General features: G+C 38.4%; 2 protein-coding genes and 1 long non-coding RNA gene across 3 annotated transcripts; all 3 read right to left on the reverse strand.

Moving 5' to 3' along the window:
• Positions 1 to 15,442: 15,442 nt before the first annotated feature.
• On the reverse strand, positions 15,443 to 25,743 carry LOC120861169. Its single transcript, XR_005720501.1, has 2 exons — positions 25,686 to 25,743; positions 15,443 to 15,534 (listed from the first exon to the last, which is right to left on the reverse strand). It is a non-coding gene; the product is annotated as an uncharacterized LOC120861169 (long non-coding RNA).
• A 44,567-nt stretch (positions 25,744 to 70,310) lies between these two features.
• On the reverse strand, positions 70,311 to 72,274 carry LOC120861170 (T-complex protein 1 subunit zeta). The gene has a single exon (XM_040236823.1). It carries the CDS (start codon positions 72,223 to 72,225, stop codon positions 70,630 to 70,632), a length of 1,596 nt encoding a protein of 531 aa, XP_040092757.1. The 5' UTR covers positions 72,226 to 72,274; the 3' UTR covers positions 70,311 to 70,629.
• A 38,889-nt stretch (positions 72,275 to 111,163) lies between these two features.
• On the reverse strand, positions 111,164 to 225,677 carry LOC120861171 (synaptotagmin-10). The gene is made up of 7 exons (XM_040236824.1): positions 225,404 to 225,677; positions 189,748 to 190,105; positions 162,749 to 163,316; positions 134,065 to 134,185; positions 118,741 to 118,912; positions 114,554 to 114,683; positions 111,164 to 111,264 (listed from the first exon to the last, which is right to left on the reverse strand). Exons 1-7 carry the CDS (start codon positions 225,552 to 225,554, stop codon positions 111,193 to 111,195), a joined length of 1,572 nt encoding a protein of 523 aa, XP_040092758.1. The 5' UTR covers positions 225,555 to 225,677; the 3' UTR covers positions 111,164 to 111,192.
• Between the last annotated feature and the right edge of the window lie 62,681 nt (positions 225,678 to 288,358).

The raw sequence follows: 288,358 nt of genomic DNA on the forward strand, positions 1-288,358 counted from the left end.
CTCCCTGTCCATCACCAACTCCCGGAGTTCACTCAGACTCACGTCCACTGAGTCAGTGATGCCATCCAGCCATCTCATCCTCTGTTGTCCCCTTCTCCTCCTGCCCCCAATCCCTCCCAGCATCAGAGTCTTTTCCAATGAGTCAACTCTTCGCATGAGGTGGCCAAAGGACTGGAGTTTTAGCTTTAGCATCATTCCTTCCAAAGAAATCCCAGGGCTGATCTCCTTCAGAATGGACTGGTTGGATTTCCTTGCAGTCCAAGGGACTCTCAAGAGTCTTCTCCAACACCACAGTTCAAAAGCATCAATTCTTCGGTGCTCAGCCTTCTCCACAGTCCAACTTTTCCATGATCCAGCAGATGTTGGCAATTTGACCTCTGGTTCCTCTGCATTTTCCAAAACCAGCTTGAATATCAGGAAGTTCATGGATCACATATTGCTGAAGCCTGATTAGAGAATTTTGAGCATTACTTTACTAGTGTGTGAGATGAGTGCAATTGTGAGGTAGTTTGAGCATTCTTTGGCATTGCTTTTCTTTGGGATTGGAATTGAAAACTGAGCTTATCCAGTCCTGTGGCCACTGCTGAGTTTTCCAAATTTGCTGGCATATTGAGTGAGAGTTGGACTGTGAAGAAGGCTGAGTGCCGAAGAATTGATGCTTTTGAACTGTGGTGTTGGAGAAGACTCTTGAGAGTCCCTTGGATTGCAAGGAGATCCAACCAGTCCATTCTGAAGGAGATCAGCCCTGGGATTTCTTTGGAAGGAATGATGCTAAAGCTGAAATTCCAGTCCTTTGGCCACCTCATGCGAAGAGTTGACTCATTGGAAAAGACTCTGATGCTGGGAGGGATTAGGGGCAGGAGGAGAAGGGGACAACAGAGGATGAGATGGCTGGATGGCATCACTGACTCAATGGACGTGAGTCTGAGTGAACTCTGGGAGTTGGTTATGGACAGGGAGGCCTGGCGTGCTGCAATTCATGGGGTTGCAAAGAGTTGGACACGACTGAGTGACTGAACTGAACTGAGTGCAGCACTTTCACAGCATCATCTTTCAGGATTTGAAATAGCTCAACTGGAATTCCATCACCTCCACTAGCTTTGTTCGTAGTGTTGCTTTCTAAGGCCCACTTGACTTCACATTCCAGGATGTCTTGCTCAAATAAAGCTTTCTATTTCTTTCTTAGATTGACTCTTGCTTACTTTTTTATCAACAGAATCATCTGGGGAGTTTTAAACTGATTAACTTTTGTCAATATCATTTATCAGTCAATATCATTTTCCTGCTCTGAGTCTGGGCTGGCTTATCATGTAGGTGACCATACATTTAGTATAATTTCACAGGCGTAAAGAATTTTATTTCCATCCAAAATAATTCACTTTTTTTTTTACTAGTAATACGTAACTTGCACTGATCCCCACCCCCCCAAAACAGCATCCACACTCCTGCAAAGCTTAACATGCAAATACTCGCATGAAAGGAAAAGTTTTGTTTCCTGAGAGTTTGAGCACTGTTTGAGCATTTAAACAAGAAAGGGACGAATCGCCATAGTGGAATAGGCTATGGTGGGGAATGGGTACCTGCAAGGTCACTGGGCTACTCAACACATAATTTTCCCTTCATAATTTTGTCATAACCTCGTCTGGTCTACAAGGCAGAAAATATTTTGCAGAAGATGCTAATGGATGCAGATTGTTGTTACAGGTAAGGGAAAATAAGCAATATCTGCCATCCATGAGTTTGATTCAGTAGAAATGAGGGGCTTCTAGGAGTTATGGAATTTACAGAAAGAATGTGAAATCAATGCTTGGCCATTGGTTGTTCTTGATCTGCAAAATTTGTCTCTATAATCCATGAAGTTTTTTCTAGAAAAAGTGACTCTGCTTTGTGGAAGCTGCATGTCAATAGTCATCCAGATTCTAAGAAAGTAAGAGAATTAAAAGACAAAATTCTTTGTATAATATGTAATTAACTAGAGAATTGAGGAAGGCTTGCTCTGCTTATAATTGTTGATAAAGTGCAAATATTTTTACCCTACTATTAGGAAACCATTGACTGAAACCACTTGCCTTAGCCAAATGCCATAATAATCACTTGCTTGAGCTGTCTCACAACAGGAGGTCTCAATAAGGAACATGGTGCTGCCATGGAAAAGTAGCTGGGAGAATTTGGGAGGGGCCAACAGGAGGGAGAAGATGCAGCTTATAATATGTCTTGCCAACCTTCCAGAAACTCTCACACTGGAATCCATCTTGGCTTGGAGAGATGGCTGAGAGATGTGTGTGCCACCAGGAAGGACCCTGAGTCAGACCAAATATTGGAACAAGCAATATCATTGGCTAGAAACAATCAGTAATTTAAATCATTACCAAAAAATCTGAGACTGTGAGCCACATGGCTAAGCAGTTCTCCAAGGTTCTCTTACCCTGCTGCTCTTGAACAAAGGTTCAAGAACTCTTTTCTGATAATTTTTTTTTTTCTTTGTCAGTATGTATGTCTTCTAGGACAATTCATTTCTGAGTGTTAGACAAGAGCCTACTCTCAGGCTCTGATAGGGGCACCCCTTCTGGCAACACTACAATGAAAGTGAATCTCTTTATGCTTCTAATTTGAGCAAGTCTCAGAACCACATAGGAGGTAAAATAGTGCCTGAATTTAGCCTGAGAATTAAAAGTTGAGTTAAGGAGCAATCTGAGACCTACTGATGAAAACAGTGCCAATTACTACAGTTATTTTAGACAGTGGTCTTCAAAGTGAGAGACAGGTGAAAGTGTTACAGCACATTTATTTTTATGCACATCTAAGAAAGGATTTGAACAAGTTCTGGGAGATGATGAAGGATAGGGAATCCTGGTGTGCTGCAGTCCATGAGGTTGTAAAGAGTCCAATACAACTGAACGACTAAGCAAAGGCCACAGAAAGGAGGCTTTACTAATGTCAAATTGAGAGTAGTGAATCAGTGATATGAATAATGTGTAAATACTTACACATTTGTTGAAAAAGTTGTTACTCATGACTTGCATGATTAAAAAATTTAGTGATTTAGAAGGAGTGGAGCCAAGGTGGTGCCAAGGGGAGATATTCCATGTCTCCTCACACCTAAGATAGTCTCCAAATACTCATGGGGGATCTCCCATGGCCAGGCTGATAGGAGGAGTCCTGGGGTCAACCAGGTACCATGTAGGGAGGAGTAGGGAAGACTGAGGCTGGGGGACCAGCACTATTGAGGGGCTGCTGGGGAAGGGGAAGTGGTTTCACCCAGGATATGTGCACTTGCTCCGTGGGGAAAGGGAGGGATCCCCTGGGATCTGAAAGTCCATTAGGGGAAACCCCAGAGGTTCCCTTTACACTTGGCCCTGGGGAGCCTCCAGAGGTCCCCAGCCTCGTCCTCCACCCTTGGGGGTTTTTCTGACCTCTGGGGCCCTCTTCTACCTCCAGACTGAGCACTCCAGGGCATCCTCTGCTCTTCAGGGATCAGGTGGGTCCTGTGGGCATGAGAGGGAGAGAGGAGAAAAGGCCAGGCCAGCCAAGGAGGTTCCTTTGGGGTTTGAGGAGCCAGGATCTGTGTGGTATTCCCTTGCCCATATATTCCGAGGAGCCCTCTAGCTGAGAACCCTTCCTGCCTTTCAGCTCTACATTTGCCCTTTGAGACCGCCTCTGTATTCTGGGCCCCCTTGGCCCTCCAGGGCCCTCTCTGTCCCTCAGAGCTCACTTGGCTGGGTGTGTCTTGTGGATGTGAGAGGGAGGGAGGAGGAAAAAAAGGTGGCTGGGGGAAGCTCCTGTAGGTCTCCAGGAGCAGGGAACTGCCTGATGGGCCTCCACACACATGGCCCTGAGGACCTTCCTGAGGCCCCAGCTGGAGCTCTCCACTCTTTGGGACCCCCTCTGCCCTCTAGGGGCCCCCTCCAACCTCTGGGCTACCCTCCACTCTCCAGTCTACTCCTCACTCTGCGGCTCCATCCTCTGGGGTACACTCATCCTTCTGGAGACCCTGGTCTGCCATGTGGACCAGGCCCTCTGGGGCTCCCTCTGCACTCTGGGGCCCCTTTCTGCCCTCCAGGGCTTCTCTCTCCAGGGCCCGCTTCTCCCTCAAGGCTGAACCCTCCACCATCTGGGGTCCCCTCTGCTCTCTAGTTTTCTCCTTCTTCAGGAACCCCATCCTCTGGGGTCTCTTTCATCCCTACGGATCTCTCCTCTTTCCAGGGGCCTTTTCTATCCTCCAGGGCCCCCCTCCTCCCTCAGGGCCCCACTCCACTCTCCAGGCTGAGCCCTCCACCCTCTATGGATTTACCTACTCCCACCTGGGTCATCTCTGTCCTCCAAGGCCACCTCTGAGGGCACCCTCTGCCCATGTAGGTCCCGTGGAGATGGAGACAAGGGAGTTGGGGGAGAGTTTCTCTAGTGTGGAGGAGTGGAGAACCAGTCTGGTGCTCCCCCATCAACTTGACCTTGGGGAGCCACCTGAGGACCTGGGCCTAGTTCTTCACATCCTGAAGACAGAGACACAGCAGAAGACCCCCTTAACTGGGTAGAACCTAAGTTGTCCCCACCCCCACCCAGGGACTTTTCTGGAGGCATAGATTCTGGATCAGGACCCCTCTCCTGCCTTAATATCACCTAAATACCTTCACAGCCAAGGTATTTTTCTGCTTATTTTAGGTTTTTTGTTTGTTTATTTTGCATTAAAATATATATATATTTCCCAGTAGAGTTCAGTCTTACCCTCCAGTGGTTGTTTCATATATGTTCTTATTTTCTTTACTATTCTTGTTAGTTTTCTTAACATTTTATTTTTTATTCCTTGTAATTATTCTGCACCTTCTTACTTTTAATTTTTATTATATATATATAGTGTTTATATATTTATGTTTCTTCTATTTGCTATTTGGAGTTTGAGTTTACCCTCCAAGGGTTGTTTCAAATATATTATTATTTTTTCTAATATATCTGTTACTGTTCTAAATTTATTATATATTTTTATTGTTTATTATTGTTCTGCTTTTTTTTTTTCCTGCATCCCTTGGCTTGTGGGATCCTGATTCATGGGCCACAGTACAGGCCTAAGCCCTGTGATGAGAGTGCTAGTTTGAACTGCTGGAGTAACAGAGAATGTCAGGCCCCAGGGAATATTAATCAGAGTCAGGTATCACAGAAGTCCACATTTCAACACCACGACCTGGCTCTACTCAACTGCCTGCAAACTCCACTGGTGGAAAGCTCAGGCCAAAGAAGTAGTAAAACAGAAACATTGTACCACCCATCAAAATAAACAAATGAAAACAAGAAAAAATATGATACAGACAAAGGCACCGGTAAAAAGCTACAAGACCAAATAAGTGGAAAGGAAATAGGAAATCTATCTGAGAAAGGATTTAGAGTAATGATAGTAAAGGAGTTTCAAAATATTGAATATAGAATGGAGAAAATGCAGAGACATTAACAAAGACCTGGAATAAATAAAGAATATAAAAAACAGCAGTGAACAACACAAGTACTGAAATTAAAAATACTCTAGAAAGAATCAATAGTAGAATAACAGACAGAGGAATGGATAAGTGAACTGAAAGATAGAATGATAGAAATAACTCCCAAGGAGCAGAATAATAATAATAATAAAAAGAATGAACAGAATTGAGGAGAGTCTCAGAGACCTCTGGAACAAAATTAAGTGCACTAACATCCAAATTACAGGGATTCCAGAAGAAGAAGTGATAACTTTCTTTAAGGCTATGAGAAAATATTGCAGGAGACTATAGTCAAAATCTTCCCTAATATGGGAAAGGAAATAGCCATCCAAGTTCAGGAAGCCCATAGTCCCATACAGGTTAAAAGCAAAGAAAAATACACCAGGACACATATTAATCAAACTAACAAAAATTAAATGCAAAGGAAAAAGTATTAAAAGCAGCAAAGGAAAAGCAGAAAGTAACATACAAAGGAATCCCCATAAAGCTAATCACGATTTTTCAGCAGAAACACTGCAGGCCAGAAAAGAGTGGCAGCATATATTTAAAATGATGAAAGACAAAAACCTATAGCCAAGATTACTCTACCCAGCAAGGATCTCATTCAGATTTGATGGTGATATCAAAAGTTTTACAGACATATGAAAGCTAAGAGAATTCAACACCAAGAAGCCTTAAAACAAATGCTAATGGATATATATGGAATTTAGAAAGATGGTAATGATAACCCTGTATGTGAGACAGCAAAAGAGACACAGATGTATAGAACAGTCTTATGGACTCTGTGGGAGAGGGCTAGGGTGGGATGATTTGGGAGAATGTCACTGAAACATGTATAATATCATATGTGAAACAAATCGCCAGTCCAGGCTCAATGCATGATACAGGATGCTCGGGGCTGGTGCACTGGGATGACCCAGAGGGATGGTATGGGGAAGGAGGCGGGAGGGGGGCTCAGGATGGGGAACACAAGTACACCCGTGGCGGATTCATGTTGATGTATAGCAAAACCAATACAATTTTGTAAAGTAATTAGCCTCCAATTAAAATAAATAAATTTATATTTAAAAAAAAACAAATGCTAAAGGAAATTCTCAAGGTAGAAAACACAAGAAAAAGACCACACACACACACACAAAAAAAAACCTCTCAAACAAATAAGAAAATGGCAATAAGAACATACATATCAATAGCTATCTTAAATGTAAATGGATTAAATGCTCCAACCAAAATACACAGACTGGCTGTACATATAGAGAAATAGGATCCATGTATATGTTAACTACAAGAGACAGTTCAGACCTGAGAACACATACAGACTGAAATTCAAGGGATGGGAAAAGATATTCCTTGAAAATGGGAATCTAAAGAAAGGAATGCCAATATTCATATCAGAAAAAATATATTTTGAAATAAAAACAGTTACAAGAGATAAGGAAGGACACTACATGATGATCAAGTGATCAATCCAAGAAGAAGATATAGCAATTATAAATATTTATGCACCCAACATAGGAGCATCTCAATACATGAAGCATATGCTAACAACCAAAAAACGAGAAATCAGCAGTAACACAATAACAGTAGGAGACTTTAACAACCTACTTACACCATCAGACAGATCATTCACTCAGAAAATTAATTAGGAAACACAGTCTTAAATCATACACTGGACCAGATGGATTAAATTGATGTCTTTAGGGTATTCCATCCAAAAACAGTAAGATACACTTTTTTTCTCAAGTGCACATAGAAGATTAGCCAGAGTAGATCACATTTTGGATCACAAATCAAGCCTTAATAAATTTAAGAAAAATGAAATCATATCAAGCATCTTTTCTGAACATAGTGGTATAAGATTATATATCAATTACAGGGAAAAAATTATTTAAAAAACACAAAAACATGGAGGCTAAACAACATGCTTCTAAATAACCAAGAAGTCACTGAAGAAATAAAAAAATAAAATAAAAAGATACCTAGAACCAAATGATGATGAAAACACAATTACCCAAAATCTGTGCAATAGAGCAAAAGAAGTTCTAAGAAGGAAGATTATAGCAATACAAGCCTACCTCAAGAAGCAAGAAAAACATCAAATAAACAACTTAACCTTACACATGAAGCAACTAGGAAAAGAAGAACAAAACATCCAAAGTTAGTAAATGGGAAGGAATCATAAATACCAGAGAAGAAATAAATGAAAAAGAAATGAAGGAAATAATAACAAAGATCAATAAAACTAAAAGCTGTTTCTTTGAGAAGATAAACAAAATTGACAAACCATTAGTCAAACTCATCAAGGAAACAAGGAGAAAACAAATCAACCAAATTAGAAATGAAAAAGGAGATGTTACAACAGACAATGAAGAAATACAAAGAATCATAATAGACTACTGTGAGTAACTCTATGCCAAGAAAATGGACATCTTGGAAGAAATAGACAGATCCTTAGAAAAGTATAACCTTCCAAAACTGAACAAAGAAGAAATAGGAATCAAGAGCAGACCAATCAGAAGCACCGAAATAGAAACACTATGATCAAAAGTCTTCCAAGAAACAAAAATCGAGGCTAAAAGGCTTCACAGGTGAATTCTATCAAATATTTAGGGAAGAACTAATACCTATCCTTCTCAAATTTTTCCGAGAAATTGCAATGGGGGGAACAGTTCAGATTAATTCCACAAGGCCATCATCACCCTGATATCAAAACTAGACAAAAACATCACACACAAAGAGAGAAAATTGCAAGCCAATATCACTGAGGAAAATAGATGGGAAAATCCTGAACAAAATACTAGCAAACAGAATCCAACAACACATTAAAAGGATCATACACCATGGATGTTTTTCTTGGCAGGAAAGTGATGACAAACCTAGAAAGTGTGTTGAAAAGCAGAGACATTATTCTGCTAACAAAGGTCCATATGGTCTTCCCAGTGACCATGTACAGTTGTGAGAGATGGACCTTAAAGAAGGCAGAATGTCAAAGAATTGATTCCTTTGAACTGTCCTGCTGGAGAAGACTCCTGAAAGTGCTTTACACAGCAAGGAGATCAAACCAGTCAATCTTAAGGGAGATCAACCCTGAATATTCACTTGAAGGACTGATGCAGAAACTGATGCTCCAGTATTTTGGTAATCTGATGCAAAGAAAAGTCCCTGATGCTGCAAAAGATCAAGGGCAGAAGAGGGCATAAAAGGATGAGATGGCTGGATGATATCACCGATTCAATGAACATGAACTTGGGCAAACTCCGGGAGTTGGTGAGGGACATTGAGGCCTGGCATGCTGTAGTCCATGGGATTGCAAAGAGTTGGAAACAACTGGGTGACTGAACAACAATAACACACCATGATCAAGTGGGATTTATCACAGTGATGCCAGTATTCTTCAATACATGCAAATCAGTCAATGTGATACACCATATAAACAAACTGAAAAGTAGAAACCATATGATAATTTCAGAAAATGCAGAAAAAATCTTTTAACAAATTTCAACAACCATTTAAGATAATAGAAAATGGGCATAAAGGGAATCTACCCCAACATAATAAAAACCATATATGATAAGCCCACAGTAATTATTATTCTCAGTGGTGAAAAACTAAAAGCATTTCCTATAAGATAAGTAACAAGATAAAGGTGCTGACTCTCACCACTATTGTTCAAAGTAGTTTCAGAAGTCTTATCCACAGCAATCAGAGAAGAAAAAGAAATAAAATGGTCCAGGTTGGAAAATAAGTAAAACTCTCACTGTTTGCAGATGACATGATACTATACATAGAAAACTGTAAGACACCACCAGAAAATTACCAAACATTGAGAAAATGACTATACTACCCAAAGCAATCTACAGCTTCAGTGCAATCCCTATCAAATTATCAATGGTATTTTCACAGAACTAGAACAAAAATTTTTCACAATTTGTATGACAGTACAAAAGACTCTGAATAGCCAAAGCAATCTTGAGAAAGAATGGAGCTGGAGGAATCAACCTTCCTGACTTCAGACTATACTACAAAGCTATAGACATCAAGATAGTATGGTACTGAGAGGGTAACAGGCAGCAAGGTCAGGGGTCTCCAAATGGAGGAAATAGGCTGCAAGTGTCAGACATTTTTTTATCTTTGTTAAGTGGCAGGAGGAAACAAACAAGTGTTAGAATTTCCTCCCTTTTCTATACAAATTTAAAAGTAGGTTTCTCTTAAAATTCTGTGTTGCCGTGACGACTCCTGGCTCTACCCGAACTTAACTTTTCTCAAACCTTGAGGTAACCAATGTGTTTTTCTTATGGAAATGTTTGTCTTAAACTATGTTAATGAGTTATGTATTTACCGTAGACTGTCTTTCTTCAAGCTGGTTCTCCCTAAGACTCAGAACCGACTTGACAAACCTGTATGTTTTACTCATACATTGTTCCCCTAATCTACACTAATGAAACTATATATTTACTTGGAAACCTGCCTTTCTTCAAGATTCATGTCAATCGTTTTATGGCCCAGGTGACTCACATGGTGCCAATGTTATCTCAAAATGCATGTTGTGGGTGAGGGGGTCTGGTGCCACTCTGAGTTTTGAGACATCTCCTTTCTCTAACTAACAGCTGGCTGATAGGTACATAACATACTGCTAAAGACTAGCAGGGGGGTACTCTTTCGTCTCCCTTCTGATATCTATGTCAGAAGCTTTCTATGTCTTTTTTTTTTTTTTTACTTTAATCAAACTTTATTACCCCAAAGCTCTGAGAGATCAAGCCTCATCACTGCCCCAGATTGAATTCCTCTCATCCGGAGGCCAAAAATCTCAGCATCTTTTCACAGCTCAGCAACAACCTTTCAGTACTAGTAGGCAAAAAAAAAAAAAAAAAAGGAATATAGATCAATGGAACAAGATAGAAAGCCCAGATATAAAGCCACACACCTACGGGTACCTTATCTTTGACAAAGGAGGCAAGAAAATACAATTGAGAAAAGACAGCCTCTTCAATAAGTGATGCTGTGAATACTGGACAGCCCATGGTAAAGAATAAAATTAGAACACTTCCTCACACCATGCACAAAGTAAACTGAAAATGGATTAAAGATTTAAATGTAAGGCCAGAATCTATGAAACTCTTAGAGGCAAAACACTCTGACAGAACTTAGAGACAAAATACTCTGACACAAAACACAGCAATATCCTCTTTGACTCACCTCCTAGAGTAATGAAAATTTTAAAAATAAATAAAATAAACTTAAAAGGTTTTTGCACAGCAAAAGAAACTATAAACAAGATGAAAAAAAACTCTCAGAATGAGAAAAAAAAATAACTGAAAATGAAAAAAACGGACAAAGGATTAATCTCCTAAATATACAAGTAGTTCAATACCAGGAAACCAATCAACACAATAAAAAATTGGGCAGAAAATCTAAACAGACATTTCTCCAAAGAATACATACAGATGTCCAGGAAACACATGAAAAGATGCTGAACACCAGCCATTATTAAAGAAAGGCAAATCAAAACTACATTTAGGTATCACCTCATATGGGCAGAATGAAAACTACAAACAGTACATGCTGGAGAGAATGTGGAAAAGGGAAACTTCTTACACTGTTGGTGGGAATGTAAATTGATACAACCACTATGGATAGCACTATGGAGATTCCTTTAAAAAGTAGAAATGAAACTACCATATGACCCAGCAACCTCACTACTGGGCATATACCCTAATTGAAAAAACAATAATTTAAAAAGACATACAAGCCTCAATGTTCAATGCATTACTATTTACAAAAGCTAGGACATGGAACCAACCTACATGTCCATTGACAGGTGAATTGATAAAGATGAAGTACATGTTACTCAGCCATAAAAAGGATTGCATTTTAGTTCTAGTGAAATGGAAGGACTTATAGCCTGTTATGCAGAGTCTAATAAGTCAGAGAGAGAAAAACAGATATCATATATTAGTGCAGATATATGGAATCTAGAAAAATGGTACTGATAAACCTATTTGCCTGGCGGGAATAGAGACACAGGCATAGAAAACATATTTGGACATGGTGGGAGAAGGTGAAGGTGGGACCAATTGATAGAGTGTCATTGAAACATATATGTTACAATAAGCAAAGTAGATAGCTAATAGGAACATGCTATATCACAGGGAGATCAATGAGACAACCTAAAAGGGTGGGATTGGGTAGAGGTTGGGGGGGAAGTTCACGGTAGAGGGGACTTATGTATACTTATGGCAGATTCATGTTATTGTATGGCAGAAGCCAACACAATATTGTAATTATCCTCCAATTAAAAAAAAAATACACTCGTGGCGGATTCATGCCAATGTATGGCAAAACCACTACAATATAAAGTAATTAGTCTCCAATTAAAATAAATAAATTTATATAAAAAAGAAAAGCAAACAATAAATAAATTAAAAAATAAAAAGTAGATACTACCAAAAATAATTTCGTGATTGAAATTATTTTGAAAAATAGAAAGTTTCATTTTGGGAGGACTACTTTACATACTGCTGCTGCTGCTGCTGCTGCTAAGTCGCTTCAGTCGTGTCCGACCCTGTGCGACCCCATAGACAGCAGCCCACCAGGCTCCCCCGTCCCTGGGATTCTTCAGGCAAGAACACTGGAGTGGGTTGCCATTTCCTTCTCCAATGCATAAAAGTGAAAAGTGAAAGTGAAGTCGCTCAGTCGTGTCCGACTCTTAGCGATCCCATGGACTGCAGCCCACTAGGCTCCTCTGTCCATGGGATTTTCCAGGCAAGAGTACTGGAGGGGGTTGCCATTGCCTTCTCCCTACATACTGCTACCTTTCACTAATGACAATTATGGCTTTGTGAATGGTGGTGGTAAAAATTCGTTTGTGAGGTACTTTCTTTTCTTGCCTGGATCATGAATGAATTTCTTCTATGATTTTCAACTATAGGTGTTTAGAGTGGCTTCTGTGTCTCATCTGTGATCTGAAGTTTTGTTTCATAGGCAATCTCTACTTATTAGGAAGCATCTCAGAAAGTCACAGGTGAAAGGCACCTCAGATATTTGTTATCCCCCCTTATTGTAAAGATTAAGAAACTGAGCCAAAGACAGAGGCAGTGGAAAGATGCTTAAAATTATTCAGCTAAGTCAAGAGAGCTCCTTGATACTACAAACAGTTCTCTTTCTAATTCTCTCATTTTGTTTTTTCTAGGAGATGGTAACAATTAAAAATAAAGTGGTATCCACTTTCCAAATTTCCTGACAAAATGAAACATTGGGTAGCATACTTCTGACAATGGAAATTGTTATCTGCCTGTTTGGAGTGCAAAGAATCTATAAATCTTTTTGTTGTTGTTGTTCTGCCAACTTGTGTCCAAATATTTGTGACCCTGTGGACTGTAGCATGCCAGGCTCCTCTGTCCTCCACTATCTCCTGGAGTTTGCTCAAATTCACGTCCATTATGTCAGTGATGCCATCTAACCATCTTCTCCTCTGCCACCCTCTTCTCCTTTTGCCTTCAATCTTTCCCACAAAAAGGAGAAGTTTTTGTCAGGAGATAGTAACTATTAGCATTAAAGTGACATCCACTTTCCATATTCCCTGACAAAATGAAATATTGAGTGTAATCACTGCTTAGTATATTTCTGACTGACAATTGCTATCTGGCTGATAGGAGTGGAAGGAATCTACAAATATTTAGCTATTTAGTAAAGGAAAGGGAAAGTGAGTTTATTTTTTTTTATCTCTAGAAGAAAATAGAAACATTTTACACAGAGATTTTTAAAAAAATTATTTATTTTAATTGGAGGCTAATTACAATACTATGGTGGGTTTTGCCATATATTTACACAAGTGTACATGTCTACATGTGTCCCTCCCATCCTGAATCCCTCTCCCACCTCCCTCCCCATCCCATCCCTCTAAGTTGTCATAGTGTACAGGCTTTAAGTGCCTTGTTTCATGCATTGAACTTGGACTGGGCATTTATTTCACATATGGTAATATACATGTTTCAATGCTATTCTCTCAAATCATCCCATCCTTGCCTTCTCCCACAGAGTCCAAAAATCTGTTCTTTACATCTGTATCTCTTTTTCTGTCTTTCATATAGGATCATCATTACCATCTTTCTAAATTCCATATATATGCATTAATGCACTGTACTGGTATTTTTCTTTCTGACTTACTTCACTCTGTATAATAGGCTCCAGTTTTATCCACTTCATTAGAACTGATTCAAATGCATTCTTTTATATAGCTGAATAATATTTCATTGTGTATATGTACCACAACTTTCTTATGTATTCATCTCCCCATGGACATATACGTTGCTTCCATGTCATAGCTATTGTAACAGTGCTGCAATGAACATTGCAGTTACATGTGTCTCTTTCAATTCTGGTTTTCCCCATATGTATGCCTAGCAGTGGGATTGCTGGGTCTTACGGCAGTTCTACTTCCAATTTTTTAAGGAATCTCCACATTGTTATCCATAGTGGCTGTACTAGTTTGCATTCCCTCCAACAGTGTAAGAGAGTTCCGTTTTCTCCACACCGTCTCCAGCATTTACTGTTTGCAGACTTTTTGATTGCAGCTATTCAAACTCCGGGAGTTGGTGATGGACAGGGAGGCCTGACATGTTGCGATTCATGGGGTCGCAAAGAGTCAGACACGACTGAGCGACTGAACTGAACTGATTCTTACTGGTGTGAGATGGTACCTCATTGTGGTTGTGATTTGCATTTCTCTGATAATGAGTAATGTTGAGCATCTTTTCATGTGTTTATTAACTGTCTGTATGTCTTCTTTGGAGAAATGTCTGTTTAGTTCTTTGGCCCACTTTTTGATTGGGTCATTTACTTTTCTAATATTGAGCTTCTTGAGCTGCTTGTATAATTGGAGATTAGTTCTTTGTCAGTTGTTTCATTTGCTATTATTTTCTCCCATTCTGAAGGCTGCCTTTTCACCTTTCTTGTAGTTTCCTTTGTTGTGCAAAAGCCTTTAAGTTTAATTAGGTTCCATTTCTTTATTTTTGCTTTTATTTCCATTATTCTGAAAGGTGGGTCATAGAGGATCTTGGTGTGATTTATGTCAGAGAGTGTTCTGCCTATGTTCTCCTCTAGGAGTTTTATAATTTCTCTGTTACATTTAGATCTTTAGTCCATTTTGGGCTTATTTTTGTGTATAGTGTTAGAAAGTGTGCTAGTTTCATTCTTTTACAGGTGGTTGACAAGTTTTCCCAGCACCACTTGATAAACAGATTATCTTTTCTCCATTAAGTATTTCTGCTTCCTTTGTCAAAGATAAGGTGTCCAGAGGTGCCTGGATTCATTTCTGGGCTTTCTATTTTGTTCCATTGATCTATATTTCTGTCTTTGTGCCAGTACCATACTGTCTTGATGACTGTAGCTTTGTAGTTTAGTCTGAATTCTAGCAGGTTGATTCCTCCAGTCCCATTCTTCTTTCTCAAGATTGATTTGGCTATTTGAGGCTTTTTGTGTTTCCATACAAATTGTGAAATTATTTGTTCTAGTTCTGTGAAAAATACCATTGGTAGCTTGATAGGGATTGCATTGAATCTATAGATTGCTTTGGGGGTAGTATACTCATTTTCACTATATTGATTCTTCTAATCCATGTACATGGTATGTTCCTCCATCTATTTGTGACATCTTTGGCCTCTTTCATCAGTGTTGTATAGCTTTCTATATAAAGGTCTTTTGTTTCTTTAAGTAAATTTATTCCTAGATATTTTATTTTATTTTTCTTGTTGCTGTTGCAAAGGTGAATGGGACTGTTTCCTTAATTTCTCTTCTTGTTTTCTCTGGGTTAGTGCATAGGAATGCAAGGGATTTCTGTGTATTAATTTTATATCCTGCAACTTTGCTATATTCATTAATTAGCTCTAGTCATTTTCTGGTGGTGTCTTTAGGGTTTTCTATGTAGAGGATCATGTCAACTGTAAACAGTGAGAGTTTTACTCTTTTTTTTTTTTTAACCAATTTGGATTCATTTTATTTTTTTTCTTCTCCAATTGCTGTGGCTAAGACTTTTAAAACTATGTTGAGCAGTAGTGGTGAGAGTTGGCAACTTTATCTTATTCCTGACTTTAGAGGAATTTTTTTTTTTTTACTTTTCAAAAAAATTTAATTTTTTACTTATTTTAAATATAAATTTATTTATTTTAATTGGAGATTAATTACTTTACAATATTGTATTGGTTTTGCCATACATCAACATGAATCCACCACAGGTATACACGTGTTCCCTGTCCTGAACCCCCCTCCCTCCTCCCTCCCTGTACCATCCCTCTGGGTCGTCCCAGTGCACCAACCCCAAGCATCCAGTATCATGCATCGAACCTGGACTGGTGATTCATTTCATATATGATATTATACATGTTTGCTTTTAATTTTTTGCCATTGACGATAATGTTTGCTGTGGGTTCATCGTAGATGGCTTTTATTATGTTGAGTTATGTTCCTTCTGTGCCTGCTTTCTGGAGAGTTTTTTTTTTTTTTTAACATGTAAATGGATGTTGAGTTTTGTCAAAGGCTTTCTCTGCATCTATTGAGATAATCACATGTTTTTTGTTTGTTTGTTTTGTTTTTTTTAAATATAAATTTATTTATTTTAATTGGAGGTTAATTACTTTACAATATTGTATTGGTTTTGCCATACATCAACATGAATCTGCCACGGGTGTACACGCGTTCCCCATCCTGAACCCTCCTCCCTCCTCTCTCTCCGTATGTGGGAATGCAAACCACATGGTTTTTATCTTTCAATTTGTTAATGTGGTGTATCACATGAATTGATTTGTGAATACTGAAGCATCCTTCCATCCTTCAGATAAAGCCCTCTTGGTCATGACGTATGATTTTTTAAATATGCTGTTGGATTCTGTTTGCTAGAATTTTGTTGAGGATTTTTGCATCTATGTTCATCAGTGATATTAGCCTGTAGTTTTCATTTTTAGGGTGATGGTTGCCTCATAGAATGAGTTTGGGAGTTTACCTTCCTCTGCAATTTTCTGAAAGAGTTTGAGTAGGATAGGTTTTATTTTGTTTCTAAATTTTTGGTAAAATCCATCTGTGAAACTATCTGGTCCTGGCCTTTTGTTTGTTGGAAGATTTTTGATTACAGTTTCTATTTCCATGCTTGTGATGTGTCTATTAAAATTTTCTATTTCTTCCTGGTTCAGTTTTGGAAGGTTATACTTTTCTAAGAATTTGTCCATTTCTTCCAAGTTGTCCATTTTATTGGCATATAGTTGCTGATAGTAGTCTCATATGATCCTTTGTATTTCTTACACAGAGATTTTTTAATTAACTCAAAGCTTCTGTATTACATTTGCTTGTGGATATCGTGAGAGCTGTATCTGTAGATTGCTTCCTCAGCAAGATGCATTTGTTATTGTTCCAGTATTTTCCTATCATTTATGTTGACATGAAAAGAAATGTAAGATATCCTTGGGAAATCAAGACTAAAGCATGTTAAATATTGATATTTAATTGAGAACAACATACCCAATTACATTCTATTTCAGAAGATACAGATGTTCTTAGAAATCAATTTGCCTTTCAAATTGATGTTTCCTCAAAGAAAATTAGAGAAAATGTTTTAGTGTTTTATCTCCATGGCCTCTGACTCCTATAGCTTTTCAGCCAGACTTTCTGACAATAAGTATTTAGGCAGCTGTAGCTACTCCATTTATTGAGGTTTAGTATTAGTTTCCTTCAGGAAGCCTTTCTGTCTGATGTCTTTCTCTAATCATTCTTTCTTTATAATCAGGCTTTGAATCTGTAACTCTTGTGAGTTATGCTGGGTTCCTGTATTTCCCAAAGCTATACTTTGTCTAGTCCTCCTGTGTGCTATGTTCTCAAACTAAAATTTTGATTAGCTTTATGCTACTCTGTCTTGTATTTTTAGTTGCTTTTCCAAGAGCTGCAATATGATCTTGAAATAGAAATAGCTAAGATTTTCTGCTGCATTTTCATAAGGTTATGGTCTGCCTGGTGATCATTAAAGGCTCTCAGCACAGAAGCATCATACAGTATCATCCATATTAAAATACATTTACTAAGTGTCTACAGTGTTCTCCACTCCATGAGAGAGCCTTTAATTATCCTTCTAGAAAGGAGAATGGAAGCTTGTTTCTTCTTGTTGTAAAACCATGGAATTTGGCTTTTGCATGCCGGGTTACTTTAAGGGAAAGATAATTAGTACTGGATAAATGGAAGCTAGGCATGGACATATTCTATTGTTGATACCCACTCTGAGTTACAAAAAACTAAACCAGATGTAAAGGTTTTAGCATAAAATGCAAAACACAGCACAGTGCACCTTCCCAGTACTGAAGTAGTAGCTTGAGAAGAAAGCATCTGATTATCTTGGCATGTTGGATGCTGGGCCCTGTGTTTCATAGCCTGGGAGAAGATGCAGAAATGCATTTGTCAACTACAAACCACCAAGCAAATGCAACAGTTCTATTTTAATTTTTTTAAGACATAATGTCCAATTTGCAGAACAGTTGAAGTCACAGAGAAAATTCTCATATATCCTTACCCATATTCCACATTTCCTTTTAACACATCAGTGTATATTTACTATGAAAGATAAAGATATTCACTATCATAGTCATAGTGCAATTGTAAAATTAAGGAAATTTAATGCCAGTGAAATCATTTTATGAATATTTCATGTACATTAAGAAGCACATTGCAGTTTTAACATATATCCATAAGGCCAACCTTATTGCCTATTCAGTTTAGCTCTTCTACATATTTATATTCATTTATTTATTTTTTGCTCCATTTAATCTCTCTTACTGAATGTGTATTTTACTATTAACATAGTATTACTTTTTTCTTATATTTCTTGAATTTTAGGCTTTATATAGGTGGTTGCTGGCTTTTGTGTTTCTTCACTGTAAACTGTAGCATTAACCATTATAAGATAATTTTAGTCTCAATTAATGATTTTTGGCCCAAATTGTACATTGTCCAACATGGAGATCACAGGTGCTTTATTACTGTTACAGTAAACCTTTGCCTATTCTTTTATATTTTGTCTTTTTGAACCCTTCTATTTTAGGTGTCTCCTCACAGCTGCCCTCCCTGACCTTGAACGTGGAGTAGCTCTTCGTGGCCCTCCTTTGCCCTCCTTGTTTAACTTATATGCAGAGTACATCATGAGAAACCCTGGGCTGGAAGAAACACAAGCTGGAATCAAGATTGCCAGGAGAAATATCAATAACCTCAGATATGCAGATGACACCACCATTATGGCAGAAAGTGAAGAGCAACTAAAAAGCCTCTTGATGAAAGTGAAAGAGGAGAGTGAAAAAGTTGGCTTAAAGCTCAATATTCAGAAAACAAAGATCATGGCATCTGGTCCCATCACTTCATGGGAAATAGATGGGGAAACAGTGGAAACAGTGTCAGACTTTATTTATTTGGGCTCCAAAATCACTGCAGATGGTGATCACAGCCATGCAATTAAAAGACGCTTACTCCTTGGAAGAAAAGTTATGACCAACCTAGATAGCATATTCAAAAGAAGACATTACTTTGCCAACAAAGGTCTGTCTAGTCAAGGCTATGGGTTTTTCCAGTGGTCATGTACGGATGTGAGAGTTGGACTGTGAAGAAAGCTGAGCACCGAAGAATTGATGTTTTTGAAGTGTGGTGTTGGAGAAGACTCTTGAGAGTCCCTTGGACTGCAAGGAGATCCAACCAGTCCATCCTAAAGAAGATCAGTCCTGGGTGTTCATTGGAAGGACTGATGCTGAAGCTGAAACTCCAGTACTCTGGCCACCTCATGCAAAGAGTTGACTCATTGGAAAAAATCCTGATGCTGCAAGGGATTTGGGGGCAGGAGGAGAAATGGACTACAGAGGATGAGGTGGCTGGATGGCATCACCGACTCGATGGACATGAGTTTGAGTGAACTCGGGAGTTGGTGATGGACAGGGAGGCTTGGTGTGCTGCGATTCATGGGGTCGCAAAGAGTCGGATACGACTGAGCGACTGAACTGAACTGAACTAATTTTAGGTGTGCCTTTATTGATAGAGTTGAATTTTACTCTTTGAGTTAACTTCAATATCTTTGACTAGATAAGGAAACTCAATAACACATACTAAAATAACTGACTGACAAATTTGGTATCAACTAATCAAAATGTTCATTTGTGTTTGTTAATTTATACTTCATTTACCATGTGTATTTTGTTATATATACAACTTTTCTAAGTATGATCATTTATTTTTTGAAAAAATTTCTTTTCTTGTTTAAGGAGGATTGTACTAAAGTCTTCTATACTAGTTAATTTAACCTTACTTTTAAACTTCATCTTTCAACTTCTGGTTTGTAAATTTCAAATAGTATACTTCAGAAGACTTTCCAGAAACAATACTAAAAAGAAGTCCTTTTCATCTCAGGGGACTGGAATGCAAAAGTAGGAAGTCAAGAGATACCTGGAGTAATAGGCAAGTTTGGCCTTGGAATAAAAAATGAAGCAGGGCAAAGACTAACAGAGTTTTGACAAGATACACACTGGTCATAGCAAATACCCTTTCAACAACATAAGAGACAACTATACAAATGGACATCACCACATGTTCAATACCAAAATCAGATTGATTATATTCTGATTATATTCTTTGTAGTCAAAGATGGAGAAGCTCTACAGTCAGCAAATACAAGACTGGGAGTGAAGTGTGGCTCAGATCATCAGCTCCTTACTGCAAATTTCAGATTTAAATCAAAGAAAGTAGAGAAAACCACTAGGCCATTCAGATATGACCTAAATAAAATATCTTATGATTATATAGTGAAAGTGACAAATAGATTCAAGGGATTAGATCCCCAGCCTAAAGAAAAAGAAATACAAAAAGGCAAAAAGGTTGTCTCAGGAGGACTTACAAACAGCTGAGAAAAGAAGAGACGCTAAAGGCAAAGGATAAAAGGAAAGATATACCCATCTGAATAAAGAGTTAAAAATAATAACAAGGAGAGATAAGAAAGTTTTCTTAAGTGAACAATGCAAAGAAACAGAGGAAAAGAATAGATTGGGAAAAACTAGAGATCTCTTCAAGAAAATGATCCTAAGGGAACGTTTCATGTAAAGATGGGCACAATAAAGGACAGAAATTATATGGACCTAAAAGAAGCAGATTTGAAGAAGAGATGACAGGAATTTACAGAAGAACTATACAAAAAAAGTTTTAGTGACCCAGATAACCATGATGATGTGACCACTCACCTGGAACCAGACATCCTGGAGTGTGATGTCAAGTGGGAGGAAGCATCACTAGGAACAAAGCTAGTGGAGCTGATAGAATTCCAGATGCGCTATTTCAAGTCTTAAAGATTATGCTGTTAAAGTGTTACACTCAATATGCCAGCAAATTTGGAAAACTCAGAAGTGGCCATAGGACTGGAAAAGTCAGCTTTCATTCCAGTCCCAAAGAAGAGCAATACCAAAATGTTCAAACTACCACACAATTGCATTCATTTCACATGCTAGCAAGGTAATGTTCAAAATCCTTTAAGCAAGGCTTCTAGAGTATGTGAAGTGAGAAGTTTCATATGTACAAGTTGGATTTACAAAAGGCAGAGAAACCAGAGATCATATTGCTGAAATCTGTTGGATCATAGTAAAAGCAAGAGAAAACGTCTACTTCTGCTTGATTGACTGTTACACCAAAGCCTTTAACTGTGTGGATCACAACAAACAGTGAAAAATTCCAAAATAGATGGGAATACCAGGCCATCTTACCTGCCTTCTGAGAAGACTATGCAGGTCAAGAATCAGCAGTTACAAATGGACATGGAACAATGGACTGTTTCCAAATTGGGAAAGGATTATGTCAAAACTGCATTGTCACCCTGCATATTTAACTTACATGCAGAGTACATCGTATGAAATGCTGGATTGGATGAAGCTCAAGCTGGAATCAAGATTGCTGGGAGAAATATCAATAACCTTAGATATGCAGATGATACCACTCTAATGGCAGAAAGCAAAGAGCAACTAAACAGCCTCTTGATGAAGGTGAATGAACAGAGTGAAAAACCTGGTTTAAAACTCAACATTCAAAAAACTAAGATCATGGCATCTGGTCTCATTACTTCATGGCAAATAAACAAAGAAACAAAATGGAAACAGTGACAGGCTTTATTTTTTTGGTTTCCAAGATTACTGCAGATGGTGACTGCAGCCATGAAATTAACAGATGCTTGCTCCTTGGAAGAAAAGCTATGACAAACCTAGACAGTGTGTTAAAAAACAGAGGCATCACTTTGCTGAGCAAGGTCCATCTTTGGTTTTTCCAGTAGTCATGTATGGATCTAAGTTTTCAACCATAAAGAAGGCTGAGTGCTGTAGAATTGTTTTTTAACTGTAGTGTCAGAGAAGATTCTTGAGAGCCCTTTGGACAGCAAGGTGATTAAACCAGTCAATCCTAAAGGAAATCAACCCTAAATATTCATTGGCAGGACTGATACTGAAGCTGAAACGCCAATACTTTGGCCACCTGACATGAACAGCTGACTCACTGGAAAAGATCCTGATGCTGGGAACCAGTGAAGGCAGGAGGAGAAGCGGACAACAGAGGATGATATGGTTGGGAGGAGAAGCGGACAACAGAGGATGATATGGTTGGATGCCATCACTGACTCAATGGACATGAGTTTGAGCAAACTCCAAGAGATAGTGAAGGACACTGAAGCCTGGCATGCTGCAGCTCATGGGGTCACAAAGAAGGGGACATGAGTTAGTAACTGAACAACAACAACCTTAACTCCAACTCATTACCAATATAACAGTCATGAATCTTATTTAATCTCCCTCTTGTTCTATTTTTTTCCATTTTAAAAAGGTTTAGTCTACAATTAAAGGTATCAAATATACCAAATGTTCATCATTAGTCCTTTAGCTCACATTTCCCTAAACAAACAAATTTGAGGGAGTTCGTCACCACTAGATCCTGCCTTACAAAAATGTTAAAGGGAGTTCTAGCTGGAATTAAAGGACTTTAATTAACAGCATAAAATCATATGAATGCATAAAACTCACCAGGCAAGGTAAATATATAAATATATATTTATATATTAAATAGTAATTCTCTTATATTGTAATGGTGTGTCAACCACTTTCAATTCCAGTTTAAAACTTTAAAGAAATAAATGAATTAAAAATAATATATACAATAATTTTTATTGGATCACAATATAGAAAGACATAAATAACGTCAATAACCTAAAATGTGAGAGGCAGGAGAAGTGTAGAGTTTCTGTATGCTATTAAAGTTAATTATCAGTTTAAACTAGGATATTATTAGATATTTTAAGTGTGCTTCATGGTAATTACAAAGGATAAATCTGAAGAAGAGTAAGATAAAGGAAACAAAACATACCACCACAAAAAGTCATCAAACCATAAAGGAAGAGTGCAAAGGAGAAGGAAAAATACAAATCAAAACTACAAAACAGGCAGAGAACAATGGGCAGAGAGAAAGTGTCTGAAATGTAGGTAGACAAAAGAGATCCAACCAAATATGTTTAATTCCTTCAGAAAAGAAGAAAAGCAATAGTAGAGAACTAATGTCTGTGAGATGTGCCCTCTTCTCTGTCTCTAGTTGATCCCCAGGTGTTAGTCATGCTGATCCCCTTATTATCCCCAAGAAAAGAGAAGGATTTAGTGGCTATCAGCATATGAGAGATAAAAAAATTAAAAGAAAAGCATTTTTTAATTAAAAAAATTGAAAAGCATGACTACGAACAAAGCTAGTGGAGGTAATGAAACTACAGTTGAGCTATTTCAAATCCTAAAAGATGATGCTGTGAAAGTGCTGAACTCAATATGCCAGCAAATTTGGAAAACTCAGCAGTTTCCACAGGACTGGAAAAAGTCAGTTTTCATTCTAATCCCAAAGAAAGGCAATGCCAAAGAATGTTCAAACTACCGCACATTTGCTGCAGTTCTATCCACCTTATTAGAACTTACTAAAATGCATTTTTTATATCTGAGTAATAAAGTTATGACCAACCTAGATAGCATATTGAAAAGCAGAGACATTGCTTTGCCGACTAAGGTCCGTCTAGTCAAGGATATGGTTTTTCCAGTGGTCATGTATTGATGTGAGTTGGGCTGTGAAGAAAGCTGAGTGCCAAAGAATTGATGCTTTTGAACTGTGGTGTTGGAGAAGACTCTTGAGAGTCCCTTGGAATGCAAGAAGATCCAACCAGTCCATTCTGAAGGAGATCAGCCCTGGGATTTCTTTGGAAGGAATGATGCTAAAGCTGAAACTCCAGTACTTTGGCCACCTCATGAGAAAAGTTGACTCATTGGAAAAGACTCTGATGCTGGGAGGGATTGGGGGCAGGAGGAGAAGGGGACGACAGAGGATGAAATGGTTGGATGGCATCACTGACTCGATGGACGTGAGTCTGAGTGAACTCAGGGAGTTCGTGATGGACAGGGAGGCCTGGCATGCTGCAATTCATGGGGTCGCAAAGAGTCGGACAAGACTAAGCGACTGAACTGAACTGACTGAATACTCTATTGTGTATGTGTGCCACAACTTTCTTATCCATCCATCTGCTGATGAACATCTAGGCTGCTTCCATGTCTTAGCTTTTGTAAACAGTGCTGCAATGAACATTGGGGTACATGTATCTTTCAGTTCTGGTTTCCTTGATGTGTGTTCCCAGCAGTGAGATTGCTGGGTCATATGGAAGTTCTATTCCCAGTTTTTTAAGGAATTGCCACACTGTTCTCCATAGTTTCTGTACTAGTTTGCATTTCCTCTGACAGTGCAAGAGTGTTCCCTTTTCTCCACACCTTTTCCAGCATTTAATTTTGGTAGACTTTTTGAGGGCAACCATTCTAACCAGTGTGAGATGGTACCTCATTGTGGTTTTGATTTGCATTTCTCTAATGACATATTGAGCATCTTTTCCCATGTTTATTAACCATCTCTATGTCTTCTTTGGAGAAATGTCTGTTTAGTTCTTTGGCCCACGTTTTGATTGGGTTGTTTTTTCTTCTTGTATTGAGTTGCATGAGCTGCTTATATATTTTAGAGATTAGTTCTTTATCAGTTGCTTTGTTTGCTTTTATTTTCTTCCATTCTGAAGGCTGTCTCTTCACCTTGTTTATAGATTCCTTCCTTGTGCAAAGGCTTTTAAGTTTAATTAGGTCCCATTTCTTTATTTTTCTTTTCATTTCCATTACTCTGGGAGGTGGGTCATAGAGGATCATGCTGTGATTTGCTTCAGAGTGTTCTATGTTTTTCTCTAGGAGTTTTATAGTTTCTGGTCTTACATTTAGATTTGCAGTCCATTTTGAGGTTATTTTTGTGTATAGTGTTAGAAAGTGCACTAGTTTCATTCTTTTACAGGTGGTTGACAAGTTTTCCCAGCACCACTTGTTAAACAGATTGTCTTTTCTCCATTAAATATTTCTGCTTCCTTTGTCAAAGATAAGGTGTCCAGAGGTATCTGGATTCATTTCTGGGCTTTCTATTTTGTTCCATTGATCTATATTTCTGTCTTTGTGCCAGTACCATACTGTCTTGATGACTGTAGCTTTGTAGTTTAGTCTGAATTCTAGCAGGTTGATTCCTCCAGTTCCATTCTTCTTTCTCATGATTACTTTGGCTCTTCAAGTTTATTTTTATTTCCATACAAACTGTGAAATTATTTATTCTAGTTCTGTGAAAAAATGTCTTTTACGAATAGTGTTGAATCTATCACTTGTTTTGGGTAGAATATTCATTTTCACTATATTGATTCAATCCAAGAGCATAATATATTTCATCTATTTGTGTCATCTTTGATTTCTTTAATCAGTGGTTTTATAATTTTCTAGATATAGATATTTTGTTTCTTTAGGTAAATTTATTCCTAGGTATTTTATTCTTTTCATTGCACTGGTGAATGTGATTGTTTACGTAATTTCTCTTTCTATTTTTTTCATTATATATGTATAGGATTTAAGGGATTTCTGCATATTAATTTTATATCCTAAAGATTAACTATATTCATTGATTAGCTCTAATCATTTTCTGGTGGTATCTGTGGGGGTTTTTGTGTAGAGGATTATGCCATCTGCAAACTGTGAGAGTTTTGCATCTTCTTTTTCAATCTGGATTCCTCTCATTTCTTTCTCTTCTCTGATGGCTATGGCTAGGACTTTCAAAACAATGTTGAATAGTAGTGGCGAGAGTGGGTACCCTTTTCTTGTTTCTGATTTTAGAGGAAATGCTTTCAGTTTTTTGCCTTTGAAGATAACATTTGCCATGGGTTTGTCATATATGGCTTTTACTATGTTCAGGCATATTAATTATATGCCTGCTTTCTGGAGAGTTTTTATCATAAAAGGGTGTTGAATTTTGTCAAAGGTTTTCTCTGCATTTGTTGAGATAATCATATGTTTTTTATATTTATTAATATGGTGCATCACATTGATTGATTTGCAATACTGAAAACTCCTTGCATCCCTGGAATGAAGTCCACTTGGTCATGATACATGATCTCTTTTAGTATGTTGTTAGTTTCTGTTTGCTAGAATTTTGTTGAGGATTTTTGCATCTATATCGTCAGTGATATTGGCCTGTAGTTTTCTTTGTCATGGCATCTTTTTCTGGTTTGGGTATCAGGGTGATGGTGGCCTCATAGAATGAGTTTGGGAGTTTACCTCCCTCTGTAATTTTCTGGAAGATTTTGAGTAGGGTAGCTGTTAGTTCTTCTCTAAATTTTTTTTTGTAGAATTCACATGTGAAGCCATCTGGTCCTGGTCTTTTTTTTGTTGGAATATTCTTGATCACAGTTTAGATTTCCATGCTTGTGAAGGATCTGTTACTATTTTTTGGTTCATATTTGGAAGGTTATACTTTTCTTAGAATTCGTCCATTTCCTCCAAGTTGTCCATTTTATTGGTATATCATTGCTCATTAGTTCAGTTCCATTCAGTCGCTCAATGTATCTGACTCTTTGAGACCCCATGGACTGCAGCATGCTCGGCCTCCCTGTCCATCACCAACTCATGAAGTTTCCATAAACTCATGTCCATTGATTCGGTGATGCCACCCAACCATCTCATCTTCTGTTGTCCCCTTCTACACCTGCCTTCATTCTTTCACAGCGTCAGGGGCTTTTCTAATGAGTCAGTTCTTCGCATCAGGTGACCAAAGTATTGGAATTTCAGCTTCAACATCAGTCCTCAAATGAATATTCAGGACTGATCTCCTTTAGGATGGACTGGTTTGATCTCCTTGCAATCCAAGAGACTATCAAGAGTCTTCTCCAACACCACAGTTCAAAAGCACCAGCTTTCTTTATAGTCCAACTCTCACATCCATACATAACCACTGGAAAAACCATAGCTTTGACTAGATGGACTTTGTTGGCCAAGTAATATCTCTACTTTTTAATATGCTGTCTAGGTTGGTCATAACTTTTCTTCCAAGGAGCAAGTGGCTTTTAATTTCATGGCTGCAGTCATGATCTGCTGTGATTCTGGAGCCCTCCAAAATAAAGTCTGTCACTATTTCCACTGTTTCCCCATCTATTTGCCATGAAATGATAGGGCTGGATGCCATGATCTTCGTTTTCTGAATGTTGGGTTTTAAGCCAGCTTTTTCACCCTCCTCTTTTACTTTTCATCAAGAGGCTCTTTAGTTCTTCTTTACTTTCTGCCATAATGGTGGTGCCATCTGCATGTCTGAGGTTATTGATATTTCTCCTAGAAATCTTGATTCCAGTTTGTGCTTCAAGCAGTCCAGCATTTCTCATGATGTACTCTGCATATAAGTTAAACAAGCGGAGTGATGATATACAGCCTTGATGATTTGGAACCAGTCTGTTGTTCCATGTCCAGTTTAATTGTTGCTTCTTGACATTCATACAGATTTCTCAGGAGGCAGGTCAAGTGGTCTGGTATTCCCATCTCTTGAAGAATTTCCACAGCTTGCTGTGATCCACCCAGTCATTGCTCACAGAGGTCTCTTATTACCTGTTATATTTCTGTTTTGTCTGTTGTGATTTCTCCATTTTCATTTCTAATTTTATTGATTTGATTATTCTCCCTTTTATTCTTGATGAATCTGGCTTACAGTTTGTCTTTTTTATTATCTTCTCAAAGAATCAGCTTCTAGTGTTGATCTATGCTATAGTCTCCGTTTCTTTTTTATTTTTTTCTGGTCTGATTTTATGATATCCTTCCTTCTACTAACTTTGGGGTTCTTCTTTTCTTCTTCTTTTAATTGCTTTAGGTATTAAGTTAGATTTTTTATTTGATGTTTCTCTTGTTTCTTGAGGTAGGCTTTTATTGTTATGAACCTCCCTGTTAGCCCTGCTTTTACAGAATGCCATAGGTTTTGGGTTGTTGTGTGTTTTCATTTTCATTTATTCTATGCATATTTGGATTTCCTTTCTGATTTCTTCTGTGACCTGTTCATTATTCAGAAGAGTGTTGTTTAGCCTCCATATATTTCTGTTCTTTTAATCGTTTTTTTCCCTGTTGTTTACATCTAATCTTACCATATTGTCATCAGAAAAGATGCTTGAAATGATTTCAATTTTTAAAAATTTACCAAGGTTAGATTTTGGCCCGGGATGTGATCTATCTTGGAGAATGTTCCATGTGTACTTGAGATAAAGACAAAATCCATTGTTTTAGGGTGAAATGCCCTGTAGATATCAGTTAGATCTAACTTTTCCATTGTATCATTTAAAGCTTGTATTTCCTTGTTAATTTTCTGTTTGGTGGATCTATCCATAGGTGTGAGTTGGGTATTAAAGTCCCCCATTATTATTGTTACTGTTAATTTCCCATTTAATACTTGTTAGCATTTGCCTTATATATTGAGTTGTTACTGTGTTGAGTGCATATGTATTATATTTGCTATATCTTCTTCTTGGATTGATCATTTAATCATTCTGTATTTTCCTTTGTCTCTTATCTCGTCTTTATCAAAGTCTATTTTATACGATAGAAGTATTGCTATTCCTGCTTTCTTTTGGTCTTCATTTACACAAAATATCTTTGTCCAGCCCCTCACTTTCAATCTTGTGTGTCCCTAGATATGAGATGGGTCTCTTGTAGACAACATATATAGCAGATTTGTTTTTGTATCTATTTGGCCAGTCTTTGTCTTTTGGATGGATCATTTAAACCATTTACATTTAAAGGTAATTACTGATAAGTATGGGCTCTAAAATCACTGCAGATGGTGATTGCAGCCATGAAATTAAAACACGCTTACTCCTTGGAAGGAAAGTTATGACCAACCTAGATAGCATATTGAAAAGCAGAGACATTACTTTGCCAACAAAGGTCCGTCTAGTCAAGGCTATGTTTTTTCCAGTGGTCATGTATGGATGGGAGAGTTGGACTGTGAAGAAAGCTGAGTGCCAAAGAATTGATGCTTTTGAACTGTGGTGTTGAAGAAGACTCTTGAAGGAGTCCCTTGGACTGCAAAGATATCCAACCAGTCCATTCTAAAGGAGATCAGCCCTAGGTGTTCATTGGAAGGACTGATGCTGAAGCTGAAACTCAAATACTTTGGCCACTTCATGCAAACAGTTGACTCATTGTAAAACACCCTGATGCTGGGAGGGATTGGGGCAGAAGGAGAAGGGGACGACAGAGGATGAGATGGCTGGATGGCATCACCGACTCAATGGACGTCAGTTTGAGTGAACTCCGGGAGTTGGTGATGGACAGGGAGGCCTGGCGTGCTGTGATTCATGGGGTCGCAAAGAGGTCAGACACGACTGAGCCACTGAACTGAACTGAAATGATGATCCTGTTTCCATTTACTTTGTTGTTTTGGGTTCATTTTTGTAAGCCTTTTCTGTGCTTCCTGTTAGAGAAGATCCTTTAACATTTGCTGAAGGTGGTTTGGTGGTGCTGAATTCTCTTAGTTTTGCTTGTCTGTAAAGCATTTGATTTCTCCTTCATATGTGAGTAAGATCCTTGCTGGGTAGAGGAATCTTGGTTGTAGATTTTTCTCTTTCATGACTTTTAAATATGTTCATTGATTTTAACTATTGAAAGATCAGCTGTTATCCTTGTGAAAATCTTGTGTGTTATTTGTTTTTTCTCCCTTGCTGCTTAAATATATATATATATATATATATATATATATATTATTGGGGGCTAATTATTTTACAATTACTCTTTGTGTTTAATTTTTGTTAGTTTAATTATATGTCTCAGGGTGTTTCCCTTTGGGTTTATCCTGTTTGGGACTCTCTGGGTTTCTTGGACTTGGATGGCTATTTCCTTCCCTATTTTAGGGAAGTTTTCGACTATTCAGTTCAGTTCAGTTCAGTTCAGTCACTCAGTCGTGTCTGACTCTTTGCGACCCCATGAATCGCAGCAGGCCAGGCCTCCCTGTCCATCATCATCTCCCGGAGTTCACTCAGACTCATGTCCATCGAGTCCGTAATGCCATCCAGCCATCTCATCCTCGGTCGTCCCCTTCTCTTCTCGCCCCGAATCCCCCCCAGCATCAGAGTCTTTTCCAATGAGTCAACTCTTCGCATGAGGTGGCCAAAGTACTGGAGCTTCAGCTTTAGCATCATTCCTTCCAAAGAAATCCCAGGGCTGATCTCCTTCAGAATGGACTAGTTGGATCTCCTTGCAGTCCAAGGGACTCTCAAGAGTCTTCTCCAACACCACAGTTCAAAAGCATCAATTCTTCGGTGCTCAGCCTTCTTCACAGTTCAACTCTCACATCCATACATGACCACAGGAAAAACCATAGCCTTGACTAGACGGACCTTAGTCGGCAAAGTAATGTCTCTGCTTCTGAATATACTATCTAGGTTGGTCATAACTTTTCTTCCAAGGAGTAAGTATCTTTTAATTTCATGGCTGCAGTCACCATCTGCAGTGATTTTGGAGCCCAAATAAATAAAGTCTGACACTGTTTCTACTGTTTCCCCATCTATTTCCCATGAAGTGATGGGACCAGAGGCCATGATCTTTGTTTTCTGAATGTTGAGCTTTAAGCCAACTTTTTCACTCTCCTCTTTCACTTTCATCAAGAGGCTTTTTAGTTCCTCTTCACTTTCTGCCATAAGGGTGGTGTCATCTGCACATCTGAGGTTATTGATATTTCTCCCAGCAATCTTGACTCCAGCTTGTGTTTCTTCCAGTTCAGCGTTTCTCATGATGTACTCTGCATATAAGTTAAATAAGCAGGGTGACAATATTCAGCCTTGACATATTCCTTTTCCTATTTGGAACCAGTCTGTTGTTCCATGTCCAGTTTTAACTATTGCTTCCTCACCTGCATACAGATTTCTCAAGAAGCAGGTCAGGTGGTCTGGTATTCCCATCTCTTTCAGAATTTTCCACAGTTTAGTGTAATCCACACAGTCAAAGGCTTTGGCATAGTCAATAAAGCAGAAATAGACGTTTTTCTGGAACTCTCTTGCTTTTTCCATGATCCAGCAGATGTTGGCAATTTGATCTCTGGTTCCTCTGCCTTTTCTAAAACCAGCTTGAACATCAGGGAGTTCACGGTTCACCTATTGCTGAAGCGTGGCTTGGAGAATTTTGAGCATTACTTTACTAGCATGTGAGATGAGTGCAATTGTGTGGTAGTTTGAGCATTCTTTGGCATTGCTTTTCTTTGGAATTGGAATGAAAAGTGACCTTTTCCAGTTCTGTGGCCACTGCTGAGTTTTCCAAATTGCTGGCATATTGAGTGCAGCACTTTCACAGCATCATCTTTCAGGATTTGAAACAGCTCATTATCTCAAATATTTTCTCATGCCCCCTATTTTGGTCTTCTTCTTCTGGGACACCTATGATTCAAACATTGGGGCATTTAACATTGTCACATAGGTCTCTGATGTTATTCTCATTTATTTTATTTTTTTTCTTTTTTCCTCTCTTCTTCATTTATTTCCACCATTCTATCATCCATCTCACTTACCCTCTCTTCTGCTTCAGTTATTCTACTGTTGGTTCCCTCCAGAGTGCTTTTAAATATCAGTTATTGCTTTTTTTCATTATTAATTGAGTCCTTTTATTTCTTATATTTCTCTATCCTGTCTCTAGTCTATTTTTCTATAGGTCCATTTTGTTTTCAAGATTTTATATCATCTTTACTATCATTATTTTGAATTATTTTCCAGGTAGACTCTCTCTCCTCGTCTTTTGTTTGGTTTGGTGGTTTTTTATCGTATTCCTTCACCTGATAAATATTTATTTGCCTTTTCACTTTGTTTAGATTCTTGTGTTTGGTGTGCCCTTTCTGAAGACTGGAAATTCATGGTTCTTCTTAATTGTGATATCTACTCCCTGTGGGTGGGGTTGGAATAGTGGCTTGTCAAGATTTCCTGGTTGGGGGATCTTGTGTCTGTGTTCTGGTGGGTGTTGCTCGATCTCTTTTCTCAGGAGTGCAATGAAGTCTTCAGTGGTGTTTTGCGGAGTCTTTGGGTTTTGCATGGCTTTGGGCAGCCCATCTTTTAATGTTCAGGATTATGTTTCTGTTGCTGGAGAATTTGTGTGGTGTGTCTTGCACTGGAACTGTTGGCTGTTGGGTGGAGCTTGGCCTCAGTGTAGGTATGGAGACTTTGGGTGAGCTCTTGTCTATTAATGTTCCCTGGAGTCTGGAGTTTTCTGATGTTCTAAACTTCTGGAGTTAAGCCTCCTGCCTTTAGGTTTTGAGCCTTCTCTACAGTAGCCTCACAACTTTTTCCATCCATACAGCACAGAAGATAAAACCCCTAAGATAATGTCGAAACAGCTCTCCACAGCCAGGGACACCCAGAGAGATTTACACAGTTATATAAAGAAGAGAACAGGGAGGATGGAGATAGAGGTGACCAGGAACAGAAAAGGGAGAGTCAAAAGGTGAGAGAGCAATTAAGCCCGTAATCAAATCTCTAAGTGAGAAGGGATACTGAAGATTATATTCGTAAAGGTACAAAATTGATAACAAATATCAAAAAGCAAAGATTAAAAACCTAGAACAGAGGTTAGAGTCTCAAAAATACAATATAAAAAATGGAAATCAAACTTGATCACAAAAATTAAAAAATATACATGTTATTTGTTTTTTAAAATTAAGGTTTTTATTGAAATGTAACACTAGGCTATAAAAATGAAAGTTAAAGGTGTAACAAAGAACTAATTTTTTCTTTTTAATTAAAAAGTGTCAATGGTAAAAATATATCTAGGAATTTCTCTGGAGCTGTTGTAGGCAGTGTGAGGTCAGTTCGGTGTCAGATAGAGCCTTGTTCTGGCTTGTAGTTGTTCTCAAAGTCTATAGTTGTCTTTCAAATGCACAATCTCAGGACTAACTGCAGGGTTTTAATAGTTGCACTTCCAGAGCAGTTCCCCCACCTTTTTTTATTTGACTTCCTCTGTTTGCAAGTCTCTTCAGTGTCTAATTTCTGCCCTGACGCAAGAGGGCAAAGGTGGTCGCTTATTTAGGTTCACATGTTCAGTTGTGCTGTGGAGAGGGAGGGACATTGCAAACAAATACTGCTGGCATGTGTGGGGAGCGCTCTACTGGATGGACCACTCTGGGTTTGCCACAGCCCAAGGCAGAGTGTATTTCCCAGGACCACACTGCTCAGGCTCCAGGGTGCTCTGCAAGGGAATAGTCTCAAATGGGCCCTCTGTTATACGCCTTTCCCAGGTCTAAGCTGCTCAGGTTCTTGCGTGCTCCACAGGGGCACAGACCCGGATGGGCTGTGCATTTTGTGCTATTCCCAGGTTCAACCCACTCTTGGCGAGATCACTGTCCCAGGTGGGCCGTGCCTCTTATGCACCTCCCCCTGTTCCAGCTGCTTAGTTTCCCAGGTGTGCCTCAAGGGCACAGTCCCAGGTGTGCTGTGTGTTTTCTGGGGAGTTAATCTCAGGCTGTGACACTCCTGGCAGATGTGAACTGTCCAAGATCCCAGGAGGACATGGTTAGCAACTGGCAGCCTGCTCACAGTTTATTGAATGATGAGCTCTCTGTGGCTGAGATTGCAGCAGCCCCTTGCTTTCTGGCTTTTGCTGTCAGACACCTGCCTCTCTGCCTTTGGGGTGGGAGGTCCCTAAACAGCAGCTGGCTTGCTCTCCTTTGTTATTTGTTACAATCCTTTGTTCTGTGAGTGTACCATGAGTCACTGCGTGGCATTAAAGCATTAGTGTCTTGTGGGAAGGGGCTTTTTTTTTGGTCTCTCTGGTGATCCCACAGTTTGGGTTGCTATGTCACACTAGTTCCCTCAGATTATCCTCAGGGCATTCAAGCCTGATCCTTACCCTAAGGACCAATGATGCATCCCACACCTCCCTGCCCAGCCCCAACTCGCTGCTGGCGGGAGCAAGCGTCTGAGCTGCTAGTCACGGTTAGGCACACATATATATATTTTCTTTTTTTCCCTCCCAGTTATATTGCCCTCTGAGATTCCAAAGCTCCCCCCACACACGCCTGTGAGAGTTTCCTATTGTGCAGAAACTTCTCCTCCTTCGCCACTCCCTCCCCAGGATGGGTCGCCATCCCTAAATCTCTTGTCTCTGTTTTCTTTTATATTTTGTCCCACCTCCTTTTGAAGAGACTTGGCTGTCTTTCTGGGTGCCTGGTGTCTTCTGCCAGCGTTCAGAAGTTGTTTTGTGGAAGTTGCTCAACAATCAAATGATCTTTTGATGAATTTGTGGGGGAGAAAGTGGTCTCCCCATCCGATTCCTCTGCCATCTTGGGACTACCCCTCTAATTTACTTTTATTTCATCCTCATCAGTCCTTGGCATCATCATTCTTTCAGGCTTTTTATTTCATAAGAAAAATATTATACTGTTTTTTTCTTAATTCTGTTATTCAAGAATGGTTGATTTACAACCATTTTGTTAATTTCTTCTGTTTTGTTAATTTCTTCTGTACAGCAAAGTGATTCAGTTATATATATCTATATATACATTCTTTTTCATATTCTTTTCCATTATGGTTTATCACAGGGCATTGAGAACAGTTTTCTGTGCTATGTATTATAGTTTGCTAGCCCTATACTCTCAATCCATTCTTTACTCACCCCTCTTCCCTCTTGGCAACCTCAAGTTTGTTCTCTGAATGTGAGTTTGTTTCATAGATAAGTTCATTTGTATCATATTTTAGATTCTACATGTAAGTGATATCATATGATGTTTGCCTTTCTCAATCTGACTTATATCACTTTAGTATGATAACCTAGAGGACCATCCATGTTGTTGGATATATAGTGTTTTAAATATGCATTTTAAAATTATTTATGAGATTGTTTGCATATTGACGTTTATTGCCATTTGCATTGGAAAATCAAAATAGAGTTGGTATTGCCAAGAGAACTCTCTAAAATGAAACTAGGAGTCTATTGAGGAAGTGTGATATACACATCTCATCTCAGGACTTCCCTGGCAATCCAGTGATTAAGACTCCATGCTTCCAATGCAGGGGGTACAGGTTGGAAAACTAAGATCTCACATGATGTATGGTGCAGTCAGAACATGCCCAGTGTTCCAAAAACTAAAAATACTTATCAGACTGGGAAATTGGATATTTCCTACCATATCAGTAAACAAGTATATGACAGTTGTCAGCAAGTGTATCTACCACGGATGGTGAGCTGGTGAGCCCTGAGGAAACTCAAGAAGGAAAGAATACCTCCCATCTAGCAGCCATCAGACTGCAGCCACTTCTTATGGTGAGTCCCGAGGAAGTTCAGGATGTGAAAAACACAGGAAACTGGCCCTAAATAGCTGAGGTGCATATCAAAGGAATGGTTTCAGTGAGCCCAGACTTTGGCATCTTCTCATACATAGAAAACCTTTAAATTCCTTAACTTGGATTAACTGTTCTTCTTTGATCAACAGTAATCTTTTGATGTTCAAACTACTTGCACTTTGTTGCAAAACTTTTGTAAAACTTGGCTCCTCCCTTCATCTCAGAGTAGTTTCTCTCAGGTTTACTTGAGATGCTATCTCCTGGGGTTGAAGTCTTAAAATATTTCCACTGATTAAAACCTAATTCTCAACTTTTAGGTTGTGAATATATATTTTTTGAAGTTCACAAGAGCCTTATCCTAAAATAACTCATAGTCTATCTATTTATTGAGGAGGAAGACAGTTTCCTCTACCCGTGTACGCTATTCTGGCTAAAGAGAGTCAGTTATAGGAGGTGACCAGAAAAGCACAATGAACAAATATAAGGTTATTATGCAGATTTAAGTCAGTGCCTTCCCCATTGATAAGAGTTTCTAGAGTGTTGGTCATTCTTCTCTTCTTGGTACAGTGAGGGAGACCCTCTTACAAATGGTGATTTCCCTTAGAAATGTAATTATTTCTTATAAAAGGGTAAATCCTACTTGAATTTCAAAGTTATCTCCTTTTCTACTGTTTCTTAGAAAGCAATCAGCTTAAAATAATTGATATGCTAAAAGGCTTATTTTGGGGTAGCAGATTTTGTTCTCCACAGGACTCTTATCCTAAATAATTTGGGACAGCCTATCTGAGAATCCTCTGGACTGCAAGGAGATCCAACCAACTCATCCTAAAGGAGATCAGTCCTGAGTGTTCATTAGAAGGACTGATGTTGAAGCTGAAACTCCAGTACTTTGGCCACCTGATGTGAAGAGCTGACTCATTTCAAAAGACACTGATGCTGGGAAAGATTGAAGGTGGGAGAAGAAGGGGACAACAGAGGATGAGATGGTTGAATAGCATCACCGACTCAATGGGCCTGAGTTTGGGTAAACTCCGGGAGTTGGTGATGGACAGGGAGACCTGGCATGCTGCAGTCCATGGGGTCGCAAAGAGTCACACACGACTGAGTGAATGAACTGAACTGAACTGAACCGTTAAGGACAAATATTTCCTTTCTTATGTTAATGTACAGCCTCATGACTTTTTCCTTTATAAGCCCTTGACTCTCTTTTCCCCAGAATGCTCTTTTGGTTTTATTCAAAACTGTTTCCTATATTGCAATTCAATCAACAATATCTGTTGTTTCACTTTTGTTTCGAGATAACTTTCTTTAAATGACATACTGATTTACAAGAGTTTTTAAAAATGTTAAGGATCTTATTATCAGATATGTAATCTATGATATACTTTTTCTAGTTTTAAAAAAATATTTAAATTTTTTATGGTATACAGGTTTCAAATTTTATGTATTCAAGACTTTCTTTATGCTCCCTGAGTTTGCATCATACTTAGAAAGATTTCCTTCATTTAAGTCTTATAAGAACAGCATCAGAAAACATTCTGTTTTCATCCAAGATTTATTTTATCCTTAAGTTAAAGGAAGGGGGACCTCTTCCACAGCCCAAGGGTGGGCTCTTGACATTTGGAAATGAATTATCTGAGGAGACACATGTGCTGTCAAAGCAAGAGACTTTATTGGGATGGGGAAGCTAGGTGGTGAGTAGGAGGGTAAGGGAACCCAGCAGAACTGTTCTGTCATGTCATTTTCATTCTCAGGTTTTATGGTAATGGGTTAGTTTCTAGGTTGTCTCTAGAAACTATCATTTTGACTCAAGGTTCTTCCCAGTGGTGTGTGCATTATTACTCAGTCAAGATGGATTCCAGTGAGAAAGATTCTGGGAGGTTGGTAGTATAGATGGACAGGTGTCTCCTCTCTCCTTTTGAATCTTTCCTGAATTCTTCCTGTTGGTAATATTTTGTTAGTTCCACATTCTTTACTAGCATTTCCTGTTCTGAGATAACTCATGTAAGTGGTTACTATTATGCCTGGCCATGGTAGGTGGTTTTGGTCCGTGGTTCCACTAACACCTACTTTATTCAAACTTTAACCTACATTAAAATATTGCATAATGGATATTGATACCTAGGTTTGTTATACAAAAATGTAACAATGCATTTTGAAATAAATCTTTTTATTAATTACATAATTTACCCTAAGTTTGTTTAAAAAAAAAAAAAAAGGCTGTTGCCCACCATCAGTTCCATAAAAATCAAGTCCTTAGTAGCTGTAATCACTGACCTACAATATTCTCTGAAAGGATTTCAGGGCAAAAATTAGGATGAGGCATTCTGTTCTGTGAGAAAACAGGCAAAACAGACCCTTATATAATCAGAAATATTTCAGAATAAATTTTTAATGAATCTGATTTCTAATATCTTACCATGCTACAAAATCATTAACTGATATCTGTTTCTCCAGAGAAGCAGCAACCTTCTACTGAAATGTATGCTTAATTGCATGTATGTATACACCTCTCTCCTTACCTCTTTGGAGTATTTCTTCAGAGCTATCTGAGAGGCTGTCTCTGGGCTATAGTCTTCAGAAATTCCTCAGATAAAACTGAAACTCAAAGCTCTCACATGAGAGTGAGATATAATTATACTACAACTTTGACATTTATTCCAGTACCTCATAAAATTTAAAGCAAATGAGAAGTTATGAACTGCACAGTAAACTTAAATAATATTTAAATATGTGTCAAAATTGTGAACAAGTTCTTCTTGGATTTTCAAAGAGGTCAGTCTTGTTTCTTTAAGACTATCTGCTACTAATGAAATTTGACTTCTAGGGAGAAAATATCTTAATCTAAATGAAGTACCTTTGGAAAAAAAGAGATTTGTCCCTATATTTTTTGCATCACCCTTCAAAACCATTGTAAGACATTTTAAGAGACACTGAACAGTTATATCTGTTTTTTTCACATCAAGATAAAAATACATTAGCAGAGGCCACAGGACTGGAAAAGGTCAGTTTTCATTCCAGTCCCAAAGAATGGCAATGCCAAAGAATGTTCAAACTATCACACAGTTGCACTCATTTCACATTCTAGCAAAGAAATGCCAAAAATTCTCCAAGCCAGGCTTCAACAGTACCTGAACCAAGAACTTCCAGATGTTCAAGCTGGATTTAGAAAAAGCAGAGGAACCAGAGATCAAATTGCCAATATCTGTTGGATCATAGAAAAGCCAAGAGAATTTTAGAGAAACATCTATTTCTGCTGCATTGACTACACTAAAGCCTTTGACTGTTGTATCACAAAAGACTGTGGAAAATTCTTCAAGATATGGGAATAGCAAGCCACCCCAGCTGCCTCTTCAGAAGTCTGTATGCAGGTCAAGAAGCAATAATTAGAACAGGACATGGAACAATAGACTATTTCCAAATTGAGAAAGGAGTACGTCAAGGATGTATATTGTTACCCTACTTATTTAGCTTATATGCAGAGTACATCATATGAAATGCCAGGCCGAATGAAGAAAAAACTGGAATCAAGATTGCCGGGAGAAATATCAATAACCTCAGATACACAGATGACACCATCCTTAGGGCAGAAAGCAAAGAGGAACTAAAGAGCCTCTTGATGAAAGTGAAAAGAGGAGAGTGAAAAAGCTGGCTTAAACTCAGCATTCAAAAAAAAAAAAAAAAAGATCATGGAATCTGGTCCTATCACTCCATGGCAAATAGATGGGGAAACAATGGAAACAGTGACAGACTTTATTTTGGGGGGCTCCAAAATCACTGCAGATGGTGACTTCAGCCAAGAAATTAAAAGACACTTGCTTCTTTGAAGAAAAGTTATGACAAATCAAAAGTGAAAGTGAAGTCACTCAGTCGTGTCCAACTCTTTGTGACCCCATGGACTGTAGCCTACCAGGCTCCTCTGTCCATGGGATTTTCCAGACAATAGTACTGGAGTGGATTGCCATTTCCTTCTCCAGCGAATCTTCCTGACCCAGGGATGGAATCCAGGTCTCCCACATTGTAGACAGATGCTTTACTGTCTGAGCCACCAGGGAAGTCCATAAACAGCGTATCAAAAAGCAGAGACATTACCGACCAAGTCCATCTAGTCAAAGCTATGATTTTTTCAGTAGCCATGTATGGATGTGAAAATTGGACCAATAAAAAAAGATGAACACTGAAGAATTGATGCTTTTGAGTTACGGTGTTGGAGAAGACTCTTGAGAGTCTCTTGGGCTACAAGAAGATCCAACCAGTCAATCCTAAAAGAAATCAATCCTGAATATTCATTGGAAGGACTGAGGCTGAAGCTGAAGCTCCAATAACTTTGGCGACCTGATGTGAAGAGCTAACTCATTAGAAAAGCCCCTGATACTGGGAAAGATTGAAGGCAGGAGGAAAAGGGGACGACGGAGGGTGAAATTGTTGGATGGCATTACTGACTCAATGGACATGAGTTTGAGTAAGTTCTGAGAGATGGTGAAGGACGGGGAAGCCTGGCATACTGCAGTCCATGGGTTCACAAAGAGTCAGACATGACTGAGTGACTGAACAACAACAGAATTATAAAATAATATAAAATCTGTAACACTTGTGTACAGATATATTTCTCTCCTTGATTAAAAATTTAAGTATTACCAATATTTTCACTAAAACCTAGTTTTAAAGCCTTTTTTTAAAAAAAGAATATATCTTTATTCATTGTATTTATTTATGGCTGTGCCGGTCTTCATTGCTGTTAGCATACTTCTGCAGTGTGGCAAGCAGGATAGACTGTCTAGTTGAGGTGCATAGGCTTCTTATTGCAGTGGGTTCTCTTGTGGAGCATGAACTCTAGCACATGTGCTTCAGTAATTGCACCACATGGGCTCAATAGCTGTGGCTTATGGGCTCTAGAGCACTAGCTCAGTAGTTGTGGCACACAGCCCATGGGCTTAATTGTCCTGCTGCATGTGGAATCTTCCTGGACCAGGGATTGAACCCGGGTCCCCTGCATTGGATTCTTTACAACTGAGACACCAGGGAAGCCCTACAGGCTCTTTTTTTCAGAGACCGAGCCCTACAGGCTCTTTTTTTTTGTGTGTGTGATTCCTCTAGAGTTTTAATACAAGTAGGTTATGTTTTCACAATGCAATTATACATGTGATAGCCATTTAATTGTAAAATCATTTTTAAAGATTTTTCATTAGTTCAAAAATAAATGTGAACTAAAAGCTCTTAATACTAGTCAACTTCTCCCTTCCCCCACCTTTCTATTATTAACCTTACTAGGTAGTCTTAATGGTAGTCATCGAGGTGCGTGACTCTGATGTCCCTTGAAGAGAGAAACTGCTGCTGGGGGTGTACTTAGCTGACAGCATCCTGCTGTGAATTTTTTTCAGGATCATCTGAGCTTTAGATCCAAGGTCATGTTCTTCTTGGCAATTCCCAGGTGATGACTGAGCACAGTGGTATTATAAGGCTCACCACACCTGCCAAGTGTCTTCTAACAAAAGTCTTTGTGGTAAGCCCCACCCTGGGCTGATTGAGACCTACCTTCTCAGAGGCAAGGCTTTTCCCTTCCAGCGTTCCTTCATTTCTCATCTCCTTTCATAAGTGTCAGAACTCTTTTGCAGTCTGGAAATTTTACTGGCCAATTGCTGTTGGTTTAATCTTTTACCTCCCTCAGCCATTTCTCCTAATATATCTATATATGTAACACACATATATGTGCTATACTGAGTCACTTCAATCATGTCTGACACTTTGTGACCCTATGGACTGTAGCCCATCAGGATTCTCTGTCCATGGGATCTCTAGACAAGAATACTGGAGTGGGTTACATGCCCTCTTCCAGGGATCTTTCTGACCCAGGATTGAACCCACATCTCTATGTCTCTCATGTTTCCTGCATTGTCAGATGGGTTCTTTACCACTAGTGCCGCCATATATATCAGAGTATAATATGTATAAATATATACAAATGTATCAGAGTATATATTATAAGTATATATAATATATAGCAATATATAAAATATTTATCAGTGCAGTTGTAACTCTGCTTTGCTGATTGTATCCCAAATGATTCTATTGACATATTCATTAAGCTTTTTCTGTAGCAAAGAGCTGTGCTTGGTATAAATAATATAATGTATAATTATATATTAGTATATAACATGTTATAGGATTTACATTTTGATACTTTATCACAGATTTTCAAAATAGATATTATTTCCCTTGATTACTGTCTTTTTTGATATCCCTGTATATTCTGTACTTAAGGCAGGGAGTTAGAGGTTAAATTAATCAACAATAGCCAATGCTCTAATCAATTATATAATGAAGTATCCATAAAAACTCAAAAAGACAAGGTTAGAAAGCTTCTGATTGGTCAACATGTGGAAGTGCTGGGATAGTGGTCTCCATGAGAGGGCATGGAAGCTTTGTGTTCCTTCCCAGGGGCACTTTCATTTGGATGTTCATATCATATTTTCATAAGTAAACTGTTTCCTTTGTTCTGTGAGTTGTTCCAGCAAATTAATCCAACATAAGGTGGAGGTAGTGGGAACCTCTAACTTACAGTATGGATTTGTGATAGTCTTCTGAAGTCAGGGGTGTGGTAGTCTTATAGGACTGACCCATTAAGCTGTGGGATCTGATGCTATCTCCTAGTAGATAGGTTAGAAAAGGGATACCCCAGCTCATGTCAGAGAATTTCTTAGTGGGATGGGAAAAACACACATCATACTTCTACAACCTCTGTTGTTACTGCATTGTGCTCAGTACAAAATATAGCTCAAAAAATATTAAATTTTTAAAAATGTCCAGATAGATAATTCAGCATGCTTTTTTTCTGTTTTGAATTTACTTTTAGACTTTTGATTAGAAAGTTAAACTATGACTCAGATATTTATTTATTTACCTTTTATGAACTCTAAATAAATGCATCATGAGTAGACACATTGCTATTCAAAAGGTCTAAATTCTATAGAACCCATATCTTCTGATGTAATGCTTTTATATATTTAGCCTAGAAATTTTATAAATAAATTTGTCAAAACTCCCCTAACATTATGAAGACATACAACTCAAAAACTTGTCACATATCACAATTTCAAAATAACTCTTCTAGAGATATGGAAGAAATATTGAACACCAAAATTTCAGGATGGAAGACAAGTTAATATAAGTACATGCTGCTAAATATAATGTTACTAACCATGAGATGATTTTACTAGCTGACTTTTAACAACTTTAAAAAGTTGAACTAACTCAATGCTAGTAGAGTGTAGATAAGATTTATGGAAAAGTTGAATCAAAACAGACAAGCAAGTAGAAATATTCAAATATCAAATGCAGGGTGTCAAGTAAAATTGGTAACAGACTGAATACAGAAAGAATTTAGAATCATAGAATTTTTCTTACTGAAGTAGGCAAAACGTTAAAAAAATAAAACCCATCTTTTCTGTGATTCTATCCCACCCTCCCCTCTTCCATCATCACCACAATCTACACTAAGGAAAAATATAATTTTTGCTGTAAAATTTATATGTCAAATATAACAAAGGTAAATGTGGTTAAATAGAAAAATAGAAAGGAGAAAATTTAGTTGCTGATTCACTGTGTTGTATTTTGCACAAACTTTACTAGAAAAATATATTAAATGTCTGACTGTGTAGGCAGGAAAAAAATGATTCTATATTCATAGAAAACTTACAAATGATGTTTTCTGCTCATGAAATAAAAATGCATGTTCATCTAATCATATTTGGTAAAAGAAACAGTACTCTGAGAGGTGACCACTTTTTATCATTTAGTGTATATCCTTTCATTGTTTGTTTTCTACATGTCTAGTTTACATAGGTGAACTCATACTGTTTTAATTCTGCTTAGTAATAAGTTGGAAGAGTACAGGGTTTATGGCATGTGTAGTGTGACAGTTAATGAGAACGGGCTGTAAGTCACATAGCATGTCTAAGAGAACAGATGCTTTAAGCTGAGGTCAGACCATCAAGAAACTTGAACATCACACTGTTGGCATAAATGTTATGAGATAGCCCTTAAATTGAGGAAACTTTGGTCTATGTTCTATTCTGCCTCCACTCTCTTCACACTGGCTTGGAGGCTGGTCCCTTGAGACACCAGTGCAATCCTTGTTTAGGAAACCATGAAGAGAGAAAGCTTGTGGTATTTCTTGACTGGAGAGCCTATTGTCTCAAGACTCTGTAGCACGGAGTCCTCATACACCAGGCTGAAGATAATCAAAATAGCATTTGAGTTCAGAATCATGATTTCTTACTCATCCTTGAAACTATGTCAGCTTTGTAGTTCTTTCCTCAGATAAATACAGAGTGGGAAGTCATAGTGGGACTGTCCTTTCCTTACTGCAGACAACAACCTGACAAAACCTGTCCAAATTTTCCTATGCTCTAGTAAGCTGGGGAAACAGACTTATGACATTGCCAACAAAGATCTATATAGTCAAAGCTATGTTATTTCCAGTAGTCGTTTATGGATGTAAGAGTTGGACCATAAAGAAGGCTGAGCAACAAAGAATTAATGCTTTTGAACTGTGGTGTTTGAGAAGATTCTTGAGACTCTCTTGGATTGCAAGGAGATCAAAACCAGTCAATCCTAAAGGAAGTCAACCCTGAATATGCAATAGAAGGACTGATGCTGAAGCTCCAATACTCTGGCCACCTGATGCAAAGAGCTGACTCATTAGAAAATACCCTGATGCCAGGAAAGATTGAAGGCAGGAGGAGAAGGGGGTGACAGAGGATGAGATGGTTGGATGGCATCACCAGCTCAATGCACATGAGTTTGATCAAGCTTCAGGAGATGTGAAGGACAGGGAAGTCTAGTGTGCTGCAGTTCATAGGGCTGCAAAGAGTCAGACATGACTTAGCAATTGAACACCAACAATGCTTCTCAGTATATTCAAGTCAACAGGCAAACAAAGCTTAGTTTGCTATTATATTTATATCTTTATTTTTTTCAGAAAAAATCTCCAAGTTTTGTCCTAGCAATCTACATCAACCTAGAGGAAAAACTGATTGGGGCATACAAGCACTCAAGTGAGTGGCAGGAAGTAGCTTTGCACTGAAGTGGGTCAAACAGAGGAATTCAATTCATCCACAGCAGTTAAGGTAACTTAATGAATGATAATTTTCCATGTTCCAAGGATACCTTGTTATTGTTGTTCAGTCACTAAGTTACGTCCAATGCTTTGTGACCCCATGTACTGCAGCACACCAGGCTCCCCTGTCCTTCACCAACTCCCAGGGCTTGATCAAACTCATGTCCATCAAGTCAGTGATGCCATCCAACCATCTCATCCTCTGTCATCCCCTTCTCCTCCTGCCTTCAATCTTTCCCAGCATCAGGATCTTTTTCAGTGAGTCAATTTTTCACATCAGCTGGCCAAAATATTGGAGCTTCTGCTCAGCATCAGTCTCTCCAGTGAATATTCAGAGTTGATTTCCTTTAGGATTGATGGGTTTGGTCTCCTTGCAGTCCAAAGGACTCTAAAGAGTCTTATATTCATTGTGTAATAAATAGAAATTCATTACACAGGATGGTGGAATAGAAGGACATACATTCATCTTCTCATGTGAAAACACCAAGGTTGCAATTAGCTGCTGAACAATCATTGAGAGGAGAATGTTGGATCCCACCAAAGAAAGATATCCCACGTCTAAGGGCAAAGGACCCCAGTAGGGTCCCAGCAGGATGGTAGGAGTGGCTCAATAATATTCAAAATCAAATCTCATACATACCAGAGACACTCAGAGGGCGCAGACAAAACCTCATGTGCACCAGGACCCAGGGAAAGGAGCAGGGACCTCAAAGAAACACTAAGCCTGATCTGCCTTTGAGTGTTTGAGCGTCTCCCATGGTGGCATGTGTCAGCAGGGGCCTGCTGCAAAGACAGGGCCTCTGGCTGCAGCAGACCTGGAAGACGTGGAATGTGGCATACATTCTCTTGGAAGACGTCACCGTTAGCTCTACTGTAAAGCCTCTGAACAGATAACTGACAAACAGGAGAAAAATTATTCCAAAGAAGTTTTTGTACTGTTGCAAAAGTTCTAGGGCCCCCAACAGATTTTCCAGCCTGGGGATCTGGCAAAGGGACTGAGAACTCCCAGGGAATTTAACTTTGAAGGCCAGGGGGATTTGATGACAGAACTTCCACAGACTAGGGAAAATGTTTCTTCTAGGACACCAGGATCCAGGAGAAAGGAACATGTGACCCCATCAGTATGAAATTATTACTGATATTTTAAGAACTTGAAACTTTAAACATCCACCTGCTTTTGTTCATATTGAAGTCTCAGCTTCATTCTTAAGCTGCATCCTAGTATATTATATATAATATATATCTGCAGAGTTGTGGCTTTTTATTTGATTTTCTCTGATACAGATATGTTCCTTCAGGCTTTGTTTTGATGTGGTCTAATTGGCAACCTGCAAAGTAATGTAAGAAATTCATTACTTGCACGGTGTTCACTTCAAAGGGTTCTGAATTGCTTTAAAACTTCTCTCTTGGATTTCTTTGGAGTTATTTTGCTGTGAAATAGCTTTGGCTTGATTCAAGGAATATTTTTAGTGCCAGGAAGTATTAATTGCAGAGAGCCTACCTATGAGAACTGTAGGACTTTCACAAGTGTTGAAACCACATAATAAGAACAAGGCTGACATTTAATAGTAATTTTCATGAATATTAAATTCATTCAGCAGTCCTTTGGGGGAGCCATTTATCATTTTATTTTTCAATCATGGCAAATGGCAAATGGAAACAAATTATGCTTGAGACAGATGAAAGCGCCAGGAAGCCTAAATCTAAATGAGAAACTACTTTCAAACCCATATTTTACCTAATATCATATATGAAACGAATCGCCAGTCCAGGTTCGATGCATGATACAGGATGCTTGGGGCTGGTGCACTGGGATGACCCAGAGGGATTGTACGGGGAAGGAGGTGGGAGGGAGTTCAGAGTGGGGAACATGTGTATACCCGTGGCGGGTTCATGTTGATGTATTGCAAAACCAATACAATATTGTAAAATAATTAACCTCCAATTACAATAAATAAATTTATTTAAAAAACTGATTATCTTTTTTAGTCCCTAAATATGGTGACATTTCCAGAGACATTTTGTTCTACTTAAGAAGGGCACCAATTTGTTAAATGGCCACAATTTGGAGGCTCCAAAATGATTAGTGGTTTGAAGTGCAGCATGCGGCAAAACAGAAGAGTGAAGGATCTGTGAGCTCTGAGAGGACGCCAAAGACTCACCAGGTCAGAACTTTTATCGCATGAAAGAAAGTGTTGCCTGCAACAGGAGAAGGGCAACAATGTCTTTTGAGTCCGGATTGCACACAATTTTTTGACCGTTTTATGATGTTCTCACCTTTCTATTAATTTTTAAGTGAAGAGAGTATTAAATAAATGCTTGTTTAGTGAATGGTAACTTTATAATAGGACAGTAGAAAATATTTTTTTAAAGTTTTCTGAGACTCTAAAAATGTAATCTAGACATTCATTGTACCTCTAGTCCAATTATAGGGCAATTTCCAAAGCAAAAGATTCTGGAGACATGTCTTTTCAATATAAAAAGTATTAATATTTTCTGGGCTCAATATCTTTAGCAACAGTTTCTAATAGGGATGACAGAATTAGATGTTTTGGTTTTTCATTTGAATGGATATGTTCTTACTAGTGATCTTTATATTGTAAATTTGAAAAAGGTGAAGATTAGTTTTAAACTGTTATACTCTGTTTTCTCCAGAGGATTAGCTAACATGTGGCATAATCTAAACAATTAAATGCCTTAGCAACATGACAGATAGTCAGCTACTTTACAGAGCAGGTAATATTTCAGGTTTGTTCTTTGCATACAGAAAAAGAAAAAAATATTTTTTCTTTTCTATTTTTTGTTTGTTTCTGAGATACTTCCCTTTACTCTTGGAAGTGGGATGGAAAAAGATTGGGTTGATTTTAGAGATTTATGTCTGTTACTCACAAACCCTCTGAAAATCACCATCTTCATTATTCTAGATTTTGTTATATTACCCTCACCAAAAAATAAGAAATTGTGCACTTCATAAATTTTTCCTGTGATCAATCACTGTGACTTCTTTTCAATTAGAACCTGCTCAGCTAAGATTTAAGATTTAAAATAATGTTTCCAAACTTGTGAGCTCTGGATTCTTGGGAAGTGCTAAAGCTGTGTAAATCTATTATGTAAATAAATCATTTTTTCTCTAGACTGAAGAAAAAAATATATATATATTCTACTATATGTAGATGCAATCATATTTAATAAACAAAAATGAATTTTAGAAGTCCTACAAAATAATAAAACCAGTGTTTATTTTTATTTCTATTTAGCTTTTGTTGGTTATATATTTTTGTGCACATAGTTTTGGAAAAAAAATCAATGGACTTATCCTGGAAACAAAAAGACCTCTGTTTCAGCTGTGTCTACCCCTGGCTCTGCCTCTTCATAGGAAATTATCTCATAGTTTTTAGTTATTTCTTTAGTTCTCCTAGTTCCTAAATGGGCTTCCCTGGTGGCTCAGAGGTTAAAGCATCTGCCTTCAATGTGGGAGACCCAGGTTCGATCCCTGGGTTGGGAAGATCCCCTGGAGAAGGAAATGACAACCCACTCCCATATTCTTACCTGGAGAATCCCATGGACTGAGGAGCCTGGTGGGCTGCAGTCCACGGGGTCACAAAGAGTCGGACATGACTGAGTGACTTTACTTACTTAGTTTCTAAATAATATGCACATGCCACTATTCCTTTTAAAATTTTCAGTTCTAGAGATTACTTATTGATTCCTAAGTAGGGAAGACAAAGATTTAGCTCTGTTCCTCTCTGATCATCTGCACAATTTAAAAAAATACACTTTATATTATAAGGATTAAATAAATGTTCATCTAACCAGAGCCATATGAGATGTATGACATGATTACATTTCCATCTTTGAGCAATATGTTTTGTTTTACTTTTTTTTTTAAAGAAATTAATAATAATTGTTTTTGGCATTTACTTCTTTAACTGTACTTACCACTCAAAGTGCACCCCTATTTCTACACCAGAAGTGTGTCCTTAATATTCAAACAACAAATGATCTTTAGTTTCAAATATTCATCATCTACTAATTTGGACTAGTTCTCGAAAACTGTTATCCTACTGACAACATAATACTCAATTTTGCTATCATCCTAGAAACCTTATATGTTATATTCTCTGTTTCCTGGTGTCCAGGAGGTAAAATTTTTGAGATTTTGCAGGCCTGAAGATGTCTTCATTCTGTACTCAGACATGATTGATTGTTGGGTTAGGTATAGAAGTCTAGTTTGGATATAATTTTACTAAAAATTTTAAAGTCATTGCTATATTTTTTTCAATATCCATATTCATCTTGCCTGATACATTCTGATTTCCATTCTACAATATGAAGCTTTAGTATAGTCAATAATTGTAGTAAATATTGCCTATGCCAAAGTCTTTGTGTGGATCACAACAAACTGTGGGAAAATTCTTGAAGAGATGGGAATACCAGACCACTTTGCCTGCCTACTGAGGAATCTGCATGCAGGTCAAGAAGCAACAGTTAGAACCAAACATAGAGCAACAGACTCGTTCAAAATTGGGAAACGAGTATGTCACGCTGTATATTGTCACCCTGTTTATTTAACTTACATGCAGAGTATATCATGCAAAATGCCAGGCAGGATGAAGCGCAAGCTGGAATCAAGATTGCTGGGAGAAACTTCAATAACCTCAGATATGCAGATGACACCACCCTTATGGCAGAAAGTGAAGAAGAACTGAAGAGCCTCTTGATGAAAGTGAAAGAGGAGAGTGAAAAAGTTGGCTTAAAACTCAACATTTGAAAAATGAAGATCACGGCATCTGGTCCCATCACTTCATGGCAAATAGATGGGAAAACATTGGAAATAGTGACTGACTTTATTTTTTTGAGGGGCTCCAAAATCACTGCAGATGGTGACTGTAGCCATGGAATTAAAAGACGCTTGCTCCCTGGAAGAAAATCTATGACCAAGCTAGACGGCATATTAAAAAGCAATAACATTACTTTGCTGGCAAAGGTCTGTCTAGTCAAAGCTATGGTTTTTCCAGTAGTCATGTATGTATGAGAGAGTTGGATCATAAAAAAAGCTGAGCACTGAAGAATTGATGCTTTTGAACTGTGTTGTTGGAGCCGACTCTTGAGGGTCCCTTGGACTGCAAGGATATCAAACCAGTCCATCCTAAAGGAAATCAATCCTGAATATTCATTGGAAGGACTGAGGCTGAAGCTGAAGCTCCAATACTTTGGCCATGTGATGTGAAGAACTGACTCATTAGAAAAGACCCTGATACTATGAAAGACTGAACTCAGGAGGAAAAGGAGTTGACAGAGGATGAGATGGTAGGATGGCATCACTGACTTGATAGACAGGAGTTTGATCAAGGTCTGGAAGTTGGTGATGGACAGGGAAGCCAGTCATACTGCAGCCTAGGGGTGGTTGCAAAGAGTCAGCCATGACTGAGGGACTGAACTGAGGCACTTAATTTAAAAGAACTGAATGAAAATGTTATTCAAACTCATTTTTCAAATGAGAAAATTAATATGTGTAAATTCATTTTCATAGCTTGCCTAAGTGATAAGTGAGCAGTAGAATTCATACTTAATTATGTATGTTTAGTTAGCTTAATGTTAATCTAGATTAGACTAACTTTTACAGTTAAACATTCAAAGATCTCAAATGAGCATAGTTGTACTTATATCTTCTGTTGATATAATAAACACACATAGGTGAGGAGATATCTTTCCATCACTGAATAAACAGCATCTGCACAACTGCCGTTGCTTTCACACAGTTCATTTCCATTGGTTGTATAATTTACTTCAATGGGGAAGACCAGAGAGGTTCCAAATCAGGACAATTTAATTGTTAAATTTAAAAATTAAATTATTAGGTTCAGGCATATTTGATAGCATGGCAGCCACATTAAAATGCTACATTCTGAAAATGTTATTAAAGAAATAAAGAAGTTTTTTAAAATATTCAATGAGAAAAATCATTACTGAAAATTTTCAAGAATAACAATAGTACAAAGAACACCTATATACCATTTACCCAGATTCATGCATTATTAACATTTTATCAATTTGCTTTATCATTTATTTTTTCTCTACATATATATACATATAATATTTTTGAACAACTTAATATTAAGATGTTGTGGCTCTTTAGTCTTAAATTCTTCAGTGGCTACTTCTTAAGAGTAAGAATTCCTATATCCATAGTACAATTATCATTGTTATCAGTAGGACAGATTCTTATATAGCCTCAGTGCAGTTTTCAAATATATGGCATATTTATCACATTCAGTAAATTAAACATTGATATATTATTTTATTGAATTTACCACATATATTCCTATTTGACATTTGGTTCAACAATTACTCATTTGAAACTTTTTTCCCTTTCCAATCTATGATCTAATGTAGGAACAAGACTCATATTTGGTTATATATCTATTTTATTTTAATCCATAATGTCTTGGCATTAAAAATACAGTCCTTTTAAAAATTAATAGAATGTTTCTCAGTTGGGGTTTGTCTGATGTTTCCTCTGTAATATATTTAAATATACATTCCAGGCCAGAACACTACATAAATAATGTTTTGTCTTTCTCTGAGTATCCTGTCTGAGGTGCATATTATTTATGTGTCCCTCACTGGTAATGTCTATTTTGATCACCAGTCAGGTTATTGTTAAGTTTCTCTTTAATATAATTGCTATTTTTTCTCTAGTAAATTGCAAGCCATCTGTGGTATACACTTAAGACTCTGCAAATATCGAGGTGGGAGGGGGGTTCAGGATTGGGAACACGTGTACACCCGTGGGGGATTCATGTTGATGTATGGCAAAACCAATACAATATTGTAAAGTAATAAATAAATAATAAAAATTTTAAAATTTCCCTTATATTTATGATGTACATGTTTACATGTATACCCATAACACTGAAGACTGTGAGTATTCAATGAAACACTGCATTCATAAATTACTTAGATTAGTTCCTTCTTTCTTCCCCCGTTCAATTAGTAATAGTAATCATAAAAAACACTAGAATTAGTCTCTCAGTAATGTCTGACTCTTTTCCACTCCGTGGACTGTAGCCTGCTAGGCTCCTCTGACGATGGGATTCTCCAGGCAAGAATACTGGAGTGGATTGCCATTTCCTTCTCCAAGAGATCTTTTTGACCCAGGGATTGAACCCACATCTCCTGCATTGCAGGCAGATTCTTTACTGTCTGAACCACCAGGGAATTCCCATGAAATACAATAGGTATAGAAAAGTCTATAGTTACTTTACGTTGCAAACACAGTGTTAATTCACTAGTTATAATATTTTAGGCTTCCAACATTATTCAACAATAAAACTCTTTAAGTTTTTTTCCAATCTGGAATCTCTTGTAGGCTGACATCTTCAGCCTAAAGTCTCTGTGGCCTCAACAACCCATAACCCACCAAAGCAACTGTGGTGGAAACATGTTGATGGAGGACAAAGAGGAGTATGAGATGAGGTTGGCTAGGCAGATGAAGGCCAACAGAGGGAGACAAAAGAAGGGAATGGAGTGTGTGAGCCAATGTATGGAGACATCACCTTTCACAGGAAGAGGAGTATTAGTAATTCATAAAGCTTGGGATAAGGAAACCCAGAACTGTGACTTTATTGGAAGGTATGATCAGGTTAAAGAGCATTTTTGGTCATGTTAAGAAAATTGGATTTATACAAGACGGTGGTGAGCCATTGCTGTTGTTTTTCAGTTGCTAATTCATGTCCAACTCTTTGCACACCCATGAACTGCAGCATGCCAGGTTTCCCTATTCTTCACCATCCCCCTAAGTTTGCACAAACTCATGTCCATTGAGTCAGTGATGCCGTCCAACCATCTCACCCTCTGTCACCCACTTCTGCTCTTGCTTTCCTCAATCTTTTCCAGCATCTTTTCCATTGAGTCATCTCTTCACATCAGGTGGCCAAATTATTGGAGCTTCTGCTTTAGAACCAATGAATATTTCCTTTAGGAATGACTGGTTTCATATTCTTACTGTCTGAGGGACTCTCAAGAGTCTTCTCCAGCACCTCAGTTTTAAAGTTTCAATTCTTCAGCACTCAGCCTACTTTATGGTCCACTCTCACATCTGTACATGACTACTGGAAAAACCAGTTTTGACTATATGGGCCTTGGTCGTCAAAGTGATGTCTCTGCTTTTTAATAAGCTGTCTAGGTTTGTCAAAGCTTTTCTTCCAAGGAGCAAGCATCTTTTAATTTAGTGGCTGCAGTCACCATTTGCAGTGATTTTGGAGCCCAAGAAAATGTAACTTGTCACTTTTTCTGCCATGAAGTGATGGGACTGGATGTCATGATCTTAGTTTTTTGAATGTTAAATTTTAAGCCAGCTTTTTCACTCTCCTGTTTCACCTTCATCAAGAGGCTCTTTAGTTTCTCTTCACTTTATGCCATTAAAGTGGTATCATCTGCATATCTTAGATTGTTGATATTTCTCCTGGCAATTTTGATTCCAGCTTGTGAGTCATCCAGCCCATCATTTCATGCAATATACTCTGTGAAATGATATACTTTTCTTCTGATGTAGAAGTTAAATAAGTAGAGCTACAAAATATACAGCCTTGATGTTACTCCTTTCCCAATTTTGAATCACTCCTTTGTTCCATGTCTGGTTCTAACTGCTGCCTCTTGTCCTGCATACAGGTTGCTTAGGAGGCAGGTAAGGTGATCTGGTATTCCTGTGTCTTTAAGAATTTTCCACAGCTGTGATCCACACAGTCAAGGGCTTTGGTGTAGTCAATGAAGCAGAAGTAGATTTTTTTCTTTTTGGAATTCCCTTGCTTTTCCTATGATCCAGCATATTTGTCAATTTGATCTCTGATTCCTCTGACATTGAAGGGTTGTGATGAAAATGGTGGATAGCTGTGTGGAGGATGGATTTAAGGGAAGCAATATGACAGGCAAGGAGACATAGAAGAAACTGTTGAAAAGTATAGGTAAGCGATAATAAAGGCAGAAGGATATTGAGGGCAGAAGGAGAAGAGGGTGTCATAGGATGAGATGGCTGGACAGCATCATTGATGCAATGAACATGAACTTGGACAAACTCGAGGAGATGGTGAAGGACAGAGAAGCTTGGTGTGCTGCAGTCCATGGGGTTGCAAAGAGTTGGACATGATTGTGTGATTGAACAACAAAAACAATAAAGGCAGAATCTTAACATATATGTTGTTCTGTGCTTAGTCACTCAGTCATGTCCAACCCTTTTTGACCCCATGGACTGTGGCCCACCAGGCTTCTCTATCCATGGGGATTCTTCCGGCAAGAATAATGGAATGGTTTGCCATGCCCTCCCCCAGGGGATCTTCCCAACCTGGATCAAACTCAGGTCTCCCACATTGCAGGTGGAGTCCTTACCATCTGAGCTACCAGGGAGGCCCAGGAATACTGGAGTGGAGAGCCTATTCTTTCTCCAGGGGGGCTTCCTGACCCAGAAATTGAACCAGGGTCTCCTGCACTGCAGACCGAAAGCTTTTATCATGGTAACAGGCGTATCTGGCTTTTGCTTCTGAAAAGGAATTCATTTGTACTGTAATGGATAGTAAGCATACCTGTTCTTTGCTCTGGAAGAAGACTATCTCTGTCTTCCAAGATTGCAGGAAACCTGCACATTGCTCTGCATGCAGCATTATCTTTGTCTTTATAAAGATCACTTTTCATTGGCCAAAGAAACTTGAAACTCAGTTTGAACCAGATATAGATATAGGTCCAAATACAGAAGAAAATGTCAAATTCTAACTTGAAGAATGAATGAACATATTTGTGAACAAGGTGTCCATGAATGGGCTGACAGAATTATCATAAACACATACATAACTGCTGTTGCCACATGGCAAGTTCAACTGCCCCCACTCCTCACACACATATATAGGTGTATCAGACACTGTGGTTGATGATGTCATATATGCATCATGAATATTAAAAGGTTTATTATTTGCACATGAGACTTTCAGGAGAGAGCAGAACAGGCACCCAAGTTGGTTCCAAATAGCTTAAGTGAAGGGAGAACTGAAATTTATTTGTTCCAGGATTTTATTATGGTTTGAGGAGAGGAAGCTTGCATTGTTTGAAATTCCCCATCTGTGCCCAACCAGGGGCCTTCAGGTTTCTTTTTTTAATCAGCATGTCCAAATGTGTCTCAAGTAGGGAGTAGAGAAGAGTGATCTTGAAAACTACAAGCAATCAAAGCTCAAATATGGAGTCAGATTCTCTAACACAGTAAAAACAAAACAAAACAACAAAACCTGTTCTGAACTTTATACCATAAATGTTTAAAAATTTTTGCATTCAAAATAATAGATCTGAGAATGCACTATGAGGAAGGAAAAGTCATAATGTAAAATTGTAGTCTTTAAAAAGAACTCAGAGGTCTTCAGTAATTGAGTAATTTTGGCAGAGGGCTTGGTGTTCCAGACTGAGGAAACACATTTGACTTTCAACGATTTTTCTTACATTAAAAAATTACATTATTATATATTTATCTCATAATGTTGTTACTTCAGCATTTAAAAATGCCTTGTTATTTAAATTAAAATATTTTTGCATATATTAAAATTTTCCTATGACTTAGGGCCAGAGCACTTACTAAGTACTCCTGCAGGCTTTATAATAGAGTGTTACTACCCACACTGTCAGACCCCTTACAAGAAGTGCTTTTTGTTAAAAGTATATCAGAGAAAACAAAAGCTGGAACTTAAAACTGAAAGGTCTCATTTTTAATTTAAGTCTGTGACTAAATTAATGTAAACATGATGTGATTAGAATAGATGATGAGAAACTGGAAAAGCAAATAATAACTAAGAGCATTTAAAAATATTTAGTATACTTTTTTTGACTGAGTTTAAAAATATATGCTAATAGAATAGGAGAGGGAATGGCAAACCACTTCAGAATTCTTGCCTTGAGAACCCCATGAACAGTATGAAAAGGCAAAATGATAGGATACTGAAAGAGGAGCTCCCCAGGTCGGTAGGTGCCCAATATGCTACTTGAGATCAGTGGAGAAATAACTGCAGAAAGAATGAAGGGATGGAGCCAAAGCAAAAACAATACCCAGTTGTGGATGTGACTGGTGATAGAAGCAAGGTCCGATGCTGTAAAGAGCAATATTGCATAGGAACCTGGAATGTCAGGTCCATGAATCAAGGCAAATGGGAAGTGGTCAAATAAGAGATGGCAAGAGTGAACGTCGACATTCTAGGAATCAGCGAACTAAAATGGACTGGAATGGGAGAATTTAATTCAGATGACCATTATGTCTACTACTGTGGACAGGAATCCCTTAGAAAAAATGGAGTAGCCATCATGGTCAACAAACAGTAGAAAATGCAGTACATGGATGCAATCTCAAAAACAACAGATGATCTCTGTTCATTTCCAAGGCAAACCATTCAATATCACAGTAATCCAAGTCTATGCCTCAACAAGTAATGCTGAAGAAGCTGAAGTTGAACGGTTCTATGAAGACCTACAAGATCTTTTAGAACTAACACTCAAAAAAGATGTCCTTTTCATTATAGGGGACTGGCATGCAAAAGTAGGAAGTCAAGAAGCACCTGGGGTAACAGGCAAATTTGGCCTTGGAATATGGAATGAAACATGGCAAAGGCTAATAGAGTTTTGCCAAGAGAACACATAGGTCATAGCAAACACCTTTTTCCAACAACACAAGAGAAGACTCTACACATGGACATCACCAGATGGTTCACACTGAAATCAGATTGATTATATTCTTTGCAGCCAAAGATGGAGGAGCTCTATAAGGTCAGCAAAAACAAGACCAGGAGCTGATTGTGGCTCAGATCATGAACTCCTCATTGCCAAATTCAGACTTAAATTGAAGAAAGTAGGGAAAATCGCTAGACCATTCAGGTATGACCTAAATCAAATCCCTTATGATTATCCAGTGGAAGTGAGAAATAGATTTAAGGGCCTAGATCTGATAGATAGAGTGCCTGATGAACTAGGGCCGAGGTTCATGACATTGTACAGGAGACAGGGATCAAGACCATCCCATGGAAAAGAAATGCAAAAAAGCAAAATGGCTGTCTGGGGAGGCCTTACAAATAGCTGTGAAAAGAAGAGAAGTGAAAAGCAAAGGAGAAAAGGAAAGATGTAAATGTCTGAATGCAGGGTTCCAAAGAATAGCAAGGAGAGATAAGAAAGCCTTCCTCAGCAATCAAAGCAAAGAAATAGAGGAAAACAACAGAATGGGAAAGACTAGAGATCTCTTCAAGAAAATTAGAGATACCAAGGGAACATTTCATGCAAAGACGGGCTCGATAAAAGACAGAAATGGTATGGAGCTTACAGAAGCAGAAGATATTAAGAGGTGGCAAGAATACACAGAAGAACTGTACAAAAAAGATCTTCATGTCCCAGATAATCACGATGGTGTGATCACTCACCTAGAGCCAGACATCCTGGAATGTTTAATCAAGTGGGTGTTAGAAAGCATCAGTACGAACAAAACTAGTGGAGGTGATGGAATTCCAGTGGAGCTATTTCAAACCCTGAAAGATGATGCTGTGGAAGTGGTGCACTTAATATGCCAGCAAATCTAGAAAACTCAGCAGTGGCCACAGGACTGGAAAAGGTCAGTTTTCATTCCAGTCCCAAAGAAAGGCAATGCCAAAGAATGCTCAAACTACCACACAATTGCACTCATCTCACATGCTAGTAAAGTAATGCTCAAAATTCTCCAAGCCAGGCTTCACCAATACGTGAACTGTGAACTCCCAGATGTTCAAGCTGGTTTTAGAAAAGGCAGAGGAACCAGAGATCCAATTGCCAACATCCTCTGGATCATGGAAAAAGCAAGAGTGTTCCAGAAAAACATCTATTTCTCCTTTATGGACTATGCCAAAGCCTTTGACTGTGTGGATCACAATAAACTGTGGAAAATTCTGAGAGATGGGCATACCAGACCACCTATCCTGCCTCTTGAGAAACCTATATGCAGATCAGGAAGCAACAGTTAGAACTGGACATGGAACAACAGACTGGTTTCAAATAGGAAAAGGAGTACATCGAGGCTGTATATTGTCACCGTGCTTATTTAACTTCTATGCAGAGTACATCATGAGAAACACTGGGTTGGAAGAAGCACAAGCTGGAATCAAGATTGCCAGGAGAAATACCAATAACCTCAGATATGCAGATGACACCACCCTTATGGCAGAAAGTGAAGAAGAACTAAAAAGCCTCTTGATGAAAGTGAAAGAGGAGAGTGAAAAAGTTGGCTTAAAGCTCAACATTCAGAAAACGATCATGGCATCCGGTCCCATCACTTCATGGGAAATAGATGGGGAAACAGTGGAAACAGTGTCAGACTTTATTTTGGGGGGCTCCAAAGTCACTGCAGATGGTGATGCAGCCATGAAATTAAAAGATGCTTACTCCTTGGAAGGAAAGTTATGACCAACTTAGTATATTCAAAAGCAGAGACATTACTTTGCCAACAAAGGTCCTTCTAGTCCAAGGCTATGGTTTTTCCTGTGGTCATGTATGGATGTGAGAGTTGGACTGTGAAGAAAGCTGAGCACTGAAGAATTGATGCTTTTGAACTGTGGTGTTGGAGAAGACTCTTGAGAGTCCCTTGGACTCAAGGAGATCCAACCAGTCCATTCTAAAGGAGATCAATCCTGGGTGTTCTTCGGAATGACTGATGCTAAAGCTGATACTCCAATACTTTGGCCACCTCAAGCGAAGTGTTGACTCATTGGAAAAGACTCTGATACTGGGTGGGATTGGGGGCAGGAGGAGAAGGGGACGACAGTGATGAGATGGCTAGATGGCATCACCAACTCGATGGACATGAGTTTGAGTGAATTCTGGGAGTTGTTACAGGGAGGACCAGTGTGCTGCAATTCATGGTGTCGCAAAGAGTCAGACATGGATGAGCGACTGAACTGAATAAAGGCTGTGTCTGAAGTCCTCCAACAAGGCAGTGTTTCAGAGTTATCTTCATTACATTTCCAAGATTTTATCTGCTCTTCCTCCCCACCCCCAACTTCAAAGGATTATGCATATGTACATATACATATGTATATGTATATACCCACATATATATTTATAGGTATTTGACAGTGAATAAAATAGCAAGGAATGGATGACTGATTGCTGAAAGAACAAGGAAATAATTGGATAAATTGCTTCCTGGACTAAGTTTTTGAAACTGCTTTACAGTTCAGAAGCATGTGCCTAATAGATAAAAGAAGCCAGGTGTGCATTCTCTGAAACCATACTGCTTCAGCAGAAATTGCAGCTTAGTCATCAATTTACCTCACCTCTTTCTGGCTCTCAGAAATTGTATCCAATTCCTGAATTTGTAAGATATAAACGCATTTATTTAAAATAAAACAGAGCACTTCAAGGTAGGCTGAGACTAAGGTTTTCTACATGCAAAATCTCAAAAATAGCAGAGTTAAAGATTAAGAACATAGATCTGGGATGTTTGAACTCAAGCTCTACCACTTACTTATTCTGTGACCTTTCATTTAACTTTTCTATCCATCAACATCTTCATCTGTAAAATGGATGCAAAAGGAGTTCTTACCTCATCAGTTTGCAAGAAGAATTAGGTGAATTAACATTTACTAACTGAATTAATTCATATGAATTAAATGAGTTAATTTATTAATAGTGTGTACTTGTATTTGTTAACATTTAGAAGTATTTGACTTATAGTGTTATACATCTAATTTAATTTTTTTAATTAATAGGTAAGCAAACTGAGAGAGTAATATTAACACATATACTCAGTTCAGTCGCTCAGTCGTATCTAACTCTTTGCGACCCCATTAACCGCAGCAGGCCAGGCCTCCCTGTCCATCACAAACTCCCGGAGTTCACTCAGACACATGGCCATCGAGTCAGTGATGCCATCCAGCCATCTCATCCTCTGTCGTCCCCTTCTCCTCCTGCTCCCAATCCCTCCCAGCATCAGAGTCTTTCCCAATGAGTCAACTCTTCGCATGAGGTGGCCAAAGGACTGGAGTTTCAGCTTTAGCATCATTCCTTCCAAAGAAATCCCAGGGCGGATCTCCTTCAGAATGGACTGGTTGGATCTCCTTGCAGTCCAAGGGACTCTCAAGAGTCTTCTCCAACACCACAGTTCAAAAGCATCAATTCTTCGGCACTCAGCCTTCTTCACAGTCCAACTCTCACATCCATACATGACCACTCTGCTCTTTCACTTTCACCAAGAGGCTTTTTAGTTCCTCTTCACTTTCTGCCATAAGCGTGGTGTCATCTGCATATCTGAGGTTATTGATATTTCTCCTGGCAATCTTGATTCCAGCTTGTGTTTCTTCCAGCCCAGCATTTCTCATGATGTACTCTGCATATAAGTTAAATAAGCACGGTGACAATATACAGCCTTGATGTACTCCTTTTCCTATTTGAAACCAGTCTGTTGTTCCATGTCCAGTTCTAACTGTTGCTTCCTGACATGAATACAGATTCTCAGGCAGGTCAGGTGGTCTGGTGTTCCCATCTCTCTCAGAGTCTTCCACAGTTTATTGTGATCCACACAGTCAAAGGCTTTGGCATAGTCAATAAAGCAGAAATAGATGTTTCTCTGGAACACTCTTGCTTTTTCCATGATCCAGCGGATGTTGGCAATTTGATCTCTGGTTCCTCTGTCTTTTCTAAAACAAGCTTGAACATCTGGAAGTTCACAGTTCACGTATTGGTGAAGCCTGGCTTGGAGAATTTTGAGCATTACTTTACTAGCATGTGAGATGAGTGCAATTGTGTGGTAGTTTGAGCATTCTTTGGCATGCCTTTCTTTGGGATTGGAATGAAAACTGACCTTTTCCAGTCCTGTGGCCACTGCTCAGTTTTCCAAATGTGCTGCCATATTGAGTGCACCATTTCCACAGCATCATCTTTCAGGGTTTGAAATAGCTCCACTGGAATTCCATCACCTCCACTAGCTTTGTTCATAGGGATGCTTTCTAAGGCCCACTTGACTTCACATTCCAGGATGTCTGGCTCTAGGTGAGTGATCACACCATCGTGATTATCTGGGACATGAAGATCTTTTTTGTACAGTTCTTCTGTGTATTCTTGCCACCTCTTCTTAATATCTTCTGCTTCTGTTAGATCCAGACCATTTCTGTCTTTTATCGAGCCCATCTTTGCATGAAATGTTCCCTTGGTATCTCTAATTTTCTTGAAGAGATCTCTAGTCTTTCCCATTCTGTTCTTTTCCTCTATTTCTTTGCATTGATCACTGAAGAAGGCTTTCTTATCTCTTCTTGCTCTTCTCTGGAACTCTGCATTCAGATGCTTATATCTTTCCTTTTCTCCTTTGCTTTTCGCCTCTCTTCTTTTCACAGCTATTTGTAAGGCCTCCCCAGACAGCCATTTTGCTTTTTTGCATTTCTTTTCCATGGGGATGGTCTTGATCCTTGTCTCCTGTACAATGTCACGAAGCTCATTCCATAGTTCATCAGGCACTCTATCTATCAGATCTAGGCCCTTAAATCTATTTCTCACTTCCACTGGATAATCATAAGGGATTTGATTTAGGTCATACCTGAATGGTCTAGTGGTTTTCCCTACTTTCTTCAATTTAAGTCTGAATTTGCCAATGAGGAGTTCATGATCTGAGCCACAGTCAGCTCCTGGTCTTGTTTTTGCTGACCTTATAGAGCTTCTCCATCTTTGGCTGCAAAGAATATAATCAATCTGATTTCGGTGTTGACCATCTGGTGATGTCCATGTGTAGAGTCTTCTCTTGTGTTGTTGGAAGAGGGTGTTTGCTATGACCAGTGCATTCTCTTGGCAAAACTCTATTAGTGTTTGTCCGGCTTCATTCCGTGTGCCAAGGCCAAATTTGCCTGTTATTCCAGGTGTTTCTTGACTTCCTACTTTTGCATGCCAGTCCCCTATAATGAAAAGGACATCTTTTTTGGGTGTTAGCTCTAAAAGGTCTTGGAGGTCTTCATAGAACCGTTCAACTTCAGCTTCTTCAGCATTACTGGTTGGGGCATAGACTTGGATTACTGTGATATTGAATGGTTTGCCTTGGAAATGAACAGAGATCATTCTGTCGTTTTTGAGACTGCATCCATGTGCTGCATTTTCTACTGTTTGTTGACCATGATGGCTACTCCATTTCTTCTAAGGGATTCCTGTCCACAGTAGTAGATATAATGGTCGTCTGAGTTAAATTCACCCATTCCAGTCCATTTTAGTTCGCTGATTCCTAGAATGTCGACGTTCACTCTTGCCATCTCTTGTTTGACTACTTCCAATTTGCCTTGATTCATGGACCTAACATTCCAGGTTCCTATGCAATATTGCTCTTTACAGCATTGGACCTTGCTTCTATCACCAGTCACATCCACAACTGGGTATTGTTTTTGCTTTGGCTCCATCCCTTCATCCTTTCTGCAGTTATTTCTCTACTGATCTCCAGTAGCGTGTTGGGCACCTACTGACCTGGGCAGTTCCTAGTTCAGTATCCTATTATTTTGCCTTTTCATACTGTTCATGGGATTCTCAAGGCAATGTGTCTGCCCTCTGAGGCCCTCTTGCAACATCTGCCATCTTCCTTGGGTTTCTCTTACCTTGGGCGTAGGATATCTCTTCATGGCTGATTCAGCAAAATGCAGCTGCTGCTCCTTACCTTGGACAAGGGGTATCTGCTCACCGCCACCCTTCCTGACCTTCAATGTGGGATAGCTCCTCTAGGCCCTCCTGTGCCCATGCAGTCACCTTTCCTTGAGCCATATATATACTCTACCATGTGTAAAATAGATAGATAGTGGGAAGCTGCTATTAATTCAGGGAACTCTGCATAGTTGTACAGAAGAAACTAACAACATTTTAAGGCAATTATCCTCCACTTCAAAAATAAATAAATGAAAATAGTATATAAACATATGCAAGTCTTCATATCAACTACAGATTTTTATAGTTATTGTAGCTCCTGTTTTTCAAGTCTCTATGTCTTTTTGACTTGACAGTAAGGCATCTGAAAGAAAAATTGTTTTTTTTTTTCTTCTTACAATTCCTATTAGGTTATCTCAATTTCTTAAATCTTCAGTTGAATTATATATCAGTAGAATGTAGATGCATCTCTTGTTAGTCATCTAAAAGTTTCTAACAGATTGTTGATAGGCACCTCGGTGACATAGCTTTTTTATGACACACTAATCAGTCACTCCAGCCTCTCCTAGCTTTGAAAAATTCTATGTTTTATTCTGAAAGATTTGACAATTTCTTTTGTCTTTAAATTACTTGACTTGTGACAGGTAATCTTCTGTACACTATGCAATTCTACATTTTAATGCTGCATCATAATGCAATCTTTTAAAAAATATTTTTAGCAGGATTATAAACCCAAAATTCACTTAAAATTCAATTGCCTGTGGAGTCATTAATGTAGGTATCTCTACTGAAGTGAAAACAAAAGGAACATCTATTTTAAAAAATCTGAGTTCTCACAAGCAAAGGCAATAAAAACTTGCCTCTTTTCCTTATGGCCAGCAAATTTCTTTCTTTCTTTCTTTTTTTTCTGGCTTCATGCTTTATTTATTTTTATTTATTTATTTAATTTTATTTTTACTTTATTTTACTTTACAATACTTTATTGGTTTTGCCATACATTGACATGAATCTGCCACGGGTGTACATGAGTTCCCAATCCTGAACCCCCCTCCCACCTCCTACCCCATATCATCTCTCTGGATCATCTCCATGCACCAGCCCCAGGCATCTTGTATCCTGTATTGAACATAGACTGGTGATTCGTTTCTTATCTGATAGTATACATGTTTCAGTGCCATTCTCCCAAATCATCCCACCCTCTCCCTCTCCCTCAGAGTCCAAAAGTCTGTTCTATACATCTGTGTCTCTTTTGCTGTCTCACATACAGGGTTATCATTACCATCTTTCTAAATTCCATATATATGTGTTAGTATACTGTATTGGTGTTTTTCTTTTTGGCTTACTTCACTCTATATAATTGGCTCCAGTTTCATCCATCTCATTAGAACTGATTCACATGTATTCTTTTTAATGGCTGAGTAATACTCCATTGTGTATATGTACCACAGCTTTCTTATCCATTCATCTGCTGATGGACATCTAGGTTGTTTCCATGTCCTGGCTATTATAAACAGTGCTGCGATGAACATTGGGGTACATGTGTCTCTTTCAATTCTGGTTTCCTCAGTGTGTATGCCCAGCAGTGAGATTGCTGGGTCATATGGCAGTTCTATTTGCAATTGGGATCTAATTAAAATTAAAAGCTTCTTCACAACAAAGGAAACTATAAGCAAGGTAAAAAGACAGCCTTCTGAATGGGAGAAAATAATATCAAATGAAGCAACTGACAAACAACTAATCTCAAAAATATATAAGCAACTTATGCAGCTCAATTCCAGAAAAATAAACGACCCAACCAAAAAATGGGCCAAAGAACTAAATAGACATTTCTCCAAAGAAGACATACAGATGGCTAACAAACACATGAAAAGATGCTCAACATCACTCAGTATCAGAGAAATGCAAATCAAAACCACAATGAGGTACCATTCCACACCAGTCAAAATGGCTGCAATCCAAAAGTCTGCAAGCAATAAATGCTGGAGAGGGTATGGAGAAAAGCAAGTTTCTTTTAACATTTAAAAGTTTCATCTCAATTTCAGAAAGAAGGAAAAGAAAAACTTTCAATTTGAAAGAGAGGAAAGAACAGATTATTGAATGTCTTACACAGATTCTGTGCTACTTATTTTATGTATTTTATCTCTATTCTTCATAAAATGAAATACTGTTATTGATATTGTTCTCTTTATCCAAATGAAAAGGTATAATCTCAACAAAAATTAACTAGCCCAAAGTCACATAGTGGCATACTCACATATACCTAAAATTTGTTAGAAGTGGAAATTGAAACCTGATGTGTTAAAACACAAAATTCATGCTTATTTCATTATGTTACCTTGTCTGTTAAAGTAATATAGTGATTAATTTATTAAATAAAACCTAGTTTTCCATTAACACGACTTATTGAACTTTAGTGCGTTAGTGAACTAAACATAAATATTCCTTTCATCCCTTCTTTTGATCCATTTTCCTTAAATTCCTATGAAAGTCATTTATTTTTGGTTTATTGCTATACCTTGGTTGCTCAAAATTTGGGCTACTTTTGTTGACCTCTACAAAAAAAAAATTCTTGCATAAAATCTTGCTACCCTACTATTTAAAAAAATATTTTCTCTTTCCATTTTCTAAAATATCATTTATTATTAGCTATTCTATTTTTTGTGAAAATTTTTATAGTTTTACTATATTATCATATTTTATTGACCCCCAAAATTATCCTAAGCAATCATCAAAGATTATATCTATATGGAAAGTATATTTAGTCTTATTTGATCTGCTATGACCATAACTTAAACATATCTACAAAGTTATTCTTTTCTTATTTGACTTTGCTATTTTTTGTCTCAATCCCTTCACATTTATTTTCTCAATCTATAACTTAATTAATTGAGCTTTCAGTAAAAATTGTCAAATTTTGCTCTTTAAACTTCATATTTTACACTTTTTCTTGAGAATTTTTTCATTTGATATTTTTTAACTCTCATCATGTATGACCTTTGAAAATAAGACTTCTTTCTTGTAATTATATTGACCTCAATTTATTTTTTTCCTGTTACCACCAGAATTTTCTAATCTTCCACATACTCTGTATAATTAATAAATTTTATCATCTCTGGAGCATTTAAAAACACAGCACACATCACAATTACATCGCATTACATCAAGTTAATACATGTGTGTATATATATCTTGACTTTACTGCCCTATTTCTTTTATGTTTCTCAACTAGGCTATTCACCTGTAAAGTCAAACATACATAATTCTGTTCTTTACATGTTTCACATGTTATCTTACAATTATCTGCATCTTTCTTATCCCAACAGAGCTAAAATTTTCAACACAGAAAGACTCTAAATTCTCAATTTTCACTTTCACTTCATCTTTGCAGACTCTATATGTTAACAATGAAAGATTTGAGCAATCTTATTCCTTCATTAATTTCTGTGATTACACAACTGCAAGCCAAAACACATAATTTGAACATCTGTACTGTGTGAACCTAGCATCTTTTGAAATACTAATTTAATTAATACACACCAGTTTTCAACAATGTTCCAAACCCTGTATTGTGCACTGAGCATAATAATAATACCAACCACTACTCAAAGCACTTCTTGTTTATTAGTTCATGTTAATGCCCTCTAATCAAAGACCACAGGGAACAAACTGCTGGCCACCACGGGAACTTGAAGCTGACCCTTGTGGTGCAGTGGAGTAAAATGTTTGTTTCTGCTTCCTCTCCATCTTTTTAAAGGACTTGTCTTTTTCTAAAGACAATTACAAAAGAATTTCAAATATATACTGAGGTAGAAGTTACTGGCTCTTTTCTTTTTCCCTTCCTTGAAACAGAACCAGATATAAATATCTTCTTTACATAAATTATATCCTCTTTTGCTGCAAAATCTGTGTATTTAGGAAATGTTGTTTGTCTTTATCTGTTATATCCAAAATGGCTTCCTGATTGAATGTTTCACTAAGTGAATACCAGAACCATATCTATAACATATCCAGGCAGCCTTGCTTCTTTGCCCCTACAAAAAAAAAAAAAAAAGAAATAAAAGAACCTAGTATGAGTGCTTGTTTATACTTCTCATACTAGGTAAGAAATAATTGAAAAGACAGTCCTTGAGTGCTGTTGTTTACAGTATTGGAATCCATATTTTTCCTAGGGTCAAGGGAAGGTGAGGGAGGTAGTTGGGCTACAGAGAAAGAATTCTGCAGTCACCATATCTAGAGCCCCATAGAAGTCCTTGCTGGTGCATTTTCATATTATTTTCATTTATTTGGAACATATGCCAACATCCTATTCTCTTTTATTCTCTTATATTTCCATTAGAAGATAAGAAAAATCTCTATGATAAGTGGACTTCTACTTTCATAATATTAAGGTATGTTAAGACATAAAACATGAATATTGTAAGCTCTCAAATAATGTGGACAGGTACCTAAACTGGTACCTAATAATGTACAACTACCTAAAATGTCAATGAATTAGGAAACTTTATTCTTCGATATATTTTTCAAATCCTAAATTGTATTACCCACATTGCCACACAGGATTCCATGCTATCTGGTGTCCCAGAGTGCGTTGCATTATGGCCTTTTCATAACCATGTGCTCAGGGCTCAGTTGCTTCGGTTATGACTGATCCTTTGTGACCCGATGGACTGTAGCCCACCAGGCTTCTCTGTCCATGGGATCCTTCAGGCAAGAACATTGGAATGGGATGCCATGCTCTCCTCCAGGGAATCTTCCCAACCTAGCAATTGAACCTACATCTCTTATGTCTCCTGCATTGGCAGGTGGGTTCTTCACCACAAGCACCACCTAACCAACTCCATATTAGTCATCTGTATAGATAAGGGATTCAACCCCTGCCATCAACAAAGAAGTATTTCTTCACAGCATCATGCTTCATCTATTTTGTTATGCCTGTTGGAGCAGGAACAGATTTTCAGAGTATGAAGTCACAGACAGGGGTGGATCTAAGAGAAGGAGAAGCCTATAAAGCATCAGCCAAGTTTTATACTACAGATTGCATAAAATATTAGCTCACATGTATTATTTGTCAAAGTAATTGTTTGAGCCATCCTTGGAGTATGACTGAGACACTCCTCTCACTTGTGCTCCATGTCGTTGTTTTGGATCCTTATCTTGTAGCAATTAGCAAAGTGAAGAAGTCAAAAAGTCATCTTCCTAAGATTTGAATAACACTGTGATCCTATGGACTGTAACCTTGAAGGCTGGGGTGGAAATAAGTTATATTCCTAACAAGACTAACCTCCCAGAGTTTGTAATAAAAACATACATGAATCTATAGTCTATAGTCTACACTCAAATAGCAAGTGTGTAGTTTCCATGAACGTTACCATATAAAAGAACTCTGGATATTTGGCATCTGGCATGCTGTGGCAGCATGTGTGCTAAGTCGCTTCAGTCATGTCTGACTCTTTGCAACCCCATGGACTATAGCCCACCAGGCTCCTCTGTCCGTGGGATGTTCCAGGCAAGAATATTGCAGTGGGTTGCCTTGTTCTCTTCCAGGATACCTTCCCAACCCAGGGATTGAATCCACGTCCCTTACGTTTCCGTTTCCTGCATTGGCAGGCGGGTTCTGTACCACTAGCGCCACCTGGCAGTAGGGAAGGACAATTCCAATACACTATTTGACAAAATATCAAGGGTTGGAGTCCCTTGGACTGCAAGGAGATCCAACCAGTCCGTTCTGAAGGAGATCAGCCCTGGAATTTCTTTGGAAGGAATGATGCTAAAGCTGAAACTCCAGTACTTTGGCCACCTCATGCGAAGAGTTGACTCATTGGAAAAACTCATGCTGGGAGGGATTGGGGGCAGGAGGAGAAGGGGACGACAGGGGATGAGATGGCTGGATGGCATCACTGACTCGATGGCCGTGAGTCTGAGTGAACTCTGGGAGTTGGTGATGGACAGGGAGGCCTGGCCTGCTGCAATTCATGGGGTCGCAAAGAGTCGGACACGACTGAGCGAATGAACTGAACTGAACTGAACTGAACAAGGGTTGGAGAATGAAGATAAAGCATTGAGATATTTGGAAGACCATCTTAATTAAGGAATATTTTATGCTTACTGACAAGGTGGGAAGAAAGGATTTTGGAAAATAAATACATTAAGTAAGGACAAGATACTCTGAAGTCTTTGTAATGCCAGGAGGGAGAGAGATTGGTAATTTAATGGATGACAAATCACAAGGATGGCAAAATAATAAGCCTCTAGGCAAGCTTATTCCAAGAAAGTGTCCCTGCTTTCCATTTTCCACTATGCCCATTCTATGTATCATTCTTTCTCTTAAGACTGATAGCCATCTTGTTGAGTAAAGGTCCATAAGGTAGTGCCTCATCAGCTTGCTGTATTCCTAACTACTTCCAACTCAACTCTCTCTACTTTTCGAAATTTATGAATGCAGTGAACCATTCTCACTCTCATAATTCAGCTTTTTACTGACTGGACTTGTGTGAGTAATGATAATCCTGAGAAGTAGATCTATTAGATGCTACTCTCAACTCATAAATACTAAAAGCCTGTGCTCAAACCTGACATTCTATGCTCTTGTGGGCACAAGGACTCCATATCTGCATAAACCAAAGTCCTAAAACATTCTCATAAGGTTATAGACAGAGCTGCTTGGTACTGTATTGTGTTTACTTACACATTCAATGCTTTTTTTTTCCCCTGAGCTTGTCTTGAGTACTTAGGCTATAGAGACATTTTATACATAAATTCTATTGTCTATAAGAAGAGACCTTCCAAATGGATCAAGTTGATCATTTAATATGTAATTTAACATGAGGAAAGTCTTAAATATGCATTCTCACTGCAAGGACAGGAGCACTGGTGGCAGAAATTCTAGGAAGTATCCATTAACACAAACCCTCCCGGAGGTTGCCATTAGCCCTACCATAGAACCTGTAGGCTCCAGGGCTGGGTAAGGCCAAGCAACTAACATGGGGGAAGCACAGCCACCCATCAACAGACCACAGGATTAAAGTTTCACTAAACATGGCCCTGATCGCCAGAGCAAGACCCAATTTTTCCTGATCACCAGTCCCTCTGATCAGGAAGTCTATGTAAGCATCTTAGCCTTATCCACCAGAGAGCAGACAGAAGAAGCAAGAAGAAGAACTACAATCCTGCAGCCACCAGAATGAAAACCACATCACAGAAAGTTAATCAAAATGAAAAGGCAGAGAAAAACAACTAAGTGAAGATAAAGGCAATGTTTCAGAAAAAGAATTTAGAATAATGATAGTGAGGATGATCCTGGATCTTGGGGGAAAAATGGGCAAGATAAAAGAAATGTTTACCAAAGACCTAGCAGAATTAAAGAACAGCCAGACAGAGATGAACAATACACTAGAAGGACTCAATAGCAGAATAACAGAGGCAGAAGAATGGATAAATGACCTGAAAGATAGATGGTGGAAATCACTATTCCAGAAAAGAATATAGAAAAAATAATGAAAAAAAATGAAGACAGCCTGACACCTCTGAGACAACATTAAATGTACCAACATTCACATTATAAGGGTCCCAGAAGAAGAAGAAGAGAGAAAAAGGACACAAAAACTATTTAAAGAAATAATAGTGAAAACTCCCCTAACTCGGGAAGGGGAATCATGTCCAGGAAGTGAAGAGAGGCCCAGGCAGGTTAAATCCAAGGAGGAACACACCAAGACACATAGTAATCAGACTGACAAGTTAAAGAGAAAATATAAAAAGCAACAAGGGAAAAATGACAAATAACATACAAGGGAACGTCCATAAGGTTTATCAACTGGTTTATCAACAGAAACTCTACAAGTCAGAAGGAGAATGGCACAATATATTAAAGTGGTGAAGGGGGACAACCTACAACCAAGAATACTCTACCCAGCAAGACTCTCATTCAGATTTGATAGAGAAATCACAAAAGCTTTCCAGACAAGCAAGACAATTCAGCACCATCGAACCAGTTTTACAACAAATGCTAAAGGAACTTCTCTAGGGAGGACACACAAGAGAAGGAAAAGTCCTACAAAAAAGTAAACCAACAACTAGGCAAATGGCAATATGATCATACATGTGGATAATTACCTTAAACGTAAATGGATTAAATGCACCAATCAAAGGACACAAACTAGCTAGGTGGATGATAGCTCGTGCATGTATACACTTCCACTTACCACATCACTCTTCTTAACATTCCAAATTTTATGTAATTATTTTACACTGTTATGGTAATCATATTTCCATTGTGGCTTGCAATTATAATTATCTTTTTTATTTTTTTTTCCTGGCTATTGTTTGTGAAACTGGTAAATATATTTTATTATTATTATTATTTTTTTTTTTTTTACTATTAAAATGTTTTTCAATGAATATTTAATAACAAGGTAGATAACATATGCTTATCTAATATTTTTATATCACTGAGGGTAAAGCAAAATGTCCTGTTTACTGCGTAAGTATGACCTGCTGTATGTGGACACCAGTGCAATTTAAAAAATACTGTAATTATAATTTCAGAACTTCAGAATCTGAATAGGTGCCAGTGTTCTCTCCATTTTTAATATGGGCAAAGAAAATCCTTTGAAGATCATTTCAAGCTTGCACCAAAATTCCATAGCTGTATTATTAGGATCACTCTGTACTCTTCAGGATTCAGATACAAGGGAAGCTTCAATTCAACCTTTTAGAGAAGACATTCCAGCTCTCATGATCTCATCAACCAGGAGAATGTTGGTGGCAATCACAGTGCAGGAGTGAAGAAGCTGTTTCTTTACACAATAGTTATCCCATATGCCTGCTTCTGCTGCTACCATTGGTTCACCAGTGTTCAAGTCCACACCCACAAGCTGACCGGATTCTGAATGTTCTGCTTGAACTTTAACTAGTGTTTCCTGAAGGTCAAAACCAGAATTCTGAGCAAGAACCTTGGGAATAATGAGCAACGCATCAGCAAATGCTTGAACTCCAAGCTGGGCCCTGCCCTTTACACTGGGCTTGTATTTAACCAGGGCTTCTGCCATCGCCACTTCCACTGCACCAGCACCTGGGACTACACAGCCATCATCAATAGCATTTTTAACTGCCCTCAAGCCATCTCTTATTGCATCTTTGATTTGAGTAAGCGTGTGCTTATTTGGTCCTTTGATCAATAATGTGACAGAGCGAGGATTGTTACATTTCTCAATAAAGGTGAACTTCTCTTCTCCCAATGTATATTCATAGACAAGTCCTGCATGTCCCAAACAATCAGGATTTAGGTCATCAAGAGAATTTAGGGCTATCCCGCCACAAGCAAGAGTCAGCCTTTCCATGTTTCTCCTTTTAGCTCTGCGCAGAGCTATTATGCCCTCTTTGGCAAGAGCGTCTAAGGAAAAGGGATCAATTCCCTTTTGATTAATAACAACAAATCCTTTATCTGAATCACCACAGACTTTCTTTTTCAGGTCGATTATTTTTTTAACTCTGTCTTCGATGAATTTCCTTTCAGCTTTCACTAATTTCTCTCTCTCCTCTGCACTCTTGTAAAAAAAGCCAGAATTCACTTCTGTTTTTTCATATTCTAATGACACGTTGCACGTGAGGATGTATGCATCTTCTACTCTCTTCTTCATATCAGGATGCCGTGCCCCATGATCCAAAACAAGGCCTCTGATTAAGCTTGTATCTGTTTCAGATTTATGTTTCATCTCCATGATCTCAACCATGAAGAGGTCAATAGGTTCATCTTGTTTTTTAATGGCCAAAATGGAGTCCACTACGGCCTCTGTTAAGACATCAGCAAGTTCAGCATGAACTTTAGTTCGTAGAGATGTTCTGGCCACGTCTATAAGTGTTTCCCTGTCCATCTCTTTGCTTACTTTGACTTGTTCCAAAAACTGAAGTGCCTTTTCCTTTGCAGCTTCAAATCCTTCTGTAATTATTCTGGGATGAAGACCTTCAGAAATGTAGAGATCTGCCTGCTTCAGCAGCTCTCCAATGATGAGGACGTTGGAAGTGGTACCATCACCAGTTATGTCATCCTGGGCTGTTGCTACTTTGGCTATTAAGGAGGCTGTTGGGTGCTGAATTTGCATTTCATGAAGCAGCACATTTCCATCTTTAGTGAGTTTGATGTCTCCAGCACCAGAAACAAGCATCTTCATGGTGCCCTTAGGCCCCAAGTTGGTTCTCAGCACGTCCTGCAGCCCCCGGGCCGCGCTGATGTTGACCGCCAACGCCGCCTGGGCTCGGGCCACCTCGGCCTTGGGGTTCAGGGTCTTCACGGCCGCCATAGCTGACCCAGCAAAGGAAGACAAGGGGACGCGCCGTGGCGAAAATCCCTGAGCCTATTATTGTGATTATATAATTATTATCCACTTAACACCATTTTTATCATTGTATCATGATTGGTGAAAATTACTGTTATTTGAGATATATAGTATTCTTAAACTTTCACATGAATTGCTAATATGTGGCTCTTATGTCTACAAGGATCTTCAACTTGAAATAAAAATAAAGTAATATTAACATTAACCTTCTAAATAATTAACACTCCTGGGTTACACCTCCTACTTTATCAGGAAATTAGTCATGATATTTCTATTCTTTCTCCTCTGGAATTTCTCAAGAAGTCCATGGTAGTGTCCTACATGAGATCCAATATCCTGATATTGAGAAAGGAAGGGATTATTACATGAATGATAGCAGGGAGGTATAAAAAAGCAAGGAATATGCATAGAACTACAAATAGTTTAAAACAGAGTCAGTTCAGTTCAGTAGATCAGTGATGTCTGACTCTTTGCGACCCCATCAATGGCAGCACACGAGGCCTCCCTGTCCAACACCAACTCCCGGAGTTCACTCAGACTCACGTCCATCGAGTCGGTGATGCCATCCAGCCACCTCATCCTCTGTCATCCCCTTTTCCTCCTGCCCCCAATCCCTCACAGCATCAGAGTCTGTTCCAATGAGTCAACTCTTCACATGAGGTGGCCAAAGTACTGGAGTTTCAGCTTTAGCATCATTCCTCCAAAGAACACCCAGGGCTGATCTCCTTTAGAATGAACTGGTTGGATCTCCTTGCAGTCCAAGGGACTCTCAAGAGTCTTCTCCAACACCACAGTTCAAAAGAATCAATTCTTCGGTGCTCAGCTTTCTTCACAGTCCAACTCTCACATCCATACATGACCACAGGAAAAACCATAGCCTTGACTAGATGGACCTTTGTTGGCAAAGTAATGTCTCTGCTTTTCAATATGCTATCTAGGTTGGTCATAATTTTGCTTCCAAGAAGTAAGCATCTTTTAATTTCATGGCTGCAGTCACCATCTGCAGTGATTTTGGAGCCCCCCAAAATAAAGTCTGACACTGTTTCCACTGTTTCCCCATCTATTTCCCATGAAGTGATGGGACCAGATGCCATGATCTTCGTTTTCTGAATGTTGAGCTTTAAGCCAACTTTTTCACTCTCCTCTTTCACTTTCATCAAGAAGCTCTTTAGTTGCTCTTCACTTTCTGCCATAAGGGTGGTGTCATCTGCATATCTGAGGTTATTGACATTTCTCCTGGCAATCTTGATTCCAGCTTGTGTTTCTTCCAGTCCAGCCTTTCTCATGATGTACTCTGCATATAAGTTAAATAAGCAGGGTGACAACATGCAGACTTGATGTACTCCTTTTCCTATTTGGAACCAGTCTGTTGTTCCATGTCTAGTTCTAACTGTTGTTTTCTGCCCTGCATATAGGTTTCTCAAGAGGCAGGTCAGATGGTCTGGTATTTCCATTTCTTTCAGAATTTTCCAGTTTATTGTGATCCATACAGTCAAAGACTTTGGCACAGTCAATAAAGCAGAAATAGATGTTTATCTGGAACTCTCTTGCTTTTTCGATGATCCAGCAGATGTTGGCAATTTGGTCTCTGGTTCCTCTGCCTTTTCTAAAACCAGCTTGAACATCAGGAAGTTCACGATTCATGTATTGCTGAAGCCTGGCTTGGAGAATTTTGAGCATTATTTTACTAGCCTGTGAGATGAGTGCAACTGTGCGGTAGTTTGAGCATTCTTTAGCATTGCCTTTCTTTGGAATTGCAATGAAAACTGACCTTTTCCAGTCCTGTGGCCACTGCTGAGTTTTCCAAATTTGCTGGCATATTGAGTGCAGTACTTTCACAGCATCACCTTTTAGGATTTGAAATAGCTCAACTGTGGGGGGAGCATAAAACAATGAGATTTTCCTGTGACTAAATAGCAAATAATATGGAAATTACAGTAGTGATTAAATAAAGCAGAAAATAGAAGGAATTCTCAGATGAGGGAAATGCAGACTTTCCAGGCCCCAAATACTCATAGGTTGGTAGAGATTTAAATACTAACACCTGTGTGGAGTAACAGAGGAATGATTCTACCAAGTGCAAGAGCTCACTTTGCCATTCTTGTGGGTGCTTCACACTTTCAAATTTGTTCTTATGCCAAATGTTTCATACATCTCCACCGACTTCCCCAAGACTCCATAATCATGTCACCCTTCTACCATGTAGTTCTGTGGTAGACTATAAACTCACAACTTAACTGAATTTTTACTTTTTGATTGAGTGAGGTCGAGGCCAGTTTCCAGGCAATACCCTTTAGCAGTTCAAAAATCAGAATTTACTGAAGTCAATTCCTAATCCTCTCCCAAATTGAAATTTCATATTTTCATAGTAACAACTCAGCAACAATTCAACTTATATATCAAGTACACTTGAACAAATACTGAACTATGCAAAGAGAGGAGGGGCTTATATCAGACAAATAAAGCAAAGAATATCACCTTTCTTTAACAATTGAATAAGCTGACTTTTTTTCAGCCTTGTAGGAAATCACTCACCAATCAATGTATTCACATTTTCAGGTTGGACTTTGTTAGAAGGCAATTCTCCATGATATTTTTACATGTCTCATATATAGTTTCATTCAGAATCAATCCTGTAGTGATGACTGTATTGAAAAAAAGACTTGAAAGATAGAAATATGCCTGCCTTTAGGGCAGAGGACAGATCTGATTCCTGACCAAGATAATTAAGATAATTTTTCTGTATGGGGTTGTGGGGTGAGTTGGGAAGATTTGCTACCTCCTCCTTTAAAGGATTAGATCTTCTTAATCTAAGGGTTCCTCAGCTGTGGCACAAACAAACTGTGTGCAGAATCCATCTAGGCCTGAGTCTGCATTGCCATCATGGAATTTTGCGGGATGAGCAAGAAGAACCAATGCAAACATGAAGATCATGCTGCCTGCTGTGCCATGAGTAACAAAGTCCTTTGAATCAGTCCCAGGAATCTGCCTTCTGCTAGTATCTCTGAAACTGTGGCAAGCTAACAATGGGATAAGTCTCAGAATCTTCACAGTTCTTGACAGATTTCCTCTAATACAGTTGTCATCTTCAAGTATCATCATGAGCATCTTACAAATAAAACTAGCTCTAATTTAATCACTGTTTCCTTCTTTGATCTTTGATTTGTCACTACTTATCTTCTAGCAGTTCTTCTTGAGACTTGTATTTTTATCCCTCATGTATTACCCAAAAGTAATTATGAAAGAATTTCTGTTTTTGACAATGATAAAATATTGTAGACTTATCTTCAAGACCCAGATAATCACGATGATGTGATCACTCACCTAGAGCCAGACATCCTGGAATGTGAAGTCAAGTGGGCCTTAGAAAGCATCACTATGAACAAAGCTAGTGGACATGATGGAATTCCAGTGGAGCTATTTCAAATCCTGAAAAATGATGCTGTGAAAGTGCTGCACTCAAAATGGCAGCAAATTTGGAAAACTCAGCAGTGGCCACAGGACTGGAAAAGTTCAGTTTTTATTTCAATCCCAAAGAAAGGCAATGCCAAAGATGCTAAAACTACTTAAACTCAAACTACTGCACGATTTCACTCATCTCACATACTACTAAAATAATGCTCAAAATTCTCCAAGCCAGGCTTTAACAATACATGAACCATGAATTCCCTGATGTTCAAGCTGGTTTTAGAAAAGGCAGAGGAACCAGAGATCAAATTGCCAACATCCACTGGATCATGGAAAAAGCAAGAGAGTTCCAAAAAAAATCTATTTCTGCTTTATTGACTGTGCCAAAGCCTTTGACTGTGTGGATCACAATAAACTGTGGAAGATTCTGAGAGAGATGGGAATACCAGACCACCTGACCTACCTCTTGAGAAACCTGTATGCAGGTCAGGAAGCAACAGTTAGAACTGGACATGGAACAGACTGGTTCCAAATAGGAAAAGGAGTACATCAAGGCTGCATGTTGTCACCCTGCTTGTTTAACTTATATGCAGAATACATCATGAGAAACACTGGGCTGGAAGAAGCACAGCTGGAATCAAGATTCCTGGGAGAAATATCAATAACCTTAGATATGCAGATGACATCACCCTTATCAGAAAGTGAAAAAGAACTAAAGAGCCTCTTGATGAAAGTGAAAGAGGAGAGTGAAAAAGTTGACTTAAAGCTCAACATTCAGAAAACGAAGATCATGGTTTCAGGTCCCATCACTTCATGACAAATAAATGGGGAAACAGTGGAAACAGTGTCAGACTTTATTTTTCTGCGCTCCAAAATCACTGCAGATGGTGATTGCAGCCACGAAATTAAAAGACGCTTACTCCTTGGAAGGAAAGTTATGACCAACCTAGACAGCATATTGAAAAGCAGAGACATTACTTTGCCAGCAAAGGTCCGTCTAGTCAAGGCTATGGTTTTTCCAGTGGTCATGTGGATGTGAGAGTTGGACTATAAAGAAGGCTAAATGCAGAATTGATGCTTTTGAACTGTGGTGTTGGAGAAGACTCTTGAGAGTCTCTTGGATTGCAAGGAGATCCAACCAGTCCATCCTAAAGAAGATTCGTCCTGGGTGTTCACTGGAAGGACTGATGTTGAAGCTGAAACTCAAATACTATGGCCACCTGATGTGAAGAGCTGACTCATTTGAAAAGACCATGATGTTGGGAAAGATTGAAGGCAGGAGGAGAAGGGGACAACAGAGAATGAGATGGTTAGATGGCATCATGAGTTTGGGTAAACTCCAGGAGTTGGTGATGGACAGGGAGGTCTGGCATGCTGTGGTTCATGGCGTTGTAAAGAGTAGGACACTACTGAGTGACTTAACTGATCTGAACTGATGTTGAATATTCATATCCTAAAAATAGAACCATCTATTCTTAAAAACCTTTGATTCTAGTGAAGAATACTAAGACAAAAGTCTGGACAATGAAGTAGACAACATTGAAGCATGGGGGAAAAAATGCACTCTTTTGTCCTGAAGCTCATGAATTCATGCTGATGAAATGGCTTTTTCGTTGTTGTTGCTCTGAAATCAGAGTTTATTAATTGAATAGTTTTTGTCTTCCCACCAGTTTTGATGCTATATATTATCATGCTATCCCTGGAGGAAGGCATGGCAACCCACTCCAGTATTCTTGCCTGGAGAATCCCATGGACAGAGGAGCCTGGAGGGCTACGGTCCATGGGGTCACAAAGAGTCAGACTCAACTGAACCACTAAGCATAGCACAGCATTATATGCTATACCACGTACTCAAATTACAATATTCCACCTCTATGGAAGTTCCTGTTTTCTTTTTCCTTTAAGGAAAAGGTATTTGAGTTGGTTTCAAAGTACACAGATCCAGATGACACCTCGATTTCCCTGTATCATCCAGAGTTACATTTTAAGCAACAGAGAACTCCTTTCTATAAAAGCCAAAAGGAATTAAATGGTTCCAAAAATCATTTAAGAAATGGAAGGGCAGATGCTAGGAGGAGTTTCTAGGAATAACTCCTAGGACCACATCACAAAGGTCTGTCCAAGGAGCTGCTCTCAAGAAGAGTAGGGAGCTGAGGCTATGAGAAACTGATCTCCAACAGTTGCCTTCACAATCACACTATCTTAGCTGTTATCTGGAAATCAGGAAGCCACTGTCAAGACTGTTTTCTGATAGAAGATATGGCCTTAACTAAAATGAAGTAATTTTCATAGCAATGTCTAGAGACATCTCTCCAGAGCAGTGTAGCACCTGCTGAAATCTATAATGGACATCTGTGGTGTCACAGCCTCCCACATTATACAGTACACAGTTCCAAAATTAATCTTTGCACAAGTGTATCTGTGTATCTGATTGGCATAAATTAAACCACAGCCAAAAACAGAACTATGGGAAAACCTTAGTGAGAAAGTGTAGATTTCAGCCTTTTAATATACAAAAAGTACAATAAAAAGTGATTAGAAAGATGTTGAGTCACTTTATGGAATCCACATTGGCCTATCTTTCTGGCAACATCAACATGTATTATTTTTACCATTAACTTTGAAGAATAGCAATAAATTCTCTGTTTAGAACTCTGTTACTGTTCTTCCCATTAAATCCAAAGTCATCAGAGAAGCTAACAAGTGACATTCAGGCTCTTCTTCCATTCTTTGAACTAGCTTTCTTAGACAATTACTACCTCCACTGCTCCATGGAGCAGGCAATGGTAACCCACTCCAGTGCTTTTGCCTGGGAAATCCCATGGATGGAGGAGCCTGGTAGGCTACAGTCCATGGGGTCGTGAAGATTCGGACACGACTGAGTGACTTCACTTTCACTTTTCACTTTCATGCACTGGAGAAGGAAATGGCAACCCACTCCAATATTCTTGCCTGGAGAATCCCAGGGACAGGAGCCTGGTGGGCTGCCATCTATGGGGTCGCACAGAGTCGGACACAACTGACATGACTTAGCAGCAGCAGCCACTGCTCCATACTTTCAAGTCAAGTTATCCCAGCAGTTCTTTTATCCCAGCCACCTCGGGACTTTGCTGGTAACTCTGACAGGAATGTCCTCTCTGATATTTATGTGGGTTCTTCTCTAATATTCTTCAGCATACGGTATTTCAAATATCACCCAGTCAGCGAGATCTTTCCTGAAGAGCTTCCTTAAACTTCATCCTCCTCAATCTCTCTCCCTTTGTAATTCCTAATTCTTCTTTTCTACCCTAGATTACACTCAGCACTATTCTGGAAACTATACATATTATTTATTTATGGTGTTTACTGTCTTCTCTCCATATTAAGATGTAGAACAAAGTCATATTTCATTAACTATGATTCCACAGTGCCTAGAACTATATCTAGCATAGAGTAATTGATTTGTTAATAAAAGTTAATGAATTAGTGAATAGGTGAATAAATAATATCTGCTCCCACATAATATATCAACTATCCCTTGTACCAATAAAAATAAAATTATTTTCTTCTTCTTTGTGGAAATGTAGTATCTTGTGAGTCACCATCGTCTCCAAGAGTTGTTCTTATCTCCTCTACTTCAGTCGCAATTTTATCTTGATATATTTTGAGTAAAAAACTAAATAATAAACTTCAGTTCAGTTCAATCACTCAGTCGTGTCCGACTCTCTGCGACCCCATGAATCGCAGTATGCCAGACCTCCCTGTCCATCACAAACTCCCAGAGTTCACTCAAACTCATGTGCATCGAGTCGGTGATGCCATCCAGCCATCTCATCCTCTGTCATCCCCTTCTCCCCTTGCCCCCAATCTGTCCCAGCAACAGGGTCTTTTCTAATGAGTCAACCCTTCGTATGAGAAGGCCAAAGTATTACAGCTTCAGCTTCAGCATCAGTCCTTCCAATGAACGCCCAGGACTGATCTCCTTTAGGATGGACTGGTTGGATCTCCTTGCAATCCAAGGGACTCTCAAGAGGCTTCTCCAACACCACTGTTCAAAAGCATCAATTCTTCCACACTCAGCTTTCTTCACAGTCCAACTCACATCCATACATGACCACTGGAAAAACCATAGCCTTGACTAGATGGACCTTTGATGGCAAAGTAATGTCTCTGCTTTTCAATATGCTATCTAGGTTGGTCATAACTTTCCTTCCAAGGAGTAAGCGTCTCACTTTGTAATCTATATAAAGAGAATATAAACTCTCCAGTAGAAATTGAATAATCATAAATATTTTGTATAGTTTTTGTAGTGATTTAAGATTGTAAAAAACATTAAAAATATGTAAATTTCAAAAATTCAGGAGTTATTGAAACTATATTAATTGACTGCTTTCCCTTCTTGCCTCCTTTCCTGATGCTTCTCTCATGGAATACTTAAATGATGATCAGTGCCCCAAAACCTATGTTGGAACATGTGGCAACCATAAAGATGAAATTCATGCCCTTAGGATGGCTAAATAAAAATGAACAGTAATTTCCAAGAAACAGCAGTAAGACCCTTGGACTCTCTATTTTAGGACTATTTTATTTTATTATTTTTTTTAATATAAATTTATTTTTTTCCTTTTTAAAAATTATTTATTTATTTATTTATTTATTTTTACTTTACAATATTGTATTGGTTTTGCCATACATCAACATGAATCCACCACAGGTATACATGTGTTCCACACCCTGAACCCCCCTCCCACCTCCCTCCTCGTACCATTTTAAATGAGAGAAAAATAATCTCATATAAATCTCACCAGTAATATTACTGGATTCTATTTTTTCTGTTCTGTGCTGATAAACTTTATTTTTACTGATAACTAATATTGCTGCCATTTTGACTCTATTGCCAATCTCTAAAATCATCTAAGGTTATATGGCCTATAAATAATATTGCATATTAAGATCTTGATATAGGAAATGAAAGACTATTCCATCTATTTAGCCATGGTTTGGGATAGATTTATAGGACAGGTCTCTTGGATACAGTAATTCTTCATTTTTTTCCATTATTTACAAACTCTTCCCACAGCTGTTAAGATAATCCAACATATAAGGCATTACTACTTCTTCCTTGTGACCTATTTGAAGTGAATAATAAAACAATTGTGAGTGTAAGTCTAAGGAATTTTTGTTTGACTAAAAGGTATCTGGTATTTCATAATATAACTTCAGTTTCACTTTGAGTAGTTGTATTTATATCAGGATTTACAAAAAAAGTTTTTTGAGAGGTAAATGGAAAAGAAATATGTAATTATTCAGGGCCTATTTTGGGGAGGCTTTAAGGTTGTTATCTGATAAAATGGGTATTTTATAAATCATTAAAAAATCTAAAATATTTTTAAATCATTGGGCTTCCCTGATAGCACGGGTGGTAAAGAATCTGCCTACAACTCAGGAGACCCTGATTCAATCCCTGGGTTGGGAAGATCCCCTGGAGAAGGGAATGGTTACCCACTCCATGTCCACACAGTGCCCTTGTTTCTTTTTTATTATTTTAATAAAAAGAAATATATAGATTGTTCATTCATACTACCTTTTTCATGTTTAAAAAATTCAAATTCACTACTGAAAGATGACTTCAAATGAGAAGGATGAAAAATGAATAATTTTTGCTGTGACATTATTGTACTTAAGTTGCAAAAATATGAGAGAGAATACATGTGTATATTGTATTTTATTTGAAAAGTGGCTGTTTAAGCAGAACATATTTTATGCAACAGATTAAAAGAAGCACTTAAGCATATCTGACATATAATAGGTGACAGGCAGTGAGATATTTGTCACTGGAAATAGCTGTAATATAGAGCTTACTTCACATTGTCTATAGTCTTAAAACTTTGTATCTGAAAAAATAAAATTAGTATGGCAATGAATATTTCTTTACAGACTGAAGATTTAAGCATTTGGGAGACTTCCCGCTTAAGTCCATGCATCTTGGGGTATTTTTGGTAAGAACTAAAATAGAATCTTAGTTGACACATCTGGGTTCTTGAATCAGCTATATTCTTTGTCAGGTTAACTGTTTGGCATGTTGGATTTGGAGCCCCACAAATGTTATAAAGAGAGGATATTTCAAGGAAAATGTTAACAGTTTTTATTACCTGAGAAACATACTTAGTCTATAAAGCTCATGTTTTGTAAATACACCTTTACTGTAAGTCATATTTTGTTTTTAGTGAATATGAAATTTTATGGGTACATTTGCCTATTTTTTTTAATGCTACTAGGAGAACTGACAAATGGATTCAAGGGATTAAATCTGATAGAGGGCCTGAAGAAATATGGATGGAGGTTTGTAACATTGTAAAGGAGGCAGTGACTGAAACAATCCTGAAGAAAAAGAAATGCAGCAATGCAAAATGGTTGTCTGAGGAGGCCTTACAGATAGCAGAGAACAGATGAGAAGTAAAAGACAAAGAAGGGAAAAGATATAATCATCTGAATGCAAATTTCCAAAGAATATCAAGGAAAGATAAGAAAGTCTTCTTAAGTGAACAATGCAAAGAAATAGAGGAAAACAATAGAATGAGAAAGACTAGAAATCTCTTCAAGAAAATTAGAGATACCAAAGAAACATTTCATCCAAAGATGGGCAGCAAAAGGACAGAAATGCTCAGAACCTAACAGAAGCAGAAGAGTTTAAGAAGAGGTGGCAAGAATACACAAGATAGCTGTACAAAAATGTTTTGATTACCTAGAAAACCACAATTGTGTGGTCATTGGTCTCGAGTAAGACATCTTGAAGTGTGACTTTAAGTGCTTCCTGGGAAACATTACTATGAACAAAGCTTGTAGAGGTGATGGAATTCCAGGTGAGCTATTTCAAATCATAGAAGATGATGCTGTTAAAAAGCTGTACCAAATATGACAGCAAATTTGGGAATCTCAGTTATGGGCACAGGACTGAAAAAGGACAGTTTTCATTCCAATCCCAAAGGAAAGCAATGCCAAATAATGTTCCAATTACCATACAACTGCACTCATTTCACATGCTAGCAAGGTAATGATCAAAATCCTTCAAGCTAAGCTTCAACAGTACATGAACCGAGAACTTTCAGATGTACAACCTGGATTTAGAAAAGGCAGAGGAACCAGAGATCAAATTATTAACATCCATTGGATCACAGAAAAAGCAAGAAAATTTTAGAATACATCTACTTCTGCTTCATTGACTATGCTAAAGCCTTTGACTGTATGGATCACAAACAACTGTGGAAAATTCTTAAAGAGATAAGAATACCAGACATGTTACCTGCCTCCAGAGAAACCTGTATGCAGGTCAAGAAGCAGCAATTAGAATTCGGCATGAAAAAATGGGCTGGTTCAAAATTGGGAAAGGCATAGTCAAGGCTGTATATTCTCACCTTGCTTATTTAACTTATATGCCGAATACATCAAGCAAAATGCCAGGCTGGATGAATCACAAGCTGGAATCAAGACTGCTGGGAGAAATATCAATAAATATTTGCAACTGAACAGCAACAGGTTTAAATGAGGTTATAATGTGGGATCATAATCCAATGGGACTGATGTTTTTACAAGAGGAAGAGACACCAGATACCTCTCTGGGTTAGTGCATGCAGAAAAGAAAAACCATGTAAGGCCACATTGAGAAGGTGGCCATCTTCAAGTTAAAAAGAGAAGCTTGAACAGACCCAACCCTCCTAGCACCTTAATTTTGGACTCCCAGACTCCAGAAATACTTGGAAATAAATGTTTATTGTTTAAGCCACCCTGTCTGTGGTATTTTGTTACAACAGCTCTAGAAGGCTAATGCACTCAGTATGGCAATAAAGAAATAGTGTGCTTGGTGGAACTAGCAGCAGGGTCCATAACGGGGAAAAGTATGCCTGAGAGGTACAAAAGGGGCCAACAGTTGTTAGGAAGAGTGAGTGGGAGCATAGCCTGGAGATTGAGTTGTACCCCTTTTCTGTACCCTATACTATACTGATCAGAGTTTCAAGTAAAGCCCAGAATGAACTGGGAGGTGTCTCCTCCATTATATTTATATACTTTTGCTTATGCCTTATGGATGAACACGACATTGAAATAGAATACATCACCACCTGCCCCCTCCCCTAAACAAAAGCCTAAACAGAAAAAACAATATGTGAACATGTACACATGACTATGAATCCTAGATTCTCTGGGTCCACTCTGTTTTAGTCACAAGCTGAAAAACTCAGAGAACATAGTGTTAACATCAGATATGAACAGCATCAGTGTGCAGCTGTGAGTAGATTGGGGAATGGGTGAGCAAAAACACTAGGGCCAGAAGCCAAGCTTGCTAATTCCCAATTGTTGATATACCTACAAAATTCCTCTTTGTTTTCCTTAATGTGATATTATCATTGTATTAGACAGGTCACTGTGACAAGGTCTTAGAAGAATTTTGAAATCTAAAACCTGTTTAGCAAAAAAGTTACCCCAATATATATTGTTATTCCAATCTTGCTCTGTTACACCCACTTAATCCAGTTGCCCAATCTAAGGCTTACATGGGGGATTCTGAGGACCTTGTGAAGTACCCATACTGCTGTGTTTGTGTGTGTTAGTTACTCAGTTGTGTCTGACTTTTTTTTTTTTTTTTTTACTTTACAATGCTGTATTCATCAACATGAATCCGCCACTGGTGTACATGAGTTCCCAATCCTGAGCCCCCCTCCCACCTCCCTCCCCATACCATACTAACACATATATATGGAATTTAGAAAGATGGTAATGATAACCCTGTATGCGAGAAAGCAAAAGAGACACAGATGTATAGAACAGACTTTTGGACTCTGTGGGAGAGGGAGACGGTGTGATGATTTGGGAGAATGGCATTGAAATATGTATAATATGTAAGAAACGAATCGCCAGTCTAAGTTCGCTGGTGCACTGTGTCTGACTCTTTACGACCCCATGGACTATAGCCCACAAGGCTCCTCTGTCTTTGGAAATTTCCAGGCAAGAATACTGGCATGGGTTGCCATTTCCTTCTCCAGGGGACCTTCCTGACCCAGGGATAAAATCCAGGTCTCCAGCATTGCTGGCAGATGCTTTACCATCTGAGCTACTAGAGAAGCCCACTTTAGGGTGGGTCTCAACTGGTACAAAACAAGCTTCACCTGGAACAAAAACCATAACGGCCAACTTCTAATATTGTACTTTTTCAAATGTCAGAAAATTATCAAAGATGAAGACCGGAAAAGAGGAAAAAGGAAGAATCAGGGAGGGTGAGGGGAAGTGAGTGGCAATCTGAATTAAGTGTGACAAAGAGTCTGTCTGTACTCAATCTATTGTCTTTCAAAAGACAGTCAGTGGGCAATAAGAACTCAATTTTCCACAGTCTTCTACTTTCAGAGAAGCCCCCACAAAGCACTCAGATGTATAGAAATTAGGTACGTCATCTGCTGTCAATATTTGTGTGCTTCCAAAGACAAACTAAGACAACAAATACAAAACCAAAGTAACAAAAGCCTCAATCACCACTTCTTTCTGTCTCACATGAAACAAACAAACAAACAAAGTCTCATCCTTGAATAGCTGAATCACTTTCTCTGCTATAAGGAGAGCATCTTTATTTGTATCTGAGTTTGAGTTGACACCACACTTGACTTGGCTCTGATTTTGCTAGCATAATGTAAATGTACTAGGATATCCATCAGCTTACAAAGATCTTGAATTGCATCCCCACTCACAACAGTTCCAGTGACTTTCCCTAAATTCAGTCCTATTACAAATCCAATCTCTTTAATCCCTCAATGTCCCTCTTCTTTAATCCTGGGACATTGCCCAGAGATCTAGGTGAGTCAGCAATAACGGGAATATATCAGGAAGAGTCACAGCAAGTTAAGAATCCTGCTTCAGGGCTTCCCTTGTGGCTCAGCTGGTAAAGAATCCACCTGCAATGTGGGAGATCTGGGTTCAATTCCTCGGTTGGGAAGGTCCTCTGGAGAAGGGAAGGGCTACCCACTCCAGTATTCTGGCCTGGAAAATTCCATGGACTGTATAGTCCATGGGGTCGCAAAGAGTCAGACACAACTGGGCGACTTTCACTTCATTTCACTTCAAGCAGCAATAAAGTATAGGCAGACGTCACTACCTGCTAAATGGCATTCAGTTTAGAGGTGATTGTTGTCTAAGGGAAGCCCTCTTAAGCAGTAGGAAGCTTAATTACTAGGAATGGGTGATGGGCAGTACTCTTTTATAGAGCTAAGGAAGGTCAACTTTCCCCTAGCTGCCAAGTTCTTCAATAAAATGCTCCCTCAGGGCGATCCTTTGCTTTAAAATTCCTCATTCTTGTCAATGTAATTGATTCATGTCAAATATTCTCATCCTTGCTCAGAACACCACCACCCAGCCTGTAGAAACTCACTCATGGGAGTTGAAGTGGGAGGAAGTGCTGCCTCAATTTGACTAAGTCCTCTTCATGCCCCCCAAAATGGATTTTTTGAAGCAAAATAGTCAGAAATTCTATCCCCCCATCCACCCTATTTTATTTTCTCCCCTGAGAAAATAATCATAGAAAATCTAGCTCCTTTGACTGTAGAAAGTGAAAGAAGACAGAAAGAGAAAAAAGTCAACTCAGGAAACAAGGAATAAAAGCAACATCAGTAAATATCTAAATATATTATGCTACTGTGCTTGTTATGCCACTAGTTGTACTCATGTATGCATACAAACTACTGTAAGACCTCAGTTCCTTTAGAAGCAATTTCAGTTCAGTTCAGTTCAGTCGCTCAGTCGTGTCCAACTATTTGCGACCCCATGAGTCGCAGCATGCCAGGCCTCCCTGTCCATCACCAAATCCCGGAGATCACACAGACTTACGTCCATCGAGTCAGTGATGCCATCCAGCAACTCATCCTCTGTCGTCCCATTCTTCTCCTGCCCCCAATCCCTCCCAGCATCAGAGTCTTTCCCAATGAGTCAACTCTTTGCATGAGGTGGCCAAAGTACAGGAGTTTCAGCTTTAGCATCATTCTTTCCAAAGAACACTCAGGGTTGATCTCCTTCAGAATGGACTGGTTGGATCTCCTTGCAGTCCAAGGGACTCTCAAGAGCCTTCTCCAACACCACAGTTTAAAAGCATGACTTCTTCAGGGCTCAGCTTTCTTCACAGTCCAACTCTCACATTCATACATGACCACTGGAAAAGCCATAGCCTTGACTAGACAGATCTTTGTTGGAAAAGTAATGTCTCTGCTTTGCTATCTAGGTTGGTCATAAACCTTCCAAGGAGTAAGCGTCTTTTAATTTCATGGCTGCAATCATCATCTGCAGTGATTTTTGAGCCCAGAAAAATAAAGTCTGACACTGTTTTCCCATCTATTTCCTATGAAGTATTGGGACCAGATGCCTTGATCTTCGTTTTCCGAATGTTGAGCTTTAAGCCAACTTTTTCACTCTCCACTTTCACTTTCATCAAGAGGCTTTTTAGTTCCTCTTCACTTTCTGCCATAAGCGTGGTGTCATCTGCATATCTGAGGTTATTGATATTTCTCCCAGCAATCTTGATTGCAGCCTGTGCTTCTTCCAGCCCAGTGTTTCTCAGGCATATAAATTAAATAAGCAGGGTGACGTACTCCTTTTCCTATTTGGAACCAGTCTGTTGTTCCATATCCAGTTCTAACTGTTGCTTCCTGACCTGCATATAGGTTTTTCAAGAGGCAGGTCAGGTGGTCTGGTATTCCCATCTCTTTGAGAATGTTCCACAGTTTATTGTGATCCACACAAAGACTTTGGGGTAGTCAATAGAGCAGAAATAGATGTTTTTCCGGAACTCTCTTGCTTTTTCCATGATCCAGCAAATGTTGGCAATTTGATCTCTGGTTCCTCTGCCTTTTCTAAAACCAGCTTGAACATCTGGAAGTTCACAGTTCACGTATTGCTGAAGCCTGGCTTGGAAAATTTTGAGCATTACTTTACTAGCATGTGAGATGAGTGCAATTGTGCGGTAGTTTGAGCATTCTTTGGCATTGCCTTTCTTTGGGATTGGAATGAAAACTGACTTTTTCCAGTCCTGTGGCCACTGCTGAGTTTTCCAAATGTGCTGCCATATTGAGTGCACCATTTCCACAGCATCATCTTTCAGGATTTGAAATAGCTCAACTGGAATTCCATCACCTCCACTAGCTTTGTTCGTAGTGATGCTTTCTAAGGCCCACTTGACTTCACATTCCAGGATGTCTGGCTCTAGGTGAGTGATCACACCATCATGATTATCTTGGTTTTGAAGATCTTTTTTGTACAGTTCTTCTGTGTATTCTTGCCACCTCTTCTTAATATCTTCTGCTTCTGTTAGGTCCAGACCATTTCTGTCATTTATCGAGCCCATCTTTGCATGAAATATTCCCTTGATATCTCTAATTTTCTTGAAGAGGTCTCTAGTCTTTCCCATTCTGTTGTTTTCCTCTATTTATTTGCATTGATCACTGAGGAAGGCTTTCTTATCTCTTCTTGCTATTCTTCGGAACTCTGCATCCAGATGCTTATATCTTTCCTTTTCTCCTTTGCGTTTCACTTCTCTTCTTTTCACAGCTATTTGTAAGGCCTCTTCAGACAGCCATTTTGCTTTTTTGTATTTCTTTTCCACGAAGATGGTCTTGATCCCTGTCTCCTGTACAATGTCACGAACCTCAGTTCCTAGTTCATCAGGCACTCTATCTATCAGATCTAGTCCCTTAAATCTGTGACTGGCCCACATAGCATGGCCGAGAGGAGCTGCCCTATGTTTGATGTCAGGGGAAGAAGCCAGGAGGACCCCATGCCGGAGGGGTGGCGGCCAAGAGGAGTTACCCCACGTCCGAGGTCAAGGGCGGCAGCTGAAAGGAGCTACCCTGAATCCGAGGTCACGGGCAGCAGCTGGGAGGATCTACCCCAGGCCCGAGGCCAGGGGCAGTGGCCGGGAGGAGCAACCCCATGTCCAAGGAGCAGTGGCTGCAAGGGCACAGGAGGGCCTAGAGGAGTATTCCACATTCAAGGACAGGAAGGGCGGAGGTGAGGAGATACCCCTCATCCAAGGCAAGGAGCGGTGGCTGCACTTTGCTGGAGCAGCCGTGAAGAGATACCCCACACCCAAGGTAAGAGAAACCCAAGTAAGACGGTAGTTGTTGCAAGAGGGCATCAGAGGGCAGACACACTGAAACCATACTCACAGAAAACTAGTCAATCTAATCACACTAGGACCACAGCCTTGTCTAACTCAATGAAACTTGCCACGCTAGTGGGGTCACCCAAGTTGGGCGGGTCATGGTGGAGAGATCTGACAGAATGTGGTCCACTGGAGAAGGGAATGGCAAACCACTTCAGTATTCTTGCTTTGAGAACCCCATGATCAGTATGAAAAGGCAAAATGATAGGATACTGAAAGAAGAACTCCCTAGGTCAGTAGGTGCCCAATATGCTACTTGAGATCAGTGGAGAAATAACTGCAGAAAGAATGAAGGGATGGAGCCAAAGCAATAACAACACCCAGTTGGGGATGGGACTGGTGATAGAAGCAAGGTCCATTGCTGTAAAGAGCAATATTACATAGGAACCTGGAATGTCAGGTCCATGAGTCAAGGCAAATTGGAAGTGGTCAAATAGGAGATGGCAAGAGTGAATGTTGACATTCTAGGAATCAGCGAACTAAAATGGACTGGAATGGGTGAATTTAACTCAGATGACCATTGTACCTACTACTGTGGACAGGAATCCCTTAGAAGAAATGGAGTAGCCATCATGGTCAACAAAAGAGTCTGAAATGTAGTACTCGGATGCAACCTCAAAAACGACAGAATGATCTCTGTTCATTTCCAAGGCAAACCATTCAATATCACAGTAATCCAAGTCTATGCCCCAACCAGTAACACTGAAGAAGCTGAAGTTGAACAGTTCTATGACGACCTCCAAGGTCTTTTAGAACTAAGACCTAAAAAAGATGTCCTTTTCATTATAGGGGACTGGAATGCAAAAGTAGGAAGTCAAGAAACACCTGGAATAACAGGCAAATTTGGCCTTGGAGTGCGGAATGAAGCAGGGCAAAGACTAATAAAGTTTTGCCAAGAAAATGCACTGGTCATAGCAAATACCCTCTTCCAACAACACAAGAGAAGACTCTACACATGGACATCACCAGATGGTCAACACCGAAATCAGATTGATTATATTTTTTGCAGCCAAAGATGGAGAAGTTCTATACAGTCAACAAAAACAAGACCAGGAGCTGACTGTGGCTCAGATCATGAACTCCTTATTGCCAAATTCAGACTTAAATTGAAGAAAGTAGGGAAAACCACTAGACCATTCAGGTATGACCTAAATCAAATCCCTTATGATTATACAGTGGAAGAAAGAATTTAGGAAACTAGAATCAAAGGAGAAAGGTTAGAAATTTCACACAGACTGAAATGGTGAAGAACAAGGTGATGTCATTAGATCAGTAGTTATCACCAGGAATGGCACTGTTCCCAGGGAGGTGTTTTAAGGTGTCACAGTACTGTCTTCATTTAATGAGAAAGGACCAGAGCCTTCCCTTCCAAGAAAAAATTATCCAGCATACTGCATAAGTTTTAATTTATCCACAGATTGTCCCCATAGATGAAAATCTATATATCATTATCTGAAACCAGATAAAATGTTTACATATAAACTCAAATTTTTTTGTGTGTAATGTTGAAATATATTTAATTTTCCAGGAATAGAGTTATTGAGAGAAGGTTATACTTAACTTTTTTTGGAAATTTAACAAGAGTCAACCATTTGTAAAAATCATGCCTCCAATGATAAATGCTGCCAGTGGCTTTAGATCTAAGTTCAAGCATCTGACTATATCATGTATTAGTCATGCTCAAACAATTCCATACTTAAGTATCTATTATTTTATTACAAATCACTTCCCTTTCATATGTTCCTTTTTTTGGTAAACATCTTGTATGCATAGAGAAGAATCCAGGTTGATAGGCACAAGCTCAGTTGCTGTCTTCTAGTAAAGCCACATGGTCAGTTCTTAATTCTCTCAGCAATATTATGTAACAATATGTATGAAGTAATGCCAATCAGGGAAGCTCACTTAAGCCACGGTGTCCAGGGTTTCTTTTCTTTTTAAAAAAATTAGTCATATTGTTATGGAGCGTTCACAACCCTGGCCTTATTTACTCAGTCTTCATGTCCTCTGAGATCAAATTGATACTGTATGACCTAAAGCCCCCACGATATTGACTTTGGTAGCATAATTTATTTTTCTATGGCCAAGGTAAAAAAGGCACTATTGTCCAAGCGCTCAGAAATTACCTAACAGGAGCTAGGCAAGGGCCAAACCTTCATTTCAGAATGTACAGGGTTTGGACAAGCCAAGTCTGCTGAGTAGTCCTTTATCGTACATCCTGAATTTTATTTCAGAACATGAAATGAAATAATATAAGAAAAAATGGACCTGCTAGGAACTCAAAGCACCGTATGAAACGTATTAAGATTTTGAGAGGCAATAAAACAAAGAGTCCCTTGGACTGCAAGGAGATCCAACCAGTCCATTCTAAGGGAGATCGGTCCTGGATGTTCTTTGGAAGGAACGATGCTAAAGCTGAAACTCCGGTACTTTGGCCACCTCATGCGAAGAGCTGACTCATTGGAAAAGACTCTGATGCTGGGAAGGATTGGGGGCAGGAGGAGAAGGGAACGACAGAGGATGAGATGGCTGGATAGCAGCACCAACTCGATGGACATGGGTTTGAGTGAACTCCGGGAGTTGGTGATGGACAGGGAAGCCTGGTGGGCTGCAATTCATGGGGTCGCAAAGAGTCAAACATGACTGAGCAACTGAACTGAACTGAACTGAACTGAAAACAAACTCTTATATTCTGGGAGGGAAGGTAGCTGACTATTTCAGTACACCCCTCTTTCAGCCTCCTTAAGGTGGTAGAGCACAAGTTTAAAATCTAAGTCTTTGGTGTTAGGTTTCCTGTATAAAAACATGGCCAAACTATTCAAAAAATTCTGTGATTAAGGGAAGGCTATTGAAAGGTTCCATGGCTCAGTTATTTTTTTTTTAATCTTTTAGCAAATTAGAATTGAAAATATTCCTGCCAAAAACATAACCAGTTACCAATAAGTAGTTGCAAGTAAGCATTCAATATCTGTTAAAATTATTAAGATTACTAGATTTCCTAATTGAACAAAACAGATTACCAAAATCAGAGAGCAAAGGAAAATTTAGGGTCATTTGAAGTTTTGGATGTGGGCCTTTCCAGGTTGCAGTTTTGGAAGGATCTTGCTCTCAGTCTTTCTCCCAATCATTGAAGGGAATACCTACCATTTGAGATGAGTCTTTAATTCTGGGAAATGAGGAACCAGAATGAAGAAGTGTCATTTGTCTCCCAAGGCCCTGCTCAGTGCTTTTGGCTCAAAAAGAGTAAGCTTAAAGTAAACCTGTTGTTTATTCCTAAATTTTCTAAAACTATTCACTAAAGTGGGTTTCCCAGGTGGTGTTAGTGGTAAAGAACCCACCTGCCAATGCAAGAGACATAAGCGACACAGGTTCAATTTCTGGATCTGGAAGCTCCCCTGGAGGAGGGCATGACAACCCACTCTAGTATTCTTGCCTGGAAAATCCAAAGGACTGAGGAGCCTGGCAGATTACAGTCCACAGATTCTCAAAGACATGACTGAAGTGACTGAGCGTACACACACACACACACTCACACACACACACATTTACTAAGGTATAAATGAGGCAGAAATTCAGGGTAGCAATTCAAATAAGAAACATTTGACTGAAGCTTTCTTTTGGTGTTGCTTCCCTTTAGAAGATCAAAATAGATTCTGCATTTGGTACAGTCCACATGTGACAGTTAATGAAAATCCTGAATGCAAAAATATTTCTTAAATCAAGGTGAAAATTCACATTATGTAAAGAGATTTTCAAATAATTTATTCATTGCTTTCATGATGTAGATACAACTTGTGAGGATATGGGAATGATTCACTTAGCAAAAAATGGGTTCTCATATATTGACCTTTATTGAAACAACTGGGAATGAAAGAATCAGTTAACTAAAGATTTCATAATACCTCAGCCAAAGAGTCTTCATTTATGGTAGAGTTTCATATCACTTTATTCAAAGTGAAGTGTCATGAAGAAGTAGAAAATGAAAATACATACTTTTTTTTTTTTTTACATTACATTTATATTAAGGAGCTTGCTTTCTAGATCAGCCTATAGGACATGGAGGTATTCATTGGGGATAAAGCAACTCATGCTTCCTATCCTCACTAAAAGCTATTATCTTTCTTTCTTTCTTTTCTTTTTCTTTTTGGTAATCTTAACTTTTCACAGAACTGAAGTACAACTGAATTGTTTAATAATACAATTTAATGAATGTTCCCTGAGAACTTCCCACAGCTGTCTTTCAAAGAGATCAAGGAAGATTTATCCCTGTCCCATAATGAAACACTGAGTATCTTTTTCAGACTTCAGCAGCCCTGGAAGCTGAGAGCCCACTAAGGCTATGAAGTGAAATTTGTCACTTGGCATTTCTGCTGTCCTCAGACACTCTGGTCATCCAAAAACTCTCCAATTCACATTCTCCTAATCCTCAGGCTCTTCTCCACTGTTCCAGTCTCTCACTCCTTCTAAATTCTCCTTAATCCTTTGACTCTGCAATTTGCTATTCCTGATCTATGATCAAACACTCTTATATAGTCTCAGCATCTTCCACAGGTTTGCCTTAAACTGACCTCCTCCTTTAGCATCACTCAAGCAGTGGTTGCCTACCTGCTCACACCCTTCTCATTTCTGGGGTCAGATCATATACAGCACTTAGACTACTAATGCCCTGACCACCTCATGAACTGGTATTCCCCCATCAACCTAAGGTTCTCATTTCCATTAGGGTATCCTGTACCTCTTGTTCTGTGTTTAGTTGCTAAGTCATGTCTGAATTTTTGCGACCCCATGGACTATAGCCCGCCAGGTTCCTTTGTCCATGGGGATTCTCCAGGCAAGAATACTGGAGAGGATTGCCATGCTCTTCTCCAGGGGATCTTCCTGACCCAGGCATTGAACCAGGGTCTCCTGCATTGCAGGCAGATCTTTACCAATTGAGCTACCAGGGAACCAGTGAGCTACCAGGAAACCAGTACCTTTTGGCACCCAAAGCTGTCCTACTTTAAGATCCCTAACTCAAACATTTCACTATAAATCTACAAACATAGTTCTTGTTGGCTTATATAACCTATTGGAATAATTAGGTTTTTCCCCTGTTTAATTGAGATAAAATTGATGTTTACACTATGTAAGTTTAAAGTATACAAATTGATGATTTGGTATGTGTGTGTGTATATGTGTATATATATGTGTATGTATATATATATATATATATATATATATATATATAATTGTTTACCACAGTAAGGTTAGTTAATACATTTTTTAACCTCATAAAATTACCCAAATTGCCATTTTGTTGTTATTTTTATGATGAGTACATTAAAGTTCTACTCTCATAGCAATTTTCAAGTATAGAATATGATATCATTAACTATATTCCTATGCTATATATTAGGTCCCTGGAAATTATTCATCTTATAACTGTAATTTTGTATCCTTTGACCAACATCTCCCAATTCCCCTCACTGCCCACCTGTTCCTGGCAACCTCCATTCTACTATCTGTTTCTATGACTTCAATGTTTTTAGATTCCATACATATAAAAGAGATCATAGAGTATTTTTCTCTGTCTGACATTTCACTTGGCTTAATACCTTCAATGTCCATCCATGTTGTGGCATAATTGCTTTATTTTTGTGCTTCATTGTAAATGTTAACTTATGTGGCTTTTTCATGCTTTTAAATAACTACCTTAGAGATTTTCTCTTTATGCTTATAGAAGTACTTCTTTTTATTCTCAGCAAATGGTTTGGACCACTCAAAATCGACATTTAGATGTCTTAGTCACTTTAAAGTCAATATATGGAAAACTATTTTTGAACCACTCCTTCTCTGTCAAAAATGCCCCTTCTTCAGTGTTCTCTGTCTCTATTTCACTCTTGCATGCCTCTAATCCATTTTCTTAATATTAAAAAAAATGCAGTATTAATTTTTTTCTCATCTCAGGCATCTCATCCCCCTATTAGATAGAACAAATGAGTAGTAGACATATTGCATGGGCTGGCTCTTAACTAACTATATCTCCAGCCTCATCTTGTATTACTCCTCAGACTGCCAATTTTTTGTTCCCCCATAGTTAGCATTTTTCATTTTTTCTACTGTTTTCTTTCCAATTCACCTTATGCCTCATTCTTCACATCTCAAGAATATGCCTTCTTCCAACAAAGTCTCTAAGGACCAAGCTCTCCAACAGACTAGGTTAGGTTTTCCTATTACACAGTTTTAAAAATGTGCATGTCTCAATTAAAATTATTAATAACTCTTCCTTATCCTAAACTTAAGCTCCATAATGGTAGGGTCTGGGCCTGTTTTGAAGGTTCTCAATAACATCCATGGGAAAAAACTGAATGAATTATTTTTAAATCAATCTGTTTACTATATTTTACAGACTGTAGTTATTCCATCTTTATTTTGACCTTAAGTGGTCAAATTTTATTTTTCTATGATTTTTTTTCCTCACAAAAGACATGAATAACTGCAGCTCTTCTATTATATAAATTTTATGCACTCTCATATTATTACTATTCCATTAAAATTTTGCCCCTATAGCTCTGAAACTGAACATGTCTGGAGAAAAACACATACCCACATTCACTGTTTCTATTAAATTCATGCCACAAACTTAAAGGTAGTCCCTTAATTATGCCTAGTAATCAGTACATTTTACTAGGTTGCTCAACCCTACACTATCCTTGAAGATTTTCTCACATCTTCCATTCTCAGACTTCCCCTGTGGCCTTCTCTCTCAGCTGACACCCTTGCTTTCTAATTCACTGAGAATACTGAAATTCAAGGGAGAATTTTCCCAGATCCCAGCACCACATCTACCAACTGACCATCACCTGTAGCTAAAAGATCTGACAGCAAATTGAGCTACTTGTGCTCCTACCTGAATTCCCTGTGCTCCAAAACGTTCATGGGTATATTAAACCTCTACTCATGTAGAGTCATTGCTTCAGGAATTCTATATCCCTCCCGTGTATTATGTTTTCTTTTTTTACACTATGATTCTCAACAGTACACATACATGATGTTTCCTCCCCACCCCATCCCCCCACCAAATATGAGAATCTGGAGGCTTTAAAACCAATTACCAAGATTTATAAAGTGCAGATAAGAGGGCTCATGGCCTAAATCAGAATCATATCAATGGAAAAATACTTTTTAAATGAGATATTATTACTGTTGTTTAGTCAGTAAGTCACACTTGACTCTTTTGCAATCCCATGGCTGGTAGCACACCAGGCTCTTCTGTCCATGGGACTTCCAAGTCAAGAATACTGGAGTGGGCTGCCATTTCCTTTTCCAGAGGATCTTCCCAACCCAGGGATCAAACTCATGTCTCCTGCATTGGCAGACAGATTCTATACCTCTGAGCCACCTGAGAAGCCTGAGATATTTTTAGTAGGAGTCTATGCTCTTTCTCTTCCTTTCTTTGCTCTTTTATTGTTAGGTCAGGGTTGATTCAATATCTGAAGGGAGTTCCTTTTCCTTAACAAATTGATCCCCACATATTCCTGTCTAATCTTCTTAAAAATATTTACCCTATCCATGGTTATAGGTGTTAATGATCAGAATAATGTTCATGAGAAAACTAGTACCTACTGATGTTCATAGTGATTTACATGTTGTAAGAATGACAGAAACATTAACTAATTGGTATATCAGGCAGATACAACTGATCTCAATATAGAGATGAGTAAAGGTCAAGAAAGTTTACACATCTTTGGTCTTGGTGATTTCTCTAAAGAGGCAAAAAAAAAAAAATCCAATTAGCTGTATTTTTAGTGTTAAACTGAAAAAGCATCAGGTTGCTTATACTTCTAGCTTAAGGGCCAAAGATCTAGATTTGAGGCCCAGTTCCACTGTCTACTATGTGACCTTGGGATTTCTTGTAATTTTTTTTAACCACAATTGCCATCTTTGTTAAATGGGAGTGACAAAACCCATGTGACTTGGAAAAGAATCAAGAAATAGCAAATGTGAAAATATTTTAAAATTGTATACGGACTTCCCTGGTGGTATAGTGGTTAAGAATCTGCCTTGCAATGCAAGGGATGCAAATTCATTCCCTGGTTTGGGAACTAAGATCCCACGTGCCATGGGGCAACTAAGCCTGCATGCCACAACTAGACAGCCCTCAAGCCTAGTGAAAGATCCCAAATGCCTCAACAAATGTCCCATGTGCTACAACTGAGACCCAACACAGTCACATTTTTTAAAAGTTTAAATATTAGATTTTATATTTCATGATATGTAGAGAATAAAATCTCAGATTTAAGAATGAGTTTACCTTGTGTTCAAAGCTGTGCTCCACTATTAAAAAAAAAATCACCCTAATTCTTGACTCTAGCTTGTAATTACTTTTTCTAGTTAAGGTACCTCTATAGCTTTCAACATGCTTCTCCCTTTTTATTCACTAATTTAAGGGGTTAGGTTCATGGGAGTGTGATCAATCCCTCTAGAACTTGTGTAATTAGGTGACCTGTTTGTGTTCTCAATATAATTCTTTTTAAAAAATTAATTTATTTGTTTTAATTGAAAGATAATTACAATATTGTGCTGATTTTTGGCATACATCAACATGAATTGGCCAGAGGTATACATGTGTTCCCGCAATCCTGCAACCCCTCCCACCTCCCTCCCCACCGTATTCCTCTGGGTTGTCCCAGAACCCTGACTTTGGGTGCCCTGCTTCATGGATGAAACTTGTACAGGTCATCTAGCTTGCGTACGGTAATGTACATGTTTCAGTGCTATTTTCTCATATCATCCCATCCTCACCTTATCCCACTGAGTCCAGAAGTCTGTTCTTTACATCTGTGTCTCCTTTGCTGCCCTGCATGTAGGAGTGTCAGTACCATCTTTCTAAATTCCATATATATGTGTCAATATACAGTATTTGTCTTTCTCTTTCTGGCTTAGTTCATTCTGTATAACAGGCTCCAGGTTATTCCACCTCATTAGAACTGACTCAGATGAGTTCCTTTATATAGCTAAGTAATAGTCCATTGTGTATATGTACAACTACTTCTTTATCCATTCAACTGCTGATGAATATCTAGGTTGCTTCTATGTCCTAGCTATTGTAAATAGTGCTGCAACGAATATTAGGGTACAGGTGTCTCTTTCAATTCTGGTTTCTTCAGAGAATATACCCAGCAATGGGAGTGCTGGGTTATATGGCACTAAGCGCAGGTGGCTGCGGCCGGTGCACTAAGCACTACCGAGAGGAGCTACCCTGCATCCGAGGCCAGGGGCAGCGCCTGAGGCCAGGGGCAGCGGCCAGGAGAAGTAAAAACCATGTCCAAGAGTGGTGGCTGCGCGGGCGCAGGAGGGCCTAGAGGAGCCATCCCACGTTGAAGGTCAAGAAGCGGGGTGGTGAGGAGATACCCCTCATCCGGGTAAGGAACAGTGGCTGCACTTTGCTAGAGCAGCCGTGAAGAGATACCCCACACCCAAGGTAAGAGAAACCCAAGTAAGTTGGTAGGTGTTGCAGAGGGCATCAGAGGGCAGACACACTGAAACCATACTCACAGAAAACTAGTCAATCTAATCACACTAGGACCACAGCCCTGTCTAACTCAATGAAACTAAGCCATGCTCACGGGTCAAACCAAGATGGGCGGGTCTTGGTGGAGAGGTCTGACACAATCTGGTCCACTGGAGAAGGAAATGGCAAACCACTTCAGTATTCTTGCCTTGAGAACTCCATGAACAGTATGAAAAGGCAAAATGATAGGATACTGAAAGAGGAACTCCCCAGGTCAGTAGGTTCCCAATATGCTACTGGAGATCAGTGGAGAAATAACTCTAGAAAGAATGAAGGGATGGAGCCAAAGTAAAAACAATACCAGTTGTGAATGTGACTGGTGATAGAAGCAAGGTCTGATGAGGTAAAGAACAATATCGCATAGGAACCTGGAATGTCAGGTCCATGAATCAAGGCAAATTGGAAGTGGTCAAACAAGAGATGGCAAGAGTAAACGTCAACATTCTAGGAATCAGCGAAATAAAATGGACTGGAATGTGTGAATTTAACTCAGTTGACCATTATATCTACTACTGCGGATAGGAATCCCTCAGAAGAAATGGAGTAGCCATCATGGTCAACAAGACAGTCCGAAATGCAGTGCTTGAATGCAATCTCAAAAATGATAGAATGATCTCCGTTGGTCTCCAAGGCAAACCATTCAACATCACAGTAATCCAAGTCTATGCCCCAACAAGAAACGCTAAAGAAGCTGAAGTTGAATGGCTCTATAAAGACCTACAAGACCTTTTAGAACTAACACCTAAAAAAGATGTCCTTTTCATTACAGGGGACTGGAATGCAAAAGTAGGAAGTCAAGAAACACCTGGGGTAACAGGCAAATTTGGCCTTGGCACATGGAATGAAGCAGGGCAAAGACTAATAGAGTTTTGCCAAGAAAATGGACTGGTCATAGCAAACACCCTCTTCCAACAACACAAGAGGAGACTCTACACATGGACATCACCAGATGGTCAACACCGAAATCAGATTGATTATATTCTTTGCAGCCAAAGATGGAGAAGCTCTATACAGTCAACAAAAACCAGACCAGGAGCTGACTGTGGCTCAGATCATGAACTCCTCATTGCCAAATTCAGACTTAAATTGAAGAAAGTAGGGAAAACCACTAGACCATTCAGGTATGACCTAAATCAAATTCCTTATGATTATCCAGTGGAAGTGAGAAATAGATTTAAGGGCCTAGATCTGATAGAGTTCCTGATGAACTATGGAATGAGGTTCGTGACATTGTACAAGAGACAGGGATCAAGACCATCCCCATGGAAAAGAAATGCAAAAAAGCAAAATGGCTGTCTGGGGAGGTCTTACAAATAGCTGTGAAAAGAAGAAAAGCGAAAAGGAAAGATATAAGCATCTGATGCAGAATTCCAAAGAATAGCAAGAAGAGATAAGAAAGACTTCTTCAGCGATCAATGCAAAGAAATAGAGGAAAACAACAGAATGGGAAAGACTAGAGATCTCTTCAAGAAAATTAGAGATACCAAGGGAATATTTCATGCAAAGATGGGCTTGATAAACAACAGAAATGGTATGGACCTAACAGAAGCAGAAGATATTAAGAAGAGGTGGCAAGAATACACAGAAGAACTGTACAAAAAAGATCTTCACGGCCCAGATAATCATGATGGTGTCACTCACCTAGAGCCAGACATCCTGGAATGTGAAGTCAAGTGGGCCTTAGAAAGCATCACTACGAACAAAGCTAGTGGAGGTGATGGAATTCCAGTTGAGCTATTTCAAATCCTGAAAGATGATGCTGTGGAAATGGTGCACTCAATATGGCAGCACATTTGGAAAACTCAGCAGTGGCCACAGGACTGGAAAAGGTCAGTTTTTGTTCCAATTCCAAAGAAAGGCAATGCCAAAGAATGCTCAAACTACCACACAATTGCACTCATCTCACATGCTAGTAAAGTAATGCTCAAAATTCTCCAAGCCAGGCTTCACCAATACATGAACCATGAACTTCCAGATGTTCAAGCTGGTTTTAGAAAAGACAGAGGAACCAGAGATCAAATTGCCAACATCCGCTGGATCATGGAAAAAGCAAGAGAGTTCCAGAGAAACATCTATTTCTGCTTTATTGACTACACCAACGCCTTTGACTGTGTGGATCACAATAAACTGTGGAAAATTCTAAAAGAGATGGGAATACCAGACCACCTGACCTGCCTCTTGAGAAATCTGTATGCAGGTCAGGAAGCAACAGTTAGAACTGGACATGGAACAACAGGCTGGTTCCAAATAGGAAAAGGAGTACGTCAAGGCTGTATATTGTCACCCTGTTTATTTAACTTATATGCAGAGTACATCATGAAAAATGCTGGGCTGGAAGAAACACAAGCTGGAATCAAGATTGCCAGGAGAAATATCAATAAACTCAGAAAGGCAGATGACACCATCCTTATGACAGAAAGTGAAGAGGAACTAAAGAGTCTCTTGATGAAAGTGAAAGAGGAGAGTGAAAAAGTATGCTCAAAGCTCAACATTTAGAAAACGAAGATCATGGCATCTGGTTCCATCACCTCGTGGGAAATAGATGGGGAAACAGTGGAAACAGTGTCAGACTTTATTTTGGGGGTTCCAAAATCACTGCAGATGGTGATTGCAGCCATGAAATTAAAAGATGCTTACTTCTTGGAAGCAAAATTATGACCAACCTAGATAGCATATTGAAAAGCAGAGACATTACTTTGCCAACAAAGGTCCATCTAGTCAAGGCTATGGTTTTTCCTGTGGTCATGTATGGATGTGAGAGTTGGACTGTGAAGAAAGCTGAGCACTGAAGAATTGATGCTTTTGAACTGTGGTGTTGAAGAAGACTCTTGAGAGTCCCTTGGACTGCAAAGAGATCCAACCAGTCCATCCTAAAGGAAATCAGTCCTGGGTATTCATTGGAAGGACTGATGTTGAAGCTGAAACTCCAATATTTTGGCCACCTGATGTGAAGAGCTGACTCATTTGTAAATACCCTGATGTTGGGAAAGATTGAAGGTTGGAGGAGAAGTGGACAACAGAGGATGAGATAGTTGGTGGCATCACTGACTCAATGAACCTGAATTTGGGTAAACTCTGGGAGTTGGTGATGGACAATGAGGCCTGGCATGCTGTGGTTAATGGGGTCGCAAAGAGTCGGACACGACTGAGCAACTGAACTGACTGACTGACTGACTCACTGATGCTGGGAAAGATTGAAGGTGGGTAGAGAAGGGGACGACGGAGGAGAAGATGGTTGGATGGCATCACTGACTCAATGCACATGTGTTTGAGTAAACTCTGGGAGTTAGTGATGGACAAGGAGGCTCAGCATGCTGTAGTCCATGGGGTCACAGAGTCGGACACGACCGAGAGACTGAATTGAACTGAACTGAATAATGAGTGTTGTTGAGCATCTTTTCATGTGTTTATCACCTATCTGTATGCTTATTTGTTAGTTTCTTTTCTTTTTGGTTTAAGTTCCTGTCACTGACTCAATTCTAGTGACTCAAGGCTGAAACGGTACAATTTTCAGTCATATATGTTCTGAAAATTATAAAAAACAAACAAGCTTTACCCCCACACACAAATGTTGCTCATGAAATGCATACAAGCTAAACAATTAGACTCGTTAAGTGGATTCATAGTAGGAATTGACTCCGTCTACATAATTTATACTTGTAGGTGGAAATCTGGATTTTTTTTCATTTGAAGGAAAACTGAGTTTAAAAAAAACACGTAAACTGTTGTGTGTTTTCATAGTTACTGTTCAAATTTTTGGTTTAATTTTCTGTAGACATTAATGGATATATTGTCCCTTGTTCTGTATTAATTTATGAAAGTGGATAGTTTTGAAACTGTCCAAACCCAGCACAAAAATTAGTTAAAATATAAGAAATAATGGTTTATCCATAAAATGGATGCCTTCAAATTCTTTTAGAAACACTGGCAGTCACAGCACAAAATTATCTAGAAACTTGTCAACATAATATCTCATGCTTTATAATAAAAACATGGTGACTTTTTGCCGGGAGCCAGCATGGGAGATCCTACCCATGACAAGGTCATGCAGAGAGGCCTGATGGGCAAGGCGAGTCAGGTCTCAAGGGGTCCTCTGTCTGAGCATCTACCCTGAAACCAAAATCTGTCTGTTTACTGTCTGCTATACTATACTCTTCTGACATTACCACCTTTTCTCTGGAAAGAGTTAATCCAGAGCTTCAGTTAACAATCTCCTGCATATAAAAAGAATGTCTCAGCTTAAAACCCCTTTGATGGCTTTCTAACCTATCTGACCTATCTGCTTTACAACTTGTGGATTGTTTACAGCCCCCAGCTGTGAGAGGCACAAAGCTCAAAACATCTTAAAGATACAGAGCCTCTTCTAAAAAGCTAAAAATTATATTGGTGACGAGTTTCACTGTTAAGTCAATGACTGCTGCCCGGCCTCCATATTCTTTATCTTTTAGGCACCTGAAGGATATTAATCAATGTAATTGGGATATAGAAAAGGGAATATAGTAATTTTGATGTTAGCAACACTAGACTTTTGAGTTAATTACTTTTCTCTTTGTTATAAATCACTGTGCTTCCTTCATTGTTATAAATTGTTGTGTCTTTGCTATGTAAGAATGTAACTTTATTTAGTGCTTTCTGAGAGTGGCAGCAGACTTTGGGAAGAACAACACTTTTAAGACAAATAAGTCTTCTGGTTGACAAACCCTTATCAGAAAAGGGCCGTAAAATGTTAATTGGCCTTCTGGCCAGAAGATGATGTAAATCACCTAAGACTTGTGTATACAACTAGGTATGCAGAGAGAAAGCCTGGTCTCGATAAGAGTCACGGCCACTGATGCTGCATAATTTTATATTATCCATTAATCTCTATGTACAAAAAAAGGTATAAAAGGCCTTTACAACAATAGAGGATGGGCCAGTCACTGGAAGGACTGGTTTTCCCCGTGTCTTCTTTACTCCATTTTCTGGCTGAATTCCCATCTGGGCCATGGAGGCTTGCCATGTCTACTTACTTGCCCCGGCTTTTAAGATCCACGTGAGAGGGAGCCCAAGGTGGGGCACCCCCCGCTATTCAAGAGGACGCTGGTGGCCTAACGGAGATGGTGCAAGTTCCTTGTCTTGGAACTTTATTGGTTTTCCACGTAAACCAAGTTATTCAGCCTCTTTTCTCCACTAGATTTTCCTACTATACTATTTCTTCTTAATTTCTTTTATATTTCTAAATAAATAAGTTTTCCTTGCCACACCATCCCCACTTCAAATTACCCTGGATCCACCGGTGCTGTACCCCGGCAACCTTTGATTGCACTTTTAATTTCTCATATATTTTACTATATATTTTTCACTTTTATAGCTTGTATAAACTGCCTTTACAGATTATAATCTAGTATTAAATGCCTTCAGCTCTGCAGAATGGAAATTAATTTGAGATGTGGTCATATGAAGAATATGTCTACATTAAGGGGGAAAAAAGCCTCTAAAATTGAATGAGGAAGTCAATTTCAACAAAAGAATGAGGAAATATTAAGCAATAAAATTCAAATTTCCAATAAAAATTTATGAAAAATGATGAATACCACCTGATTAAAAAAGAAATAAAATTAAAACACTGATGAAATATCATTTAGTTGTCTTTAAATTGGCAAAGCTTCAAATAATAATTACATCGTGTATTGACAAGGTTAACTGGAAATTCTCATATATTGTTAGTGGAAATATAAATTGTAATTCAGTCCAAAAGTAAATATAAAAACTTCCTGGGGAGACATTTAGAAACACAAAATATCTTTAAGAGTGGCCATTTGACTAAGTTTTGTTTTAAACAAAACCAAATATAGAACATTTGGTTTATAATTTCCTTTGAGTCAGTGCTGTGTTGATTGCCTAAAATTTGTTGCTATATGTACATTCTTTATGAAAATATTATTTATGAAAATATGAAGTAAAGAGAAACAAAATAACTGGTATTCCCCAGCTACTAGATCATCTGATAATGTATTTATAGGGATATTTTGCAGATGAAACAAATGTAGCTAGTACATATAAATGGCATTTACCTCCTGATTCATGTTTTTTTCATTATTCCATATGGAAATAATCCAAGATCTTAAATTCATTATTTTATTAAAATAATGATATGAATTAAGTGAGGTTTTAAAGACATTAAGTTGCTTCAGCTACTGGATTATTGATAAATTAATTACTCTGCTCTCTAAAGAATGCCAAAAATAATGACTGTTAAAGAAAGACAGCAATTTAAAGGTCTTAAAAATAAATCTGAAAAAGATATTTTCTTCAATATCAAGAAAAAATAATTTCTTATCACTTTATTTTTCAAAATACATATGAAACAATAAAATTTTATTTCAAGTGCTTTTCCATTTTCTTTTATAAAAGTAATCATAGACTTTACAACAGCTTTGAGGTTTCATTGTTTCATAATTCATCTGAACCTGACAAATATGTTCACACATTTTAAAGAAGACATTGTAAAAGTACTGAACTATGTAACATCTTTTAAAGGTGTTTGCAAAACATTTGTTCTAAGTAATACAATTATATGTTGTCAAGTTTCACAAATGGCTGGTTACCATATACAAAAGCCAGAAACATGAATTTCAAAAGATTTTAAAATTTTTGTTCTATTATACAGACTCAGAGAAATCTATTGGAACAATAGCTACATATTATATCACAAACTTCAGTTAAAAAGCCACCACATCAACAATGACTGAAGGATACAAAAAAATGTCAAATATAATGGATATAAATTATTCAATGACATATATGAAATGAAGAAGTTTCATGTCTTCTGCCAGCTTAGAATAACTGGCAAATTATCTTGGACTGCTCATTAGTGGAATCATTGTATTTACAATGTGGAGAAATTTATTTTCTATATTGACTTCTTCATTCTTCAATGAAGATCTCACTTCATGTGTTCCAAAATTTATCTAGATTTTGCAGATGGACCTAATTATTTCTCTCAGTTGGAAAAGTCCAAAAAGTTAATGCAAATTTGAGTTGGACATTTTGTTTATAAAAATTTTAAATGTAAATATCTTGTATTTTACAGTTGGTCTACCTGCTTCTTTCTTATGCTGTGATAGAAGCTATTCACATTGGGCATTACTATGCTTCTATATGGAGAGCTTAAAGGGTCTTGTAAAAGAAAAAAACAAAAATGTATATAATAAAATTAGCAAAGTGATCTATATGGATACAAATAGAATAAACCATGCAGTTTTCATGGGGAATGATTCTTTGACCAGTTTGTACATAGCCTTAGGTTGTTTTTTTAGGTTCACAAACTTTATTCTATAGCAAAGTCATAGTCAAATATAATTCTGTATGGATGTTTAGGTTGGGAAAATAATAAATCAATTTTGAAAAGATAACAAAAATGAAAATTCAATGCATTAACTTTTCAGCATTGGGAATTATTTCTCTGAATAATTTTTAACTCATTTTTATAAGGTGCACTGTTATCCCATACATTGTTTTTGAGGAAACACAATTATGATCTCGAAAATTGAAATTCAGCATCCCATACAGTTAATAGATTCTGCGTATAGCTGATGCAACTCATAACAAAATTTCTGAAGACAGTGGTCCATTTTTATCCTTTTATGACAAAATCAGGCATAGTTTGTTCTTTGGAGAGGGCATTCATGACCCAGTTGAGCTTAAAAGAAATCACTGTCAATTTGAGGTTAAAACATTTCCATGCAATTACTGTTTGCCCATTGAGATCCATTGAATACAAGTCATTTCCAGTGTTTCAGAAAAAAACAAAATAGGATTAGTGTAATCAAGTCTTCTTATAAGAGTGTATTTAAATCATTTCAAGCATGAAGAAGGCTATCTTCTCCTTTATATCTTCTACTTATTTTTCAGTCACTATTTCTAATATCCAAAATGTTTGCATTCAATAAATCCTTTAGTCCCACCTCAGCCCTTTATGCTTTCTTTTTAAGGTCATGATATCATGATACTATTACGACTGAGGATGAGATGGCTGGATGGCATCATGGACTCGATGGACGTGAGTCTGAGTGAACTCCGGAAGATGATGATGGACATGGAAGCCTGGTGTGCTGCGATTCATGGGGTCGCAAAGAGTCAGACACGACTGAGCAACTGAACCGAACTGAACTGAACTGATTATGCTATTAAGTCAAACCCTGGTTACCAATTTTCATGATGAACAAACGTAATAAAAACATGTTTTTGCCTTGATGAGAAAACACCTGAACTGAGAACAAGTTGCTGTGGCTCAAATGTACATCTTTTTGATTAATTGTTATTGACAGATGGCAAGTATTACCAACACATCTTTTATTAAATTACTATTCACTTAACATATTATTGAGCAAATACAGGAAAAGATTTTTAATGATAAAGAGAATTCTTACCTAAGAAATTATCACTGAATAACATATTGGAAGTGTTAGCACTCCTTTGCATATAAAATATGCATTCACTATTTTCTTTTAAATAATGGGTATTAGTAGGTTCAGATGAATCATAGCCTGCCTGAGCCAGGTCTTCTAGTAAGTATTAAAATGCTGTATCATTGGTTTTTTGAATAATATTAGAGAATTTTCTTTCTCCTAAAAGGTAAATTACAAAAGTGGTTTTAATTTTACATTCAATGTCTTTATTTCCATAAGCTTTAACATCTGAGTTTAATTGTCATTTAGTTAGATTCTTAATTTAATTTACTTCACTTTCTATGGTTTTGTATCATTTCTTATTGGCAGCAATCAATTCCTAGCCTACAAATTATAAATGCTTAAATCAATTAAAGTATATCAGAACAACCAGAGCTGCTTCAAGAACAGATTTGCTGGAAGACGATTTTCTTAAATCCTCATCAACTCTAGTTTTCTTTCTTTTTTTAATTATCAGGTAATTAAATTACTTGGTCATGATTGCAACTAAGGTGGCAAAAAAATTATATGGAACTCTATTCCATGAAAATATATCTGAGAAAATATCAAGTATTCTTTTTAAAGAGGTAAAGAAATAACCATGCTTCAATGTTAAGATTTTGTGTCCCTTTATTTGCAACAGTCTCTGGCTCTTTTGATGACTCATTCTGAAATAAATTATATTTTGTTTCATGGATAGTAAAAGTTGAGAAAGAAGTGAAAGTTTGGCTTTTTCATTTTTGAAGCAATTAATTATTAAATGGGAGCCTTTAAGGGGTTGACAGCTTTTTATTGCATTGTGCAAATTTTAAAATAGCAAACATTACAGGAGAATAAGCACAAGTGTCAATTAAATGTCACAATCAGATAGATTCAAATATATATATTTTGTATCTAATACCTGAGTCAGTGTCAATCAGTTGTGAGCTCCCTGCAGTAACTAGAATGTGCATAAACTCTCAAAAATTGCATAAGATAGTGGGTGCTTGGGTCTGTGTTCTGTCCCTAGTTCCCTGTCATTAGTCCTGATGAGTTTTTTAATGAATTGTTAATGTATTAACATCATAAGTTTTATATGTAAAATAAAGTGCCAGAAATAGGACTGGCCTGACAAAAAATTTAAATGGTCAATAAAAATGTTAAGAAACTGTGGTTAAAAAAAGCATCAACTGTTCAGAATTTTGCAAGAGAATGATTATATACTCCACAAACATCTGTGCTTTTTTATACTCAATTTCCCCATTCCCCTGATTATTTAGTGTAAAATAAGCAAATGAATAAACAAAATAAAAATTAAAACAAAAAGAACATCAGTGTTGTTATGCTAACTAATCAACACATTTCTTTTTCTTAGATTTATGTTTGGCAAGTCCCTGGAATTAGGTATCCATTATATACCTAAACTGCAACTTCATCATGCGTCAGTATGGTTGTTAAAACGTGGTCTTTCACACAAATTAGTGGAGAATATCTGTAACAGCAAACCTTACTTTAAATATTGAAATGAAAAGCATTCCATCTTTAATCGTAAGTAGAAAGAGGATAAGTTATGGATGTATGACTACAGAGTAGGATGTACTGTACTGAAAATCCTACGGTGGCTCAGACAGTGAAGAATCTGCCTGCAGTGCAGGAGACCTGGATTCAGTCTCTGGGTCAGGAAGATTCCCTGGAGAAGGGAAAGGCAACCCACTCCAGTAATTTTGCCTGCAGAATTCCATGGACAGAGAAGCCTGGCGGGCTATAGTCAACGGGGTTGCAAAGAGTCGGACATGACTGAGCAACTAATATTTTCACACCATTTTAAACCATGCATTCAAAATCTGTTATGAATTTTCTCCCTTTAGTCTCTCAAGGACTAGCAAATGGTCAGTCCTGATATATTTATTCTAATCCCTAGGCAACAATAATTTTAAAAAAATTATCTTAACCTTTTATTTTTATTTATTTATTTATTTTTTAATCAAACTTTTAGTTTATAATAGCCATATTAAAGTCTCCTAGTTGGTTGGTTGTTTGTGTTTTTTACTGTAAACATTGACTATTTCTACGTAGGAGGCAAAGAAAAGCATGAATAAAAATCCTTAAGTATGTTTTTAGGTGAAAAAAATTACTATACTAAGGAAATATAGTTACTAATCAATTGTAAGTTGCAGCTATGCCTATAAACAATTGTCTCTGAACATGTTATTTTTATTAAGAGTCTTCTCATTTGACAATTTTATTTTCCAATAAAACAAAGAATTACAAAATAGAAGTGTAAATTTATATTTAAAAAAATAAAATAAAATACTTAGGGTAAAAAAAAAAAAAACATAAAAACAACCAGAAGTGTCACCTTCAGTCATATTGTCTATAGCAAGTGGTTCTTTTAGGCTTGGTAAAGTTTCTTTAGTTTTAAATCAGAAAATGTTAGCCAGGAATATTTGTTTTCATTGAGATGCCACAAGTAGTTTTGAAAAATTTTAGGGAATTAGGTATAATTTTAAAATATTAATTTGTAAAATAGTTACATCTTAATTAATGGTAATGCCATCATATGAGAGGTGCCAACATACAAAAATCTCAAGACTTTGAAACCTAATTTTAATATTTAGAAATAAGGGATTTTACTAAAATCAAAATTTTGCAATTGCTGATAAAATTTTCTCATTCTGATGAATCCGTTTTTATAGCCTAACTGCAGATTTTCTTGCTTTTTGGTTCTTTGGTGGGGCGGGGTGGGGGGCAGAGAAGGTTGGGATTTAACCTTCTATCTTTGGATAAGCCTGAAACATGCACAATACACATCTCAAAAGTAAGGTTAGGGTCGTTCAATATAGATACCTTCTAATAGGGCCCAGAAACATGACAATAAAAAGTTGACATGATTTAAAGGAAAGTTCTGCAAAAACATTTGCATTGTTTTTACGACTAGCGGCCTGATTCTTGATTCTTATGAGGGCAACTGCTGCTGCTAAGTCGCTTCAGTCGTGTCCAACTCTGTGCGACCCCAGAGACGGCAGCCCACCAGGCTCCCCCGACCCTGGGATTCTCCAGGCAAGAATACTGGAGTGGGTTGCCATTTCCTTCTCCAATGCGTGAAAGTGAAAAGTGAAAGTGAAGTTGCTCAGTCATGTCCGACTCTTTGCGACCCATGGACTGCAGCCCACCAGGCTCATCTGTCCATGGGATTTTCCAGGCAAGAGTACTGGAGTGGGGTGCCATTGCCTTCTCCTATGAGGGCAAAGCCTTTCACAAAAGACCGTGGGTCTGTGCCTTAAGAATTATTTGTTTTTTATTAGACGTTGAAGTTGAATTATTTATAATTTTATAATTTGCTGAAAAATAAGTAATTTTTTTCTTTAAGAAAATACCCATTTCTAAGATTAGATAAAAGATTAGCTTCTGTTTGAGTTTAAAAGTCACTATCACTGTGTACAATCCAAATGACAATAAGCACAGAGATTTATTGTAACTTTGGTGTCAGTATGTCTATCAGGAATACAGGATCCATGTGATAACTTTATGTCACAAAATAAACATGTTGTAGTACTTGAGAACCTCATGAGTTCTGATTCTGTTCATTTAGGAATACTAATGCTACATTTGAGAATATGAATAATAGAATTTTTAAAATATCAAACAGTGCTACAGATATTTGAACTAGTAATTTTAAGACAGTATAAAATAGTAGCCCAAATGGCTCAATCTCCATTTTCCATCTACTAAATATTCTTAAATTTATACTCAGAGAGGATCTTCAAATTATAGAGCTTTCTCTATATCTTAAAGAATACGCTTGAGAGAAAAAGTTTAGAGTTTAGCAAAAACCAAACTTCACCAAGAAAAGATTTTGTTGAGAATGAAAGAATAAACAATAAATAAATTAATAAATTATATTAATTTGATTATTTAATGCAGTGAGTAAAGCTCACATTTTCCATTAAGGTTTATATAGAACCATATACACAACTGGAAATGAACATAGTTTTAACAAAGTCAAAACCATACATATGTGACATGTGCTAATTTATACAATAGCAGCATTAACTATATTTAATTTTAGATAAGTATGGATTATTTTAAAAAATGTATTATTTGCTTATTCATAGAATTTACAATTTATTAAAAACAGTTTTTCTGCTAATTGGCATATGACACAAATAATAAAATGCCTTATGTAAGTAAAGACCATTTGTATTCAAGTAAAATATATTAAGATGTTCAAAGTTAGTAAACAGACAATAAAGGCAAATAAAATTTACACAAAATTTTGTTTGTTATCAGGATGTATTTCAAATGAAGAAATCAAATCTTCCACTTTTTTTTTTTTTTTCTGATTTGGTGAGTGCATGGTCCTGGGTCCTCATTATAATGGCATTATTTTGGATGCATTATGGTGTGGAAGTTGGCTTGGGAGATGGACAAGATCCTTGACTATCAAAACTGGTCGCCCGGCCAGGTAACTGAAAGATAATAATTTTATAATGTCCAAAAAAAATAATAAAGTGAGTAATTGTTGTTACCTTTTAATAGTGAATATTCACACCCATGATATGCTAGTCTCTGAACAGAAGATATACATAATTCCCCATGACCTTCATAACTCACCTTCTCAGGTGGTGTGAGGGGACACAAACATCTCACAAAAATGTATGCAGACAGGGTTATCATTACCATCTTTCTAAATTCATGTCAATGTATGGTAAAACCAATACAGTATTGTAAAGTAAAATAAAAAATTTAAAAAAATGTATGCAGAGCATGGTATATAGATGACATGCAGGGAAACTACAGATTCATTTCACATTCTATCACAGACTATTAGTTTTTTTTTTTTAATGTTTCTGCTTTTTATTTTATTTTATTTATTTATTTATTGCTTTTTATTTATTTATTTATTTATTTTTATGAATCCACCACGGGTTTATTTCCTGATAGCTCAGATGGCAAAGAATCTGCCTCCAACGTAGGAGATCCAGGTTTGATCCCTGAGTTGGGAAGATCCCTGGCAAAGGGAATGGCTGTCCAGTCCAGTACTCTTGCTTGGAGAATTCCATGGACAGTGGAGCCTGGTAGGCTACAGTCCATGGGGTCACAAAGAATCATGCGAAACCACTGAGCAACTAACACTTTCATTCTAAGTTGGAGTAAAAGCAAGAAGGTTCAAGACACAAAACACTGCATTCCATTTGCTTTAAGGCAGGAGGTGATTTTTATAGAAGCAATTAATGAGAAGGACTGAGTTTGGAAAATAGGAGCCACAAGGGATAAAGAATAATTTCTTCTAAATATTATGTATATTTTAAAGGTTTAATTACAATCGGATAATCTTTTATATCCAGGTAGAAGTAGACAGATTTTCCAAGTGAGGTTTTAGTCTCTTTCTTACCAATTTACTCAGCTCTTGAGTAATTGTTCCCTTCTCATTTTAATCCCTGCTGTGGCAACAAAACACATAATTCCACACACAGCACTTTCCCATAATTTAAAATCCAGCCAGTTCTTAGGTCTGTAGTCCCTATGTTCTGTTTGACCAGTGAATGCAGGTGCAGAAGTCAGTAAAAAGTGAGCTATTTGCTGGAGAAAGTACCTCTGCATAATCTTTTCAGCCCTCTTGTCCTCTGCTAGTGAGCAACTAGAAAATTTTATCTGGGATCTTCTTCTGATGTTTATCCTTCCTATATAACCTACAATGACTGAAAAGTTCTCCCATGTTTTCACACACAAATTCATGCCTATTTCATAGTTTTTCCTCATCATATAAATGTGTAACTGCTTATTGTTGTTCAGTTGCCCTAAACAACAAACAGCCATGTTCGATTCTTCGCAACCCCATGGACCGCTGCATGCAACTTACTAGTCATGAGCAATTATAATATACTTTGGGTCATAAAACATCTGTCTTTCATTAGTTAAAAGCTGTTGATCACATTATCTCACTTATCCCTACATCATTCCTATAAACTCTGTAAGAGTGTGTATTTCTCTTTTTCAAATATTTATTAATTTTTTGGCTGTGCTGGGTCTTCATTGTGGCATGCAGGATCTTTGGCTGTGGAATGAGGATGCTTAGTTGCAACATTTAAAGCCTAGTTCCCTGACCAGGGATCAAACCTGGGGCCCCTGCGTTGGGAATGCAAAGTCTTAGTCACTGGACAATCAGGGAAGTCCCAGAGCTGTGGATCTCTATTTTCTAAATATAGAGAAATGTAGCAGCAGATAAAGCATGTGGTCTGCCCAGGATCAGACAGTCAGAGGGACAAGGGTTAGAATTCATGTCTGCCTTCAGTGTAGTACTCTGCCCAGCAAACTCTGCTCTTATGTCTAGATTCTAATCACTTTTTAAACTAAGTAAAAACAAAAATACGAATCAGGAAAATAATAGTTAAGCAGCAGCATGTACTTCAGATAATACACGTTGTTGAAATGTAACAACCTTCTCAGGACTTACTGAGTTATAATTTAGGAGAAAGTGCTGTGTGAATGTGCATTTGCATAGCATGTCTGTCTTTTATGAAATACAATAAATGATGAAGTGAGTTAAAGATTTGGAAGATTAATGTAATAAAGCAGATAATTTATCTAACATGACATTTCACCTCCTATGTCGGAGCATGTACTGTTTATATAGTGTTCATGGAATTTTCCCCATAATGTCTTGAGTAACACAGCCAGAGTCACACTTTTGTGACCAAGCTGAGAATAGAATGAGGGCTCAGTGACATTTAGTTAATTATACTGCTCTGTCTCTCCTATTCAACCTATGCTTAGTGATAGAATAAGAAGCAGAAGCTTATCCATGGGAGAGATGGCAATGTATACGTCACTTATTACTGTGTGGTTATCATAAATTTTTGTAATGGATTGCATAAAGTCCACCCCTTATCAACTCACAATTAATTAGGTCATATAAATAATTTATTTTGAGGTTCTTCAAGATATCCCAGTCTTTGGAAAATAAAATCACTTCACCTGGCAACATTCAATGTATTGAATAGACCGACACTGCTTTCATGGCTAAAAATTCTGATAGAAACTGGTATTGATATCACTTCTAGTTAATATAACTATTAGTATTAGTTATATTTAGAACAACACTGTGCTAAGCTGTGTTAAGTACTTCATAGTCAGCAGTTCATCTAGTTTTACTCTAAGTTTACTGCTAGTAAGTAGTAATAATAGAAACTTAGGTTTATGTCTTGCCCAAAGTTCTCTAATATGTGGTCACACAGCAGAGCCAGGTTTTCAACTTAGGCAAATGGATGCCTCAATATTTTTAAAAACAATCTGTGAGACTTTTTACTTCCTGAACAGAGCCAGTAACTATATACCTGCCCCCTTACATATTAAGTGACATCTTTATTTAGGGATTCTTGGAAAGTTTAGGTGAGGTGGCTGTTTTCACAAGAGAAGCAAAAAAATTCAGTTTCCAGGTAATAATAAATTTACTTCATTGTTCCATCACTTAATGACACAAATTTTCAGACTATGTAGAGAAAATAACAGATTTGAGTTTTTATGGACTTATTCTAAAGGAATATCAAACTCAGAAAATTTAGTTATTTTTAAAAACCAACAAGACATACAGAACTTTGCATACTGGATAACAGGGTCTGTGGGACAAAAACAAGAGCAAATAGCTTTTTTTTTTTTTAAGGGAATATGTAAAATATTAGTGAAATTTTAGCAGATAAACAATATTTAAATAAGAGATAAAGAAGAGAGTAGATGCGAGAGAGGTCCAGAGCTTACCTCCAGCAAGGGGTGCCAATGTGTTATTGGTTTTCGGTGATAGGTCAACATTTCATTCCAATGGTCTCGCCCAAGACCCTCAGCGTCCAGTCCTGTTCTACACACTCCTATGACCTCATTGTGTCCTACCCTATGATTTGGAGAATATTTTACTTTCATTCCAATATTCAAAGATAAGTTTCACACACCTTAACAGAATTTTAAGCACAATTAAAGCAGTAGATTTTGTGATAAGTTCTAGATAATTTTACATATTAAATGTCTTCAGGTCTAATGAAGAGTCTTAAGTAAGTTAAAACTTTCTAAACAAGATTGGGCTTCCCAGATGGTTCTAGTGGTAAACCAAACCGCCAATGCAGGAGATATGAAATATGCAGGTTCGATTCCTAGGTCAGGAAGATCCCCTGGAATCAGTCATGGCAACCCACTTCAGTGTTCTTGCCTAGAGAATCCCTTGGACAGAGGAGCCTGCTGGGCTACAGTCAATAGGGTCGCAAAGAGTAGAACACAACTGAAATGACTGAGCAGGATCAGCATTCAAAAATGAATTTGTAAAAGGACTACACACAACTATTTTAGTGCTTCATTTTAATCTGTAAATCAAGCACATTTCACAATAATAGGAGTGTGAATGAGAAATGCCAGTTGGTCCTTACCTATATGATGAGTTTCTTTCTTGGAAGCAGACTTATTAACTTTAAGTGATGTAACTCTAATCTCCTTTTCCCAAAGGGCTTAATGTTTTATAATGCTGCATAAATTACTCACAAAGAGTTCAATATAAATGAGCTTATATAAATGACCATAATTAATTGATTCTAAATGATATGCCAGTGAATGTTACCACTGGTATAATAAATAAACAGGGAAGGGCTACATTTTGAACCATGGCATTTAACTTACTGCATAGCATCAGAGCATAGTGAACATTCTTGTTTTCTATTCCTGCCTTGTTTTCATAGCAATAAATCAAAATAATAATGATAATGTTTTTGAGAGCTTATTATGTGTGAGACACTTTTCTTTTTTTTTTTTTTTTGACACTTTTCTAAGTAATTTAAATCTACTGACTCACTTAATCTTTACATCATGACCATGAATATCATTATTGTCAACTCATTTTGCATACAAAGAAGTTAAAAACTCAGAAGGGACCTGCCTGCCTTTGTACACTTAGTAAGAGATAGAAGACTTGAATCAAAAGAGTTGACCCAAACACACATGGGGTAAGCTGCTTCTCAAGAACAGAATGCAAGTTAAAGGCATTTTTTTTCTAGCATTATTTTGACATAAAACTCTAAGGAGATTTTTGAGATGATTTTAGGACATTTCTCACTGTCACTGATGTATTAATTGTACAATTAATTAATGATGTAGTAATTAATTGATGTATTATGGCAGAAAGCAAAGAGGAACTAAAGACCCTCTTAATGAAAGTGAAAAAGGAGAGTGAAAAAGCTGGCTTAAAACTCAACATTCAAAAAACTAAAGATCATGGCATCTGGTCCCATCATGTCATGACAAATAGATAGGGAAATAATGGAAACAGTGACAGACTTTATCTTGGGGGGCTCCAAAATCACTGTATCTGGTGACTGCAGCCATGGAATTAAAAGACAATTGCTCCTTGGAAGAAAAGTTATGAACAACCTAGCTGCTACTGCTAAGTCACTTCAGTTGTGTCCAACTCTGTGCGACCCCAGAGACAGCAGCCCACCAGGCTCCTCGTCCCTGGGATTCTGCAGGCAAGAACACTGGAGTGGGTTGCCATTTCCTTCTCCAATGCATGCAAGTGAAAAGTGAAAGTGAAGTCACTCAGTCGTGTCCGACTCATAGCAACCCCATGGACTGCAGCCTACCAGGCTCCTCTGCCCATGGGGTTTTCCAGGCAAGAGTACTGGAGTGGGGTGCCATTGCCTTCTCTGATGAACAACCTAGACAGCATATTAAAAAGCAGAGACCTTACTTTTCTGACAAAGGTCTGTCTAGTAAAAGCAATGGTTTTTCCAGTAGTCATGAATGAATGTGCAAGTTGGACCATAATGAAAGCTGAGCGCCAAAGAATTGATGCTTTTGAACTGTGGTGTTGAGAGTCCCTTGGACAGCAAGAAGATACAATCAGTCCATCCTAAAGGAAATCAGTCCTGAATATGGAAGGACTGATGCTGAAGCTGAAACTCTAATACTTTGGCCACCTGATGTGAAGAGCTGACTCATTAGAAAAGATATTGATGCTGAGAAGGCTCAAAGGCAGGAGGAGAAGGAGACAATACAGGATGAGATGGTTGGATGGCATCACCAACTCGATGGACATGAGTTTGAGCAAGCTCTGGGAGTTGGTGATAGACAGGGAAGCCTGGCATGCTGTAGTCCACGGGGTCACAAAGAATAAGACACTACTGAATGACTGAGCTGAACTGACTGAATTTCAGAAGGGATTGGAAGATGATATTTAATCATAGTGCCCACTGTTATACAGTTAAGGATATTGAGGATTCTTGAGTATAAATTCCTTAATTCAATTATTCACTTTCTCAGTATGCAACAAATATCTATTGAGATTCTTAAAGGAGCCACAGGTTTTTCCTAGACACTGGGGATAAAACAACAAACAAGTCACTGCCCTCAAAGAGTTTACAACCTATTGAATTAATGTCATTAGCAGACTAAAAGCTAGATAAGGAAAAACACAGTTTTAGCAAACTCTGGTAGTTGATGATGGACAGGGAAGCCTGTGTGCTGCAGTCCATGGGGTTACAAAGAGTCAGACATGACTGAGTGACTGAACTGAACTGATGCTTAGTATCTTTCCCCTAAAAATGAAGTCCCTCACAAGTATATTTTTATAAATAACTTTAAAAATTCATTTTACAGATTTTCAGGGTCCACTTCCCTAAAGTTATTTGGGTGACAAATGCTCAGTTGTATCCACCTGCAGTCTTTGCTGTGAGAAATCAATGGGAGTAATTTTTTGATAAAGTGGAAGAAGGGGTTCTGATCAAAACACTGTAATATTTTTAGAGTTTGCCATTTCAACTAGAAATTCAAGATTTCTCTCTCTCTTTTTAAACAGTGTCAGCTTTTCTGTAAACTGTGATATAAACTAATGGTACAAATCATCTTATCTTTTAGTACTTCATTTTTCTAGCTGTCATCCAGAGTATACATTTTTAATGTCTCTGTTATAGGGTCCTGGCTACTACCATTTGCATAATAATACAAAATAGACACTCTGAATATTTATGTATGTTTATTCTGTACCACTTGTGTTATCTCTAGAACAAAATAAGACACTATCTATGTCTGATAATTTTGTAGGTTAAATATACAAGATTCATTTTTGAAAGCCTTATAAATATAAAAAGAAAACAATAAGAAGAATTATATAGCAAAGAACTTCAGTGGAACACAAGTTCAGAGGAAGAAGAGATTGGTTAGCCAAGAAAGACGCAGAAGTGGTGACTCAAGCAGAGCTGTGAACCATGAATGGAATGAGATAAACTGAGCAGGTCAACATTTCAGATAAGAAAGGAGTAGGTGCTGCAACAGGAAGAAGATTCAGTGCTTTACTCAGGAGTTACCTATTGATTTTATGAAAGGAGAAGTAATCAAAGTGTGCGAGCTAGAAGAACTATCCATAAACCAATGATTTAAGATTAGTTAGTGTGAAACCTTCGAGGCAATAACAATATGGACAATATTCACCTTCAACTCTTAGTACTCACTGTTCACAATCCCAAATTATACTAATGTTTTAAAAATGGAAAAGTGAATATCTAAGAGAAAACTTGCCCTTTACCCAGCTAACTAATGATAGAGCTCAGGTAAGCATCATGATATTCATATTCCAGCCCACTTGGAAAAGCAAAATCCATTGATTATAATTTCTGCTGTTACTATTGAAAAAAAAACTTCACAAAAGTGTTTCTTATAATGTATCCCATACAACTTCCACACCCATTATGTCACAATACTCAGGTAACCTGTCCTTCAACTTCAGAATCATGTCCTTTGGAAAAGAAAAATGAAATGTTATAGCATAGAATAAAGTAAATTTTGAATGAATAATTTTTCCATTTTCCAATTTAAATTAAAATTCTTATAGCAGAAAATAACCCAAAAAGCTGAATTTGGTCCACATATGACTAAATGTAGCAATTACTCTGTGAGTAGAAAAATAAACATACCTATCATAATCCATGACTGCAATGGAAAGGCTGACCTGGTCCACATTCTCCGGAGGGATGTCGAAAATAATTGCCTCATTGTACACAGGGTTTAGAGTGTTTTTCTTCGTAGTCGTCTTCTTCTTTTTTAATCTTCTACCCTCACACATAAGAGACACTTTGACATAAGGATCTAGCAATAGAAAGGTAGTTTTAATAAAATGCAAGTAGTAGTACAAAGCATAAATAAAAACTGTGGTTAATTTTATTAAATAAGGAAAGTGGTATATTATGTCCTATAGTTTCAATTATACCAAAGAAATTCTTGCACTGTTAAGAAAGTCCTAGGACCTACAACAGTTTTCCCAACCTGGGGATCCAGCAAAAGGACTGAGAACTCCCAGGGACTTTGACTTTGGAGGCCAGTGGGATTTGATTACAGAACCTCCACAGGACTGGGGAAAGAGACTCTTGGAGGGCATAAACAACACCTTGTGCCCACCAGGATCCAAGAGAAAGGAGCAGTGTCCCCTTAGGAGACTGAGCCAGACCTGCACGTGTGTGTCCAAGAGTCTCTGGAGAAAGCATCGGCCAGCTGTAGAGTCAGGGATACTGAGTACAACAGTGCAGGCATAAGTTCTTTTGAAGGAAGTCTCCATTATCACCATTACCCCTACCATAGTTTGCCCTCAGCCAAATAACAGGAAGGGAACACAGCCCCACTCACCAACAAAAAAATGGATTAAAGATATACTGAGCATGGTACCACCTATCAGAACAAGAACTAGATTCCCCCACAGTCAGTCTCTCCCATCAGGAAGCTTCCATAAGCCTCTTATCCTTCTCCATCAGAAAGCAGATAGAATGAAAACCACAATCACAGAAAACTAACCAAACTGATCACATAGAACACAGCCTTGTCTAACTAAATGAAACTTTGAGCCATGCCATGTAGGGCCACCCAAGATGGATGGGTCATGGTGTAGAGATCTGACAAAACGTGGTCCACTGGAGAAGGGAATGGCAAACCACTTCATTATTCTTGCCTTGAGAACCCCGTGAACAGCATGAAAAGGCAAAAAGATAAGACATTGAAAGACGAACTCCTCAGATAGGTAGGAGCCCAATATACTACTGGAATAGTGGAGAAATAACTCTCGAGAAACCTATATGCAGGTCAGGAAGCAACAGAATTGGACATGGAACAACAGACTGGTTCCAAATAGGAAAATGAGTACATCAAGGCTGTATATTGTTACTCTGCTTATTTAACATATATGCAGAGTACATCATGAGAAATGCGGGGCTGGAAGAAGCACAATCTAGATTCAAGACTGCTGGGAGAAATATCAATAACCTCAGATATGCAGGTGACACCACCCTTATGGCAGAAAGCGAAGAGGAACTAAAAAGCCTCTTGATGAAAGTGAAAGAGGAGAGTGAAAAAGTTGGCTTAAAGCTCAACATTCCAAAAACTAAGATCACGGCATCTGGTCCCATCACTTCATGGCAAATAGAAGGGGAAACAGTGGAAACAGTGTCAGACTTTATTTTGGGGGGCTCCAAAATCACTGCAGATGGTGACTGCAGCCATGAAATTAAAAGATGCCAACTCCTTGGAAGGAAAGTTATGACCAACCTAGATAGCATATTCAAAAGCACAAACATTACTTTGCCAACAAAGATCCATCTAGTCAAGGATATGGTTTCTCCAGTGGTCATGTATGGATGTGAGAGTTGGACTGTGAAGAAAGCTGAGTGCCAAAGAATTGATGGTTTTGAACTGTGGTGTTGGAGAAGACTCTTGAGAGTCCCTTGGACTGCAAGGAGATTCAAACAGTCCATTCTGAAGGAGATCAGCCCTGGAATTTCTTTGGAAGGAATGATGCTAAAGCTGAAACTCCAGTACTTTGGCCACCTCATGCGAAGAGTTGACTCATTGGAAAAGACTCTGATGCTGCGAGGGAAGAGAATGAGATGGCTGGATGGCATCACCAACTTGATGGATGTGAGTTTGAATGAACTCCGGGAGATGGTGATTGACAGGGAGGCCTGGCATGCTGCGATTCATGGGGTCGCAAAGAGTCGGACACGACTGAGTGACTGAACTGAACTGAACTGAACTGGTCTGAACTGAACTGAACTGAACTCCAGAAAGATGGAGAGACAGAGCCAAAGTGAAAACAATGCCCAGATGTGAATGTGACTGGTGATGGAAGCAATGTCTGACGACTTCCTATGAACAATATTGCATTGGAAACTGGAATGTTAGGTCTATGAATCAAGGTAAATTGGAAGTGGTCAAACAGGAGATGGCAAGAGTGACCATTGACTTTTTATGAATCAGTGAACTAAAATGAGCCAGAATGGATGAATTTGATTCAGATGGTTATATCTACTACTGTGGGCAAGAATCACTTAGAAAAAAATGGAGTAGCCCTCATAGTCAACAAATGAGTCTGAAATGCAGTACTTGGGTGCAATCTCACAAATGAAAGAATGATCTCTATTCCTTTACAAGGCAAATCATTCAATATCAGAGTAACCCAAGTCTATGCTCCAACCACTTATGCTAAAGAAGTTGAACAGTTCTATGATGATCTACAAGATCTTTTAGAACTAACATCCAAAAAAATTTAAAAAATGTACTTTTCATCATAAGGGACAGGAATGCAAAAATAGGAAGTCAAGAGATACCTGGAGTAACAGGCAAGTTTAGTCTTGGAGTACAAAACAAAGCAGGGCAAAGGCTAACAGAGTTTTGCCAAGATAACACACTGCTCATAGCAAACATCCACTTCCAAAAACACAAGAGGCAACTCTACACATGAACATCACCAGATGGTCAATATCAAAATGAGATTGATTATTTTCTTTGCAGCTGAAGATGGAAAAGCTCTATACAGTCAGCAAAAACAATCTTCTATGGCTCAGATCATGAATTCCTTATTACAAAATTTAGGCTAAAACTGAAGAAAGTAGGGAAAACCACTAGACCATTCAGGTATGACCTAAATCAAATCTCTTAATTATACAGTGGATGTGACAAACAGATTCAAGGGATTAAATCTTATACACTGAGTACCTGGAAAACTTTGGACAGAGGTTCATGACATTGTAGAGAAGGTGGTGATCAAGACCATCCTCAAGAAAAATAAAGGCAAAATGGTTGCCTGAGGAGACTTTACAAATTGCTAAGAGAAGAAGAGAAGCTAAAGGCAAAGGAGAAAAGGAAAGATATACCCATTTGAATACAGAGTTCCAAAAAAATAACAAGGAGAGATAAGAAAGCCTTTCCCAGTGATCAGTGCAAAGAAATAGAGGAAGACAATAGAATGTAAAAGACTAGCTATCTCTTAAAGAAAATTAGAGACACCAAGGGAACATTTCATGCAAAAATGGGCACAGCAAAGGACAGAAAAGGTAAGGACCTAACAGAAGCAGAAGATATTAAGAGGTGGCAGGAATACACAGAAGAACTATACAAAGAAGATCTTAGTGACCAGGGTAACCACGATGGTATGATCACTGACCTAGAGCCATATTATCCTGGGTTGAGAAGTCAAGTAGGCCTGAGGAAGCATCACAATGAACAAAACTAGTGGAGGTGATGGAACTACAGTTGAGATATTTCAAATCCTAAAAGATGATGCTGTGAAAATGCTGCACTCAGTATGCCAGCAAATTTGGAAAACTCAGCAGTGGCCGCAGGACTGGAAAAGGTCAGTTTTCATTCCAATCCCAAAGAAAGGCAACGTCAAAGATTGTTTAAACTACCACACCATTGCAGTCATCCCATGTGCTAGCAAAGTGATGCTCAAAATTCTACAAGCCAGACTTCAGCAGTACATGAACTGAGAACTTCCAGATGTTTAAGCTGGACTTAGAAAAGGCAGAGGAACTGGAAATCAAATTGCCAACATCCATTGGACATCTAAAAAGCAAGGAAGTTCCAGAAAAACATCTACTTCTGCTTTATTGACTATGCCAAAGCCTTTGACTGTATGGATCATAACAAACCGTGGAAAATTCTAAGAGATGGGAATACCAGACCAATTTATCTGCCACATCCGAAATCTGTATGGAGGTCAAAAAGCAACAGTTGGAATAGGACATGGAACAAAAGACTGGTTCCAAATTGGGAAAGGAGGACATCAAGGCTGTATATTGTCATGCTGTTTATTTAACTTATATGCAGAGTACATCATGTGAAATGCTGGGCTGGATGAAGCACAATCTGGAATCAAGATTGCCGGGAGAAATATCAATAACCTCAGATATGCAGATGACACCACTCTTATGGCAGAGTGAAGAGGAACTAAAGAGCCTCTTGATGAAAGTGAAAGAGGAGAGTGAAAAAGCTGACTTAAAACTCAACTTTGAAGAAACAAAGATCATGGTCCCATTACTTCACAGCAAATAGATGGGGAAACAATGGAAACAGTGTCAGACTTTATTTTGGGGGGCTACAAAATCACTGCAGCCATGAAATTCAAAGACACTTTCTCCTTGGAAGAAAAGCTATGAACAACCTAGACAGCATATTTAAAAGCTGAGACATTGCTTTGCCGACAAAGATCTGTCTAGTCAAAGCTATGGTTTTTCCAGTAGTCACATATGGATGTGAGAGTTGGACTATAAGGAAAGCTGAGCACCAAAGAATTGATGTTTTTGAACTGTGGTGCTGGAGAAGACTCTTAAGAGTCCCTTGGACTGCAAGGAGATCCATCCTGTCTATCCTGAAAGAAGTAAGTCCTGAATATTCATTGGAAGGACTGATGCTGAGGCTGAAGCTAGAAAGACCTTGACGCTGGGAAAGATTGAAGGCAGGAGCAGAAGGGGATGACAGAGGATGAGATGGTTGGATGGCCTCATTAACTCAATATACATGAGTTTGAGCAAACTCCATTATTGGTGATGGACAGGGAAGCCTGGCGTGCTGCAGTCCATGGGGTCCCACAGAGTTGGACATGACTGAACAACTGAACTGACTGACTGATGTCCTATTGTATTACTAGTTTTATAATTAAACGGCATAACTGGGGGGAAACAGAATAAGACTTCTTATTGAATGAGCTAGAAAAGAATTTGCTGATCACTGTAATACAACAGAGAAAACCCAGTATTTTACCAAGAACCAGTCTAAATTATAATGTGTCTTTAGTTATTTGAGGACATGTTTTATTGTAAGAAATATCTAAGGAATATAATCCCAATAGGAAAAATTATATTTATTTCCTTCAAAGTGATTTAGAATTAGAAGACTAAAATTTATGAAATAGCAACATTGTATCTAGATAAGTATATATAATCACAATGAATTGAAATTAGCAAAACTGTACTTGTTAGGACTATCTTGAATTGTTGGAAAAGGCACTAAATTTAGAGGTTCTGTTTCAGTCATCATGCTTGATAAAGAGTTTGGATTGAAGGAATGATTACTACAAATCATTTATTAAATATTCAGCCATATAAAATGAAAAAAATATATATATATTCTCAAGGAAGTTTCCTCAAATGTATTGTCTGTATGATGCCAATAGGGAAGAGAAAATTTCATTTATGCTATATTTTTATGGGCCAAAGAGACAAATAATTGGTAACAAGTTCTACCCTAGCTGATTGATCTCTACTCTTAACTCCTATCACCTTAAGTAGAAAACCAGCCACAATACTATAGAAAATCATACAATATTTGCAATAAGGAGTTCATGATCTGAGCCAAAGTCAGCTCCCAGTCTTGTTTTTGCTGACTGTTTAGAGCTTCTCCATCTTCAGCTGCAAAGAAAATAATCAATCTCATTTCAATATTGACCATCTGGTGATGTCCATGTGTAGAGTCATTTCTTGTGTGGTTGGAAGAGGGTGTTTGCTATGAGCATTGCATTATCTTGGCAAAACTCTGTTAGCCTTAATTTACCTGTTACTAGAGGTTTCTCTTGACTTCCTGGGCTTCCCTGGTGGCTCAGAGGTTAAAGCATCTGCCTCTAATGCGGGAAACTCGGGTTCGATCCCTGGGTTGGGAAGATCCCCTGGAGAAGGAAATGGCAACCCACTCCAGTATTCTTGCCTGGAGAATCCCATGGACGGAGGAACTTGGTAGGCTACAGTCCACGGGGTCACAAAGAGTCGGACACAACTGAGTGACTTCACTTTCACTTTCTTTCACTTTCTCTTGACTTCCTACTTTTACATTCCAGTCCCCTATGACGAAAAGGACAACTTTTTTGGATGTTAGTTCTAGAAGGTCTTGTAAGTTTTCATAGAACCGTGGATGCCAGCTTATCTGGCATTAGTGGTTGGGGCACAGTCTTGGATTACTCTGACACTGAATTGTTTGCCTTGGAAATGAACAGAGATCATTCTATCCTTTTGAGATTGCACCCAAGTGCTGCACTTCAGACTTCTGTTGACTATGAGGGCTACTCCATTTCTTCTAAGGTATTCTTAGAAGAATAGTAGTAGATATAGTGGCCCACAGTAGTAGATATAATGGTCACCTGAATTAATTTTGCCCATTCCAGTCCACTTTAGTTCACTGATTCCTAAAATCATGATGTTCACTCTTACCATCTCTTGCTTTACCACTTCCAATTTACCTTGATTCATGGACCTAACATTCAAGTTTCCTATGCAATCTTGTTCTTTACAGCATCAGACTTTACTTCCATCACTGGTCACATCCACAACTGGGCATTGTTTTCATTTTGGCTCTGTCTCTTCATTCTTTCTGGAGTTATTTCTCCAAAACATTAAAAAAAAAAAAACAAAAAAAAACCTAAGATCATGGCATCTGGTCCCATCACTTCATAGCAAATAGAAGGGGAAACAATGGAAACAGTGACAGACTTTATTTTCTTAGGCTCCAAAATCACTGCAGATGGTGACTGCAGCCATGAAATGAAAAGACACTTACTCCTTGGAAGAAAAGCTATAACCAACCTAGGCAGGATATTAAAAAGCAGAAACATTACTTTGCTGACAAAGTCTGTCTAGTGAAAGCTATGGCTTTTCCAGTAGTCATGTATGGATGTGAGAGTTGGACCATAACAAAAGCTGAGCACTGAAGAACTGATGCTTTTGAACTGTCATGTTGAAGAAGACTCTTGAGAGTCCCTTGGATTGCAAAGAGATCCAACCAGTCAATCCTAAAAGAAATCAGTCCTCAATAGTCATTGAAAGGACTGAAGCTGAAGCTCAAATTCTTTGGCCAGCTAACGGGAAAACTGACTCATTGGGAAAGACCCTGATGCTGGGAAAGATTGAAAGCAGGAGGAGAAGGGGGTGACAGAGAATGAGATGGTTGGATGGCATCATTGACTCAATATACATGAGTTTGAGCAAGTTTTGGGAGTTGGTGATGGAGAGGGAAGCCTGGCGTGCAGCAATCCATGAGATCACAAAGAGTCAGACAGGACTGAGAGACTGAACTGAACTGAACTGATATAATATTTATCAAGAGTTTGCTTTTTGTACCTTTTTATAAAAAGGAAGCATGGTTTTGGAAGAGGAGATAGGCATTGGGGTGTTTGCTAGGTGGTAAAACTGTCTATTCTATCTTCATCTGTTCTTTTTATTATTATTATTATAGTTACCCTCCAATTTTGGAAAAGACTCTGATGCTGGGAGGGATTGGGGGCAGGAGGAGAAAGGGACAACCGACGATGAGATGGCTGGATGGCATCACGGATTCGATGGACGTGAGTCTGAGTGAACTCCGAGAGATGGTGATGGACGAGGGGCCTGGGGAGCTGCGATTCATGGGATCGCAAAGAGTCGGACACGACTGAGCGACTGAACTGAACTGAACTGAACTGAACCCTCCAATTATAGCACCACATTTTTTTTTCACTCTATCAATGTAATAATAGATTTTATTTCCTTAGAATAAGCCAAAAATGTGACATTAATTTATTTCAGCAAATGAATGAAATGAATGTTTTTTAGATTCTAGAAAAATGTATTTGTATATTTCATAAGCATTTGTACCAAGGGGCCAAAACATATTTTGTGGCTGGAAATAAGGTATATAGAGGAAAACAAGGTAAAAGGGAAATATTCAATGACTGTTTGTATTTTTTTTAAACTTTTAATTTTATATTGGCATACAGTTGTCAAACTCAGCTGAGTGACTAACAAACACACATACAGAGTTGATTCACAATGTTGTGTTAGTTTTAGGTTTACAGCAAAGTGGTTCAGTTATGCATATACATGAATCTATTCTTTTTCTGGGCTTCCCTGGTAGCTCAGACGGTAAAGCGTCTGCCTACAATGCGGGAGACCTGGGTTCGATCCCTGGGTCAGGAAGATCCCCTGGAGAAAGAAATGGCAACCCACTTCAGTATTCATGCCTGGAAAATCCCATGGACCAAGGAGCCTGGTGAGCTACAGTCCATCGGGTCACAGAGAGTTGGATACAACTGAGCAACTTCACTTCACTTCACTTCATTCTTTTTCTAATTCTTTTCCCATTTAGGCTGTTACAGTATTGAGCAGAGTTATCTTCCCTATAGAGTAGGTGCTTGTTGGTTATCCATTTTAAATATAGCAGGGTGTGGTGGTGGTTTAGTTGCTAAGGCGTGTCTGACTCTTGCAACCCCCTGGACTGTAGCCACCAGGCTCCTCTGTCCATGGGATTCTCCAGGCAAGAATACTGGAATGGGTTGCCATTTCCTTCTCCAGAGGATCTTCCTGACCCAGGAATTGAACCCTGGATCTCCTGAATTGCAGGCAGATTCTTTACTGACTTAGCTATGAGGGAAGCCCAGGTTGTATATAATAGCAGTGTGTACATATCAATCCCCTAATCCCTGACTATCCCTTCCCCCCACCCATTTCCCCTGGTAACCATAAGTTTGTTCTCTAACTCTATGAGTTTGTCTAAATAGAAATATTGATCAATGGAACAGGATGGAAAAACCCAGAAATAAACCCATGCACCTATGGTCAATTAATCTATAACAAAAGGGGAAAAACTAAACAATGAAACAATGGAGGTAAGATAGTCCCTTCAATAAATGGTGCTGGGAAAACTAGACAGCTATATGTTTAAAAAATGAAATTAGAACATTCTTTAGCAGCATACACAAAAATAAGCTCAAAATGGATTAAAGGCCTAAATGTGAGACCAGACACTATAAAACTCTAAGAACACCCATGGATGATTCATGTCAATGTATGGCAAAAACCACTACAATATTGTAAAGTAATTAGCCTCCAATTAAAATAAATAAATTAATTTAAAAAAAAAAAAACCTCTTACAGTAAGACATAGGCAGAAGACTCTGTGACATAAATCGCAGCAACATTTTTTTTTTATCTGTCTCTCACAGTAATGGAAATAAAAGCAAAAATAAACAAATGGGACTTAATTAAACTCAAAAGCTTTTGCATAGCAAAGGAAACAATAGACAAAACTAAAAGACAATCCACAGAAAGGGAGAAAATATTTACAAACAATGTAACTGACAAGGGGTTTGTTTTCAATATTTACAAACAGCGCATGCAGCTTAACATCATCAAAACAAACAACCCAGGGCTTCCCTGGTTGCTCAGTAGTAAAGAATACACCTGCCAATGCAGGAGATATGGGGTCAGTCCCTGATCTGGGAAGATCCCACTTCCATGGAGCAACTAAGCCCACAAGCCACAACTACTCTTAAGCCTATACACTCAAGAGCCCAGGAGCCACAACTACTGAGCCCACATGCAGCAACTACTGAAGCCCGTGAGCCCTTGAGCCCGTGCTCCACAACAATAGAAGCTACAACACTGAGAAACCCAAATGGCCTCTACAGAGTAGCTCCCATTCACCTCAACTAGAGACAAGCACATGCAGCAACAAAGACCCAACACAGCAAAAATATAGATAATAAAGAAATAAATTAAAATTATAAAATACAACCAAATCAAAAAATAGGCTGAAGATCTAGACATTTCTCCAAAGAAGACATATAGATGGCCAGAAGGCATATGAAAAGATGCTCAACATTGCTAATTACTTAGAGAAATACAAATCAAAACTATAATAAGATATCACTTCACACAGGTCAGATTTGCTATTATCAAAAAAGTCAACAAAAAATATATGCTGGAGAGGGTGTGGAAAGATGGGAATCTTCCTAATCTGTTGGTGGAAATGTAAATTGATAGAGCCATTATGAAGGTTTCTTCAAAAACTGGGTCTTCCCTGGTATCTCAGACAGTAAAGAATCTGCCCACCATGCTGGAGACACAGGTTTGATCCATTGGTTGGAAGGATCCCCTGGAGAAGGGAGTGTCTACCCATTCTCTTTTTCCCTTAAGAATTCCAGTATTCTCACCTGGAAAATCCCATGGACAGAGGACCCTGGCAGGCTATAGTCCATGGGGTCAAAAAGAGTCAGACACAACTAAGCAACTAACACTTCACTTCACTTCAAAAACTAAAAATATAGCTACCATATGACACTGCAATCCCATTCCTGGGCATACACCCAGAGAAAAACATGGTCTGAATGGATACGTGTATCCCAATGTTCACTGCAACACTGTTTTACAATAACCAAGACATGGAAGCAACTTAAATGTCCATTGATAGTGGAATGGATAAAAAAGATGTGGTACATATATATAAAATGACAGAATGATCTCTGTTTGTCTCCAAGGCAAACCATTCAATATCACAGTTATCCAAGTCTATGCCCCAACCAGTAACACTGAAGAAGCTAAAGTTGAACGGTTTTATGAAGACCTACAAGACCTTTTAGAACTAACAAACACCAAAAAAAGATGTCCTTTTCATGATAGGGGACTGGAATGCAAAAGTAAGAAGTCAAGACACACCTGGAGTAACAGGCAAATTGGCCTTGGAATGTGGAATGAAGCAGGGCAAAGACTACTAGAGTTTTCCCAAGAAAATGCACTGGTCATAGCAAACACCCTCTTCCAACAACACAAGAGAAGACTCAATACATGGACATCAGCAGATGGTCAACACCGAAATCAGATTGATTATATTCTTTGCAGCCAAAGATGGAGAAGCTCTATACAGTCAACAAAAACAAGACCAGGAGCTGACTGTGGCTCAGATCATGAACTCCTTATTGCCAAATTTAGACTCAAATTGAAGAAAGTAGGGAAAACCACTAGACCATTCAGGTATGACTTAAATCAAATCCCTTATGATTATACAGTGGCAGTGAGAAATAGATAGAAGGGCCTAGTTCTGATAGATAGAGTGCCTGATGAACTATGGAATGAGGTTGGTGACATTGTACAGGAGACAGGGATCAAGACCATCCCCATGGAAAAGAAATGCAAAAAAGCAAAATGGCTGTCTGGGGAGGCCTTACAAATAGCTGTGAAAAGAAGAGAGGCGAAAAGCAAAGGAGAAAAGGAAAGATATAAGCATCTGAATGCAGAGTTCCAGAGAATAGCAAGAAGAGATAAGAAACCCTTCCTCAGTGATCAATGCAAAGAAATAGAGGAAAAGAACAAAATGGGAAAGACTAGAGATCTCTTCAAGAAAATTAGAGATATCAAGGGAACATTTCATGCAAAGATGGGCTCGATAAAGGACAGAAATGGTATGGACCTAACAGAAGCAGAAGATATTAAGAAGAGGTGGCAAGAATACACAGAAAAACTGTACAAAAAAGATCTTCACAACCCAGATAATTATGATGGTGTGATCACTAATCTAGAGCCAGACATCCTGGAATGTGAAGTCAAGTGGGCCTTGGAAAGCATCACTAAAAACAAAGCTAGTGGAGGTGATGGAATTCCAGTTGAGCTGTTTCAAATCCTGAGAGATGATGCTGTGAAAAGCTGCACTCAATAAGCCAGCAAATTTGGAAAACTCAGCAGTGGCCACAGGACTGGAAAAGGTCAGTTTTCATTCCAGTCCCAAAGAAAGGCAATGCCAAAGAATGCTCAAACTACCACACAATTGCACTCACCTCACATGCTAGTAAAGTAATGCTCAAAATTCTCCAAGCTAGGCTTCACCAATACATGAACTGTGAACTTCTTGATCTTCAAGATGGTTTTAGAAAAGGCATAGGAACCAGAAATCAAATTGCCAACATGTGCTGGATCATGGCAAAAGCAAGAGAGTTCCAGAAAAACATCTATTTCTGCTTTATGGACTATACCAAAGCCTTTAACTGTGTGGATCACATTAAACTGTGGAAAATTCTGAAAGAGATGGGAATACCAGACCACCTGACCTGCCTCTTGAGAAATCTGTATGCAGGTCAGGAAGCAACAGTTAGAACTGGACATGGAACAACAGACTGGTTCCAAATAGGAAAAGGAGTATGTCAAGGCTGTATATTGTCACCCTGCTTATTTAACTTCTATGCAGAGTACATCATGAGAAACACTGGACTGGAAGAAACACAAGCTGGAATCAAGATTTCTGGGAGAAATATCAATAACCTCAGATATGCAGATGACACCACCCTTATGGCAGAAAGTGAAGAGGAACTAAAAAGCCTCTTGATGAACGTGAAAGTGGAGAGTGAAAAAGTTGGCTTAAAGCTCAACATTCAGAAAATGAAGATCATGGCATCCGGTCCCATCACTTCATGGGAAATAGATGGGGAAACAGTGGAAACAGTGTCAGACTTTATTTGGGGGGGCTCCAAAATCACTGCAGATGGTGATTGCAGCCATGAAATTAAAAGATGCTTACTCCTTGGAAGAAAAGTTATGACCAACCTAGATAGTATATTCCAAAGCAGAGACATTACTTTGCCGACTAAGGTCCATCTAGTGAAGGATATGTTTTTTCTGTGGTCATGTATGGTTGTGAGAGTTGGACTGTGAAGAAGGCTGAGCACCAAAGAATTGATGCGTTTGAACTGTGGTGTTAGAGAAGACTCTTGAGAGTCCCTTGGACTGCAAGGAGATCCAACCAGTCCATGCTAAAGGAGATCAGCCCTGGGATTTCTTTGGAAGGAATGATGCTAAAGCTGAAACTCCAGTACTTTGGCCACCTCATGCGAAGAGTTGACTCATTGGAAAAGACTCTGATGCTGGGAGGGATTGGGGGCAGGAGGAGAAGGGGACGACAGAGGATGAGATGGCTGGATGGCATCACTGACTCAATAGATGTGAGTCCGAGTGAACTCCAGGAGTTGGTGATGGACAGAGAGGCCTGGCGTGCTGCGATTCATGGAGTTGCAAAGAGTCGGACACGACTGAACGACGGAACTGAACTGACACACACATACACGATGGAGTATTATTCAGCTATTAAAAGAGAATGAAATAATGCCATTCACAGTAACATGGATGGACCTAGAGAAGTCATACTCAGTTAAATCAGTCAGATAGAGAAAGAAAAATACTGCATGGTATTGCTTATATGCAAATCTAAAAATGATATAAATGAACCTATTTGCAAAATAGAAACATTCCTATATATTTTTCAATTTTTAATAATAGGAACTATGTTCTAAGGAAGAAACTCACTTTTGTGGTGTCAGCCCCAGGCCTAAGCCTCTTTTTAACAGTGAGAATGAGGCCCGGTTTATCATTTACTACCCCCATCATGTCTCTGATGACATTTCTCTATTAGTGATAAAGATAATTTACTGGTTCCTTACTTGATTCACAAGGCTGTTGTGAGAATTAATGAGGTGATGTTCTCAAAGCATGCACTCCCCTGATGAGAAGCTTCATTTAAATAAAAAATATTCTTGAACTTAATTACAACTTTGCTCTTTGCTTGTCTGGAAATTTGGTTCTTTTTCAATACATGGTAGAAAGAGCAAAATAAACAATAATTTGCAGAATATATTGTTTATCTTAAGTTCTTCCACATTTGTTTACTGAAGACTTTTTCACCAAAATGAATGTAGATTTAATTTCCTTTCTTTCTATCTTTACATTTCAACTATGCACTATAATTTTTTTAAATGAATAAAAATTCATAACAAATTTTAAAAGATGAGACAGAGAAAGACATGCAATGAGAAGTCTCCTTCCCATCTGTTCCCATACTTCTCCACCCCTCAGTTTTTGTATATCACTCAAGTATTTCTTTATGCAAATATTAGCAACATGATATATATTCTAAGATTACACATTTTTATATCGAAAGGAGCAAGATATCCATATTTATGCTTGTACATCATTTTTTACTCAGTTAATTTTTCCTAGAATCCTTCCTACTTTAGAGTTCTTTTTTTTGTTTTTTGTTTATTATTTTTTTATTTTTTAATATAAATTTATTTATTTTAATTGGAGGAGTTCTTAATATTTTTTGTGTTGCAAATTTAGTTTATTTTGTTCTGAAGAACCAAAAGGTTATAGATTGCACTCCCCATGCCATCTTTTACTAAATCTGCATTACTATTTATTATTTATTTAATTCAACAAATGCTATTGACCTCCCTACTCTGTCCTTATCATTTTTTCCTTATCATTGCCAAAGTTCCCTATTAACTTACAAATAACTCTCCAGAACTGTGGTGATTTAAATGAAGGGAGTAAAGAGAATGATGGAGTTTTGCCTCTTCATCAAATTTAGAACAAGAGAAATTTCCTCCACTGTTTTTAAGAAACTTTAAGGTGTGTTCATTTACTTTATTATATCTCTCTGTTCCTGCATGCATGCATGCATGCTCAGTCACTTCAGTTGTGCTCGACTCTTTGTGACCCCATGGACTATAGCCCTCCATGCTCCTTTGTCCATGGAATTCTTCAGGCCAGAATGCTGGAGTGGGTAGCCTTTCCCTTTTCCAGAGGATCTTCCCAACCCAGGGATTGAACCCAGATCTCCCACATTGCAGGTAGATTCTTTACCAGCTGAGCCACAAGGGAAGCCCCGAAGTGTATGGTAAGTTACACATTTTTTGTGAAAGAACTAAATCAGGAGAGAAAGAAATTAAAATATAAACCCAAGTTCAAAGGCAATCTACTTGATAATATGATAATACCTTTAAAAAATGCCATAGTGCTAATGTAAACTAAAGAGGTGTTTAGAACACTTTAGTTGGTAATCTCTTTTTCTACTTTTATAGTGCCCCAAGGCTTCCCAGGTGGTGCTAATGGTAAAGAACATACCTCCCAATGCAAGAGACATAGAGACACTGGTTCAATCGCTGGGTTAGGAAGATCCCCTGGAAAAGAAAATGGCACCTATTCCAGTATTCTTGCCTGGAGAATCCCATGGACAGAGGAGCCTGGCGGGCTACAGTCCATAGGTTCACAAAGAGTCGGACACAACTGAAGCGACTTAGCACATAGTGCCCCACAGCAGAAAATGAACTTAATAATTCAGTAGCCATTCATAATTTCAGCTATATGGCATGTTTGTTTGGGAATGTCCCCATTAGCCAATTGTGAGCATACCTGATGAGCCAGTGATATCCATAGCCTTCAGGTTTCTGCACTTGATGACTGTCAATGTCATACGTCCAGCAGTTGGCAAATAACAAAGGGAAAACATGATTTCACCCAGATCTATACTTTCCTAGAAAGGAAATAAGTAACATTAGCAATTTAAAATACCAGATAGTGAAAAAAAATTACTGCTGAGTAAAAAAATCACTTTAATGGACTATTTGAATTCCATGTTTTATTGAGGATATATGTTACAATGCAAAATGCTCTAATAAACAGATAAGAAAAGAGAGTATATCCCAGGTGGTATTTTGATATATCTATTTGTATTTCTAACCAGAATCTCAAACTTAATACAGTCAGAATCAGACTGGTGGTTCTACTTACTTGCAAACATTTACTAAAACCAGTTCCTCTGTCATCTTCCCAAAATCAGGAAATGGTATCTTAATTCATCTAGAGGTTGCAGTTAAAAACTTAGCACTTACTTTTATTCTTTTTCTCTCACCCCTAACACATCCAACCCACATCTTGTCTACATTATCTATAAAACTTATCTGAAATTACTGATATTCTTTGTAGCTCTATTACTATTAATCTCATGGATGTCACTTTCACTTCTTATCAGGATTATTGCAAAGATTAATCAGAAGCCATCAGTGTGGTGACTTATGAAATGCAAATCACATTATCTCACTTTCCTGCTTAAAATCATCTAAACAGCTGGTATATCTAGGAAATTACAGATTAATACCTTTTGTCCTGGTATAATTATTAAGAATATCTCTATTATTAAATATGTCTTTGTTTAGATAATGTATTACAAAGTCATACACATATGACCCGTGTGGTATGGTCTCATCTATCACTCTATTAATCTCTTGCCCCTTCCTCAGTTCACTCTCATGTAGGCCAAAAGCTTTTTCCTCAGTTATTCATCAGATGATGTTTGTGCTTTTAACTTTTGCATTTTCTTTTTCTCTCCCATAACCTTGCATGGCTGACTCAGCTCACCATGTAGGGCTTAGCTCAAAAAATAAATCTCTTCAGTGAGGCCTTCCTCCTTCCTATCCTATACCCACCCTACTCACAAGATTCTTCACATTTTTTCATAGCACTAAGCATCATCAGAATTATCTTTTAAATTCAATTTTCATTTCCCTGACTCCCATATGTAAGGTCTAAGGGAAAATAGTTCTTATCTATTTTATTTTTGTAACCTAATGAAGGTACATAGCTGACTTTCAGTGCAGTTTTTGAAGGAATGAAAATACTATTAATTAATCTGGATAAAAATCTGAACAGCTTTGCTTCATTTGTAAAGTAAAACTGTCCATATTATCCTGGTATAGATAAATTTGCTGTCAAAGTCTGCATAGATGGTAGACAAATGAAAATGAGTGTGAGCAATGCACATTCTGGACTTAAAGAGTTGTTTACAGGACTTAAATTGTTTATAGGACTTAAATCGAATTATTCCTGGTAAGAAGATCTGTAGAAGATTTAATATGGGGAAGAACAAGTTGCTATTCATTCAAGTTCATAAAACTTGGTTCTTAAAAAAATTTCATGAAATACTATTAACATTTATTGGACTAATTCTTACAATTCAAGTTCTGATCTATGTAATTCCCATTTCTTTATTCATGGTCTAGAATTAGTGTTAGTTGCTCAGTCATGTCTGACTCTTTTCTACCTCATGGACTGTGCACAGTAGCCAACCAGGCTCCTCAGTTCATGGAATTATCCAGGCAAGAATATGGAGTGGATAGCCATTCACTTCTCCAGCGGATCTTCCTGACCCAAGGACAGAACCTGGGGTTCCTGCATTGCAGGCAGATTCTTTACCATCTGAACCATCAGGCCTAGCAATTAAGAGCATAAATATTAGAGTCAGCTAAAGTTGCATTGACTCCTATTTTCTCCTTCTGAGCTGTGAGATCCTAGGAAATCTAATTAAGCTTTGAATCTCGGAAATTTCATTTTCAGATTGAAGAAAATATCCTCCCCACAGGGGTTTTAATCAGTAATTGAGATAATGTAAATAAAGTCCAAGGTATTTAACAAAGTGTCTGGCATATGATAAGGCATGCTGTTCTGTTCATTGCTGTATTGCTATCACATGGAGCAATGTCTTAACACATATCAGGTGCTCAGAAATATTGGATAAGTGAAAAAAATAAATAGAAGAATTAGTATTTTTAAAAAAGAGTAAGAAAATAATTATTTAAAAACAAAAGTATATCCAAATGGCTCTCCTCTGGGTTGTTTGCTGCACACTTAAAATAGCAAGAAAGATCTAAAAGGAGAAGCCTGAGGAAAACAGGAAGATACAACCTCCTATAGGACTCATTCTTTTCACTACCAAGAAAATATTGAGCATTATTTGTTAGGTACACTGGTAGGCGCTGTAGATACTAAAAGAGAGATGGCATGATTCTGCCCTCAAAGATCTCAGCTGAGGAGGAAGTCAGTATATAAGACTATAAACAGCTAATAAAATAAGTCTGAATTTATTTATCTGATTCTTTACTTATTTTCTTTTTTTCCAAGAATTTCTTTAGGCTCAGTTAATGGGTTAAAATTCTTTGTCTATAGCCCATCCTTCTTTCCTTTTCTGGATGTTTGTCCTCCCAGGAACTGTCAATCAGAGTAAGTGCTTTTTGTTGAAAGCTGGTAAAAATTAAAGTGCTGTTAAACTGCTGTACTCAATATGCCAGAAAATTTGGAAAACTCAGAAGTGGCCATAGGACTGGAAAAGATCCGTTTTCAATCCAGTCCCAAAGAATGTTCATACTATCACACAATTGCACTCATTTCACACGCTAGCAAAGTAATGCTCAAAATTCTTCAAGCTAGGTTTCAACAGTACATGAACCGAGAACTTCTAGATGTTCAAGTTGGATTTAGAAAAGGCAAAGGAACCAGGGATCAAATTGTCAACATCTACTGAATCATTGAAAAATTGAGAGTTCCAGAAAAACATCTTCTGCTTCATTGATTATGCTAAAACCTTTGACATTGAATTGAAGTCGCTCAGTCATATCTGACTCTTTGCGACCCCATGGACTGTAGCCTACCAGGCTCCTCCATCCATGGAATTTTCCAGGCAAGAGTACTGGAGTGGGTTGCCATTTCCTTCTCCAGGAGATCTTCCTAACCCAGGGATCGAACGCGGGTCTCCCGCATTGTAGGCACTTTACCGTCTGAGCCACCAGTGAAGTCTTTGATAGTGTGGATCAAAATAAATGTGGAAAATTTTTAAAGAGATGGGAATAAACGAGCACCTTACCTGCCTCCTGAGAAATCTGCATGCAGGTCAAGAAGCAACAGTTAGAACTAGACATGGAAAAACAAACTGGTTCAAAATTGGAAAAGGATTATGTCAAGGTTGTATAGTTTCACCCTGCTTGTTTAACTTATATGCAGAGTACATCATGAGAAATGCAGTGCTGGATGAATCACAAGCTGGAATGAAGATTGCCGGGAGAAATATCAACAGCCTCAGACATGCAGTTGACATCACTCTTATGGCAGAAAGTGAAGAACTAAAGAGACTCGATGAAGATGAAAAAGACAGTGAAAAAGCTGGCTTAAACTCAACATTCAGAAAACTAAGACTGTGGCATCCGGTCCCATCACTTCATGGCAAATAGATGGACCAACAGTGGAAACAGTAACAGACTATTTTTGAGGCTCCAAGATCACTGTAGATGGTGACTGCAGCCATGAAATTCAAAGACCCTTGCTCCTTGGAAGAAAAGCAATGACAAACCTAGACTGCATATGAAAAAGCAGAAACATTACTTTGCCAACAAAGGTCAGTCTAGTCAAAGCTATAGTTTTTCCAGTAGTCATTTATGGATGTGAGAGTTGGACCATAAAGAAAGCTGAGCACTGAATAATTGATGCTTTTGAGCTGAGGTGTTGGAGAGGACTTGAGAGTCTCTTGGACTGTAAGGATATCAAACTAGTCAATTCTAAAGAAAATCACTCCTGTATATTCACTGGAAGGACTGGTGCTGAAGTTGAAGTTCTAGTACTTTGGTCACCGGATGGGAAGAGCTGACTCACTAGAAAAGACCCTGTTGCTGGGAAAGATTGAAGGCAGCAGGAGAAGGGGATAACAGAGGAAAAGATAGTTGAATGGCATTACCAACTCAATGGACTTGAGTTTGAGCAAGCCCTGGGAGATGGTAGACAAAGAAGCCTGGCATGCTGCAGTCCATGAGGTCACAGAGTCAGATATGCCTGAGAGACTGCACAACAACAACAAAAATTAAAGGATCCCTTTATAAATATAGAACAAGATACCAAGTGCCACCAAGAAACATGTTGGGGACTGTGAAGGATAAATTAGGAAAGAAATAGAGATAATCTCAGACATGACATACTTAGAATTCAACAGGAAATGAACCACATTTTCTGCTTGTGCAGAAAAAACGTACACAGAGCCTTCTAAAGAGATTAATAAAACATTTTCATACCTCTGACTGATGGTTTTACTTTTATACATCACACAATCTGTAGGAGTAATTTTTCTTTTTCTTTTGATGTATCACATGTTTACAGGGTGGAACAAAGAAAGTTTGCTGTGTTTGGTGCCATCTCGGAAAGACCTTATCTATGAATTGAGTTGCAACATAATTTTGACTATCAATAGGTATTGGCAAATATGAAGAGGTTAAATTGACGAGTGATTGAAGAACTAGCCCAATAAACTGAAAGAAATGAATATGGAGCACTTTTTAAAGGACCACTTTGATGACAAGCTAGTTGGCTTTTTGCTCACTGCAGTATTAAGAAGTCCACTTAAATGTGTCAGTTCCATATAGTCAGGAGTTTTAAGGAAACTGGAATGAGCTGAGTGGGGAAAATTAATGTATTGTAGGCATGTATAATAAATGCACAAAATTTGAGTCTTTATTAAGACTAAGTTTTTCCTTTTGAAAGTAAGAATTTGAAAAAAGAAAAACTGCCTATATATGGAAAAGGGCAAAATACTCTCTAGGGTAAATACCAATATTCTTCAGCTTTTTAAATCTGGAAGCAATACAAGAGATAATTATGAGAAATGAACTTGATGAAGGTAAATGGCTGTATGACCTATAAAAAGATCCCATAACAAAAGTGCATCAAATCTCTGGGTTTTGGTGACAGTCTTCTGAGGTACAATGTGCACTGATCTCAGTACCCACCACTGAATCTGTCCCTATATTGATAGCCCACCTCCAGGGACCAGACTGTGTTTTATTTGACTCTGTCTGCCCCAGAGCAATGTAGTTTATAAGGAAAGTCACTTTCAACAATCTGAACTTCCCAGGCCCTGAAAAAGACCAGGAAATAAACAGAAAGGTCTCTGAATATACAGCATAAATATAACATAGTTATGCAGCAAAATTCTCTTATATAAAGATGCTATACCATCCCTATCCAACACCCATTTACTATTATTTTAGACAAAATTGGTGTATCAATCTATAACAGGTCAAAAATCATACATGAAATGTAAAGTTGGGAAAACTAACAGCACTAGGTCTAGCAAAGCAGAGATAAATGATAGCTGCAGAGATACAAAGCATATAAAAAAGAAGCAAATACTGTATCCTAAAAAGGATAGCCATTTAGAATCATTTTGTATCAAAGGGGACTAACACTAATAATGCCTCAGTAACTTTAAAATGTCATTTTATTACAGAGTTGAAGAGTAATTAAAGTTCAAAATGATGATTCTGAGTCATCAAGCTAGGGAAAATTATCCTTTATGTTTTGTTTAAGAAAGTAGAGAAGTATACACTACTTTTTGAAGTTATTTTTATCCCAAAACCTTAAAATGTTTAAAATAATAATTTTGGCTTAAAATGAGAAATGCTTTGAATTTCTGAAAATTTTATTTATGAGTAATCTCATTTACTGTAATGCTCTATAAATATGAACTCTGCATATTAACCTTTGAAAAACATTTGTGTCTTTATGCATATAATTATTTGAAAGCCTACTATTAAGTATAGGATATCATGTTCCATAAATTTTCTTTCAGATAGGACAATTTTAATTTAATTCTGATACACACACACATAATTGGTGAAACATTCACAATGACAATTTTCTTAATCCATTGGAATAAAGGACTTATGAATAAAAGCTAACATTAGGGTTGGGTTAGACACTGTATCTTTGATTTCTTTTACCTGGTTCCACAGACATAGAGCTGGAGAGATCAAGATAATTGATGACTGGCTACAGTCAACCTCTGAAACATAATCACAATTATAAAGTTTTTGTGTGTACTGTGTCATTAAAACAGCAATCATTGGAAAGATAAATCAATATGCAAACAGTTGCATTGCACATCTTATTTCAGGACTAACTGAACTAATAGCGAGCTCAAGATATGGAGAGGAGGCAGTTTAAAGGCTCAATGACTAGTGTGTATAATAACCAAGGGAAGCACTCCTGGAGGGAAATAATCATTATGTTGGGTTTGAAGAATTAATGAAATTGAGTTTTACAGGGAAGACGAAGAATAATGCTACAGGTGAGTACTATGATAAATACTCAGAAATAAGAATGGACAATTTACGTTGAGAAATATGGAGTTTGGCAACACGTTGAAGGAGGTTTAAGGCTAGATATAGTTGGTTTGGTGACTTCTCTGGGCAACGGGGATCCAAAGGTTTTGGTAACACTAGAGAGTGGGAGCTTAGCAGAATGAAAAGGGCATAGGTTCCTGGATTGGAAAAGCCAGAGCTGAAAGCTACAACTTCCATGTACTAGTTCCCAAGCACATGGCAAAAATATGACCTCCTTTAACTCCAGTTTGATCACATGTAAATGGGGATAATAACCTCTGCCTCACAAGGTAGGTATCATCCATACAAAGTCCCTGGCATGAATAGACATTCAAAAGTAATGATACCAATGAAAATAATGGTTTAAAACATTTATTTATTTTGAGTAGGCTAGGTTAAAAGAGCAAAGAGAGGGATCACTGAAGTATACAGATATAGGGAAGTGCTGGCTACAGACATGCTTGAATTCAGATATATTAGGAAGGATCATTAAGGCTTATTTTAAAAAATCTTTAAATGAACAACTTGTTGCCATAGTGACAGCAGTCATCACATCCACTTAGGACCCTAAATGCAGCCTGCCTTCTAAATTTCCTGCTTGGTAAGAAAACAGATGGCTTTCCTCACTTTGTTAAATATGTTATAGGATCAAATCAGTGTCTTCATGAAGTTACTATTTTACTTCATGAAATGAAGTTTTAGTGAAATGCAGACCCAAAGAGGGTCTACTGAATTTAAACTACAGCAAAATATTTACATCTCTCTGACCCACACCTCCCATACACCTGAGGAAATCATAGAACTTAACCTTAATCAATCCGTTTAACCCTATTTGGCCTTAGTGTTTTTTGGTATAAAATGAAGGTGTTCAAAGAGAAAAACTAGTTGATTTTCCAGCTCTAAAATTTTGTGTCTTAATTCCTAGTAAAATGAGGACTAAATAATATATATAGCTCAGGTATGTTTAGACTGGATGGACAGGCCCTTTTAGTCTTTGTGTGCTACAGAACCAACAAAACCTCATTGGAAAGACTAGAAAGGATCAGTTGGAGCTCATAGCTTGATTTCAAGTTTAAGAATAAGCAGTTATAAAACATGACCATCAAGTAAATTCCCAGACAATGTGGTTCAGATGAGGAAGGATCCAGTCCTTAAGGTAGAGAACATAGGGTTTATTTGGTTAGGGATTTGTGAGAAAAGACCATGTTGAACGAGTAACATTCAGAGTCATTTATATTGTTCCCCAGCTTTGCTAAAAATTCTAAGTATTTGACTCTCTGATGCATGTTGGACACACAGGACTTTCAATATAGTCTATACTCCTCAACATGACACATAGTCCCTATCAAGTTGGTTCCTATGTTTTTTCTACTGTCATTTACAAATTTATTTTTTATTATTATTATTTTTAACTTTACAACATTGTATTGGTTTTGCCATACATCAACATGAATCCACCACGGGTGTACACGTTCATGGGGTTCTCAGGGCAAGAATACTGAAGTGGTTTGCCATTCCCTTCTCCAGTGGACCACATTTTGTCAGAACTCTTCACCATGACCTGTCTGTCTTGGGTGGCCCTACACGGCATGGCTCATAGTTTCACTGAGTTAGACAAGGCTTGTGGTCCATGTGATCACATTGGTTAGTTTTCTGTGATTGTGGTTTTCTTTTTTTTAATTTAATTTTATTATTTTGAATCACCAGTGTAGGTTCGATGCAGGATACAGGATGCTTGGGGCTGGTGCACTGGGATGACCCAGAGAGATGGTATGGGGAGGGAGGTGGGAGGGAGGTTCAGGATTGGGAACACGTGTACACCCACGGTGGATTCATGTTGATGTGTGGCAAAACCAATACAATATTGTAAAGTGATTGTGGCTTTCAGTCTGTCTGCCCTCTGATGGAGAAGGATAAGAGGCTTATGGAAGCTTCCTGATGGGATAGACTGACTGAGGGGGAAACTGGATCCTGTTCTGATGGGAGGGGCCATGCTCAGTAAATCTTTAATCCAACTTTCTGTTGATGGGTGGAGCTGTGTTCCCTCTCTGCTATTTACCTGGGGCCAAACTATGGTGGAGGTAATAAAGATAATGGTGACCTCCTTCAAAAGATCCCAGGTATATACTGCTACACTCAGTGCCCCCAACCCTGCAGCAGGCCACCACGAACCCACGCCGCTGCTGGAGACTCCTGGACACTCACAGGCAAGTCTGGGTCAGTCTCTTGTGGGGTTACTGCTCCTTTCTTCTGGTGTACAAGGTTCTGTTTGTGTCCTCCAAGAGTCTATTTCCCAGTCCTGTGTAAGTTCTGGCAGCTCTATGATGGGGTTAATGGTGACCTCCTTCAAGAGGGCTTATACCATACCCAAGTCTGCTGCACCCAGAGCCGCTGACCCTGTGGCAGTCCACTGCTGACCCATACCTCCACAGGAGATGTTCAAACACAGTTCTGTCTCAGTCTGTATGGGGTCCCTGGGACCTGGTGAACACAAGCTTTGTTTTAGTCTCTTAGTGTCTCTGGTGGGAATAGGATTTGATTCTAAACACAAATTTGCCCCTCCTACCATCTTGCTAGGGTGTCTCCTTTGCCCTTGGACATGAGCTATCTCCTCACAGCCACTCCAGCACCTACTGTCTTACTGGGGTTTCTCTGAACTTAGACATAGGGTATCTCCTTCCTTTGGGCTCACTGCTGCAGGAAATATATCCCAATCAAGGGTCCAAGTGGGGCAAGGGTGGGGAGAAAACATCATTTCAATGCCTTTTTCCATTAATTTAGTCATAGTGGATCACACACTAGTAAAGTAATGCTCAACATTCTCCAAGTCAGGCTTCAACAATAAGTGAAACTTGAACTTCCAGATGTTCAAGCTGGATTTAGAAAAGGCAGAGGAACCAGAGATCAAATTGCCAACATCCACCGGATCATTGAAAAAGCAAGAGAGTTCCAGAAAAACATCTATTTCTGCTTTATTGACTATGCCAAAGCCTTTGACTGTGTGGATCACAATAAACCGTGGAAAATTCTGAAAGAGATGGGAATACCAGACCACCTGATCTGCTTCCTGAGAAATCTGTATACAGGTCAGGAAGCAACAATTAGAACTGGACATGGAACAGACTGGTTCCAAATAGGAAAAGGAGTACATCAAGGCTGTATATTACCACCCTGCTTATTTAACTTCTATGCAGAGTACATCATGAGAAATGCTGGGCTGGATGAAGCACAAGCTGGAATCGAGATTGCCAGAAGAAATATCAATAACCTCAGATATGCAGATGACACCAGCCTTATGGCAGAAAGTGAAGAAGAACTAAAGAGCCTCTTGATGAAAGTAAAAGAGGAGGGTGAAAAAGTTGGCTTAAAGCTCAACATTCAGAAAACTAGAATCATGGCATCCAGTCTCACTTCACGGCAAATAGATGGGGAAACAGTGGAAACAGTGGCAGACTTTTCCAAAATCACTGCAGATGGTGATTGCAGCCATGAAATTAAAAGATGCTTACTCTTTGGAAGGAAAGTTATGACCAACCTAGACAGCATAATATAAAGCAGAGACATTACTTTGTCAGCAAAAGTCCATCTAGTCAAGGCTATGGTTTTTCCAGTGGTGATGTATGGATGTGAGAGTTGGACAATAAAGAAAGCTGAGCCCTAAAGAATTGATGCGTTTGAACTGTAGTGTTGGAGAAGGCTCTTGAGAGTCCCTTGGACTGCAAGGAGATCCAACCATTCTATCAAAAAGGAAACCAGTCCTGAGTGTTTATTGGAAGGACTGATGTTGAAGGTGAAACTCCAATACTTTGGCCACCTGATGTGAAGAGCTGATTCATTTAAAAAGACCCTGATGCTGGGAAAGATTGAAGTTGGGAGAAGAAGGGGACAACAGAGGATAAGATGGTTGGATGGCATCACCATCCAACTCAATGGACACGAGTTTGGGTAAACTATGGGAGTTGGTGATGGACAGGGAGGCCTGGCATGCTGCAGTCCATGCTGTCACAGAGTTGGACATGACTGAGTGACTGAACTAAACTGAGCTGAACTGATACAACAAACTCTCCACTCTAGCTTTATCAAATACCTCATCAATTTCTAAACATTCATTCATTTATTAGTATGCTTGTGTTTATTGAGAACAGCCTAAATGGAAAACACTGTTCTTGTCATTAGGGGAACACTGATGATCGGGACAAAATTTTTCTCCTCATAGGGCTTATATGGGATTTTGTGTAAGTTACATAGCCTCTCAGAACATCACATAATTAAGAGACAAAATGGAATAAAATATATTTAAGTCTGCATAATTTTAAAGTACATTTTTAAATCCAGTGTTGTACCGCCTTTTAGATGGATTCCTGGGTTTTAATTATGAGAGTAGAGATGAAAAATACTTGATTCTTCTCATGAGGATCTAGGAGAACTTCAGAAGTGGGTGACTGAATCTTGAAGAATGACTAATGGTAAAGGAAATTAAAAATAGAGGAAGCATCATATAAAGAAGTTGTGAGGTAAGGCTTTTAAGTGTCTAACTATGACCAGAATGTAAACAAGATCACTGGGTTAGGAACCATTCTCAATAATACTTACTCAGATCAACCCAGAATTTCTCTGCAATCAAGATGAGATCCACTTTCATGACTAATATCAATAATAATTTCCTGGGGAGGTTGCATTTAGACTTAAAAGGGATAATATGCAAAGATAATGTATGTTCAATTTGCAGATGCTCAAGAAATACTATTCTTTTCTTGTTTATAACAATATTTCTATTGTTCAGGAGCATCATAGTGTTGATTCTCGATAAAAAGCATACTGAATGAAAAAAATCATAAAAGCATCAAGCCAGGTCAGTAGCAGCAGGGACTTCACTTCCGTTTGAAGATGTGAAGACTACTCATTAACCAGAGAGCAACTGAGCTAAGACACTGTTCACGACGGTTGAGGGCTTTATGAGGAAACCCTCTAGAAGTGTGCAAGGGCATATCCATTACATGGCTCAAAACACTTTTGAATCATTTAAAGGTACACAGGATTTGGGGAGCTGAAGTTGCATGATACACATCTGCTAGTTTTATTGACCTATTTCTTTATAGACCCCTTTACTCTCAGGTGATTTGGCATTATGTTTGCTATAATTCTATAGCACTCTGGAATTTCAAAAGAAATACATCTCTAAGGTGGACAAATTGCTTCTTTTTTTGTACATCTGACCATCTTTTCCACTCAGCCAGAGCAAGCAGTCTAGTGACTATGGGGAGCAAGGGAAAATGATGAAGAAGATGCTTGGCAGAATACAATTAGGAAATATAATTAACATTATAATCCTGTTCCAGTTTCTAGCTCATTTCCCTCCTTCTTCAAAGAACCACAATTTTTGAACAACCTTTCCTCCCTGCCCTTCCTATTTCTCTCAGTGATTCCAATTAAACTAGATTTCATCATTTTGAATGAAGATGGGGAAGAAACAACCAAAGGAGGGTCCTATCAGAAAACCTAGTTACATTCCTGGATTTTTATCTCACATTTTCTTTACTGATTCTTTCCCACCATCTCCATTAAAAACAGAGAAAACGCTCACCTAGTGTCCTCTAGCAGGATCTGCTAGTATTTCCATAAGGACAAAGGAATGCCTTTGTATTAAGCATATAATATTAAGCATTGTGCTTAGTCATGGAACAAAGATGAAACTTATTTGAAGTCAGGGCAGAAGTGGGGAGAGAGCATGGTAGAGTTACAGATGGGACCATTATAAAGCATACTAAGCATTAAGTGTTTAATGATCACAGCCAAGAGCTATTATTGCCAAGGATACTATTTAATATTGCCCCTGTTTTGTCTCAGTAGGAGAATCATTTTCAGCCCTTAATTCAAGCAGGAAATAACTACCTGACACAATGGCTTAACTCTTATACAATCCAATACAGCCATTGGATTAGCTGCCAGGAGTCATTGAATGCTCAGGTTGAAGAGATAGAGCTGAAACAAACTTTCCTGGATTTAACAAATGAAGTATCCTAACCATCTACATAAAGAGCAAATGGGATAGGCTAATATAGACACTGAGACAAGAAGAACTTAGAACACAATAAGAGTATACAAATTTGATAAGAAGTCTTTATCTTACTGGTTAAGAGATATCAAAGTTTCTTGCTGAGAGGAACTGGAGACTTATTTTCAAAACTTAATTACTATTTATAGATGGAGCATAGAAACTTGTGTAGTAAACTGTATACAGCATTCCTTAGAATGTTTGATACCTTTAAATATCATTACAAAATTCCTGATTGAAGGAATTCCTCTCAGTTATTGCTATATGAAGATACTGAATTGGATGAATTTGGCTTCACTATTTAAAAAAATAAGAAATTGGTTTAATTGGTTCCACTTTCCTTTGCCAAAGTTTTTTCTTCATATAGTAGCCAGAAATCTTACAGCTAATAAATGAAGTCATGGCTCACTTCTGATCAAAAGCCATCAATGGTCTCACATGTCACTCAGAATATAACTCGAAGTTCTTTCCATGACCTAAAGGCTCTCGGTGACCTGACCCTCATCTACCACTCACATCAGAGAGACTTTATCTGACCACACTATGAAGAGTGGCCCCGCCTCACTACCAACTTCTTGTCCCTTACCTTGCCTCATATAGCACTTCCATTCACTGGAGATATTCATATTTCTTTCATTATCACCTGTTTCTACATAGTAAGCCTTATTAGATTGGGGACATTTTATATCCTAAAACATCCAGAAGAATACCTGGCAAATAGAAGAACTACAGAAGTTATTGAACTGATAGATTTAAGATCCTTGGTCTAAATAGGCATAGCAGGTAACCAGCATCTGTTATAAAAATGTTCTCCTAGTCATTATTTTTCACTGTGTGGGCAATATTTTATAGTCATCATATCAGTTATATCATAGTTGCTTCTCTATAAATAACTAATTATAAATTGAAACATCTGCAGTCTACTTGGTACGGTAGCAACCTATTTAGACATAATTTCCTTCTCCTGGGTGGCTAAGCTCTTCCCTAGATTGTTATTTCATACATGCCTATACTTGTAAAGCATCCCATTACTTACTATGGGGTGTGGGACTGTGCATAGCATATATAAAAATTAAAAGCATTCCAAAAATATAAATAAAATTGGTATTCAATCAGTGATTGAATGGTTTAAAACTGGTAAAAATTTTGTAAAAATTTAGTTTACAAAACCAAGTAAAAAATTGGTTTAGTGAACTAATTAAATTTATAGAAAGACTTAATGCAGTGTATGTCAAAGTACAGTCTTTTAAATGTGTCATGTTTTAATCAACTTAAGATTGAGGATAATAGTAAATAATATCACTCATTTTTTAAAACATTTTTGACAGTAATACATTTAGGAAAGTTAAATATTAAGGTAAGAAGTTTAACACATGGAGGGAATTGGATATTACTAATCAAGTAGATATTCAAGATATTCAAGAATAATCAAGGCTGTATATTGTCACCCTACTTATTTAACTTATATGCAGAGTACATCATGAGAAACTCTGGACTGGAAGAAGCACAAGCTGGAATTAAGATTGCCAGGAGAAATATCAGTAACCTCAGATATGCAGATGACACCACCCTTATGGCAGAAAGTGAAGAAGAACTAAAAAGCCTCTTGATGAAAGTGAAAGAGGAGAGTGAAAAAGTTGGCTTAAAGATCAACATTCCAAAAACTAAGATCATGGCATCTGGTCCCATCACTTCATGGGAAATAGATGGGGAAACAGTGGAAACAATGGCTGACTTTATTTTGGGGAGCTCCAAAATCACTGCAGATGGTGACTGCAGCCATGAAATTAAAAGACGCTTACTCCTTGGAAGGAAACTTATAACCAACCTAGACAGCATATTAAAAAGCAGAGACATCACTTGGTTGACAAAGGTCCATTATATCAAGGCTATGGTTTTTCCAGTGGTGATGTATGGATGTGAGAGTTGGACTATAAAGAAAGCTAAGTGCAGAAGAATTGATGCTTTTGAACTGTGGTGTTGGAGAAGACTCTTGAGAGTCCCTTGGACTGCAAGGAGATCCAACCAGTCCATCCTAAAGGAGATCAGTCCTGGGTGTTCATTGGAAGGACCAATGTTGAAGGTGAAACTCCAATACTTTGGCCACCTGATGTGAAGAGCTGAATCATTGGAAAAGACCCTGATGCTGGGAAAGATTGAAGGTGGAAGAAGAAGGGGACAACAGAGGATAAGATGGCTGGATGGCATCACCGACTCAATGGACATGGGTTTGAGTTGACTCCGGGAGTTGATGATGGACAGGGAGGCCTGGTATAGTGCTGTTCATGGGGTTGCAAAGAGTCGGACACGACTGAGCGACTGAACTCGCTCAAGTTCTCTACTGAATCTACTTGTTATCTGCTACAAGTATCTGTTTTCTTTATTTACAAGATTATAGCATGTCGGGTATAAGTGACACAACTTATTTTAGTAACTAAATTTTACAGAACTGTACTTTTATTATCTTATTTTCAAAATTATTCCCATGGGGCTGATATTATTATAAACCTTTTTTTTTATGGTTGTATGAACAAGTTCAGAAATGGTAAGCAGTTTCCCCAAAATGATATGAATAGATGATAACTAATCCTGGATTGTAATTAAAGGACACTCATTTTGAGTTCCTGTGGTCTTCTGCTTTCCTCTGTGACTTTCTTCAAGGGAAATACTGCTCCACGCTTTACAAACCAGAAGGACAAATTCAGAATTGTTTTCATGGACTTAGATTTCAAAGCTAATGAGTGACATACTATATTTCTTTGAAAAAAATTTTTTTAATTAAAAAATCAGTTACTGAATTTTAGGAAACTAATGCAGTCTATTATAGAAGAGAAGATTTTGAATATTTAAAAATCAACTACATATTCTTTTCACTACATAAGAGAATCTTAATAATTAAACTAGTTAAATGTAAGAGAGAAAGTAAAAAATTTAATTTAATACTACCAGTAGAATTATACTACATTCCTAAACCTTGCAACAGACCTGCATATGTTGCTAGAACATCATGGGCATAAAAAGTTTCCTTCTGTTTCCTATAACCTCCAAACATTATAATATAGAAAGACACAAACAATAAATACAATCAAATTATTCTTTAGTGTGGATTTTTCACCAAATATATATAAGAAAGAAAAATAGCCTAGACATTCTCTGAAATAGCATTGATTCTGACTACTGTTCTGAATAAGGCCAAAAAATTACTGCTTAGTACTTCATGCATTTTTGATTAATGTTGTAAAGATAAATTTGACAGGGTTATAAGTTTTAAATTTTTTACATATATTTTGTCAAAAGTATCATATTAAATTTTTATTCAATTCAAATTATGTAAGTAATATGAGATTTTAATTTTGTAAACCAAAAGTGAAATTCCATGTTAAAAAATTAGTTTTTTTCATTTCTTTTTAGCATATTTCAAACATGTAATCTAACAGTTCAGGGCAAACAACACTGAAGCAAGAGTTAAATTAATGATTTAAAATCTAGTTTTGAACTTTCTATTAATTAGCAGTGTGAACTGGTAATTTTCTTATCATTGGACCTATATTTGCTACCTATTTTTTTAAAAAAAGGATCACTTGAATTCTCTACCAATTCTAAAATAATATGACCATAAGATCCAGACTTTCAAAACCTACTTAGAACATACCCTTGAGCTTTTAGGTTAATATAAAATGACTTCTTTCCTGTTATAAGCCTCATGCACTTTATTATGAGAACAAAATCTCAAATCATTATTTAACACATATTGATTTTACTTATATATAGTCCAACTTAGATATTTTATTATATAACCTAAAAGGAACAAGTTGGAGAAGTAAGGAATGTAGGAAGCATGTATACTTATATGGAGAAAAAACAGTGTAATAGATGAACAAAGGACAAAAATAAAAGTCTGCTTTTTAAATTTACTATCATAATTAATGGTCATAAAGATCACCACTGATATGCAAAGGCTAAATTATATTCAGTAGTGTCTATTGAAAAAGTAGGGATATATGTGTGTGTGTGTGTGTGTGTGTTCTTAAATTATATTTCTAAACTGGGCACACAAATATATGTTTTGAAATCTAAAAAAATTATCATAAAAGAGTCATTTTTTAGACTATCTAAATAAATGCTGTATTATTTATTCTGAAATCTTGATTTTTTAAAAAACAGAAATTCAGATTTTTTCAGTTGCAATGAAATGTGAAATTCTGATACAAGGAAGCCCTTTGAAATTCTCTGTATAAAAAAGATTAGAAGACTGTAACAATGTCATAGCTATTTTGCCTTGTTAATAGTTGAAAACCTTATCTTAATATCAAGCATTTAAAGGACTAATTTAGCTTCCCTAAAACTAATAAATATGTGGAATATATTCCACATGTGGCATGGTCCCCAATGGCTCAATGGAAAAAGAATCTGTCTGCAATGCCAGAGATACAGGAAATGTGAGTTTGATCACTGGGTCATGAAGATCCCCTGGAGAAGGAAATGGCAACCCACTCCAGTATTTTTGCCTGGGAAATCCCATGGACAGAGGAACCTGGCAGGCCATAGTCCATAGGGTCACAAAGAGTTGGACAGACTGAGCAACTAAGCATACATACATGCATGATCCTAGAAGTTTACAGGAAATTAAGCTGTTTGTAATCAGGAATCATTTTATCTCTTTGTTATATCTTTCAGGATATAAGAAGAAACTGAATGACACACACAAATCAGAGTAATTCCAAAGGGTTTAATTGGGGAGTGGGCATCTAAGGGGTGTAAGCAGGAAGTAGGGAAACCACAAGAGACTGTGATGTCCTGGCTGCTGGTAAGAGTAGAGGTAGTAATGACCCCAAGGTCTGAAAGGACAAGGGAGAGGACAGTTACCAGATCTCAGAAAGAGGTGTAATAAGAAAAGCCTACTTTGAGAGGAACTGTACCCTCAGGTAAAGCACATAGCCAGCCTGAGACAATCTCTCATAGAAAGATCTAAAGAGACTACATAGCCAAATGGCATTCTCCTTCTGCCCGAACACCTTTTGCCAGAACTCAGAGAGCTTAGAGTGTATGGACAAACAAGTCGACCTCTTTATGCATCAAACAGGTTGAAGCATAGTGGAAAGTAGCATACTGAAGATAACCAGAATCATTAACTCTTGAGGTTTTATAAGATATACATTATAAGTGCATGCAGAGGTTGGTGAGGGGAAAAAGAGGAGGAGATGGGCCCAGTGGAAAAGGAAGAGTCAAATTAGGTGGGAGATAAGAAGCATGTTAGGTAGCAGTATATATCATAAAAGAAAAAGTAGTATCTACTCACTGAGTCATGGCATACAGTAACTAAATAGATTTGAACTATCTATTGCACAAAACTTTCCAGTTTAAGTAGAAAAACACATCATCTAAAACTATCTTCAGTATAATAACAGGGCAAAGCTACTTTTAGCACCAAGATCTTCATTCCTATATAATAAGCCAACTATAACAAAAACCAAAACAATATACTGATGATATCATTCTGCCAATGCTTTTTAGCAGCTAATGTATAGTGAGCATTTAGAAAAGGTCTGGATCTATGCTAAGCACATATCTTATTTAGTTTGTTCAACAAACCATGATTAATGTTCTCATAATCCCCATTTTGCAGATAAGATAATTAAGACTTAGAGAGATCCAGTAACTTGCTCAAAAATATGCAGATTAATGACCTAATAAGTATGTAAATCCATGGTCAGTTTGTTTCAAAGTTCTCACTGAATTCTTCCATTCTTTTCCTGATTTGGGTGGGTATCCTTGTAACTTTCTGTCAGTGAGAACTTTCACAAAGACTTAGAAAATATATTAATGAATCAGTCAGAAATGAAGAATATAATAACTGACATAAAAATACACTAAAAAATCAAGCATTATAATATTTACAGGGTCCCCAAAATGATAAGAGAGAGACAAAGAGACAGAAAATATATCTGAAGAAATAATGGTTGAAAACTTCCCTAAATTGTGGGCATCCAGGTATAGAAAGCACAGGCAGCCCCAAACAAGATAAACCTAAAAAGGTCCACACCAAGGCATATTATAACTAAAATGGCAAAAGTTAAAGAGAGAATGATCAACTTGGATTCATTCCAAGGTTGCAAGAATGGTACAATATCCACAAATTCAATCAATATGAACTATATGTACTATATGAACAAAACAAAAAGTAAAAATCAAATCATCATCTCAACAGATGTTGAAAAGGCATTTTATAAAGTTCAACATCAATTTATGATAAAAACTCTCAACAAAGTGGGCATAGAAGGAGCATACTTCAACATAATAAAGATCATATATGATAAACCCAAACAATACACAGTTGTGGATGTGACTGGTGATAGAAGCAAGGTCCAATGCTCTAAAGAGCAATATTGCATAGGAACCTGGAATGTTAGGTCCATGGATCAAGGCAAATTGGAAATGGTCAAACAGGAGATGGAAAGAGTGAACGTTGACATTCTAGGAATCAGCAAACTAAAATGGACTGGAATGGGTGAATTTAACTCAGATGACCATTATATCTACTACTGTGGGCAGGAATCCCTCAGAAGAAATGGAGTAGCCATCATGGTCAACAGAAGAGTCTAATGCAGTACTTGGATGCAACCTCAAAAACGACGGAATGATCTCTGTTCGTTTGCAAGGCAAACCATTCAATATCACAGTAATCCAAGTCTACGCCCCAACCAGTAATGCTGAAGAAGCTGAAGTTGAACGGTTCTATGAAGACCTACAAGACCTTTTAGAACTAACACCCAAAAAAGATGTCCTTTTCATTATAGGGGACCAGAATGCAAAAGTAAGTCAAGAAACACCTGGAGTAATGGGCAAATTTGGCCTTGGAATATGGAATGAAGCAGGGCAAAGGCTAATAGAGTTTCTCTAAGAGAACGCACTAGTCATAGCAAACACCCTCTTCCAACAACACAGGGGAAGACTCTACACATGGACATCACCAGATGGTCAACACCAAAATCAGATTGATTATATTCTCTGCAGCCAAAGATGGAGAAGCTCTCTACAGTCAGCAAAAACAAGACTGGGAGCTGACTGTGGCTCAGATCATGAACTCCTTATTGCCAAATTCAGATTGAAATTGAAGAAACTAGGGAAAAACCACTAGACCATTCAGGTATGATCTAAGTCAAATTCCTTATGATTATACAGTGGAAGTGAGAAATAGATTTAAGGGACTAGATCTGATAGAGTGTCTGATGAACTATGGACTGAGGTTCATGACATTGTACAGGAGACAGGGATCAAGACCATCCTCATGTAACTGCCACTGCTACTGCTAAGTCACTTCAGTCATGTCCGACTCTGTGCGACCCCATAGATGGCAGCCCACCAGGCTCCCCCGTCCCTGGGATTCTCCAGTCAAGAACACTGGAGTGGGTTGCCATTTCCTTCTCCAATGCAGGAAAGTGAAAAGTGAAAGTGAAGTCGCTTAGTCATGCCCGACTCTTAGTGACCCCATGGACTGCAGCCCACCAGGCTCCTCCATCCATGGGATTTTCCAGGCAAGAGTACTGGAGTAGGGTGCCATTGTCTTCTCCGCCCCCATGGAAAAGAAATGCAAAAAAGCAAAATGGCTGTCTGAAGAGGCCTTACAAATAGCTGTGAAAAGAAGGGAAGCGAAAAGCAAAGGAGAAAAGGAAAAATATACCCATTTGAATGCAGAGTTCCAAAAAATAGCAAGGAGAGATAAGAAAGTCTTCCTCAAAACCAGAATTGAAAGAGACACATGTACCCCAATGTTCATCACAGCACTGTTTATAATAGCCAGGACATGGAAACAACCTAGATGTCCATCAGCAGATGAATGGATAAGAAAGCTGTGGTACATATACACAATGGAGTATTACTCAGCTATTAAAAAGAATACATTTGAATAAGTTCTAATAAGATGGATGAAACTGGAGCCAATTATACAGAGTGAAGTAAGCCAAAAAGAAAAACACCAACACAGTATACTAACACATATATATGGAATTTAGAAAGATGGTAATGATGACCCTGTATGTAAGACAGCAAAAGAGACACAGATGTGTAGAGCGGACTTTTGGACTCTGAGGAGAGGGAGAGGGTGGGATGATTTGGGAGAATGGCATTGAAACATGTATACTATCAGGTAAGAAACGAATCGCCAGTCTATGTTCGATGCAGGATGCTTGGGGCTGGTGCACGGGGATGATCCGGAGGGATGATGTGTGGTAGGAGGTGGGAGGGGGGTTCATGTTTGGGAGTTCATGTACACCCATGGCGGATTCATGTCAATGTATGCCAAAACCAATACAGTATTGTAAAATAAAATAAAGTAAAAATAAAATTTTAAATTAAAAAAATAAATAAATAAAAAATAAAATTACATGCCAGCCTATTAAAAAAATTGATTTGTGTTATTAGTGAAATGTAGTTCTGTCTTGGTAAAAATGGTATTTTGATTTATTCTCACTTTATCTACCTGTACCGCTTCCAAAAAATACAGCCAACTTAAAAATGCACACCTTGAATTCTTGTTAAAAAGCAAAAAAAAAAAAAAAGAAAGAAAGAAAGTCTTCCTCAGTGATCAGGGCAAAGAAATAGAGGAAAACAATAGAATTGGAAAGACTAGAGATCTCTTCAAGAAAATTGGTGATACCAAGGGCACATTTCATGCAAAGATGGGCACAATAAGAGACAGAGATGGTATGGACCTAACAGAAGCAGAAGATATTAAGAGGAGGTGGCAAGAATACACAGAAGAACTATAGAAAAAGATCTTCACGACCCAGATACCCATGATTGTGTAATCACTCACCTGAGCCAGACATCCCAGAATGCGAAGTCAAGTGGGTCTTAGAGAGCATCACTATGAATAAAGCTAGTGGAGGTGATGGAATTCCATTTGAGATATTTCAAATCCTAAAAGATGACTTTGTTAATGTGTTCTACTCACATTGTAATATCTTACTTTATATACATTTTATGTTTCAGTAGTTCGGTTCAGTTCAGTAATATGCCAGCAAATTTAGAAAACTCAGCAGTGGCCACAGGAGTGGAAAAGGTCAGTTTTCATTCCAATCCCAAAGAAAGGCAATGCCAAAGAATGTTCAAACTACCGCACAATTGCACTCATCTCACATGCTAGCAAAATAATGCTCAAAGTTCTTCAAGCCAGGCTTCAACAGTACATGAATCATGAATCTCCAGATGTTCAAGATGGATTTAAAAAAGGCAGAGGAACCAGAGATCAAATTGTCAACATCCACTGAATTATCAAAACAGCAAGAGAGCTCCAGAAAAACATCTACTGTTTATTGACTACAACAAAGACTTTGACTCTGTGGATCACAACAAACTGTGGAAAATTCTGAAAGCGATGGGAATACCAGACCACCTTACTCCATCCTGAGAAATCTGTATGTAGTTCAAAAAGCAACAGTTGGAACTGGATATGGAACAACAAACTGGTTCCAAATTGGGAAAGGAGTAGTCAAGGCTGTGTGTTGCCACCCTGCTTATTTAACTTATATGTAGAGTATATCATGCAAAATGCTGGACTGGATGAAGCACAAACTGGAATCAAGATTTCTGGGAGAAATATCAATAACCTCAGATACGCAGATGATATCACCCTTATGGCAGAAAGTGAAAAACTAAAGAGCCTTTTGATGAAAGTGAAGGCAGGTGGAGAAGGGGATAACAGAGGTTGAGATGGTTGGATGACATCACCGACATGAGTTTGAGCAAACTCTGGGTGTTGGTGATGGACAGGGAAGCCTGGTGTGCAGTAGTCCATGGGGTCGCAAAGAGTAAGACACGACTGAGTGACTGAACTGAACTGAACTACTGAAACATAAAATGTAAATAAAGCAACATATTACAAATTATTCCTTTTCCATATTCATCCAGTTTCTACCATTTTTGCCAATAGGTAATGACTATTATTGGACTTCTTAGGTGTTTCTAGTTATAAAGAATTCAGTTGCCAATGCAAGAGATGTAAGAGAGAGATGCAGGTTCCATCCCTGAGTCAGAAAGATCCCCTGGAGGAGGGCATGGCAACCCATCCCAGTATTCTTTCCTGGAGAATCTCATGGACAGAGGACACTAATGGGCTACAGTCCACGGAGTCACAAAGAGTCCAACATGACTGGGAAGCTAAGCACATTGCCTGTGTGCATGCTAAGTTGCTTCAGTTGTTTCTTACTCTTTGTGACCTTAGGGACTATAACCTGCCAGGGTCCTCCGTCCATGAGATTCTCCAGGAAAGAATACTGCAGTGGGTTATCATGCCCTCCTCCAGGGGATCTTCCCAACCTGGGGATTGAACCCAGGTCTTCTGCATTGCATTCTCTGCTGTCTGAGCCACTGAGGAAGGCCAAGCATAGTGGAGTGGGTAACCTAACCCTTCTCCAGGGGATCTTCCCGACCCAGGAATCCAACTAGGGCCTCCTGCATTACAGGCAGATTCTTTACCAGTTGAGCTACCAAGGACACATGCAATAACTATTATTAAATTTTTATGTCTCTTTATAAAGACCTTAAAAAGCCTCTTGATGAAAGTGAAAGAGGAGAGTGAAAAAGTTGGATTAAAGCTCAACATTCAGAAAACGAAGATCATGGCATCCGGTCCCATCACTTCATGGGAAATAGATGGGGAAACAGTGGAAACAGTGTCAGACTTTATTCTTTTGGACTCCAAAATCACTGCAGATGGTGATTGCAGCCACGAAATTAAAAGACGCTTACTCTTTGGAAGAAAACTTATGACCAACCTAGATAGCATATTCAAAAACAGAGACATTACCTTGCTGACTAAGGTCCATCTATTCAAGGCTATGGTTTTTCCAGTGGTCATGTATGGTTGTGAGAGTTGGACTGTGAAGAAGGCTGAGCACAGAAGGATTGATGCTGTTGAACTGTGGTGTTGGAGCAGACTCTTGAGAGTCCCTTGGACTGCAAGGAGATCCAACCAATCCATTCTGAAGGAGATCAGCCCTGGGATTTCTTTGGAAGGAATGATGCTAAAGCTGAAACTCCAGTACTTTGGCCACCTCATACGAAGAGGTGACTCATTGGAAAAGACTCTGATGCTGGGAGGGATTGTGGGCAGGAGGAGAAGAGGACAACAGAGGATGAGAAGGCTGGATGGCATCACTGACTCGATGGACGTGAGTCTGAGTGAGCTCTGGGAGATGGTGATAGACAGGGAGGCCTGGCGTGCTGCGATTCATGGGGTTGCAAAGAGTCAGACACGACTGAGCGACTGAACTGAACTGAACTGAACTGATTGCATATATAACTCAATGTGAATATATATTTTTCTTTCCCAGTTTAGAAGTAGAGGTATAGGGTATACACTATACTTCAGTGTGATTTTTTCCTACATTGGAGATATTTCTATCTTAGGTGAAGTGCTGATTGGCTTACCATATTTTTAACATGCAATGAGATGAGCTCTAAAGTGAAAACTAATTTTTTGCACAAAATAAAGATACAACTTTACTGTTTTCTTAGTCATTCAATCTGAAATTTTAAAAAAAACCCTGCTAATTCCTGATAAAAATATTAATCCTACTTGTATAGAAATAATTAGTAATACAATTATAGCTGATATGTGTCTCTTTTTTCAACCTGATAGGATTATTAACAATAAATTTAAAATATTAGTATTTCTGGCTTATTTCACATATGAATTTGTGCTACACACTCAATAATTTTTTAATTTTTTGTCTACAGAAAGTAGTTAATGGCAACAAATATAACCAAACATATCAATAAAGTACTTCATTACATTGTTTTTTCCCCTCAGAGATTTGTACTAACATACATTCTTTCACTTGACCTTATATGAAAATAGGTCAAGTTAATTATTCAACAAATATTTAGTGAGGGCATTAAACTACATTACTATTTCATTCCTTTCTCCTTCTTTCTAGAAAACTCTATAATTTCTGTGTGAATTTTTTTTTTAAGTTAAAGATATATGAGTAGGAAAAGACAATTTCTTAAGCAAATTTTAACTTGTTCTTTTTTTTCATTTTTATTACTCTGAGGATATAAAAATGCTTAATAATTTCTCAATAAATTTTCAAAAGAGAATTTTTAATTAAATACTACATTAACCTAAAAAATGATACTAGTGCATACTGAGAACTTTGGTTCCATATTCAGGAAACAGGTTTCATCACTATCTTCACAACAAAAATGTCATAAGTAGTATCTAGAACAGTGCACGGCTCAGTTAAAGGGAAATGCCATTTGACTAGAATAATTTAATAAAATACATTATTATCCTCATACTTTCTTTTATATCTAGAATACTGAAATGAAAATGTCTAAAGCCATGGCAGACAAAATAAAGGCATCCTTAAAGATGGCTGCATCCTAATTACAAGACCTGAGTATGCTACCTACATGGCAAAAAAGGACTTTGCAGATATGATTAAGATTATAAACCTTGGGATGGGAAACTTATCCTTGATTGCTCACATAGGCTCAATCTACACAAAGGAATTCCTGTGACTGCTAAAATTTGGAAAAGGCAAGGAAATGCATCACCCCTAGAGCCTCTAAAAAGGTGCAGAGTCCTGCCAACACCTTGAGTTCAGTCCAATAAGACCTATGTTGGACTTCTAACCTACAGAAGTATGATGTGATAAATTTGTGTTAAGACACTATATTTGTGGTAAGTTTTACAGGTGAAATAAAAAAGTAATACCTGAAGCATATGGGAGAATTAAAAATAAAACTGAAGGGTTCATTTACATTTATCAAAAAACAGTTTATGTTCTATAAAAGGTCAAAAATTGAAGCTTCCATGAGGAATGCTTACTATGTTTTTAAGGACTAATTATGGAACACAAAAACTATGAATGTTAAAAAGAAAATCCACTATCAGTCATCTATAAAATTATGCTAATTTTTATACTTAATTTAGGGGTTACCTACCTCTGATCCCAAATATATGAACAGAATGTATGTCAACAATTTTTTATGGTAACATTTTTCACATTCCTAGTACTCAAAGCATGTCAAACATAGAGTAGGTAATCAGCAAATAGTTGCTGAATAAATAAAAGAACGAATAAGATTGGAGAATCAATAGAAATAACCTAACAATTAATTGTTATCTGCATTTTATAATTCTAGAATATGTCATATATCTAAAACAGTAAAATTTCCCTCTTCACCACTGTTATTCCTGTAGGAATATAAGTAATAAGGTAAAAAATGATATGAAATAAAAAAAGCTTCAATGTTCCTTTGAAATATAATCGAGTTTGTTCCTTAATAGAGAATCACAGTGGAGACCATGAAATAAAAACCCAATAGCTAAAATGCTTTGATGATGTAATGCAATAAACTGACTATAAAATTTTATTTTATTTATCTATATAATTTATAATGAAAATGTGTTAACCTCAAATACTAGTGTACTACAAAAGGAGCTATTTCTAATTTAACAGTTTTCTTATTTTTAAAATAAACTCTGTCTCTGTCTAAAACTTCAACTTTTTAGGTTTATAATTTGTGGTAAAACTTTTATAAAAGATGTTAAATACATAAAGACAGCCTGGCAGTAAAAAATTAAATACCTTCATTAATAACTAATAAATGAAAAAAAATTAGCAATCTAACCTCCTAGGAGACCAGTTCCCTAATTCTGTTTATCCAGTTCTATTCTGGACAAATATTCTTGAATATAAAAGAAATTTCTATAAAAAGAATGCAATAACTTTTAGTATAACAAAATTTAGGGCTAATTTAAATGTCCAACAATAAAAGATTCACTAGGGAAAATGGATCACATCTTGAACATCATGTACTAAAACAAATACCATCTGAAAAAAAGCATGGAAAAGTTTAAACTTATATTGACTTTAATTACTTTCAAACATTTATAGAAAAACAAATCAAAAGCAATATGCCAAGGTTTTACGTATTAATTCATGGCATTATAGGCTATTTAATTGCATTTTTTTATTCTATTTTTCAAATTTTGATATTATTTTATAATCAGAAAAATCATTTTACAATGAAAAAGAAAGTCCTAATGTAAACAATTCCAGTTGAGTTATGTCAAATCCTAAAAGATGATGCTGTGAAAGTGCTGCACTCAATATGCCAGCAAATTTGGAAAACTCAGCAGTGACCACAGGAATGGAAAAGGTCAGTTTTCATTCCAATCCCAAAGAAAAGCAGTACCAAAGAATACACAAACTACCACACAATTGCACTCATCTCACATGCTAGTAAAATAATGCTCAAAATTTTCCAAGCCAGACTTCAACAATATATGAACCATGAACTTCCAGAAGTTCAATCTGGTTTTAGAAAAGGCAGAGGAATCAGAGATCAAATTGTCAACATCCACTGGATCATTGAAAAAGCAAGAGAGTTCCAGAAAAACATCTATGTCTGCTTTATTGAGTATGCCAAAGCCTTTGACTGTGTGGATCACAATAAACTGTGGAAAATTCTGAAAGAGATGGGAATACCAGACCACTTGACCTGCTTCTTGAGAAATCTATATTTAGGTCAGGAAGCAACAGTTAGAACTGGACATGGAACAACAGACTGGTTCCAAATAGGAAAAAGAGTACGTCAAGGCTGTATATTGTCACCCTAGTTATTTAACTTCTATGCAGAGTACATCTTGAGAAACGCTGGACTGGAAGAAGCACAAGCTGGAATCAAGATTGCCGGGAGAAATATCGATAACTTTAGTTATGCAGATGACACCACCCTTATGGCAGAAAGTGAAGAAGAACTAAAAAGCCTCTTGATGAAAGTGAAAGAGGAGAGTGAAGAAGTTGGCTTAAAGCTCAACATTCAGAAAACTAAGATCATGACATCTGGTCCCATCACTTAATGGCAAATAGATGGGGAAATAGTGGAAACAATGGCTGACTATTTTTTTGGGCTCCAAAATCACTGCAGATGGTGACTGCAGCCATGAAATTAAAAGACGCTTACTCCTTGGAAGGAAAGTTATGACCAGCCTAGACAGCATATTGAAAAGCAGAGACATTACTTTGCCAACAAAGGTCCGTCTAGACAAGGCTATGGTTTTTCCAGTGGTCATGTATGGATGTGAGAGTTGGACTGTGAAGAAAGCTGAGTGCTGAAGAATTGATGCTTTTGAACTGTGGTGTTGGAGAAGACTCTTGAGAGTCCCTTGGACTGCAAGGAGATCTAACCAGTCCATCCTAAAGGAGATCACTCCTGCGTGTTCATTGGAAGGACTGATGTTGAAGGTAAAACTCCAATACTTTGGCCACCTGATGCAAAGAACTGATTCATTCCAGAAGACCCTGATGCTGGGAAAGATTGAGAGCAGGAGGAGAAGGAGACAACAGAGGATGAGATGGTTGGATGGCATCACCGACTCAATGGACTGGAATTTGGGTTATCTCCAGGATTTGGTGATGGACAGGGAGGCCTGGGGTGCTGCAGTCCATGGGATTGCAGAGTGGGACACAAGTGAGTGACTGAACTGAACTGAACTGAACTGAATGTAAACCAATCACTTCCTCATTATTTGCCATATCAAATGGTATAATTTTATGAATTCCACAAAAGCTTCTGAAGGAGTGGGCTGTTTTAAGCCCAATCAAGGCCTTTCCAAATGGCACCAAAGTACATTTTAGGTTAAACCTGAGGAATGAAATCTTCTTAAATAATTAAAATCAATAATAACTATTTGGAAATTGACTGTAGAGAGTAAGTTAAAGATAAATATTTTACAAGTGAAAAGTCCTATTACTTTTGGCAAATTATAGGAACTGTCCAGTATGGTGAAGTAATGAACTTCCCCAAAACAAGAAGTGTAGAAACAAAGGTTAGACATTAAAAGAAAAGATTTTTTATGTATACAATCACTAATATTACCTAGATAGTGTTAAGTGCCTGAATTATTTATGTACAAATGTAATTCATACACTGTTTGCAGGTATTTAGGACAAAATTTCCCTAACTTTTTGAAACTAATCTGGGTAAAAATTAGGTTTATATATCACTGCAGGTCAAATAAAAGGAATATATTGGCAGAATTATAACTTACTGTGGTAGCACAATGAATATCTTTCCATACTGTGGCTTCTCTGGAGAGATCAGAGGCTTCAAACAAATTATCAAAAATCACTTCCCCAATCATGTCATGTCTAGAAAATCTGTCAAAATCATACACACTGAAATGTAGTTTTCTGTTGCTTAGTTGATCATATGCTACAGGAAACTGAAAAGTTTCATCAAACAGAGGATTTAAAGTCTTTCTGTGCACACGAGTCTGAAATTTCTTTTTCCTATCTGGAAGAAGATACATCTTCACATAAGGGTCAGACGTTCCCATGAAGTCTTTAGCAGGGAGATCTAAGGCTTTGATAATTTTCACCACTAGAAGTTCATTTTCATAGTCATACTGGAGGGTGAAATTAAGCTTTCCACAGGTTTTGACATCTTCTTTCCTGTTGTCCTCAGAGTCCACTGATTTCTGTTTGTAGAGCTCTGGTTTTATTCTCCCAATGCTGGTTGTTGTTTCTCGTCTTTGTAAAATGGGTTCTGTGCCCATGCCAAAATCAACACTGGAAACCTGCATTTGCCTTGGTAGGTGTCTTCTGAAGGAATTGTGTCTGTATACATATACATATATATATACACAAAAAAATCATTTAGGTAGATTGTTTTGATAATAATGTTATATACAGTGGCATAAAAACTCTTCCCCACACCCATGATGATGAAGCATTCTATCGACAGCAATAAACAGATGGACACACACACAAACACATATACACACAGTACTTTTGAAAAACCAGGGATGAAGTATTCAAAGAAAAAATCTCCTAAAATTATAGAAACACCTAAAACACACAAATGCACAATTTACAAGTTCTTGGTATTTTTACTTACCATCATAAGCACAATTACAAAGAAAGAGGATTACCAAAAAAGTTCAATATTATACAAAATGTTATAAATGTTATCAATTACTTGGGTGCATCAAGATGTAGACATTATGTAAACAAATCATTCAGATGAATGGTTTCTTTTCATCTGGATATTTTGGTCCTATGAATTTTCATTTTAGTGTCAATACTAAAGACATAAGTCCACGTGTTCTTACACTGTGTTATTTCTAACATTTAACCAAATTAATGTTTACTTTTCAAAATATATATAATTATGACAGCCAAAATGAGTACATTTTACTTTTTTCAACATAGAGTGGCTTCAGAAACTCTTAAGGATTGAAAGATTGTAGAATTTTAGAATTTGGGGTTAAATAATAGTTCTTTAAATTCAAACTGAATTTCATATACTCAGTTACTGTTTATCTCATCAACATTTCCAGGACATTATATATATATATAATGATCTCAGCTTATTAATTGTCACCTAACTGTGACTTGCATTAAGATCTGATTCTCATACTTTCTCCATGATTTCTAGCATGAGCTATATCAACTTCTGTGTTTCCTTAAGGTCTAGTTCCAGGTTTCCTGTTCTTTTTTCAGTCACTCCATTAGACTAATAATCAGTTCCTGAGCTACAATTACTAAGTTAAATCTGATGATTCCCAGAGATTCCTGAGATATAGATATATCTCATATAGACAAAAATTTAGTTCCATATCTCTTTGTCTTCAAGGGGGATTTCTAAACAAATGTCCTAATTTTGCCCCAAAGTCAAGCAAATTCATTATTATCCCTATTTTTCTTTCAAATCTGTTATCTCTTCTATAATCTCTTATAACAGGTGTAACAGTTTTATCAATCATTTATGCTTAGAATCCTGCAGTATGCTTTGAATCACCTTTCCTTTAATTCATGGGCTTTGCTCAATTTTCTAACTCCAGTTGATCTGCTGCTTTGAGACATCTCATATAATTGCCCATTCTGCTTCATTTCCATTGCTATGCAGTCCAGATTCTTATCACCTCATACTTTGCTTTCTACAGTAGCCTTCAGTTTGGCTTTCCTTCTTTCAGCTCCCTCTTACACTCAATAGCTCTCCAGCACTTATGTCAAAATCCTTTGCTCATGTCATTATATCTTTTTCCACTTAATCAAAATTGAAAAATTATTTCTATACAAAAACAAACTAGGACTACTTTATCTCAGATGAGGGAATTTGCTCCTAATTAAACTATACTGAATTCAAAACCAAAATAATTCAATATTTTAGTTTCAGTATTTGAGTATAAATATAAAAGTCTTTACTGACTGACTTAAAGCTTGAAGTGATCTGCTTCCTCAGATTGACCCCATTTTAATGTGTTGAACACGCTATAAAATATATTTTAATCTTAACTCTATTCCAGATAGATCAGGGGCTTAAATTAGGGTCACAAATCATCAGGAAATAATAAGAGTTTTAAAAGGAATACAGGTAGTATATATTGCTTTGAATTATTAAATAGATCTAATATAGCCCACTTTATACATTCAACCTTCTTAAGAGATTTGGAATACTTACTAAACAATCTAATGTTTCTGCCAAAGTCACTTTCACTTATGCAGCAATTTAATTTTTTTAATTTTTGCAAGCAAAAAAAAAACCCACAAATTTTTTCTTATTATTTATAAATTGATCCATAATTTCACATCCCTTATGCTTTTCAATAAAATTTAATCTTCTGTCCTCCCCCTAAAAAATCAATAATTTATTTCTTATGTCACTGAATATAACTGTGCAGCTGTAAACCCCTTCTAACAGGAATCAAAAAGTAGTAAGATTTTCATTCTAGTAAGCCAGTACCCTAATTACAGAGTAAATAGTGCCTGTTCTAATTCAGAGTTTAGCTAGTCAGCTAGGAGAAGCTTTAATTATTACAATGTTAAAGTATTGTCACGACACACAGATCTTCTTTACCTTATTGCATTTTTTCTCCTTTGGAATGACAGAGGTAAGTGGCTATTTAGTCTCACACAGATATCCAACCAATTAAAGTACAGGCAATTAGACTGCTACAGACCCCACTCTTAACCTTCAAACCTAAGAAGACACCACATAAATACCCCTCCAGATGGAGAAGGAAAAGTTCTACCCATCTTACCTGGAACATCCGAGGGTAGCTACTAAATATAGTCAATATTACATAATGTCATAGGAACAAATGTAATCAATACGACAATTTTAAAATATTATTTTACCAACAGTTCTTTTCTTTCAAACAAAATCAGAGACCAGAAGTTGAATACGTATGGACAGAATCTCTTTGGGTGACATGTGAGTAGAGTCCTGGAATCCCACTGGAAACCATGCCAATATTTCCCACTATCCAAGCAAAATCACTTGAAGAGGATTACACTGAGATGAGATTTTTAAAATGCTGCACTTGAAATCAGACAATAGTTTGGTCCCAGCTTTCCTATGAAGTGAGCAACTTTGGACAAGTCACTTCACCTTTTGAACTTTATTTTCCTCATCCATGCTGCTGCTCAGTTGCTTCAGTCATGCCTGGTTCTTTGAGAGCCTATGGGCTGTCACCCATGAGGATCCTCTGTCTATGGGATTCTCCAGGCAAGGATACTGGTGTAGGTTGCCATTTCCTCTCTAGGGAATCCCGACCCAGGTATCAAACCCATGTCTCTTACAATGTATTGTTCTTCATCCTGCTCACAGCACCAATTGTCTTGCTGTATCTCACTGTGCACACTGTTTGCTGAAACCACGGTAAGCAAGGCGAGAGTTAAGAGACTGGAAGAAAATGTGAGGAGTCTAGGAACTGCAGACCTGTTTATCCTCTCCTGGCTGGTGCAGCAGCCATAGCAGACACATCATAACTGCACACAGCCCTTCTTTCTTGTCTTCCGTTATCACTTTCACATCAATCCCCCTGAGTACACCACTCCAGGCTCTAAAAAGTTCAAGTCAACAGATCATACCCATAATATTGTAAAGTAATTAGCCTCCAATTAAAATAAATAAATTTATATAAAAAAATCATATCCCCATTAACACCTATTGTGACTCATTTTCAGTTCAGTCACTCAGTTGTGTCCGACTCTTTGTGACCCCATGGACTGTAGCACATCAGGCTTCCCTGTCCGTCACCAACACCTGGAGCTTGCTCAAATTTATGTCCATTGAGTTGATGAATCCATCTAACTATCTCATCCTCTGTCACCTCCATCTCTTCCTGCTGTCAGTATTTCCCACCATCAATGTCTTTTCCAGTGAGTCAGGTCTTTGCATCAGGTGGCTGAAGTGTTGGAGCTGCAGATCAGCATCAGTCCTCCCAGGGAATATTCAGAGTTGATTTCCTTTAGGATTGACTGGTTTGATCTCCTTGCTATTCAAGGAACTCTCAAGAATCTTCTCCAGCACCACAATTTCAAAGCATTAATTCTTCAGTGCTCAGCCTTTTTATCGTCCAACTTTCATACCTGTACATGACTGTTGGAAAAACCATAGCTTTGACTATACGGACTTTGTCAGCAAAGTGATGTCTCTGCTTTTAAATATGCTGTCTAGGTTTGCCATAGCTTTTCTTCCAAGGAGCAAACATCTTTGAATTTCATTACTGCAGTCACTATCCGCAGAGATTTTGGAGCCCAAGAAAATAAAGTATGTCACTATTTCCATGTTTTGCCCATTTATTTGCCATGAAGTGATGGGACAAGATGCCACGATCTTAGTTTTCTAAATGTTGAGTTTTAAGTCAGCATTTTTGCTTTCCTATTTCACCTTCATCAAGGCCTTTTAGGTTCCGTTTAGCTTTCTGCCATTACGGTGTCATCTACATATCTGAGGTTGATATTTCTCCCAAAAACCTTGATTCCAGCTTGTATTTCATCCAGCCTGGCACTTCACATCAGGTACTCTGTGTATCAGTTAAATAAGTAGGGTAACAATATACAGCCTTGATGCACTCCTGTCGCAATTTTCAACCAGTCCATGGTACCACATTTGGTTCTAACTGTTGCTTTCTGACCTGCATACAAGTTGCTCAGGAGGTAGGTAAGGTGGTCTTTTATTCTCATTTCTTTAAGAATGTTCCACAGTTTGTTGTGATCCACACAATGAAAGGCTTTATTGTAGTCAGTGAAGGAGAAGTAGATGTTTTCCTGGAATTTGCTTGTTTCTATGATCCAATGGATGTTGGTAATTTGATCTTTGGTTCCTCTGCCTTTTCTAAATCCAGCTTAAGCATGTGGAACTTCTCAGTTTACATACTGTTGAAGCCTCAGTTCAGTTCAGTCGCTCAGTATTGTCCAGCCCTTCGTGACCCCATGAACCACAGCACGCCAGGCCCCCCGCCCATCACCAAATCCTGCAGTCCCCCCAAACCAATGTCCATTGAGTCAGTGATGCTATCCAACAATCTCATCCTCTGTCATCCCCTTCTCCTCCTGCCCTCAATCCTTCACAGCATCAGGGTCGTTTCCAGTGAGTCAGCTCTTCACATCAGGTGGCCAAAGTATTGGAGTTTCACCTTCAACATCAGTCCTTCCAATGAACACACAGGACTGATCTCCTTTAGGATGGACTGGTTGGATCTCCTTGCAGCCCAAGGGACTCTCAAGAGTCTTCTCCAACACCACAGTTCAAAAGCATCAATTCTTCGGTGCTCAGCTTTCTTTATAGTCCAACTCTCACAGCCATATACGACCACTGGAAAAACCATAGCCTTGACTAGATGGACCTTTGTTGACAAAGTAATGTCTCTGTTTTTTTAATATGCTGTCTAGGTTGGTCATAACTTTCCATCCAAGGAGTAAGCGTGATTTAATTTCATGGCTGCAATCACCATCTGCAGTGATTCTGGAGCCCAGAAAAATAAAGCAAGTCACTGTTGCCACTGTTTTCCTATCAATTTGCTATGAAGTGATGGGACCGGATGTCATGATGTTAGTTTTCTGAATTTTGAGCTTTAAGGCGACTTTTTCACTCCCTCTTTCATCAAGAGGCTCTTTGGTTTTTCTTCACTTTCTGCCATAAGGGTGGTGTTATCTGCATATCTGAGGTTATTGATATTTCTCGCAGCAATCTTGATTCCAGTTTGTGCTTCCTACAGCCCAGCATTTCTCATGATGTACTCTGCATATAAGTTAAATAAGCAGGGTGACAATATACAGCCTTGACGTACTCCTTTTCCTATTTGGAACCAGTCTGTTGTTCCATGTCCAGTTCTAACTGTTGCTTCCTGATCTGCATACAGATTTCTCAAGAAGCAGGTCAAGTGGTCTGGTATTCCCATCTCTTTCAGAATTTTCCACAGTTTATTGTGATCCACACAGTCAAAGGCTTTGGAATAGTCAATAAAGCAGACATAGATGTTTTTCCGGAACTCTCTTGCTTTTTCTATGATCCAGTGGATGTTGGCAATTTGATCTCTGGTTCCTCTGCCTTTTCTAAAACCAGCTTGAACATTTGGAAGTTCATGGTTCACATATTGCTGAAGCCTGGCTTGGAGAATTTTGAGCATTACTCTACTAGCGTGTGAGATGAGTCCAAGTGTGCGGTAGTTTGAGCATTCTTTGGCATTGCCTTTCTTTGGGATTGGAATGAAAACTGACCTTTTTCAGTCCTGTGGCCACTGCTGGCTTATTGAGTGCAGCACTTTCACAACATCATCTTTCAGAATTTGAAATAGGTCAACTGAATTCCATCACCTTCACTAGCTTTGTTTGTAGTGATGCTTCCTAAGGCCACTTGACTTCACATTCCAGGATGCCTGGCTCTAGGTGAGTGATCACACCATCGTGATTATCTGGGTTGTGAAGATCTTTTTTGTATAATTCTTCTCTGTATTCTTGCTACCTCTTAACATTTTCTGCTTCTGTTAGGTCCATACAATTTCTGTCCTTTATTAAGCCCATCTTTGCATGAAATGTTCCCTTGGCATCTCTAATTTTCTTGAAGAGATCTCTAATCTTTCCCATTCTATAATTTTCCTCTATTTCTTTGCATTGATCTCTGAGGAAGGCTTTCTTATCTCTCCTTGCTATTCTTTGCAACTCTGCATTCAAATGGGTATATCTTTCTTTTTCTCCTTTGCTTTTTGCTTCCCTTTTTTCACAGCCATTTGTAAGGCCTCCTCAGACAGCCATTTTAGTTTTTTGCATTTCTTTTTCTTGGGTCTTGATTCCTGTCTTCTGTACAATGCCACGAACCTCCGTCCATAGTTCATCAGGCACGCTGTCTATCAGATCTAGTCCTCATTTCTCACTTCCACTGTATAGTCATAAGGGATTTGATTTAGGTCATAACTGAATGGTCTAGTGGTTTTCTCCACTTTATTCAATTTCAGTCTGAATTTGGTAATAAGAAGTTCATGATCTGAGCCACAGTCAGCTCCCAGTATTGTTTTTGCTGACTGTATAGAGCTTCTCCATCTTTGCCTGCAAATAATATAATCAATCTGATTTCGGTGTTGACCATCTGGTGATGTCCATGTGTAGAATCTTCCCCTGTGTTGTTGGAAGAGGGTGTTTGCTATGACCAGTGCGTTCTCTTGCCAGAACTCTATTAACCTTTGCCCTGCTTCATTCTGTACTCCAGGGCCAAATTTGCCTGTTACTCCAGGTGTTTCTTGACTTCTTACTTTTGCATTCCAGTCCCCTATAATGAAAAGGACATCTTTTGGGGGGTGTTAGTTCTAGAAGGTCCTGTAGGTCTTCATAGAACTGTTCAACTTCAGCTTTTTCAGTGTTACTGGTCGGGGCATAGACTTGGATTACTGTGATACTGAATGGTTTTCCTTGGAAATGAACAGAGATCATTCTGTCGTTTTTGAGATTACATCCAAGTACTGCATTTCAGACTCTTTTGTTGACTATGATGGCTACTCCATTTCTTCTAAGGGATTCCTGCCTGCAGTAGTAGATATAATGGTCATGTGAGTTAAATTCACCCATTCCAGTCCATCTTAGTTTGCTGATTCCTAGAATGTCGATGTTCACTCTTGTCATTTCCTGTTTGATCACTTCCAATTTGCCTTGATTCATGGACCTAACATTCCAGGTTCATATAAAACCTATTGTAAAGAGCAATATTGCTCTTTACAGCATCGAATCTTGCTTCTATCACCAGTCCCATCCCCAACTGGGTGTTGTTTTTGCTTTGGCTTCATCCCTTTATTCTTTCTTGAGTTATTTCTCCACTGATCTCCAGTAGCATATTGGGCACCTACCGATCGGAGGGGTTCATCTTTCAGTGGCCTGTCTTTTTGCCTTTTCATACTGTTGCTTCAAGGATTTTGAACATTACCTTGCTAGCATGTGAAATGAGCCCCATTGTGCAGTAGTTCCCTTCTTTATTCAGCTCAATTCCATTGTTAATCATTAGAGTCACTCTCATGCATATATTCTCAATTTTCTTGCTGCTCTCTATCTTCTTCTTGGTAGGGCAAAACCACAGTCCTAGTTGAATTCAACTTTCCACCATTTCTACACCTGTACATGTATAAGTGAATAAGCTAAAGATAAACATAAACAGCTTTCAATGTTCATTTTAAGTTCATGACCACATTCCTCATTAGACCCTAACAGTGAACAGCAAAACATTCTCACTCTCAATTTCCACCTTCTCATTTATTCAAATTTGTATCACCATCCTTATTCCCAATCTCACTTCCCATTTCACTAACTTCCCATTTCACTATGGGGCCTTAATTCCCATTTCACTAATGAAGTTGAAGCAAAAAGCAGAAACCTTCCACCTCATAAACTCTGTTATCAGTATATATATATATTATTCTACCTTTCTGATTGCTAAAAGATTAATCATCCATGTTGTTCAGTTCAGATTAGTTACTCAGTCATGTCTGACTCCTTGCAACCCCATGGACTGCAGCACACCAGGTTTCCCTATGCATAACAAACTCTTGGAGCTTCCTCAAACTCATGTTCATTGAGTCAGTGATCCCATCCAACTATCTCATCCTCTGTGTTTCCCTTCTCCTCCTGCCTACAATTTTTCCCAGCATCAGAGTCTTTTCCAATGAGTCAGTTCTTCTCATTAGGTGGCCAAAGTATTGGAATTTCAGTTTCAGCATCAGTCCTTCCAATAAATATTCAGGACTGATTTCCTTTAGGCTTAACTGTTTGGATCTCCTTGCAGTCCAAGGGACTCTCAAGAGTCTTCTCCAACACCACAGTTCAAAAGCATCAGTTCTTCAGCACTCAGCTTTCTTTATAGTCAACTCTCACATCCATACATGACTACTAGAAAAACCATAGCTTTGACTAGATGGACCTTTGTCAGCAAAGTAATGTCTCTGTTTTTTAATATACTGTCTAGGCTGGTCATAGCTTTTCTTCCTAAGAGCAACTCTCTTTTAATCTCATGGCTGCAGTCACCATTTGCAGTGATTTTGGAGCCAAAGAAAATAAAGTCTGACACTGTTTCCATTGTTTTCCCATCTTTGCCATGAAGTGATGGGACCAGATGTCATGATCTTAGTTTTCTGAATGTTGAGTTTTAAGTCAGCTTTTTCACTCTCCTCTTTCACTTTCATCAAGAAGCTCTTTAGTTCTTCGTTTTCTGCCATAAGGGTGGTGTCATCTGTATATCTGAGGTTATTGATATTTCTCCCAGAAATCTTGATTCCAGCTTGTGCTTCATCCAGTCTGGCATTTTGCATGATGCACTCTGCATATAAGTTAAATAAGGAAGGTGACAATATGCAACTTTGATGTACTCCTTTCCCGATTTGGAACCAGTCTGGTGCTCCATGTCTGCTTTCAAATGTTTCTTCTTGACCTGCATGCAGATTTCTCAGGAGGCCAGTAAGGTGGTCTGCCATTCCCATTTCTTGAAGAATTTCCCACAGTTTGTTGTGATCCATACAGTCAAATGCTTTAGCATACTCAATAAAGCAGAAGTAGACGTTTTTCTGGAACTCTTTTGCTTTTTTGATGTTCCAACAGATGTTGGTAATTTGATCTCTGGTTCCTTTGCTTTTTTGAAATCCTTCTTGACCATCTGGAAAATCACACTTTATGTTCTGTTGAAGCCTGGCTTGGAGAATTTTGCGCATTACTTTGCTAGCATGTGAGATGAGTACAATTGTACATTAGTTTGAACACTCTTTGTCATTGCCTTTTTTGGATTGGATGAAAACTGACCTTTTCCAGTCCTGTGGCCACAGGTGAGTTTGCAGTTTGCTCAGCAGTGGCTAAACTCAGCAAACTATATATACATCTTCTGGCTGGATTCAGACTATATTTTGAAGATAGAACAAACAGAATATGACACATTATCTTGGGCATATGAGTAAAAAGAGGAAGTCAAGACTGACTGCAATGTTTCGACCTGAGCATCTGGAAATATAAAATTGATAAAGATGAGACTGAGAATGGAGTGAGTCTGAGAGCCAAGAACAGGAAATATGGACCTGTTTTGTTTAAGGATTTTGTTTGAAATCTTAGTTGAAAAATTGAATGGGCAACTAGATAATGACTCTGGAACTCTGGAGAAATTTGTGATATGTACTTAAATTTGGAATCCATATAGAGCTGATGTTCAAACTCAGGAGATATTACTATCAAAAAGGTGAGTGTATATAAGAAAGAGAAAACATGAATCCGCCACGGGTGTACACGTGTTCCCAATCCTGAACCCCCCTTCCACCTCCCTCCCCATACCGTCCCTCTTGGTCATCCCAGTGCACCAGCCCCAAGCATCATGGCAAAACCAATACAATTATTATAAAGTAAAAAAAAAAAAAATAAAAAATGTTTTCCCCCCCCCCCCCAAAAAAAGATTCCCCACACCCCCAAAAAAAAGAAAAAAAGAAAAAAAAAGAAAAGAAAAGAAAGAGAAAACAAGGGATGAATCCCCAAAATACTTCAATGTTAAGTCATCAGGAAAAACAGAGTAGACTGGGAAGTAAAGACTAGTAAACCAGAAGGAAACCCAGGAGAGTGAAGTCTGAAAACCACGTGAAGAGAAAAGGTAAACAACCATGGATTAAGCTGAGTTTAGTAACATGGAAGAGATATTATGGACATTTTCAAAAGCAGTTATGTCAGAACTGGTGTGTGAAAATCTAATTAACATGTGTTTACATAAAATGGAAAGAGATAAATTGGATAGTGCATGAACTATCTTCAACTCTTTCAAGGAGTTTGGCTGCAAACATGTTAGAGAAACAGCAGTACAGACAGAGGAAGTGGGTTGTTCAGAAAATTCCTTTAAGATAGCAGATATAACAGTATCCTCTTGTGCTGATGGTTATAATCTGGTAAAGAGGCATTAATAATGCAGGAATCAAAGAGGAGCAATCTTTAAAATGACATGAGAGAAAATGGGAATTAGTATACAAGTGGACAAACTGGCTTTAGATAACAGCATGGGTGTGATCACTCACCTAGAGCCAGACATTCTGAAATGTCAAGTGGGCCTTAGGAAGCATCACTAAGAACAAAGCTAGTGGAGGTGATGGAATACCGGTTGAAATATTTCAAATCCTAAAACATGATGCTGTTAAAGTACTGCACTCAATATGCCAGAAAGTTTAGAAAACAGCAGTGGCCACAGGACTGGAAAAGATCAGTTTTATTCCAATCCCAAAGAAAGTCAATGCCAAAGAATGTTCAAACTACTGCACAATGGTACTCATCTCACACACTAGCAAACTAATACGCAAAATTCTCCAAGTCAGGCTTCAACAGAACATGAACAATGAACTTCCCAGTATTCAAGCTGGATTTCGAAAAAGCAGAAGAACCAGAGAGCAAATTGCCAACATTCATTGGATCATCAAAAAAGCAACAACCTTACCTGCCTCCTGAGAAATCTGCATGCAGGTCAAGAAGAAACATTTGAAAGCAGACATGGAGCACCAGACTGGTTCCAAATCGGGAAAGGAGTACATCAAAGTTGCATATTGTCACCTTCCTTATTTAACTTATATGCAGAGTGCATCATGCAAAATGCCAGACTGGATGAAGCACAAGCTGGAATCAAGATTTCTGGGAGAAATATCAATAACCTCAGATATACAGATGACACCACCCTTATGGCAGAAAACGAAGAACTAAAGAGCTTCTTGATGAAAGTGAAAGAGGAGAGTGAAAAAGCTGACTTAAAACTCAACATTCAGAAAACTAAGATCATGACATCTGGTCCCATCACTTCATGGCAAAGATGGGAAAACAATGGAAACAGTGTCAGACTTTATTTTCTTTGGCTCCAAAATCACTGCAAATGGTGACTGCAGCCATGAGATTAAAAGAGAGTTGCTCTTAGGAAGAAAAGCTATGACCAGCCTAGACAGTATATTAAAAAACAGAGACATTACTTTGCTGACAAAGGTCCATCTAGTCAAAGCTATGGTTTTTCTAGTAGTCATGTATGGATATGAGAGTTGACTATAAAGAAAGCTGAGTGCTGAAGAACTGATGCTTTTGAACTGTGGTGTTGGAGAAGACTCTTGAGAGTCCCTTGGACTGCAAGGAGATCCAAACAGTTAAGCCTAAAGGAAATCAGTCCTGAATATTTATTGGAAGGACTGATGCTGAAACTGAAAATCCAATACTTTGGCCATCTTATGTGAATAATTGACTCATTGGAAAAGACCCTGATGCTGGGAAAAATTGAAGGCAGGAGGAGAAGGCGATGACTGAGGATGAGACAGCTGCATGGCATCACCGACTCAATGGACATGTGTTTGAGTGAGGTCTGGGAGTTGGTGATAGGCAGGGAAGTCTGGAGTGGTGCAGTCCATGGGGTCACAGAGTCGGACACAACTGAGCAACTGAACTGAACTGAATGTATGCGCGCACACACACACACAGATGCACATACCATTGTTGGTGTTGTTTAGTTGCTAAGTCGTGTCTGATTCTTTTGCAACCCCATTCGCTGTAGCCAACCAGGCTCCTCTGTCCATGGGAATTTCCAGGCAAGAATGCAAGAAGACTGGAGTGGGTTGCCATTTCCTGCTCCAGAGTATGTTCTTGACCCAGGGATCAAACTCAAGTCTCCAGCATTGGAAGGTGAATTCTTTACCCCTGAGCCATTAGGGAAGCCCTGCTCTATAAATATTGTTGAATAAATAAGTTAAAAATTTCCCCTGAAAACTTTAGCTATATGTTAACAATCCAATAATAAAAAAGCTGTTTGGAGAGGAAAAACTGTTTTTCTTCTCAATTATGCGATATAATGGTTAAAATTAATTTGAGTAACTTATCTTTATTCTGTTCAAGGAAATTTGTTCTTTCAGTTCAGTTCAGTTCAGTCGCTCAGTTGTGTCCGACTCTTTGCGACCCCGTGAATTGCTGCATGCCAGGCCTCCCTGTCCATCACCATGTCCCGGAGTTCACTCAAACTCATGTCCATTGAGTCGGTGATGCCATCCAGCCATCTCATCCTCTGTCGTACCCTTTTCATCCTGCCCCCAATCCCTCCCAGCATCAGAGTCTTTTCCAATGAGTCAACTCTTCGCATGAGGTGGCCAAAGTATTGGAGTTTCAGCTTTAGCATCATTCCCTCCAAAGAACACCCAGGGCTGATCTCCTTTAGAATGGACTGGTTGGATCTCCTTGCAATCCAAGGGACTCTCAGGAGTCTTCTCCACAGTTCAAAAGCATCAATTCTTCGGTGCTCAGCTTTCTTCACAGTCCAACTCTCACATCCATACATGACCACTGGAAAAACCATAGCCTTGACTAGACGGACCTTTGTTGGCAAAGTAATGTCTCTGCTTTTGAATATGCTATCTAGGTTGCTCATAACTTTTCTTCCAAGGAGTAAGTGCCTTTTAATTTCATAGCTGCAGTCACCGTCTGCAGTGATTTTGGAGCCCCCAAAGATAAAGTCTGACACTGTTTCCACTGTTTCCCCATCTATTTGCCATGAAGTGATGGGACCAGATGCCATGATCTTAGTTTTCTGAATGTTGAGCTTTAAGCCAACATTTTTACTCTCCCCGTAATAGAAACTAATAAAATGAATTATGGTATTCAGAAAATACTTGTCCCTTGACCTTTTATCATGTTAAAAAATGTTTATAAATCAAAATAAGAGATGATAAGCAATTGCTTTTGATGTATCATATATTTAAAGGAATGCATATGAAGTAATTAGGTTGAGAAATTTTTCTTGGTAGTTTTTTATCTACAAATAAAGTTCTGAGAACATAATATTTTATATTAAGAGAGTGGAACAATATAAAACCCTAAATTAAAAAAAAAAATCTTACAATAACATCTTGTCAGAATAATAAAACCAAGAATATTTTGTTTGGTATTGTTACATCCCCTATAAGGACTTTTGACCTTATAATTGTGTATTTTAGCTTTAACTTTCTATGTTCAACATGTCATTTAGGCTGTGCCTTAATTTTAAGTATGTTGATGTCTATCATGAGCCTCTCTCCTAGTGAGCTCAGCTAGGATTTGAAGAAAACTGTTAAAATCCTTCAAATGAATTTACCTACCACTCTGGGGCCCTTCTGTACTTTCACATCTCCTTGAGCATACGGCAAAGAGTGTATTGAAATATCCTATCTTCAAATTTATCTACCATTCCCCAACCCTTCCACTAGTATTCTTTATAATAGCAGAAAATAAGTTTTATTAATCTTTTCATGAATTTCATAATAATCACAAGCTGGGATTCAGGAAATATCTGTTGGAGTTTGTATGAAATGATTACTAAAAGATCTTATGACTAATAAAAGTCAACTTCCCAAGAATTATTTGTATTATGAAGAAGAGGGCCTAACCAATTTATGTGCGGTCCTGTGCTTAGTCACACAGTCATATCTGACTCTTTGCAACCCTACTGACTGTAGCCCCCCAGGCTCCTCTGTCTATATCAACTCTTCAGGCAAGATTACTGGAGTGGGTTGCCATGCCCTCCTCCAAGGGATCTTCCCAACTCAGGGACTGAACTCAGGTCTCCTACATTGCAGGCAGATTCTTTACACTCTGAGCCACCAGGGAAGCCCAAGAATCCTGGAGTGGGTAGCCTTTCCCTTCTCTAGAAGATCTTCCTGACCCAGGAATTGAACCGGAGTCTCCTGCATTACAATCAGATTCTTTATCAGCTGAGCTACCAGGGAAGCCCTAACCAATTTATAATTGGTGCTTATAAAGAGGAGATAATATTTATCAGTGTCATTAAACAAAATCTCCTAGTTTTTATACCTCATAAAGTTTTATTTCTGACCTTGGTTCAAAGAGCCACTCCATTTCAAAAGTTAGATTATATACCAAAAGCATATGTTTGCTAAAGGAGATTATTTAACCATCTCAAGCATCCGTACAGTATATTTTATAAATTGTTATTTCAAGGAGCTAGATATGGCTTATTTACCTTATATGCAGAGTACAATCATGCAAAATACTGGGCTGGAAGAATCACAAGCTGGAATCAAGACTGCCAGGAGAAATATCAATAACCTCAGATATGCATATGACACCACCCTAATGGTAGAAAAAAAGAGGAACTAAAGAATCTCTTGAAGGTGAAAGAGGAGAGTGAAAAAACTGGGTTAAAACTCAACACTCAAAAAACAAAGATGATGGTACCAGTCCCATTGTGTGTGCATGATAAGTTGCTTCAGTTGTGTCTGACTCTTTGCGACCCTCTTTGCAGCCCGCCGGAGAAGGCGATGGCACCCCACCCCAGTACTCTTGCCTGGAAAATCCCATGGACAGAAGAGCCTGGTAGGCTGCAGTCCATGGGGTTGCTAAGAGTCAGACACGACTTAGCGTCTTCACTTTCACTTTTCACTTTCCTGCACTGGAGAAGGAAAATGGCAACCCACTTCAGTGTTCTTGCCTGGAGAATCCCAGGAATGGCAGAGCCTGGTGGGCTGCCATCTATGGGATCGCACAGAGTCGGACACGACTGAAGCGAATTAGCAGTAGCAGTTGCAGCCCGCCTGGCTCTTGGGTCCATGGGATTCTCCAGGCAAGAATACGGAGTGGGTTGCCACTTCCTTCTCCAGGGGATCTTCCTAACCCAGGGATTGAACCCAGGTCTCCATTGTAGGTGGATTCTTTACCACTGAGCATGGCAAATAGATGGGGGAAAAGCGGAAACAATGACAGACTTTATTTTATTTGGCTCCAAAATCACTGCATATGGTGACTGCACCCATGAAGTTCAAAGATACATGTTCCTTTGAAGAAAAGCTTTGACAAACCTAGACTGCATGTTTAAAAGTAGAGACATCACTTTGCCAACAAAGATTTGTATAGTCAAAGCTATGGTTTTTCCAGGAGTCATGAATGGGCATGAGAGTTAGACCATAAAGGAGGCTGAGCACCAAAGAATTGATGCTTTAGAACTATGATGCTGAAGAAGACTCTTTAGAGTTGTTCGAACATCAAGGATATCAAACCAGTCAATTCTAAATTAAATCCACCTTGAATTTTCATTGGAAGGACTGATGCTGAAACTGAAGCTTCCTCCAATACTTTGACACCTGATGCCAAAGAGCTGACTTATTGGAAAAGACTGTGATACTGGGAAATGTTGAGGGCAGGAGGAGAAGAGGGTAACAGACAATGAAACAGATGGCTGGCGTCATCAATTCAATGGACATGAGTTTGAGTAAACTCCGTGAGATAGTGAAGGACAGGGAAGTCTGATGTGCTGCAGTCCATGGGGTCACAAAGAGTTGACACACTGAGTGAGTGAACAACAACAACAAATATAAAAATAAAAAAAAAAAAAAAAAAAAACAGATCTGAGGTTCTCCCATTGTTCTGATCACGATATCCTAGCTAGTTAAATATCTTCTAAATTCTCCGTTTCTGTAACATCTTGTTTCCCACTCTGTTCAGTATCTTGGAATGAAAATTGCAACTTTTGCTATCTTTTGAGAAGGATTTAATTGTTTAAAAATCTCTTAAAGAAAACTATGCAATTCAGTTTTATACATTTAAAAAATATTTTTACATAATTTATTTCTGAGTGTTCTTTCTAACTTTATTTGTGATGACTTTAAGAATTACTTTTCTAAGAAACCATGGCTAATGTGAATCCATCAGCACATATAAGTCAATGATTTCTTTAATTATTTTCAGTAGGTACTTAGAATCCTAACAGTGATTAACCAACATAATTTCTCATCCTCAACAAATTATTTTGACACTTACAATTCACCTCATTTCACAATAGTAATGAATGCATAGAAAATTGTTCCTTATACTCATCCTAGGGAGTTGACCTAAGATTAACCATCATTATTATCTCACCAGCTGATGATGTCTTTAAAGGAGGAAAGTGGAGAGATAATCAATGAAAATCATTCACTTGATGCTTTTTATGCACTTACACAGTGATGGAAATTGGGGCTCCCCTGGTGGCTCAGATGGTAAAGATCCACCTGCAATGCAGGTGTCCTGGGTTCAATCACTGGGTTGGGAAAATCCTCTGGAGAAGGGAATGGCTACCCTCTCCAGTATACTTTCCTGAAGAACTCCATGGACAGAGGAGCCTGGCAGGCTATAGTCCATGGGGTCACAAAGAGTCAGACATGACTGAGCAACTAACACTCCCAGTGTCTTTCAATGATGGAAAAAAAGAGCACATTAAAGTAGATTATATACACACTGGTTCTCTGAGAAATTATCCTATTAGATACGGCAATCAGCTAGAGCTCAACACTAAGACAATAGACAATTGCTAGACTGTAGATATGACTTTAAAGGACAATAACTGACAATTGGATAGAAAAGATTTATTTCCTTAAAGATCTTATAGTGAATAAAAGAGTTTGTCATTCTAGACAAGGGAAATGAGCACAGAATAAAGTTGAGATCTACAGGAGGATGATAAAAAGACCAAGCAACTTTCTACCTGGTAACCATAAAAGGCCCATTTGGATAAATAAGATGAAGTCATCAAACTCATTTACTGATTTTTTAAATTCAACAAATATATCCTGAATTACTACAGTGCTTTGTCTAGGTTTCAAGAGCAATGCAGAAGTGAAATCAGCAGATCTTCTGCCTAAGAAGGCTGGGCTATATGTGTGGGGCAATATGGACCTAAAACATTATAATGGCAGGTTGGCATCATCAGACACATGCATCAAACATCAAAAGTTTGAATGTCAAGTTTTTAGTCTAGGATTGTACTAGACTTGGAATGACAGAAGTGTCACAATATTTTTTATGAAATCTTAGATTGTTCCTTTATAACTTTTCTGTTTTCATTTTGTTGTTGTTTGCAACTTCCTGATTTTTATCATGCCTGAGCTACTATATTACTTTCAAAATAGATGTCTTTTTCTACAGCCTGCCCTACAAAATATTGTCAAATTAATTTTACTAAAACACAGCTCTTTAACCAAGAGACTCTTCTGACAAATATTTTTGACAGGACAGACCTTGAACAATTTGTCCATGATTTCAAGGCCTTCTCAGACTTTAATTCCAACTGACTTTATCTTCAATTATTCCTCAATAGACCTGTATTTTCTGATCAAAGTAACTTACCTGATGTTTTCATAGCAAGATTTCCTATTCTGTGTCTTTCCATATAAAATGTTTCCATCTGGAATTCATATCCTCTTCGAATGGCCATTTATGTGAATTTCTAGTTTCCTTTGGCCTCAGATCCATACCTCAACTGGCATGATTTTTCTATTCTCTTAAGTCCACATTTTCCATCACACAGTATGTACTTGTAATTTTGAATATTGTAATTTCTTAGGTTTCTTATCTTTCCGCATTATGTTGTGGATGTTTTTCTCAGTTCCCTAGAGTTGCAGATCAGATAGAGTATGCAGAATACCCTGAACATACTTAAAAGTTATATCTACTGAATATATCTACTATGTAAAACTACTGGATGAATGAAAAAGCAATTAAGATAGATGCTAGAATAATGTTAATAATAAGAAACACACAGACATCTGTTGGGCTACCAAGAGGCTGATGGGGTCAAATGTCCAAATATTTAAAAAGGAAGATGAGAACTTGAGAAATGTGATAGTTTCTAGCATGCTGTTAACCAATTAGAATATCACTTAAGGAGGGAGAGGTGTTCAGGATGGGGAACACAGGTATACCTGTGGTAGATTCATGGTGATGTATGGCAAAACCAATACAATATTGTAAAGTAATTAACCTCCAATTAAAATAAATAAGTTTATATTTTGAAAAAATAGAGACAACTAAAAGTTGAGAGACTATGATGCTTGTCATCTATTGTCTAAGCCAAATTAAAAGGAGTCCTGATACCAGACTTCAGTTCAGTTGAGTTCAATTGCTCAGTCGTGTCCGACTCTTTGCGACCCCATGAATCACAGCACGCCAGGCCTCCCTGTTCATCACCATCTCCCGGAGTTGACTCAGACTCACATCCATCGAGTCAGTGATGCCATTCAGCCATCTCATCCTCGGTTGTCCCCTTCTCCTCCTGCCCCCAATTCCTCCCAGCATCAGAGTGTTCAAATGAGTCAACTCTTTGCATGAGGTGGCAAAAGTACTGGAGTTTCAGCTTTAGCATCATTCCTTCCAAAGAAATCCCAGGGTTGATCTCCTTAAGAATGGACTGGTTGGATCTCCTTGCAGTCCAAGGGACTCTCAAGAGTCTTCTCCAACACCACAGTTCAAAAGCATCAATTCTTCGGGGCTCAGCTTTCTTCACAGTCCAACTCTCACATCCATACATGACCACTGGAAAAACCATAGCCTTGACTAGACAGACCTTAGTTGGCAAAGTAATGTCTCTGCTTTTGAATATGCTATCTAGGTTGGTCATAACTTTACTTCCAAGGAGTAAGCGTCTTTTAACTTCATGGCTGCAGTCACCATCTGCAGTGATTTTGGAGCCCAAAAAAATAAGGTCTGACAATGTTTCTACTGTTTCCCCATCTATTTTCCCATGAAGTGGTGGGACCGGATGCCATGATCTTCGTTTTCTGAATGTTGAGCTTTAAGCCAATTTGTTCGCTCTCCTCTTTCACTTTCATCAAGAGGCTTTTTAGTTCTTCTTCACTTTCTGCCATAAGGGTGGTGTTATGTGCATATCTGAGGTTATTGATATTTCTCCCGGCAATCTCGATTCCAGCTTGTGTTTCTTCCAGCCCAGCGTTTCTCATGATGTACTCTACATAGAAGTTAAATAAGCAGGGTGACAATATACAGCCTTGATGGACTCCTTTTCCTATTTGGAACCAGTCTGTTGTTCCATGTCCAGTTCTAACTGTTGCTTCCTGACCTGCATACAGATTTCTCAAGAGGCAGGTTAGGTGGTCTGGTATTCCCATCTCTTTCAGAATTTTCCACAGGTTATTGTGATCCACACAGTCAAAGGCTTTGGTGTAGTCAATAAAGCAGAAATAGATGTTTTTCTGGAACTCTCTTGCTTTTTCCATGATCCAGTGGATGTTGGCAATTTGATCTCTGGTTCCTCTGCCTTTTCTAAAACCAGCTTGAACATCAGGGAGTTCACGGTTCAGGTATTGCTGAAGCCTGGCTTGGAGAATTTTGAGCATTACTTTACTAGCATGTGAGGTGAGTGCAATTGTGTGGTAGTTGGAGCATTCTTTGGCATTGCCCTTCTTTGGGATTGGAATGAAAACTGACCTTTTCCAGTCCTGTGGCCACTGCTGAGTTTTCCAAATTTGCTGCCATATTGAGTGTAACACTTTCACAGCATCATCTTTCAGGATTTGAAACAGCTCAACTGGAATTCCATCACCTCCACTAGCTTTGTTCACAGTGATGCTTTCTAAGGCCCACTTGAGTTCACATTTCAAGATTTCTGGCTCTAGATTAGTGATCACATCATCATGATTATCTGGGTCGTGAAGATCTTTTTTGTACCGTTCTTCCATGTATTCTTGCCACCTCTTCTTAATATCCTCTGCTTCTGTTAGGTCCATACCATTTCTGTCTTTTATCGAGCCCATCTTTGCATGAAATGTTCCCTTGGTATCTCTAATTTTCTTGAAGAGATCTCTAGTCTTTCCCTTTCTGCTGTTTTCCTCTATTTCTTTGCATTGATTGCTGAAGAAGTCTTTATCTCTTCTTGCTATTCTTTGGAACTCTGATAAGATTCAGATGCTTATATCTTTCCCTTTCTCCTTTGCTTTTCACCTCTCTTCTTTTCACAGCTATTTGTAAGGCCTCTCCAGACAGCCATTTTGCTTTTTTGCATTTCTTTTCCATGGGGATGGTCTTGATCCTTGTCTCCTGTACAATGTCACGAACCTCATTCCATAGTTCATCAGGCACTCTATCAGATCTAGTCCCTTAAATCTATTTCTCACTTCCACTGTATAATCATAAGGGATTTGATTTAGGTCATACCTGAATGGTCAAGTCGTTTTCCCCACTTTCTTCAATTTAAGTCTGAATTTGGCAATAAGGTGTTCATGATCTGAGCCACAGTCAGCTCCTGGTCTTGTTTTTGCTGACTGTATAGAGCTTCTCCATCTTTGGCTGCAAAGAATAAAATCAATCTGATTTCAGTGTGGACCATCTGGTGATGTCCATGTGTAGAGTCTTCTCTTGTGTTGTTGGAAGAGGGTGTTTGCTATGACCAGTGCATTTTCTTGGCAAAACTCTATTAGTCTTTGCCCTGCTCCATTCTGCATTCCAAGGCCAAATTTGCCTGTTATTCCAGGTGTTTCTTGACTTCCTAATTTTGCATTCCAGTCCCCTATAATGAAAAGGACATCTTTTTTGGGTGTTAGTTCTAAAAGGTCTTGTAGGTCTTCATAAAACCATTCAACTTCAGTTTCTTCAGCATTACTGGTTGGGGCATAGACTTAGATAACTGTGATATTGAATGGTTTGCCTTGGAGATGAACAGAAATCATTCTCTCGTTTTTGAGATTGCATCCAAGTACTGCATTTCAGACTCTTTTGTTGACCATGATGGCTACTCCATTTCTTCTGAGGGATTCCTGCCCGCAGTAGTAGATATAATGGTCATCTGAGTTAAATTCACCCATTCCAGTCCATTTCAGTTCACTGATTCCTAGAATGTCAACATTCACCCTTGCCATCTCTTGTTTGACCACTTCCAATTTGCCTTGATTCATGGACCTGACATTCCAGTTTCTTATGCAATATTGCTCTTTACAGCATCGGATCTTGTTTCTATCACCAGTCACATCCACAACTGGGTATTGTTTTTGCTTTGGCTCCATCCCTTCATTCTTTCTGGAGTTATTTCTCCACTGTGCTGCGACCGACACACTGAGCGCAGGCGGCTGCAAGCCGGCCAACTGAGCGGGACCGAGAGAAGCTACCCCACGTCCAAGGTCAGGGGCAGCAGCCTAGAATGCCAGGCTGCGACGGTGCAGGAATGGCTGAGAGGAATCACCCTGCATCTGAGGTCAGGGGCGGCGGCTGAGAGGATCTACCCCGAGTCCGAGGTCAGGGGCAGCAGTGGGAGGAGACACCCCACGTCTGAGGTCAGGGTGGCGGCTGGGAGGAGACACCCCACATCTGAGGTCAGGGTGGCGGCCGAGAGGAGACACCCCACGTTCGAGGTCAGGGTGGTGGCTGGAAGGAGCTACCCCGTGTCCGAGGCCAGTGGTGGCTGGGAGGAGACACCCCACGTCTGAGGTCAGGGGCGGCCAGGAGAAGCCACCTTGCAGCCGAGGCCATGGGCGGTGACCCTGAGGAGCCACCCCAAGCTCGAGCCCAAGGCCAGGGCCAGCGGCCCGGAGGAGCAACCCAAGGAGTGGTGGCTGTGCAGGCACAGGAGGGCCTAGAGGAGCTATCCCACGCTGAAGGTCAGGAACAGCAGTGGTAAGGAGATACCCCTCGTCCAAGGTAAGGAGCAGCGGCTGTGCTTTGCTGGAGCAGCCGTGAAGAGATACCCCACGCCCAAGGTAAGAGAAACCCAAGTAAGATGGTAGGTGTTGCAAGAGGGCATCAGAGGGCAGACACACTGAAATCATACTACTCACAGAAAACTAGTCAATCTAATCACACTAGGACCACAGCCTTGTCTAACTCAATGAAACCAAGCCATGCCTGCGGGGCAACCCAAGACGGGCGGGTCATGGTGAAGAGGTCTGACAGAATGTGGCCCACTGGAGAAGGGAATGGCAAACCACTTCAGTATTCTTGCCTTGAGAACCCCATGAACAGTATGATACCAGACTAGAGCTGGGATATCCTAATAAGGTGAGGGAACCAAGCATTAAAGTTAAATTACTGTGTGGATTGGTGGGGTAGAGTTCCTGATATTGCCAGACTTCAATGAAAAGTTAGCATTTGAGCAGAATAATCCAATTTATAATAATGTGCCCTCAAGCTCTTTGTCTGTATAATAAACAGAAATTTCCCCTTCCTCTCTATATAAAGGTAATTAATATGAGAAGTAATTAATATATATGAGGAGTTTTGAGAAATAGAAATAATCAAGTTTTCTGCAAGAAATTCATCCCAAGGTCAAACAGATTAAAATCATGACTAGCTATTCATGATAACCACATATAATTTCACATTTCTACCTGAGCAGAGTGAGCAGGAAGATGCCCTCATTCTCCAACCTCCAAGCTACCTGTCCTCAGTGGACTTTGTAACCATCTTTTTTTCTGTTAAACTTTTTATTTTGCATTGGGGTAGAGCTGATTAATAATATCATGATAGTTTCAGGTGAACAGTGAAGGGACTCAGTCACACATATACATGTATCCATTCTCCCCCAAACTCCTCTCCTGTCCAAGCTGTCACATAACACTAAACAGAGTTCCATGTGCTATACAGCAGGTCCTTGTTTGTAACATCTTTGATTGTGAAAAAACCATAACTCCTTGGCTTTAACTCTAAAAATGTGTTCCATCAATCTGGATAAATGTGAGTTCTAATTTTCAGCAGCTGCATTTCTTTAGGAAATTTTAAAAATCTGTCTGGGTTTCAGTTAACTCACAAGAAATAGGAATAATTAATAATATTAACTTCATGCAGGCTGGTGGAGGATTAGCAGGAAGGATGCTGGTATGGTGACTAAACTGCAAGCACTCAAAACTGATATTTTATTTTCTTCCTTCCCCAATCTCTCATAAACAAGGAAATTCAAAGAGGTCAATGATATCAAGCTTGTAAAGTAAAATAAAGTAAAAATTAAAATTAGAAAAAAGCTATGAATCTGTATTATACTTTTTCTCTTAAACAATATGAGACATATGTACAATGCCATCTTTTTGTTTAAGATTAAGAGAAACAAGGATTTTTTTCTGATTTAATTTCCTATAATTACTGAGAAATTCCTGGAGTATGAAATGGCAACCCACACCCGTATTCTTGCCTGGAAAATTCCATGGACAGGAGCCTCATGGGCTACAGTCCATGGGGTCACAAAGAGTCAGACATGACTCAGTGACTCACTGACTGAGAAATTTAGTGCTAAAATGACGTGTTGTCACTCTCTACTGTATTTTATTTCTAGACAGCAATTCTGCATCCAAAATCAATTCTTCAAACGTGTGTTCTCAGTATGTATTCTTTCATTCTCCCCTAGCTAGTGATAATTGGATAGCTAGTGATAATTGGATAAGTTGTATGTTTACATTCAACAGATAATCTTTTGGAGATAGTGTTTTATTTTTCTGAAGTTTCCAAAAAAATTGAGCAAAGAAAGGCAAGTTATTCTTATTGTACATGCTCAGTCATTCAATTGTGTCTAACTCTCTGCAACCCATGGACTGCAGCCTGCCAGGCTACTCTGTCCATGGAATTTTCCAGGAAAGAACACTGGAGTGGGTTATCATTTCATACTCCAAGACATTTTCCTGACCCAGGGTATGAACCCACTATTTCTGTGTCTCCTGCATTGGTAGGCAGATTATCACCTGAGAAGCCCAAGTTATCTTCATTAATTGAGTGTCTTTATTTGGGGTGCACTTATCCACTAAAAGATTTGAATAATTCTCAACACTAAGTTGATATATAGTCTCAGACAGTAGCAATATTTTTTAAAAATGTCTTATAGATTAATTGAATATTTGTACCCTGAAATTTCTGAGTATGTTAAGGCTTTATTAAATATCATATTTGGCCACAGTTTGAAGTTTTGATAGTAATGATAATCAAGTAACCACATGAAATAAATTTAAAGCATTTTTTCCTATAAGTATAAAGAAGAAGCATATGTAATAATTATTTTAGAATTAACTATCTATAAATCAATTTAAATTAATGCATACTGGATCATAAAAGTGAATGAATGCAGCGCTCAGGAAAACCTGTCAACATAATAAGTAAACACGAAGCACATCTAGGTTATAAAATTTAAATAGCTTGAAAAGTATAACACTTCCATTCATCTTCCTTACCCCAAAGTTTCTCATCCCTGAAGTAACAATTATTCTTACTTATCTCACTGGAATTTATCTCAGAAAGAAGATGGTTTATTTATAGATACAATCCTTTTTTAAAAAATTTTACAAAAGATATATTGAATATTCTTTCAATCCTAGTAGCAAACATGACCCTTGTAATTTTTCAACTTGATAGATTTCCAAATCCACAAAAAGTATGTCATGTCAATACTTGTGGCAGATTCATGTTGATGTATAGCAAAACCAATACAATATTGTAAAGTAATTGACCTCCAATTAAAATAAATAAATTTATATTAAAAGAAAGAAATACAGAAAGCATAAATGCATCTTTGATTTAGAGAGATAGGAATGTAAGATTAGGAAGTCAATTGTTTGGCAGAAAACATCACTTACCCCCATTGCTTTTGATTTTTACCGTGTCCCTAGAGTACTGGAGAAGGCAATGGCAACCCACTCCAGTACTTTTGCCTGGAAATGCCCATGGACGGACAAGCCTGGTAGGCTGCAGTCTATGGGGTCTCTAAGAGTTGGGCAGGACAGAGCGACTTCACTTTCACTTTTCACTTTCATACATTAGAAAAGGAAATGGGAACCCACTCCAGCATTCTTGCCTGCAGAATCCCAGGGACAGAGGAGCCTAGTGGGCTGCCGTCTATGGGACTGCACAGAGTCGGACACTACTAAAGTGACTTAGCAGCAGCAGCAGCAGGGTAAAACTGTTACGTCTGGGAATCAGAGAAATACTGCTACTGTTAGACCATTATTATCAGAAACACTGCTACTATTATAATAACATGTTGGTTTTTCATGTTAAAGACTGAAGACCTTGCTGCTGCTGCTGCTAAGTCGCTTCAGTCGTGTCCGACTCTGTGCGACCCCATAGACGGCAGCCCACTAGGTTCCCCCGTCCCTGGGATTCTCCAGGCAAGAATAGTGGAGTGGGTTGCCATTTCCTTCTCCAATGCATGAAAGTGAAAAGTGAAAGTGAAGTCGCTCAGTCATGTCCGACTCTTCGTGACTCCATGGACTGCAGCCCACCAGGCTCCTCCGTCCATGGGATTTTCCAGGCAAGAGTACTGGAGTGGGTTGCAGTAGAAAAAAATCTTTTCATAAGAATCTTTTTCCCATTTACAGTTAACACAATTTGAAATACACTATAGCAAATTATATTTGTCCAACTAAACTTTTGCTGATTTTTCCAGGCTGAATTAAAATGTACCTCCTTAAAATGTATCACTTTAAGGAGGCTTCCCTCTGCCTTCCCTTCATGTACACTCTTGCTATGCTCATGATACTCACCAAAGCTGTTATGCAATTTACCATAATAGTTTGGTCTTTGAGTTCCAATAAGCAATGAAATTTTCTAGCAGTTTATGGTATAGGTGCTAAACAAGTGTAAACTAAACATTAGCCTCTGTTACTCAGTTTTGATTGTGAACTTGTAGGTGATTTAATGGACCACAAGGCAAATGGCTGACTTATTTATTGGTTGTATTAAACTAAATCAAAAGACTGGAAATCAACCAAAAATATTTCAAAGGAAAAAGCCAATAAATAAGTATCTAATTAGATTATTTTAATGAAATCTCTACCTTTCACGGTACCACTCTCTGTCTGACTTTGTCCTCAATTTCTTTCTCTTCATCCCTATTTATTCTATCCTATCAATTCCCTCCTTACCCTATTATTTATTTTCCTCTGTCTTTCTCATTTCTCTTGTTTGTCTTTTCTCCTTTCCCACCTCAGTTTTTCTCCCTTAGAAAATCACATATAACACACACAAATACAGACACACACACAGTCCAAATAGTTTTGTTTATTTCATTTTTCCTTACCGGGATGAAGATGTAGGCTCAGTTGTTTGTCTTTGCACACGTGCATGTTTAATTAAATGTTCTTTTACAGCAGTTTGGACTTCGGCTGGGATATCAGGGGAAGTGTGGCTGATTTTTATTGCAGGCTCAATAACTTTTAGTGCTGGTTCTCCATTTTCTTTAATCTCTTTTTTCTCTTCAGTCTCAAAAACTTCAGTGGGAGCACTTGACATGCTCTGTGGAAGGGTGCTGACATTGGAAGTCATGGGTTTGCTCTTCCAGAAAGGCCAGCATAACTTCCAGAAGACAAAAAGTGAAACAACCAACAAGGCCAGGCCACAAAAGCTGACAACAACTGCTAACAGGCTGACTGAAATATCTGGAAAAAAATTACAATGTAGGAGAAATATTAAGTCATTGATAATGTATATAGTAGAGCAGTAATTGTGTGATAATGTGATATTATGGTTATTATTAATAGTATGCTGATTTAGAGTTTCAAAAATATACTTTTAAATACTTTTGTAAGGAGGAAATATTAATAATTATGTTTGTTCTCTATGTTTGCATCTCATTCCTGCCCTGGAAATAGGTTCATCTATACCATCGATGACATAGATGGGTGGGATGGGGGGAGGTGGGAAGGAGGTCCAAGAGAGAGAGGAAATATGTATATTTACATATTAATATGTTCATTCACTTCATTGAACAGAGGAAACTAACATAATATTGTAAAGCAATTATACTCCAACTATATATACAGTTGGAGTATAATATATATATATATTCAAAGGAAACAATTGAAAAATTTTATCCCAGGAAGTTTCCAGTTGTATACAAGAAAAGCATGATATATACATATTATTTCCAAGTATAGTACAAGGGGGTCCGAGAGTTCACAAAATGAAGGTTAGCTCCTTGCAACCTACCTTGAAGTCATGAAGCTTAACATGCTCTAAGACTGTATATAACAAGAAAGCCTTCTGTTGGCTTCATCTTTGATCTACAGATGCAACCTTCTTATTCTCTAAGCAGTAATAATGTTAAATATTTGTATAAGCTGCTTTCTGTGGTCTGTCTAAATGAGAATGTGTGCGTGCTAAGCAGCTTCAGCCATGTCTGACATTTTGTGACCCTATGGATCATAGCTTGCCAGGCTCCTCTGTCCATAGGATTCTCCAGGCAAGAATACTGGAGTGAGTTGCCATGCCCTTCTCCAGGGAACCTTCCCAACCCAGGGATTGAACTCATGTCTCTTATGTCTCTTGCACTGGCAAGCAGCATCTTTACCACTAGCACCACCTGGGACACATTACTAATAGAGAATGAGTACACAATTAGTTGTATTTTCAAACTCCATGTGTGTGTGTGCACTCAGTCGCTCAGTTATGTTGGAGTCTTTGTGTCCCCATGGGCCCACCAGGCCTTTTTGTTCATGGAATTTTCCAGGAAAGAATACTGGAGCAGGTTGCCATTTCCTACTCCAAGGATCTTCCCAACCCAGGAATCAAACCAGCATGCATCTCTTGCACTTCCTGCTTTAGCAGGCAGATTCTTTACCACTGTGCTACCTGGGAAACCCCTCTTCAAACTCCATAGGTCCTTTCTAATAAGGTTGAGTGCTCCTAACTTCTGAAGTCCAAAATTGGTTAATAATTTGCTAAGGAATTTTAAAATATTCTTATTTTAAAATAATTACAAAATTAATATATGTGTAAAATAATTAAAAGGAATACAATAAAAAGTTAATAAGATTATATAAATAAATAAATGGGAGAGAAGTCACAAATCTCTCATGCAAAATCATGCCCAGGAGTTTATGTAGATACTCTGCCCTCAAGGAAGTGGAAAACAGCTCTCCACTCCTTAACTGTAGGATGTACAAAGTGACTTCCTCCTAATGAGTACTTCCTCCTACTGAGTACCTAATGAGTACCTTTTGTATGAAAAGGGGAAAAATGGTATAGTTTTACACAAGAGACATCTGAAAAATACAAACCTCATCCAGGTGATCAAGGGGAACATCAACAGTGACAAATCATGTCAATAGCCTTGATAATGATGTGATGAATATGGCACATTATCTCTGTGATCTTTCTCCCCAAATTAATAGCCCAGATCTAATCATGAAAAAAAATATGAAAATTCGAGTATAGGGACATTCTACAAAACACCTGACCAGTAGTCTTCAAAACCCAATGTTGTCAAAAAAAGAAAGTCTGAGAAACTGTCATACTGTCATAACTCAGAGAGACTAAGGAGACATGATAATTAAATGTGATATGGTAATCTAGATGGAATTATCCTAGATAGTCTCCTGGAATAAAAAATAAAGAACATTATGAAAAAGGAAATCTGAATAAAGTATGGACTTCAGTTAACAATGTATCAATACTAGTTCAGCAACTATAACCAAATACATTAGTATTTCACATACTAATGTAAAATGTTAATGATAGGAGCAGCTGAGTGTGGAGCAACTTTAAGTACATCGACAACAGTTTCAAAAAGTAAAATCCATTGAAACATGTTAAGAATATCCCTCTACCAATTTCCATTTTCACCTTCCTAAAATTACAAATGTTAGCAATCTGGTGCTGCAGCACTCTTAAAGTTTGGAAGACTAAATAGATATCCCACAAAGAATTTTTCTAGACTTAGATAACCATATACTTTATTTCATAACTTTGTTTAGCATCAGTGTCAAATATAAGTCTTAATTTCTTTTGTTTCTCTGTTTTAAATAAAAGATGTTAGGGATATAACATAGACTGAATTGTGTCTGTCCCTCCACCACCTCCAAATTCATATGTTAAAGTCCTAACACCCAGGACCTCAGAATATAACTATATTTGGAGATGGGCCTTTTGAATTAGTAATTAAGACAAAATGAGGTCATATGAATGAGCCCTAGTGCAATATATCTGAGGTCCTTATAAGAAGAGGAGATTAAGACAAAGAGAGTCATAGAAGGAAGACCATGTAAAGGCCCAAGGAGAAGGTAACCATCAAGAAGCCAATGGGGAGAGGACTCGGAAGAAATCTACCCTCCTGACAGCTTATCTCAGACTTCTACTTTTCAAAACTCTGAGGAGTAAGTTTCTGTTGTTTAAGTGACGCATTGTAGTACTTGGTTATGGAAGCCTTAGCAAACTAAAGAACAAATCTAATTTCTTTTAATCACCATTGTAAAACACCACTCCTCGAAAAGAACCAGTAACCTCAGTTTGGTGTGAATCTGTCCAGTCCAAGCACTAATAAATAAAAATATCTCTTAAGTAATCATAAAGTATAGAATTTTAAATATAGAATAAAATATAGAATTTCACTGGAGGAAGAAATGATAACCCACTCTAGTATTCTTGCCTAGAGAATCCCATGAACAGTATGAAAAGGCAAAAAGATATGATACCATAACATGAGCCCCCAAGATCAAAAGATGTCCAATATGCTACTGGGGAACAGCAGAGAACAATTACTAATAGCTCCAGAAAGAATGAAGTGGCAGGGCCACAGCAGAAATGATGCTCAGCTGTGGATGCACCTGGTGGTGAAAGTAAAGTCCAATGCTATAAAGAACAATATTGCATAGGAACCTGGAATGTTGGCCCAAGAATCAAGGTAAATTGGAAGTGGTCAAAAAGGAGATGGAAAGAGTGAACATTGATATCTTTGAAATCAGTGAACTGAAATGGACAGGAATGGGAAATTTTAATTCAGATGACCATTATATCTACTATTGTGGGCAAGAATTCCTTAGAAGAAATGGAGTAGCCCTCATAGTCAACAAAAGATTCTGAAATGCAGTACTTGGGTGCAAGCTCAGAGAGAATGATCTCAGTTCATTTCCAAGACAAATCATTTAATATCACAGTAATCCAAGTCTGTGCCCCAAATATTAATGGTGAAGAATTTGACGCTGACTGGTTATGAAGACCTACCACACCTTCTAGAACAAAAAGCAAAAGATGTCCTTTTCATTATATCAGACTGGAATGCAAAAGTCAAGAGATACCCAGAATAACCAGTAAGCTAGGCCTATGAGTATAAAATGACACAGGACAAAGTTTAACAGAGTTTTTCCAAGAGAACACACTGGTCATAGCAAACACCCTTTTCCAACATACCAAGAGACATGGACATCACCAAGTGGTCGATATGGAAATCAGATCAATTATGTTCTTTGCAGCTGAAAATGGAGAGCTATATACAGTCAGCTAAAACAAGACCTGGGATTTCTTTGGAAGGAATGATGCTAAAGCTGAAGCTCCAGTACTTTGGACACCTCATGCGAAGAGTTGACTCATTGGAAAAGACTCTGATGCTGGGAGGGATTGGGGGCAGGAGGAGAAGGGGACGACCCAGGATGAGATGGCTGGATGGCATCATGGACTCGATGGACGTGAGTCTGGGTGAGCTCCGGGAGATGGTGATGGACAGGGAGGCCTGGTGTGCTGCGATTCATGGGGTCACATAGAGTCGGACACGACTGAGCGACTGAACTGAACTGAAAACAAGACCTGTAGTTGGCCCAAATCATGAGCTCCTTATTATAAAATTCAAGCTTAAATGGAAGAATGTAAGGGAAACCACTAGATCATTCAGTGAAAATGTTAGTCATTCATGGTATGACCTAAGTCAAATCCCTTGTGATATACAGTGGAGGTAACAAAGAGATTCAAGGGAGTAGATCTGATAGAGTGCCTGAATAATGCAGAGATTTGTAACATTGTACAGGAGGCAGTGACCAAACTATTCCAGAGAAAAAGAAATGCAAGAAGACAAAGTGGTTGTCTGAGGAGGCTTTACAAATAGCTAAGGAAAGAATAGAAGTGAAGGGCAAAGGAGAAAGGGAAAGATATATCCAACTGAATGCAGAATTCCAGAAAATAACAAGGTGAGACAAGAAGGCCTTCTTAAATGAATGATTCAAAGAAATAGGGGGAAATAGTGGAATGGGAAAGATGAGAGGTCTCAAGAAAATTAGAGATATAAAGGGAATATTTCATACAAGAATGGGCACAATAAAGGAGAGAAATGGTAAGGACTTAATAGAAGCAGAAGATTAAGAAGAAATGGCAAGAATACTCAGAAAGGTGTTAATGACCCAGAGAAGTACTGTGGTTTGATCACTCATCTAAAGCCAGAAATCCTGGAGTGAGAAGTAAAGCGGGCCTTAGGAACCCTTACTATGAACAAAGTTAGTGGAGGTGATAGAATTCCAGCTGAGCTACTTAAAACCCTAAAAGATGTTGTTGCTGTTAAAGCACTATGAGTGTAGCACTTTTCCAAATTTGGAAAACTCGGCAGTGGCCATAGGGCTGGAAAAAGTCTGATTTCATTCCAGTCCTAAAGAAGGGTAATGTCAAAGAATATTCAAATTACTGCACAATTGCACACATCTCACACACTAGCAAAGTAATGCTCAAAATTCTCCAAGCCAGGCTTCAACAGTATGTGAACTGTGAAATTCCAGATGTTCAAACTGGATTTAGAAAGGCAGAAGAACCAGAGATCAAATTGCCAACATTTGTTGGATTGTGGAGAAAGCATTGGGGTTCCAGAAAAACATCTATTTCTGCTTCATTGACTAAAGGCTTTGACAACGTGGATCACAACGAACTGTGGAAAATTCTTAAAGATATGGGTATACCAGACCACCTTACCTGTCTCCTGAGAAACCCATATGCAGGTCAAGAAGCAACAGTTAGAACTGGACATGGAAAAACTCCATGTATTTGTGCATGCTATGTCGCATCAGTTGTGTCCGACTCTTTAAAACCCTATTGAAACTGTGGCCTGCCGGGCTCCTCTGCCCATGGGATTCTCCAGGCAAGAATACTGGAGTAGGTTGCCATGCCCTCCTGCAGGGGATCTGCCCAACCCAGGGATCAAATCTGTATCTCCTGGGGCTCCTGCATGCAGGCAGATTCTTTATACTGAGCCACCAGAGAAGCCCACATGTATGGAAAAACTGACCAGTTCAAAATTGGGAAAGGAATACAACAAAGCTGCACATTGTTAACTTTCTTATTTAACTTATATTCAGAGTACATCATAGAAAATACTAGGCTAGATGAATCACAAGCTGGAATTGAGATGTTTGGGAGAAATAACAACAACCTCAGATATGCAGATGATACCACTTTAATGGCAGAAAGTGAAGAGGAACTAAAGAACCTCTTGATGAAGGTGAAAAAGGAGAGTGAAAAAGCTGACTTAAAACTCATCATCAAAAAACTAGGTCCTATCACTTCATGGCAAATAGATAAGGGGAAATGTGGAAACAGGATCAGATTTCACTTTCTTGGGCTCCAAAATCAATGTGGATGGTGATTGTATCCATGATATTAAAAGACACTTGCTCCTTGGAAGAAAAGCTATGTCAAACCTAGACAGTGTATTAAAAAGCAGAGATATCACTTTGTTGACGACAATCTGTGTAGTCAAAGCTATGGTTTTTCCCGCAGTCATGTTTGGATGAGCTGGATCATAAGAGTTGGACCATGAGTGTTGGACCATAAAGGCTGATCACTGAAGAATTGATGCTTAAGACCTGCGGTGTTGGAGAAGACTCTGGAGAGTCCCTTGGGCAGCAAGAAGATCAAAACAGTCAGTTCTAAAGGAAATCCATCCTGAATATTCATTGGAAGGACTGATGCTGAAGCTGAAGCTGAAGCTCCAAAACCTTGGCCACCTGATGCAAAGAGCTGACTCATTGGAAAAGACACTGATGCTGAGAAAGACTGAGGGCAGGAGGAGAAGTGGGTGACAGAGGATGAGATGGTTGGATGGTATCACTGGCTCAGTGGACATGAGTTTAAGCACACTTAGGGAGATAGTGATGGACAGAGAACCCTAGTTTGCCTCAGTTCATGGTTTCTTGAAGAGTCAGACATGACTTAATGGCTGAACAACAACAACAATGGATATTTCAAAATAGAACCCAGACTCACTAACAAAATATCATGTAAGTTTACCAGTTCCTACAATTTCAGAGAAATATTATTTTACTTTTATTTTTATTGACCTGATAGGGAAATGATTGGTAGTTTTCAGTTCAGTTCAGTCGCTCAGTCGTGACCGACTCTTTGCGACCCCATGAATGGCAGCACGCCAGGCCTCCCTGTCCATCACCAACTCCCGGAGTTCACTCAGACTCGCGTCCATTGAGTCAGTGATGCCATCCAGCCATCTCATCCTCTGTCGTCCCCTTCTCCTCCTGCCCCCAATCCATCCCACCATCAGAGTCTTTTCCAATGAGTCAACTCTTTGCATGAGGTGGCCAAAGTACTGGAGTTTCAGCTTTAGCATCATTCCTTCCAAAGAAATCCCAGGGCTGATCTCCTTCAGAATGGACTGGTTGGATCTCCTTGCAGTCCAAGGGACTCTCAAGAGTCTTCTCCAACACCACAGTTCAAAAGTATCAATTCTTCAGTGTTCAGCCTTCTTCACAGTCCAACTTTCACATCCATACATGACCACTGGAAAAACCATAGCCTTGACTAGGTGGACCTTAGTTGGCAAAGTAATGTCTCTGCTTTTGAATATGCTATCTAGGTTGGTCATAACTTTTCTTCCAACGAGTAAGCATCTTTTAATTTCATGGCTGCAGTCACCATCTGCAGTGACTTTGGAGCCCCCAGAAATAAAATCTGAAACTGTTTCCACTGTTTCCCCATCTATTTCCCATGAAGTGATGAGACCAGATGCCATGATCTTTGTTTTCTGAATGTTGAGCTTTAGGCCAACTTTTTCACTCTCCTCTTTCACTTTCATCAAGAGGCTTTTTAGTTCCTCTTCACTTTCTGCCATAAGGGTGGTGTCATCTGCATATCTGAGGTTATTGATATTTCTCCCAGCAATCTTGATTCCAGCTTGTGTTTCTTCCAGCCCAGCGTTTCTCATGATGTACTCTGCATATAAGTAAAATAAGCAGGGTGACAATATACAGCCTTGACATAGTCCTTTTCCTATTTGGAACCAGTCTGTTGTTCCACGTCCAGTTCTAACTGCTGCTTCCTGACCTGCATACAGATTTCTCAAGGAGATACCCCTCATCCAAGGTAAGGAGCAGCGGCTGTGCTTTGCTGGAGCAGCCGTGAAGAGATACCCCAAGCCCAAGGTAAGAGAAACCCAAGTAAGATGGTAGGTGTTGCAAGAGGGCATCAGAGGGCAGACACACTGAAACCATACTCACAGAAAACTAGTCAATCTAATCACACTAGGACCACAGCCTTGTCTAACTCAATAAAACTAAGCCATGCCCGCAGGGCAACCCAAGACGGGTGGGTCATGGTGGAGAAGTCTGACAGAATGTGGTCCACTGGAGAAGGGAATGGCAAACCACTTCACTATTCTTGCCTTGAGAACCCCATGAACAGTATGAAAACGCAAAAAATAGGCCACTGAAAGATGAACTCCCCCGATCGGTAGGTGCCCGATATGCTACTGGAGATCAGGGGAGAAATAACTCCAGAAAGAATGAAGGGATGAAGCGAAAGCAGAAACAATACCCAGCTGTGGATGTGACTGGTGATAGAAGCAAGGTCCGATGCTGTAAAGAGCAATATTGCATAGGAACCTGGAATGCCAGGTCCATGAATCAAGGCAAATTGGAAGTGATCAAACAAGAGATTGGTAGTTTTATCTTTCTGTAATTAGTGAGGTAAAATGGTTTTGGTTAATTCTCAATCTGTTGCTGATGCAAATCCATTCAGAAATTGAAATAATTCTGTTTTTATTGCTTCTTAATTATATGAATAAAAATTAATTTTAATATGCTATGATATACAGAAACTAATTTTTCCTTCATTTTTCAATTGAAGCTAAAGCTACATTGAGTATATTTTCTATCTATATTCCATTGGTGAGGAATGTGTGATCATATTTTATATTTTATAGTTTATTTTTAGCACTACAACTTGAGAAAAAGAGAAAAAATATAAAATCAATATGCTTCCTGATTATTAACCACAATTTTGAAATGAAGGAAGCCTATGATTTGCTTCATAATCTTCATACATTTTAAGCCCCATTTACATATTTTTTCTGGATATTTTAACCCAGTTAACTTCTCCAGTGGCTAAGTTCTCTTCAGTTGGAGCCAAAGCCAAGATATAAGGAGACTGCAGGACAATGCAGGGTAGGAGAAAGGACAGACAGTTTTCAGTCTATAACTGAAAATATCCCCCGTTTTTAGGTTCTTTTATCCAATTTCAACGTGTGTGTGGAAGGAGGTGTGATTCACAAACCACCACAATTTTCTGGATACCAACTGGGTGTTCTTAAAATTCAACTCTATTCTGATGTTTGACTACCTGGAGGTAGCATCAAATTCCACAGGTTAACCGCTCAGTCCCAACTCACTGTCCCTCTCCCTTCTGATGCCAGTAGCAAACACAGGTTGTCAGCTGTGGGATTCTGACCAACTGGCAAAAGATTGGAGGAGGTTCCCACCACCTACTCCTTAGGTTTGATTAATTTGCCAGACAAGCCTATAGAACTCAGGAGACTTGTTTATTTACCAGTTTATTAAAAGGAGATATAACTCAGGAATAGCCAGATTGAAGAGTTCATTGGGCAAAGTATTGAGAAAGCTCCCATGCCCTCTCAGAGCACACTGTTTTCAAATTTCTGCATGTTTAGCATAGAAGCTCTCAAACCCCATCCTTTAGGTTTTTTTTTTTTTTTTAATCAATGAAGCATGCACATTTTTATTTTAAGAATTGTTTGGCACCAGGTTTTTTAGGAAAGTGTTTGCTAAGTATGATGACTAAGATCCATGCACTAATATCTGTGTACAAGCTTCTGATTTCCCACATGTCCTGTTGGCTACAAGGACAGAAAAGACATTGTTCTCTGGCGACAGATTAGGCTTTGGTGGAGCCAGTTTAAGGTCACTATTGGTAATAATCCCAAGGGCACAGGTATTACCTCAGTCATCAATTTAATAGATTACAAATGAACCCTTAGCACAAAGACAAGGAGAGAAGTCTCTTTCATTTCCAATGTCATGATAATCATTTCTGAAAATTCCAAAAATGATGTGGGCCACATGACTGTCAGAAATTGGCTTGTTTCTAGAGCCATTGCTGCAGCACTAAAATTGATGAGCAAATACAGAGGAAAACAGTGTCATTTAACCTGAAAGGGTTTTTATAGAGGCTTCATGATACTGGCATGGCTAAGTAAAAAAACTGGCCATTGGTTCAACCTCCAAATGATTCAACTTCCAGCCCTTTTCCCCTCCCAGAAGTTCAGCAGGGGTGAAACTAAAGTCCCAATCCTCTAATCACATGGTTGATCTTCTGGAAAACAGTACCCAAGCTTAGCTGTGATCCAAAAGTCATGTCACTAACCTAACAAGACACCTTTATGGCTCTCGTCACTAAAGTAATTCTAAGGTTTTGGGGAGCTGTGAGCCAGGAACTGTGGACAAAGACTATATATATATGCACACTATCACACCTCTCTTCTCACTATTCTTGGTCATGTATTTCATCCAAACCAAATCACTTTTGAAAGCAACAGCCTATACTATCAGTAATACCAGGATAGCAGGAATATAGTTATTAATTTATATATTATATTATTATGCAACTTAGATAAACTGTGCTCCTACCTCATTTTTTATATAGATTTATTTATTTATTTAAAATTTATTTAATTGGAAGTTTCCCCATTTATTTCCCATGAAGTGATGGGACCAGATCCCATGATCTTCGTTTTCTGAATGCTGAGCTTTAAGCCAACTTTTTCACTCTCCTCTTTCACTTTCATCAAGAGGCTTTTTAGTTCCTCTTCACTTTCTGCCATAAGGGTGGTGTCATCTGCATATCTGAGGTTATTGATATTTCTCCCGGCAATCTTCATTCCAGCTTGTGCTTCTTCCAGCCCAGTGTTTCTCATGATATAATCTGCGTATATTTAAATAAGCAGGGTGACAATATACAGCCTTGACGTACTCCTTTTCCTATTTGGAACAAGTCTGTTGTTCCATGTCCAGTTCTAACTGTTGCTTCCTGATCTGCATATAGGTTCCTCAAGAGGCAGGTCAGGTACTCTGGTATGCCCATCTCTTTCAGAATTCTCCACTGTTTATTGTGATCCTCACAGTCAAAGGCTTTGGCATAGTCAATAGAGCAGAAATAGATGTATTTCTGGAACTCTCTTGCTTTTTCCATGATCCAGCAGATGTTGGCATTTTGATCTCTGGTTCCTCTGCCCTTTCTAAAACCAGCTTGAACATCTGGAAGTTCACGGTTCACGTATTGCTGAAGCCTGGCTTGGAGAATTTTGAGCATTACATGGGAAATAGATGGGAAAACAGTGGAGTGTCAGACTTTATTTTTAGGGGGCTCCAAAATCACTGAAGATGGTGATTGCAGCCTTGAAATTAAAAGACGCTTACTCCTTGGAAGAAAAGTTATGCCCAACCTAGACAGCATATTGAAAAGCACAGACATTAGTTTGTCAACAAAGGTCTGTCTAGTCAAGGCTATGGTTTTTCCAGTGGTCATGTATGGATGTGAGAGTTGGACTGTGAAGAAAGCTGAGCACCGAAGAATTGATGCTTCTGAACTGTGGTGTTGAAGAAGACTCTTGAGGGTCCCTTGGATTGCAAGGAGATCCAACCAGTCCATTCTGAAGGAGATCAGCCCTGGGATTTCTTTGGAGGGAATGATGCTGAAGCTGAAACTCCAGTACTTTGGCCACCTCATGCAAAGAGTTGACTCATTCGAAAAGACTCTGATGCTGGGAGGGATTAGGGGCAGGATGAAAAGGGTATGACAGAGGATGAGATGGCTGGATGGCATCACCGACTCGATGGACGTGAGTCTGAGTGAACTCCAGGAGCTGGTGATGGACAGGGATGCCTGGCGTGCTGTGATTCATGGGGTCACAAAGAGTCGGACATGACTGAGCAACTGAACTGAACTGAACTGAACTAGAGGTTAATTACTTTACAATATTGAATTGGTTTTGCCATACATCAATATGAATCCGCCACAGGTATACACGTGTTCCCCATCCTGAACCCTCCTCCCCTCTTGCCTCCCCATACCATCCCTCTGGGTCGTCCCAGTGCATCTTCCCAGGTCACCTTAGCCAATCTGGGTCAAATTAAAACTTTGCATAACATTCCACAGTATCTTGTGATTTGACCCCTGGCTATTGACCCAACTTCATTCGTCTGCCACTCTATTGCCTATTCTCCTCCTCCAGGCCACATATTACTCTCTCACGATTTCTGTTCAGTCTATTTCAAGTGGTTCCATTGTCTTCTCCTATCTGTCTGCCTGGCAAATTTGTATTCATGCTTCAATAACCAGATCCAGGAGTATCTTTCCCTGAAGCTCTTTCTGTCTCCTCTGTTCCTAAAGGCTTTTAAAGCACACCCACCAGCACAGCACTAGTATTGTAACAGAAATAATTTTTTGGCCTATAATTTTTATCCTAAATGCTTGGGATACAATGGTTTCAAAACTTATTTTCTTTTGAATATTAGAAAGGTATTATGGTAAACATATCAGGAATAACATCTAGTAACCAAATACATTAAATAGATATACAATGAAATATATGAATTAGGCCCACTGAATGGGATCACTGAAGACCGTAAGCAACTTAAGGTCAATTTAGGTAAGATGTTGGTGCCAAATTGGACAATTTACAAAATAATTTTCAGTTTTTTGAGGTTTGGAGGTTTCATAATTGTGGGTAAGGGATTGTGGATATGTGTTTATTTTGCTTCTCCAAGTATCCCAGCCTAAAAATAAACTCACTTCCTTTATTTACCTTTTTTAGTGTTTAGTATATATCATACAGTCAAAAAATATTTATGGAGCTTCTGAAAACATATTTGGGGAATTATCTCAAAAGATATGCCTATGTACTTCAAGACAGCTGGATAACTAAGAGTTGAGTGATATGAAAGGAATATGCAGAAATTCTTATACTAGGAAAATAGAATAATTATACTGTGAAATGATTTTGACCTGGGTTCAAATGTTAGCCCCACCACTGTGTGGCTTTGGGCAACTTGTTTAGACTTTAAGAATCTTAGTAAAATTGAGGAATTTATCTTTTTGTTTCATAGGAATGCTGTGAGTTTTATATAAGGTAATATATGTAAATTATTAATCATCATAGTTTGCAACAACTATGGGTAACAACAACATAGTAAGGGCAACAATGGGTTGTTACTATTATCAACTTTTTTTTTTTCTTTAAACAAGAGTACCTAGGGGAAAGGAGGCATAGCTATGGAATGAATATGGATTGAATGGTGATTCACAGATTAGTAAGAAGAGAAACATCTTCCAATGCTATTTGGTACTAAAAGGAGTGAAGTTGTTTATATTAGAGACCAAAATTTCTAAGTAAAAATTATTTTTTCAAGAAGCTAATAAATAACATTCTATTTTCCTACCCAGTTGTGCTCAGAGAAACTGTTCAACCAGGTAGCAATTATAATAAAAGTGAGCATAAGCTTAGTTAGTTCAATCATTCCGTCATGTCCAATTCTTTGCAACCCCATGCACGCAAGGCCTCCTTGTCCATCACTAACTCCCAGAGTTTACCCAAACTCATGTCCATTGAGTCAGTGATGCCATCCAACTATCTCATTCTCTGTCATCCCCTTCTCCTCCCACCCTCAATCTTTCCCAGCATCAGGATCTTTTCAGATGAGTCAGCTCCTCACATCAGGTGGCCAAAGTATTGGAGTTTCAGCTTCAACATCAGTCCTTCCAATGAACACACAGGACTTATCTCCTTGCAGTCCAAGGGACTCTCAAGAGTCTTCTTCAACACCACAGTTCAAAAGAATCAACTCTTCTTAGGTCTATTAGAAAGTTGACTTGCTAACATATCACTTTGAATTAATTAGACTTTCAGATACAGCCAGAAGCCAGGCTGGACAACCACAAGTATTCTCCATGAGTACCTGACCCTATAAAATTTATTACATGAAGGAGTAGAGAATATCCATCAATGAAGAGGGAAACAGGTAAGTCATGTCTTAGGGATAGGGTAAGCTAAGATTCCATGATTATCTTATCTTGTAGCTTCTTCCATCCAGAAATGCAAAAGGAGGGGAAAGGGCTTTTCCCACAACAAGAAAAAGTGAAAGGAGTTATATTAATTAGAATTTCTTTGAGAAAAACAAAACTAAAATTATAAAAACAAGCTTATTGCATTATATATTTTTACATTGCTTATTATTGCAATTATGACAAATAAGAGTATTTCAAAAACAAAACCAAGAGTTTAATTATTAGGTCTTGATGACATTTTTTTTTCAACAAAATTTGTTAAACAAGATAAAGACTCTGACTATCAAGGGAGATTAAAAAAGATTAAGGGAGATTAAAAAAGATTAAGGGAGGATTTGTGAGAATTTGTAAAGTCATCAAAATGTTTTTTTTTTTAAATTTTAATGATTGTTTTTAAACATTTAACTATGACATAAAGGATGTTATGAGTTTGGACTTAGTTCAAATTGAAATATGTAGTCCCAGAAGCATTTTTATGTTAAGGTATGAAATGGTTAAATATGCATTTCATAAATAACACTCTGTCTGGGGAGAAAATAAAAGTGGAGACCAGATGAGAAGAGAAAAAAGAGTTACCGATTAGAACAGTCATCCACATGAGAGATGAGAGTATTTCTGAACAAGGGTGGCTAGAATGGAAAACAGAGCACATTTTAGAGGTATTTGGCAAGGCAAGGAACTTGTGAAGAGTGTGAAGATTGAAGAAAAAGAATGTGATTCATTGGGAGACAAACAGGATGATGAAGTAAGGAAGACCATGACTTCAGCTATGTTGGGTTTGGACTATACATTAATAATAATACTCAACATGCAAGTAGAAATTTTGAGTAAGCTGTTGGTCATATATGACTACAACTGAAGATAAAATTGAAGGACTTCTTTAAACAGACGAATCTGAATCCATGACAAAGAAGGTAAAAGCTCCTCAACAGAATCCTGAAGACATCAATAATTAAAGAAAGAAAGAGAAATTTAAAGAACAAAGAGCCTGCATATAAGACTGAGAAAGAGTAGAAGACTTATGAAAAAAATGAGGTCAAGTTGCTTTCATAGAAGTTTGGAGAGTATTTATAAAGTGGTAAGTAGTATAAGAAGTTAAAATAAGTTCAATCAAAACTAAGGTAGATAAGTAAACATTAACTTAAACAAGTAAATCTGCAGTGAATTCAATAAGACTAGTGCAGCAGAGACTGTGTTAACCAGATGAATGTAGTTTAATGAATGAATGAGAGTGAGGATGTGAATTCTGTGAGTATAGATAGTTCTTTCAAGATATTGTATTTAGGAAAGAAGGAAAGAATCACTCGTGGAATTGATGTTTTTAATTAAAATGTGCAATATTTCAGCATGGTTTATAATTTGTGGGAAAATAGTACCAGATAAGGAGAGAAAGAAAATCAAGCAGAGTGAATAATTAACAATAAAGTCACATAAAAGGTGACAATGGATGGAATCTGAAGCAAAGATGAAAGAACTCTATCACTTCTTCCTTTTCAAGAAAAAGAGGATAGTTCTGAAATCAAATTTTATACATATAGGCAGGAATTCAAGAGAACTATTGTTTATAATTTTCTCTCCAAATAGGAGTTAGAGTCAACTGCCAGTTATTTGGGGATGTTGGAAAATAATTTGGAATATTTAAATACAGTGGGGAAATTCTGATATATGAACTTTAGAGAATAGGAGAAAATTGAATAGGAAAACATAGGACATCTGGTCAGAATTGAGGGTTCTTTTGCAACTGAAGACTAAGAGTGATACTAGCCTACCTGGTTTTAAAATCTAAATATTCAGGTTCTTTGGTGTAGGAATAGAGAAGCAGATGAATTTATCCATGAATGAGCATCTTCTATCCTCCCAGAAAAATGTAATAAACCTCAAAGGAGAAAGTGATTGCAATGATTAAATGATGTATCATAAACACGATGCAATATTTATTGACAGGACATTAACCTGGAGGTAGAAAATTGAATGGAGTTTCCAAATGCAAAAGAAGAAAGCATAGAGGCTTTTGGTTGGGGTTTGGAATATTTGGATTTATAATTCTAAAATAGTACTTTTAACATAATGACAAGCGTTTGGTCATGATCATGAAAGAAATGAAGTAAGGTGGAGACGAGATCACTGTAGGGAGATGAATATGAATGGTTTTCCTTCTCCACACAGACTTTGAAGTTACCCATTGTATAATGAATAAACTTGATGAGTAGCATCTGTGTAGCTCAAACTTTCAATGTCTCTGGATAATTAAAAATAATCCGTTATATACCATTCATCCAATTATATCTTGGTAAGAATTGAAGTTAATGAAATCTCAAAAATTAAATTAGGCTCAAAGATAATCAGGTTTAATATTGCACAAACCCTGATTTGATTACATACATATGCATAACTATTGCTTCTACCACTATGTGTCTACTTACTTCTCTGTCTGTCTGGCTGACTCTTCATCTCTGACTCATATGTAGCTATAAAGATCTTACTCTTATCATGCCTTAATATCTCAAAATAAAGTCAGAGAGTTCTGAAAAAAAAAAAAAACCACTCTCATCAGAAAACATAATTAGCAAAAACATGCAAAGTCCTCATAAGCTTTTAATGAACCAGAATTTTGCTAATTTATAACATTTGCATGGTCTTAATTACTATAAATTGTAAATAACGTTAGGACTAAGTACATATTATCCATGCAGATGGCTACAATGATGCAGAAAATCATAGACCAATTGCTATTCTCTCGATTCCAATTACTACTGTATCACTTTTTTAAATTTAAAAATTCTAGTTCTTTAATTTCTCAAAATGTACAAATAAGTAACTTCTCAATTAATCAGAAATTATCATTTCTTTTTTTATATAATATTGTATTGGTTTTGCCATACATCAAAATGAATCCGCCACAGGTATACACGTGTTCCCCATCCTGAACCTGCCTCCCTCCTCCCTCCCTGTACCATCCCTCTGGGTCGTCTCAGTGCACCAGCCCCAAGCACCCAGTATCATGTATCGAACCTGGACTGGCAATTTATTTCATATATAATATTATACATGTTTCAATGCCATTCTCCCAAATCATCCCACCCTCTCCCTCTCCCACAGAGTCCAAAAGACTGTTCTATACATCTGTGTCTCTTTTGCTGTCTTGCATACAGGGTTATCGTTACCATCTTTCTAAATTCCTTATATATATTAGTATACTGTTGTTGGTGTTTTTCTTTCTGGCTTGCTTCACTCTGTATAATAGGTTCCAGTTTCATCCACCTCACTTGGTTGTCCTCATTGTCCATATAGTCAAAGCTATGGTTTTTCCAGTAGTCATGTATGGATGTGACAGTTGAACCACAAAGAAGGCTGAGCACCAAAGAACTGATGCTTTTGAACTGTGCTGGAGAAGACTCTTGAGAGTCGCTTGGATTGCAAGGAGAGCAAACCAGTCAATCCTAAAGGAAATCAGTCCTAAATATTCATTGGAAGGACTGATGCTGAAGCTGTTGAAAACTGACTCATTGGAAAAGACCCTGATTCTGGGAAAGATTGAGGGCAAGATAAGAAGAGGGTGACAGAGGATGAGATGGTTAGATGGCATCACTGACTCAATGGACATGAGTTTGAGCAAAGTCAGATATATACTGAAGGACAGGCAAGTCTGGTATGCTGCTGTTGATGGGGTTGCAAAGACTTGGACAAGACTTAGTGACTAAGCAACAACAACAATATGGTATTATTATTATAATGTCACATAATTCTGATTTCTACAACAAGGGACCAAACTAATAGTAACAAACAAAATAGAAGTTTATTTCTCCCTCATTTAATTACTTGGTCCAGTATAAGCAAGTCAGGGTAAACACATCAGCTTAAGGTGTCTGGAATCCTGTTTTTTTTCCATGTTTTTGCTTTCCTACTCAAAGGTTTTTGCCTCTTCCTTAAGGTCCAAGATGCAAGCTTACATGTCTACATTCCAGACAGCTGGATGAAAAATAACAAGGGAGAAAGGAAGGTAATGGTGTGTCCTTTAACATTAAGGGAAAAATCTAGAAGTAGTGCACATCACTGCTGTTAATATTCCGACAATCATAACTTAGTCATGCGATTGTACCAACCTATAAGGTATGCTAAAAAAAAGCTGTCCTTTTTAAAGTTTTTTTTTTTTTAATAATGCTGCCACATACCAAACTAAAAATAAAGGATTCTAATGCTGTGAAATAGAACGGCAAAATGAATACTAGGAAACAACTATTAGTCTCTTCCTCAACCATAAATCCAATACATAGTTAATCAACCTATTACTGTTGCAAAAATGCCTCTTAAAATTTCCATTTTAATTGTTATTGACTTTTGCCTTTTTCTTGAATTTCAGTAAGTGATAGGAACTTTATATCATTACCATATTTAATTGATTTATAAAATGCATATTTTTAGACATTTAGTTTTTGAAATCAGAATGTATCAGTATCAATGACCTGTTAAAAGTACTAGTAGTCATTAAGTAAGTGTGTCATAGTTTTCACTCTGTTTATGCTAAAGCAAATGTATCAGCATAAGAAGTCAAAGAATGAGTCTAAATGGCTTGGAAGAAAGTGTTGTGTTGAGAAAATAGTGAAACACACACATAACCTTCATAAGCCAAATTTTTGCTGGGTCAAATGAGTTGGGCAACATTGTCAGATTCAACATAACTTTACAGCTAGCTTTCAGTTCAGCTCAATTCAGTGACTCAGTCATGTCCGATTTTTTGCAACCCCATGAATCACAGCACGGCAGGCCTCCATGTCCATCACCAACTCCTGGAGTTCACTCAAACTCATGTCCATAGAGTCGGTGATACCATCCAGCCATCTCATCCTCTATCGTCCCCTTCTCCTCCTGCCTCCAATCCGTCCCAGCATCAGGGTCTTTTCCAATGAGTCAACTCTTCGCATGAGGTGGCCAAAATATTGGAGTTTCAGCTTCAGCATCAGCCCTTCCAATGAACACCCAGGACTGATCTCCTTTATGATGGACTGGTTGGATCTCCTTGCAGTCCAAGGGACTCTCAAGAGTCTCCTCCAACACCACAGTTCAAAAGCATCAATTCTTCGGCACTCAGCTTTCTTCACAGTCAAATTCTCACATCCATACATGACCACTGGAGAAACCATAGCCTTGACTAGACAGAGCTTTGTTGGCAAAGTAATATATCTCCTTTTCAATATGCTATCTAGGTTGGTCATAATTTTCCTTACAAAGAGTAAGCATCTTTAAATTTCATGGCTGCAATCACCATCTGCAGTGATTTTGGAGCTCAAAAAAAATAAAGTCTGACACTGTTTCCTTGTTTCCCCATTTCTCTGCCATTATGTGAAGGGAACAGATGCCATGATCTTCGTTTTCTGAATGTTGAGCTTTACGCAAAGTTTTTCACTCTCTTCTTTCACTTTCATCAAGAGGCTTTTTAGTTCCTCTTCACTTTCTGCCATAAGGGTGGTGTCATCTGCATATCTGAGGTTATTGATATTTCTCCCGGAGATCTTCATTCCAGCTTGTGCTTCCTCCAGCCCAGTGTTTCTCATGATATACTCTGCATATAAGTTAAATAAGCAGGGTGACAATATACAGCCTTGATGTATTCCTTTTCCTATTTGGAACCAGTCTGTTGTTCCATGTCCAGTTCTAACTGTTGCTTCCTGACCTGCAAATAGGTTTCTCAAGAGGCAGGTTAGGTGGTCTGGTATTCCCATCTCTTTCAGAATTTTCCACAGTTTCTTGTGATCCACACAGTCAAAGGCTTTGGCATAGTCAATAAAGCAGAAATAGATGTTTTTTCTGGAATTCTCTTGCTTTTTCCATGATCCAGCAGATGTTGGCAATTTGATCTCTGGTTTCTCTGCCTTTTCTAAAACCAGCTTGAACATCTGGAAGTTCATGATCCACGTACGGATGAAGCCTGGCTTGGAGAATTTTGATCATTATTTTACTAGCGTATGAGATGAGTGCAATTGTGCAGTAGTTTGAGCATTCTTTGGCATTGCCTTTCTTTGGGATTGGAATGAAAACTGATATTTTCCAGTCCTGTGGCCACTGCTGAGTTTTCCAAATTTGATGGCATATTGAGTGCAGCACTTTCACAGCATCATCTTTCAAGATTTAAAATAGCTCAACTGGAATTCCATCACCTCAGCTAGTTTGTTCGTAGTGATGCTTTCTAAGGCCCACTTGATTTCACATTCCAGTATGTCTGGCTCTAGGTGAGTGATCACACCATAGTGATTATCTTGGTAGTGAAGATCTTTTTTGTACAGTTCTTCTGTGTATTCTTGCCACCTCTTCTTAATATCTTCTGCTTCGGTTAGGCCTATACCATTTCTGTCCTTTATCGAGCCCATCTTTGCCTGAAATGTTCCCTTGGTATCTCTAAATTTCTTGAAAAGATCTCTAGTCTTGCCCATTCTGTTGTTTTCCTCTGTTTCTTTGCATTGATCACTGAAGTAGGCTTTCTTATCTCTTCTTGCTATTTTTTGGAAATCTGCATTCAGATGCTTATATCTTTTCTTTTCTCCTTTGCTTTTCACCTCTCTTTTCACAGCTATTTGTAAGGCCTCCCCCAGACAACCATTTTGGGTTTTTTTGCATTTCTTTTCCATGGGAATGGTCTTGATCCCTGTCTCCTATACAATTTCATGAACCTCCATCCATAGTTATCTATCAGATCTAGTCCCTTAAATCTATTTCTCACTTCCACTTATAATCATAAGGGATTTGATTTAGGTCATACCTGAATGGTCTAGTGGTTTTCCATACTTTCTTTAATTTCAGTCTGAATTTGGCAATAAGGAGTTCATAATCTGAGCCACAGTCAGCTCCTGGGCTTGTTTTTGCTGACTGTATAGAGTTTCTCCATCTTTGGCTGCAAAGAATATAATGAATCTGATTTCGGTGTTGAGCATCTGGTGATATCCATGTGTAGAGTCTTCTCTTGTGTTGTTGGAAGAAGGTGTTTGCTATGACTAGTGCATTCTCTTGGCAAAACTCTATTAGCCTTTGACCTGCTTCATTACGTATTCCAAGGCCAAATTTGCCTGTTACTCCAGGTGTTTCTTGACTTCCTACTTCTGCATTCCAGTCCCCTATAACGAGAAGGACAATTTTGGGGGGTGTTAGTCCTAAAAGGTCTTGTAGGTCTTCAAAGAACTATACAACTTCAGCTTCTTCAGCGTTACTGGTTGGAGCATAGGCTTGGATTACCGTGATATTGAATGGTTTGCCTTGGAAACGAACAGAGATCATTCTGTTGTTTTTGAGACTGCATCCAAGTACTGTATTCTGGACTCTTCTGTTGACCATGATGGCTACTCCATTTCTTCTAAGGGATTCCTGCCTGCAGTAGTAGATATAATGGTCATCTGAGTTAAATTCACACATTCCAGTCCATTTTAGTTTGCTGATTCCTAGAATGTTGACATTCACTCTTGCCATCTCCTGTTTGACCACTTCCAATTTACCTTGATTCATGGACCTGACATTCCAGGTTCCCATGCAATATTGCTCTTTAAAGCATCAGACCTTGCTTCTATCACCAGTCACATCCACAGCTGGGTATTGTCTTTGCTTTGGCTCCATCCCTTCATTTTTTCTAGAGTTATTTCTCTACTGATCTCCAGTAGCATATTGGGCACCTACTGACCCGGGGAGTTCCTCTTTCAGTATCCTATCATTTTGCCTTTTCATACTATTCATGGGGTTCTCAAGGCAAGAAAACTGAAGTGATTTGCCATTCCCTTCTCCAGTGGACCACATTCTGTCAGACCTTTCCCCCATGACCCGTCTGTCTTGAGTGGCCCCACATGGCATGGCTCAGTTTCATTGAGTTAGACTAGGCTGTGGTCCATGTGATCAGATTGGCTAGTTTTTGTGATTATGGTTTCAGTGTGTTTGCCCTCTGATGCCCTTTGCAACACCTACCATCTTACTTGGGTTTCTCTTACCTTAGTGGTGGAGTATCTCTTCACAGCTGCTCCAGCAAAGCGCAGCTGCTGCTCCTTACCTTGGACCAGGGGTATCTCCTCACAGCAGCCCTTCCTGACCTTGAACATGGAGTAGCTCCTCTAGGCCCTCCTGCGCCCATGCAGCTGCCGCTCCTTGGACGTGGGGTAGCTCCTCTTGTCCACCATCCCTGACCTCGGGCATGTGGTAGCTCCTCTCAGCCACTGCCCTGACTTTGGACGTGGGGTAGCTCCTCTCCACCGCTGCCCCTGACCTCGGACGTGGGATAGCTCCTCCCGGCCACTCCTGTGCCAAAGCAGCCTGGCACTGCAATTACATAAGGGTGCTGCCTCCTGGATACCCATCCACCAGGCTTCTCTGACCCTGATTAGTTGTCCAGCAGACAAGGATGAGACACCTAGTTCCTGGACCCTTTGAAGGCCCCGCTCTTGACTGAAGACTGAAGCGCAGAGACGGAGAGCACCAAGTGTGAGGTTTCCCAGCCCTGACAGCACCCCAAAATGCTGCACCCAGAGCCTGAGCCTCATCCCTGGGAGGGCACCTGTCCCCTTGGCCTACTCACTGACCCTGTGAGGCAGTGTGGCCGCCTCCTCCCGGGAGGTACCTCTCAGACTCTCCAAAGAAAGACAAGTAGTCAGGGGTGGCTCAGAAGCTGTGACTTGGCCGTTTACCTCTTGACCACCTTCCCAGCCCCCAGAGCAGCCTCTCCAGGCTGGACAGCCCTCCGCAGGCAGCCTGCTTGGGCCTGCGTCCCCAAGGAGGAAGGAGGGCCAGAACCCCAGGGGCTGCGTGGTGTGGCCCTGACCCTGTGGCCCCCAGAGCAGTCAGGACCCCGGCTCACCTAGACAGAGTGGCCCAGCTCTTCCTACTGACCAACATGCCGCCGTACCATCACACTTCGCATCTGCTTCGCATCCGCTCCGTGCCGCCCCGCAGAAAGTATTGTTAGCTAGCTTTAGAGCACAGCAACACTAGTATTTATATCCCTTTTGAATTCCTCTAGGACTTTGCGGTGGTGCTAGTGGTTAAAAAAAAAAAAAAAAAAAAACCTGCCTGCCAATGCAGGAGATGAGACATAGCTTCAATCCCTGGATCAGGAAGATTCCCTGGAGAAGGGCATGGCAACCACTCTAGTTTTCTTGCCTGGAGAATCCCATAGGGAAAGGGGCCTGGCATGCTACAATGGGACTGCTAAGAGACATGACTGAAGCAACTTAGCACAATAATGAGTTCCTTTAAGGAAAAAAATGGATCATTACTAGTCTTGACAGTATTTTTGATGCCATAGAGTCCAATAATGAGTGGATAAATAAAAGTATCACCATTGAGAAGAATCAGACTCAGTACTTTACCTTTGAAATTATTTTAATCTATTTGTCTTTTATGTTTTCCTTTTTGTTGTTGTTGTTTTGTTTCCCTTTTTATACTTGTACAAGAGTGATATAGGATTTTTAAAATTTATGTGTGTTCTAAAAGAAATTTTTCCATAGGTGTAAACTAAAAATTCTACGTGATGAAAAAGCACCAAGTCATAATTTAATTTTTGTACTCTTCTTTTTTGATTTTCCTGGTGTAATATAAAATAATGGTGTGCCTTGTAATCCACAGCATCCTAAATTCAATGAAATGGTATTGTTAGGTAGGAAGTTAGGCATGAGCAACAAGAGGTGGCCTAACTGAAAAGGATACAAGCTGATCTCTAAATCCCATTCCAGACAGGCCGAGTGCTCACAGATATGCTACAAAAATAACCCCAGAAACTTTTCCAACTCCTGCACAGGTACCCTAGGCACACAATGGATACAAACTAACAACAGGGACTTCCTTAAGTGACCTTAGGCTCCTAGGAGTCCATTCAGTTCAGTTTCTCAGTCATTTCCGACTCTTTGCGACCCCATGAATGGCAGCACGCCAGGCATCCCTGTCCATCACCAGCTCCCAGAGTTCACTCAGACTCGCGTCCATCCAGTCAGTGATGCCATCCAGCCATCTCATCCTCTGTCATCCCCTTCTCCTCCTGCCCCCAATCCCTCTCAGCTTCAGAGTCTTTTCCAATGAGTCAACTCTTCGCATGAGGTGGCCAAAGTACTGGAGTTTCAGCTTTAGCATCATTCCTTCCAAGGAAATCCCAGGGCTGATCTCCTTCAGAATGGACTGGTTGGATCTCCTTGAAGTCCAAGGAGTCCATTAGGTATTCATAAATATTCTATACATACATATATCTGATTATAACAGACTGAATTATGGGAAAGACATGCACAATAGAGTCTGTTGTTATATAACTTGCAACTGTCTATCAAAACTCTCAGTCTGCACCCATCTAGATGAATACATAAAAGCCCTATTATGCATGTCACCAGATACCGCCCCTTCCCTGATTGGCCCATTTGCATTTTGTACAGGGTAGAACCAAGAGGAGACAGGAAATATAAAAAGGGAAAGCCAAGAGGGATCGTGGCCACTACTTCAGGGTTGGCTTGTCCCCACATCTCAGGAGTGTACTATCCCTTGTCTGTTTAATAAAAACCATATTGTAAAGTAAAAAAAATAATAATAATAAAATAAAAGTAAAAAAAAAATAAAAGTAAAAAAATAAAATAAAATATACATATACAAAAAAAAAAAACACCCTCTGCTTGAGCTATAACTGAGCTGTAACCTTACCATTGTTTTGAATGCTTACTATGAAGAGACAGGGGCTGAGAAATCCTGCCTGCTTGAGCTGTAATTAGTCTTTCATTCCAAATCTTTGTTATGAGGAGACAAAAATCAAGGGAGAGAAATAAGCCTGCCTGGCAGTATCAAGCATGGTATCAAATATCCTTAAATTAGCCAAATTTATTTTTAAATCTTTACATATATTCATAATTGAGTAAATAATTTACAATCTATTATTATATACTAACTCTACATTTATGTTAAGTTGAGATACTATGCACATTTAATGGTACCAGTACATTTTAATGTTTGGCACAGTGGCTTTCACATAGTAAGAGCTCAGTAATTATTTGTCGGAAAAAAGCATAATGCTAAAACTACCTCTCACATATATTAACAACTCATATTATAATATATTCAAAATGATAATATATCACTTAATATTGTTTTGTTCACTATACCTATAAATGTGTGACTATTTAAACACAACTAAAGGAACAATGGACACTGAAGAGAAAACAACGGTCCTCATTGTTAAATTAAAATAACCTTGCAGTATGGACAAACTGACTTACAAGTTTTTAAAAGCTATCATGTTCTCTATTCAATAACAGAATATTTAACAGTAGATTATAACACTTTGGGACCCATCTGAATGGGAAAAAGTTATGTATCAGTTCCTTTTCCCTTACCACTCCCTCTAGATGATTTTACCTTTTAGCTCTTAGGCCACCACAGCACAAATCCAGGAAATAATTTTTATATATATATATATATATATATATATATATATCTTTATATATATATCTTTATATATATATATCTTTACTTTCTGACAGTCTACCTAAGCTATGTTAATGTCAGCTCTTACAGCTTCAGTGGTCACTAGGATATTTAATATTGTGAGGGAAAAGAAAATAACTCTTTTTAGAAGCTCTCTTCAGGAATTCTATTTCTAAACTTGAACAGTATTGGGTATTATACCAACAGAGGAAATTGATGTTGCTCTAGTGTGCTTTAGCACCATGGATGGCCCTAGGATCTCTTTTTATGCCTACTTTTTGTTGAGCCTAAGACAGGATCTAAAGAGCCCAGCATTGTTACCCTAGCCACATCTTTAATTAGTTGTGATCGAGGGGAAGTTGCTAACTTTTCCTGCCTTAGTTTTCACAACTGCAAAATGATGATTTCTAGTTCTTACTGGAATGACTAACAGCAGTTTGAATAATAATATGATTATTTTTTCTCTGTGCTACTTCTTACATAAGCAAATGAACAGACTTTCCTTTTACTATTGTGAATGGGTATATTAAACAGATATTCCCACTTTTCTAAAACTTTAATAAATTCAATACATTTATTATGTAACACATAAGTTGAGCCATGGAGTCATAGTTCTACCTGAATACACTCAGGAAGTGAATGGACATCCAAAGTTCAGTTACTTTGAGTATGTTGCTTATCATACTCTAGCTTGTAAATGCCTAAGTGCTCTAATTTTTGCCATTATCAAAAAACTGAATAAGTGGTATATTATCTACATAGAATATTGTATTGGACACCATAGACACAAAGATACAAATATATACAACTTATTTTCAGAAATTCAAAATTGAAGTTCAAAAATGACTTATATACAAAGTAAATCATGTGAAATGCCAGGCTGGATGAAGCAGAAGCTAGAATCAAGATTCCTAGGAGAAATACCAATAACCTCAGATATGCTGATGACACCACCCTTATGGCAGAAAGCGAAGAGGAACTAAAGAACCTCTTGATGAAAGTGAAAGAGGAGAGTGAAAAAGTTGGCTTAAAACTCAACATTTAAAAACTAAGATCATGGCATCCAGTCCCATCATTTCATGGCAAATAGATGGGGAAACAATGGAAACAGTGAGAAACTTTATTTTGGGGGGCTCCAAAATCACTGCAGATGGTGACTGCACCCATGAAATTAAGAGACACCTGCTCCTTGGATGAAACACTATGACAAACCTAGACAGAGTATTAAAAAGCAGAGACATTACTCTGCCGACAAAGGCCCCTATAATCAAAGCTGTGATTTGATTTTTCCAGTAGTCATGTATGGATGTAAGAGTTGGACCATAAAGAAAGGTGAGCACCAAAAATTGATGCTTTGAACTGTGCTGTTGAAACAGACTCTTGAGAATCCCTTGGACTGCAAGGACAGCAAACCAGTCTATCCTAAAGGAAATCAGTCCTGAATATTCACTGGAAGGCTGATGCTGAAGCTGAAAGCTCCAGTCCTTTGGCCACCTGATATGAAGAACTGACTCACTGTAAAAGACCCTGATGCTGGGAAAGTTTGAAGGTGGGAGGAGAAGGGGACAATAGAGAATGAGACAATTGGATGGCATCACCAACTGGATGTACGTGAGTTTGAGCAAGCTCCAGGATTTGGTAATGGACAGAGAAGACTGGTGTGCTGCAGTCCACGGGGTCACAAAGAGTCGGACATGATTGAGTGACTGAACTGAACTGACTGAGTTTCAGAAGGGATTGGGAGGTGATTAAATAGCACCCACTGTTATACAGTTAATGATATTGAGGCTTCTTGAGGATAAATACGTTAATTCAATTATTCATTCTCTCAGTATCCAATAAATATTTATTGAAACTCTTAACAAGCCACAGTTTTTTTCTAGGCACTGAGGATAAAACAATAAACAAGCCACTGCCCCCAAAGTGTTTACAGCCTATTCAATTAATGTCATTAACAGAATAAAATGTAGATCAGGAAAAACATAATTATATTTTCAAAATATAGATTATTGAAATTGAAATTGGAAAGTCCATTAAACACTTATGATAATGTTCATTTTCTGACAACTCTTTAGACAAAAACAATTTTTAAATAAATGAAGATGTATTCCCAATAACAACAATTTTCCTCCATAAAACAAGATTACAATGATGATTAAGTTTTAAAGAAAATCTGATTTGGATAAAATGGACAGCTATATACTCTGTATATTAAATTGCTCTTGAAAGAATCAGATTTCTGAAATTCACAGCTCATATAGAGAGGAAACACATATCTTAATTTTGTCTCAAAGTGGAAAAAAGTTTAAGGCAAAAAATAAATCATGGCAATACAGCCAAAATATTGATATCTCACAGTGAAGAGTACTGGATGTTTGCTGATACTTGCTTGGCCTTTGAAGCCAAGATACTCATCCATTTGCCTAGAAGCAACTGAGATCAAGCACAATATGTGCTGAAGATCATGTAAATATGAGACTAGAAATAGTAGAAGCTGGCCATTCTTCAGTGGAGTATCAATATGGGGAAGGAAAAAACCCTCTGGTGCATCCTTCAAATGTGCCTACAGGTTTGAATTCACTGTGGTTCAGTTACTTTTTGAAACCTACAACGCTCAAGGATTTCTATTAATCCTAACATGCCTACTATGTTTCTAAACTGTAATTCTTTATACAATCATTAGAATGTGTAAAACTCATTACTACTAGTGATACAAAATAATTAAATTAATTGGTAATCATTTGCTTTCTACCTGTAGAGAAAACCTATAAAGTCCTTTTACTCATTTTAAACTATGACAGACCTAAAATGCATTATTCTCAGAAATCATGTTATTTTGATTTTTGTACTTAGCCATCTCTGTTTTTATTAGTCAAGTAACTTCAACGAAAGTGTTTGCCATATAAATACCTACTTGTTCCCACATCTTGAGAAAATGAAGAACACATATATGAATTTAGAAGAATTTGTTTACATTTTTATTTTTGAATTTTAGTACTAAATTAAAAGTGTAAAATGTAAATTTAAAACATTGAGGAATTAAATGTTTATATAAAATTTTTAAATTATGGTTAGGTCTGCACAGTTGTGATGTGACTATGAGTTTAAGGGGGTTTGATTAGCTGCATTTATGAGGTCTTCTTTTTTTTAATTTATTTTTTTATTTTACTTTACAATTCTGTATTGGTTTTGCCATACATTGACATGAATCCACCATGGGTGTACATGCGTTCCCAAACATGAACCCCCCCTCCCACCCCCCTCCCCACAACATCTCTCTGGCTCATCCCCGTGTACCATCCCCAAGCGTGCCATATCCTGCATCAGACATAGACTGGCAATTCGATTCTTACATGATATTATACATGTTTCAATGCCATTCTCCCAAATCATCCCACCCTCTCCCTCTCCCACTGAGTCCAAAAGCCCGCTATAAACATCTGTGTCTTTTTTGCTGTCCTGCATACAGGGTCATCATTGCCATCTTTCTAAATTCCATATATATGCGCCAGTATGCTGTATTGGTGTTTTTCTTTCTGGCTTACTTCACTCTGTATAATCGGCTCCAGTTTCATCCATCTCATCAGAACTGATTCAAATGTATTCTTTTTAACGGCTGAGTAATACTCCATTGTGTATATGTACCACAGCTTTCTTATCCATTCATCTGCTGATGGACATCTAGGTTGTTTCCATGTCCTGGCTATTATAAACAGTGCTGCAATGAACATTGGGGTACATGTGTCTCTTTCAATTCTGGTTTCCTCAGTGTGTATGCCCAGCAGTGGGATTGCTGGGTCATATGGCAGTTCTATTTGCAATTTTTTAAGGAATCTCCACACTGTTCTCCATAGTGGCTGTACTAGTTTGCATTCCCACCAACAGTGTAGGAGGGTTCCCTTCTCTCCACACCCTCTCCAGCATTTATTGCTTGCAGATTTTTGGATTGCAGACATTCTGACTGGTGTGAAGTGGTACCTCATTGTGGTTTTGATTTGCATTTCTCTAATAATGAGTGATGTTGAGCATCTTTTCATGTGTTTGTTAGCCATCCGTATGTCTTCTTTGGAGAAATGTCTATTTAGTTCTTTGGCCCATTTTTTGATTGGGTCATTTATTTTTCTGGAATTGAGCTGCAGGAGTTGCTTGTATATTTTTGAGATTAGTTGTTTATCAGTTGCTTCATTTGCTATTTTGTCTTTAACAAGTGGTGCTGGGAAAACTGGTCAACCACTTGTAAAAGAATGAAACTAGATCACTTTCTAACACCGCACACAAAGATAAACTCAAAATGGATTAAAGATCTAAATGTAAGACCAGAAACTATAAAACTCCTAGAGGAGAACATAGGCAAAACACTCTCCGACATAAACCACAGCAGGATCCTCTATGAACCACCTCCCAGAATTCTGGAAATAAAAGTAAAAATAAACAAATGGGACCTAATTAAAATTAAAAGCTTCTGCACAACAAAGGAAAATATAAGCAAAGTGAAAAGACAGCCTTCCGAATGGGAGGTCTTCTTAAGTAATGAAATTTCCTAAAATCTCACAAGCATTTGGATATGGAGCAGCAATTAAAGACCAGAAATGAACTTAAATCCAGTTCAAAAACTATTATGTATATTCAGTCACAGTATATATGAAAAATTACATTTAAGGCAATAGGCCAATATACTGTTTTGTATTTTCCCTAAATATTAGAGTATTAAGTTCTATTTTATGTTATTGAATTTAGTGGGTGACTTGTCTATTTTGGAGGGGGAGAATCAGTGGTAAAAAGACTGCAAAAATCTGATTTTCTAAAAAACTGCACACAATGAACTTTCTAGTGTACTAGTAATGTTGACATCAATAATATCTCTGAAAAAAACTTTGTCAAAAGAGTAAATTAACCAGTATTGCCATCTGCAGTTAAGTTACTGTAAAGTTTACTAAAATATAGACTCTGTCAACTTGACTGCTTGATTCTCAAGTCAATAACATTATCACCGCTTCTGCTACTGCTATTGCAGTAAATGGTAAAGAGAATGGTGAAGCCTCTTCTTTACTGGTATTAAAAAAAAAAAAACAGTAGAAGAATATTTTATTTCTATATGAGATTCATGACTTCTTTAAGGTAAAGTAACTTTAGGCTTACAATCAGTCTTCTGTATCCATGTTTCACATCCATGCAATCAATCATCCACAGGTTGAAAGTATTTTTAAAAATTCAGGAAGTTTAAAAAAAAAAATTGGATTGTCAAACAGGCAACTATCCACATTGCCTTTATATGGGTCTTCCTTGGTAGCTCAAATGGAAGAAAATCTGCCTGCAATGCTGGAGACCCGGGTTCAGTCCCTGGGTCAGGAAGATCCTCTGGAAAAGGGAATGGTAATCCACTTCAGTAATCTTGCCTGAGAAAACCTATGGACAGAGGAGCCTGGAGGGCTACAGTCCATGGGATCGAAAAGAGTCAGACATGGCTGAGCACCAAATGAATGAGTGACATATCATTTACCTTGATTTAGACGTTGTTGTTCAGTCACTCAGTCGTGTCTCATTCTTTGTGACCCCATGGACTACACACGCCAGGCTTCCCTGTCCTTTACCATCTCCCAGAACTTGCTCAAACTCAGGTCCATGGAGTTGATGATGCTATCTAATCATCTCATCCTCTGTTGTTCTCTTCTCCTCTTGTCTTCTATCTTTCCCAGCATTAGGGTCTTTTCCAATGAGTCAGCTCTTCGCATCAGATGGCCAAAGTATTGGAGCTTCAACATCAATCCTTCCAAAGAATATTCAGGATTGATTCCCTTTAGGATAGACTGATTTGTTCTCCTTGCAGTCCAAACGATGCTCAAGAGTCTTCTCCAACCCCACAGTTTAAAAGCATCAATTCCTCAGCAATCAGCCTTTATGGTCCAACTCTCACGGCCATATATGAGGGCTTCCCTGATAGCTCAGTTGGTAAAGAATCTGCCTGCAATGCAGGACAACCCAGTTCGGTCCCTGGGTTGGGAAGATCTGCTGAAGAAGGGATAGGCTACCCACTCCAGAATTCTTGGGCTTCCTTTGCGGCTCAGCTGGTAAAGAATCCACTCACAATGTGGGAAACCTCGGTTTGATCCCTGGGTTGAGAAAATCCCCTAGAGAAGGCAAAGGCTACCCACTTCAGTATTCTGGCCTGGAAAATTTCATGGACTACAGTCCATGGGGTCGCAAAGAGTCAGACATGACTGAGTGACTTTCACGTGCTGGAAAAATCATAACTTTGATTATATGGACCTTTGTCAGCAGAATAACGTCTCTGTTTTTTAATACTCTGTCTAGGTTTGTCATAGCTTTTCTTCCAAGGAACAAGCATCTTATAATTTCATATATGCAGTCACCATCTGCAGTGATTTGGAGCCCAAGAAAATAGTCTTTCACTATTTCCCCATCTATATGCCAAGAAGTGGGCTTCCCTGGTGGCTCAGCTAGTAAAGAATCCCCCTCCAATGCAGGAGACTTGGGTTCAATCCCTGGGTTGGGAATAGCCCCTGGAGAAGGGAAAGGCTACCCACTCCAGTATTCTGGCCTGAAGAATTCCATGGACTGTAGAGTCCATGGGTCACAAACAGTCAGACATGACTGAGCAACTTTCATTTCATTTTTTCATGCCATGAAGTGATGGGACCAGATGCCATGATCTTAGTTTTTTGAATGTTGAATTTTAAGCCAGCTTGAATTTTTTCACTCTCCTCTTTCACCTTCATCAAGAGGTACTTATAATACCCTGATGAAGGTATTATATACATCAAGAAGATGAAGAGGTATTAGAAGTACCTCTTGATGATTTAGGTATTAAAGGTAATCCAGTGATTATTTAAAGTATATGGGAGGAAGTGCTATAGCAAATACGACAGCATTTTATGTAAGGAACTTGAGCATCATAAATCTTGGTATCTGTGTTAGTTGCTCAGTCGTGCCCGGCTCTTTGTGACCCCATGGAGTGCAGCCCACCAGGCTCCTCTGTCCATGAGATTTTCCAGGCAAGGATACTGGAGTGGGTTGCCATTTCCTTCTCCAGGGGATCTTCCCAACTCAGGGATCAAACCTGGGTCTCCTGCACTGCAGGCAGATTCTTTACCAACTGAGCTACAAGGGAAGCCCTTAAAGTATATGGAAGTAAGTGTTACAGCAAATACTACAGCATTTTATGTAAGGAACTTGAGCATCATAAACCTTGGTATCTGTGGGGCCTCCTGGATTCAATCACCCAAGGAGACCAAGAAAGCCCTGTACCTGAACTTCTCTCCCCCAACCCCTGCATTAAGGAATCTAAAATCATGCACAATCTGGAAGTTTGCAATTGTTGTTGCAACCTTAGAATAACTGACACCATCTGGGCAGTGCTGAAAGTAAAAAACCATCATTCTATTCAATGTCCATGTCCTCTTACCATAATGTGTTTCTCATTAAACAAACAGTGAGTCAAGTATCACTTGCTAGAACAAGTGCATAAGAAAATCTACTACAAAGAACAAGGTGAGGCTGAGTAGCTAATTAATATAGCTAAAGATTTGATAATTAATCTTTGATACATTTCATAGATATCTATTAGTAATAGGAGCTTATTTGCAGATTATTTTACTTTTTATTTTTGTATGGATTTACAAATGGAAAGTGTAAAACAAGTTTCTACATCCTTATATCTCATACGCAACCTAGAAGGATATCTTTTTTAGTGGTAATCATTCAATTAATATTCATATATTAAATTGAATACCCAATGTGAATAGTACATATTTTCACTTAAAGGAAGAAAAATACCCATGTAATTGTTTGAGATTTTGTTTTGCTCCATTTTTGTTCCCAGGCACAAATCTGAAAGGAATTAGGATTACAATTACTTCCTATAAGGCTTAGAACAAGTTCAGAATTCTCTCTACAATTCATATGCTGTGTTTTACCTTAAGCTGTGCTGAGCTAGGTTGCTTCAGTTATGTCCGACTCTTTGAGACCTAGGGACTGTAGCCCAAGAGGTTTCTCTGTCCATGGGATTCTCTAGGCAAGAATATTGGAGTGGGTTGTTGTGCCCTCCTCCAGGGGATCTTCCTGACCCAGGAATCGAACCCATATCTCCAGCATCTCTTGCACAGCAGGCAGGTTCTTTATCCACTGAGCCACTGGGAAGCCCACCTGAAGGCCATAATTGTGTATCTATAAAGATTTAAAAGCTAGTATTTGGCTTCCAGTCTTCAGATTTTCCTCATTACTAGCCAATCTAAGGCCCAGAAAACCACTATTTGCTGTATGATCACAATGGCTGGGGTTGGGGGTGGAGTGGAAATCAGGAGTTTTATCCACAGCATCACCTATTAAATGACCAAAGTTCAGATCGTTTAAATACTCTCATTTCTTTCACTGCACTTCCATCTCCGAGTCTTATCTTTAGCATGTGTATCATCAGACATTTCAGAGCAACTTATCCAATTACCACAGAAGACTTTAAGTTCAAACTATTTTGAGTGTTTACCTCATAATGAGCAACTATACACAAGACAAGCATATATGTAATATTCAGCCAGTGACTTCAACTAGTAGTTGAATTTCACACACTCCTAGAAATGTAACACCTGCTGAACAAACGGGAAAAGACTCTGCTGTGTTTATTAAGATTCACAAAATGTCTATGTTTCCAGCATATGTACAGCAGCAATTATGTATCATTCCTCTCCAGGGCCTAAGTAGCAACATCTCCTCAGGTTCTGCCAAGGGCAGGCAGAAGCCTCTCTTGGTTCCTATTACAAATATTCCACTTAAATAATGTTACTGTAAAGGTTAAAACACATTTGTTCCCCACCTCCCTCCTTTCTCTCTTTGTCTTTGGTGGTAGTGGATGGGGAACCCACTAACTGTGCCTTCCTTGTCTCCTTCCTAGCATACAGTGTTCTCCACTGTTAAGGTTCCATGCTGAACTAAGGTCCAGCTCTCATCTGTTGCCCTGACTACCCTCAACCCACGAGGTCCCTCCAGAAGACTAAAATGACAGGCTAGTAAAAGGAAAGAAACAAACCCTACAGAAGGAATGACAATCTTCCAGCCCGATAACGAAAATCCCCAAACCTGTGTTCATCTCCCAAAACTATGTGGACTCTCTCCCATGGCACTCAACTCGGCCTGCAACTCCAGGAATCCAGCTAGACCCCATTAATGGCACAATAGGCTACACAAACTTCACAGAGCAGGTGGTTACAAGTCCTTTCCCTCCAGGCATCACCCCTGAGTGGCTCTGCTATGATCCACATTCCTTTTGCAAAAAATCTGTTACCTGAGACTTCTTTCCACCTTCAGATTTCTAAAGGTCCGTGTGCCTCCTCCATCCCACACCGTTTTTTACCCCCAAGTTTGTTGACGGGGCAGAGAGGATGCCTGTATTAAGGGCTGTATGAGCACCTGTGTAGAAAGGATTTATAAACCTTTCCTTCTTCCACTTAAATCTGTCTGTCCTCTAAGCCTTAACTGTTGCCTCGAAAAATGGGGTTGATCATCCCCGCTGTTGGCCCAACGTTGTCAAGAAGCCCTAGAATTTCATATATATTAAAAGGTTTTGCACACTGTCAAATGAGAAGATGACATTGGTTGCAGGTTACCCCTACCGGGCTCCTTTCTGTTCTCGGGGACCAACGCAGCCCCATTTCCAAGGCGGGTTTTTTTTTTTTTTTTTTTTTTGCTTGTTTTGTTTTGTTTTGCATCTAAGTATGGATTCTTCGGCCTGGCCCCTTCCCCAAGCCGCGACCCGCCACCTGCGGGACAAAAGCGAGGGCAGCCAGAGTCCCGGTGGCAAATGGCCCCCGCGGGCAGCGCTCGGCTAATGATCTGGACGCCGCGGCCCGCGCTCTCCTCTCCTCTCTGGGAGCGAGATGGGAGGCGTGGGAGAGCTCAGAGAAAGAGGGTACAGGAGCCTAGGAGCGAGAAACGGCGGCAGCGGGGACGAAGCGGACCAGAGAAGTGGAAGAACCCAGACAGATGGAGGCAAGAAGACAAAACCCGAACAATCCACACTGGAAGCCGCCAGGAGCTAATCAAAGGAGACGGGTAAGACAGGAAGGCTAGGCGTCCTAAAGAAGCCCCGGCGCCGCGCGGAAGGCGCAGGACCCAGGAGCTTAGGACCGAGAGCGCGAGTCCCCTAGGACTGCGAGGTCGCGAGCGGAGCCCTCCCCAGTTACCTGTGTTACTTCCGCCTTGGCTGCCCCCGTCCGGGGGGAAGATGCTCGAGCATTTCTCCCACTCCACCTGGCCCGCGAAGCACAGCTCCGTGACGATGTGCAGCGCCTTTTGGCACAGGCTGCTCACTCCGTCCTCCTTATGGAAACTCATCGTTTGGCCTCGTTTCTCCCAGATAGCTGTTCGTTCCCCTTCCAGTTACCTCTGTGCTGACCCCTCTAGCGCCCTAAGTCATATCCCGCCCTCGGAGACTTTGGCCCAAGAGCGCTCAGCTAAGAGGCGACAACTCTTAGGAGCCCCAGGTTGGCCCCATGGCGGGAGCAGAGGGCTCCAGAGAAGGTGGAGAGGCTGGGGCAGGAATTAGAGCTAGGCGCAGGCGGCAGCGAGGTTATTGCTAACTCTCAGGCCGCGCGAACGAGCCCAAGCAAGCCAGAGAGACCTGGCATGGAGAGCGGAGAGGAGCGCGGGGAGACGTAAAAAACCTAAAGCCCTTCACTTGCAGAAGCGTTTGTGTTTCTGGAGGGTGCCTGACGACGGCGCGTCCAATCGCAGCCTGGCGCGGGTCTGGTGACCCCTTCTCTAGTCAACCGGGGAAGCGGGAGACAACGGAGGAGGCGCCGCTGGGCGCCCTTGCTGGGTTTTCCTGCTGAGGCCAGAGATGCTCTTCTGGCGCGCAGGTTGGTGAGAAATCTTGGTTTTCTGGATACCTTTCCCAGCCCCGTACCCCCCTACCAAAACCCCTCTTGATTACAGATGTGCTCTGATTCTATAATACTTTTCTTTAAAAGATCATGCCAACTGAAAACAAACTGAAAAAGTTAACGAAATACCTGGTAGATGAGCGATCAAACCAGACGTCTACAGAAAGAAAAAAAGACATCCCAGGAAAGCATCTTAGAAATGACTTCTTTTTTCTTTTTGATTTCTAACTATGATTGTCTAGAAACAGAATATTCAACCTAAGAGCTCTTTTTACTACTAATAGTAAAATTCTCCATGAGGTGCATTTACCATTTACCCAGTTCAGTTTTTTTTAATGCATAAATAAAGTGAATAGGCAAAGTTGTTCATTGCTATTTAATTTTTTTTTTACTAAATTTAAGAGACCACAAAACAAAATGTTATTTGTATTAATATTCAGTTTGAATTTTGTTATTAATATGCAATTGGCAATTGAGATTGCATAACCTGACCTCCTTTATCACTCTATCAAGTGACTTAAGTACTGAAGAAGACAAGGCACAGGTGTTAAAGGGGAAAAGGGTTAAGTTCAAATCTGTCACACAGATTGCTTAACCTGAGGAAATTGCTTTCAGGGCTTTAATTAAGTCAAAGGGCTGACTGAAGCGTTTAGACTCTTATAATTCTCTAACGCAAATGAATGGAGCTAAAGCTACAAAATAATGTTAATAAACATGTGCCACAAGGTTATAGGAAATAAATATACATTGCTTTTAAATTGTTTTCAGGCAGAGTTTGATCCCATATTATAATCTGAAGATTGATTTAACTTTTGTTAGGTAAGGATTCTATATTTTAGAAGTGAAATATCCTGAATTTGTTCATGTTAAGGATGAAGAAATTTCCCTCTACCCATCTTGATTCTTCAGGGTGGTCTAAGAATTAAATTGATGTGAGAAAGATCAACAGGAGAAAAAAACAACAACAACTAGTAATGTACAATGGGAGAGACTCAGGAAAAGTGAGTGACTCACCAAAATGGCTGAAGCCCTCACCTTAAATGCCCTCTTCAGCTAAAGACAAAAGAAGACGTTGGGGTTATCCGTTTGGTACCTCAGAGGAGTGGAAGACAATTCACAAGGAGATGGAAAAGCAGATGCTTGGTAAACAAATGTTTACTCTGCCATACAGAGACAATAGGAGACAAAGAGACTTTTAACAAACAGATTTTGCTAGGTTTCTCCCAGTCTACACATGTAGTTCATACAAAGTTTTCTTTGATGATAGCTCCCTTCCTGGAACAGCTCCAGCTACATTCTTTAGGCAGCTAGCAGGACTCTCAAATTTATTCCTGAGTCTTTTGGGTGTTGTTTTCAGCTCAGAATAATCTGTGTGCCCAAGAGACATTTTGGGGTGGCAGGTTTTGCTCCCAAAGAATAGGTAGTTTTATTTTAAACCATCCCACAGTTTGTGATAAATTATTTCTTCTGTAAGGACACTATGGTAAAGCTTAGGGTAAACATTTGGCATAGCATCCCAGTAGGGAGCATATATTAGTTGAATCATTTTAACCTGATTCATAGGACAACTGGTATAACTAACGACTATTTTTTCTTGCATGAATTAAGACAAAGTATAATCTGCTGGCTTCATTTGCTTTTTGTTTTTATGCACATCGATCTGGGTTGTTTTTAGATCAGATTGACTAAAGAAACAACTTCACTGTCAATTTAAGAAACCTTAAATATCTACTATGTTTGAAGCTGTTATTAAATAAGTGCACTGGTGCCCATGTTATAGAAAGCCAAACTCTGACAGTGGGTGTTTGCAGCAAAGTAGTAAGCATTTATTTGGGCATTAAGCAAGAACAGGCAGATTATGCTCAAGCAAGAGTTTTTAAAGACGTTAGGAAAGAACTGTGGACATTCTTCTGATTGGTTGATAGGGAAGAACCAATTTTGACTCCTTGTTTTGGATCTGTTTCTTTGACTTTAATCTTTGCTTTTTGTTGCTTTTGTTATTATAGTCATACATAATGGCCTGCTTTGCGAAACCCTGCCCCTTTGTCTGAATGTTAAACCAAAGTGCCTTTGTTCAGGACCCTGCTCACTTGTGGATGGCTACAAGAAGGAAGAAGTTAACTTATCCCCTCCCTGAGACTGGCCATTCCTGGAAATATTTGCAGGATTAATGACTTTTTACTTTACTTCCTCACTGCTTCCCCCTCTCCTTTCTGTAAAAGATACTGGTTTCCCAATTCCAATAAAATGGTTATTTTGAGATATTAGTCTGCCATCTTCTTGGCCAGACAACTTTCCAAATAAAGTTATATTCCTTACCTCAACACCTAGTCTTTTGGATTTATTGACCTGTCATGTGGTGAGCAGAGTGAGTCTGGACTTGGTAACAGGTTGGTGGTGAGATAATAGGGTGATGTTTGGGAAACCTCAATCTTCCGGCTCCAATCTGGGGCCTACATGTGTGTAGTCAGCATGTAGTCACCATCCTCCACCTTGGTGGGGTCTTAGTTTCCACACAAAAGCTCAAAGATATGCATTAAATTGTATCTATATCCCTTCAGGAAGAATTAGGAGCTTAATGACTCTGTTGTCCTAATCACTAACTGCTTGAGCTTACTCTCTGAAGCTCAGTAAAGATTTTGAAGACTAAAGCCTCTCTTTCTACAAACAAGAAATGGGGGCATAGAGGGGATTCTGTATGGAAGGCCCCTCAGGGTCCTGCTCAGTTTCATAAGTAATACATTTTAATAAGTCCCTTTCCAATTGTCTTTGCCCTCTAGTCCTTCACACTTAAACAGACAGATCCATATGAAATGACCTGCAAAGCAATGCTGTTTACATATTTACTACATAAGCTGTTGTGTGGGATGTCTAAACCAGTGATTTTATACTATTCAGAGGCTCTACTTGCATAAGGCAGTATGGCTCTCTGTTGACCCTCTTTTGGATTTTTTCCAGGTTTTTTTTTTCTCCTTTGATTATTTTTTAATTGGAGGAAAATTGCTTTATACTGTTGTGTTGATTTCTGCTGTACAACAATGCGAATCAACCAAAATTATGCATATATCACTTCCCTCTTCAGTGCTTCCCTGGTGGCTCAGACAGTAAAGAATCTGCCTGCAATGCAGAAGACCTGGGTTTGATCCCTGAGTCAGGAGGATCTCCTGGAGAAGGAATTGCCAACCCACTCCAGTTTTCTTGCCCAGAGAATTCCATGGACAGAGGAGCCTGGTGGGCTACAGTCCATGGGGGTCACAAAAAGTCAGACATGGCTGAGCAACTAACATTTTTTGCTTTTTAACCTCCCTCTTTAGCCTCTCTTCACCCCCTATATCCTATCCTTCTAGGTCATCAAAGAACACCAGGCTGGGCTCCATATATATATAACAATTTTTCACAAGCTCTCTCTTTTACACATGATAATGTATATATCATTGATCCTACTTTTTTGGTTTATACCACTCTTTCTTTCTATCACATGTCCACAATTCTGTTCTCTATGACTGCATCTCCCTTCTTTCCTTGCAAATAGGCTCATCAATGTCATTTTTCAAGATTCCATATATGTGCATTAATATACTGCCTATGTTTCCCTCTATGAGCTTTACAGTTTGTGGCCTTACATTTAAGTATTTAATCCATTTTGAGTTAATTTTTGTGTATGATGTTAGAAAGTGTTCTAATTTAATTCCTTTACAGGTATCTGTTCAGTTTTCCCAGCACCAATTATTGAAAAGACTGTCTTTTCTCCATTGTATATTCTTGCCTTATTTGTCAAAGATAAGGTGCCCATAGGTGCATGGGTTTGTCTCTGGGCTTTCCATCTTGTTCTATTGGTCTATATTTCTGTTTTTGTGCCAGTAACATACTGTCTTGATGACTGTAGATTTGTATTATAGTTTGAAGTCAGGAAGGTTGATTCCTCTGTTTTTCTTTCTCAAGGTTGCTTTGACTATTTGGGGTCTAATATTTCCATACAAATTGTGAAATTATTTGTTCTAATTATGTGAAAAGGGTCATTGGTAATTTGATAGGGATTGCATTAAGTCTGTAGCTTCCTTTGGGGAGTATAGTCATTTTCACAGTATTGATTTTTCCAATCCAAGAGCACAGTATATCTCTTCTTCTGTTTGTGTCATCTTTGATTTCTTTCACCAGTGTCTTATGGTTTTCTGAATACAGGTCTTTTTTCTCTTTAGGTAGGTTATTCCTAGATATTTTATTCTTTTTTTGTTTTAATGGAGAATGGAATTGTTTACTTAATTTCTCCTTCTGGTTTTTCATTTTTAGTGTATAGGACTGCAAGGGATTTATGTGTGTTAATTTTATAGCTTACAACCTTACTATACTCATTGATTAGTTCTATTAATTCTCTGGTGGCATCTTTAGTGTTTTTTATGTATATATATAGTGTCATGTCATCTGCAAACAGTGAGTGTCTTACTTCTTTTTCAATCTGGATTCTTTTATTTCCTTTTCTTCTCTGATTGCTATGTCTAGGATTTCCAAAACTATACTGAATAATAGTGGTGAGAGTGAGCACTCTTGTCTTGTTCCTGATCTTAGAGGAAATTCTTTAGTTTTTCACTGTTGAGAATGTTTGCTGTGGCTTTGTCATGTATGACTTTTATTATGTTGATGTACATTCCTTCTATGCCTATTTTCTGAAGTGTTTTTATTATAAATTGGTATTGAATTTTGTTGAAAGCTTTCTCTGCATCTATTAAGATGCTCATATGATTTTTATCTTTCATTTTTTAATATGGTGCATTACATTGTTTGATTTCCATATATTGAATGCAATATATACATGCCTTGCATATATTAGGATATATATGCCTGGGATAAAACCCACTTGATCATGATGCATAAACTTTTAATGTGTTGTTGGGTTCTGTTTGCTAGAATTTTGTTGAGGATTTTTACATCAATGATCATCAGTGATATTGGCCTGAAATTTCCTTTGTGGTATCTTTGTCTGGCTTGGTGTCAGAATGATGGTGCCCTTGTGAAATGAGTTTGGGAGTTTTCCTTCCTCTGCAATTTTCTGCAAAGTTTTGAGTAGGATAAGTGTTAACACTTCTCTAAACTTTTGATAGAATTCACCTGTGAAACCATCTGGCTCTGGGGCTTTCTTTGTTGGAAGATTTTTCAATACACTTCCAATTTCCATGCTTATGATTGGTCTGCTCATGTTTTCTATTTCTTCCTTGTTCAGTTTTGGAAGGTCATACTTTTCTAAGAAATTGTCCATTTATTCCTGGTTATCCATTTTATTGGCACATAGTTGTTGATAGTAGCCTCTTATGATCCTTTGTATTCCTGTGTTGTCTCTAATAACTTCTCTTTTTTCATTTCTAGTTTTATTGATTTGAGTCTTCTTCCTTTTTTTCTTGATAAGCCTGGCTAGTGGTTTGTCAATTTTCTTTATCTTCTCAAAGAACCAGCTTTTAGTTTTATTGATCATTGCTATTGTCCTCCTTTTTCTTTCATTTATTTCTGCTCTGATCTTTATGATTTCTTTCCTTCTACTAACTCTGGGGGGGTTTTTGTTCATTTTCTGTGGTTTTAGGTGTAAGAATTTGTTGCATCTCTTGTTTCTTGAGGTAGGCTTGTACTGCTATAAACATCTCTTTTAGCACTACTTTTGTTTCATCCTGTAGATATTGAATTGTTGTGTTTTCATGATCATTTATTTCTAGGTATATTTTGATTTTCTTTTTGATTTCTTCAGTGACAGGTTGGTTATTCAGAAGTGTATTGTTTAGCCTCCATGTGTTTGTTACAGAGTTTTTTCCCCCTCTACTTGATATCTAATCTTATAACACTGTGGTGGGAAAAGATATTTGAAATGATTTCTTTTTCTTTCTTTTTACTTTTTTAAAATATAAATTATTTATTTTAATTGGAGGTTAATTACTTTACAGTATTATATTCGTTTTGCCATACATCAACATGAATCTGCCACAGGTAAGGCTTTTCAATATTTCTTTTACGGTAGGTTTAATATTGCTCAATACCTTTAGTTTTTGCTTATCTGAGATATACTTTACCTCTTCTCCTATTCTAATTAATATTCTGCTTGGTATAGTATCATAGATTGCATGTTTTTCCCTTTCAGGACTTTGAATATAGTATGCCTCTCCTTTCTGGCATGAAAAGTTTCTGCTTTTCAGATAATTTATTTATCAGCTAAATAAATTAGCTGATAACATTGTGGGGGTTTTCTTGCTGACTTTTGTTTTTCTTCTGATGTGTTTAGAACACTCTTTTATCTTTAACTTTTGTTGTTTTAATTGACATGCCTTGGTGTGGATCTGTTTGGATTCATCTTGTTTGAAATCCTCTGTGCATCCTGTACCTAGTTTAGTTTTGGAAAGTTTTCAGTCATAATTTCTTCAAATACTTGCTCTGTCTCCTCTCTCTCTTCCTTGTTGTTGTTCAGTCACTAAGTTGCATCTGACTCTTTGCAACCTCATGAAATGAAGCACACCAGACATTGCTGTCCTTCACTATCTCCCAGAGTTTGTTCAAATTCATATCCATTGAGTCAGTGATGCCATCCAACTATCTCAACCTCTGTTCCCCCTTCTCCTCTTGTCCTCCATCTATCTAAGCATCAGGGTCTTTTCCAGTAAGTTGGCCCTTCACATCAGGTGGCCAAAGTATTGGAGCTTTAGCTTCAGCATCAGTCTTTCCAATGAATATTCAGAATTGGTTTCCTTTAGGATTGACTGGTTTGATCTTCTTGCTGTCCAAGGAACTCTCAAGAGTTTTCTCCAGCACCACAGTTTGAAAGCATCAACTCTTTCACTTTCAGCTTTCTTTATGATCCAACTCTCACATCCATACATGATCACTGGAAAAATCATATCTTTGTCCTTTGGATTTTTGTCCTCAAAGTGATGTCTCTGCTTTTTAATACATTGTCTATATTTGACATGGCTTTTCTTCCAAGAAGCTAGAATCTTTTAACTTTGTGGCTACAGTCACTTTCAACAGTGATTTTGGAGCCCAAGGAAATAAAGTCTGTCACTGTTTGCATTTTTTCCAGATGTTCAAACTGGATTTAGAAAAGGCAGAGGAACCAGAGATCAAATTGCCAACATCTGCTGGATCATGGAAAAGCAAGAGAGTTCCAGAAAAACATCTATTTCTGCTTTATTGACTATGCCAAAGCCTTTGACTGTGTGGATCACAATAACCTGTGGAAAATTCTGAAAGAGATGGGAATACCAGACCACCTGACCTGCCTCTTGAGAAACCTATATGCAGGTCAGGAAGCAACAGTTAGAACTGGACATGGAACAACAGACTGGTTCCAGATAGGAAAAGGAGTACGTCAAGGCTGTATATTGTCACCCTGCTTATTTAACTTCTATGCAGAGTACATCATGAGAAACGCTGGGCTGGAAGAAGCACAAGCTGGAATCAAGATTGCCAAGAGAAATATCAATAACCTCAGATATGCAGATGACACCACCCTTATGGCAGAAAGTGAAGAGGAACTAAAAAGCCTCTTGATGAAAATGAAAGAGGAGAGTGAAAAAGTTGGCTTACAGCTCAACATTCAGAAAACAAAGATCACGGCATCTGGTCCCATCACTTCATGGGAAATAGATGGGGAAACAGTGTCAGACTTTATTTTTAGGGGCTCCAAAATCACTGCAGATGGTGACTGCAGCCATGAAATTAAAAGACGCTTACTCCTTGGAAGAAAAGTTATGACGAACCTAGACAGCATATTTAAAAGCAGAGACATTACTTTGCCGACTAAGGTCCGTCTAGTCAAGACTATGGTTTTTCTAGTGGTCATGTATGGAAGTGAGAGTTGGACTTTCAAGAAAGCTGAGCACCGAAGAATTGATGCTTTTGAACTGTGGTGTTGGAGAAGACTCTTGAGAGTCCCTTGGACTTCAAGGAAATCCAACCAGTCCATTCTAAAGGAGATCAGCCCTGGGTATTTCTTTGGAAGGAATGATGCTAAAGCTGAAACTCCAGTACTTTGGCCACCTCATGCGAACAGTTGACTCATTGGAAAAGATTCTGATGCTGGAAGGGATTGGGGGCAGGAGGAGAAGGGATTGACAGAGGATGAGATGGCTGGATCACATCACGGACTCAATGGACGTGAGTCTGAGTGAACCCTGGGAGTTGGTGATGGATAGGGAGGCCTGTCGTGCTGCGATTCATGGGGTCGCAAAGAGTCGGACACGACTGAGTGATTGAACTGAACTGAACTCCTCCAAAATAATATTTATAAGGGTAAAGCAATAGTGTTACTCTCTCCAGAGGTTACTGTGCAACTTCTAATCCCAAGACTAGGGAAAAATGCGTGTGTTAGTCACTCACTCGTGTCTGACTCTTTGTGACCCCATGCACTATACAGCCTGCCCGGCTCTTCTGTCCATGGGATTTTCCAGGCAAGTGGAAAATCTGGAGTGGGTTGCCATTTCCTTCTCCAGGGGAAATTCCCAACCCAGGGATTGAACCTAGGCCTCCTGCATTGCAGGCGGATGGTTTATATCTGAGCTACTAGGGAAGCCATCAACTTCCAAAAATGGAAAGTACATGCTATGTTTGAACAACTGAGATTTTATGCATAATAACTTAGAAAAACTAATCACAAACTTGAAAATTTTCTTTCAATATAGGAATTCATAGTCACCATAAACCTCATTGTAACTGGCCTCATGGACTTTAAGTGTGACAGGGTGTAACCTTTAAGGACACATAATCTAAATTAAAGGCTTCCCAGGTGCCTAAGTGGTAAATAATCCACCTGCCAATGCAGAAGACATAGGAGATGTGGGTTTGATCCTTGGGTTGTGAAGAGCCCATGAAGGAAATGGCAACCTACTCCAGTATTCTTGCCTGGAAAATGCCATGAACAAAGAGCCTGATAGGCTACAGTCCATGGGGTTGCAAAGAATCAGACATGACTTAGTGACTGAGCATGCACACGATATCTAAATAAGCAAAAATCTACAAGAGATTCATTGTTTTAAGTACTGGACAAGCAGAATTATTTCAGTTTATAACCCCGCCTCTAGCAACATTTGTCATGTTTAATTCTAAAAACCCTACCTCAGAACATTTCACTAAATAGTTCCATTCCCAATATTTCTCCAAATACTTCACATTACTCTGATGTGTTCATTACAAAGGTTGATTTTTGATAAAATACTCACCTCCTCCTGCCTACTGTGATATGTGGGGGTTTTTTTTTTGTGTGTGTGTGTGTGTGTTTTGCCTTTCTTCTTTTATCATAAAAGTTAGCTCTGGGTGTGAAAACTACTCTACTGGGAGGGAAATTGAGTAGAAAATTAGGCTGAGCCATTCTTGGGCTTAACCCTGTCCACCTGCAGGTTGGCAGTCAATGTACAAGGCTGGACCTGGGGAGCAAAACAAGTTGGAAGCCAGCTCTGCCTATCAGCATGCCAGAATAATTGACCCAACCATAACAGAGGGCTTATTCAGCTCACATAGGAGGTATCCTGAGAGCGTATACCTCTGTCATGAGAAAAAATGTGCTTGTGCCACATAGGATGTCTCCTACATAAGGTGGCTTATCCAAGGTCATAAAACAAAACAAACCTACCTAATACATAGAAATAAACATAGAGAATTAGGCAAAACAAAGAGAAAGCGGGATATCCTAAATGAAGGAGCTAGATAAAATCCTCACAAAAAGAAATAACTTGAAAATAAACAATTTATACATAAAAAAGCCCAAGATAATAATGATCAAACTTCACAACAAACTTTAGAGAATATTAGATGAACAGAATGAGAGTTTAATAAAGAATTAGTAATTATAAAGAAGAACCAAGAAGAACTTATGCACCCAATAACTGAAAAAAATACACTAGATAATACCAGTGGATTAGATGATACACAGGAATGGAAGGAAAAGAGAACTTGAAGATAGATTAGTGGATATCACAGAAATTGAACAGAAAAAAAGAAAAAATAATTATTTGTTAAGGAAGAGAATAGTTAAAGAGACCTCTAGAAAAACATCAAATATACTAACATTTACATTATAGGGGCCCAAAAGAACACAGAGAGAATTGGGCAGAGAATTAATTTGAAGAAATAATAGCTGAAAACTACCTTAACTTGGGGAAGAACATGGGCATCCAGTTTTTGGAAGCATGGAGAGACCCAAACAAGATGGACCCAAGAGGGTCATACAAAAACAAATGTCAATTAAAATGGCAAGAAATTAAAGATAACGAGAGAATATTAAATGCTGCAAAGGAAAACCAACTAGTTACATATAAGGATACTATCCAAAGACTATCAACTGACTTTTTAACAGAAAACTTGCAGACTGGAATGTAGTGGCATGATATATACAGAGTGATGATGTGGAAAAAAACCTGCAACCCCAAAATACTCTACTGTCATGGTTATCATTAAGATTTGAAGGCACAGAATAGAGTGTTTTCAGATGAAAGCTGAAAGAGTTCAGCATCACTGAACTGGCTTTACAAGCAATGTTTAAAGGGACTTCTCTAAGCAGGAAAGAAAAGGGTATAACTAGATACAGTAAAAATTATGAAAAGAAAAATCTCACTGGTAAAGGAAAACATAGAGTAAAATAGATTAAACACTTATGAAGCTAGTAGAAAGATTAATGATAAAACCAGAAAAACCATCTTCATTCACAATAAGTAGTTAATGGATACACAAAATGACATATGTAAACTATGATGTTAAAAACATTAAACTTGAGATGGAGGAGTATAAATATGGGGTAGTTAGATTGTATTCAAAGTTAAGAAATTATCAACTTAAACCCGTACATACATTGCTATACATGCACTTAATGGTAACCACATGAACTTTATGGTAACACACACCAAAACCCAATAATAGATATACACACACAGAAGAAAAAAGATGACACTAAAGATAGCTATGATGTTGCAAGGAAAGAGAGCAAAAATAGAAGAAAGGAATAATAACTACAAAAAATAGCTCAAGAACAATGAACAAAATGGCAATAAGTACATATCTATTAATAATTATTTTAAATGTAAATGAACTAAGTACATCAATAAAAAGACATAGAGTGGTTGAATGGATAAAAAGTAAAAGACCTGTATGCTGTCTACAAGGGATTCACTTCAGATCTACTGAAACACACAGACTGAGAATGAGATTTTTTTTTTTTTAAAGTACTACATGTAAATAGAAATGAAGAGAAAGGTGTGACAATAATTTTGCCATTGTTTGGTTGCCAAGTTGCATCTGACACTTCACAACTCCATGGATTGCAGCACAGTAGGCTTCTCTGTCCCTCACCATCTTCATTTAGAATGAATCAGTGATGCCATCCAACCATATCATCCTCCGTGGCCCCTGTCTCCTTCTTCCTTTAATCTTTCCCAGCATCAGGGTCTTTTCCAATGAGTCAACTGTTTGTATCAGGTGGTCAAATTATTGGAGTTTCCTCTTCAGCATCAGACTTTCCAAAGAGTGTTCAGGGTTGATTTCCTTTAAGATTGACTGGCTTGATCTTGCTTTCCAAGGAGTTCTCAAGAGTACTTCTCCAGCAACAGTTGGAAAGCAACAATGCCAATTCTTCAGTGCTCTGCCTTCTTTTTTGTCCAGCTCTCATATCTGTACATGACTATTGGAAAGATGGTCTTACTAGATGGACCTTTGTTGGCAAGTGATGTCTTTGCTTTTTAACACACTGTCTAGGTTTGTCATAGCTTTCCAGCCAAGAACCATTTTCTAATTTCATGGCTGCAGTCACCATCCACAGTGATTTTTGAGCTCAAGAAGAGGAAATTTGTCACTGTTTCCACATTTTCCTCTTCTATTTGCCATGAAGTGATGGGACCACATGCCATGATCTTAGTTGTTGTTGTTTTAATATTGAGTTTTAAGCCATCTTAAAACATTTTTCACTCTCCTCCTTTGCCCTCATCAAAAGGCTCCTTAGTTCTTCTTTGTCTCTTCCATTAGAGTGGTATCATCTGCATATCTAAGGTTGTTGATACTTTTCCTGGCAGTATTGATTCCAACTTATAACTCATCCAGCCCAGCATTTTGCATGATCTGCTCTGCACATAAATTAAATAAACACGGTTACAATAAACAGCCTTGTTGTACTCCTTTCTCAATCCTGAACCAGTCAGTTCCTCAAGGGTTCTAACTATTCCTTCTTGACCCACATTCACATTCACTTTTCACAGGAGACAGGTAAGATGATCTGGTATTCCCATCTCTTTAAGAGTTTCTGCAGTTTGTTATGATCCACACAGTCAAAGGCTTTAGTGTTGTCAATGAAACAGAGGTAGATGTTTTTCTGGAATTCCTTTGGTTTCTCTATGATCCAGTGAATGCTGGCAATTTGATTTCTGGTTCCTCTGCCTTTTCTAAACCCAGCTTGAACATTGGGAAGTTCTCAGTTTACATAAAGCTGAAGCCTAACTTGGAGGATTTTAAGCATAACCTGTCTAGCATGGGAGATGAGTTCAGTTGGTGGTGTGAGTATTCTTTAGTATTCCCCTTCTTGGGAATTGGGATGAGGATTGACATTTTCCAGTCCTGTGGCCATTGCTGGGTTTTCCAAATTTTCTGACATATGACTGTAGCACTTAAATAGCAACATCTTTCAGTATTTTAAATAGTTCTCCTGGAATTCCATCACCTCCACTAGCTTTACTGGCAGAAGTGCTTCCTAAGGCCCACTTGACTTCACGCACTAGAATGTCTGGCTGTAAGTGAGACACCATCGTGGTTATCTGGGTCATTAAGATCTTTTTTGTACAGTTCTTCTGTGTATTCTTTCCATCTCTTCTTGGTTTCTTCTGCTTCTCTTAGGTTTTTGCCATTTCTGTCCTTTATTTTGCCCATCTTTGGATGAAATGTTCCTTTTATATTTCTAATTTTCTTGAAGAGATCTCAATACTTCCATCAGATAAAATAGACTTTAAAACAAGACTGTGTTGTTCAAAGAGGGTATTTGCTATGGGGTCACAAGGAGATCAGAGAAGGCAATGGCACCCCACTCCAGTACTATTGCCTGGAAAATCCCATGGATGGAGGAGCCTGGTAGGCTGTAGTCCATGGGGTCACGAAGAGTCGAGCATGACTGAGTGACTTCACTTTCACTTTTCCCTTTCATGCATTGGATAAGGAAATGGCAACCCACTTCAGTGTTCTTGCCTGGAGAATCCCAGGGACAGGGGAGCCTGGTGGGCTGCCATCTCTGGGGTCGGACACACAGAGTCGGACACTACTGAAGCGACTTAGCAGCACAAGGAGATGGACATGACTTAGTGACTGAACAAAACTAACAATAGAGTTTTCCGTTTTTGGCTGCAAAGGATGTAATCAATCTGATTTTGGTGTTGATCATTTGGTGATGTCCATATGTAGAGTTATCTCTTATGTTGCTGAAAAATGCTTTTTGCTCTGCCCAGTGTATTCTCTTGGCAAACCTGTTAACTAACCGTTACCCCGCTTCTTTTTGTACTCCAAGGACAAACTTGCCTGTTACTCCAGGACTCTCCTGACTGCCTACTTTTGTATCCCAATCCCCTATAATAAAAAGGACATCCTTTTTGGTGTTACTTGTAGATGGTCTCATAGTTTTTTGATAGAACTGGTCAGTTTCATCTTCTTCAGCATCAGTGCTTGGGGATTAGACATGGATTACTGTGATGTTGCATGCTTTGCCTTAGAAACGAACTGAGATCATTCTGTCATTTTTGAGATTGCACCCAAGTACTTTATTTCAGACTCTTTTGTTGAATTTGAGGGCTGCTCCATTTCTTCTAGGGTATTCTTACCTACAGGAGTAGTTATATTGGTCGTCTGAATTAAATTCACCCATTTCTGTCCATTTTAGTTCACTGATTCCTAACATGCTAATGTTCACTCTTGCCATCTTCTGCTTGACTGTGTCAAATTTACCTTAATTCAAGGAGCTAACATTCCAGGTTCCTATGCAGTATTGTTCTTTACAAACTTTACTTTCACCACCAGACACATGCACAACTGAACATTGTTTCTGCTTTGGTCCAGTCTCTTCATTCTTTCTGGAGCTATTTCTCCACTCTTCCCCAGTAGCTATTGGACACCTACTGATCAGGGGGCCTCATCTTCCAGAGTCATATCTTTTTGCCTTTTCATGCTGTTCATGGAGTTCTTGAGGCAAGAATACTGAATTGGTTTGCCATTCCATTCTCCAGTGGACCACATTTTGTCAGAACAGTTTTGGCAAGAGAACACACTGGTCATAGCTAACACCCTCTTCCAACAACACAGGAAAAGACTCTACACATGGGACATTGCCAGATGGTCAATACTGAAATCAGATTGATTAGATTCTTTTCAGCTGAAGATGGAGAAGCTCCACACAATCAACAACAACAACAAAAAGACCTGGGCCTCACTGTGGCTCACATCATGAGACCTTTATTGCAAAATGCAGACTTAAATTGAAGAAAGTAGGGGAAATCACTGGGCCATTCAAGTATGACCTAAATCAAATCCCTTGTGATTATATATCAGAAGTGACAAATAGAGTCAAAGAATTAGATCTGGAAGATAGAGTGCCTGAAGAACTATGGACAGAGGTTGGTAACATTGTAAAGGAGGTGGTGACCAGAACTGTCCCAAGGAAAATGAAATGTAAGAAGGCAAGATGTTTGTCTCCGCTTTACAAAAAACTGAGAAAAGAAGAGAAGTGAAAGGCAAGTGAGAAAGGGAAAGTTATACTCAACTGAGTCCAGAGTTCCAGAGGATAGTAAGGAGAGATAATACAACCTTCTTGAATTGGCAATGCAGAGGAAAACAATAGAATGGAAAAGATGAGAGATCCCTTCAAGAAAATTGGAGATACCAAGGTAACCGTTCATACAAAGATGGAAACAATAAAGGACAGAAATGACAAGGACCTAAAGAAGCAGAAGAGATTAAGAAGAGGTGGCAAGGATACACAAAAGAACTATACAAAAAAGATCTTAAGAACCCTGATAACCACAATGGTGTAATCACTCACCAAGAGCCAGACACATCCTGGAGAGTGAAATCAAGTGGGCCTTAGGAAGAATTACTGTGAACAAAGGTAGTGGAGATGATAGAATTGCAGCTGAGCTATTTAAAATCCTAAACGATGATGCTGTTATAGTGTTTCACTCTATATGTCAGCAAATTTGGAAAACCTAGCACTGGCCACAAGACTGGAAAAGGTCAGTTTTCATTCCAACCCCAAAGAATGGCAATGCAAAAGAATGTTCAGACTACTGCACAACTGCACTCATTTCACATGCTAACAAGGTAATGCTCAATATCCTTCAAGCTAGGCTTCAATAGTACATGAACTCAGAACTTTCAGATGTACAAACTGGATTTAGAAAAGGCAGGGGAAAACACCTACTTCTGCTTCATTGACTACACTAAAGATTTTGTCTGTGTCGACCACAGTGAACTGTAGAAAATTGTTAAGGAGATGGGATTACCAGACCACTTTACCTATCTCCTGGGAAACCTGCGTGTAGGGCAAGATGCAACAGTTAGAGCTGGACATGGAACAATGGACTAGTTCAGAATCAGTAAAGGAGTACATCAAGATGATGTATTGTCACCCTGCTTATTTAACTTCTGTGCAGAATACATGATGTGAAATGCTGGACTGGATGAATCACAAGCTGGAATCAAGATTTCCAGGAGAAATACTAACAACCTCAGATATGCAGATGATAGCAGTCTAATGACATAAAGCAAAGATGAACTAAAGAGCCTCTTGAAGAAATGAGGGTGAAAGAAAAGAGTGAAAAAGCTGACAAACTCTACATTCAACAAACGAAGATCATGGCATCCAATCCCATCCAATCCCATCACTCCATGGCAAATGGATGGGGAAAATTGAAAATAGTGGCAGATTTTATACTTTGGGGCTCCAAAATCCCTACATACAGTGACTGTATGCATGGAATTGAAAGATGCTTGCTCCTTGGAAGAAAAGGTATAACAAATTTGAACAGCATATTAAAAAGCAGAAACATCACTTTGTCAACAAAAGTCTGTAGAGTCAAAGCTATGATTTTTCCAGTAGTCATGTACAGATGTTAATGTTGGACCATAAAGAGGGCTAGCACTGAAGAAGTGATCCTTTCAGACTGTGGCACTGAAGAAGATTGTTCATAGCCCTTTGGACAGCAAGGAGATCAAATCAATCAGGTGCTGCACTCAATATGCCAGCAAATTTGGAAAACTCAGCAGTGGCCACAGGACTGGAAAAAGTCAGTTTTCATTCCAATTCCAAAGAAAGGCAATGCAAAAGAATGCTCCAACTACTGAACAATTGCATTCATCTCACATGCTAGTAAAGTAATGCTCAAAATTCTCCAAGCCAGGCTTCAGCAATACATGAACCACGAACTCCCTGATGTTCAACCTGGTTTTAGAAAAGGCAGAGGAACCAGAGATCAAATTGCCAACATGTGCTGGATCATGGCAAAAGCAAGAGAGTTCCAGAAAAACATTTATTTCTGTTTTATGGACTATGCCAAAGCCTTTGACTGCATGGATCACCACAAACTGTGGAAAATTCTGAGAGAGATGGGAATACCAGACCACGTGACCTGCCTCTTGAGAAATCTGTATGCAGGTCAGGAAGCAGCAGTTAGAACTGGACATGGAACAACAGACTGGTTCCAAATAGGAAAAGGAGTACGTCAAGGCTGTATATTGTCACCCTGCTTATTTAACTTATATGCAGAGTACATCATGAGAAACGTTGGACTGGAAGAAACACAAGCTGGAATCAAGATTGCTGGGAGAAATATCAATCACCTTAGATATGCAGATGACACCACCCTTATGGCAGAAAGCAAAGAAATACTAAACAGTCTCTTAATGAAAGTGAAAGAGGAGAGTGAAAAAGTTGGCTTAAAGCTCAACATTCAGAAAACTAAGATCATGGCATCTGGTCCCATCACTTCATGGGAAATAGATGAGGAAACAATGCAAACAGTGTCAGATTTTATCTTTGGGGGCTTCAAAATCACTGCAGATAGTGAGATTAAAAAGACACTTAATGAAATTAAAAGATGCTTACTCCTTAGAAGAAAAGTTATGACCAACCTAGATAACATATTCAAAAGCAGAGACATTACTTTGCCAACAAAGGTCCATTTAGTCAAGGCTATAGTTTTTCCAGTGGTCATGTATGGATACGAGAGTTGGACTGTGACGAAAGCTGAGCGCCGAAGAATTGACGGTTTTGAACTGTGGTGTCAGAAAAGACTCTTGAGAGTCCCTTGGACTGCAAGGAGAACCAACCAGTCCATTCTCTTTTTTTAATATAAATTTATTTATTTTAATTGGAGGTTAATTACTTTACAATATTGTATTGGCTTTGTCATACATCAACCAGTCCATTCTAAAGGAGATCAGCCCTGGGTGTTCTTTGGAAGGAATGATGCTAAAGCTGAAACTCCAGTACTTTGGCCACCTCATGCAAAGAGTTGACTCATTCGAAAAGACTCTGATGCTGGGAGGGATTGAGGGCAGGAGGAAAAGGGGACAACAGAGGATGAGATGGCTGGATGGCATCACCGACTCGATGTACGTGAGTTTGCGTGAACTCCGGGAGATGGTGATGGACAGGGAGGCCTGGCATGCTGCGATTCACGGGGTCGCAAAGAGTCGGACGCGACTGACCGACTGAACTGAACTGAATAAAGAGTGATTTTTGTATTTATAGATTACATTTAGAAGAGAGTAAAAAAAAGTTGGCTTAAAACTCACCATTTAAAAAACTAAGATCATGGCATCTGGTCCCATGACTTAATGACAAATCAGTTCAGTTCAGTTGCTCAGTCGTGTCCGACTCTTTGCGACCCCATGAATCACAGCACACCAGTCCTCCCTGTCCATCACCACGTTCCGGAGTTCACTCAAACTCACGTCCATTGAGTCGGTGATGCCATCCAGCCATCTCATCCTCTCTCATCCCCTTCTTCTCCTGCCCCAATCCCTCCCAACATCAGAGTCTTTTCCAATGAGTCAACTCTTCGCATGAGGTGGCCAAAGTGCTGGAGTTTCAGCTTCAGCATCATTCCCTCCAAAGAAATCCCAGGGCTGATCTCCTTCAGAATGGACTGGTTAGATCTCCTTGCAGTCCAAGAGACTCTCAAGAGTCTTTTCCAACACCACAGTTCAAAAGCATCAATTCTTTGGCACTCAGCTTTCTTCACAGTCCAACTCTCACCAAAGAAGCCAGAGTGCCAAAAAATTGATGCTTTTGAACTGTGGTGCTGAAGAAGACTCTTGAGAGTCCCTTGGACAGCAAGGATATCCAACCAGTTCGTCTTAGTGGAAATCAACCTTGAATATTCTTTGAAAGGGCAGATGCTGAAGCTGAAGCTACTGGTCCTTTGGCCACTTGATCAAAGAGTCGACTCATTGTCAACCCTAATGCCAGGAAAGAAGGGAGTGACAGTGTAGGAGATGGTTGGGTGGCATCATCAACTCAACGGACATGAGTTTGAGCAAACTCCTGGAGATAGTGAGGGACAGGGCTATCTGCTGTGCTGCAGTCCATGGGGTCGCAAAAAATCAGACATATCTTTAGCAACTGAACAACAGCAATGATTACATTTATCAGGTAAAGACATTTCAATGTTTTCTAAGTTTTCTGAGAACTCCATTTAAATGTTTTTTTTAATGTTGAATGATTGTTGAAATTTAATAAAAAACTGCTATTATAACTATTCAAATAAATATTTATTCTTTCTACATTTCTCACATAAAGCAAATTAAGAATCCTGACATAAATTCAACTTTTCAATGATGTGAATTTTAATATTATTTTTCTATAAATTGTACACGTTGTATTCACAAGTGAGATTAATTTGTCATTTTCTTTTATGTACAGTACTGTTATGATTTTGATGTCAATATATTGAACAAATTGATTAGCTTTTTCTCCCCTTCTCTTTTCTGGAAGACTATATGTAAGACTTGAATGATCCATTCTTAACACTTCGGTAGAAATCACCTATTTAGTACAAATTGAAAACATTTGTACTTAGCATTTTCTTTGTGGATTTTAAATTTTGGTCTGATACGTTGTCTTTAATTGCTTGGGACTTTGTTTTCCATTTCTTCATGAGATAGTTTTGGAAACAGGTTTTTTTTTTAATAAAAATTTATTTATTTTAATTGGAGGTTAATTACTTTACAATATTGTATTGGTTTTGCCATACATCAACATGAATCCACCACAGGTATACCTGAACCCCCCTCCCTCCTCCCTCCCTGTACCATCCCTCAGGGTCGTCGTAGTGCATCAGCCCCAAGCATCCAGCATCATTTTTTTAATGTCCATTTAATCTGAGATTTCAAATATATTGAAGTTAATGTGGTCTTATTTTGTATTCTTTTCCAAATTTGGCACAATTTATTATTTCTAATAATTAATATTTGTACATTCTTTCTATTTTCTGGATTAGTTTTGCTAGAGATTTCTTAGCATTTTCCAAGAGTAAATGTTTGGGTGTACTTATGTTTTCTTTTGAATTTTTTTTCTCTTTCAGTGGATTTGCTCTTATCCTTGTTATCTATTTTCCTCTAATTTCTTTAGATATGTTTGGTAATCATTTTACTAAGTTTTCAGTTAGGTTATTGTTCAGTTACTGTTCAGTTTTCTAATGTACATATTAAAGGCTGTGCACTTCCCTTTAAGTACCTCTTTAACTTCCTCCTGCTAATTTTGATGTATGATTTAATTATATCACTTGTCTTCATGTTGTAATTTTAGGTTCTCTTTCTAGGATCCTATGCTGGGACCAATGCTTAGTTTTATCTTAGTTTTTAAATAGCATTTTCCCCTAGATTTCAATTTAATGTTCACTCTGTTCTTTCCATTATAATTTTAGAATCTCCTTAAGTTCGACATTACTTTTGTTCAGAAATGCTTTTAAATCTACTGCAATAATGACTAGTTATATGACATAGTTATATGGTAACAGATGAACTTTAAAAAATTATATTTGCCCTCTGTTATAGATTTCTTAGTTGCTAAGACTCTTTTCATTTTCTTACTTTTAATGCAGTAGGAATAAAATGGGAGCACAAATCAGAATGTGATTAACCTACTGTCATGGGGGGGGATAGTGTTATATATTTTAAATTTGAGTTGACTTCAAAGCTTAAGTAAAGGATTTCACATAGAAGACTCAGGAAAAATACATATTCTATATAGAAAGAACAATATAAGTATTTAGTATGTAGAGAGTTGAAGAGATTGGAAAAGAGTAGACAGAAATAAAAATTTTAAAAAGAAAAGAAATGTTTGAAGAAAATATTTCTAGACGGTATGGAAATAAAATTTCAGGAGAAGACATGGCCAAAAGTATTAGATATTATGGAGAAATGAAATAGGATGTGTGACTAAGAAAGGCCATTATAAACAGCAGTTGGAAATTAGGATGGCAAGCAGGGGGTGACAAAATGAATAATTTCAGTGGCATGACGAGAGTAGAAAACACATGTACAGCAAGATTCAGAAATGAAGGAGAGGTTAAAAATCCAAGTAGAATTTAAGTTTATCTTTCAAAAAATACTGTAGAAAAATGAATGAGGAGAAATGAGGCCTAAGCTGGAAAGGGAAAGAAGATCAAGGGATCCCAGTGCGCCAGCCTCGAGCATCCTGTATCATGACCCAGAGGGATGGTATGGGAAGGGAGGCGGGAGGGGGGTTTAGGATGGAGAACATGTGTACACCCGTGGTGGATTCATGTTGATGTATGGCAAAAACAGTACAATATTGTAAAGTAATTAACCTCCAATTAAAATAAATAAATTTATATCTTAAAAAAAGAAGATCAAGGGAAAGGTATTTAACGACTATGAGGACTAGAACTTTGGTAAATGGGATTTAAGAAATTGTAATAGAAACGATTAAAGATACAGAAGAAATAAAAGGTTATTGATGAAGAAAAGTCTTGGTAATAGAGATTCGGAAGGTAGGGCCAAGAACTCAGAAAGAGTTGCCTTAGCAGGCACCTGAAAACTATTTGGAAATGTCAAGGTGGAGTGGGAATTTGAGGGAGTGTTATGGTATTTATTTCCTCAGGGAAGCATGGAGTAAAACCCTCTGTTGTGAGTGAAGAGGGTAGGAGTGAGATGGAGTTGGTAATATGGGAAGGTGATCAATGACTGGGACAGAATAGGAAGGAAATTGGAGATACCCACCCGCCCAAAAAAAAAAAAAAGATTAGAGAGCACTATTGACATTGAGTGCATGCTCAGTTGCTAAGTTGTGTGACATTTTGTGAGCCCATGAACTGAACTCCCCTGTTCATGGGGTTTTTCTAGGCAAGAATACTGGAGTGGGTTGCCATTTCTTCCTCTAGGGAATATTCCTGACCCAGTGGTCAAACCCAAGTCTCCTACACTGTCAGGTCGATACTTCACCACTGCACCACCTGGGGAGCCATACTATGGAGATCAGTTGTTGGCAGTCAATAGCAGAGTAAATCTCAGTTTAGGGATCTACTTTTGTTTGCAAGTAAAGTAAATTTAGACCCTTACTCTTATTATTTTTTCTTGATTACATAAATGAAAACATGGTAAGTTTTAAATATTTAACACAATTTGATTTTCCACTAGACAAAGCAGATTTTATAACTTTTTCCTTGGGGCGGGGGAGGCTGATTATTTTGCAATATTGTATTGGTTTTGCCATACATTGACATGAATCCACCATGGGTGTACACGTGTTCCCCACCCTGAGCCCCCCTCCCACCTCCCTCCCCATTCCATCCCTCTGGGTCATCCCAGTGCACCAGCCCCGAGCACCTTGTATCATGCATCGAACCTGGACTGGTGATCCGTTTCACATATGATAATATACATGTTTCAATGCCATTCTCCCAAGTCATCCCACCGTTGCCCTCTCCCACAGAGTCCAAAAGACTGTTCTATACATCTGTGTCTCTTTTACAACTTAAATGAACTAGGTAGACGTGGTATTTTCTCAATACATCAAGAAAAATCCTTGAGAAGGATCTACAGAATTATAACTTTTTATTTTCAAAGTGTCTTCTATTTGACATATAATTTCTTGACTTTTAGCTAAAAATAATGTTAGATATGTAAAAGGAGTTCCAATCAATAAATATTTATTGAAAACCTAAAGGATGCTCGTCTCAATGGGACCTTATAATAGAGGAGGGAAATAGATACATTTTAATGATGATAATAGCAACTTTGGGGCTTCCAAGGTGACTCAGATGGTTAATTTATTTTTTCTAATTAAAATATTATGATTTTCTTCAGTTTTGGTTTATCAGTACAGTAAAATTACCCACCCTAGGATAATTTTCCCATTGGTTGGTAATATAATTATCTCTATTTTTGAGATGAAGGGAATTGTTTATTTTATTTTTGGTCATTTTAGGGAAAAGTGAAAACTTAAATTTAGCAAAAGTCTTCATATACCTCTTATTTGGAAAAAATTAATAAATTTTAAAACAAATGCAACACTATATAACTACTTTTCACATAAATTTTCACATCATCTTTTGTCTGGCAAACACAGTGAAAAATAGAATTTGAACTTTGTTCCTGGTCAATTTATTCTCTGTGCCTTCTTGCCACCTGGTGGTTCAAAGAACATTGAGTAGGGAAGTGAACTAGGTCTTGTAGTCCATTTTGACAGTAATCCTTACTACGTATCTCTCTTTCATTTACAAGTTCTGCTTATTTTTGCCCTCTCTTGGTTTTCCCTTTCTTCTCTTTTACATTCTTCCTTCTACTTTCCCCTCCTCCTAAAGATTTTAGTGTTGCTCTTTCAAGTAGTTAAACTTTAAAATTTTTAAACAAATTCTACTGAAAAAATATATTTAATAGGGTACAAATAATGATTTCAGCCTTACAAGTGTGCTAAATATTTTAAGAAAAATTTAATTTTGAAAATTTTACATAATTATACAATATAATTTATATCTTGTAAAACTTAGCAATTCATTCTTTGGCAGGAAATACAGTTTTATGTAAAGCAGTAGCTGTCTATACAGAACAGATCCCTAGTAAATGTGAAAACAACTGGATTATATGAGCATGTCATTGATTCATTTATTCAAGAAACTTGATAGAAGATGGATAAAGACTATGCTTTCTGAGAACTTGCATTCTAATACAGATTGGGAAGTGTGATAAGCAGTTTATTTAATTTGAAAAATCTTATTGTGTAGTGATGATTTATTATATTACACTGAATAAACATCGCACTTTCACAGGAGACTGTAGAACACAGTTAGTATCACCAAACATTATTCCAGCTATTCCTCCACCCCAATACATTCTTGCTTCCAACACAAATTTAAGAGCTTCCCAAACATTTTCACTATGTTTTATGGTATCTTGAACTATTATATCCATATGGAAGATTCATTATGGGTCATCCAAAGTATGCACCTTGCTTGAGAGATAGACAACAGCTGAGGTCTGACGTAGATGAAGTGAGACTTTTCAAGGCTATCTAGCTCTGAAACTGGCAGAGATAATTCTGATTGTTAATGGGTATGTCAAAGATAATATATACTAAGCTGAGTTACTTCAATATTTTTCCTGTTTACAATCTTTTAAATTATTATTATGAATTTCAGTCTAGAAACTATGACTTTATGTTGAACTCTTTACTTCTCTCACATTCATTGACATCTGCAAACATAACTTTGCTCTAAAACATATCCAGACTTTGATCACTTACCACCTACAATGCTACCATCTTGGTCCAAGACATTTTCAACCCTTACTTTGGTTTTATAATGGTTTCTCTGCTTCCACTCTTTCCTCACTTCCATCTCTAACCAACAGAGTAGATTGAGAGCCCATCAAAATGTGTCATATCACATCACTCCTCTGTTCAAAAGAATGTAATTTCTATTCATCTAACTCAGAATAAAGAACAAGTCATTTCTTTCTTTTGCAAATCTCTCACATATCTTATCCAATTATCTCTCTCCTATTCTTATGCTTCCAACATAAAGTCTCCCTAATAGGTCAGGCACCTCTCACCTAAGCCTTCTCCATCATCTGTGCCCATGCTGAAATGCTCTTTTCTCTTATATCACAGGACTTTGTCCCTCAACTCCTTCCTGTCTTCACTCACATGTTATATTTTAGTGAAGCCTTTCTTAATCAATCTAAAATGTTAGTGTATATCCCTTTCCCTGTTTTTATTTCTCTTGATGATCATCATTAAAAATAATATGTATATTTTACTTGTTCATCTTTTCTCTTTTTGTCAATAATGTATTCTGTGGTAGATATGTCTTTTCTGGTTTGTTGTTTTGTTCTTATTTTTACTCTTAATCTTGTTTAACTTTTACACAGAGATTTTAGTTCTTACTTATTTTTTTCTCCTTTTGGGCACACTTTTCCCTTAGGACTTCAAATCATATTTGGTTCTGGCCTTCAGTACTAGCTCCTTCTCTTGGCCTTCTGCAGTCATCCCACCAAGGCCCTGAGTAAAAAGCTCATCTCCATAACCAGAACCCTGGTTCAGTTCAGTTCAGTTCAGTCACTCAGTCGTGTCCAACTCTTTGCAACCCCATGAATCGCAGCACACCAGGCCTCCCTGTCCATCACCATCTCCCAGAGTTCACTCAGACTCACGTCCATTGGGTCCGTGATGCCATCCAGCCATCTCATCCTCGGTCGTGCCCTTCTCCTCCTGCCCCCAATCTCTTCCAGCATCAGAGTCTTTCCAAAGAGTCAACTCTTCGCATGAGGTGGCCAAAGTACTGGAGCTTCAGCTTTAGCATCATTCCTTCCAAAGAAATCCCAGGGCTGATCTCCTTCAGAATGGACTGGTTGGATCTCCTTACAGTCCAAGGGACCCTCAAGAGTCTTCTCCAACACCACAGTTCAAAAGCATCAATTCTTCGGTGCTCAGCCTTCTTCACAGTCCAACTCTCACATCCATACATGACCACAGGAAAAACCATAGCCTTGACTAGATGGACCTTTGATGGCAAAGTAATGTCTCTGCTTTTGAATATACTATCTAGGTTGGTCATAACTTTTCTTCCAAGGAGAACCCTGGTACTGCATCAGAATATGGCTAATGCATAGGGGAAAACTTCAGTACTTGTCCATTTACAAGTCTTAGGTCAGGAAATCAAAAAATTATTTTAAAGCATATCCTAATAAGTAGGTAGACTGTATCTGTGGAAAATTGAAATTTTGTACTTACTACACACCTAAAGTTTCAGAAAAGAAAGCAGCATTTTTTTTTTTTACTTACACACACAAACATGAAAAATCAGATCAACAAACACAATTTCACTGCTTTCTGACCTCAAAAATTTTGATAGCTATGAATTTCTACAGCCCCTGCTGTCTTCTGTTGCCAACAGCCTTCCTGCTGTGCTACATGAATTTTCTATCCTGTGCCAGGATACCAATTACCTCTCTGTCACTGTGGCTCTGACTTATAGTCTTCTTAGCCACTAAAAATAAAACTCCAAATGAGTCAATGAAGTGATAACTTTGATATATGTAAAGAAGTGCATAACTATTCTCAATGATCTTATGAGTGAATTTTCAGTACTTTTTTGGATTTTCAAGTATTTTTCACGTGGCTTTTTTGTTCTTCTCTACTCAATTTTTATCAATTAAGAGAAAATAAATTCAATTTTTTGAAAAGCCTAATATTAAACAATTCTAAGGATTGTGGAGCTATTATTCTTCTGTGTCTGAAGACATTTGTTATCAAATCTTACAAGTAAGCTATTTATGGGCTTCCCTGGTGGCTGAGATGGTAAAGAATCCACCTGCAATGTAGCAGACTCAGGTTTGATCCCTGGGTTGGGAAGATCCCCTGGAGAAGGGAATGGTAACCCACTCCAGTATTCTTGCCTGGAGAACTCCATGGGCAGAAGAATCTGGTGGGCTACAGTCCATAAGACCACAAAGAGTCAGACACAACTGAGCAACTAACACACACAAGCTATTTATCAGTTGAATTCAATTGCTCAGCTGCGTCTGACTCTTTGAAACCCCATGAACTGCAGCACATCAGGCTTCCCTGTCCATCACCAACTCCCAGAGCTTGCTCAAGCTCATGTCCATCGAGTCAGTGATGCCATCCAGCCATCTCATCCGCTGTCATCCCCTTCTCCTCCTGCCTTCAATCCTTCCAAGCATCAGGGTCTTCCCCAATGAGTCAGTTCTTCGCATCAGGTAGCCAACAAGCTATTTATAGGGGTGATCATATAAGCTATCATCCTGGCACCTCTTGAAAGTGAAAGGTTGCTATTAATTAGGCAACTTGGGCAACAGGTAGAATTGGAACTATTTGGGAAAGTCAAAGCATATGATTGTCTTAACCATTTCATGAGGTCTTTCACCATTAAGAAGCGAGATAGACTGTGTTTACCATGAGCTGAACAAAGTGCTTTTGAAAAAATACATGTTATAATTAGGTTTGGGGGTTTTAAAGGAGACCACAACTTACAAATTTATATCCCAATTGCTGAAAATAGTTATCAACAATTTTGATGTTACTTATAAAATGTTTTATCACATGTGATGAACTTGTAGAAATTTGTACTAATAAAATACTTCTCTTTTCTTAATTGAATATTTACTTTTATTATATAGTAAGAATAAAAAGGATATTATTGTATTTGTCATTTTGGGTGTCAGAAAATATAAATTTTATATTCAAAATTCAGTCTAGTATATATTTTCTTCATTCTTTTCTTTCTAGTTTTTCAATTAAAATGATATAATTTGGGTTGAGTTTCCTTTGCCTCATTTTGGAAATCAGCAGGGTATAAATTACAAGTATGTGTTAAATTGGGTAGTCTCTATGCAAGGTATATGCAGAGGGTAAAGTTTAGGAACTGTATAGGACACACAAAAGAATTCTGAGGCCAAATTATTGTTTATAAGTTTGTAGACTATGTCTGAATCTGTTTAACATAGAAGAAAATGCCAAGTTTCCACAAAATTGTTTCTGTACCAATGGATAGCTATGTGAAGGTTCAGTTGAGTTCAGTCGCACAGTCGTGTCCCATGTCCCCATGGACATGAACTGCAACCCCATGAATCACAGCATGCCAGGCCTCCCTGTCCATCACCAACACCCGGCGTCTACTCAAACTCATGTCCATAGAGTCGGTGATGCCATCCAGCCATCTCATCCTCTGTCGTCCTCTTCTCCTCCTGCCTCCAATCCCTCCCAACATCAGGGTCTTTCCAGTGAGTCAACTCTTCGCATGAGGTGGCCAAACTATTGGAGTTTCAGCATCAGTCCTTCCAATGAACACCCAGGACTGATCTCCTTTTGGATGGACTGGTTGGATCTCCTTGCAGTCCAAGGGACTCTCAAGAGTCTTCTCCAACACTACAGTTCAAAAGTATCAATTTTTTGGCACTCAGCTTTCTTCACAGTCCAACGCTCACATCCATACATGACCACTTGAAAAACCATAGCCTTGATTAGATGGACCTTTGTTGGCAAAGTAATGTCTCTGCTTTTCAATATGCTATCTATGTTGGTCATAACTTTTCTTCTAAGGAGTAAGCGTCTTTTAATTTCATGGCTGCAATCACCATCTGCAGTAATTTTGGAGCCCAAAAAAATAAAGACTGACACTGTTTCCACTGCTTCCCCATCTATTTCCCATGAAGTGATGGGGCCAGATGCCATGATCTTAGTTTTCTGAATGTTGAGCTTTAAGCCAACTTTTTCACTCTCCTCTTTCACTTTAATCAAAGGCTTTTTAGTTCCTCTTCACTTTCTGCCATAAGGGTGGTGTCATCTGCATATCTGAGGTTATTGAAATTTCTGCCAGCAATCTTGACTCCAGCTTCTGTTTCTTCCAGCTCCACATTTCTCATGATGTACTCTGCATAGAAGTTAAATAAGCAGGGTGACAATATACAGCCTTGACGTACTCCTTTTCCTATTTGGAACCAGTCTGTTGTTCCATGTCCAGTTCTAACTGTTGCTTCCTGATCTGCATATAGGTTTCTCAAGAGGCAGGTCAGGTGGTCTGGTATTCCCATCTCTTTCAGAATTTTCCACAGTTTCTTGTGATCCACACAGTCAAAGGCTTTGGCATAGTCAATAAAGCAGGAATAGATGTTTCTCTGGAACTCTCTTGCTTTTTTGATGATCCAGCAAATGTTGGCAATTTGATCTCTGGTTCCTCTGTCTTTTCTAAAACCAGCTTGAACATCTGGAAGTTCATGGTTCATATATTGCTGAGGCCTGGCTTGGAGAATTTTGAGCATGACTTTACTAGCATGTGAGATGAGTGCAATTGTGCGGTATTTTGAGCATTCTTTGGCATTGCCTTTCTTTGGGATTGGAATGAAAACTGACCTTTTCCAGTCCTGTGGCCACTGCTGAATTTTCCCAATTTGCTGGCATATTGAGTGCAACACTTTCACAGCATCATCTTTCAGGATTTGAAATAGCTCCACTAGAATTCCATCACCTCCACTAGCTTAGTTTATAGTGATGCTGTCTAAGGCCCACTTAACTTCACATTCCAGGATGTCTGGCTCTAGGTGAGTGATCACACCATCATGATTATCTTGGTCGTGAAGATCTTTTTTGTACAGTTCTTCTGTGTATTCTTGCCACCTCTTCTTAATATCTTCTGCTTCTGTTAGATCCATACCATTTCTGTCCTTTATTGAGCCCATCTTTGCATGAAATGTTCCCTTGGTATCTCTAATTTTCTTGAAGTGATCTCTAGTCCTTCCCATTCTGGTGTTTTCCTCTATTTCTTTGCACTGATCACTGAGGAAGGCTTTCTTATCTCTCCTTGCTATTCTTTGGAACTCTGCATTCAGATGCTTATACCTTTCTTTTTCTCCTTTGATTTTTGCTTCTCTTCTTTTCACAGCTATTTGTAAGGCCTCCCCAGAGAGTCAATTTGCTCTTTTGCATTTCTTTTCCATGTCAAATAAACAGAAGAACACACACACATAATTTCCTTAACATTTTGAAAGGATTTTCTGAACATATCTTAGATTTATATACAGTAATATATAGAAATAATCTTGTCTATCTTTATTGGGACAGTTCTAGCAGAAATCAGATGAATCAAAGGGAGTATTTGCTTAAATGCACTTCTTCCCTTCTACTCAAGCACTTTCATATTTTTTTTCTCGTTGTCATCCTTGACACATAATTTCTACTATTCCCCTGATTATCATGTAAATTATTGCCCTGAAATTGCCATTTTAGGAGTATACTCACCTGTTTTTAATGTCTTAACATGTCCCATTTTAGACATTTTAATGGGTGTGTAATGGTATTTCACTGTGGTGTTTTCATTTCCCTAATGACTAATCATGTTGAGTACCTTTGCATGTGTTCATTCTACAACAAAGGTCCATCTATTCAAGGCTGTGGTTTTCCAGTAGTCATGTATGCATGACTTTGTTGGCAAAATGTTGATTAAATCAATTTGACATTTTTTTGTATGATTTTATTGGGTTATTGGTTTTTTTTATTATTGCATGCTGAGTATTTTATATATATATTAGATATATGATCTTCATCAATATGACTTGAAAATATGTTCTCTGAGTCTTTGGCCTTTATTTTAATTCTCTTGACTCTATATTTTGAAGTGAAAAGTGCTTAATTTGGATGAAGTACACCTCATCAATTCTTGTATAACTTTGGTGTCATAGCTAAAGATCTTTCACTAATAAGAGATCACAAAGATTATTTGTTTATATTCTTCTAGAGGTTTTATAGATTTAGATTTTACATTTAGATCTATGATCTATTTTTATTAAATTTTAAATGTAATGTTTTATATGAATAGAGACTTTTTTGCATATAGACATTTAATAGTTTCAGCATCATTTGTTTAAAAAACTATCCTTTACTAGTGAATTGCCTTTGTACCTTGTTAAAAATAAGTTGATCATATTTGTGAGGACGTATTATTAGACTCTCTATTCTGTTCCAATTATTTATTTCTCTACTTTCACATCAATGTAATGCTATCTGTATTACTGAAGTTTTATCATTTTTAAATTAGGTTGTATATAAGTCCTTCAAAATTATTATGTTCCTCAAAATTGTTTCAGTTATTCTTTGTACATTGGGCTTCCGGTGGTGCTAGTGGTAAAGAACCCACTAGCCAATGCAGGTTAGATGTAAGGGATGCCAGTTCAATCCCTGGGGCAGGAAAATCCCCTAGAGGAGGGCATGGCCACCCATTCCAGTATTCTTGCCTGGAGAATCCCATGGACAGAATAGCTTGGAGGGCTACAGTCCTTGGGGTCAAAAAGAGTTGGACATGACTCAAGCAACTTAGCACATATACATTATATTTCTATATACATTGTGAAATCAGTATGTTGATTTAAAAAATACACTTGATTTCCATTTATTATGTTCTGAATCTCAGAGAAATTGAGGGATAGCTGACAATTTTAACAATATTAAATCCTTTGATCCATGAATGTGGTATATCTCTTCATTTATTTTGCCTTGTTTAATTTCTCTCAGCAATAGCTTATAGTTGTCAGTGTACAGATCTTGCACCTTTTCCATCAAATTTGTCACTAAATATTTCATGTATTTTATGATTTGAAAAAAATTTTTTTGCTAGTCACAAATTCCAGTTCTTCACTGTAGGTACATATAAGGGCTCCCCCTCACTATATTGACTTGCAAGTTCACTAAACTCACCTCTTATGCCTTACTGGCTTTTGCAGATTCTCAAGGACTTTCTACATAATCATATATAGAATAAATGCAGTTTTATTCCTTCCTTTTCAGTCAATGACTTTCATCTCATTTTATTGCCTATTTAACTGGTTAGAGTATTCAGTATAATGTTAAATAGAAGTGACAAGATCAGACATCCTTATCAGGTATAAGAAGATTTCTTCTATCTCCTGAGGATTTTGATCAGAAATAGAGTTTAGATGTTGCAGAAATGGAATTTAGATTTTTCACTTAACTGTATGCTCTTTTGTTTTCCTTTTTAGTCTGTTATTATCATGAATTATATCAATGAATTTTACATATTAATTCATCTTGCATTTGTGGGATTCCAGTTGGCCATAATATATTTACATTTACTAAAATTTTAGATTTAATTTTTGAAAACATATCAATTTAAAACATAAAAACTAATTTAGGAAAAATATAATTTTTTTCAAGCTGTCATTATTCTTCCCTACCTACCACTTACATACATGATATTTTTTATTGCATTATAATTTAGGAGAGATGGATGACTAGGAAGAGATCACTTGATTTGTTTCTTTTGGGATCAAGTTTATATTTGCTTGTATGTTTTTTAAAGTTATGTTTTAATTGAAGTATGCAAAGTATTAGTTTCTGCTCTTTGTATGCTTAGGCACATCATTCTTCACTTCTGAGCCAGTGCTTGATAGTCTAATTTGCTAGCTAGTTCAAATACAGCTTATAATCTGTTGCTAAATGTTCAGAAGTGTTGACACTAATTTTTAGTATGCCAGTCTCAAAGAGTATAATCTGGAAGTTTTATCTCAATATCTCAAAAAAATAATCTGGAATGGGAAATATTAAAAAACCAGATTTAAAATCACACAGTCGTCTGTTATGGATTGCTGCAATACATAATGCTAAATTTTAGGCAACATTTAAATACTTCATAATGTTATATGATTTTAAGTCTCAAATTAAACTAGATAATGCCTCATAAATCAAAGATTTATGATTTTCTGTGGCAAAAAGGCAGCTAAATTTTGTGTTTATATAACAGAAGCTCTAGTGCTTCTCTACATGGAAAAATGGTAATTAGGTAATGGTTAAAAAAGAATTGTCCATTACATCATAGTTTTCACGGTTTTCTTAACTCCTGTGCATAAAATTTTGTTTATACTAGACCTATAATCATTGGCCTTTCACAATATAAGTTTATATACTCAGAAACAATACTGTAAGGAATAAGACTGTTACACAGTAGATGGTTCAACCTTAATGCCTATGATTATTTCATTTCCTTGCTTTTGCTTTCTTTAATTTTGCTGCTGTTTTATATTCTAACATGGAACATGGGCTTCCCTGGTGGCTCAGATGGTAAAGAATCCACCTGCAATGTGGGAGACTTGGGTTCAATCCCTAGGTTGGGAAGGGAAGATCCCCTGGAGGTGGGCATGGCAACCCATTCCAGTATTCTTGCCTGGAGAACCCCCATGGACAGAGGAACCTGTCAAGTTACAGTCCATGGGGTCACAAAGAGTCACACACAACTGAGTGACTAAGCACATGGAACATTAACAGGGCCCAAAGTGATGCCAAGTGAAATTTATCAGATAAAGCAATATAGAGTGGTCCATGCATCATAAAAGAATTCCTGTTAGAAATTGAAGACACACACATAATTTGTACTAGAAATAGAGAATAGAGTATACAAGGAGACTATATTTCTTTTTTAAATATAAATTTATCCATTTTAATTGGAAGCTAATTACTTTACAATATTGTATTGGTTTTGCCATACATCAACATGAATCCACCAAGGGGGGAAACGTGTTCCCATCCTGAACCCCTCTCCCACCTCTCTCCCCATAACATCCCTCACTGAGTGTGGGTGGCTTTTAGTTTTAAATTTTTTTCTTCTTTGGCTCACTTTCTGCACTGATGCTGGATGCATTTCCTTTAGTTAGTTTCATGTTCAGTACTAAGTACAGGTGTTAGACACCTATCACTTAGGTGACAAAGCTAGACAGCGTTTTAAAAAGCAGAGATATCACTTTGCTAACAAATTCCATATAGTCAAAGCTGTGGTTTTGCCAGTCCTCATTTACTGATGTGAGAGTTGCTCCCTAAAGAAGGCTGAGCATTGAAGAATTGATGCTTTTGAACTGTGGTGCTAGAGAAGATACTTGATAGTCCCTTAGACTGTCTCTCGTCCAAGGTAAGGGGCAGCGGCTGCACTTTGCTGGAGCAGCTGTGAAGAGATACCCCACGTCCAAGGTAAGAGAAACCCAATTAAGACTGTAGGTGTTCCAAGAGGGGAGACACACTGAAACCATAATCACAGAAAACTAGTCAATCTAATCACACTAGGACCACAGCCTTGTCTAACTCAATGAAACTAAGCCATGCCCAGAGGGCCACCCAAGATGGGTGGGCATGGTGGAGAGGTCTGACAGAATGTGGTCCACTGCCGAAGGGAATGGTAAAACACTTCAGTATTCTTGCCTTGAGAACCCCATGAACAGTATGAAAAGGCAAAATGATAGGATCCTGAAAGAGGAACTCCCCAGGTCAGTAGGTGCCCAATATGCTACTGGAGGTCAGTGGAGAAATAACTCCAGAAAGAATGAAGGGATGGCGCCAAAGCAAAGACAATACCCAGCTGTGGATGTGACTGGTGATAGAAGCAAGGTCCGATGCTGTAAAAAGCAATATTGCATAGGAACCTGGAATGTCAGGTCCATGAATCAAGGCGAATTGCAAGTGGTCAAACAGGAGAAGGCAAGAGTGAATGTCGACATTCTAGGAATCAGCGAACTAACATGGACTGGAATGGGTGAATTAAACTCAGATGACCATTATATCTACTACTGCGGGCAGGAATCCCTCAGAAGAAATGGAGCAGCCATCATAGTCAACAAAAGAGTCCGAAATGCAGTACTTGGATGCAGTCTCAAAAAGGACAGAATGATCTCTGTTTGTTTCCAAGGCAAACCATTCAATATCATGGTAATCTAAGTCTATGCCCTGACCAGTAACGCTGAAGAAGCTGAAGTTGAACGGTTCTATGAAGACCTACAAGACCTTTTAGGACTAACACCTAAAAAAGATGTCCTTTTCATTATAGGGGACTGGAATGGAAAAGGAGGAAGTCAAGAAACACCTGGAGTAACAGGCAAATTTGGCCTTGGAATGCGGAATGAAGCAAGGCAAAGACTAATAGAGTTTTGCAAAGAAAATGCACTGGTCATAGCAAACACCCTCTTCCAACAACACAAGAGAAGACTCTACACATAGACATCACCAGATGGTCAACACTGAAATCAGATTGATTATATTCTTTGCAGCCAAAGATGGAGAAGCTCTATACAGTCAACAAAAACAAGACAGGGAGCTGACTGTGGCTCAGGTCATGAAATCCTTATTGCCAAATTCAAACTTAAATTGAAGAAAGTGTGGAAAACCACTAGACCATTCAGGTATGACCTAAATCAAATTCCTTATGATTATACAGTGGAAGTGAGAAATAGATTTAAGGGACTAGATCTGATAGAGTACCTGATGAACTATGGACAGAGGTTCATGACATTGTACATGAGACAGGGATCAAGACCATCCCATGGACAAGAAATGCAAAAAAGCAAAATGGTTGTCATAGGAGGCCTTACAGATAGCTGTGAAAAGAAGAGAAGTGAAAAGCAAAGGAGAAAAGGAAAGATACAAGCATGTGAATGCAGAGTTCCAACGAATAGCAAGAAGAGATAAGAAAGCCTTCCTCAGTGATCAATGCAAAGAAATAGAAGAAAACAACAGAAAGGGAAAGACTAGAGATCTCTTCAAGAAAATTAGAGATACCAAAGGAACATTTCATGCAAAGATGGGCTCGATAAAAGACAGAAATGGTATGGACCTAACAGAAGCAGAAGAGATTAAGAAGAGGTGGCAAGAATACACAGAAGAACTGTACAAAAAAGATCATCACAACCAAGATAAACACGATGGTGTGATCACTCACCTAGAGCCAGACATCCTGGAATTTGAAGTCAAGTGGGCCTTAGAAAACAGCACTACGAACAAAGCTAGCGGAGGTGATGGGATTCCAGATGAGATATGTCATATCCTGAGAGATGATGCTGTGAAAGTGCTGTACTCAATATGCCAGCAGATTTGGAAAACTCAGCAGTGGCCACAGGACTGGAAAAGTTCAGTTTTTATTCCAATCCCAGAGAAAGGCAATATCAAAGAATGCTCAAACCACCGCACAATTGCACTCATCTCACATGCTAGTAAAGTAATGCTCAAAATTCTCCAAGCCAGGCTTCAGCAATACGTGAACCATGAACTTATAGATGTTCAAGCTGGTTTTAGAAAAGGCAGAGGAACCAGAGATTAAATTGCCAACATCCGCTGGTTCATGGAAAAATCAAGAGAGTTCCAGAGAAACATCTATTCCTGCTTTATTGACTATGCCAAAGCCTTTGACTCTGTGGATCACAATAAACTGTGGAATATTCTGAAACAGATGTGAATACCAGACCACCTAACCTGCCTCTTGAGAAACCTATATGCAGGTCAGGAAGCAACAGTTAGAACTGGACATGGAGCAACAGACTGGTTCCAAATAAGAAAAGGAGTCCGTCAAGGCTGTATATTGTCACCCTGCTTATTTAACTTATATGCAGAGTACATCATGAGAAATGCTGGGCTGGAAGAAGCACAAGCTGGAATCAAGATTGCTGGGAGAAATATCAATAACTTCAGATATGCAGATGACACCACTCTTATGGCAGAAAGTGAAGAAGAACTAAAAAGCCTCTTGATGAAAGTGAAAGTAGAGAGTGAAAAAGTTGGCTTAAAGCTCAACATTCAGAAAACGAAGATCATGGCATCTGGTCCCATCACTTCATGGGAAATAGATGGGGAAACAGTGGAAACAGTGTCAGACTTTATTTTTGGGGGCTCCAAAATCACTGCAGATGGTGACTGCAGCCGTGAAATTTAAAGACGCTTACTCTTTGGAGGAAAAGTTATGACCAACCTAGACAGCATATTCAAAAGCAGAGACATTACTTTGCTGACTAAGGTCTGTTTAGTCAAGGCTATGATTTTTCCTGTGGTCATGTATGGATGTGAGAGTTGGACTGTGAAGAAAGCTGAGCGCTGAAGAATTGATACTTTTAAACTGCGGTATTGGAGAAGACTCTTGAGGGTCCCTTGGACTGCAAGGAGATCCAACTAGTCCATTCTGAAGGAGATCAGCGCTGGGATTTCTTTGGAAGGAATGATGCTGAAGCTGAAACTCCAGTACTTTGGCCACCTCATGCGAAGAGTTGACTCATTGGAAAAGACTTTGATGCTGGGAGGGATTAGGGGCAGGAGGAGAAGGGGCCGACAGAGGATGAGATGGCTGGATGGCATCACTGACTCAATGGACCTGAGTCTGAGTGAACTCCAGGAGTTGGTGATGGACAGGGAGGCCTGGCGTGCTGCGATTCATGGGGTCATAAAGAGTCGGATACGACTGAGCAACTGAACTGAAGTGAACTAGACTGCAAGGATACCAAACCAGTCAATCTTAAAGGAAATCAACACTGAATATCCATTGGAAGGACTGTTGCTTTGTTGTTTGGTTCAGCTCAGTTGCTCAGTAAGTGTCCAACTATTTGCGACTTCATGAACTGCATCACACCATGACTCCCTGTCCATCACCAATTCCTGGATCTTATTGAAACTCATGTCCATTGAGTCAGTGATGCCATCCAACTATCCTCTGTTGTCCCCTTCTCCTGTGTTCAATCTTTCCCAGCATCAGGGTTTTTTCTAATGAATCAGCTCTTCACATCAGGTGGCCAAAGTATTGAAGCTTCAGCTTCAACATCTGTCCTTCCAATGAATATTTAGGATTTATTTCCTTTAGGATTGACTGGTTTGACCTCCTTGCAGTCCAAGGGACTCTCAAGAGTCTTCTCCAACACCACAGTTCAAAAGCTTTATTTATAGTCCAGCTCTCATATCCATACATGACTACTGGAAAAACCATAGCTTCGACTATATGGAACTCGGTTGGCAAAGTTTCAGAAAATCATGTTTTTGATTTTTAACGTATTGTCTAGGTTGGTCATAACTTTCCACCAAGGAGTAAGTGTCTTTTAATTTCATGGCTGCAGTCACCATCTGCAGTTATTTTGGAGCCCCCAAAAATAGTCTCCCACTGTTTCCATTGTTTTCCCATCCATTTGCCATGAAGTGATGGGACTGGATGCCATTGTCTTTGTTTTTTGAGTTTTAAGCTAGTTTTTTCACTCTCCTCTTTCACTTTCATCAAGAGGCTCTTTAGTTCCTCTTTACTTTTTGCCATAAGGGTAGTGTCTCCTGCATATCTGAGGTTATTGATATTTCTCCTGGCAATCTTGATTCCGACTGTGCCACATCCAGCTTGACATTTCTTATGATGTACTCTGCATATAAGTTAAATAAGCAGAGTGACAATATACACCCTTCCAATACTCCTTCCCCAATTTTGAACCAGTCTGTTGTTCCATGTCTGGTTGTAACTGTTGCTTCTTGACCTGCACACAGGTTTCTCAAGAGGCAGGTAAGGTAGTCTGGTATTCGTATCTCTTTAAGAATTTTCCACAGTTTACTATGATGGACTCCCCTCGTGGTTCAGATGGTAAAGAATCTGCTTGTAATGCAGGAGACCTGGGTTTGATCTCTGGATGGGGAAGATTCCCTGGAGGAGGGCATGCAACCCACTCCAGTATTCTTGCCTGGAGAATCCCCAAGGACAGAGGAGCCTGGCTGGCTACAGTCCATGTGATTGCAAAGAATCAGACACAACTGAGTGACTAAGCACAAGCACACAGTCAAAGGCTTAAGTGTACAATGAAGCCGAAGTAGATTTTTCAGTAGAAGAGATGGAATTCTCTTGCTTTTTCTATGATCCAATGGATGTTGGCAATTTGATCTCTGGTTCCTCTGCCTTTTCTAAATTCAGCTTGAACATCTGGAAGTTGTCAGTTCATGTGCCATTGAAACCTACCTTGGAGAATTTTGAGCATTACTTTCTAACATGTGAAATGAGTGCAACTGTGCAGTAGACTGAACATTCTTTGGCAATGCCTTTCCTTGGGATTGGAATGAAAATTGACCCTGAAGCTCCTGAAGTTGCTGAAGTTGAAACTCCAATACTTTAACAACCTGATGTGAAAATCTGACTCTTTGGAAAAGATCCTGATACTGGGAAAGATTGAAGGCAAAAGGAGAAGGGGGGCGCAGAAAATGGAATGGATGGATGGCATCATCGACTCAGTAATCATGAATTTTAGCAAACTCTGGGATATAATGGAGAACAGAAGAATCTGTCGTGCTATAGTCTTTGGGGTTCTGAAGAGTCAGACATGACCTGAGACTGAAGAGCAGACATCTGAGCCTCTGCATAGCCAAAGCCAAAGATTTCTAAGGCAGTCTGGAATGACTATCCCTTGGCATATATATTAATTTGAAGTCATTATATTGGCCATGTTGCTACATAATTAGGCCATTTTTGAACAAGAGTTAGGCATTGTAGATTCACTGTAGTATTTGTTGAGAAATATTTTAAACAATATCCAGCAAAAGAAAAATAGGAATCTATTGTATTAGGTGTAAATTTATAATTAGTTGTGTTTAGATTATAATCTACTGGGACTTTAAATAAGTATTTGAGAATTTCTACATTTGATAAATATTATTTATATTTCTTTTACATTTTATACTTTATTGCAGAAAACAGCTTCTAATGGAAAGAAGGTATTTAGAAATAATAATAAAAGATGCATTCAATTGTATAATATGGAAATAGTCTAGCTTGTTTATTGTCTTAAATGAGAGAGAAGAATGCTTATGTTTCTCTTGAAGATCATTTCCTGAGAAAAATGAAAACTGAATTTTTTTATATCTGTACTTTGTATTTCTCTATTTCAGACATAGGTCATGGATTAAATCAGAGCTTAATATAGTAAAATCATTAAAAATCATATACAAAACATTACTTGTCAAATTGCTCTTTCTGTTTCCGTCTTGTCGTTCCCTTCCCACTCACCTTCCACCCAAATTATGTGAGACACATTTTAAAAAAATCATCTTAAAGGAAGATACCACAGCAAACAAAAGAATTGCTTCCATATTCAAATTGTATATGTGCTAATCACTAAGAGCATGACTCTCAGAAAGATATTTAATTTCTTTATTTAAACCAGCTTTTTCATTTGAAAGGTGGATTGAAGACAGTATCTCTCTTTAATGTTTGTTATGTGCTGAAAATTGAATATCTGTGTTCCCTTCAAAATTCAGAAGCTGAAACCTAAACTCCAGTGTGATGGTATTTGGAAATGGGGTCTTTGTGTGGGCTTTGCCCTCATTAGTGCTCATATAAAAGGGATCCAGAGAACTCCCTTGTCCCTTTCACAATATAAGGACAGTGACCTGTCCAGGAAAAAAGCTCTTACCAAACACTGAATCTTCTGGTGCTTTGGTCTTGGACTTCTTAGTCTTCAGAATGATGAGAAATAAATTTGTATTTTTAAGCCACTAAGTCTTTGGAATTTTGTTATATCAGCTTAAGCAGAACAGATTAGAATATTAGAGAGTTAAATATTTTATATACAGGGTTTAGGATAGTAACTGATATCTAGTAAAAACTCTAAGATTCAAGCAGTTCAGATGCTTTATATAATCGGGTAATGAATGAAGATGTAAATGGAGAATTCAGGAATGGGGGGGAAAAAAGCGGAAAAAAATACCAGTCCTCAGTTCAGTTCAGTTCAGCTGCTCAGCCGTGTCTGACTCTTTGCGACCCCATGTACTGCAGCACACCAGGTTTCCCTGTCCACCACCAACCCCCAGAGTTTGTTCAAACTCATGTCCATTGAATCAGTGATGCCATCCAACCATCTCATCTTCTATCATCCCCTTTCCCTCCTGCCTTCAATATTTCCCAGCATCAGGGTCCTTTCCAATGAGTCAGTTCTTCAGATCAGGTGACCAAAGTATTGGAGCTTCACCTTGAGCATCAGTCCTTTCAATGAATATTCAGGATTGATTTCCTTTAAGATTGACTGATTGGATCTCCTTGCAGTTCAAGGGACTCTCAAGAGTCCTCTCCAACACCACAGTTCAAAAGCATCAATTTTTTGGTGCTCAGCTTTCTTTATGGTCCAACTCTCAAATCCATACATGACTAGTGGAAAAACCATAGTTTTGACTAAACGTACTTTTGTGGGCAATGTCTCTGCTGTTTAATATGCTGTCTAGGTTCAGTTCAGTTCAGTCTCTCAGTCGTATCCGACTCTTTGTGACCCCATGAATCGCAGCACACCAGGCCTCCCTGTCCATCACCAACTCCCGGAGTTCACTCAGACTCACGTCCATCAAATCAGTGATGCCATCTAGCTATTTCATCCTCTGTCGGCCCCTTCTCCTCCTGCCCCCAATCCCTCCCAGCATCAGACTTTTCCAGTGAGTCAACTTCGCATGAGGTGGCCAAAGTACTGGAGTTTTAGCTTTAGCATCATTCCTTCCAAAGAAATCCCAGGGCTGATCTCCTTCAGAATGGACTGGTTAGATCTCCTTGAAGTCCAAAGGACTCTCAAGGATCTTCTCCAACACCACAGTTCAAAAGCATCAATTCTTCAGCGCTCAGCCTTCTTCACAGTCCAACTCTCACATCCATACATGACTACTGGAAAAACCATAGCCTTGACTAGACGGACCTTAGTCAGCAAAGTAATGTCTCTGCTTTTGAATATACTATCTAGGTTGGTCATAACTTTTCTTCCAAGGAGTAAGCATCTTTTAATTTCATGGCTGCAGTCACCATCTGCAGTGATTTTGGAGCCCAAAAAAATAAAGTCTGACACTGTTTCCACTGTTTCCCCATCTATTTCCCATGAAGTGATGGGACCGAATGCCATGATCTTCGTTTTCTGAATGTTGAGCTTTAAGCCAACTTTTTCACTCTCCTCTTTCACTTTCATCAAGAGCCTTTTTAGTTCCTCTTCACTTTCTGTCATAAGCGTGGTGTCATCTGCATATCTGAGGTTATTGATATTTCTCCCGGCAATCTTGATTCCAGCTTGTGTTTCTTCCAGCCCAGCCTTTCTCATGCATATAAGTTAAATAAGCAGGGTGACAATATACGGCCTTGATGTATTCCTTTTCCTATTTGGAACCAGTCTATTGTTGCATGTCCAGTTCTAACTGTTGCTTCCTGACTTGCATACATACCTGCTGTCTAGGTTGGTCATAGCTTTTCTTCCAAGGAGAAAGTGTCTTTTAATTTCATGGCTGCCATGATTTTGGAGCCCAAGAAAATAAAACCTTGCACTGTTTACATTGTTTCCCCATCTATTTTCCATGAAGTGATGGGACCAGATGCCATGATCTTTGTTTTTTGACTGTTGAATTTTAAGCCATCATTTTTACTCTCTCTTTTCACTTTCACCAAGAGACTCTTCAGTTTCTCTTTGCTTTCTGCCATATGGGTGGTGTCATCTGCATATCTGAGGTTACTGGTATCTCTCCAGGCAATCTTAATTCCAGTTTAGGCTTAATCCAGCACAGTAATACCAGTCCTAAGAGAAAAATTTCTTTGTTTCAGAATAGAAGATAATCTGTGATTGCTGACAACTCAAACAAAATGGAAACAAGATGCAATATAATCATTCATGTTATACAAAATGTGGAAACATGCCAGTTATCTGGGGGTTAGGGTGTGGGAATGATTATTCATGATATTGAGATAGGTAATTCTCAGGTAGGTTTGTAACAGGAGGGATAGGGGCAGAGAACTTTTGAAAGAATGATATAGCCCAAGGACACAACATAAACCAATTAGAATCAACTGGGATAAAGATGGCAGACAAGAATAGAACTTCATCCTCAATCGCCAAGTGAAAAGACACACCCAGAGGTGCCATGAACGTTCCAACTACTGCCAAAAGACCAAGGAGTGGGCGGCACCCCAGATCTCCACCCCTTCTCAAAACTTGTTGGAATAATCCTCCCACTCATTAGCATATGACATTACCCAGCTTATGAAAACTAATAAATAACTTTATTGTAATTATTCAAGATAATAATTTTAAGATAATTTCATTGTATCTGAAGATGTGACAGGATAGAAAAGATGTTATGATGTGTAGGCCATTGTTTTCAAGTACAAAGAATAGCATGCAAGACTTTGCTAATCTGAATGATCATCACCGTCACCTAGGACCATGAAAAGGAAGAGTTTCCGCAAAACCATTCAGTCGCTCAGTTGTATCCGACTCTTTGCAACCCCATGAATCACAGCATGCCAGGTTTCCCTGTCCATCACCAACTCCTGGAGTTCACCCAAGCTCATTTGCAACGAGTTGGTGATGTCATCGAGCCATCTCATCCTCTATCGTCCCCTTCTCCTTCTGCCCCCAATCCCTCCCAACATCAGAGTCTTTTCCAATGAGTCAACTCATTGCATGAGGTGCCCATAGTATTGTAGTTTCAGCTTCAACATCATTCCTTCCAATGAACACCCAGGACTGATCACCTTTAGGATGGACTGGTTGGATCTCCTTGCAGTCCAAGTGACTCTCGAGAGTCTCTTCCAACACCACAGTACAAAAGTGTCAATTCTTCAGTGCTCAGCTTTCTTCACAGTCTGACGCTCACATCCATACATGACTACTGGAAAAACCATAGCCTTGGCAGTTTTCATTCCAAGCCCAAAGAATGGCAATGCCAAAGAATGCTCAAACTACCTCACAATTGCACTCATCTCACATGCTAGTAAAGTAATGCTCAAAATTCTCCAAGCCAGGCTTCAGCAATACCTGAACCGTGAATTCCCTGATGTTTAAGCTGGTTTTAGAAAAGGCAGAGGAACCAGAAATCAAATTGCCAACATATGCTGGATCATGGAAAAAGCAAGAGAGTTCCAGAAAAACATCTATTTCTGCTTTATTGACTATGCCAAAGTCTTTGACTGTGTGGATCACAATAAACGGTGGAAAATTCTGAAAGAGATGGGAATACCAGACCACCTGACCTGCCTCTTGAGAAATCTGTATGCAGGTAAGGGAGCAACAGTTAGAACTGGACATGGAGCAACAGACTGGTTCCAATAGGAAAAGGAGTATGTCAAGGCTGTATATTGTCACCCTGCTTATTTTACTTATATGCAGAGTACATCATGAGAAACGCTGGACTGGTAGAAGCACAAACTGGAATCAAGATTGCTGGGAGAAATATCAATAACCTCAGATATGCAGATGACAACACCGTTATGGCAGAAAGTGAAGAGGAGCTAAAAAGCCTCTTGATGAAAGTGAAAGAGGACAGTGAAAAAGTTGGCTTAAAGCTCAACATTCAGAAAATGAAGATCATGGCATCTGGTCTCATCACATCATGGGAAATAGACAGGGAAACAGTGGAAACAGTGTCAGACTTTATTTGGGGGGGCTCCAAAATCACTGCAGATGGTGACTGCAGCCATGAAATTAAAAGACGCTTACTCCTTGGAAGAAAAGTTATGACCAACCTAGATAGCATATTCAAAAGCAGAGACATTACTTTGCCGACTAAGGTCCATCTAGTCAAGGCTATGATTTTTCCTGTGGTCATGTATGGATGTGAGAGTTGGACTGTGAAGAAGGCTGAGTGCCAAAGAATTGATGCTTTTGAACTGTCGTGTTCGAGAAGACTCTTGAGGGTCCCTTGGACTGCAAGGAGATCCAACCAGTCCATTCTGAAGGAGATCAACCCTGGGTGTTCTTTGGAAGGAATGATGCTAAAGCTGAAATTCCAGTACTTTGGCCACCTCATGCGAAGTTGACTCATTGGAAAAGACTCTGATGCTTGGAGGGATTGGGGGCAGGAGGAGAAGGGGACGACCGAGGATGAGATGGCTGGATGGCATCACAGACTCGATGGACATGAGTCTGAGCGAACTCTTGGAGTTGGTGATGAACAGGGAGGCCTGGTGTGCTGTGATTCATGGGGTCAGAAAGAGTCGGACATGACTGAGCGACTGAACTGAACTGAACTGACTAGACGGACCTCTGTTGGCAAAATAATGTCTCTGCTTTTGTTTTTTGTTTTGTTGTTTTTTATAATGGTGGATTTTATTTTATTTTTTCATCTCTCTTTTTTAAAATTATTATTATTTTTTACTTTACAATATTGTATTGGTTTTGCCACACATCAACATGAATCCACCATGGGTGTACACGTGTTACCAATCCTGAACCGTCCCCCCACCTCCCCTACCCCCACATTATCTCTCCAGGTCATCCCAGCACACCAGCCCCAAGCATCCTGCACCCTGCATCGAACCTAGACTGGTGATTCATTCTACTTTTGAATATACTATCTAGATTGGTCATAACGTTCCTTCCAAGGTGTAAGTGTCTTTTAATTTCATGGCTGCAGTCACCATCTGCAGTGATTTTGGAGCCCAAATAAATAAAGTCTGACACTGTTTCCACTGTTTCCCCATCTATTTCCCATGAAGTGATGGGACCAGATGCCATGATCTTCGTTTTCTGAATGTTAAGCTATAAGCCAACTTTTTCACTCTCCTCTTTCACTTTCATCGAGAGGCTTTTTAGTTCCTCTTCACTTTCTGCCATAAGGGTGGTATCATCTGCATATCTGAGGTTATTGATATTTCTCTTGGCAATCTTGATTCCAGCTTGTGCTTATTCCAGCCCAGCGTTTCTCATGATGTACTCTGCATAGAAATTAAATAAGCAGGGTGACAATATACGGCCTTGATATACTCCTTTGCCTATTTGGAACCAGTCTGTTTTTCCATGTCCAGTTCTAATTGTTGCTTTCTGACCTGTATACAGATTTCTCAAGAGGCAGGTCAGGTGGTCTGGTATTCCCATCTCTTTCAGAATTTTCCACAGTTTATTGTGATCCACACAGTCAAAGGCTTTGGCATAGTCAATGAAGCAGAAATGGATGTTTTTCTGGAACTCTCTTGCTTTTTCTATGATCCAGCAGATGTTGGCAGTTTGATCTCTGGTTTCTCTGCCTTTTCTAAAACCAGCTTAAACATCAGGAAGTTCACGGTTCAGGTATTGCTGAAGCCTGGCTTGTAGAATTTTGAGCATTACTTTACTAGCATGTGAGATGAGTGCAATTGTGCGGTGGTTTGAGCATTCTTTGGCATTGCCTTTCTTTAGGATTGGAATGAAAACTGACCTTTTCCAGTCCTGTGGCCACTGCTGAGTTTTCCAAATTTTCTGCCATATTGAGTGCAGCACTTTCACAGCATCATCTCTCAGGGTTTGAAATAGCTCAACTGGAATTCCATCACCTCCATTAGCTTTGTTTGTATTGATGCTTTCTAAGGCCCTCTTGACTTCACATTTCAAGATGTCTGGCTCTGGGTGAGTGACCACACTATTGTGCTTATTGGATCATGAAGATCTTTTTTGTACAGTTCTTCTGTGTATTCTTGCCACCTCTTCTTAATATCTTCTGCTTCTCTTAGGTCCATACCATTTCTGTCCTTTATCGAGCCCATCTTTGCATGAAATGTTCCCTTGGTATCTCTAATTTTCTTGAAGAGATCTCTAGTCTTTCCCATTCTGTTGTTTTCCTCTATTTCTTTGCATTGATCACTGAAGAAGGCTTTCTTATCTCTCCTTGCTATTCTCTAGAACTGTGCATTCAGATGCTTTTATCTTTCCTTTTCTCCTTTGCTTTTCACTTCTCTACTTTTCACAGCTATTTGTAAGGCTTCTTCAGACAGCTATTTTGCTTTTTTGTATTTCTTTTCCATGGGGATGGTCTTGATCCCTGTCTCCTGTACAATGTCACAAACCCCCACCCATAGTTCATCAAGCTCTCTGTCTCTCAGATCTAGGCCCTTAAATCTATTTCTCACTTCCACTGTATAATCATAAGGGATTTGATTTAGGTCATACCTGAATGGTCTAGTGGTTTTGCCTACTTTCTTCAATTTGAGTCTAAATTTGGTAATAAGGAGTTCATGATCTGAGCCACAGTCAGCTTCTGGTCTTGTTTTTGCTGACTGTATAGAGCTTCTCCATCTTTGGCTGCAAAGAATATAATCAATCTGATTTTGGTGTTGACCATCTGGTGATGTCCATGTGTAGAGTCTTCTCTTCATGCAAATAGAGACCAAAAGAAAGCAGGAGTGGCAATATTCATATCTGATAAAATAGACTTTAAAACAAAGGCTGTGAAAAGAGACAAAGAAGGCCACTACATAATGATCAAAGGATCAATCCAAGAAGAAGATATAACAATTATAAATATATATGCACCCAATATAGGAGCACCGCAATATGTAGGACAAATGCTAACAAGTATGAAAGGGGGAATTAACAACAACACAGTAATAGTGGGAGACTTTAATACCCCACTCACACCTATGGACAGATCAACTAAACAGAAAATTAACAAAGAAACGCAAACTTTAAATGATACATTAGACCAGTTAGACCTAATTGATATCTATAGGACATTTCACCCCAAAGCAATGAATTTCACCTTTTTCTCAAGTGCTCATGGAACCTTCTCGAGGATAGATCACATCCTGGGCCATAAATATAACCTTGATAAATTCAAAAAAATCGAAATCATTCCAAGCATCTTTTCTGACCATAATGCACTAAGATTAGATCTCAATTACAGGAGGAAAACTATTAAAAATTCCAACATATGGAGGCTGAACAACACGCTTCTGAATAACCAACAAATCACAGAAGAAATCAAAAAAGAAATCAAAATATGCATAAAAACTAATGAAAATGAAAGCACAACAACCCAAAACCTGTGGGACACTATAAAAGCAGTGCTAAGAGGAAAATTCATAGCAATACAGGCATACCTCAAGAAACAAGAAAAAAGTCAAATAAATAACCTAACTCTACACCTAAAGCAACTAGAAAAGGAAGAATTGGAGAAACCCAGAGTTAGCAGAAGGAAAGAAATCTTAAAAATTAGGGCAGAAATAAATGCAAAAGAAACAAAAGAGACCATAGCAAAAATCAACAAAGCCAAAACCTGGTTCTTTGAAAGGATAAATAAAATTGACAGACCATTAGCCAGACTCATCAAGAAGCAAAGAGAGAAAAATCAAATCAATAAAATTAGAAATGAAAATGGAGAGATCACAGCAGACAACACAGAAATACAAAGGATCATAAGAGACTACTATCAGCAATTATATGCCAATAAAATGGACAACCTGGAAGAAATGGACAAATTCTTAGAAAAGTACAATTTTCCAAAACTGAACCAGGAAGGAATAGATAATCTTAACAGACCCATCACAAGCATGGAAATTGAAACTGTAATCAGAAATCTTCCAGCAAACAAAAGCCCAGGTCCAGACAGCTTCACAGCTGAATTCTACCAAAAATTTCGAGAAGAGTTAACACCTATCCTACTCAAACTCTTCCAGAAAATTGCAGAGGAAGGGAAACTTCCAAACTCATTCTATGAGGCCACCATCACCCTAGTACCAAAACCTGACAAAGATACTACAAAAAAAGAAAACTACAGGCCAATATCACTGATGAACATAGATGCAAAAATCCTCAACAAAATTCTAGCAATCAGAATCCAACAACACATTGAAAAGATTGTACACCATGACCAAGTGGGCTTTATCCCAGGGATGCAAGGATTCTTCAACATCCACAAATCAATTAATGTAATTCACCACATTAACAAATTGAAAAATAAAAGCCATATGATTATCTCAATAGATGCAGAGAAGGCCTTTGACAAAATTCAACATCCATTTATGATAAAAACTCTCCAGAAAGCAGGAATAGAAGGAACATACCTCAACATAATAAAAGCTATATATGACAAACCCACCGCAAACATTATCCTCAATGGTGAAAAATTGAAAGCATTTCCCCTAAAGTCAGGAACAAGACAAGGGTGCCCACTTTCACCACTACTATTCAGCATAGTTCTGGAAGTTTTAGCCACAGCAATCAGAGCAGAAAAAGAAATAAAAGGAATCCAGATTGGAAAAGAAGAAGTAAAGCTCTCACTGTTTGCAGATGACATGATCCTCTACATAGAAAACCCTAAAGACTCTACCAGAAAATTACTAGAGCTAATTAATGAATATAGTAAAGTTGCAGGATATAAAATCAACACACAGAAATCCCTTGCATTCCTATACACTAATAATGAGAAAGTAGAAAAAGAAATTAAGGAAACAATTCCATTCTCCATTGCAACAAAAAGAATAAAATACTTAGGAATATATCTACCTGAAAAAACTAAAGACCTATATATAGAAAACTATAAAACACTGATAAAAGAAATCAAAGAGGACACTAATAGCTGGAGAAATATACCATGCTCATGGATTGGAAGAATCAATATAGTGAAAATGAGTATACTAACCAAAGCAATTTACAAATTCAATGCAATCCCTATCAAGCTTCCAGCGATATTTTTCACAGAACTAGAACAAATAATTTCAAGATTTGTATGGAAATACAAAAAAACCACGAATAGCCAAAGCAATCTTGAGAAAGAAGAATGGAACTGGAGGAATCAACCTGCCTGACTTCAGGCTCTACTACAAAGCCACAGTCATCAAGACAGTATGGTACTGGCACAAAGACAGAAATATAGATCAATGGAACAAAATAGAAAGCCCAGAGATAAATCCACATACATATGGACACCTTATCTTTGACAAAGGAGGAAAGAATATACAATGGAGTAAAGACAATCTCTTTAACAAGTGGTGCTGGGAAAACTGGTCAACTGCTTGTAAAAGAATGAAACTAGATCACTTTCTAACACTGCACACAAAGATAAACTCAAAATGGATTAAAGATCTAAATGTAAGACCATAAACTATAAAACTAGAGGAGAACATAGGCGAAACACTCTCCGACATAAACCACAGCAGGATCCTCTATGATCCACCTCCCAGAATTCTGGAAATAAAAGCAAAAATAAACAAATGGGACCTAATTAAAATTAAAAGCTTCTGCACAACAAAGGAAAATATAAGCAAAGTGAAAAGACAGCCTTCCGAATGGGAGAAAATAATAGCAAATGAAGCAACTGACAAACAACTAATCTCAAAAATATACAAGCAACTCCTGCAGCTCAATTCCAGAAAAATAAACGACCCAATCAAAAAATGGGCCAAAGAACTAAATAGACATTTCTCCAAAGAAGACATACGGATGGCTAACAAACACATGAAAAGATGCTCAACATCACTCATTATTAGAGAAATGCAAATCAAAACCACAATGAGGTACCACTTCACACCAGTCAGAATGTCTGCGATCCAAAAATCTGCAAGAAATAAATGCTGGAGAGGGTGTGGAGAGAAGGGAACCCTCCTACACTGTTGGTGGGAATGCAAACTAGTACAGCCACTATGGAGAACAGGGTGGAGATTCCTTAAAAAATTGCAAATAGAACTGCCTTATGACCCAGCAATCCCACTACTGGGCATACACACCGAGGAAACCAGAATTGAAAGAGACACATGTACCCCAATGTTCATCGCAGCACTGTTTATAATAGCCAGGACATGGAAACAATCTAGATGTCCATCAGCAGATGAATGGATAAGAAAGCTGTGGTACATATACACAATGGAGTATTACTCAGCTGTTAAAAAGAATGCATTCGAATCAGTTCTGATGAGATGGATGAAACTGGAGCCGATTATACAGAGTGAAGTAAGCCAGAAAGAAAAACACCAATACAGCATACTGGCGCATATATATGGAATTTAGAAAGATGGCAATGATGACCCTGTATGCAGGACAGCAAAAAAGGCACAGATGGGTATAGTGGACTTTTGGACTCAGTGGGAGAGGGATAGGGTGAGATGATTTGGGAGAATGACATTGAAACATGTATAATATCATGTAAGAATCGAATTGCCAGTCTATGTCCGATGCAGGATATGGCACGCTTGGGGCTGGTGCGCGGGGATGACCCAGAGAGATGTTGTGGGGAGGGGGGTGGGAGGGGGGTTCAGGTTTGGGAACGCATGTACACCCGTGATGGATTCATGTCAATGTATGGCAAAACCAATACAGAATTGCAAAGTAAAAAAAAAAAAATAGAGTCTTCTCTTGTGTTGTTGGAAGAGGGTGTTTGCTATGACCAGTGCATTCTCTTAGCAAAACTCTATTAGCATTAAGCTCTCTTAAAACTCTATTATTAAGAGGTTCCTGGGTCCATTCTAAAAGAGAATCTGGAGAGTGAGAGCCAGGAATTGACATTTCTAAAAACTTGCCAAGTTGGACTGATAATCACCTCATTGTGGAACTAAAGCATTCCTAAATTGAATTTCTAAATATTATATCTTTTATCTAGGCTTTTTCTAGGCATTGAAAAGCAGACATGAGATCTTATTTTCTGATTGTTTTCATCTTATGTTGCTAATTTAGGAAAGATTATATTGTGAGAACCACATGACCATGGGCAGTGCTGATTTTCTAATATGGTGGCTATAGACCCCAGATCATGCTTTCTGGTGGATTTAATCTTCATATGGTATCTTCCCTTCTTGGTAATGTAGGCAAACACAAGATTCTTTTCACAAAGGAGATCTGAACCTGCTTCAACACCTGGATAGGTGATTATCAAGACTTAAAAACAACACCATTCAGAATATATCATATTTTGTGATGCCTTAGGAAAAAATCAGAGAAGGAGCTGGATGTAACTTGCCATCCACACAAAAATATAAACCTCTGATTGTACACTACCTAGCCTCCTGAGGAACCTTCCAGGATGATTTATTCTAAATGTAGTTGGCCAAAGGAATTAACTTAAAGAGTTGGGAATAATTTTTAACCATGTGTGAGGGTGTTACTGAGTTCAAGTTCATACTGCTAGTGAGAGATCAGGTGTTGGGACAGGAATATCAATGGTATTTGGGAAAGCCAGCAGACCAAGAAGATGGTGGACTAGAGTCCCAAAGAACCATCTTATTCAGAGTTAGAATTCAGACTTCTTTTATATTAAAAGGAGAGGGGATGTGGCTGGTTGATGTGAACTTCTTGGTACCAGCCAAACCTCAGAGGGACTGTACTAATCCTTTGTTCTTACAGCTGTCCACATAGGTCTGATCAAGATGTTCCTGTAAATCTCCAGAAAGAGAAATGTTATTCTCTGTTTTCCAACTTTTCTCTCTGTATGAAAGAATGTGTTATACTTTTAAAGGTTAAGCCTGAGAGGAAGAGCTTTGAAAATGGGTTATCAAGTATTTTCAAGCTATAAAAAACATTCTTTTTGAAAAAGTGCAGAGCCAGCAAGACTAAGCACACAAAGGTTATAACTAAAGGAATGCATCCAATATGGAGTCAAGTTTGTTCTTCTCTGTTACAAGAGAGTGGTAGTTAGGTAGCGACCTTTTCATGAAATGTTATAGTATTGTAAGAATTTATAGTTCATTTAAGGAATGAATACTCAAGAGAAGTAAAGAGGTTACTGATCAGTAGAGAGGGCCTAAAGAAAGACCCATTTTTTTCTGATATGTAGTTGTAAGAAAGAAAAATTTTAAGTAAATAGAATTAGGTTGGCTTTTAATTGAAAAACATAGAGCCAGTAAATAGTTTGCTTACTTGAACATGCTATATATAAATTTTTAGAATATATTAACATTATATTATAACAAATAGCACACAGATACTAGTCTGTAGCTGAGTCAAATGTTAATTCTTTATTGTTTCCAATTGAAACTGTGTACAAGCCCCTGTCTGTGTACAAGCCTCTGTGTCCTTGTTTTCTGAGGTAAAATGCTGACTCAAGACTTAATGACTGGGAAACATGAAGATGTAGAAACAAAGAGTGGCTTTAGGGTTAAGGAACTGGTAATAATTTCTAATTCTGCCACATAACAGAACCACCAAGCTTCCAGTTCCCTGAAAGATAGAGATAAAGGCCTGACACACATTCCTAAGCTGTTTTTGCAGGAAGCATATCACCCCCCAACCCCAGATGAAAACTGCTGACCACAAGAACATAGACCCTAGACTGGTTGAAACCAGAAGGTTGATGATACTTGAAATTTCAACTTGATGCCAACCAGTGCCGGGAGCCGCCACGGGAGATCCCACCCATGACAAGGTCATGTGGAAGAGAACTGTTAAGCAAGGCTTCAGAACTCAAGGGGCTCCCTAGGCTTTCTCAAGCATCTACCCCAGAACCAGAATCTGTCTGTTTTACTGTTTCATGACTTTCACCAAGTCTTCTGACATTAACAGGGGGCTAACCCTGACCACCTTTCTCTGGAGAAAATCAACTTAGGGCTATAGCTAATAAGTCTCCTGGACATGAGAGGAATATTTCAAATCAAACTCCCTCTGTTAGCATTCTAGCTTGCTTGACAGGTATATCCAGACTCTTATAGCTATGCATGTGATTATTTACAGCCTCCCAACTGTGAGAGGCATGGATAGCCTAAAACAGAGAGCCTTTGAAAGAGTTAAAAGTTATTAGAGTAGTGCTAGTGCTGATGTAGGATTTCATTATTGGGCCAGTGCTTGTTGCTAAGTTCCCATATCTCTTATCCACTGTGCACCTGGGAATGCATTAGTTAACATAGTGAGAATGCAAGAAAAACACGTGTAGTCTTGAATTTAACCATATCAGACTTTTGAGCTAATTGGTTCTTTCTTGTAACTCACTGCACCTTTGCTCTGTGAAAAACATAACTCTGTTTGGCATTTTCTGAGGCTGACATAGATTAAAAATATAAAGAAAAAAACACTTTGAGGGAAAATAAGTTTTCTGGTTGAGCAGCCTTTATCAAAAGAGGGTCATAAAATGTTCACAGGCCTCCAAGGCCAGAAGATACTGTACACAACACCATTTGTGGGAAAGGTATGCAGAAAAATCCTCGTTTCGATAAGGGCAAAACTGCTGGAATGTTTGGGCTGACTCTGTATTACCTTGCGTCTTTCATTTCCCTCTATGAATAAGGCAAGGTATAAAAGTACCTTTTGAAAAATAAAGCTTTTGGGCCTTGCAGAAGCTTGGTCACCCCGTGTTTTTTCTTCTCTCTATCTTTCTTTCTCTCTCTCTCTCCCTCTCCCTCTCTTTTTCAGGCTGATCCCTTGGAGCATGGGGGCTCCCTGCATTCACTTATCTGCCCGGGTTTCTAAGACCTGAACGGGAAGACATTCTGCGTCTTCACTCCCTCGGGAGACCAAGAGGGCACCTGTGGCCTCCGTGAACAGGGCAAACTTCTTGTCTTGAAGTTTTATTGGTTCTCTATGTAAACCAAGGAATATCAGCCTCTTTCTCTCCTCTATTTTCTTATCTACAACATTCTTATCTATCTATCTCTCTCTAAATCAATCGCAATCGCCAACGCCGTTCCTCCTTCAGGTTTCCCTGGATCCTGCGGGGGCTGGACCCCGGCGAACCAGTCCAAGAACTTTCCTCGAGCTGATCACACCCTGCTCCTTGAACACTATAAAACTCCTCACTAGCCCCTCCATGGTGGGTCACACAGTCTTCAGGGCATTAGTCCACTGTTGGCCCCCTTTGCCTGGCAAAGCAATAAAAGATACTCTTTTCTACTTCACTCAAAACTCTGTCTCTATGTTTCTGTTCAGCACCAGTGAACAGAGGCTGAGTTTCAGCAACATTATGTCATTTTGAGACAGCCTTGGACCTGGGACTTGGAGCCCTTTGCTGCAGTGCTTCACCTAGACAAATACCTGGACACATGTCCTCAAGCAACAGAATACTAAGAAACTATACGAGAGTAAAGATAACCGAGCACATGTGCACTTTGGGCAAATTACATATCTTGTTATAAGCTACAAAAATATCAGAAATCCAACTGCCACTTTTGAAAAGCCAGGAGCAAAACAGGATACTGCGCCTGCCCCCTGCATTCAACACCACCAAAGGTGTAGGCAGACCACCTAAGCTGCAGTAGGAGCCTCAAAAAGCCTTGCTGAATATCTTGTCTAGCCTCTTACCAAATTCTATTGATTAAGGAAGTCTAAAAACTCTGGTCAGTAACAATTTGACTGTCACCTTGTTTTGTGCTTAAAATATCTATTTGAGACCAAAAATTGAAAGTTGGAAATAAAATTCAGGATGAATACATTCTGTTTTATTAAGATTCAATTTTTCTTTTATATGTTCTTCTATTTAAAACATTCCTCAGAAGACAGAGGCTTTAGCTGTCAGTATACTTAGTTTATTCTTAGAGTTTCATCTTTTTGTATTTGAAAGGTCATGGTTATTTTGAAAACTTGGTGAAGTGGAAAGAGCATGGACTTTTAAGTCATATTGAACAGGATTGAAAACCCATACTGACACAGCAGATATGTAACATTTCCCAAACATCTCTCATTCTCTTCTCTAAAAGCTTAAGGAACATAACACAAGCTTTTGTAGTTGCAGTGAATAATAAATAAACTAATTCAAGTAAAGTGCCTATAATACTGTGAATCAATTGTTTCCTTTCCTTGGATAATGTTTGTTTTCATGGAAAAAATTCAGGATGATTTCCATTGGGAATTTTCATCCAAATAATATTAAAATCTTATCTTGTGCTTATCTAAATTTCTGTATTTTTCCCACTCTTAACATGCATAATAATCACAGATATTTTCTAAATATTAGATAATCTCTCCTAATTAAAAAACATAAATATATTATATTAAAACTAATTTATTTTCTGAAAATTTAATTTATCATTAATTGAAGCATAGTTGACTTACAATATTATGTTTATTTCATGTGTTCAGTTCAGTTCAGTTCAGTTCAGTTGCTCAGTCCTGTCCGACACTTTGCGACCCCATGAATCGCAGAACGCCAGGCCTCCCTGTCCATCACCATCTCCCGGAGTTCACTCAGACTCACGTCCATCGAGTCAGTGATGCCATCCAGCCATCTCATCCTCGGTCGTCCCCTTCTCCTCCTGCCCCCAATCCCTCCCAGCATCAAAGTCTTTTCCAATGAGTCAACTCTTCGCATGAGGTGGGCAAAGTACTGGAGTTTCAGCTTTAGCATCATTCCTTCCAAAGAAATCCCAGTGCTGATCTCCTTCAGAATGGACTGGTTGGATCTCCTTGCAGTCCAAGGGACTCTCAAGAGTCTTCTCCAACACCACAGTTCAAAAGCATCAATTCTTCGGCACTCAGCCTTCTTCACAGTCCAACTCTCACATCCATACATGACTACTGGAAAAACCATAGCCTTGACTAGACGGACCTTAGTCGGAAAAGTAATGTCTCTGCTTTTGAATATACTATCTAGATTGGTTATAACTTTTCTTCCAAGGAGTAAGCGTCTTTTAATTTCATGGCTGCAGTCACCATCTGCAGTGATTTTGGAGCCCAAAAAAATAAAGTCTGACACTGTTTCCACTGTTTTCCCATCTATTTCCCATGAAGTGATGGGACCAGATGCCATGATCTTCGTTTTCTGAATGTTGAGCTTTAAGCCAACTTTTCACTCTCCTCTTTCACTTTCATCAAGAGGTTTTTTAGTTCCTCTTCATTTTCTGCCATAAGGGTGGTGTCATCTGCATATCTGAGGTGATTGATATTTCTCCTGGCAATCTTGATTCCAGCTTGTGTTTCTTCCAGTCCAGCGTTTCTCATGATGTACTCTGCATAGAAGTTAAATAAGCAGGGTGACAATATACAGCCTTGACATAATCCTTTTCCTATTTGGAACCAGTCTGTTGTTCCATGTCCAGTTCTAACTGTTGCTTCCTGACCTGCATACAGATTTCTCAAGAGGCAGGTTAGGTGGTCTGGTATTCCCATCTCTTTCAGAGTTTTCCACATACAATAACAATTCAGTAAACTTATAGATTAAACTTCATTAAAGGTTATTATAAGATAATGTCTTATGTCTGTGCTACATAATATATCCTTGTCACTTATCTACTTTATACATAATAGTTTGTATTTCCTAATCCCATACCCACAATTTGCCCCTCCCCACTTTACCTCTCCCCTGTGGTAACTGTTTTCTATATCTGTGAGTCTGTTTGTTTTGCATATATATTTATTTGCATTTTTATTAAATAAATTTATTTATTTTAGTTGGAGGTTAATTACTTTACAATATTGTATTGGTTTTTCCATACATCAACATGAATCCGCCACAGGTATACACGTGTTCCCCATCCTGAACTCCCCTCTCTCCTCCCTCCCAGTACCATGCCTCTGGGTTGAATCCCACTGCTGGGCATACACACCGAGGAAACCAGAATTGAAAGAGACACGTGTACCCCAATGTTCATCACAGCACTGTTTATTATAGCCAGGACATGGAAACAACCTAGATGTCCATCAGCAGATGAATGGATAAGAAAGCCGTGGTACATATACACAATGGAGTATTACTTAGCCATTAAAAAGAATACATTTGAATCAGTTCTAATGAGGTGGATGAAACTGGAGCCTATTATACAGAGTGAAGTAAGCCAGAAAGAAAAACATCAATACAATATACTAACGCATATATATGGAATTTAGAAAGATGGTAATGATAACCCTGTATGCGAGACAGCAAAAGAGACACAGATGTATAGAACAGTCTTTTGGACTCTGTGGGAGAGGGAGAGGGTGGGATGATTTGGGAGAATGGCATTGAAACATGTATAATATCATATTTGAAATGAATTGCCAGTCCAGGTTCGATGCATGATACTGGATACTTGGGGTTGGTGCACTGGGATGACCCAGAGGAATGGTACAGGGAGGGAGAGAGGAGGGGGGTTCAGGATGGGAACACGTGTATACCTGTGGTGGATTCATGTTGATGTATGGCAAAACCAATACAATATTGTAAAGTAATTAACCTCCAATTAAAATAATAAATGTATATTTAAAAAGAAGAAAACAATAAAATGGCAAAGTAAGTCCTTACCTATCAATAATTACTTTAAATATAAACAATTAAATTTTCCAGCCATGAGATATAGAGTGGCTGAAGGGATTAAAAATCAAATAAGCAAAAAACAAGACTGAACAATATGCTGTGTACACAGGATATAGTATGGTGCTGTCAAAGAAACATATAGACAAATGGGACAGAACTGAGAACCCAAGAATAATCCACGCATCCATGGTCAACTGATTTTTGAGAAGGCTATCAAGAATACACAGTAGAAGAAGAACTGTCCCTTAAGTAATTGGTGTTGAGAAAAATGGGTGTCCACACACAGAAGAGTGAAATTGGATTCTTATGTCATACACAAAAATAAACTCAAAATGAATTAAAGACCTAAGTGTAATACCAGAAACCATAAAAATACCAGAAGACAATGTAGGGGGAAAGTTCTTGACATTATTCTGGACAAATATTTTTGGATATGACTCCGAAAGCCCAAACAACAAAAGAAAAAATAAATGCCATTTTTCCCCATGTGTGCCAAGTAGTGTGTGCTCAGCCATATCTGACTCTCTGTGACCCCAAAGACTGCCCCTGCCAGGTCCCTCTGTCCATGGAATTGTTCAGGCAAGCATATTGGAGTGGGTTGCAATTTCCTACTCCAGGGGATCTTCTTGACCCAGGGACGGAATCCACATCTCTCCCATTTCCTCCATTGGCAGGTGGATTTTTCTTTTTTACCACCTGGGAAGCCCCTGCCTCAAAAAATGGGATTGCATCAAAGTGAAAAACTTCTTCAAGTTTAAGGAAGTAATCAACAGAGTATTGTTGACTATTGAAGGAAACTTACAGAATGGGAGAAAATATTGAAAAATATTTTATCCAATAAAGAAGGAGTTAATATCAAATGGGCTTCCCTTGTGGCTCAGACTGCAAATGTGGGAGACTTGGGTTCATTCTCTAGGTTGGGAAGATCCCCTGTAGAAGGGAAAGGTTACCCACTCTGGTATTCTGGCCTAGATAATTCCATGGACTGTTTAATCCATGGGGCTGCAAAGAGTTGGACACGACTGAGCAACTTTCACTTTCTTTCTTTCACTTAATATTGAAATATATAAGGAACTCAAACAACTTAACAGCAAAAAGCAAAAACTTGATTGAAAAATGGGCTAAGGATCAAATATATATTTCTCTAAAGAATACACGCAAGTGGTTAGCAGATATGTGAAAAGGTTCTCAACATCACTAATTATCACAGAGAAGCCAATCAAGACCACAATAAGATATCATAAGAATGATTATCAAAAAGAGAAAAGAAACAAGTGTTAGTGAGAATGTAGAGAAAAGGGAACTTTTGTTTGCTATTGATGCAAATGTAAAATTGTGCAGCAAGTATGGAAAACAGTATGGAGTTTCCTCAAAAAGTTCAAAGTATAAAAATTATATGATTCAGCAATCCCACTTCTGGGTATACATCCCAAAGAAATAAAATCAGTATTTTGGGGAGATATATGCAGTCTCATGTTCATTGCAGAATTATTCACAATACTAAGATATAGAAGCAACCTATATGTTCCCTGGCAGATGAATGGATAAAGATGTGAGATACACACAGAGAGAATGCGATACTGTATGGTCTTTGAAAAGAAGGGAGCCTTACCGTTTATGATACCATGGATAAAGTTGGAGGATATCATGTTAAGTGAAACAAGCCAAACACAGAAAGACAAATCTTTCACAGGTATCACTAATATGTGGAATCTTAAAAAGTTGAGTTCATAAATGTAGAGTGCCCGGGTTGGGAGAGTAGGGGTCCATTGAGAGATGTTGGTCAAAGGGGTCAAACAGTCAGTTGTGCAGGATGACTAATTTCTAGAGATTTAATGTACTAAAGTTAATAGTAGAATAGTCCCACAATATCTGCAGAGGGATTTGTTCCAGTATCTCTAGATACCAATATCCATGGACTCTCAAATTCTTTATATAAAATGGCGAAGTACAATTGGCTTTCTATATTCATGAGTTATGCAAATGTAGATATAGTGAACTGACTCTACTGTATTTTATTCTTGAAATTTGCTGAGAAATTTAATGTTAAATGTTCTCACCACACACAAATATAAGAACTCATAACTTTGATAGGTGATTGGATCTGCTACTTAGCTTCATTGTGGTAATCATTTCACAATGTTTTGTATTTATATCATAAAACATTATGCTGTACACCTTAAATACATCCAATAACAATTGTTCATATGGTTCATAGGTTGCTGGAGAATTTTGATGTTGATAGAAGTGCCATGGATAATGATTCATTTATGTATATATGAAATGGGCTTTCCGGGTGGTTCAGCTGGTAAAGAATTTTTCTGCAATGCAGGAGACCTGGGTATATTTTACATATATGAAGTGGTTGAAAAAATAAAATAACATTTGATACCCCAAGTATAATGCTGTAAATCAAGTGTGTCAATTCATGTTTTATTGCAAGTGAGGAATTGACATCTTCTGTCACATACCTTTACAGATAGTTCAGCAAATGATGTAATCACCCTATTTGTCTCATGACAGCACTATTTTCTGTTTCTTAAGGATCAAGAGAGAAAAAGATAGGTGACTATCCTTTCACAGACTTCAAGTTTTAATTTCTCTCTAAGGCATAGTTTTTATGAGAAAAAATAAATTTGGACCTATAAATTGTAAATATAAACACATATACAATCAAAAACTTTATTTGAATGTATTCAAATATATTAGTCAGGGAAACATGGATAATAATATCACTTATATTTATAAAAGTCCTAAATTTACAAAGCTGAAGAGTATGGGTTTTGATCTTTATAAGAAACATGTACAGACTTATAAAACAGCTATAGATGACCATTTTACAGCTGGAAAAATTTGGTCTAGAAAGATCAATATGTAAACTATGCAGATGGTAAGTGGTAAATCTATGACTTGAACGTACTCCTTGCATTTCCTTTATCAAAACTGCTTATTTGATTCACTGGTAAGTGACCCAGTAAATAAAGTAAGTGCTCTTAACATGTAGGTCATTAGAAGTATCCATCTGGAAAAATAACTGATTTCATTATAGGTCTTTGGGTAGGATATTAGGGGAGGTTATGAAAAGAAATTAGCATTTATTATGCTGGGACATAGAGGTCATAGACATAAATATTAAGTTAGCAAATCAATCAGCTTATTCCTTAGACTTTTATTTTCATAATTTAAAAATGTTTCATATTTGAACATTCTTATATAACTTGTAACTGGTCGTTCATCTGCATGCTTTGATGTCCTCTTTGGCATCAAAGTAGGTGATGGATGTATTGTCTGTGTAATGCTTGGTGATGGGTGCTAGGCATTTACTTGCTATCTGATTTAATCTTTATAACAATACTCTGAGTTGCATATTGTTTTTTCACAAGAATCCAAGATTCAGAGACCAAATACTTAGCCTAAGTTTATACAATGAAAATGTAGACCTCTCACAGCCATTCTTTTGACCATCACATTGCCTACCACTAAATTTGAATTCGGTTGCTCACCCTCCTTGATAGCAGATCCCTGCAAATTGAATAAAAGAAGATCCTTTGGAGAAGGCATATGTTATTTATTTTCTGTAAAATGTTCCTTTTATAAGCAATAGCTAGTGGCTAATGTGAATATTCTCTCCATGTGATAAGAGGCAGTATTAGCAGAAGGTTTTAAAAGAGAACTGCTGAAGTTCCAGGGAAACTTTGACCAAAAACATCATAGAGGACAAAGGACCTAAGGTGACTCTGGTAGAAATGACCTCGGAGCCAGTCAATGAACAAAGCCACTATAAACAGAAGAGTGGATCCTGCTTAAACTATTAATAAAAAGGAACTGGAAAAGAGTATTTTGTTCCTGAGGAAGTTGTACGTTACAGCATAATTCTTAATGTGACACTGAGAAGAGATTGAGGCACAGTATGCCCCAAACAATGGAAACAGAAAGAGACTTTATTTTCTTGGGATCCAAAATCACTTCAAATGGTGACTGAAACCATAAAATTAGAAGATACTTGCTCCTTGGAAGAGAAGCTATGACAATCCTAAATAGGATATTAAAAAGCAGAGACATTTTTGGATCGCAGACATTCTGACTGGTGTGAAGTGGTACCTCATTGTGGTTTTGATTTGCATTTCTCTAATAATGAGTGATGTTGAGCATCTTTTCATGTGTTTGTTAGCCATCCGTATGTCTTCTTTGGAGAAATGTCTATTTAGTTCTTTGGCCCATTTTTTGATTGGGTCGTTTATTTTTCTGGAATTGAGCTGCAGGAGTTGCTTGTATATTTTTGAGATTAGTTGTTTGTCAGTTGCTTCATTTGCTATTATTTTCTCCCATTCGGAAGGCTGTCTTTTCAGTTTGCTTATGTTTTCCTTTGTTGTGCAGAAGCTTTTAATTTTAATTAGATCCCATTTGTTTATTTTTGCTTTTATTTCCAGAATTCTGGGAGGTGGATCGTAGAATGTTCATCGCAGCACTGTTTATAATAGCCAGGACATGGAAACAACCTAGATGTCCATCAGTAGATGAATGGATAAGAAAGCTGTGGTACATATACACAATGGAGTATTACTCAGCCATTAAAAAGAATACATTTGAATCAGTTCTGATGAGATGGATGAAACTGGAGCCGATTATACAGAGTGAAGTGAGCCAGAAAGAAAAACACCAATACAGTATACTAACACATATATATGGAATTTAGGAAGATGGCAGTGATGACCCTGTATGCAGGACAGCAAAAAAGACACAGATGTGTATAGCGGACTTTTGGACTCAGAGGGAGAGGGAGAGGGTGTGATGATTTGAGAGAATGGCATTGAAACATGTATAATAACATGTAAGAATCGAAATGCCAGTCTATGTCTGATGCAGGATATGACACGCTTGGGGCTGACGCGCAGGGATGACCCAGAGACATGTTGTGGGGAGGGGGGTGGGAGGGGGGTTCATGTTTGGGAACGCATGTACACCTGTGGTGGATTATGTCAATCTATGCCAAAACCAATACAGAATTGTAAAGTAAAAATTAAAAATAAATAAATTAAAAAAAATATTTAAGAACTATGAATGGTAAATTATAAGGAAAAATAAAAAAATAAAATATACATCATTTGCAAAAAAAAAAAAAAAAAAGCAGAGACATTACTTTACCGACAAAGCTCTGTCTAGTCAAAGCTATGGTTTTTCCAGTAGTCATGTATGGATGTGAGAGTTTGGAATATAAAGAAAGCTGAGCACAGAAGAATTGATGTTTTTTAAGTGTGGTGTTGGAGAAGACTCTTGAGAGTCTCTCAGGCTGCAAGGAGATCAAACCAGTCAATCCTAAAGGAGTTCAATCCTGAATATTCATTGGAAGGACTGATGCTGAAGCTGAAGCTCCAATATTTTGGCCACCCGATACAAAGAACTGACTCATTGGAAAAGACCCTGGTGCTGGGAAAGATTGAGGGCAGAAGGAGGGGATGACAGAGGGTGAGATGGTGGGATGACAGAGGGTGAGATGGTTGGATGCCATCACTGACTTGAGGGGCATGAGTTTGAGCAAGCTCTGGGAGTTGGTGATATAGACAGGGAAGTCTGATGTGCTGCAGTCCATGGGGTCACAAGGAGTT

The sequence above is a fragment of the Oryx dammah genome, unplaced genomic scaffold (assembly GCF_014754425.2).
Source record: "Oryx dammah isolate SB20612 unplaced genomic scaffold, SCBI_Odam_1.1 HiC_scaffold_11229, whole genome shotgun sequence".
Classification (NCBI taxonomy): Eukaryota; Metazoa; Chordata; class Mammalia; order Artiodactyla; family Bovidae; genus Oryx; species Oryx dammah.

Coding starts and splice junctions, on each gene's coding strand:
- LOC120861170 (XM_040236823.1), bottom strand. CDS start 72,225: ATGGCGGCCGTGAAGACCCTGAACCCCAAGGCCGAGGTGGCCCGAGCC.
- LOC120861171 (XM_040236824.1), bottom strand. CDS start 225,554: ATGAGTTTCCATAAGGAGGACGGAGTGAGCAGCCTGTGCCAAAAGGCG. Junction 118,913..134,064: donor GGATATCACTGGCTCATCAG/GTATGCTCACAA, acceptor TTCTATTGCTAG/ATCCTTATGTCAAAGTGTCT. Junction 111,265..114,553: donor ATTGGCACCCCTTGCTGGAG/GTAAGCTCTGGA, acceptor ATTATCTTTCAG/TTACCTGGCCGGGCGACCAG.